This window comes from Argopecten irradians, chromosome 3, assembly GCF_041381155.1.
Source record: "Argopecten irradians isolate NY chromosome 3, Ai_NY, whole genome shotgun sequence".
NCBI lineage: Eukaryota > Metazoa > Mollusca > Bivalvia > Pectinida > Pectinidae > Argopecten > Argopecten irradians.
Genome location: NC_091136.1, coordinates 69229895 through 69518252, shown reverse-complemented (window position 1 = coordinate 69518252; position 288358 = coordinate 69229895). Strand labels below are relative to the sequence as shown.

General features: G+C 36.2%; 9 protein-coding genes and 1 long non-coding RNA gene across 13 annotated transcripts; 5 read left to right on the top strand and 5 right to left on the bottom strand.

Annotated features, from left to right (window-relative positions):
• Window positions 1-14986: 14986 nt before the first annotated feature.
• LOC138320126 (uncharacterized) lies at window positions 14987-61504 on the bottom strand. The gene is made up of 3 exons (XM_069263188.1): window positions 60848-61504; window positions 17775-18147; window positions 14987-17107 (listed from the first exon to the last, which is right to left on the bottom strand). Exons 1-3 carry the CDS (start codon window positions 61016-61018, stop codon window positions 16047-16049), a joined length of 1605 nt encoding a protein of 534 aa, XP_069119289.1. The 5' UTR covers window positions 61019-61504; the 3' UTR covers window positions 14987-16046.
• A 2838-nt stretch (window positions 61505-64342) lies between these two features.
• On the bottom strand, window positions 64343-65774 carry LOC138319839 (uncharacterized). The gene is made up of 2 exons (XM_069262970.1): window positions 65770-65774; window positions 64343-65363 (listed from the first exon to the last, which is right to left on the bottom strand). The coding sequence occupies exons 1-2, from the start codon at window positions 65772-65774 to the stop codon at window positions 64343-64345; spliced, it is 1026 nt and encodes a 341-aa protein (XP_069119071.1).
• Window positions 65775-109575: 43801 nt separating this feature from the next.
• Window positions 109576-126992, bottom strand: LOC138319438 (uncharacterized). The gene is made up of 13 exons (XM_069262597.1): window positions 126836-126992; window positions 126450-126490; window positions 125808-125848; window positions 125452-125547; window positions 121822-121946; window positions 119362-119451; window positions 119051-119165; window positions 117872-117925; window positions 112819-112880; window positions 112264-112422; window positions 111777-111911; window positions 111010-111055; window positions 109576-110653 (listed from the first exon to the last, which is right to left on the bottom strand). The coding sequence occupies exons 1-13, from the start codon at window positions 126917-126919 to the stop codon at window positions 110604-110606; spliced, it is 1098 nt and encodes a 365-aa protein (XP_069118698.1). The 5' UTR covers window positions 126920-126992; the 3' UTR covers window positions 109576-110603.
• A 9703-nt stretch (window positions 126993-136695) lies between these two features.
• Window positions 136696-158015, top strand: LOC138319437 (uncharacterized). 2 transcript variants are annotated; one of them, XM_069262595.1, is made up of 13 exons: window positions 136696-136838; window positions 144089-144314; window positions 144669-144776; window positions 145335-145436; window positions 145855-145982; window positions 147318-147450; window positions 150434-150610; window positions 152808-153004; window positions 153451-153577; window positions 153823-154122; window positions 154364-154483; window positions 154817-154974; window positions 155095-158015. In XM_069262595.1, the coding sequence occupies exons 1-13, from the start codon at window positions 136732-136734 to the stop codon at window positions 155231-155233; spliced, it is 2022 nt and encodes a 673-aa protein (XP_069118696.1). In that variant the 5' UTR covers window positions 136696-136731; the 3' UTR covers window positions 155234-158015. The 2 variants fall into 2 exon arrangements, with proteins under 2 accessions (XP_069118696.1, XP_069118697.1); XM_069262596.1 differs by lacking the exon at window positions 155095-158015 and having other exon boundaries at window positions 154831-154958.
• Window positions 158016-163431: 5416 nt separating this feature from the next.
• On the top strand, window positions 163432-164841 carry LOC138319435 (uncharacterized). 2 transcript variants are annotated; one of them, XR_011208014.1, is made up of 3 exons: window positions 163432-163966; window positions 164543-164687; window positions 164761-164841. It is a non-coding gene; the product is annotated as an uncharacterized lncRNA (long non-coding RNA). The 2 variants fall into 2 exon arrangements; XR_011208015.1 differs by having other exon boundaries at window positions 163433-163893.
• A 1954-nt stretch (window positions 164842-166795) lies between these two features.
• Window positions 166796-170363, bottom strand: LOC138319434 (F-box only protein 48-like). The gene is made up of 3 exons (XM_069262594.1): window positions 170242-170363; window positions 169830-170093; window positions 166796-167951 (listed from the first exon to the last, which is right to left on the bottom strand). Exons 2-3 carry the CDS (start codon window positions 170025-170027, stop codon window positions 167790-167792), a joined length of 360 nt encoding a protein of 119 aa, XP_069118695.1. The 5' UTR covers window positions 170028-170093; window positions 170242-170363; the 3' UTR covers window positions 166796-167789.
• Window positions 170364-170369: 6 nt separating this feature from the next.
• Window positions 170370-177700, top strand: LOC138319433 (phosphatidylinositol-glycan biosynthesis class F protein-like). Its single transcript, XM_069262593.1, has 5 exons — window positions 170370-170827; window positions 173002-173093; window positions 173462-173578; window positions 175680-175788; window positions 177281-177700. The coding sequence occupies exons 1-5, from the start codon at window positions 170576-170578 to the stop codon at window positions 177395-177397; spliced, it is 687 nt and encodes a 228-aa protein (XP_069118694.1). The 5' UTR covers window positions 170370-170575; the 3' UTR covers window positions 177398-177700.
• A 3682-nt stretch (window positions 177701-181382) lies between these two features.
• LOC138319432 (paired box protein Pax-6-like) lies at window positions 181383-195253 on the top strand. 2 transcript variants are annotated; one of them, XM_069262592.1, is made up of 5 exons: window positions 181383-181736; window positions 189154-189224; window positions 193073-193174; window positions 193540-193751; window positions 194817-195253. In XM_069262592.1, exons 2-5 carry the CDS (start codon window positions 189156-189158, stop codon window positions 195199-195201), a joined length of 768 nt encoding a protein of 255 aa, XP_069118693.1. In that variant the 5' UTR covers window positions 181383-181736; window positions 189154-189155; the 3' UTR covers window positions 195202-195253. The 2 variants fall into 2 exon arrangements, with proteins under 2 accessions (XP_069118693.1, XP_069118692.1); XM_069262591.1 differs by lacking the exon at window positions 181383-181736 and adding an exon at window positions 182014-182528.
• A 15913-nt stretch (window positions 195254-211166) lies between these two features.
• Window positions 211167-212138, bottom strand: LOC138319838 (uncharacterized). The gene has a single exon (XM_069262968.1). The coding sequence runs from the start codon at window positions 212136-212138 to the stop codon at window positions 211167-211169; it is 972 nt and encodes a 323-aa protein (XP_069119069.1).
• Window positions 212139-216468: 4330 nt separating this feature from the next.
• LOC138319431 (dipeptidyl peptidase 3-like) lies at window positions 216469-287934 on the top strand. The gene is made up of 19 exons (XM_069262590.1): window positions 216469-216568; window positions 227070-227234; window positions 228840-228959; window positions 235374-235463; window positions 235846-235983; window positions 236223-236297; window positions 242532-242622; window positions 243046-243194; window positions 243576-243706; window positions 245357-245415; window positions 255702-255896; window positions 260580-260692; window positions 260863-260955; window positions 261188-261250; window positions 266502-266626; window positions 270897-271017; window positions 273448-273627; window positions 285600-285762; window positions 287515-287934. Exons 2-19 carry the CDS (start codon window positions 227079-227081, stop codon window positions 287646-287648), a joined length of 2196 nt encoding a protein of 731 aa, XP_069118691.1. The 5' UTR covers window positions 216469-216568; window positions 227070-227078; the 3' UTR covers window positions 287649-287934.
• The last annotated feature ends 424 nt before the right edge of the window (window positions 287935-288358 follow it).

The window sequence follows — 288358 nt, the reverse complement described above, 5'->3', positions numbered from 1 at the left end:
ATCTGTTAAATATGTTACACTACATTAAAGGTTATCTGTTAAATATGTTACACTACATTAAAGGTTATCTGTTAAATATGTTACACTACATTAAAGGTTATCTGTTAAATATGTTACACTACATTAAAGGCTATCTGTTAAATATGTTAGGCCTACACTACATTCAAGGTTATCTGTTAAATATGTTACACTACGTTAAAGGTTATCTGTTAAATATGTTACACTACATTAAAGGTTATCTGTTAAATATGTTACACTACATTAAAGGTTATCTGTTAAATATGTTACACTACATTAAAGGTTATCTGTTAAATATGTTACACTACATTAAAGGTTATCTGTTAAATATGTTACACTACATTAAAGGTTATCTGTTAAATATGTTACACTACATTAAAGGTTATCTGTTAAATATGTTACACTACATTAAAGGTTATCTGTTAAATATGTTACACTACATTAAAGGTTATCTGTTAAATATGTTACACTACATTAAAGGCTATCTGTTAAATATGTTACACTACATTAAAGGTATCTGTTAAATATGTTACACTACATTAATGGTTATCTGTTAAATATGTTACACTACATTAAAGGTTATCTGTTAAATATGTTACACTACATTAAAGGATCTGTTAAATATGTTACACTACATTAAAGGTTATCTGTTAAATATGTTACACTACATTAAAGGTTATCTGTTAAATATGTTACACTACATTAAAGGCTATCTGTTAAATATGTTACACTACATTAAAGGTTATCTGTTAAATATGTTACACTACATTAAAGGTTATCTGTTAAATATGTTACACTACATTAAAGGTTATCTGTTAAATATGTTACACTACATTAAAGGTTATCTGTTAAATATGTTACACTACATTAAAGGTTATCTGTTAAATATGTTACACTACATTAAAGGCTATCTGTTAAATATGTTACACTACATTAAAGGTTATCTGTTAAATATGTTACACTACATTAAAGGCTATCTGTTAAATATGTTACACTACATTAAAGGCTATCTGTTAAATATGTTACACTACATTAAAGGTTATCTGTTAAATATGTTACACTACATTAAAGGCTATCTGTTAAATATGTTACACTACATTAAAGGCTATCTGTTAAATATGTTACACTACATTAAAGGTTATCTGTTAAATATGTTACACTACATTAAAGGTTATCTGTTAAATATGTTACACTACATTAAAGGTTATCTGTTAAATATGTTACACTACATTAAAGGCTATCTGTTAAATATGTTACACTACATTAAAGGTTATCTGTTAAATATGTTAGGCCTACACTACATTAAAGGTTATCTGTTAAATATGTTACACTACATTAAAGGTTATCTGTTAAATATGTTACACTACATTAAAGGTTATCTGTTAAATATGTTACACTACATTAAAGGTTATCTGTTAAATATGTTACACTACATTAAAGGTTATCTGTTAAATATGTTACACTACATTAAAGGCTATCTGTTAAATATGTTACACTACATTAAAGGTTATCTGTTAAATATGTTACACTACATTAAAGGTTATCTGTTAAATATGTTACACTACATTAAAGGTTATCTGTTAAATATGTTACACTACATTAAAGGTTATCTGTTAAATATGTTACACTACATTAAAGGTTATCTGTTAAATATGTTACACTACATTAAAGGTTATCTGTTAAATATGTTACACTACATTAAAGGTTATCTGTTAAATATGTTACACTACATTAAAGGCTATCTGTTAAATATGTTACACTACATTAAAGGCTATCTGTTAAATATGTTACACTACATTAAAGGTTATCTGTTAAATATGTTACACTACATTAAAGGTTATCTGTTAAATATGTTACACTACATTAAAGGTTATCTCTGTTAAATATGTTACACTACATTAAATGTTATCTGTTAAATATGTTACACTACATTAAAGGTTATCTGTTAAATATGTTACACTACATTAAAGGTTATCTGTTAAATATGTTACACTACATTAAAGGTTATCTGTTAAATATGTTACACTACATTAAAGGTTATCTGTTAAATATGTTACACTACATTAAAGGTTATCTGTTAAATATGTTACACTACATTAAAGGTTATCTGTTAAATATGTTACACTACATTAAAGGTTATCTGTTAAATATGTTACACTACATTAAAGGTTATCTGTTAAATATGTTACACTACATTAAAGGTTATCTGTTAAATATGTTACACTACATTAAAGGCTATCTGTTAAATATGTTACACTACATTAAAGGTTATCTGTTAAATATGTTACACTACATTAAAGGTTATCTGTTAAATATGTTACACTACATTAAAGGTTATCTGTTAAATATGTTACACTACATTAAAGGCTATCTGTTAAATATGTTACACTACATTAAAGGTTATCTGTTAAATATGTTACACTACATTAAAGGTTATCTGTTAAATATGTTACACTACATTAAAGGTTATCTGTTAAATATGTTACACTACATTAAAGGTTATTTTAATATGTTACACTACATTAAAGGTTATCTGTTAAATATGTTACACTACATTAAAGGTTATCTGTTAATAAATATGTTAAACACATTAAAGGTTATCTGTTAAATATGTTACACTACATTAAAGGCTATCTGTTAAATATGTTACTACATTAAAGGCTATCTGTTAAATATGTTACACTACATTAAAGGTTATCTGTTAAATATGTTACACTACATTAAAGGTTATCTGTTAAATATGTTACACTACATTAAAGGTTATCTGTTAAATATGTTACACTACATTAAAGGTTATCTGTTAAATATGTTACACTACATTAAAGGCTATCTGTTAAATATGTTACACTACATTAAAGGTTATCTGTTAAATATGTTACACTACATTAAAGGCTATCTGTTAAATATGTTACACTACATTAAAGGTTATCTGTTAAATATGTTACACTACATTAAAGGTTATCTGTTAAATATGTTACACTACATTAAAGGTTATCTGTTAAATATGTTACACTACATTAAAGGTTATCTGTTAAATATGTTACACTACATTAAAGGTTATCTGTTAAATATGTTACACTACATTAAAGGTTATCTGTTAAATATGTTACACTACATTAAAGGTTATCTGTTAAATATGTTACACTACATTAAAGGTTATCTGTTAAATATGTTACACTACATTAAAGGTTATCTGTTAAATATGTTACACTACATTAAAGGCTATCTGTTAAATATGTTACACTACATTAAAGGTTATCTGTTAAATATGTTACACTACATTAAAGGTATCTGTTAAATATGTTAACTACATTAAAGGTATCTGTTAAATATGTTACACTACATTAAAGGTTATCTGTTAAATATGTTACACTACATTAAAGGTTATCTGTTAAATATGTTACACTACATTAAAGGTTATCTTGTTAAATATGTTACACTACATTAAAGGTTATCTGTTAAATATGTTACACTACATTAAAGGTTATCTGTTAAATATGTTACACTACATTAAAGGTTATCTGTTAAATATGTTACACTACATTAAAGGTTATCTGTTAAATATGTTACACTACATTAAAGGTTATCTGTTAAATATGTTACACTACATTAAAGGTTATCTGTTAAATATGTTACACTACATTAAAGGTTATCTGTTAAATATGTTACACTACATTAAAGGTTATCTGTTAAATATGTTACACTACATTAAAGGTTATCTGTTAAATATGTTACACTACATTAAAGGTTATCTGTTAAATATGTTACACTACATTAAAGGTTATCTGTTAAATATGTTACACTACATTAAAGGTTATCTGTTAAATATGTTACACTACATTAAAGGCTATCTGTTAAATATGTTACACTACATTAAAGGCTATCTGTTAAATATGTTACACTACATTAAAGGTTATCTGTTAAATATGTTACACTACATTAAAGGTTATCTGTTAAATATGTTACACTACATTAAAGGCTATCTGTTAAATATGTTACACTACATTAAAGGTTATCTGTTAAATATGTTACACTACATTAAAGGTTATCTGTTAAATATGTTACACTACATTAAAGGCTATCTGTTAAATATGTTACACTACATTAAAGGTTATCTGTTAAATATGTTACACTACATTAAAGGCTATCTGTTAAATATGTTACACTACATTAAAGGTTATCTGTTAAATATGTTACACTACATTAAAGGTTATCTGTTAAATATGTTACACTACATTAAAGGCTATCTGTTAAATATGTTACACTACATTAAAGGTTATCTGTTAAATATGTTACACTACATTAAAGGCTATCTGTTAAATATGTTACACTACATTAAAGGTTATCTGTTAAATATGTTACACTACATTAAAGGTTATCTGTTAAATAATTTAACTATGTTACACCTACACTACATTAAAGGTTATCTGTTAAATATGTTACACTACATTAAAGGTTATCTGTTAAATATGTTACACTACATTAAAGGTTATCTGTTAAATATGTTACACTACATTAAAGGCTATCTGTTAAATATGTTACACTACATTAAAGGTTATCTGTTAAATATGTTACACTACATTAAAGGTTATCTGTTAAATATGTTACACTACATTAAAGGCTATCTGTTAAATATGTTACACTACATTAAAGGTTATCTGTTAAATATGTTACACTACATTAAAGGTTATCTGTTAAATATGTTACACTACATTAAAGGCTATCTGTTAAATATGTTACACTACATTAAAGGTTATCTTTAAATATGTTACACTACATTAAAGGCTATCTGTTAAATATGTTACACTACATTAAAGGTTATCTGTTAAATATATGTTACACTACATTAAAGGTTATCTGTTAAATATGTTACACTACATTAAAGGCTATCTGTTAAATATGTTACACTACATTAAAGGTTATCTGTTAAATATGTTACACTACATTAAAGGTTATCTGTTAAATATGTTACACTACATTAAAGGCTATCTGTTAAATATGTTACACTACATTAAAGGTTATCTGTTAAATATGTTACACTACATTAAAGGTTATCTGTTAAATATGTTACACTACATTAAAGGTTATCTGTTAAATATGTTACACTACATTAAAGGTTATCTGTTAAATATGTTACACTACATTAAAGGTTATCTGTTAAATATGTTACACTACATTAAAGGTTATCTGTTAAATATGTTACACTACATTAAAGGCTATCTGTTAAATATGTTACACTACATTAAAGGTTATCTGTTAAATATGTTACACTACATTAAAGGTTATCTGTTAAATATGTTACACTACATTAAAGGCTATCTGTTAAATATGTTACACTACATTAAAGGTTATCTGTTAAATATGTTACACTACATTAAAGGTTATCTGTTAAATATGTTACACTACATTAAAGGCTATCTGTTAAATATGTTACACTACATTAAAGGTTATCTGTTAAATATGTTACACTACATTAAAGGTTATCTGTTAAATATGTTACACTACATTAAAGGTTATCTGTTAAATATGTTACACTACATTAAAGGTTATCTGTTAAATATGTTACACTACATTAAAGGTTATCTGTTAAATATGTTACACTACATTAAAGGCTATCTGTTAAATATGTTACACTACATTAAAGGCTATCTGTTAAATATGTTACACTACATTAAAGGTTATCTGTTAAATATGTTACACTACATTAAAGGCTATCTGTTAAATATATTACACTACATTAAAGGCTATCTGTTAAATATGTTACACTACATTAAAGGCTATCTGTTAAATATGTTACACTACATTAAAGGCTATCTGTTAAATATGTTACACTACATTAAAGGTTATCTGTTAAATATGTTACACTACATTAAAGGCTATCTGTTAAATATGTTACACTACATTAAAGGTTATCTGTTAAATATGTTACACTACATTAAAGGTTATCTGTTAAATATGTTACACTACATTAAAGGTTATCTGTTAAATATGTTAACTACATTAAAGGTTATCTGTTAAATATGTTACACTACATTAAAGGCTATCTGTTAAATATGTTACACTACATTAAAGGCTATCTGTTAAATATGTTACACTACATTAAAGGTTATCTGTTAAATATGTTACACTACATTAAAGGTTATCTGTTAAATATGTTACACTACATTAAAAGTTATCTGTTAAATATGTTACACTACATTAAAGGTTATCTGTTAAATATGTTACACTACATTAAAGGTTATCTGTTAAATATGTTACACTACATTAAAGGTATCTGTTAAATATGTTACACTACATTAAAGGTTATCTGTTAAATATGTTACACTACATTAAAGGTTATCTGTTAAATATGTTACACTACATTAAAGGTTATCTGTTAAATATGTTACACTACATTAAAGGTTATCTGTTAAATATGTTACACTACATTAAAGGTTATCTGTTAAATATGTTACACTACATTAAAGGTTATCTGTTAAATATGTTACACTACATTAAAGGTTATCTGTTAAATATGTTACACTACATTAAAGGTTATCTGTTAAATATGTTACACTACATTAAAGGTTATCTGTTAAATATGTTACACTACATTAAAGGCTATCTGTTAAATATGTTACACTACATTAAAGGTTATCTGTTAAATATGTTACACTACATTAAAGGTTATCTGTTAAATATGTTACACTACATTAAAGGCTATCTGTTAAATATGTTACACTACATTAAAGGTTATCTGTTAAATATGTTACACTACATTAAAGGCTATCTGTTAAATATGTTACACTACATTAAAGGTTATCTGTTAAATATGTTACACTACATTAAAGGCTATCTGTTATGTTAATACATATTGTTATATTACACTACATTAAAGGTATCTGTTAAATATGTTACACTACATTAAAGGTTATCTGTTAAATATGTTACACTACATTAAAGGTATCTGTTAAATATGTTACACTACATTAAAGGTTATCTGTTAAATATGTTACACTACATTAAAGGTTATCTGTTAAATATGTTACACTACATTAAAGGTTATCTGTTAAATATGTTACACTACATTAAAGGCTATCTGTTAAATATGTTACACTACATTAAAGGTTATCTGTTAAATATGTTACACTACATTAAAGGTTATCTGTTAAATATGTTACACTACATTAAAGGTTATCTGTTAAATATGTTACACATACATTAAAGGTTATCTGTTAAATATGTTACACTACATTAAAGGTTATCTGTTAAATATGTTACACTACATTAAAGGTTATCTGTTAAATATGTTACACTACATTAAAGGTTATCTGTTAAATATGTTACACTACATTAAAGGTTATCTGTTAAATATGTTACACTACATTAAAGGTTATCTGTTAAATATGTTACACTACATTAAAGGTTATCTGTTAAATATGTTACACTACATTAAAGGTTATCTGTTAAATATGTTACACTACATTAAAGGTTATCTGTTAAATATGTTACACTACATTAAAGGCTATCTGTTAAATATGTTACACTACATTAAAGGCTATCTGTTAAATATGTTACACTACATTCAAGGTTATCTGTTAAATATGTTACACTACGTTAAAGGTTATCTGTTAAATATGTTACACTACATTAAAGGTTATCTGTTAAATATGTTACACTACATTAAAGGTTATCTGTTAAATATGTTACACTACATTAAAGGTTATCTGTTAAATATGTTACACTACATTAAAGGTTATCTGTTAAATATGTTACACTACATTAAAGGTTATCTGTTAAATATGTTACACTACATTAAAGGTTATCTGTTAAATATGTTACACTACATTAAAGGTTATCTGTTAAATATGTTACACTACATTAAAGGTTATCTGTTAAATATGTTACACTACATTAAAGGTTATCTGTTAAATATGTTACACTACATTAAAGGCTATCTGTTAAATATGTTACACTACATTAAAGGTTATCTGTTAAATATGTTACACTACATTAAAGGTTATCTGTTAAATATGTTACACTACATTAAAGGTTATCTGTTAAATATGTTACACTACATTAAAGGTTATCTGTTAAATATGTTACACTACATTAAAGGTTATCTGTTAAATATGTTACACTACATTAAAGGTTATCTGTTAAATATGTTACACTACATTAAAGGTTATCTGTTAAATATGTTACACTACATTAAAGGTTATCTGTTAAATATGTTACACTACATTAAAGGTTATCTGTTAAATATGTTACACTACATTAAAGGTTATCTGTTAAATATGTTACACTACATTAAAGGTTATCTGTTAAATATGTTACACTACATTAAAGGTTATCTGTTAAATATGTTACACTACATTAAAGGTTATCTGTTAAATATGTTACACTACATTAAAGGTTATCTGTTAAATATGTTACACTACATTAAAGGTTATCTGTTAAATATGTTACACTACATTAAAGGTTATCTGTTAAATATGTTACACTACATTAAAGGTTATCTGTTAAATATGTTACACTACATTAAAGGTTATCTGTTAAATATGTTACACTACATTAAAAGGTTATCTATTAAATATGTTACACTACATTAAAGGTTATCTGTTAAACATGTTACACTACATTAAAGGCTATCTGTTAAATATGTTACACTACATTAAAGGTTATCTGTTAAATATGTTACACTACATTAAAGGTTATCTGTTAAATATGTTACACTACATTAAATGTTATCTGTTAAATATGTTACACTACATTAAAGGTTATCTGTTAAATATGTTACACTACATTAAAGGTTATCTGTTAAATATGTTACACTACATTAAAGGCTATCTGTTAAATATGTTACACTACATTAAAGGCTCTGTTAAATATGTTACACTACATTAAAGGTTATCTGTTAAATATGTTACACTACATTAAAGGCTATCTGTTAAATATGTTACACTACATTAAAGGTATCTGTTAAATATGTTACACTACATTAAAGGTTATCTGTTAAATATGTTACACTACATTAAAGGTTATCTGTTAAATATGTTACACTACATTAAATGTTATCTGTTAAATATGTTACACTACATTAAATGTTATCTGTTAAATATGTTACACTACATTAAATGTTATCTGTTAAATATTAATATTAAACCCTGGCCTTTGTTTAATATTCGTAAGGGTAGAGACAGATAATGTTGACATTTTACCTGGTGATCTCCTACACACCGTCAGTTGATTAGAGGAATAAAACCAGAACTTAAGTGTTCTGTGGTACCCGAGGAGGGCAACTATATCCCAAAATTTAGTAGGACCTTATGTTACTAAATAATTGGTGATCAAATGATGTTAGGTTTCCGTAACAACTAGTGACTATCAATTAGTACATCGTGGAGTAGCTGTGGAATAGAAGCGCTGGGAGGTGGTACTGGGGGATAGAGGTATTCGGTGATTGACTTGGAGAAGTAATATATTGTACGGATGGAATGTGAGCTGAGGTGACGGTATTCGGTGAGTGTATTGACTTGAAGAAGTAACATATTGTACGGATGGAATGTGAGCTGAGGTGACGGTATTCGGTGAGTGTATTGACTTGGAGAAGTAATATATTGTACGGATGAGGTGTGAGCTGAGATGAAGAGGGAGGTGGTACTGGGGGATAGAGGTATTTGGTGAGTGTATTGACTTGGAGAAGAAATATATTGTGCGGATGGAATGTGAGCTGAGGTGACGGTATGTGGTGAGTGTGTTGACTTGGAGAAGTAATACATTGTACGGATGGGGTGTGAGCTGAGATGAAGAGGGAGGTGGTACTGGGGGATAGAGGTATTCGGTGATTGACTTGGAGAAGTAATATATTGTACGGATGACGTGTGAGCTGAGATGAAGAGAGAGGTGGTACTGGGAGATAGAGGTATTCGATAATTGACTTGGAGAAGTAATATATTGTACGGATGAGGTTTGAGCTGAGGTGACGGTATGTGGTGAGTGTATTGACTTGGAGAGGTAATATATTGAATGGATGAGGTGTGAGCTGAGATGAAGAGGGAGGTGGTACTTGGGGATAGAGGTATTCGGTGATTGACTTGGAGAAGTAATATATTGTACGGGTGACGTGTGAGCTGAGATGAAGAGGGAGGTGGTACTGGGGGATAGAGGTATTCGGTGATTGACTTGGAGAAGTAATATATTGTACGGATGAGGTTTGAGCTGAGGTGACGGTATGTGGTGAGTGTATTGCCTTGGAGAAGTAATATATTGTACGGATGAGGTGTGAGCTGAGGTGACGGTATGTGGTGAGTGTATTGACTTGGAGAAGTAATATATTGTACGGATGAGGTGTGAGCTGAAATGAAGAGGGAGGTGGTACTGGGGGATAGAGGTATTCGGTGATTGACTTGGAGAAGCAATATATTGTACGGATGACATGTGAGCTAAGATGAAGAGGGAGGTGGTACTGAGGGATAGAGGTATTCGATGATTGACTTGGAGAAGTAATATATTGTACGGATGAGGTTTGAGGTGAGGTGACGGTATGTGGTGAGTGTATTGACTTGGAGAAGTAATATATTGTACGGATGAGGTGTGAGCTGATGTGACGGTATGTGGTGAGTGTATTGACTTGGAGAAGTAATATATTGTACGGATGAGGTGTGAGCTGAGATAAAGAGGGAGGTGGTACTGGGGGATAGAGGTATTTGGTGAGTGTATTGACTTGGAGAAGAAATATATTGTGCGGATGGAATGTGAGCTGAGGTGACGGTATGTGGTGAGTGTATTGACTTGGAGAAGTAATATATTGTACGGATGAGGTGTGAGCTGAGATGAAGAGGGAGGTGGTACTGGGGGATAGAGGTATTTGGTGAGTGTATTGACTTGGAGAAGTAATATATTGTACGGATGAGGTGTGAGCTGAGATGAAGAGGGAGGTTGTACTGGGGGATAGAGGTATTCGGTGATTGACTCGGAGAAGTAATATATTGCACGGATGGAACGTGAGCTGAGGTGACGGTATGTGGTGAGTTTGTTGACTTGGAGAACTAATATATTGTGCGGATGGGGAGTGAGCTGAGATGACGGTATTCGGTGAGTGACTTGGAGAAGTAATATATTGTACGGATGAGGTGTGAGCTGAGGTGACGGTATGTGGTGAGTGTATTGACTTGGAGAAGTAATATATTGTACGGATGAGGTGTGAGCTGAGGTGACGGTATGTGGTGAGTGTATTGACTTGGAGAAGTAATATATTGTACGGATGAGGTGTGAGCTGAGATGAAGAGGGAGGTTGTACTGGGGGATAGAGGTATTCGGTGATTGACTTGGAGAAGTAATATATTGTACGGATGAGGTGTGAGCTGAGGTGACGGTATGTGGTGAGTGTATTGACTTGGAGAAGTAATATATTGTACGGATGAGGTGTGAGCTGAGATGAAGAGGGAGGTGGTACTGGGGATAGAGGTATTTGGTGAGTGTATTGACTTGGAGAAGAAATATATTGTGCGGATGGAATGTGAGCTGAGGTGACGGTATGTGGTGAGTGTATTGACTTGGAGAAGTAATATATTGTACGGATGAGGTGTGAGCTGAGATGAAGAGGGAGGTGGTACTGGGGGATAGAGGTATTCGGTGATTGACTTGGAGAAGTAATATATTGTACGGATGAGGTGTGAGCTGAGGTGACGGTATGTGGTGAGTGTATTGACTTGGAGAAGTAATATATTGTACGGATGAGGTGTGAGCTGAGATGAAGAGGGAGGTGGTACTGGGGGATAGAGGTATTTGGTGAGTGTATTGACTTTGAGAAGAAATATATTGTGCGCATGGAATGTGAGCTGAGGTGACGGTATGTGGTGAGTGTATTGACTTGGAGAAGTAATATATTGTACGGATGACGTGTGAGCTGAGATGAAGAGGGAGGTGGTACTGGGGGATAGAGGTATTTGGTGAGTGTATTGACTTGGAGAAGTAATATATTGTACGCATGAGGTGTGAGCTGAGATGAAGAGGGAGGTGGTACTGGGGGATAGAGGTATTCGATGATTGACTTGGAGAAGTAATATATTGTACGGATGAGGTTTGAGCTGAGGTGACGGTATGTGGTGAGTGTATTGACTTGGAGAAGTAATATATTGAATGGATGAGGTGTGAGCTGAAGTGACGGTATGTGGTGAGTGTATTGACTTGGAGAAGTAATATATTGTACGGATGAGGTGTGAGCTGAGATGAAGAGGGAGGTGGTACTGGGGGATAGTATTTCGGTGATTGACTTGGAGAAGTAATATATTGTACGGATGACGTGTGAGCTGAGATGAAGAGGGAGGTGGTACTGGGGGATAGAGGTATTCGATGATTGACTTGGAGAAGTAATATATTGTACGGATGAGGTTTGAGCTGAGGTGACGGTATGTGGTGAGTGTATTGACTTGGAGAAGTAATATATTGTACGGATGAGGTGTGAGCTGTGAGCTGAGATGAAGAGGGAGGTGGTACTGGGGTAAGAGGTATTTGGTGAGTGTATTGACTTGGAGAAGAAATATATTGTGCGGATGGAATGTGAGCTGAGGTGACGGTATGTGGTGAGTGTATTGACTTGGAGAAGTAATATATTGTACGGATGAGGTGTGAGCTGAGATGAAGAGGGAGGTGGTACTGGGGGATAGAGGTATTTGGTGAGTGTATTGACTTGGAGAAGTAATATATTGTACGGATGAGGTGTGAGCTGAGATGAAGAGGGAGGTTGTACTGGGGGATAGAGGTATTCGGTGATTGACTCGGAGAAGTAATATATTGTACGGATGGAACGTGAGCTGAGGTGACGGTATGTGGTGAGTTTGTTGACTTGGAGAACTAATATATTGTGCGGATGGGGAGTGAGCTGAGATGACGGTATTCGGTGAGTGACTTGGAGAAGTAATATATTGTACGGATGAGGTGTGAGCTGAGGTGACGGTATGTGGTGAGTGTATTGACTTGGAGAAGTAATATATTGTACGGATGAGGTGTGAGCTGAGGTGACGGTATGTGGTGAGTGTTTTGACTTGGAGAAGTAATATATTGTACGGATGAGGTATGAGCTGAGATGAAGAGGGAGGTGGTACTGGGGGATAGAGGTATTCGGTGAGTGTATTGACTTGGAGAAGTAATATATTGTACGGATGAGGTGTGAGCTGAGGTGACGGTATGTGGTGAGTGTATTGACTTGGAGAAGTAATATATTGTACGGATGAGGTATGAGCTGAGATGAAGAGGGAGGTGGTACTGGGGGATAGAGGTATTTGGTGAGTATATTGACTTTGAGAAGAAATATATTGTCGCATGGAATGTGAGCTGAGGTGACGGTATGTGGTGAGTTTATTGACTTGGAGAGAAGTAATATATTGTACGGATGACGTGTGAGCTGAGATGAGGATGAAGGAGGGAGGTGGTACTGGGGGATAGAGGTATTCGGTGATTGACTTGGAGAAGTAATATATTGTACGCATGAGGTGTGAGCTGAGATGAAGAGGGAGGTTGTACTTGGGGATAGAGGTATTCGGTGATTGACTTGGAGAAGTAATATATTGTACGGATGGAATGTGAGCTGAGGTGACGGTATGTGGTGAGTGTGTTGACTTGGAGAAGTAATATATTGTGCGGATGGGGTGTGAGCTGAGATGACGGTATTCGGTGAGTGTATTGACTTGGAGAAGTAACATATTGTACGGATGAGGTGTGAGCTGAGGTGACGATATGTGGTGAGTGTATTGACTTGGAGAAGTAATATATTGTACGGATGAGGTGTGAGCTGAGATGAAGAGGGAGGTGGTACTGGGGGATAGAGGTATTCGATGAGTGTATTGACTTGGAGAAGAAATATATTGTGCGGATGGGGTGTGAGCTGAGATGACGGTATTCGGTGAGTGTATTGACTTGGAGAAGTAATATATTGTACGGATGGAATGTGAGCTGAGGTGACGGTATTCGGTGAGTGTATTGACTTGGAGATGTTATATATTGTACGGATGGAATGTGAGCTGAGGTGACGGTATTCGGTGAGTGTATTGACTTGGAGAAGTAATATATTGTACGGATGAAATGTGAGCTGAGGTGACGAGAAGTACAGACGACCCCTGATGAGGCTGTCTGTCAGCACTCTAATTACTGACAACAAATAAGTGTTCCTAAAGTGCAGTAAGCTCACTAAATACTAACACAGACGTCATCATTTATAGCGTGTGTCAGACCATCACCTTAATCACTTAAATATCACCCCAGTTTAATTTGTCGTCAAGTTTGGACATTTTTCATTAGGAAATGGTGATGGTGAATTATAACACTCTATTAGAACCTTGACAGAATTACAGGAATGATGATGAAATGTAAATAAAAGGATTTTAGTGTTTGAAATTTTTCATTTACGTTTTATTGTTAACGATATAATTTCGCGCGACAGTTTTCATTTTTCTTAATATCCAGAGAAATGGTGGTAAGAGTGCATGTTTTTGAATAAACGCTGGTATAATATGTAAGACAGAATATGATGATTCAAGCAACCCGCGACATCTTTTTATATAAGAGGGAAGGATACCATGTCTGTGACAGTGACTGTAAAGTTGCCTGTATTGGCGGCCGTTTTAATGTTGTTAAACTCGCTGATTTACCATAGTTCACGAAAACCTCGCAAATTTGTACAAATGTTTTATATATTGCATCATATTAAGTAAAGTTTTCAAAGGCCATAAAGGTGGTTCGCGAAAATTAACCACTGCAAATAAATTACAAACAGCAAAACCGTAAAATGTTACTGCCGCGAAACACTGTACTACACTACAGCTTTTATAGGCTAATGAAGACTATAGCAAAAGTCTTCCTCATATACCGATACACGCCAACATCGGAGTAATTGTCATAACATAAAACGTTCAAACACTTTTTGTATTAATGGAATAAAACTTTATTGGGTTTTATTGATGTATACAAACACATGCGAAATGCTGGTCTGACACGTAGTTCCCAAAATAAAATCGATCAATGCTAGAGTAAACTATAGTTATCATATTCAGAATCTACAAAAACAAGACTTCATATTGGTAACTTCGATATAATATGTACAATATAACATTGTATTGAAGACAATTGAGCGCTGATGCTTTGAAACATCACCTAGGACCTATTAGATAGTCACATAATAAATAAGACAGAGATAGCTACAGACACAATATAAGTTATAGGACACACGTATCATGATACAGTTAAAATATCACTGGATGTAACAGGATTAATCAATATCTTTATCTATAGAAATCCTTTAGCTGATATATCAGTGGTATGTCTGTCTTCGTGTTGAGTTAAGAAATTAATAACAAGAGTTAAGAAATTAATATTAAAGTCAATATAAGTAAATGTATAAGCGAATTATGTGTAATGGGACAGGCTAACATTATAGTAAAGGTCCGTGGGAGAAGTCGTTTGTTCAATACATCTGGGCGTATGAGTAGCTATCAAACATGATGGATCTCACTGTGAGCTTGGTGCGCAGTGCAAACTGGGACATGCCGAGAATTGACGGTTCATTTAGTGTAGAAAAATTACGTCTAGTACGAACACTTGACAGAACTATTTGATGGTTCATTTATATGAAGGGTGATGTCATACTCGTGAACAGTAATACTCAGTCATATCAACGTTATTCTTGATAGACAGCTGTTTAATAATAAGTGTACATTCTTGGTCGTAATGATGTTTGATAAAACCAAAAGGCAATATAAAAACACAAACAGTAAATAAATAAAAATAAAAGCCAGAATATGATAATAAGTATCCGTCGGTAAATTCGTGTTGGACCACGTGACCATTTCTATTATCATGTTACAGCTAATTGACCTCTGTTTTAGATTTACTACTGATGTCAGAGTTACGGCGATAACTCACTTCCTAAACATTCCTCCCTGTGACATATTAAATGCCATTCAATCATATGATTATTATCATAGAATTCCTACACGAAAGACAAACGCGGATGATGTTCTCCAACCAGGTAGGGTCAGGTACATGTCCACCTATTTGAGACAGGTCTGGACATCACATATGTTAGCTGGGCATTTCGTTTGGTCACAGACTGACCGGCACCATGCGTCCATCCCAGGTACAGAAGCAAACACCCCGATGCCATGACAAAAATGGCGCTTAGGGTCACGGAGAATGCCGCACCCACAGATACAGATATCCTTTACACAGTTTCCTGCCTGGCAGTTCACCAAACACCATTCCTCGATGTCCGGGGTTTTAGAATGCTGTCCAATCCCTTTACAATTGAACTCCGGCGAGTAAACGTCACACGTCTTATTTTTCATTGGAATAGTAGGACTACTTTTCTTGGCGGGTGTAAACAAAGGATATAGGATAGAATCGCCGGAAGAATATCCGGTATTGTTGATTTTCTTGTCTGTGGGACTAATTTTGTTTTCTGATGGGCTAGTGGAATACTCGGTAAAATTCCATTTTCTAAAGTTTAGAGCTTGGTTCGCTGGTGTGGTCGTTGGTACGGTTTTAACAACAGATGGCGTGGATTTCACTTGATGATGGCGATGATGAGGGTGAGGATGAGGACGATGTACACTGGATTGAATTAAATGATTGAATGGTGAGCGCCCAGTGAAGTTTTGATTGAAGGTGGCAGTAAAGTTTATAGATGGTAGAATACCAGGTAAAATCCTAGAAGGGTCTATACCCTTTATATATGGTAATGGTACGTTGCTGTTGAGGTCATTTAACAGCATCCTGTTGATAACACCGGCATTAGTGTCCCTGTGTCCATTGTCATTGTGGTCGAACCTACTGGAGGCTGAGGACGAAGGTTCCATCATGTTGTGTGGTATCAGCAGCCCGTTCGGCCAGGGGAACACAGGCAGCTGTTCCCGTAGTCTCTGACGTAGTATGTACGACTGGTTCTCGGGTGAGGACAGAAATGTAGGACTTGGCTTGACGGGTATGAAGCCGAAAGGTTGTGATGTGGCGGCACCAGGGTTGGGAGTTATTGACACATCAGCACAGTTGTAGATTTGTTCTTGTTTACCACATCCCATACACTCACACCGATTTATACCGCCCATCCGGTACCCTACAAACACAGTGTAAGCAGCATTCAGTTTGGCAGCGAATTAAAAGAAAAGATAAATAACCAATTCTGAAGATGTTCTTCACTAAAACCTATTTCAATATAGCAATTTACTGTTCAAGACCGATCACATTTCTTTTTTCAAAAATAGACAAAAGGTGCAATAGTAATGTTGAAACATATTTGGAACACTGAACAGGATCATTTCATTTCATCGGAACAAGTATTTTAAAAGTTATAAACTAAACAAATCAAATATCAAACTGGATAACTGAGTAAAGGAATGCTTGTGATAAATTGTAAATAAAATACGAATAATGAAGAATAAAATATTTTTTTTTACATGACCATTGCGTAAAAATATCAATTCAATGAATTAACATACGAAGGCCGTTGGATTAACACAGATTTGACTAGCCGCCAGTATATTCATTACGATTATTAGAACCATACACGTTTATCAGATTGAACAATAAAAATAGAGATATAAAGCTGCTAAAGATGGCGATATCTTGTTTTTGAAGATTTGGAATTAGTGAACTTGATCTGCATAACATGTCAGATGTAATTGATGGACAAAAAGACGCTTATTCTTTGGAGCGTCTGGTACTTTTTAACTGCTCTACATTTTGTTTATGTAGGGTGAAGAGTGGTAGTTGACGTGACTTACCAGTGCTGTATTTCCACTGAAACACACAATGAGTACATGCGATGTTGGACGGTAATTTGACATGCAGATCATAGATGCCACCTCGACTGCCCACATAGAACCTGGTACTCCAAGACTCTTCTATCCATAACACATTCTGTTCGAAACATTCCTGTGTAAGTTTGAAGCTGGTACTGTTACGGGGACATAGTCGGAATTCAAAATAGCCAAGAAGGTTACTGAGGACTTCCACTGTGACGTTAACGGACCCGCCTTGGTTATAGGTACGAACAGTTATACCGCTGGCATAGTGACCATTGTCATCGTGCTCCTGTGGTCCGGACGCCGGGTCACCACACACACCACAACGACCGCCATTTTGTAGCCATTGGACCTATTGACAAAAGGAAGCAAATATTATAACGGAAACAAGAATTGATGATCAGACTTTATACCATAACCAATACATATTGAAATGAATAGAAAAACAAATTTTCTAGCTCAAGGTCCAGTCGTAGAATTATAGGTCACAGCGACATCCGCCGTACGATTCTAGGTCACATCGACACCCGCCGTACGATTCTAGGTCACAGCGACATCCGCCGTACGATTCTAGGTCACATCGACACCCGCCGTACAATGCTATGCCACAGCAACACCCGCCGTACAATTCTAGGTCACAACGACATCCGATGTACAGTTCTAGGTCACATCGACATCCGCTGTACAATTCTAGATCACATCGATACACGATACACGCCGTACAATTCTAGGTCACAACGACACCCGCCGTACAATTCTAGGTCACATCGACACCCGCCGTACAATTCTAGGTCACATCGACAAACGCTGTACAATTCTAGGTCACATCGACACCCGCCGTACAATTCTAGGTCACATCGACATACACCGTACAATTCTAGGTCACATCGACACCCGCCGTACAATTCTAGGTCACATCGACAAACGCTGTACAATTCTAGGTCACATCGACAAACGCTGTACAATTCTAGGTCATATCGACACCCGCCGTACAATTCTAGGTCACATCGACACCCGCCGTACAATTCTAGGTCACATCGACAAACGCTGTACAATTCTAGGTCACATCGACACCCGCCGTACAATTCTAGGTCACATCGACAAACGCTGTACAATTCTAGGTCACAGTGACACACGCCGTACAATTCTAGGTCACATCGACAAACGCCGTACAATTCTAGGTCACAGCGACATCCGCTGTACAATTCTAGGTCACAACGACATCCGATGTACAGTTCTAGGTCACATCGACATCCGCTGTACAATTCTAGATCACATCGATACACGATACACGCCGTACAATTCTAGGTCACTAGGTTATTTATCTAAAATGACAATATGTATGGGAAAGCAATGGATACAAAATTTGCTAAGAAAATGAAATAAATCCTAAAGTGCGAGGCGTGACATTCCATAGGACAGATATTGCACGTTAAGGAGTGACGGGGTGCGTGTAAATAAGACCGTTTTTGTAGTTGATGATTAGATAATGTAATTAGGTACAACATGAAACGTATACTGCCTGAATTCTACGAAGGGTTTCTCAAATTAAAACACGAACATGAATCTAATTGTTGAAATGTTGTATGATATCCCTACAGCCGTGACAAAGTCGTTATTAGATGCACGTTAAAATGTTCACACATGTCGCGGAGATGAATGTCGCGGAGATGAATTTATCGTCACATGCAAATCTGTCCGGTGTTTAAGTGTCCTGGGCGAGATGATCATTATTGCAGGACCGTTATGTGCGAATTGTGACATCGGCAAGGAAGCTAAGGTCAAAAGGGCCAACATCATATGCATAAATCCAGCATAATATTCTTTCCAAACTTCCTTCATCTAAATTTGAATATATCCTTCGTAATATCTAACATGCCTTAAGCTTTTGAGGTTGTAATTGAAGCCTGTTTGTCACGAGTTCATTTTATGTGACATGGTTCTTAAGATACTGCAAACATTTTATACTGCATGTCTTCTTTTATATTTTATTTTAAATTATGTAATATCTTTATCGCCATTATCGTTACATTTATTGCTCTTCTACTCAAACCCTTGTATATTTTAACATCAATCGGATCTCTTTCGAATGTTTGGTTCGCTCGCCCCAAGTCATCCAAATCATTGCGCACATCTTTCTCTTTAGTTAATGTTGATACCTTCGGTGTGGTACTAGTACAGTAGAACACAAATCGAGCATACTTCTGCACCATGTATGTAGATTATGGACATTATTTAAGTCCTACAGAAGCTAACACCTGTTTGGGCCAGACACTGATGACGTTTGTGAAACTCTGGTAGACACTTAAAACATTCCAGACAGTAAAGTAGGCTTTTTTTTACACATCTAAAGTCTAAAGAATTTCCGGTAGAACTTAAGGTGCTAAATCAACAAACGTTTTGTAGTTTAAAACTATTACATATACATAGTAATGGACTTCTTAAAAATAGAAAATACATGTTCTTTTCTTTACGTTATCATATAAATCAAGAAAACACAAATAACAAATTAAATAAAATCCACGTAAGCACGAGACAACACATGATTATCGACAATTTGGCAATTTTACCATTTAATTCCGGTAAGCAACCATTATAATTTAGGTATAATTTATGTGTAGTTTATCATACAAATACAATAAGGAGGGATTTAAGAAGCGATTTATTATTTGGGGTTTTTAAAACGAAATATATCGAGATGAATATCAATGGTTTCTTTCTTTTATTATATATCAATAAAAAACATGATCACATAGAAATATTCAATAACAATAACTATTTGAAGACTAGAGAAAACTCACGATATTGTAAAATATGATTTCGATTGGAATTTCTACGTAAACTACACTCTAATTAGTTAAATATACAAACATGATGCGACTGGCTTCAAAGTAAACCAAAATATGCAAATCGTTAAACATATCCGTTAAAATTTGACATAAATGTAAGAATTTATCGTAAATGTCCATTTCATACACATTTATACAACATAGAGCCAAAAGAACTTCACAGAATTATGTAAATGATATAAATGTTTTTGTGAATATTTATCGTCGCTATGAGCATCATTTTTGTTCCTTTCATTAATTAAATATCTGGTAACACATTACATTACAATGGCTGTTGATTATAATGACAGATCATTGGATACTTAGATGGCTGTTAATTCTAATGACAGATCATTGGATACTTAGATGGCTGTTAATTATAATGACAGATCATTGGATACCTAGATGGCTGTTAATTATAATGACAGATAATTGGATACTTAGATGGCAGTTAATTATAATGACAGATCATTGGATATTTAGATGGTAAATTATAATGACAGATCATTGAATACTCAGATGGCTGTTGATTATAATGACAGATCATTGGATACTTAGATGGGTGTTGATTATAATGACAGATCATTGGGTACTAAGATGGCTGTTAATTATAATGACAGATAATTGGATACTTAGATGGCTGTTAATTATAATGACAGATCATTGGATACTTAGATGGCTGTTAATTATAATGACAGATCATTACATATTTAGATGGTAAATTATAATGACAGATCATTGGATACTTAAATGGCTGTTGATTATAATGACAGATCATTGGATACTTAGATGGTTGTTATAATGGCAGATCATTAGATACTTAGATGGATGTTGATTATAATGACAGAGCATTGGATACTTAGATGGTCAATTACAATGACAGATCATTGGATACTTAGATGGGTGTTGATTATAATGACAGATCATTGGGTACTAAGATGGCTGTTAATTATAATGACAGATCATTGGGTACTAAGATGGCTGTTAATTATAATGACAGATCATTGGATACTTAGATGGCTGTTAATTAGAATGACAAATCATTGGATACTTAGATGGCTGTTGATTATAATGACAGTTCATTGGATACTTAGATGGTTGATTATAATGACAGATCATTGGATACTTAGATGGGTGTTGATTATAATGACAGATCATTGGATACTTAGATGGCTGTTAATTATAATGACAGATCATTGGATACTTAGATAGCTGTTAATTATAATGACAGATCATTGGATACTTAGATGGTTAATTATAATGACAGATCATTAGATACTAAAATGGCTGTTGATTATAATGACAGATCATTAGATTCTAAGATGGCTGTTGATTATAATGACAGTTCATTAGATACTAAGATGGCTGTTGATTATAATGACAGATCATTGGATACTTAGATGGCTGTTAATTATAATGACAGATCATTGGATACTTAGATGGCTGTTAATTATAATGACAGATCATTGGATACTTAGATGGCTGTTAATTATAATGACAGATCATTGGATACTTAGATGGCTGTTAATTATAATGACAGATCATTGGATACTTAGATGCTGTTATTATTATGAAAGATCATTAGATACTTAGATGGCTGTTATTATAATGACAGATCATTGGATACTTAGATGGCTGTTGATTATAATGACAGATCATTGGATACTTAGATGGCTGTTAATTATAATGACAGATCATTGGATACTTAGATGGCTGTTGATTATAATGACAGATCATTAGATACTTAGATGGCTGTTGATTATAATGACAGATCATTGGATACTAAGATGGCTGTTAATTATAATGACAGATCATTGGATACTTAGATGGTTACTTTATTATAATGACAGATCATTGGATACTTAGATGGTTAATTATAATGACAGATCATTGGATACTTAGATGGCAGTTAATTATAGTGACAGATCATTGGATACTTAGATGACTGTTAATTATAATGACAGATCATTGGATACCTAGATGGCTGTTAATTTTAATGACAGTTCATTGGATACTTAGATGGCTGTTAATTATAATGACAGATCATTGGATACTTAGATGGCTGTTAATTATAATGACAGATCATTGGATACTTAGATGGCTGTTAATTATAATGACAGATCATTGGATACTTAGATGGCTGTTAATTATAATGACAGATCATTGGATACTTAGATGGCTGCTTATTATAATGACAGATCATTTGATACTTAGATGCCTGTTAATTATAATGACAGATCATTGCATACTTAGATGCCAATTAATTATAATGACAGATCATTGGATACTTAAATGGCTGTTAATTATAATGACAGATTATTGGATACTTAGATGGCTGTTGATTATAATGACAGATCATTGGATACTTAGATGGCTGTTAATTATAATATAATGACAGATCATTGGATACTTAGATGGCTGTTAATTATAATGACAGATCATGGATACTTAGATGGCTGTTAATTATAATGACAGATCATGGATACTTAGATGGCTGTTAATTATAATGACAGATCATTGATACTTAGATTAATTATAATGACAGATCATTGGATACTTAGATGGTGTTAATTATAATGACAGATCATTGGATACTTAGATGGTGAATTATAATGACAGATCATGGATACTTAGATGGTAATTATAATGACAGTTCATTGGATACTTAGATGGCTGTTAATTATAATGACAGATCATGGGATACTTAGATGGTATTATAATGACAGATCATTGGATACTTAGATGGCTGTTATTATAATGACAGATCATTGGATACTTAGATGGCTGTTAATTATAATGACAGATCATTGGATACTTAGATGGCTGTTAATTATAATGACAGATCATTGGATACTTAGATGGTCAATTATAATGACAGATCATTGGATACTTAGATGGCTTAATTATAATGACAGTTCATTGGATACTTAGATGGCTGTTAATTATAATGACAGATCATTGGATACTTAGATGGCTGTTAATTATAATGACAGTTCATTGGATACTTAGATGGCTGTTAATTATAATGACAGATCATTGGATACTTAGATGGCTGTTAATTATAATGACAGATCATTGGATACTTAGATGGCTGTTAATTATAATGACAGATCATTGGATACTTAGATGGCTGTTAATTATAATATAATGACAGATCATTGGATACTTAGATGGCTGTTAATTATAATGACAGATCATGGGATACTTAGATGGCTGTTAATTATAATGACAGATCATTGGATACTTAGATGGCTGTTAATTATAATGACAGATCATTGGATACTTAGATGGCTGTTAATTATAATGACAGATCATTGGATACTTAGATGGCTGTTGATTATAATGACAGATCATTGGATACTAAGATGGCTGTTAATTATAATGACAGATCATTGGATACTTAGATGGCTGTTAATTATAATGACAGATCATTGGATACTTAGATGGCTGTTAATTATAATGACAGATCATTGGATACTTAGATGGCTGTTAATTATAATGACAGATCATTGGATACTTAGATGGCTGTTAATTATAATGACAGATCATTGGATACTAGATGGCTGTTAATTATAATGACAGATCATTGGATACTTAATGGCTGTTATTATAATGACAGATCATTGGATACTTAGATGTGTTAATTATAATGACAGATCATTGGATACTTAGATGGCTGTTAATTATAATGACAGATCATTGGATACTTAGATGGCTGTTAATTATAATGACAGATCATTGGATACTTAGATGGTGATATAATGACAGATCATTGGATATTAGATGGCTGTTAATTATAATGACAGATCATTGGATACTTAGATGGCTGTTAATTATAATGACAGATCATTGGATACTTAGATGGCTGTTAATTATAATGACAGATCATTGGATACTTAGATGGCTGTTAATTATAATGACAGATCATTGGATACTTAGATGGCTGTTATTATAATGACAGATCATTGGATACTTAGATGGCTGTTAATTATAATGACAGATCATTGGATACTTAGATGGCTGTTAATTATAATGACAGATCATTGGATACTTAGATGGCTGTTAATTATAATGACAGATCATTGGATACTTAGATGGCTGTTAATTATAATGACAGATCATTGGATACTTAGATGGCTGTTAATTATAATGACAGATCATTGGATACTTAGATGGCTGTTAATTATAATGACAGATCATTGGATACTTAGATGGCTGTTAATTATAATGACAGATCATTGGATACTTAGATGGCTGTTAATTATAATGACAGATCATTGGATACTTAGATGGCTGTTAATTATAATGACAGATCATTGGATACTTAGATGGCTGTTAATTATAATGACAGATCATTGGATACTTAGATGGCTGTTAATTATAATGACAGATCATTGGATACTTAGATGGCTGTTAATTATAATGACAGATCATTGGATACTTAGATGGCTGTTAATTATAATGACAGATCATTGGATACTTAGATGGCTGTTAATTATAAATGACAGATCATTGGATACTTAGATGGCTGTTAATTATAATGACAGATCATTGGATACTTAGATGGCTGTTAATTATAATGACAGATCATTGGATACTTAGATGTTATTAATGACAGATCATGGATACTAAGATGGCTTATATAATGACAGATCATTGGATACTTAGATGGCTGTTAATTATAATGACAGATCATGGATACTTAGATGGCTGTTAATTATAATGACAGATCATTGGATACTTAGATGGCTGTTAATTATAATGACAGATCATTGGATACTTAGATGGCTGTTAATTATAATGACAGATCATTGGATACTTAGATGGCTGTTATTATAATGACAGATCATTATACTTAGATGGCTGTTATTATAATGACAGATCATTGATACTTAGATGGCTGTTAATTATAATGACAGATCATTGGATACTTAGATGGCAGTGGATACTTAATTATAATTATACAGATCATTGGATACTTAGATGGCTGTTAATTATAATGACAGATCATTGGATACTTAGATGGCTGTTAATTATAATGACAGATCATTGGATACTTAAATGGCTGTTGATTATAATGACAGATCATTGGATACTTAGATGGTTAATTATAATGACAGATCATTGGATACTTAGATGGCTGTTAATTATAATGACAGATCATTGGATACTTAGATGGCTGTTAATTATAATGACAGATCATTGGATACTTAGATGGCTGTTAATTATAATGACAGATCATTGGATACTTAGATGGTGTTAATTATAATGACAGATCATTGGATACTTAGATGGCTGTTAATTATAATGACAGATCATTGGATACTTAGATGGCTGTTAATTATATAAGTGACAGATCATTGGATACTGATGGCTGTTAATTATAATGACAGATCATTGGATACTTAGATGGCTGTTAATTATAATGACAGATCATTGGATACTTAGATAGCTGTTAATTATATGACAGATCATTGGATACTTGGATGGCTGTTAATTATAATGACAGATCATTGGATACTTAGATGGCTGTTATTATATGACAGATCATTGGATACTTAGATGGCTGTTAATTATAATGACAGATCATTGGATACTTAGATGGCTGTTAATTATAATGACAGATCATTGGATACTTAGATGGCTGTTAATTATAATGACAGATCATTGGATACTTAGATGGCTGTTAATTATAATGACAGATCATTGGATACTTAGATGGCAGTTAATTATAGTGACAGATCATTGGATACTTAGATGACTGTTAATTATAATGACAGATCATTGGATACCTAGATGGCTGTTAATTATAATGACAGTTCATTGGATACTTAGATGGCTGTTAATTATAATGACAGATCATGGGATACTTAGATGCCTGTTAATTATAATGACAGATCATTGGATACTTAAATGGCTTTTAATTATAGTGACAGATCATTGGATACTTAGATGGTTAAGTATAATGACAGATCATGGGATACTTTGATGCCTGTTAATTATAATGACAGAGCATTGGATACTTAAATGGCTTTTAATTATAGTGACAGATCATTGGATACTGAGATGGCTGTAAATTATAATGACAGATCATTGGATAATTAGATGGCTGTTAATTATAGTGACAGATCATTGGATACTTAGATGGCTGCTTATTAAAGTTACAGATAATTGGATACTTAGATACCGATTAATTATAATGACAGATCATTGGATACTTAGATGGCTGTTGATTATAATGTAATGACAGATCATTGGATACTGAGATGGCTGTTAATTATAATGACAGTTCATTGGATACTTAGATGGTCAATTATAATGACATATCATTGGATATTTAGATGGCTGTAAATTATAATGACATATCATTGTATATTTAGATGGCTGTTAATTATAATGACAGATTATTGGATACTTAGATGGCTGCTTATTATAATGACAGTTCTTTGGATACTTAGATGGTCAATTATAATGACAGATCATTGGATACTTAGATGGCTGTTAATTAGAATGACAAATCATTGGATACTTAGATGGCTGCTTATTATAATGACAGATCATTGGATACTTAGATGGTTAATTATAATGACAGATCATTGGATACTTAGATGGCTGTTGAATATAATGACAGATCATTGGATACTTAGATGGCTAATTATAATGACATATCATTGGATACTTAGATGGCTGTTAATTATAATGACAGATCATTGGATACTTAGATGGCTCTTAATTATAGTGACAGATCATTGGATACTTAGATGGTTACTTATTATAATGACAGATCATTGGATACTTAGATGCCTGTTAATTATAATGACAGATCATTGGATACTTAGATAGCTGTTAATTATAATGACAGATCACAGATCATTGGATACTTAGATAGCTGTTAATTATAATGACAGATCATTGGATACTTAGATGACTGTTAATTATAATGACAGATCATTGGATACTTAGATGGCAGTTAATTATAGTGACAGATCATTGGATACTTAGATGACTGTTAATTATAATGACAGATCATTGGATACTTAGATGGTTAATTGTAATGACAGATCATGGGATACTTAGATGCCTGTTAATTATAATGACAGATCATTGGATACTTAAATGGCTTTTAATTATAGTGACAGATCATTGGATACTTAGATGGTTAATTATAATGACAGATCATGGGATACTTTGATGCCTGTTAATTATAATGACAGATCATTGGATACTTAAATGGCTTTTAATTATAGTGACAGATCATTGGATACTGAGATGGCTGTAAATTATAATGACAGATCATTGGATAATTAGATGGCTGTTAATTATAGTGACAGATCATTGGATACTTAGATGGCTGCTTATTAAAATGACAGATAATTGGATACTTAGATACCGGTTCATTATAATGACAGATCATTGGATACTTAGATGGCTGTTGATTATAATGTAATGACAGATCATTAGATACTTAGATGCCTGTTAATTATAATGACAGTTCATTGGATACTTAGATGGTCAATTATAATGACATATCATTGGATATTTAGATGGCTGTTAATTATAATGACAGATCATTGGATACTTAGATGGCTGCTTATTATAATGACAGATCATTGGATACTTAGATGGTTAATTATAATGACAGATCATTGGATACTTAGATGGCTGTTGATTATAATGACAGATCATTGGATACTTAGATGGTTAATTATAATGACATATCATTGGATACTTAGATGGCTGTTAATTATAATGACAGATCATTGGATACTTAGATGGCTGTTAATTATAGTGACAGATCATTGGATACTTAGATGGTTACTTATTATAATGACAGATCATTGGATACTTTGATGGCTGTTAATTATAATGACAGATCATTGGATACTTAAATGGCTTTTAATTTTAGTGACAGATCATTGGATACTGAGATGGCTGTAAATTATAATGACAGATAATTGGATAATTAGATGGCTGTTAATTATAGTGACAGATCATTGGATACTTAGATGGCTGCTTATTAAAATGACATGACAGATAATTGGATACTTAGATACCGGTTAATTATAATGACAGATCATTGGATACTTAGATGGCTGTTGATTATAATGTAATGACAGATCATTGGATACTGAGATGGCTGTTAATTATAATGAAAGTTCATTGGATACTTAGATGGTCAATTATAATGACATATCATTGGATATTTAGATGGCTGTTAATTATAATGACAGATTATTGGATACTTAGATGGCTGCTTATTATAATGACAGTTCTTTGGATACTTAGATGGTCAATTATAATGACAGATCATTGGATACTTAGATGGCTGTTAATTAGAATGACAAATCATTGGATACTTAGATGGCTGCTTATTATAATGACAGATCATTGGATACTTAGATGGTTAATTATAATGACAGATCATTAGATACTTAGATGGCTGTTGATTATAATGACAGATCATTGGATACTTAGATGGTTAATTATAATGACATATCATTGGATACTTAGATGGCTAATTATAATGACATATCATTGGATACTTAGATGGCTGTTAATTATAATGACAGATCATTGGATACTTAGATGGCTGTTAATTATAGTGACAGATCATTGGATACTTAGATGGTTACTTATTATAATGACAGATCATTGGATACTTAGATGGCTGTTAATTATAATGACAGATCATTGGATACTTAGATAGCTGTTAATTATAATGACAGATCATTGGATACTTGGATGGCTGTTAATTTTAATGACAGTTCATTGGATACTTAGATGGTTAATTGTAATGATAGATCATTGGATACTTAGATGGCTGTTAATTATAATGACAGCTCATTGGATACTTAGATGGCTGCTCATTATAATGATAGATCATTGGATACTCAGATGATCACTTATAATGACAGATCATTGGATACTTAGATGCATGTTAATTATAATGACAGATCATTGGATACTTAGATGGCTGTTAATTAAAGTGACAGATCATTGGATACTTAGATGGTTAATTATAATGACAGATCATGGAATACTTAGATGGCTGTTAATTATAATGACAGATCATTGGATACTTAGATGGCTGTTAATTATAGTGACAGATCATTGGATACTTAGATGGCTACTCATTATAATAACAGATCATTGGATACTTAGATGGTTAATTATAATGACATATCATTGGATACTTAGATGGCTGTTAATTATAATGACAGATCATTGGATACTTAGATGGCTGTTAATTATAGTGACAGATCATTGGATACTTAGATGGTTACTTATTATAATGACAGATCATTGGATACTTAGATGGCTGTTAATTATAATGACAGATCATTGGATACTTAGATAGCTGTTAATTATAATGACAGATCATTGGATACTTGGATGGCTGTTAATTTTAATGACAGTTCATTGGATACTTAGATGGTTAATTGTAATGACAGATCATTGGATACTTAGATGGCTGTTAATTATAATGACAGCTCATTGGATACTTAGATGGCTGCTCATTATAATGATAGATCATTGGATACTCAGATGATCACTTATAATGACAGATCATTGGATACTTAGATGCATGTTAATTATAATGACAGATCATTGGATACTTAGATGGCTACTTATTATAATGACAGATCATTTGATACTTAGATGCCAGTTAATTATAATGACAGATCATTGGATACTTAGATGGCTGTTAATTATAATGACAGATCATTGGATACTTAGATGGCTGTTAATTATAATGACAGATCATTGGATACTTAGATGGCTGTTAATTATAATGACAGATCATTGGATACTTAGATGGCTGTTAATTAAAGTGACAGATCATTGGATACTTAGATGGTTAATTATAATGACAGATCATGGAATACTTAGATGGCTGTTAATTATAATGACAGATCATTGGATACTTAGATGGCTGTTAATTATAGTGACAGATCATTGGATACTTAGATGGCTACTCATTATAATAACAGATCATTGGATACTTAGATGGCTGTTAATTATAATGACAGATCATTGGATACTTAGATGGCTGTTAATTATAGTGACAGATCATTGGATACTTAGATGGCTACTTATTATAATGACAGATCATTGGATACTTAGATGGCTGTTAATTATAGTGATAGATCATTGGATACTTAGATGGCTACTTATTATAATGACAGATCATTGGATACTTAGATGGCTGTTAATTATAATGACAAATCATTGGATACTTAGATGGATGTTAATTATAGTGACAGATCATTGGATACTTAGATGGCGCGTCCTTTTGTGAACGCGATCCTTTGTAACTATATAATTCTTTGTCGAGATGTTTCCTAACGAGGAAGCCGTTTTGATATCGTCCATATACATAGCACCTGACTATCAATGGATGGTTCGATATCATTATGCTGCCTTTAATATAATATAGCTCCTTTAATTACTATTCTTGAGGTCTTATTATAAACTACCTTCACACACATTGAATTGCCTTTAGTTACATTCAAGGTTGATCCGACAAGATATGAATATCTTTACATTGAGGTTTTCTTCTTTCGTCAAATATCCTAACGCGAGGTGTTTGGGAGTTAGAAAATTTAAATCTATAAAACAAAATAGAAACACTGATAGAAAAGTAATCATCTGTATTGTAAGTATAAAACGAAATTTAGAACTTAGAATATTTGGTCTCATACATCTCCTTAACTATTTATTTCTTATCTACTTTTAAATGTATTGTCACAACTCTATAATATACCATGCCATGAAAAATAACACAGAAATAAGAAAAAAACTTTTTTTTGGGTACAATTTTTTTATAGAATAAAACTGTAAATATGATATTGGTGCTTTGATATATATTGTAATTCTATGATACCTTTCATCTTAACGTTAACAGGTTACCGTTTGTATTACTACGTAATAAATTATGTCGCTTAAAATATATAATCAACTATTTATTTGTATTCCACTTTAATTGTGTCTAGGAATATAAAGAACAATAGCTGATGTTCCCTACATTGTAATCAGAACAATTATCTGCAGTATAATGATATATCTATTTTTGATGCTAATGAAATTCATCTGCGTATATTATTATGATATAATCCTGTTATATGTTAAAGTTAGGATTTGTATTTGGGCGCACCTTTGCACCTCGCTCACGACTGGAGGTGTGTTCGTGGTCCAGACTTCAGACTGTCACTAGTTTACTGCCGTTTATACCTGTACATTACACTAATGACATTAAATATAATATGAGGGTCAGTGAAGTGTAATATTAACATACATATCACTAACACTTCCTATAGCATTGAATACTAATTATACACTGGAGCACCTGTCGTACATAGCACGATGACAATGCTTGGTATTCTCATGTCACTTTTATTGGTTAATTACATTGTAGAAAATAAAGTGATCTGCCAGTTTGATCTCCGACTTCTAGTAAGACAGGCAGTGTTACTCAACATGGCATCTATAAATCATGAAATTCTTTTAGCCGTTTTCAGGTTAAACTACAGTTTCACTTAAAATTGTCTGACCCAAAACTATTTCATAATTGATAACTTTAAATTAACCATTATTTTGAATTGGCGCTTTTCTGTTGCTAAGTACTAACCAACTATTTTCTTTCATCCCTACGGGTGTAATACTAACTGGTCTCATGCAATACAATCATATCTCCTGAGGCTGTATTATTTAGCTACTCATGCAATGAAGCCTCGTGACGTCACTGCGTCAATAAAATTACTATTTTCTCGGTAAATGTTTTAACGTTTTTTTTTTAGAAAATAGACTGGCTTTACTTTTAAGATGCTCTACCGCTGACAAATGGTATTTTTCTCTATGGAAAACAGAATAAGACGAATTAGTGTTTTTCTTCAGTTACAAAAGTACCATAACCACAATTGATAATTTTTGCTTCTTATTGGACTTTAAGATAACTATATTAAAAATAATTGATTGACCCTGTATCTCAAATTTTGGCTTTTGATAAAAATAACGACCTGGCATTTTGGCATTCATTTTTCCCAAAGCAAGATAGAGAGATAGTCGACTGAGGCCAGTCATCGGGAAATTTAAAAAAAACGAGTTCTTATGGGTCACCTTTCAACGGGGTCCATTTTCAACGGGTCGGTGTGAAAGTGCGCTTAATGTTCAGTTTTCAACGGTTTTCGAAGTCATTTTTCAAAAATGACCCGAGTTCAGTTTTCAACGGGGGTCCAATTTCAACGTTACCCCCCCCCCCCCCACCTCGAAAAAAAAATCCGTAGCAATATGTCCTATATAGTACTGACTGGACAATGCACCAAAAGCAAAATAAATTATTTCATATCATTTTTTGTGTTATTTAGACATATATAAATACGATTAAACACCAATTATGAGTATTTGTTTACTGCGTAGAGTGCCTAGATATTTGAATGCCGATGCCAAAAAAGTTTATTACAATGCATATATTCTCCCATTAATGGACTATGCTACTGTTGTATGGGGGAATGGCCTGACCCAGGAACAAAACAAAACTGCAGTTACTAAAATTAAAAAACGAGCACTTTAGAGTTATTTTGAACAAATCAACTATGACTATATAAAGAGTTGTTTAAAGATACTGATATTCTTCCTTTCGAATATAAAATTATGTATCATACATGTGTACTAGTTTATAGGTCATTAAATGATCTGGCACCTGAATATTTGAAAACTTGATTTCTTTTTTGCAATGAAATGTATCAATATGAGTTAAGATCAACGACACAAAAGAAATTAATCCTACCTAAAGCACACTCTGAATTGTTCAAAAAATCCCTCCATTACAATTGAGTTAAGCTCTGGAATAATTTACCATCGAGTTTAAAAACTGTGTCATCACTATTTGCCTAAATTTCACTAAAGAATATCAAAAAATATTTTTTAACAATTTATTTATCAAACTGAAATTTCTTTGCATGCTCGTGTAATTTATTTACACGTATATTATTAACACCATATAGGCTGCTGTCTCCCTAGTAGTTACAATATCGTGTTTTTGTTTTTGTAAATGGTTGATAAATCATTATTATGTTTCAATGCAATGGAAATACCGGGTATGTCTGATATTAATTAACATAAGTTTATTTATTTGAAAACAAAATCTATGTTTGAATAAATGTGAATTTTAGTGAAAAAAACATAGACTGAATATACAATATAATAATGTTTATTCCTGTCAGTACGAATGTGTTACATGTTTGTTTTTGCGTTGAAAATATCATATAACTTTGCATGTGTGGAGAATTGATCTGCAGTCCCGGATTTCTTCGAACTTATTTCAAAATGGCGGGATATCATAACTATAAAATTGCAATTAACCTTTGAGGAATGAAAGAAAAATACTTTTTCAAATGTGGGTATGAAGGATAGGGATATATTAGCGATATTCTGTTGCTAACAATTAACCAACTAAGATACCTGGAATCGGCGATATAATATTGTGAACTATTTTTTAACTATAATATTAATTAGAATTGGCTTTATTTTATTGCTAACTATTTATCGAATATCATATCACATGCTATTTTATTGTTAACTACTATATAAGAGGGAATCTACATTGTTCAACTGTAAACGTATAAACAACTATAAATCAATTATGATATAATATAAACTATCTGTATATGTATTTAACTATGATATAATATACTCATTCTGTATATGTATTTAACTATGATATAATATATAATTTACCCCATCTATATATGTATTTAACTCTGATGTAATATACTCCATCTGTATATGTATTTAACTATGATATAATATACCCCATCTATATATGTATTTAACTCTGATGTAATATACCCCATCTGTATATGTATTTAATTATGATATAATATACCCCATCTGTATATGTATTTAACTATGATATAATATACTCATTCTGTATATGTATTTAACTATGATATAATATATAATTTACCCCATCTATATATGTATTTAACTCTGATGTAATATACCCCATCTGTATATGTATTTAATTATGATATAATATACCCAATCTGTATATGTATTTAACTATGATATGATATACCCCATCTGTATATGTATTTAATTATGATATAATATACCCAATCTGTATATGTATTTAACTATGATATGATATACCCAATCTGTATATGTATTTAACTATGATATGATATACCCAATCTGTATATGTATTTAACTATGATATGATATACCCAATCTGTATATGAATTCAACTATGATATAATATAAACTATCTGTATATGTATTTAACTATGATATAATATACCCTATCTGTTTATGTATTTAACTATGATATAATATACCCCATCTGTATAGGTATTTAACTATGATATAATATACTCCATCTGTATATGTATCTAACTATGATATAATATACCCATCTGTTTATGTATCTAACTATGATATAATATACTCCATCTGTATAGGTATTTAACTATGATATGATATACCCTATCTGTATATGTATTTAACTATGATATAATAAACCCTATCTGTATATGTATCTAACTATGATATAATATACCCTATCTGTATATGTATTTAACTATGATATAATATACCCATCTGTATATTTATCTAACTATGATATAATATACCCCATCTGTATATTTATCTAACTATGATAATATACCCCATCTGTATATTTATTTGACTGTGATATAATATACCCCATCTGTATATGTATTTAACTATGATATAATATACCCCATCTGTATATGTATTTAACTATGATATAATATACCCCATCTGTATATGTATTTAACTATGATATAATATACCCTATCTGTATATGTATTTAACTATGATATAATATACCCCATCTGTATATGTATCTAACTATGATATAATATACCCCATCTGTATATGTATTTAATTATGATACAATCAACCCCATCTGTATATTTATCTAACTATGATATAATATACCCTATCTGTATATGTATCTAACTATGATATAATATACCCCATCTGTATATGTATCTAACTATGATATAATATACCCCATCTGTATATGTATCTAAGTATGATATAATATACCCCATCTGTATATGTATTTAACTATGATATAATATACCCCATCTGTATGTATTTAACTATGATAAAATATACCCCATCTGTATGTATTTAACTATGATAAAATATACCCCAACATTATATGTATCTAACTATGATATAATATACCCTATCTGTATGTATCTAACTATGATATAATATACCCCATCTGTATATATATTTAACTATGATATGATATACCCCATCTGTATGTATCTAACTATGATATAATATACCCCATCTGTATATGTATTTAACTATGATATGATATACCCCATCTGTATGTATTTTACTATGATATAATATACCCCATCTGTATATGTATTTAAGTATGATATCATATACTCCATCTGTATATGTATTTAACTATGATATAATATACCCCATCTGTATGTATCTAACTATGATATAATATACCCCATCTGTATATGTATTTAGCTATGATATGATATACTCCATCTGTATGTATTTTACTATGATATAATATACCCCATCTGTATATGTATTTAAGTATGATATCATATACTCCATCTGTATATATATTTAACTGTGATATAATATACCCCGTCTGTATATGTATTTAAGTATGATATAATATACCCCTCGGTATATGTATTTAACTATGATATAATATACCCCATCTGTATATTTATCTAACTATGATATAATATACCCTATCTGTATATGTATTTAAGTATGATATCATATACGCCATCTGTATATGTATTTAACTATGATATAATATACCCATCTGTATATGTATCTAACTATGATATATTATTATTTTTCTGGATTTTTTGTCACTTCTCATTGGACAAAAACACGCCACGTGATCACCGATTAAAAATTATATTGCACGATTTTTCCGGAAGTAGTATATAGAAAAAGTATATTGCACGGTTATTTTTAGATAACGTTATCGTCTACGTTACCAAAACGCTTAGTGCTCCTGGCGCTTTGAAATAAACGCTTTGATGACCTGAGTTTGAAGCGTTACCACAAAATGTGACAGACGACGTTGATTGTTTCGGTTTCTAACAAAGATGATGATGACTTCCAGTTGATGACTACAGTTTAAGCTTTTAAAGTTTCAATATAAACACGGTAGGAGAGTAGGAAATAATCGAATAGCATTCATTAAGCGTCTGGAGCCATTGAATAGTGAATACGTTTGATATTCATTTTTCAAATTCCACCTTGGCTACTTACAACATTAGGCCTAGGCTAATCTTACTGTATGTATACTATTTTCATTTTACGGAATGGAGTACTAAGCATAAGATAATGTATCTTAATGTCAATCTGAATCTGTAAATATATGTTTGACGTCGAAGTGTATTATTTCAACGGAGAACAAACTATACATTTAATTGACTGTATCCTTAAGACATGGAGCCACATATGTATAATGGAGTACATGTATATGTATGCAATTTACAAACACGCATGCACCGGGTTCATGTAATAAAAGCTTGAAGTGCATCAATTGATACTGTATTCATGTTATTTTTGAATTATACTTGTTACAAAATCATAGGATTGTAACTGTCATCACGAAGCAGAATTTACAATGCGATGCTCATTTAGTTTCACACTCATTTCAAAATGTAAAAAAATCCAGAAAAATAATAAAGCAATTATAGCATTTTGATTTCGGTCAATACATGGTTATATCGACCACAGAAAAAAATATCGACCTCGGACTACGTCCTCGGTCCATATTTTTTCTTTGGTCGATATAACCATGTATCGACCTCATCAAAATGCTATATTTGTATAATATACCCCATCTGTATATGTATTTAACTATGATATAATATACCCCATCTGTATATGTATTTAACTATGATATAATGTACCCCATCTGTATATGTATTTAACTATGATATGATATACCCTATCTGTATATGTATTTAACTATGATATAATATACCCCATCTGTATATGTATTTAACTATGATATAATATACCCCATCTGTATATGTATTTAATTATGAAATGATATACCACATCTGTATATTTATCTAACTATGACATAATATACCCCATCTGTATATGTATTTAACTATGATATAATATACCCCATCTGTATATGTATTTAACTATGATATAATATACCCCATCTGTATATGTATTTAACTATGATATAATATACCCATCTGTATATGTATTTAACTATGATATAATATACCCCATCTGTATATGTATTTAACTATGATATAATATACCCCATCTGTATATGTATTTAACTATGATTAATAATATACCCATCTGTATATGTATTAACTATGATATAATATACCATCTGTATATGTATTTAACTATGATATAATATACCCATCTGTATATGTATTTAACTATGATATAATATACCCCATCTGTATATGTATTTAACTATGATATAATATACCCCATCTGTATATGTATTTAACTATGATATGATATACCCCATCTGTATATGTATCTAACTATGATATAATATACCCCATCTGTATATGTATTTAACTATGATATAATATACCCCATCTGTATATGTATCTAACTATGATATAATATACCCCATCTGTATATGTATTTAACTATGATATAATATACCCCATCTGTATATGTATTTAACTATGATATAATATACCCCATCTGTATGTATTTAACTATGATATAATATACCCCATCTGTATATGTATTTAACTATGATATAATATACCCCATCTGTATATGTATTTAACTATGATATAATATACCCCATCTGTATATGTATTTAACTATGATATAATATACCCCATCTGTATATGTATCTAACTATGATATAATATACCCCATCTGTATATGTATTTAACTATGATATAATATACCCCATCTGTATATGTATTTAACTATGATATAATATACCCCATCTGTATATGTATTTAACTATGATATAATATACCCCATCTGTATATCTAACTATGATATAATATACCCCATCTGTATATGTATTTAACTATGATATAATATACCCCATCTGTATATGTATTTAACTATGATATAATATACCCCATCTGTATATGTATTTAACTATGATATAATATACCCCATCTGTATATGTATCTAACTATGATATAATATACCCTATCTGTATATGTATTTAACTATGATATAATATACCCCATCTGTATATGTATTTAACTATGATATAATATACCCCATCTGTATATGTATCTAACTGTGATATAATATACCCCATCTGTATATGTATCTAACTATGATATAATATACCCCATCTGTATATGTATTTAACTGTGATATAATATACCCCATCTGTATATGTATTTAACTATGATATAATATACCCCATCTGTATATGTATTTAACTATGATATAATATACCCCATCTGTATATGTATTTAACTATGATATAATATACCCCATCTGTATATGTATTTAACTATGATATAATATACCCCATCTGTATATGTATTTAACTATGATATAATATACCCCATCTGTATATGTATTTAACTATGATATAATATACCCATCTGTATATGTATTTCTATGATATAATATACCCCATCTGTATATGTATTTAACTATGATATAATATACCCCATCTGTATATGTATTTAACTATGATATATAATATACCCCATCTGTATATGTATTTAACTGTGATATAATATACCCCATCTGTATATGTATTTAACTATGATATAATATACCCCATCTGTATTTGTATTTTAACTATGATATAATATACCCCATCTGTATATGTATTTAACTATGATATAATATACCCCATCTGTATATGTATTTAACTATGATATAATATACCCCATCTGTATATGTATTTAACTATGATATAATATACCCCATCTGTATATGTATTTAACTATGATATAATATACCCCATCTGTATATGTATTTAACTATGATATATAATATACCCCATCTGTATATGTATTTAACTATGATATAATATACCCCATCTGTATATGTATTTAACTATGATATAATATACCCCATCTGTATATGTATTTAACTATGATATAATATACCCCATCTGTATATGTATCTAACTGTGATATAATATACCCCATCTGTATATGTATTTAACTATGATATAATATACCCCATCTGTATATGTATTTACTATGATATAATATACCCCATCTGTATATGTATTTAACTATGATATAATATACCCCATCTGTATATGTATTTAACTATGATATAATATACCCCATCTGTATATGTATTTAACTATGATATAATATACCCCATCTGTATATGTATTTAACTATGATATAATATACCCCATCTGTATATGTATTTAACTATGATATAATATACCCCATCTGTATATGTATTTAACTGTGATATAATATACCCCATCTGTATATGTATTTAACTGTGATATAATATACCCCATCTGTATATGTATTTAACTATGATATAATATACCCCATCTGTATATGTATTTAACTGTGATATAATATACCCCATCTGTATATGTATTTAACTATGATATAATATACCCCATCTGTATATGTATTTAACTATGATATAATATACCCCATCTGTATATGTATTTAACTATGATATAATATACCCCATCTGTATATGTATTTAACTATGATATAATATACCCCATCTGTATATGTATTTAACTATGATATAATATACCCAATCTGTATATGTATTTAACTATGATATAATATACCCCATCTGTATATGTATTTAACTATGATATAATATACCCCATCTGTATATGTATTTAACTATGATATAATATACCCCATCTGTATATGTATTTAACTATGATATAATATACCCCATCTGTATATGTATTTAACTATGATATAATATACCCCATCTGTATATGTATTTAACTATGATATAATATACCCCATCTGTATATGTATTTAACTATGATATAATATACCCCATCTGTATATGTATTTAACTATGATATAATATACCCCATCTGTATATGTATTTAACTATGATATAATATACCCCATCTGTATATGTATTTAACTATGATATAATATACCCCATCTGTATATGTATTTAACTATGATATAATATACCCCATCTGTATATGTATTTAACTATGATATAATATACCCCATCTGTATATGTATTTAACTATATAATATACCCCATCTGTATATGTATTTAACTATGATATAATATACCCCATCTGTATATGTATCTTAACTATGTGATATAATATACCCCATCTGTATATGTATTTAACTATGATATAATATACCCCATCTGTATATGTATTTAACTATGATATAATATACCCCATCTGTATATGTATTTAACTATGATATAATATACCCATCTGTATATGTATTTAACTGTGATATAATATACCCCATCTGTATATGTATTTAACTATGATATAATATACCCCATCTGTATATGTATTTAACTATGATATAATATACCCCATCTGTATATGTATTTAACTATGATATAATATACCCCATCTGTATGTGTATTTAACTATGATATAATATACCCCATCTGTATATGTATTTAACTATGATATAATATACCCCATCTGTATATGTATTTAACTATGATATAATATACCCCATCTGTACATGTATTTAACTATGATATAATATACCCCATCTGTATAAGTATTTAACTATGATATAATATATACCATCTGTATATGTATCTTACTATGATATAATATACCCCATCTGTATATGTATCTAACTATGATATAATATACCCCATCTGTATATGTATTTAACTATGATATAATATACCCCATCTGTATATGTATTTAACTATGATATAATATACCCCATCTGTATATGTATCTAACTATGATATAATATACCCCATCTGTATATGTATTTAACTATGATATAATATACCCCATCTGTATATGTATTTAACTATGATATAATATACCCCATCTGTATGTATTTAACTATGATATAATATACCCCATCTGTATATGTATTTAACTATGATATAATATACCCCATCTGTATATGTATCTAACTATGATATAATATACCCCATCTGTATATGTATCTAACTATGATATAATATACCCCATCTGTATATGTATTTAACTATGATATAATATACCCCATCTGTATATGTATTTAACTATGATATAATATACCCCATCTGTATATGTATTTAACTATGATATAATATACCCCATCTGTATATGTATTTAACTATGATATAATATACCCCATCTGTATATGTATCTAACTATGATATAATATACCCCATCTGTATATGTATCTAACTATGATATAATATACCCTATCTGTATATGTGTCTAACTATGATATAATATACCCTATCTGTATATGTGTCTAACTATGATATAATATACCCTATCTGTATATGTGTCTAACTATGATATAAGATACCCCATCTGTATGTATTTAACTATGATATAATATACCCAAAACTATTTCATAATTGATAACTTTAAATTAACCATTGTTTTGAATTGGCGCTTTTCTGTTGCTAAGTACTAACCAACTATTTTCTTTCATCCCTACGGGTGTAATACTAACTGGTCTCATGCAATACAATCATATCTCCTGAGGCTGTATTATTTAGCTACTCATGCAATGAAGCCTCGTGACGTCACTGCGTCAATAAAATTACTATTTTCTCGGTAAATGTTTTAACGTTTTTTTTTTAGAAAATAGACTGGCTTTACTTTTAAGATGCTCTACCGCTGACAAATGGTATTTTTCTCTATGGAAAACAGAATAAGACGAATTAGTGTTTTTCTTCAGTTACAAAAGTACCATAACCACAATTGATAATTTTTGCTTCTTATTGGACTTTAAGATAACTATATTAAAAATAATTGATTGACCCTGTATCTCAAATTTTGGCTTTTGATAAAAATAACGACCTGGCATTTTGGCATTCATTTTTCCCAAAGCAAGATAGAGAGATAGTCGACTGAGGCCAGTCATCGGGAAATTTAAAAAAAACGAGTTCTTATGGGTCACCTTTCAACGGGGTCCATTTTCAACGGGTCGGTGTGAAAGTGCGCTTAATGTTCAGTTTTCAACGGTTTTCGAAGTCATTTTTCAAAAATGACCCGAGTTCAGTTTTCAACGGGGGTCCAATTTCAACGTTACCCCCCCCACCTCGAAAAAAAAATCCGTAGCAATATGTCCTATATAGTACTGACTGGACAATGCACCAAAAGCAAAATAAATTATTTCATATCATTTTTTGTGTTATTTAGACATATATAAAATACGATTAAACACCAATTATGAGTATTTGTTTACTGCGTAGAGTGCCTAGATATTTGAATGCCGATGCCAAAAAAGTTTATTACAATGCATATATTCTCCCATTAATGGACTATGCTACTGTTGTATGGGGGAATGGCCTGACCCAGGAACAAAACAAAACTGCAGTTACTAAAATTAAAAAACGAGCACTTTAGAGTTATTTTGAACAAATCAACTATGACTATATAAAGAGTTGTTTAAAGATACTGATATTCTTCCTTTCGAATATAAAAATTATGTATCATACATGTGTACTAGTTTATAGGTCATTAAATGATCTGGCACCTGAATATTTGAAAACTTGATTTCTTTTTTGCAATGAAATGTATCAATATGAGTTAAGATCAACGACACAAAAGAAATTAATCCTACCTAAAGCACACTCTGAATTGTTCAAAAAATCCCTCCATTACAATTGAGTTAAGCTCTGGAATAATTTACCATCGAGTTTAAAAACTGTGTCATCACTATTTGCCTTCAAAAAGAATATCAAAAAATATTTTTTAACAATTTATTTATCAAACTGAAATTTCTTTGCATGCTCGTGTAATTTATTTACACGTATATTATTAACACCATATAGGCTGCTGTCTCCCTAGTAGTTACAATATCGTGTTTTTGTTTTTGTAAATGGTTGATAAATCATTATTATGTTTCAATGCAATGGAAATACCGGGTATGTCTGATATTAATTAACATAAGTTTATTTATTTGAAAACAAAATCTATGTTTGAATAAATGTGAATTTTAGTGAAAAAAACATAGACTGAATATACAATATAATAATGTTTATTCCTGTCAGTACGAATGTGTTACATGTTTGTTTTTGCGTTGAAAATATCATATAACTTTGCATGTGTGGAGAATTGATCTGCAGTCCCGGATTTCTTCGAACTTATTTCAAAATGGCGGGATATCATAACTATAAAATTGCAATTAACCTTTGAGGAATGAAAGAAAAATACTTTTTCAAATGTGGGTATGAAGGATAGGGATATATTAGCGATATTCTGTTGCTAACAATTAACCAACTAAGATACCTGGAATCGGCGATATAATATTGTGAACTATTTTTTAACTATAATATTAATTAGAATTGGCTTTATTTTATTGCTAACTATTTATCGAATATCATATCACATGCTATTTTATTGTTAACTACTATATAAGAGGGAATCTACATTGTTCAACTGTAAACGTATAAACAACTATAAATCAATTATGATATAATATAAACTATCTGTATATGTATTTAACTATGATATAATATACTCATTCTGTATATGTATTTAACTATGATATAATATATAATTTACCCCATCTATATATGTATTTAACTCTGATGTAATATACTCCATCTGTATATGTATTTAACTATGATATAATATACCCCATCTATATATGTATTTAACTCTGATGTAATATACCCCATCTGTATATGTATTTAATTATGATATAATATACCCCATCTGTATATGTATTTAACTATGATATAATATACTCATTCTGTATATGTATTTAACTATGATATAATATATATTTTACCCCCATCTTATATGTATTTAACTCTGATGTAATATACCCCATCTGTATATGTATTTAACTATGATATAATATACCCCATCTGTATATGTATTTAACTATGATATAATATACCCCATCTGTATATGTATTTAACTATGATATAATATACCCCATCTGTATATGTATTTAACTATGATATAATATACCCCATCTGTATATGTATTTAACTATGATATAATATACCCAATCTGTATATGTATTTAACTATGATATAATATACCCCATCTGTATATGTATTTAACTATGATATAATATACCCATCTGTATATGTATTTAACTATGATATAATATACCCCATCTGTATATGTATTTAACTATGATATAATATACCCCATCTGTATATGTATTTAACTATGATATAATATACCCCATCTGTATGTATTTAACTATGATATAATATACCCATCTGTATATGTATTTAACTATGATATAATATACCCATCTGTATATGTATTTAACTATGATATAATATACCCTATCTGTATATGTATTAACTATGATATAATATACCCCATCTGTATATGTATCTAACTATGATATAATATACCCCATCTGTATATGTATTAACTATGATATAATATACCCCATCTGTATATGTATTTAACTATGATATAATATACCCCATCTGTATATTATTTAACTATGATATAATATACCCCATCTGTATATGTATTTAACTATGATATAATATACCCTATCTGTATATGTATTTAACTATGATATAATATACCCCATCTGTATATGTATCTAACTATGATATAATATACCCCATCTGTATATGTATTTAACTATGATATAATATACCCCATCTGTATATGTATTTAACTATGATATAATATACCCCATCTGTATATGTATTTAACTATGATATAATATACCCCATCTGTATATGTATTTAAACTATGATATAATATACCCCATCTGTATATGTATTTAACTATGATATAATATACCCCATCTGTATATGTATTTAACTATGATATAATATACCCCATCTGTATATGTATTTAACTATGATATAATATACCCCATCTGTATATGTATTTAACTATGATATAATATACCCCATCTGTATATGTATTTAACTATGATATAATATACCCCTATCTGTATATATTTCTATGATATATATACCATCTGTATATGTATACTATGATATAATATACCCCATCTGTATATGTATTTAACTATGATATAATATACCCCATCTGTATATGTATTTAACTATGATATAATATACCCCATCTGTATATGTATTTAACTATGATATAATATACCCCATCTGTATATGTATTTAACTATGATATAATATACCCCATCTGTATATTTATTTAACTATGATATAATATACCCCATCTGTATATTGTATTTAACTATGATATGATATACCCCATCTGTATGTGTATTTAACTATGATATAATATACCCCATCTGTATATTTATTTAACTATGATATAATATACCCCATCTGTATATGTATTTAACTATGATATGATATACCCTATCTGTATATGTATTTAACTATTATTAATGATATACCCTATCTGTATATGTATTTAACTATGATATAATATACCCCATCTGTTTATGTATTTTACTATGATAAAATATATACCCAACATTATATGTATCTAACTATGATATAATATACCCCATCTGTATATGTATATAACTATGATATAATATACCCTGTCTGTATATGTATCTAAGTGTAATATAATAAACCCCATCTGTATATGTATCTAACTATGATTTAAAATAATTACTTAATTTTAAATAGAAATGGCAATTTAGGTAGACCGTCTCTTCCAGTTTCCTCTCAGGGATTCCGTTCATTTTTTAATATGTTGATTTTAAGTATACCCTGATCACAAAAACCGCATGAAAATGATATGTCACCGGATTAATTTTTCATCCACGGTTGCTCAAAGATATGTATTAACGACTTAATATTCCGGAATTTAAGGATTTTTGAATAAATTATATTTCCTCCTTGTAACACCACTTAGCATAAAGAATATGCTCGTAACATCTTCATAACTTCAGTAGATGATATATAATTCATCACTATATCAAATAGGTTGGGTTTTCCACAATAAAACAAAATATCGTTATTTTAAAAGTAATTCCGGACCCAATTTTAGTGAAAAATTGGATCAAAATAGTCATGTTTTCTTTTTTTTCTGAATAAACGATCTAAAGAAAAATCGATTTTTTTAGAATTTCTGTGAAGATTGACCTATTTGCAATAAGAAAAGCCAATAAAAACTATACCTCACCGAATTATTTTCGAAAATATCACCGATTTGCTTTCTAATACCCCTTAAATTTTCGCCTGAAAACGTTAAAAATATACGAATCCGTAGCACTTTACAACGTTTTATGTCATTCATTTACCTTTGTTAGTTATCTATATTTATCATATTATTGAAGCATACAAAATAACATAATAAGGGTACGAAGGACACGAAGTGCGAAGCACTTCTAAGGTAACACGAAAATACAAGAAAAAAACATAATCTTCAAAATTCAATCCTATACACTGACAGCTTAGTTTGCGGACGCCATTTTTCTATGCATAAGAGGAGGTTGTGCGTTGCTCCGGTACTGCTCTCCCCAGTAAATATATATTTAACTAATGCAAATGCATAACAGGAGTGATTAAACATTTTTTTTATTATTATTTTCTAAATAATAATAATAACACTTTGAAAATTAAAAGCTATAGAATGCAGTCAAAATATCCACCAAGGCGAAGATGAGCACGAGGAATCATGACGTCACATAACGTCAAGAAATGGCGCGAAATCATACGATTCGTATACGCGGCACTCCAGGCCTTGAAGGGAAAAACGAGTCTTTGAGTTCATTTCTTTGAGTTTATGCTAGACAATTATTACATCATATACTTCTAAAGTTTAAAGTGCGTCCTTTTATTTCTGAATTATCTCTTCAACATGAAATAGAAAATAAAATAAACAAGTAGATAATATAGAGCTTCGCTCTTCCCATGCCGTGCATGATTCGTATTACATGTATAACATCTGGCTGCGCCCTTTAAAGTGAATAGTCGGGCAAAGAAAACCAGTCTAAATGCGTTCATTGGCCTTCCAAAAGTTCTGACTTATTAATACGACGGTCAAGTTATGCTTAGTTTCCCAGTTCTGACCATTAAAGTAAAGAAAAGTTGAAAGCATTGAAAACGAGGCTGCGTGGAAATGTAACCACGGACATAGTGAGCCGGGAGGGCGTTTTAGAATTCCCATACTTTAAATTAATTTCTTCGTACGCAGACAGATTTTGGCGAGAGATTTTATTTTTCTATTTCATAAGAAATTATACTGGATACATTCACACCATTTTTACCGACTTTAGCCATCCTTGCCCGACTTCAGTCATATTAATTTAAACATATTTTATTGCAAAATGTGCAATGGGATTGGGCACAAGTTATAAACTTATATAAAGCCCGTTCCCAAAAATAATAAAACATTCAAATTACATAGACAAGATGGCATTTACAAGAGAAGATATACGTAATATATAAAGTTGTATTTGAGACAGAGAGAGAGAGGGAGAGAGTGAGGGAAGAACGAGAAAGAGAGAGGTGGGGGAGGGAGAGAGCTATTTTATAACCAGTATGCTCCTCAAGGTGTTAGTTTCAACTAATAATATACTATTATTTTAAAATCTAAAATCTACCCCTCCGATAAAGACGACAGAAGTTCTAAACCACTTTTCTTAACTTTCGACTTCTCAATGTTCATATCATCCTGTCTTCGGTTTGTCTTTATTCAGTCATATTAATTACATATCTTCATGATTTTATTTATCTATTATATAAAATATAACAAACCAGTTTGAAAGCTACATGTAGGCCTGACCTCAAACTTTCAAAAAGAGTCTAATTCAGCAGGAAATTCTGAGACAAATATTTTGCTCTGTGTGATACTGTATTAAAATGGATCATTTTCCGTAATAGCATTTTCAAATCATAAGTAAAGATTTTAACAAAAAATATAATGAAAATATGTTCCAGCAATTTTAATTCCGTATATTGTTTGACCGTTTCCGGACGAAAAATTAGTATACCGGTATGTTACGATTCATATCTATCGAAGCTCATTTAAAACATCGCTAACTTCCTTCAGCATTAATTACTGTGGGAATTAATCCTGCAAAAACATAGGTACATAGCATGACGGTCATTCTGATATTCAGTTCCTAGGCCTAACTGATGCGAAGTTTTTCGTTTTGTGTCCCCGTCAATCCGTGTACTGGCTGGCGACCCATTATCATGATGTACCTGTAACGAAGCTGCGTTGCTATATTTTCAGTAAATTATAATAACTGAGACTTTGGCGGGATTTTGCTGTGCACGAGATCTCGGGACTGCGCCGAGACTTTCAGTTTTCTACAGGGCCTTGAGAGGTGAGGGTTGTGTTTTTGAATCCTATGTAATTTTTATATATTTGTCGCCCATCCTTTCCCTAATTTGTTAAATGCATTAACATTACTGTGTGTGTATTTTTCGCTGTCAGTCGATATTTTTGCTATATTTTTGAGTTTGAAATACTTGTGAAATTGTGCAATGTCGGACTTGGCATGTCTCGCTTTTAGACGGGTTTCGATAGTAATTAAAAGTCTTCACTCTTGTGTTGAGAGCCGTTGGTAGGCTGGGAAAGAGTGGGAGACTCCTGTGTTGAGTTTCGGGGTTAACTGTTAAGGAGATATTTTGAGAATCTTCGCTGGAGAACTGTGTTTGTGAAATTGGAGGTTAAACTATCGATAATCGGCCCGGTGTGTAGCGCCACGTGCTCGGTCTTTCATTGATAGGTATGAGTTAATTCTGATAGCGAAAACGTGAGAATATTAGCAGCAAAACTGTCCATTTCACAGTACTTCCCACTGAGCCACGCGGGTATTTTCTTGTTGTCGCCTTTACACATGTTAAATATTAATAAACTGTAAAATGAATTTGATGTCGTCCATTGTCCATACTCACTAGTACCTTTGAATATTGTAGCGAGACATAGGAATCTGCAAGCTAACGCGGCAGTCGAACCCAGAGCAAAACAAATTAATTGTATCATTCTTACTCTATGCTAATGACTACGGTCGTAGCAAAACAAGTCGTTACATACCCATTATCGTGATCTTTAATGGCGCGATATACAAAATGCGATTTTTATTTTTTTTCTTGTGTGTAAAATGATAACATGCCAAAACTATCGACAATATTTTCAAATTTTAGAAGAGAATTCGAATATTTAGATAAAAAATGACGAGTTTCAGTAAATCTTACCTCAGAAGAATAACATTAGTCAGGGGGGAAGCGTGATATCGGGTTTATTATAGGATAAATAGTCCCGATTCATATATCGTCTGCTTTCATGATGTCAGAAAACAGCGTTCAATAAACGAAAAATATTCAATCTTAATAACTTGACACAAAAGAAAGCTGGTCGGGGTCACCTAAGCGCTTTTGACCAGACGACAAAATACAAGGTAGACCACTATGTTGATTTTGTTTGTTATTTCAATGTTTACAGAATCAATAACCACCGAAAATCATTTAAATATCTTTATTATTTATTCAAAATGCCATGCATTCATGAAGACATGTTAAAATTATTCATTATTTTGCCAGAGAGTAGATCGTCAAATGGCGGGCGTCATTACCCCGTGATGTCATAATCGACCGTAATCTTACGATATGACTGGTGGCAAACAAGACATGTTTTCTCTCTTTTGCATGAACGTTTTCACATCAAATATTTCATTTTAAATATTTAGATATTTGTGAATAGATTGATATCAAATTTAATTTATTTCATCCCACTTAACTATTTTTATTTTATTAAAAAAAAATTACGATAATGGGTACAGTAACTTGACGTGATCACGATATGTTACGGCCTCTTTCAAACGACTGTTTTTGTTATAAAATTGATTATAAATTGATGGAACTGTTATTAACTGAACTGTTGTGAGGTAAAGATTATTTAGTTACCTTAAAATCATACATTAAATACAACGTTTAGAAAAAAGTTGAGAAAAAAACCCCTCCATTTTTTCACGATAATGGGTCGCCAGCCAGTATTCCATGTGATTGTTTAGCGACCATTACGATTCTTGGAATTTACTTCATGCACGAATCTTCAAAATTATACTAACGTTATATTTACCGATAAGCACACAGTTCACACCTTTAGATTGGTACACGTCAAGTAAACACTCGGAAAGCTGGCAGACGAAATATTTGCGGAGAAATAAAACATGTTTGCCGATAGGCCTATCCAGAAAGCGACGTTACAAACGTATGACGTCACAGAAGGGACGGTCTGCGTTAATGCGCCATTTTAAGTTAAATATAATGTTGTTATTTTTCGTCAAATTTGCAAATATTTCATTTTAAATATTTAGGTATTTGTGAATATATTGATATCAAATTTAATTTATTTCATCCCACTTAACTATTTTTATTTTATTAAAAAAAAAATTACAATAATGGGTACAGTAACTTGACGTGATCACGATATGTTACGGCCTTTTTCAAACGACCGTTTTTGTTATAAAATTGATTATAAATTGATGGAACTGTTATTAACTGAACTGTTGTGAGGTAAAGATTATTTAGTTACCTTAAAATCATACATTAAATACAACGTTTAGAAAAAAGTTGAGAAAAAAAGCCCTCCATTTTTTCACGATAATGGGTCGCCAGCCAGTATTCCATGTGATTGTTTAGCGACCATTACGATTCTTGGAATTTACTTCATGCACGAATCTTCAAAATTATACTAACGTTATATTTACCGATAAGCACACAGTTCACACCTTTAGATTGGTACACGTCAAGTAAACACTCGGAAAGCTGGCAGACGAAATATTTGCGGAGAAATAAAACATGTTTGCCGATAGGCCTATCCAGAAAGCGACGTTACAAACGTATGACGTCACAGAAGGGACGGTCTGCGTTAATGCGCCATTTTAAGTTAAATATAATGTTGTTATTTTTCGTCAAATTTGCAAATATTTCAGTTTGACACGTATCTTTTTAGTGTTTACCTCTGATGCTTAAAATCATACAAGCATTTTAAATGTTAAAAACAAAAATCCAAACTAACCTAACCGTTTTATTACGACAAATACCAAATAAAACAATATCGCTCCAACCCTAAAAAGCTGTAATATTTGTGTGCAAAATGGATGTACTGATAAGAATTCGTCTCGAAATAAACATAAATAGATAAACAAACAAAAAGTGAACAAGTAAGTCAGAGAGCACCTGCATTCTGCACAGATGATATAATCAGTATTACCAAGAAACTGTTTTACATAACCAATATTACAAATAGAATGTCACTATGTGCATGCCATCTCGATCACTAATCATATGTCTGCGTGCCGTGTACGGTAGAGCCAATCAAAGCGCGAGGATATCTTGATCGAGAAAACCTTCCTCGTTTATCCATTACGCCGTATCTACTTTGACAGAAAATGACAACTAACACGTAGCTGTGACAGTTGTGTTTGATCTATACTACCGTAAACTGGCCGATCTCTGATTTACGGGCTCTTATCATAACAATAACACATTTCAAAAGGAACAATAGTCTTCATTAATTAAGATTTATTTTTATAGATAGCTGACATAAATATAACAATGTCGGGTGCTCTAGCTCCACTAACTCTTCATTCGTGCTGAGGACGCGCATCCTGTTGATATGCACACAATTTCGATCTTTATTCGCGACAAATTTAAAGGGACAGATAATAACCGAGCAGAATGCCACGTAAAATGATTTCTTTTTCCAAATTGAACGATCTCTAGCCGATTATTTTCTCGAGTAAAATGAAGAAACAAACCTTTAACAAATAAAAGGGTCGCGTTATGATTATTTAGAATATTATTTCGCGAATGAAATCAATGTCGCGGGAAATCGCGAAAATATCGTCCCCTGGAAAATTCCCGACTTTAAGTTTTCTGTTTTTTTAGATATATTTTCCTAGATATATTTTAACTGATTGTTCGAGGCTTAGTGAATGGTGGTAACTAATATAGCTAATGTTGATACATCTAGAAAGGACTTTTGATAAATTATCAAGTGAAAAGACTAACAAATATTTTCCACAATTTTAACGCTGTCCAAGATGGCACTGTGATCTCCTTACTTTGTCGACATCTTTTTATCGGATGAATCGAAAGAAATATCTACCAAATTGCTAAATTCATATTTCACCGACTATTTAAAGTGTATTTCATGTGAATTTCACTGTAACGGTCAGTCGCTTAAACATTTGTTATTTGAACATGGCCATGTAACTTGATGATTTAGCTCCCCAAAAGCATACGTCGCCGTATAAGAGAGCCGAAATCGAGGGATCATATATTGCTTGTTTTGAATAAAGCGCCTTCAATTTTGTCAGAATTCCGAATCGTATCACGTGACCCACGTTGACACGACCTGCACGTGAGTGAGGTAACTAGCGTAAGCGCACATGTGTCTTTTAACGTTTTTCTTCTGGCTAAAATGGACAGATCATGTTGGTATGAGTCCACAGAGTGAGTATTTGAAACATCTAATTTACACATCGCCGTATAATATTGTGTGTATCAAATATTATAATATGCGAGCATTATTTTCTTTGTGGATCCAGTCTGCTGAAATCGACAACATTTGTTTATGAAAACCTGTTGACATTTCTCTTGGTTTCACAGCTCTCGTGTTATTGGAGATTGTCGCGACGATGTTTGGAAGAGTTCGGAATGATTCGGCATCTTTCGAGGCTATTTTTCACGTATACAAAATAAAAAGATTTTTTCCGTTTATTATTAAAAATACTTCCAGTGCTCTAACTTTATAAAAAGTGGTAAAATAAGAATGTTTAAACCTCACACAGACGGAGAAAAAAGTGTATAACACTTAAACTGTTTTTACAATGACAAAAAGAGCGAAAGGTATAGACCATACAACTTAATGTTCTAAAAGTTTACGAGACTGCACACCCGATTGTGTGGTCATTGTACAGGTGCGTCTCATCATATTATTGTGGTCATTGTACAAGTGCGTCTCATCATATTATTGTGGTCATTGTACAAGTGCGTCTCATCATATTATTGTGGTCATTGTACAAGTGCGTCTCATCATATTATTGTGGTCATTGTACAAGTGCGTCTCATCATATTATTGTGGTCATTGTACAAGTGCGTCTCATATTATTGTGGTCATTGTACAAGTGCGTCTCATCATATTATTGTGGTCATTGTACAAGTGCGTCTCATATTATTGTGGTCATTGTACAAGTGCGTCTCATCATATCATTGTGGTCATTGTACAAGTGCGTCTCATCCTATTATTGTATACAAAGGTAGTGAGAACCAGCGAGCGACATTATTATGTAAAGTGAATGGACGCGCGCGTTTGATGTGCATACCAATTACACAATCAGTAACCCAGGTGTTCCCGAAAAATGCAACATGTCACGCCTTTAATAAATCAGATAAAAACATAATATGGTGAAAAAACGCAAACCAGGAACTATGGATATTGTATTAGTATGCAAATAACACTGCTTTTACATATAGATGTTGAATTGTTTTACGTGTTCTGACTAGGAGCTGACAGTTATGAAGCTGTTAATTTCTATTTCCAGTTTTATTATCTTGAAAGGTCCAAACCTTCCTCCCGTCAACATACGTTTGAGCATGTATTAATAGGGCAGGCATGTGGCCAAAGCACACGAAGAAGACAAACACCTCGGTGTGGTCCCGAACACTAGTGGAGGAAATATCTCTTTTCATAGGACTATGAATGTCAATTACAATCTCTTAACGGACCTATTGGTAATCACCGGAGGTGAGGATTCATTAATAAATTCACCTATTTATAGTAATCATTACAACAATTAACTAGTTTTGGTGTGGGTGGGAATATCATTGGTCGCTCGAAGTGTTTAACTATATATTGACACTTTGAAGGTAAAGATAAATAATGTCATGGTGTTGGGGATGGTTGTTGTGTTCTGAGTAATGGTGTTCTAGGGGAATGGTGTTCTGGTGGGATGGTGTTCTGTTTTGTTTTTGTTTTTTTTTGGGAGGGGGGTGGTGTTCTGGAGGATGGTGTTCTGGGTGTTTTTTTTTTTTTTTTTGGGGGGGGGGGAGGTGTTCTGGGGGATGTGTTCTGGGGGGCGGGTGTTTTGGGGGGATGGTGTTATGGGGGATGGTGTTTGGGGGGGGGGGGGTTGGGGGGGATGGTGTTCTGGGGGTGGTGTTTTTGGGGGATGGTGTTCTGGGGGGATGGTGTCCTGGGGGTGGTGTTTTGGGGGGATGATGTTCTGGGGTAAGGATTTCAACATGCATTTAAACCCCGATATAGATTCAATAGGTCCAATAGATGGAAACGTTATTTCAATATATATAGATTTGCGGGTTCAATAGATTAAAACGTTATATACATGTAAGTATATATATAGATCTGCGTGTCCAATAAACGAAAACGTTGTAAAATAGTCAATGTAGGCTGGGTTTCAAAATAGTGTCTTCAAAGGCTGAACTCAAAACTAGAAAACGTAAAACCGGTATGTACAGTAAATAACTTTGTAACAGAAAATGATCCTTTGTTACACTATACCAGCTAGGAGGAATAGGGACATTCAAACTTAAATTCCTAAAATTAGGTAAAACCGTAGTTAAGGGCACATGGGGGAGGTCCGCCCTACCCTAATACGAGTTTTAGAATATTCCGTAAATAGTAGTCTAGCTGTGCTTATTTTCTAATACCTGTTGGAACAAGACGCCTTGATTTAGTAAGTGTGACAAAAAGTTAGATAGACTTTTTTAACTTGTGTTTCATTTGTCGTATGACAAAAAGAAATTAAAAAAAAGGTTCTCAAAAAATTAAAAAATCAGAAAGTCTATACATATATATAACTTTATAATATATTTTAAAGTGTTTATGTAAATAATTCGTAAATAAGTTGCGCCCTGTTCTGGAGTCTATAAGATAGGAGTACGTATTCTGTATTATTCTGTTTTTATAGTAACCAACTATCCATCCATCCAAGCATAAAATACTTCGATATTTCAAGATTATTAGACAGTGAACAATTTTATACATATAGAAATATCGAATTTAGATTAACAAATAAATCATAGTTTTATGTGATTTAACAGTAAATAACAACACACACACACACACACACACACACACACACACACACACACACACACACACACACACACACACACACACACACACACACACACACACACACACACACGCATATAATTTTTATTTCAAATTTTTACATATATTTATCTAAACGCAAAAAGATCAGCTAGTGCTTTCAGGTTGTCCAAACTTCAGACGAGGTTTTAATGTCTTGGAGACGAAATTGTGGCGTAACATGATTGATTGAACATTCAAGAAAATTATTTCAACAATGATTTTTTTATTGTTTTTTATTTAGTCTTGATGATTTTGATTTTTTTTTTCATTTAAATATATTTTATTGCCATTAAGGATGTGTTGTTCTGAGGTTTCAGTCCCGTTGAAGTCTCGTTTCGACAAAGATTAAAAATGTTATGAGATTTTCAAATATAATCTATCAATATCTGTAGCAAGTTGCCAGTTGCAAATTTTGTAAAAAAAAAAAAAAAAAATACTTTTCTATTTTTAGTAGATTGTTTTATACGGGGATTTTAAGAAATGGCCCATTTGGCGGCCATTTTGAAATTACGTCTTTTTTCGCTTTGAGTAGAGCCACAGTTTTGCCATTTTTTACTGAAATCGTTTTTACTTAAATCATCACTGCGCCAGCATTTTCAACTGTATCGAGTTAATTTTTGCTGTAAATCTTTACTAGGTTCATGGTAATTAAAATATTGAGCATTAATGTGTGAAATGATACACTTTTGTCATTTCATTTTTACATTTAATGGTAATTTGAACACTTTTATTTTTACTCTAAAATATTGTAAAATAACAAATATTCAAATGGGGCAAACAAATAGCATACGGACCCCCCATTTTTCTGTCTGATTTAGAAAGAACAACCCTTTTCCTATTGATATGAAAAATATTAACAAAAGTTTAATACTAGAACTGTTTCTATAAAGGGTTAAATTTGGCAGAAATGGCTGAAAATAGTGCATTTTGTAGCTCAAAGTTAAGGGGTAGGGTACCATATGTTGTTATTTTGAGAAAAAATATGAGTCTTATTAATTAAAACTGGTATATTTTTAAAGAAGACCACTGGGAAGTAAATTCTACAAACATCCATACATACCAAACACCTCATTAGGAAAGTATGGCTTTAAACTCTTGTGTATATGGTCCAAACGGCAAATTCCCGTAAAATCAAATATTTTGTCAACTAGGTATCTTTGAGTGACAATAGCTCAAAAACGAGACCGCAGACATATATTTTTTCTTCCGTTTTCTTATGGTATGAACTCCTATTTCCAAATATCAAAAAAAAGTTTGATACAAATTTGTTTGACTTCTTAGAGGAGAACATCCTTAAAGATGCTCCACCGCCGATAGAGCATAAATGATATTCTTCATTTGAACAATAATTGGTGTTTAATCGTGTATAATTCAATTTTGCTTGTTACGAGCATTTTCATTGGCTTAAAAATTTACTTTATCAGCCCATAAAGGAAAAAATGGCGTCGCCGTTTATAACGTTGCTTCTGATTGGCTGAGATGACGGCGTACTGATTTTATAGACAAAAGAGTTCCAAAATGAATTTTAAATATGGAAGAGATTATCTTTAGTAAAATGAATTATAAGGATTAATTTGAATAGATTTTTTATGTTATGGAGATATAACACAAAAATCTGAGTGTACTCTCATCATAAACCGCTTCGCGGTTTATTTAGAGTACACTCAGATTTTTGTGTTATATCTCCATAACATAAAAAATCTATTCAAGTTAATCCTTAAATATATATGTCTAATTAACACAAAAAATAATAAAAAATAATTTATTTCGCCTTTGGTGCATGCGGAATCAGAACTTCATTCCATATAGGATATAGTGACATGGAATTTTTTCGGGATGCAAATTAAATATTTTTCATATTTTTAACTTGAAGTAAAATTAGAGGTTTAAACTTTTCAATGGTGGTAATGGTGTAAAGTAAATAACTTTTGTAGCTGAAGAAAAATACTAAATCATCTGCTCCTGTTTTTGATAGTGAAAATATACCATTTGTCAGCGGTGGAGCATCTTTAAGAGGAATTGGATCGGGCACAAGTTATACAATTGTATGAAGCCCGTTTCCAAGAAATAAAACCTATAGATTGTAAGATGGCAGAGAGAGTTTTTTTTTATAAACATAATGTTCCAATGATATTACTAACTGGTATTTATATTGAAATCAAGCCCTCCGATAAAGGAGACAATTTGACAATACTTTGTGCCGTGCTGTCGGAATTACTTCTTTGGCCCATGTTTTCTGATCGAAAGATTTTTTTACAGGTTTTTCCATTAAGTCATCTTAACATTATTTGAAGAATGTCCTAAGGTCTATTTGGCTTTATGATTTGCTTTTGTCAAAGTTAAAAAAATAATACAGAAATTTTTAAGTGTTTATCATATATATTGATAAATGATAATGACACTCAATATTAGTATCCTTTAAAAGGATCGTAATGGAGGAAATAGATTACGTAAATCGGGTTTTGTTCAATCTAGAGTATAAGCATCTATTTCGCTCGGATCAAGTCCATTAAAATCGCATTAATATGAATCAATGATGTGTTTTTTTAACATGAACTGCCGAACGCTTCACGGGAAAGAATTATTTTTGTTACATCAAGGAAGTTACGCAATAATAACGAAATTTCATTAAGAATTTTATTGTGTTTTCCCAAATAATCTTTCTTAAGAAAATTCTTATAATGAATATATATAATGATATTCTGTTCAGTTTGTACCGTTAAGTCTCATTTTCTTTTATTTCGGCAAAACTACCGACAGTTGTAACATCACATGCTCACATTTAAAAAGAATGTTTTACATATTATCGACTGAGAACCGAGACATAAGCTATAAATATCTATGAATACATGAATATTTAGCGTCATAACAGCCAGGCCGCCATAACATTCCACCGTGACATAGGTCCCCTACAGCCGATATTTTATAGAGGAATAACTTACATGCTCCCTGTCACAACCTGTTTCAAGTAAATTCCGTACACCAATACAGCTCTCTAGTCTAAATCACTACAAATAAGATATTGCTGTTAGCGTTTCAAATGAATTGATAACTTTCCACTAGGGTAGTTCATAATTTGTAAGTTTTTTTTCTTGCTAAATGTATCATCTTAGACATGCGTTAAACATGAACCCAGACTAAAAGGGCATTGTTTTATATGTATATCTGTAGACAACGGTTATGTAAGAGTTTTCCTCAATACAATGTACAGTAAGGGATCACCTACAGGCGGTTCTTTTACTCCAAACTTTGATGACAACACACGATTGATAAAGGAAGGAGAAAGCTTGTGCATAATAGTATCTTTTAGGATTTTTTTGTGGGATGGATGTCACTATTGTTGTCTTAAAGATTTTTAGGTGTATCTGTTTACTGGGAGTGATCTCTCCCATACCAAAACAATTCAGAGTACACAAAACCCATGAAACACTCCGACGACATATCATTTTGAAACATTTTTTTATTAATTACGAGAATTTCACTTCAGCAGAATCGACCATTATTAACATTATATTACTTGTTTTACTACAACATTAACCTACCTACGCGAGTGTGAATTATATCGTAATTAATTATTCTCCCGAACCTATTAATGGGGTCATGTCAAGTGATATTCTCAATAAGGGAACACATCATGTCAATCATAGTATCTTCTTTCCAGAGCAGAGTGTCTATCTTCATTCTTAAAAGTGCACTATGGTAACGATTAATTTTTACGTTTAATTTAATTACACATTCAATCAAGAATTATCAATAGTTTGATGAACAGTCAATTGGGGATTGAAAATCCTTAAATGACAACAGTCAATCACAGTAGATTTTATTATACGTCTATCTTTATGTTCAATGGCGTATTCTAATAACTAGACTATTAAAGAATGTTCGCATTTAATTGATACATGAAATAGAGTAATTCTATTCAATTACCGCGCCAATCATATCGTACATGGTGTGATATAGGCGCTGAAGACCGTCAACATTATAAAAGTGCATCAATAGAACAAGATAAAATGAATGTCGGGAATATGAACTCTTAACTAGGCACGCTTTAGTCCTATTGGACACCAAAGTCAGGAATATCTCACCATCACAATCCCGGTAAAAATACCTCACAGTCAATTTATTATGTTGGCTTTAAATACAATCAAAGGTGTTTAATTTGAAGATAATTTACATGTTAACAGTCTTATTTCAATATTTGAAACAGTTTGATTAAGATGATAATGTGGTTATTTATGAGAGAAACATGAAAATAACGTTTAAGGTATTCATGTCTTACTTGACGAGTCCAGTTACAAAATTAAAAACGTTTATTACATATGACTATAGTTTCGTCGGAATCAGTAAAAAGTACTGAGCAGTTCCTATTGTGTTCTTTTTATCACATAATCAGCCTAATATCCAGTGATTTCGCCTGTATAGTATTTTTGTATATGTCACTAGCGTAATATGACCTGAAGCGATTTTCATTGACTGAAAATTCATTGTTACGTCAAGAAAGAAACAACAAAATGACGTCAGGAAAAAATTAAATGACGTCAGAACTTTGAGGACGGCGGGACGAAATACCGGCATTTTTTTGCAATATATTTTGACGCAAAATTTGTGTTAATTTCACATGAGATTTTATAAAATAAACATTCATTTAAGATCGGATATGTCTTATATGTCTAAAGTTTTTATAGTTAGTTAAAATTAGTATAATGGAGTCATTGTTCGTTTACAATTAAGCAAATACCAGTTTGATAAATTTCATTTTACACCCTGAGAATATGTGACAGTAAAAAAGCCGAATGAAGGAATGAATAGAATAATACTTGAATGCTTCTTTCTGAGAGTACGTGCGGTAAAAAGGCCGAAATAAGATATTAACTGACTAGTACTTTAATACTAAGAAGGCCGACTTTATTATTTTATACTGACCAATAATAGCCTATTGTTTCTCCGTGTGATCATGCCAGATTTTCTTTGTGAGTTATAATGTAAATCAATGAAACACTGTAACAAGGTAGTGTAGAGTTACTTACGTCAAATCCGCCACAGTTGAGAAGGTCATCCTCCGTATTTACGTGTGTCGGGTACCGAAACCTCCAGAGGCTGGACCTATGAGGGGGCTCAACCATGATAGCTCGTCCGTCAGATTCAAAGTAGCCTATAATATCCAATAACAGTATCAGAATAGATAGGACCACGTGCATCGCTTGTCCAGAGTGTCGGTCCCTAGGGCATTAGGTCATACAACAGCATCTCTCCAAATATATCTCCGAGAAGTGAACAAAACACGAGTATATCATTCATTAAACTTGTAATATGTTTGCCAAAGTTGCATACTGGTGTGTGTTGCCTGTATCATCCACCACAAATGTAACAACTAACAACTACGGAAAACGTGTATTGCGATCGTCATATCCCATGATATAGACATCTGATAGTAGATAATCTAACAGCAACAGATGATGACAGGCCAATTAAAACAGCAGATCATCAGAGATCGTATTACGTGAGAAGGCACCGTGTTAATTAAGTGGCATCTCACACGTCTGTGTCTTGTCATCGACAGTCCGATTAGCAAACAAGTGTGCTAAACACATAGAGGTAAATTTTGTTCAAAAGAATAAATTAAAATCTTCTACATTGAATGGAAGTGATAGGCAGTATAGAGCGGGCCTGCCGGTGGGATGAATGACTCGACGTGTTGGTACATCAGGTAGGTCGTGTCTGGAATAAAGCCTCGGACGGAACAGGAGGAAATGTCACAGTGAGAGTGAGGGCAAGGCCATCAAACGGATCCATCAGCTGGTTAACTAACTAGGCCCCTTCTCCCATTCTGATTTCATTACATTTTCGAGGTATGGGGAGTGCGGGTCACACCAACGTTATATCTGGTGACGTCGACACGTTCTGGTATGATACCCTGAGTTACGATGGATAAAAGTGACGTCCTCCTCCCTAGACGTACACCACATCATTATCTCAGCACCAAGTTTGGTGTGTTCAATCATCCCGACACATATTTCGACCAGCTGTGCTTACATCATCCATGTTGTACATGGGGCAGTTCTATCAAGGAGTCAGTCGAACTGCCCGATACCTGTACTTCGTGCTGGAGTCCTCTCGCTTCACCTGGTGTGATAAAGCGGCATCTTGATGGGACAGAATAGTCGTACGTTTTCCATCTGAATCCTGCGTAGTCCCATTCAGACCCACAACAATAAGCGCACTCACCTTTCGTCTGTAATCATTCCTACTCGTAAAACTAGGCATGTTGTCTTTAACGTTGTCTGGCCAGTTTGTCATGAGGTTTGTTTTAATGAGCATGTGCTAGTTTATGGTATACAAGGAGTTATATATAACATGTTGGAGATTTATGAATGTGATATTTCACAGGCGGACCGACAAAAAACGGAATTCTTTACATATTTTCCATTCAACTTTGCTTAGCCAAATGCTCCTCAAGGTATTATATATATAAAATGTACTGGAAAGTTGTTTTTACGTTACATATGAATAGCTAACATTGATACGTAGATCTGATGGTAGGTAAACTACAATATAACGGAGAGGGACAGGGAGTTTGACATTAGGCACTGGGCCCTGTAATATGACACGAGATTAGCATACAAGATCACAGAACTTATTCATCACGGAACCTTCCTTTACATTAGCATTGAAATGTGGGCCTGATTGATGCTAATTATATGGAAAGTGAGACGGGTTGTAAAGAACAACAGACAAACAAATGAGAAGAGTGCAACAGATGAAAGGTCCGCTGTTAGCTTCATGATAGATGATTCCATTCTATAAAGGAAAGCTACATAGCAAATACTTTCATAACCTTCTTCAGCAACTTAGTGAACGAATAATTAAATAAAGACTGCTGAACATTGATTATTTTTGTTCTAATATCCAGACAGAAATTAAGCATGTATAACGAACCAATGAGTAAAACGGGGAATGCCAAATAAAGAAATATTTGTTTTATGAGAGAATCTCAATCAACACCAACACTTCAGGTAGAAAGTTAAAACTGTGGCCATATCAACACCAACACTTCAGGTAGAAAGTTAAAACTGTGGCCATATCAACACCAACACTTCAGGTAGAAAGTTAAAACTGTGGCCATATCAACACCAACACTTCAGGTAGAAAGTTAAAACTGTAGCCACAAATTGTGTCACATAGATATTACTTTATTTAACAAGGATTATGTCACATAGAGATAACTTTATCTATTAAGGACTATGTCACATAGAGATAACATTATTTTACAAGGATTATGTCACATAGAGATAACTTTATTTGACAAGGACTATGTCACATAGAGATAACTTTATTTAACAAGGATTATGTTGCATAGAGATAAATTTATTTAACAAGGATTGTGTCACATAGATATAACTTTATTTAACAAGGACTATGTCACATAGAGATAAATTTATTTAACAAGGATTATGTTGCATAGAGATACAATTTATTTAACAAGGATTGTGTCACATAGAGATAACTTTATTTAACAAAGATTATGTCACATAGAGATAACATTATTTCACAAGGATTATGTCACATAGAGATAACTTTATTTGACAAGGACTATGTCACATAGAGATAAATTTATTTAACAAGGATTATGTCACATAGAGATACAATTTATTTAACAAGGATTGTGTCACATACAGATAACTTTATTTCACAAGGATTATGTCACATAGTGATAACTTTATTTAACAAGGATTATATCACTTAGAGATAACTTTATTTAACAAGGACTATGTCACATAGTGATAACTTTATTTAACAAGGATTATGTCACATAGAGAAAACTTTATTTGACAAGGACTATATCACATAGAGATAACTTTATTTAACAAGGACTATGTCACATAGTGATAACTTTATTTAACAAGGATTATATCACTTAGAGATAACTTTATTTAACAAGGACTATGTCACATAGAGATAACTTTATTTGACAAGGACTATGTCACATAGTGATAACTTTATTTAACAAGGATTATATCACATAGAGATAACTTTATTTGACAAGGACTATGTCACATAGAGAAAACTTTATTAAACAAGGACTATGTCACATAGAGAAAACTTTATTTAACAAGGATTATGTCACATAGAGATAACTTTATTTAACAAGGACTATGTGACATAGAGATAACTTTATTTAACAAGGATTATGTCACATAGTAATAACTTTATTTAACAAGGACCATGTCACATAGAGATAACTTTATTTAACAAGGACTATGTGACATAGAGATAACTTTATTTAACAAGGATTATGTCACATAGAGATAACTTTATCTAACAAGAACTATGTCACATAGAGATAACTTTATTTAACAAAGATTATGTCACATAGAGATAACATTATTTCACAAGGATTATGTCACATAGTGATAACTTTATTTAACAAGGACTATATCACATAGAGATAACTTTATTTAACAATGATTATGTCTCATGGAGATAACTTTATTTAACAAGGATTGTGTCACATAGAGGTAACTTTATTTAACAAGGACTACACAGGCAAAAGTGACCGTAGATAAATAGCCTGGTATCTCCTCTAGACTGACCGTAGATAAATAGCCTGGTATCTCCTCTAGATTGTCCGTAGATAAATAGCCCTGTATCTCCTCTAGACTGTCTGTAGATAAATAGCCTGGTATCTCCTCTAGACTAACCGTAGATAAATAGCCTGGTAACTCCTCTAGACTGGCTGTAGATAAATAGCTCTGTATCTCCTCTAGACTGTCTGTAGATAAATAGCCCGGTATCTCCTCTAGACTGTCTGTAGATAAATAGCCTGGTAACTCCTCTAGACTGGCTGTAGATAAATAGCCCTGTATCTCCTCTAGACTAACCGTAGATAAATAGCCTGGTAACTCCTCTAGACTGGCTGTAGATAAATAGCCTGGTAACTCCTCTAGACTGTCTGTAGATAAATAGCCTGGTAACTCCTCTAGACTGTCTGTAGATAAATAGCCCTGTATCTCCTCTAGACTGTCTGTAGATAAATAGCCTGGTATCTCCTCTAGACTGTCTGTAGATAAATAGCCTGATATCTCCTCTAGACTGTCTGTAGATAAATAGCCTGGTAACTTCTCTAGACTGTCTGTAGATAAATAGCCCTGTATCTCCTCTAGACTGTCTGTAAATAAATAGCCTGGTAACTCCTCTAGACTGTCTGTAGATAAATAGCCCTGTATCTCCTCTAGACTGTCTGTAGATAAATAGCCTGGTATCTCCTCTAGACTGTCTGTAGATAAATAGCCTGGTAACTCCTCTAGACTGTCTGTAGATAAATAGCCCTGTATCTCTTCTAGACTGTCTGTAGATAAATAGCCTGGTAACTCCTCTAGACTGTCTGTAGATAAAAAGCCCTGTATCTCCTCTAGACTGTCTGTAGATAAATAGCCTGGTATCTCCTCTAGACTGTCTGTAGATAAATAGCCTGGTAACTCCTCTAGCCCTGTATCTCCTCTAGACTGACCGTAGATAAATAGCCCTGTATCTCCTCTAAACTGTCTGTAGATAAATAGCCTGGTATCTCCTCTAGACTGTCTGTAGATAAATAGCCTGGTAACTCCTCTAGACTGTCTGTAGATAAATAGCCTGGTATCTCCTCTAGACTGGCTGTAGATAAATAGCCTGGTAACTCCTCTAGACTGACTGTAGATAAATAGCCTGATAACTCCTCTAGACTGGCTGTAGATAAATAGCCTGGTAACTCCTCTAGACTGGCTGTAGATAAATAGCCCTATATCTGCTCTAGACTGTCTGTAGATAAATAGCCTGGTATCTCCTCTAGACTGGCATCCAACATTAACATAGGACTGATCACAAACAATACTTAGTTTAGTTTGAATTCGGAACTTTACCCAACTCGTTTATTTAAATAAAAATTGACGATACTTAAGAAACAACACCCTACATCATTTTAAAATCAAACATTGACAACAAATGAAGTAACATATCACTTTATTATTAGGTTTATAGGTCTAACTGAGGACTGGTTGAGAGATACAAAATACTATTAACAAATTATAAACTCAAATGAAAATAATTTTAAAACAATAGAATAAATGGAGTAGGCTGCAGTACAAATTTAGCGAAAGATTCCAAGAACAATGTGGACGGTACAAAACTGAAAACAAACTGAAAATGAAGTTTTATATAAGTCAAGTACTAAATGAAACTTTTACATAGATGTTAAACCACCATCCGAAGAACTCACGTTTTCCAATAAATTTGTATATATCATTAGCATTATTGTAGCTATCACAATGGCCGTCAATATGATGGAATGACAAATCTTTAATTAAAAAGAAATTGTAAGGACAAGAGGAAGTCCTCTCTATAACAGAAGTACAGATGGTCATTGTGTGCAGACTCGTGACGTCATCGTCATGACAACTTAATGACCAATCGGCTAACAAACGGATCTTTATCCGGAGACACATATCATTTGTCAGATAATAGCAGGAAACACAACAGCAATGATGACAAGCTTTAAAGTGATTACTTTAACAACACACATAGAAAAATGATTTAAAAACAGGTAACGTTAAAAGTTATGAATTAATGAGTATCACGGTTAGGGAGGACCAATCAGCATTACTTTAAGCGGTTAGGGAATTGGCTGGTTATTTCATCACATTAAATCTTAAAAAGACACCAAAAATGAACTGGATATAGAAATATGTTGTCACACTGGCGATTTAAATGAAAAAAAGTGATTTTCAAAATGGCCACCCAAATGGTCATTTCTTAAAAGTAGTGCATAAACAAATTCCAAACAAACAACAGAAGTCCAATTGTTAAATTGAAAAGTTTTTATTTTTGAGAGCACAAATTAAACTTTCGAGACGAGTTTCATAAAATCTCACAATTTAAACAAAGAGTCTCTGTATGGTTTGGGCCCGTTTTGGTCCCCAAATCATCTCTAATTCAATTGTAATGGTAGTTTTCTAACTTTGCAGCTCCAGTTGTGACATTAACTAATATGCATCAATTATGCAAAATGTGGAAATTTTGACAAATTTGGCCACTTTCTGCTAAATTTTTGGTTTAGAAACCATAAAGCGCTACTTTGAACAAACTTATATTTCTCCTGAAGATGTATTGGAAGTGCATACATATTTCATTTCAGAAATATTTTATCAACAATACAAATATAAAGAAATTACAAAGTATTGTTAAAAGAATTAGACAACAGGCGCAATGCCTATATCAGTCTTCTTCTATTACTTCCGGTTAGGCTTGGTAGAAAGATAATATGTATCAATTGATTATTTCTACAGAAATTGTATATCATAACATGTAAAGTATCTAATTTATTATGGATTAAGGAGTATTATATATCCATCATGAAATTAAATAGAATAGGTGATATAATTATAGAGATAACTACTATTCAAAATTACTTAGTAAAAAAAAAAGAGAAAAAAAATTTGATAAAGTGTAGACACAACATATTTCCGCCAAGTCTAAAATGAAAGTGATATGTAATATATATATATAATAAACAATAATAACACACTCACACACATTCATTCGCACTTACAAACTTGAATGTTATAAGGTGTATTTAACATAACAAACTTGCCTTGCTATAATAGTAGGTAATAAGTAGATTGAATTAAACGTATTACTACTAAAGACAGTATTACATGTAATGTCTTATTTGTACATAGAAAAGCGTTTAGAGGATTTAATATATAAGTTTACATGATATAGAATGGAATTATTTAAATGATCAGGAGCATTAAGGATGCCACACACTAAGCAATGAAGATTTATATAACCTAACAAATTGTATATAGATAGAATATGGTATCTAGAATTGGAATGCATGGGACATTGGAAGAAAAAATGCATTAAATCTTCACTTGCAGCACCACATTCACAAGATGGATTATCAATAAAGTGATCAAAATATTTATCATATTAATTAAGGTCACTTTTAAAATTTCTAAGCTGGCCTAAAATTAGATCACGTTGTCTTGGAGCAGAATTAATGAACATTTCAGAAATAGTTGTATCATTAGTAGTTTTTAGCTTACATTTAAAAGAAGAAATTGAAATAGAGTCTCTAAGAGAAATAACAAATGAGTTCCACATAGACATAGTTGAAGGAAAAAAACTTTTCATGTAGCTATTAGTACGTGACAGTGGTATATTAAATACTCTGTTATTTCTAAAATTGTATATATTGTTTACATATAAATATGGTTGTAGAATATCGGAGAGATAAAATGGAGTAAAGTTATTAAGAATTTTGAACATCAAAATACGTTTATGATTCTGTCTTCTTTTACTTAAAGGTTCTAGTTCAGTTTCATTATATAAGATTTGGTGAGAGGCACCTCTTCTGAGTCCTGTTATATTTAATTATTATACGCATGGCTTCCAGTTGAATAGATTCAAGAAGATCAGATTCGGTTTGAATGCAATTGTCCCTAACTACATCAGCATATTCTAAAGTTGGTCTTATGTATGAAGTATATAAAGTTTTCCTATCAACTTATGTTTTTAATACTCGAAGTAAGCTTAATCTAGAGTTAGCTTTTTGATACACATTAGAAATATGGTCCGCCCATGTTCCTTTACTATTAAAGGTAAGCCCTAAGTGGTTATGTGATTCATTTTCTGCAATTACATTATTATTAAACAAAAGATGTGGATAATCAATGTTTTGTCTACGACTAAAATTCATTGCTATTGTTTTATTAGAATTGAAGAGAATTTGCCATTTATGTGCCCAGTCAGAAATAGAGGCCAAGTCATTATTGAGCAGTAAAGAAGGTGTATCTAAATCATTATTATTTTGTATTATTACATAAAGAGAGGTATCATCGGCAAAGAGTTTTATATTACTGTATAAGAAGAAACAAGAATGGGCCAAGGACAGATCCTTGAGGAACGCCTGCCGATATAGGTTTTGTGCTAGATTGATACCCTTCAAAGATTACCCGTTGTTTTCTGTCAGATAAGTAAGCATTGAACCAATTATATAATTTACCTTTAATACCGTAAGATTTCAATTTATGTAATAGACCTGAATGCCATACGCGATCAAAAGCTTTACTTATATCACAGAAAACAAAGCGCAAATCTTTACCTTGATCTAACATACTACTTATAGTATTATATATATCAGTTAACTGATTAACTGTAGAGTCAGCAGGTCGAAAGCCTGACTGATGTTCACTTAACATATTATGACTTGAAATATAATTATATGTATATTTAAAAATATTTTTTTCCAACATTTTAATAAAGACAGAAGTGACCGCTATGGGTCTATAATTATTAAGGTCACTAACTTCACCTTTTCCTTTATAAAGTGCTGTAACATTAGCAACTTTTAGAATATCAGGGATTTCTCCAATAGTTAATGTTTTATTAAACAATAATTTAAGTGGATATACTAAAGATGGTGATATATGTTTAATAATAACTGGTAAAATGCCATCTGGTCCAGCTGGTTTGTTTTTATTTAAAATGTTAAGTTGATCAATTATATCTTGTTCAGTTATTGTTATATCAGATAGTTCAACATGGGACAGGGAAGGTAATTCGGGTAGACCAGAGTCAGTAATATCAGAGGCAATACTAGTAAAATGTGTATTCAAAGCTTCAGCTTTATCCAGTGGATGGGTAAGAATTTCATTATCTTTTTTTTTAAATGATTGATTGCAATTATTAGTAATTTTCCCCATATTTTTGGCAATTTGCCACCATTTTCTAGGATTAGTAGACTTATCAGCAAGAAAGCTCTGTAGTTTTTTCATGTAATTATCCTTAGTTTGCCTAATCAAATCAATAACTTCGTTCCGAAAGTTCCTAAATTTGGCCCAGTCCTGTTCCCTGTTTTTTTGTTTAGCGAATCGATGTAATCTGTTCTTTTGTCTCAATTTGTGTCTTATTTCACCAGTCATACACGGTTTATCATTAGGATGTACTGTAACTGTTTTATGTGGTATCTGTGAACTAGTAGTAGTGTTTATTTTCTCTAATACAACATAATATAAATCATTAATATTATCATTGTCATTAAATATGGTATCCCAATCAACATTCAGTAACTCATTGTTAATATTATCCCATTTTGTTTCATTAAAATTGAAGACATTTTTTGTATGGTTTGCCTTTCAAAATTTTAAAACAAATATTAGCTAGGATTGGGCAGTGATCACTGCAGAGGGGTGAAAGTACTTCTGTTGAATTAAAGATATTTACATTGTTGGTAATAAAAACATCTATCAATGTAGCAGTAGTATTAGTAATACGCGTCGGCGTTTGTATAAGATTTTTTAATTGATATTTATTTAAAAGCTTAAAAAGATGAGAAGAAGGTTTCATCTTAAGTAGGTCGACATTAATATCACCAGTAATAATAATGTTATGAGTAGTATTAATAAGATTATCTTATGTATTATCAAGTTTGTTCCAATATTCAGCTGTTGTATTGAGAGGTCTATATAAGCAACAAAGAAGTTTTTTATTTGAGGATCGAATTTCTAAAATAATATGTTCAATATTTTCAGTTTCTAAATCACTTCTGCGATTAACAAAGATATTACTTTTAGTGTATATCAAAATGCCACCACCATGCTGAAGCTGTCTATCTCTTCGATACAAATTAGGGTGAGATTTTAATTTTAGATCATTATTCAATACATTAGTGTCCAGATGCGTTTCAGTTAAGCATATGATATCCTTATCAGAAAATTCTGCACCAACTAGATCAATTTTGTTCCTTAGAGACCTTACATTTAGGTGTAGTATTGATAGATCATTGAAGCAGTATTTTTCATCAGAAGAAGTCGTGGATGGACCTGGGTTTATGTGTATGTCACCTGACATGATAAGTAGAGTTACAATTACCGAAAGGTAATACTTTATATTAGTAGTAAAAGGACATAGCAAGTCATATTTAATATTCTACATTCATACACACTCATACTTACAAAAAATAGTATAAATCAAATCTTACAAAAAACCAACAGTTGCACAAAACAGAAGTGAGGACAGGTGCATACATATTCTCAGTAAATATCAGGGTTGTTAAGGGATGTGCTCTGTATTTTCCTAGAGTCAAATCACTGTTTACTGACATGAAGTCATGACCACAATGACTACCCAGTCAATGAAAACACGCATTATATTACACGAATGACTTATGAAAAAATATAACATGGGCGAAGTCACATCCGGATAATTATAATGTGATAACAGTTTCTCCCAGATATAAGACAGATATTGTGATAACAGTTTCTCCCACCATTCACTGGATATTAGACGGAAAATGTGATAACAGTTTCTCCTACCATTCACTGGATATCAGACGGATAATGTGATAACAGTTTCTCCACCATTCACTAGATATCGGACGGATCATGTGATAACAGTTTCTCCTATCATTCACTAGATATCAGACGGATAATGTGATAACAGTTTCTCCCACCATTCACTGGATATCAGACGGATAATGTGATAACAGTTTCTCCCACCATTCACTGGATATCAGACGGATATTGTGATAACAGTTTCTCCCACCATTCACTAGATATCAGACGGATCATGTGATAACAGTTTCTCCCACCATTCACTGGATATCAGACGGATATTGTGATAACAGATTCTCCCACCATTCACTAGATATCAGACGGATATTGTGATAACAGTTTCTCCCACCATTCACTGGATATCAGACGGATATTGTGATAACAGTTTCTCCCACCATTCACTGGATATCAGACGGATATTGTGATAACAGTTTCTCCCACCATTCACTGGATATCAGACGGATATTGTGATAACAGTTTCTCCCACCATTCACTAGATATCATACGGATAATGTGATAACATTTTCTTCCACCATTCGTTGGATATCAGACGGATATTGTGATAACAGTTTCTCCCACCATTCACTAGATATCAGACGGATATTCTGATAACAATTTCTACCACCATTCACTGGATGTCAGAGGGATATTGTGAAAACAGTTTCTCCCACCATTCACTGGATATCAGACGGATAATGTGATAACAGTTTCTCCCATCATTCACTGGATATCAGACGGATATTGTGATAACAGTTTCTCCCACCATTCACTGGATATTAGATAGATAATGTGATAACGGTTTCTCCCAGATATCAAACGGATATTGTGATAACAGTTTTTCCCACCATTCACTGGATATAAGATGGATAATGTGATAAAAGTTTCTCCTACCTTTCACTGGATATCAGACGGATTATGTTATAACGGTTTGTCCCAGATATCGGACAGATAATGTGATAACAGTTTCTCCCACCATTCACTGAATATCAGACGGATAATGTAATAAGGGTTTCTCCCAGATATCAGACGGATCATGTGATTATAGTTTCTCCCACCATTCACTGGATATCAGAAAGATTATGTGATAATAGTTTCTCCCACCATTAACCGGATATAAGACGGATAATGTGATAACAGTTTCTCCCACCATTCACTGAATATGAGACGGATAAGGTGATAAAAGTTTCTCCCAACATTTACTGGATATAAGACGGGTAATGTGATAACGGTTTCTCCCAGATATCAGACGGATTAATGTGATAACAGTTTTTTCCACCATTCACTGGATATTAGACGGATAATGTGATAACGGTTTCTCCCAGATATCAGACGGATAATGTGATAACGGTTTCTCCCACCATTCACTAAATATCAGACGGATAATGTGATAAAAGTTTCTCCCACCATTCACTGGTTATCAGACGGATAATGTGATAACGGTTGCTCCCAGATATCAGACGGATAATGTGATAACAGTTTATCCCACCATTCACTGAATATGAGACGGATAATGTAATAAAAGTTTCTCCCACCATTCACTGGATATCAGACGGATAATGTGATAACGGTTTCTCCCAGATATCAGACGGATAATGTGATAACAGTTTCTCCCACCATTCACTGGATATCAGACGGATAATGTGATAACAGTTTCTCCCACCATTCACTGGATATTAGACGGCTAATGTGATAAAAGTTTCTCCCACCATTCACTGGATATCAGACGGATAATGTGATAACGGTTTCTCCAAGATATCAGACGGATAATGTTATAACGGTTTGCCCTAGATATCAGACGGATAATGTGATAACAGTTTCTCCCACCATTCACTGGATATTATACGGATAATGTGATAACGGTTTCTCCCACCATTCACTGATATCAGACGGATAATGTGATAACAGTTTCTCCGAACATTCACTGGATATTAGACAGATAATGTGATAACGGTTTCTCCCACCATTCACTGGATATCAGACGGATAATGTGATAACGGTGTCTCCCAGATATCAGACGGATAATGTTATAACGGTTTGCCCCAGATATCAGATGGATAATGTGATAACAGTTTCTCCCACCATTCACTGGATATTAAGACGGAAAATGTGATAACAGTTTCTCCCACCATTTACTGGATATCAGACGGAAAATGTGATAACGGTGTCTCCCACCATTAACTGGATATCAGACGGATAATGTGATAACAGTTTCGCCCAACTTTTACTTTATATCAGACGGATAATGTGATAACAGTTTATCCCACCATTCACTGGATATCAGACGGATTAATGTGATAATAGATTCTCCCACCATTCACTGGATATTAGACGGAAAAATTGATAACGGATTCTCCCACCATTCACTGGATATCAGACGGATAATGTGATAACGGTTTCTCCTAGATACCAGACGGATAATGTAATAACAGTTTCTCCCACCACATTAACTTGATATTAGACGGATAATTTGATAAAAGTTTCTCCCACCATTCACAGGATATAAGACGGATAATGTAGTATTGGTTTCTCCCACCATTCACTGAATATCAGACGGATAATGTGATAAAAGTTTCTCTCACCTTTCACTGGATATCAGTCGGATAATGTGATAACGGTTTTTATCCCAGAAATATCAGGACCTGATTAATGTGATAAAAGTTTCTCCAACCATTCACTGGATATCAGACGGATAATGTGGTAACGATTTCTCCCACCATTTCAAACTGGATATCAGACGTTGATAACGGTTTCTCCCAGATATCAGACGGATAATGTGATAACAGTTTCTCCCACCATTCACTGGATATCAGACGGATAATGTGATAAGGATTTCTCCCAGATATCAGACGGATAATGTGATTAACAGTTTCTCCCAACCATTCACTGGATACCAGACGAATAATGTGGTAACATTTCTCCCAAGATATCAGACGGATAATGTTATAACGGTTTGTCCCAGATATCAGACGGATAATGTGATAACAGTTTCTCCCACCATTCACTGAATATCAGACGGATAATGTGATATAAGGAATTTCTCCCAGATATCAGACGGATCATGTGATTATAGTTTCTCCCACCATTCACTGGATATCAGACGGATAATGCGATAACAGTTTTCTCCCACCATTAACTGGATATCAGACGGATAATGTGATAACAGTTTTTCAGACCATTCACTGGATATCAGACGGATAATGTGATAAAAGTTTCTCCCACCATTCACTGGATATCAGGCGGATATGTGATAAAAGTTTCTCCCACCATTCACTGAATATTAGACGGATAATGTGATAAATTTCCCCCATTCACTGATATCAGACGGATAATGTGATAATGTTTCTCCCACCATTCACTGGATATCAGACGGATAATGTGATAACAGTTTCTCCCACCATTCACTAGATATCAGACGGATCATGTGATAACAGTTTCTCCCACCATTCACTGGATATCAGACGGATCATGTGATAACAGTTTCTCCCACCATTCACTGGATATCAGACGGATCATGTGATAACAGTTTCTCCCACCATTCACTGGATATCAGACGGATAATGTGATAACAGTTTCTCCCACCATTCACTGATATCAGGCGGATATTGTGATAACAGTTTCTCCACCATTCACTGATATCAGACGGATATTGTGATAAGAATTTCTCCACCATTCATGATCAGACGGATATGTGATAAATTTCCCCAGATTGTGATAGTTTCTCCCACCATTCACTGGATATCAGAAGGATTATGCGATAATAGTTTCTCCCACCATTAACTGGATATCAGACGGATAATGTGATAACAGTTTTTCAGACCATTCACTGGATATCAGACGGATAATGTGATAAAAGTTTCTCCTACCATTCACTGGATATCAGACGGATTATGTGATAAAGGTTTCTCCCACCATTCACTAGATATCAGACGGATCATGTGATAACAGTTTCTCCCAGATATCAGACGGATAATGTGATAACAGTTTCTCCCACCATTCACTGGATATTAGACGGATAATGTGATAAAAGTTTCTCCCACCATTCACTGGATATCAGACGGATTATGTGATAAAAGTTTCTCCCACCATTCACTAGATATCAGACGGATAATGTGATAACAGTTTATCCCACCATTCACTGGATATTAGACGGATAATGTGATAAAAGTTTCTCCAACCATTCACTGGATATCAGACGGATAATGTGATAACAGTTTATCCCACCATTCACTGGATATTAGACGGATAATGTGATAAAAGTTTCTCCAACCATTCACTGGATATCAGACGGGTAATGTGATAACGGTTTCTCCCAGATATCAGACGGATAATGTGATAACAGTTTCTCCCACCATTCACTGGATATTAGACGGATAATGTGATAAAATTTTCTCCCACCATTCACTGGATATCAGACGGATTATGTGATAAAGGTTTCTCTCCCACCATTCACTAGATATCAGACGGATCATGTGATAACAGTTTCTCCCAGATATCAGACGGATAATGTGATAACATTTTCTCCCACCATTCACTGGATATTAGACGGATAATGTGATAACAGTTTCTCCAACCATTCACTGGATATCAGACGGGTAATGTGATAACAGTTTCTCCCACCATTCACTGGATATCAGACGGATATTGTGATAACAGTTTCTCCCACCATTCACTGGATATCAGACGGATAATGTGATAAAAGTTTCTCCCACCATTCACTGGATATCAGACGGATAATGTGATAACAGTTTATCCCACCATTCACTGGATATTAGACGGATAATGTGATAACAGTTTCTCCCACCATTCACTGGATATTAGACGGATAATATGATAACAGTTTTCTCCCACCATTCACTGGATATCAGACGGATAATGTGATAACAGTTTATCCCACCATTCACTGGATATTAGACGGATAATATGATAAAAGTTTCTCCAACCATTCACTGGATATCAGACGGGTAATGTGATAACGGTTTCTCCCAGATATCAGACGGATAATGTGATAACAGTTTCTCCCACCATTCACTGGATATTAGACGGATAATGTGATAAAAGTTTCTCCCACCATTCACTGGATATCAGACGGATAATGTGATAAAGGTTTCTCCCACCATTCACTGGATATCAGACGGATTATGTGATAAAAGTTTCTCCCACCATTCACTGGATATCAGACGGATAATGTGATAACAGTTTCTCCCACCATTCACTGGATATCAGACGGATAATGTGATAACAGTTTCTCCCACCATTCACTGGATATCAGACGGATAATGTGATAAAGATTCTCCCAGATATCAACGGATATCATGTGATTATAGTTTCTCCCACCATTCACTTGATATCAGAAGGATTATGCGATAATAGTTTTCTCCCACCATTAACTGGATATCAGACGGATAATGTGATAACAGTTTTTCAGACCATTCACTGGATATCAGACGGATAATGTGATAAAAAGTTTCTCCTACCATTCACTGGATATCAGGCGGATATTGTGATAACAGTTTCTCCCACCATTCACTGGATATCAGACGGATATTGTGATAACAGTTTCTCCCACCATTCACTGGATATCAGACGGATCATTTGATAACAGTTTCTCCCACCATTCACTGGATATCAGAGGGATAATGTGATAAAAGCTTCTCCCACCATTCACTGGATAGTAGACGGATAATATGTTAAAAGTTTCTCCAACCGTTCACTGGTTATCAGACGGTTCCCATAATGTGATAATGTGATAACGGTTTCTCCCTCCAGATATCAGACGGATAATGTGATAACAGTTTTCTCCCACCATTCACTGGATATCAGACGGATAATGTGATAAAAGTTTCTCCCTACCATTCACTGGATATCACAGACGGTAATGTGATAAAGTTTCTCCCACCATTCACTGGATATCAGACGGATAAATGTGATAACAGTTTCTCCCACCATTCACTAGATATCAGACGGATAATGTGATAACAAATTTCTCCCACCATTCACTGGATATCAGACGGATAATGTGATAACAGTTTCTCCCACCATTCACTGGATATCAGACGGATAATGTGATAACAGTTTCTCCCACCATTCACTGGATATCAGACGGATAATGTGATAACAGTTTCTCCCACCATTCACTGGATATCAGACGGATAATGTGATAACAGTTTATCCACCATTCACTGGATATTAGACGGATAATGTGATAACAGTTTCTCCCACCATTCACTGGATATCAGACGGATAATGTGATAACAGTTTCTCCCACCATTCACTGGATATCAGACGGATATATGTGATAACAGTTTCTCCCACCATTCACTGGATATCAGACGGATAATGTGATAACAGTTTCTCCCACCATTCACTGGATATCAGACGGATAATGTGATAAAAGGTTTCTCCCACCATTCACTGATATCAGACGGATATTGTGATAACGGTTTCTCCCACCATTCACTGATCATTGACGGATAATGTGATAACAGTTTCTCCCACCATTCACTGGATATCAGACGGATAATGTGATAACAGTTTCTCCCACCATTCACTGATATCAGACGGATCATGTGATAAAAGTTTCTCCCACCATTCACTGGATATCAGACGGATAATGTGATAACGTTTCTCCCACCATTCACTGGATATCAGACGGATAATGTGATAACAGTTTCTCCCACCATTCACTGGATATCAGACGGATAATGTGATAAAAGTTTCTCCCACCATTCACTGGATATCAGACGGATAATGTGATAACAGTTTTTCCCACCATTCACTGGATATCAGACGGATAATGTGATAAAAGTTTCTCCCACCATTCACTGGATATACAGACGGATAATGTGATAACAGTTTCTCCCACCATTCACTGGATATCAGACGGATAATGTGATAAACAGTTTCTCCCACCATTCACTGGATATAGACGGATAATGTGATAAAATTTTCTCCCACCATTCACTGGATATCAGACGGATATTGTGATAACAGTTTCTCCCACCATTCACTGGATATCAGACGGATAATGTGATAACAGTTTCTCCCACCATTCACTGGATATCAGACGGATAATGTGATAACAGTTTCTCCCACCATTCACTGGATATCAGACGGATAATGTGATAAAAGTTTCTCCCACCATTCACTAGATATCAGACGGATCATGTGATAACGGTTTCTCCCAGATATCAGACGGATAATGTGATAACAGTTTCTCCCACCATTCACTGGATATTAGACGGATAATGTGATAACAGTTTCTCCCACCATTCACTGGATATCAGACGGATAATGTGATAACAGTTTCTCCCACCATTCACTGGATATCAGACGGATAATGTGATAAAAGTTTCTCCCACCATTCACTGGATATCAGACGGATATTGTGATAACAGTTTCTCCCACCATTCACTGGATATCAGACGGATAATGTGATAACAGTTTCTCCCACCATTCACTGGATATCAGACGGATAATGTGATAACAGTTTCTCCCACCATTCACTGGATATCAGACGGATAATGTGATAACAGTTTCTCCCACCATTCACTGGATATTAGACGGATAATGTGATAACAGTTTCTCCCACCATTCACTGGATATCAGACGGATAATGTGATAACAGTTTCTCCCACCATTCACTGGATATCAGACGGATAATGTGATAACAGTTTCTCCCACCATTCACTGGATATCAGACGGATAATGTGATAACAGTTTCTCCCACCATTCACTGGATATCAGACGGATAATGTGATAACGGTTTCTCCCAGATATTCAGACGGATAATCAGACAGGATATCAGACGGATAATGTGATAACAGTTTCTCCCACCATTCACTGGATATTAGACGGATAATGTGATAAAAGTTTCTCCCACCATTCACTGGATATCAGACGGATAATGTGATAACAGTTTCTCCCACCATTCACTGGATATCAGACGGATAATGTGATAACAGTTTCTCCCACCATTCACTGGATATCAGACGGATAATGTGATAACAGTTTCTCCCACCATTCACTGGATATCAGACGGATAATGTGATAACAGTTTCTCCCACCATTCACTGGATATTAGACGGATAATGTGATAACGTTTCTCCCACCATTCACTGGATATCAGACGGATAATGTGATAACAGTTTTCTTCCCACCATTCACTAGATATCAGACGGATAATGTGATAACAGTTTTTCCCACCATTCACTGGATATCAGGCGGATATTGTGATAACAGTTTCTCCCACCATTCACTGGATATAAGACGGATAATGTGATAAAAGTTTCTCCCACCATTCACTAGATATCAGACGGATAATGTGATAACGGTTTCTTCCCACCATTCACTGGATATCAGACGGATAATGTGATAACGGTTTTCTCCACCATTCACGGTTGCCATATATCAGACGGTATAATTTGATAACAGTTTCTCCCACCATTCACTGGATATTAGACGGATAATGTGATAAAGTTTCAACTCCCACCATTCACTGGATATCAGACGGATAATGTGATAAAAGTTTCTCCCACCATTCACTGGATATCAGACGGATAATGTGATAACAGTTTCTCCCACCATTCACTGGATATCAGACGGATAATGTGATAACAGTTTCTCCCACCATTCACTGGATATCAGACGGATAATGTGATAACGGTTTCTCCCACCATTCACTGATACAGAACGGATAATGTGATAACAGTTTCTCCCAATATCATTCACTGGATATCAGACGGATAATGTGATAACAGTTTCTCCCACCATTCACTGGATATCAGACGGATAATGTGATAAACAGTTTTCTCCCACCATTCACTGGATATCAGACGGATTATGTGATAAAAGTTTCTCCCACCATTCACTAGATATCAGACGGATCATGTGATAACGGTTTCTCCCACCATTCACTGATATATCAGACGGATAATGTGATAACAGTTTCTCCCACCATTCACTGGATATCAGACGGATAATGTGATAACAGTTTCTCCCACCATTCACTGGATATCAGACGGATAATGTGATAACAGTTTTTCCCACCATTCACTGGATATCAGACGGATAATGTGATAAAAGTTTCTCCCACCATTCACTGGATATCAGACGGATATTGTGATAACAGTTTCTCCCACCATTCACTGGATATCAGACGGATAATGTGATAACAGTTTCTCCCACCATTCACTGGATATCAGACGGATAATGTGATAACGGTTTCTCCCACCATTCACTGGATATCAGACGGATAATGTGATAACAGTTTCTCCCACCATTCACTGATATCAGACGGATAATGTGATAAACAGTTTCTCCCACCATTCACTGGATATATCAGACGGATAATGTGATAAACAGTTTCTCCCACCATTCACTGATATCAGACGGATAATGTGATTTCAATTCAATGTGATATCAGACGGAGTTTGATAACTCTCCCACCATTCACTGGATATCAGACGGATAATGTGATAACAGTTTTCTCCCACCATTCACTGGATATCAGACGGATAATGTGATAACAGTTTCTCCCACCATTCACTGGATATAAGACGGATAATGTGATAACGGTTTCTCCCACCATTCACTGGATATCAGACGGATAATGTGATAACAGTTTCTCCCACCATTCACTGGATATCAGACGGATAATGTGATAACGTTTCTCCCACCATTCACGGATTGGATATATCAGACGGATAATGTGATAAAAGTTTCTCCCACCATTCACTGGATATCAGACGGATAATGTGATAACGGTTTCTCCCCAGATATCAGACGGATAATGTGATAACAGTTTCTCCCCACCATTCACTGGATATTAGACGGATAATGTGATAAAAGTTTCTCCCACCATTCACTGATATCAGACGGATATGTGATAAAGGTTTCTCCCACCATTCACTGATATCAGACGGATAATGTGATAAAAGTTTCTCCCATTTCCGGATATCAGTCGGATATGTGATATATCCAGACGGATAATGTGATAACAGTTTCTCCCACCATTCACTGGATATCAGACGGATAATGTGGTAACATTTCTCCCAATATCAGACGGATAATGTTTAACGGTTTTCCCAGATATCAGACGGATAATGTGATAACAGTTTCTCCCACCATTCACTGATATCAGACGGATAATGTGATAACAGTTTCTCCCACCATTCACTGGATATCAGACGGATAATGTGATAACAGTTTCTCCCACCATTCACTGGATATCAGACGGATAATGTGATAACAGTTTCTCCCACCATTCACTGGATATCAGACGGATAATGTGATAAAAGTTTCTCCTACCATTCACTGGATATCAGACGGATATTGTGATAACAGTTTCTCCCACCATTCACTGGATATCAGACGGATATTGTGATAACAGTTTCTCCCACCATTCACTGGATATCAGACGGATAATGTGATAACAGTTTCTCCCACCATTCACTGGATATCAGACGGATAATGTGATAACAGTTTATCCCACCATTCACTGGATATCAGACGGATAATGTGATAAAAGTTTCTCCCACCATTCACTGGATATCAGACGGATAATGTGATAAAAGTTTCTCCCACCATTCACTGGATATCAGACGGATAATGTGATAAAAGTTTCTCCCACCATTCACTGGATATCAGACGGATAATGTGATAACGGTTTCTCCCAGATATCAGACGGATAATGTGATAACAGTTTCTCCCACCATTCACTGGATATCAGACGGATAATGTGATAACAGTTTCTCCCACCATTCACTGGATATCAGACGGATAATGTGATAACAGTTTATCCCACCATTCACTGGATATCAGACGGATAATGTGATAAAAGTTTCTCCCACCATTCACTGGATATCAGACGGATAATGTGATAAAGGTTTCTCCCACCATTCACTAGATATCAGACGGATCATGTGATAACGGTTTCTCCCAGATATCAGACGGATAATGTGATAACAGTTTCTCCCACCATTCACTGGATATTAGACGGATAATGTGATAAAAGTTTCTCCCACCATTCACTGGATATCAGACGGATAATGTGACAACGGTTTCTCCTAGATATCACACGGATAATGTTAAACGGTTTGCCCCAGATATCGGACGGATAATGTGATAACAGTTTCTCCCACCATTCACTGGATATTAGACGGATAATGTGATAACAGTTTCTCCCACCATTCCCTGAATATCAGACGGATAATGTGATAACAGTTTATCCCACCATTCACTGGATATTAGACGGATTAATGTGATAACGGATTCTCCCACCATTCACTGGATATTAGACGGATAATGTGACAACGGATTCTCCCACCATTCACTGGATATCAGACGGATAATTTGATAAAAGTTTCTCCCACCATTCACTGGATATAAGACGGATAATGTGATAACAGTTTCTCCCAACCATTCACTGGATATTTGACGGATAATGTGATAACAGTTTCTCCCACCATTCACTGGATATCAGACGGATAATGTGATAAAAGTTTCTCCCACCATTCACTGGATATCAGACGGATAATGTGGTATTAAAAGATATCAGACGGATTATGTTATAACGGTTTGTCGCAGATATCAGACGGATAATGTGATAACAGTTTCTCCCACCATTCACTGGATATTAGACGGATAATGTGATAACGGTTTCTCCCACCATTCACTGGATATCAGACGGATAATGTGATAACAGTTTCTCCCACCATTCACTGGATATTAGACGGATAATGTGATAAAAGTTTCTCCCACCATTCACTGGATATCAGACGGATAATGTGATAACGGTGTCTCCCAGATATCAGACGGATAATGTTATAACGGTTTGCCCCAGATATCAGATGGATAATGTGATAACAGTTTCTCCCACCATTCACTGGATATTAAGACGGAAAATGTGATAACAGTTTCTCCCACCATTTACTGGATATCAGACGGATAATGTGATAACAGTTTCTCCCACCATTCACTGGATATCAGACGGATAATGTGATAACAGTTTCTCCCACCATTCACTGGATATTAGACGGATAATGTGATAACAGTTTCTCCCACCATTCACTGGATATCAGACGGATAATGTGATAACAGTTTCTCCCACCATTCACTGGATATTAGACGGATAATGTGATAAAAGTTTCTCCCACCATTCACTGGATATCAGACGGATAATGTGATTACGGTTTCTCCCAGATACCAGACGAATAATGTATAAAACAGTTTCTCCCACCATTCACTGGATATTAGACGGATAATGTGATAGAAGTTTCTCCCACCATTCACTGGACATAAGGCGGATAATGTAGTAACGGTTTCTTCCATCATTCACTGAATATCAGACGGATAATGTGATAACGGTTTCTCCCAGATATCAGACGGATCATGTGATAACGGTTTCTCCCAGATATCAGACGGATAATGTGATAACAGTTTCTCCCACCATTCACTGGATATTAGACGGATAATGTGATAACAGTTTCTCCCACCATTCACTGGATATCAGACGGATAATGTGATAAAGGTTTCTCCCACCATTCACTAGATATCAGACGGATCATGTGATAACAGTTTCTCCCACCATTCACTGGATATCAGACGGATAATGTGATAAAAGTTTCTCCCACCATTCACTGGATATCAGACGGATAATGTGATAACAGTTTCTCCCACCATTCACTGGATATCAGACGGATAATGTGATAAAAGTTTCTCCCACCATTCACTGGATATCAGACGGATAATGTGATAACAGTTTCTCCCAGATATCAGACGGATAATGTGATAACAGTTTCTCCCACCATTCACTGGATATTAGACGGATAATGTGATAAAAGTTTCTCCCACCATTCACTGGATATCAGACGGATAATGTGATAACAGTTTCTCCCACCATTCACTGGATATCAGACGGATAATGTGATAAAAGTTTCTCCCACCATTCACTGGATATCAGACGGATAATGTGATAACGGTTTCTCCCAGATATCAGACGGATAATGTGATAACGGTTTGTCTCAGATATCAGACGGATAATGTGATAACAGTTTCTCCCACCATTCACTGAATATCAGACAGATAATGTGATTACGGTTTCTCCCAGATACCAGACGAATAATGTAAAAACAGTTTCTCCCACCATTCACTGGATATTAGACGGATAATGTGATAGAAGTTTCTCCCACCATTCACTGGACATAAGGCGGATAATGTAGTAACGGTTTCTTCCATCATTCACTGAATATCAGACGGATAATGTGACAACGGTTTCTCCTAGATATCAGACGGATAATGTTATAACGGTTTGCCCCAGATATCAGACGGATAATGTGATAACAGTTTCTCCCACCATTCACTGGATATTAGACGGATAATGTGATAACAGTTTCTCCCACCATTTACTGGATATCAGACGGAAAATGTGATAACAGTGTCTCCCACCATTCACTCGATATCAGACGGATAATGTGATAACAGTTTCTCCCACCATTCACTGAATATCAGACGGATAATGTGGAAACAGTTTCTCCCACCATTCACTGGATATTAGACGGATAATGTTATAACGGTTTCTCCCAGATACCAGACGGATAATGTAAAACAGTTTCTCCACATGATAATGTATGTATAACAGTTTCTCTCCCACCATTCACTGGATATCAGACGGATAATGTGATAACAGTTTCTCCCACCATTCACTGGATATCAGACGGATAATGTGATAACAGTTTCTCCCACCATTCACTGAATATCAGACGGATAATGTGATAAAAGTTTCTCCCACCATTCACTGGATATCAGACGGATAATGTGATAAAAGTTTCTCCCACCATTCACTGGATATCAGACGGATAATGTGATAACGGTTTCTCCTAGATATCAGACCGATAATGTTATAACGGTTTGCCCCAGATATCAGAAGGATAATGTGATAACAGTTTCTCCCACCATTCACTGAATATTAGACGGATAATGTGATAACAGTTTCTCCGTCCATTTACTGGATATCAGACGGAAAATGTGATAACGGTGTCTCCCACCATTCACTCGATATCAGACGGATAATGTGATAACAGTTTCTCCCACCATTCACTGAATATCAGATGGATCATGTGAAAACAGTTTATCCCACCATTAACTGGATATCAGACGGATTAATGTGATAACAGTTTCTCCCACCATTCACTGGATATTAGACGGATAATGTGATAACGGTTTCTCCCACCATTCACTGGATATTAGACGGATAATGTGATTACGGTTTCTTCCAGATACCAGACGGATAATGTTATAACGGTTTGCCCCATATATCAGATGGATAATGTGATAACAGTTTCTTCCACCATTCACTTGATATTAAGACGGATAATTTGATAACAGTTTCTCCCACCATTCACTGAATATGAGACGGATAATGTGATAAAAGTTTCTCCCAACATTCACAGGATATAAGACGGATAATGTAGTATTGGTTTCTCCCACCATTCACTGAATATCAGACGGATAATGTGATAAAAGTTTCTCCCACCTTTCACTGGATATCAGTCGGATACTGTGATAACGGTTTCTCCCAGATACCAGACGAATAATGTAATAACAGTTTCTCCCACCATTCACTTGATATTAGACGGATAATTTGATAAAAGTTTCTCCCACCATTCACAGGATATAAGACGGATAATGTAGTATTGGTTTCTCCCACCATTCACTGAATATCAGACGGATAATGTGATAAAAGTTTCTCCCACCTTTCACTGGATACCAGACGGATAATGTGGTAACGATTTCTCCCAGATATCAGACGGATAATGTTATAACGGTTTGTCTCAGATATCAGACGGATAATGTGATAACAGTTTCTCCCACCATTCACTGAATATCAGACGGATAATGTGATAAGGATTTCTCCCAGATATCAGACGGATCATGTGATTATAGTTTCTCCCACCATTCACTGAATATCAGACGGATCATCTGAAAACAGTTTATCCCACCATTCACTGGATATCAGACGGATTAATGTGATAACAGTTTCTCCCACCATTCACTGGATATTAGACGGATAATGTGATAACGGTTTCTCCCACCATTCACTGGATATTAGACGGATAATGTGATTACGGTTTCTCCCAGATACCAGACGGATAATGTTATAACGGTTTGCCCCAGATATCAGATGGATAATGTGATAACAGTTTCTCCCACCATTCACTTGATATTAAGACGGATAATGTGATAACAGTTTCTCCGACCATTTACTGGATATCAGACGGATAATGTGAAAACAGTTTATCCCACCATTCACTTGATATTAAGACGGATAATGTGATAACAGTTTCTCCGACCATTCACTGAATATCAGACTTATAATGTGAAAACAGTTTATCCCACCATTCACTGGATATCAGACGGATTAATGTGATTACAGTTTCTCCCACCATTCACTGGATATAAGACGGATAATGTAGTAACGGTTTCTCCCACCATTCACTGAATATCAGACGGATAATGTGATAACAGTTTCTCCCACCATTCACTGAATATGAGACGGATAATGTGATAAAAGTTTCTCCCAACATTCACAGGATATAAGACGGATAATGTAGTATTGGTTTCTCCCACCTTTCACTGGATATCAGTCGGATAATGTGATAACGGTTTCTCCCAGATACCAGACGGATAATGTAATAACAGTTTCTCCCACCATTCACTTGATATTAGACGGATAATTTGATAAAAGTTTCTCCCACCATTCACAGGATATAAGACGGATAATGTAGTATTGGTTTCTCCCACCATTCACTGAATATCAGACGGATAATGTGATAAAAGTTTCTCCCACCTTTCACTGGATATCAGTCGGATAATGTGATAACGGTTTCTCCCAGATATCAGACGGATTATGTGATAAAAGTTTCTCCAACCATTCACTGGATACCAGACGGATAATGTGGTAACGATTTCTCCCAGATATCAGACGGATAATGTTATAACGGTTTGTCCCAGATATCAGACGGATCATGTGATTATAGTTTCTCCCACCATTCACTGGATATCAGAAGGATTATGCGATAATAGTTTCTCCCACCATTAACTGGATATCAGACGGATAATGTGATAACAGTTTTTCAGACCATTCACTGGATATCAGACGGATAATGTGATAAAAGTTTCTCCCACCATTCACTGAATATAAGACGGATAATGTGATAAAAGTTTCTCCCAACATTCACTGGATATCATATAGGTAATGTGATTACTGTTTCTTCCAGATATCAGACGGATAATGTGATAACAGTTTTTACCACCATTCACTGGATATTAGACGGATAATGTGAAAACAGTTTCTCCCACCATTCACTGAATATCAGACGGATAATGTGATAAAAGTTTCTCCCACCATTCACTGGTCATCAGACGGATAATGTGATAACGGTTTCTCTCACCATTCATTGGATATCAGACGGATAATGTGATAACGGTGTCTCACAGATATAAGACGGATAATGTTATAATGGTTTGCCCCAGATATCAGATGGATAATGTAATAACAGTTTCTCCCACCATTCACTGAATATCAGACGGATAATGTGATAACGGTTTCTCCCACCATTCACTGGATATTAGACGGATAGTGTGATTACGGTTTCTCCCAGATACCAGACGGATAATGTAAAAACAGTTTCTCCCACCATTCACTTGATATTAGACGGATAATGTGATAGAAGTTTCTCCAACCATTCACTGGACATTAGGCGGATAATGTAGTAACGGTTTCTCCCACCATTCACTGAATATCAGACGGATAATGTGATAAAAGTTTCTCCCAACATTCACTGGATATCAGACGGGTAATGTGATAACAGTTTATCCCAGATATCAGACGGATAATGTGATAACGGTTTCTCCCAGATATCAGACGGATAATGTGATAATAGTTTCTACCACCATTCACTGGATATTAGACGGCTAATGTGATAAAAGTTTCTCCCACCATTCACTGGATATCAGACGGATAATGTGATAACGGTTTCTCCTAGATATCAGACGGATAATGTTATAACGGTTTGCCCCAGATATCAGACGGATAATGTGATAACAGTTTCTCCCACCATTCACTGGATATTAGACGGATAATGTGATAACAGTTTCTCCGACCATTTACTGGATATCAGACGGAAAATGTGATAACGGTGTCTCCCACCATTCACTCGATATCAGACGGATAATGTGATAACAGTTTCTCCCACCATTCACTGAATATCAGACGGATAATGTGAAAACAGTTTATCCCACCATTCACTGGATATCAGACGGATTAATGTGATAAAAGTTTCTCCCAGCATTCACTGGATATCAGACGGATAATGTGATAACAGTTTATCCCAGATATCAGACGGATAATGTGATAACGGTTTCTCCCAGATATCAGACGAATAATGTGATAATAGTTTCTACCACAATTCACTGGATATTAGACGGATATTGTGATAAAAGTTTCTCCCACCATTCACTGGATATCAGACAAATAATGTAATAACGGTTTCTCGCAGATATCAGACGGATAATGTTATAACGGTTTGTCCAAGATATCAGACGGATAATGTGATAACAGTTTCTCTCACCATTTACTGGATATCAGACGGATAATGTAATAACGGTTTCTCTCAGATATCAGACGGTTAATGTGATAACGGTTTCTCCCAGATATCAGACGGATAATGTGATAACAGTTTCTCCCACCATTCACTCTATATTAGACGGATAACGTGATAACAGTTTCTCCCACCATTCACAAGATATTAGACAAATCATTTGATAACAGTTTGTCCCACCATTCACTGGATATGAGACGGATATTGTGATAACAATTTCTCCCATCGTTCATTGATATCGAACAGATAATGTGATTAAAGTTTCTCCCATCATTCAATGAATATCAGACGGATAATGTGATCACAGTCCCGCCTACAGTTTCTCCCACCATTCACTGGATATTAGACGGATAATGTGATAACGGTTTCTCCCACCATTCACTGAATATCAGACGGATAATGTGATAAAAGTTTCTCCCACCATTCACTGGATATCAGACGGATAATGTGATAACGGTTTCTCCCAGATATCAGACGGATAATGTTATAACGGTTTGTCCCAGATATCAGACGGACAATGTGATAACAGTTTCTCCCAATATTCACTGGATATCAGACGGGTAATGTGATAACGGTTTCTTCCACCATTCACTGGATATCAGACGGATAATGGGATAACGGTGTCTCCCAGATATCAGACAGATAATGTTATAACGGTTTGCCCCAGATATCAGACGGATAATGTGATAACAGTTTCTCCCACCATTCACATGATATTAAGACGGAAAATGTGATAAAAGTTTCTCCCACCATTTACTGGATATCATACGGATTAGGTGATAACGGTGCCTCCCACCATTCACTGGATATTAGACGGATAATTTGATAACGGTTTCTCCCACCATTCACTGAATATCAGACGGATAATGTAATAACGGTTTCTCCCAGATATCAGACGGATAATGTGATAACGGTTTGTCCCAGATATCAGACGGATAATGTGATAACAGTTTCTCCCACCATTCACTCTATATCAGACGGATCGTTTGATAACAGTTTCTCCCACCATTCACTGGATATCAGACGGATATTATGATAACAATTTCTCCCACCGTTCACTGGATATCGAACGGATAATGTGATAAAAGTTTCTCCCACTATTCACTGAATATCAGATGGATAATGTGATAACAGTTTCTCCCACCATTCACTGGATATTAGACGGATAATGTGATAACGGTTTCTCCCACCATTCACTGGATATCAGACGGATAATGTGATAACGGTTTCTCCCAGATACCAGACGGATAATGTAATAACAGTTTCTCCCACCATTCACTGGATATTAGACGGATAATGTGATAAAAGTTTCTCCCACCATTCACTGGATATAAGACGGATCGTTTGATAACAGTTTCTCCCACCATTCACTGGATATCAGACGGATATTATGATAACAATTTCTCCCACCGATCACTGGATATCGAACGGATAATGTGATAAAAGTTTCTCCCACTATTCACTGAATACCAGACGGATAATGTAATAACAGTTTCTCCCACCATTCACTGGATATTAGACGGATAATGTGATAACGGTTTCTCCCACCATTCACTGGATATCAGACGGATAATGTGATAACGGTTTCTCCCAGATATCAGACGGATAATGTGATAACGGTTTGTCCCAGATATCAGACGGATAATGTGATAACAGTTTCTCCCACCATTCACTCTATATCAGACGGATCGTTTGATAACAGTTTCTCCCACCATTCACTGGATATCAGACGGATATTATGATAACAATTTCTCCCACCGTTCACTGGATATCGAACGGATAATGTGATAAAAGTTTCTCCCACTATTCACTGAATATCAGATGGATAATGTGATAACAGTTTCTCCCACCATTCACTGGATATTAGACGGATAATGTGATAACGGTTTCTCCCACCATTCACTGGATATCAGACGGATAATGTGATAACGGTTTCTCCCAGATACCAGACGGATAATGTAATAACAGTTTCTCCCACCATTCACTGGATATTAGACGGATAATGTGATAAAAGTTTCTCCCACCATTCACTGGATATCAGACGGATAATGTGATAAAGGTTTCTCCCACCATTCACTGGATATCAGACGGATAATGTGATAACGGTTTCTCCCAGATATCAGACGGATAATGTGATAACAGTTTCTCCCACCATTCAGTGGATATTAGATGAACAATGTGATAAAAGTTTCTTCCACCATTCACTGGATATCAGACGGATAATGTAATAACGGTTTCTCCCAGATATCAGACGGATAGTGTGATAACGGTTTCTCCTAGATATCAGACGGATAATGTGATAACAGTTTCTCTCACCATTCACTGGATATCAGACGGATTAATTTGATAACGGATTCTCCCACCATTCACTGGATATCAGCCGGATGATTTGAGAACGGTTTCTCCCACCATTCACAAGATATTAGACGGATTATTTGATAACAGTTTCTCCTACCATTCACTGGATATCAGACGGATATTATGATAACAATTTCTCCCACCGTTCACTTGATATCGAACGGATAATGTAATAAAAGTTTCTCCCACCATTCACTGAATTTCAGACGGATAATGTGATCACAGTCCCGCCTACAGAGATATAGATCACAGTCCCGCCTATAGAGACATATATCACAGTCCCGCCAATAGAGATATAGATCACAGTCCCGCCTACAGAAACATATATCACAGTCCCGCCTATAGAGACATATATCACAGTCCCGCCTACAGAGATATAGATCACAGTCCCGCCTACAGAAACATATATCACAGTCCCGTCTATAGAGACATATATCACAGTCCCGCCTACAGAGATATAGATCACAGTCCCGCCTATAGAGATATAGATCACAGTCCCGTCTATAGAGACATATATCACAGTCCCGCCTACAGAGATAAAGATCACAGTCCCGCCTATAGAGATATAGATCACAGTCCCGCCTACAGAGATATAGATCACAGTCCCGCCTATAGATACATATATCACAGTCCCGCCTATAGAGATATAGATCACAGTCCCGTCTATAGAGACATATATCACAGTCCCGTCTATAGAGACATTTATCACAGTCCCGCCTATAGAGACATATATCACAGTCCCGTCTATAGAGACATTTATCACAGTCCCGTCTATAGAGATATAGATCACAGTCCCGCCTATAGAGACATATATCACAGTCCAGTCTATAGAGACATAGATCACAGTCCCGCCTATAGAGACATATATCACAGTCCCGCCTATAGAGCCATATATTACAGTTCCGTCTATAGAGATATATATCACAGTTCCGTCTATAGAGACATATATCACAGTCCCGCTTATAGAGACATATATCACAGTCCCGTCTATAGAGACATATATCACAGTCCCGTCTATAGAGCCATATATTACATTTCCGTCTATAGAGACATTTATCACAGTCCCGCCTATAGAGATATATATCACAGTCCCGTCTATAGAGACATATATCACAGTTACGCCTATAGAGACATATATCACAGTCCCGTCTATAGAGACATATATCACAGTCCCGCCTATAGAGACATATATCACAGTCCCGTCTATAGAGACATTTATCACAGTCCCGTCTATAGAGACATATATCACAGTCCCGTCTATAGAGACATATATCACAGTCCCCCCTATAGAGACATATATCACAGTCCCGTCTATAGAGACATATATCACAGTCCCGTCTATAGAGACATATATCACAGTCCCGTCTATAGAGACATAGATCACAGTCCCGTCTATAGAGACATATATCACAGTCCCGTCTATAGAGACATATATCACAGTCCCGCCTATAGAGACATATATCACAGTCCCGTCTATAGAGACATATATCACAGTCCCTTCTATAGAGACATATATCACAGTCCCGCCTATAGCGATATAGATCACAGTCCCGTCTATAGAGACATATATCACAGTCCCGTCTATAGAGACATAGATCACAGTCCCCCCTAAAGAGACATATATCACAGTCCCGCCTATAGAGACATATATCACAGTCCCGCCTATAGAGATATAGATCACAGTCCCGCCTATAGAGACATATATCACAGTCCCGCCTATAGAGACATATATCACAGTCCCGTCTATAGAGACATATATCACAGTCCCGTCTATAGAGACATATATCACAGTCCCGTCTATAGAGACATATATCACAGTCCCCCCTATAGAGACATATATCACAGTCCCGTCTATAGAGACATAGATCACAGTCCCGTCTATAGAGACATATATCACAGTCCCGTCTATAGAGACATTTATCACAGTCCCGCCTATAGAGACATATATCACAGTCCCGTCTATAGAGACATATATCACAGTCCCTTCTATAGAGACATATATCACAGTCCCGCCTATAGCGATATAGATCACAGTCCCGTCTATAGAGACATGTATCACAGTCCCGTCTATAGAGACATAGATCACAGTCCCCCCTAAAGAGACATATATCACAGTCCCGCCTATAGAGACATATATCACAGTCCCGCCTATAGAGATATAGATCACAGTCCCGCCTATAGAGACATATATCACAGTCCCGTCTATAGAGACATATATCACAGTCCCGCCTATAGAGACATAGATCACAGTCCCGCCTATAGAGATATAGATCACAGTCCCGTCTATAGAGATATGTATCACAGTCATGTCTATAGAGACATATATCACAGACCCGTCTATAGAGATATAGATCACAGTCCCGCCTATAGAGACATATATCACAGTCCCGCCTATAGAGACATATATCACAGTCCCGCCTATAGAGACATATATCACAGTCCCGTCTATAGAGACATATATCACAGTCCCGCCTATAGAGACATATATCACAGTCCCGCCTATAGAGATATAGATCACAGTCCCGCCTATAGAGATATAGATCACAGTCCCGCCTATAGAGATATAGATCACAGTCCCGTCTATAGAGATATATATCACAGTCCCGCCTATAGAGACATATATCACAGTCCCGCCTATAGAGACATATATCACAGTCCCGCCTATAGAATAATATCACAGTCGCTATAGAGACATATATCACAGTCCCGTCTATAGAGACATATATCACAGTCCCGTCTATAGAGACATATATCACAGTCCCGTCTATAGAGACATATATCACAGTCCCGTCTATAGAGACATATATCACAGTCCCGCCTAGATCACAGTCCCGTCTATAGAGACATATATCACAGTCCCGTCTATAGAGACATATATCACAGTCCCGTCTATAGAGACATATATCACAGTCCCGCCTATAGAGACATATATCACAGTCCCGTCTATAGAGACATAGATCACAGTCCCGCCTATAGAGACATATATCACAGTCCCGCCTATAGAGACATATATCACAGTCCCGTCTATAGAGACATATATCACAGTCCCGCCTATAGAGATATAGATCACAGTCCCGCCTATAGAGACATAGATCACAGTCCCGTCTATAGAGACATATATCACAGTCCCGTCTATAGAGACATATATCACAGTCCCGTCTATAGAGACATATATCACAGTCCCGCCTATAGAGACATATATCACAGTCCCGTCTATAGAGACATATATCACAGTCCCGCCTATAGAGACATATATCACAGTCCCGTCTATAGAGACATATATCACAGTCCCCGTCTATAGAGACATATATCACAGTCCCGTCTATAGAGACATATATCACAGTCCCGTCTATAGAGACATATATCACAGTCCCGCCTATAGAGACATATATCACAGTCCCGTCTATAGAGACATATATCACAGTCCCGTCTATAGAGACATATATCACAGTCCCGCCTATAGAGACATATATCACAGTCCCGTCTATAGAGACATATATCACAGTCCCGTCTATAGAGACATATATCACAGTCCCGTCTATAGAGACATATATCACAGTCCCGTCTATAGAGACATATATCACAGTCCCGTCTATAGAGACATATATCACAGTCCCGTCTATAGAGACATATATCACAGTCCCGTCTATAGAGACATATATCACAGTCCCCCCTATAAGAGACATATATCACAGTCCCGTCCTATAGAGACATATATCACAGTCCCCTATAGAGACATATATCACAGTCCCGTCTATAGAGACATATATCACAGTCCCGTCTATAGAGACATATATCACAGTCCCGTCTATAGAGACATATATCACAGTCCCGTCTATAGAGACATATATCACAGTCCCGCTATAGAACATATACAGTCCCGTCTATAGAGACATATATCACAGTCCCGCCTATAGAGACATATATCACAGTCCCGTCTATAGAGACATATATCACAGTCCCGTCTATAGAGACATATATCACAGTCCCGTCTATAGAGACATATATCACAGTCCCGTCTATAGAGACATATATCACAGTCCCGTCTATAGAGACATATATCACAGTCCCTATAAGCATAATCACAGTCCCGTCTATAGAGACATATATCACAGTCCCGTCTATAGAGACATATATCACAGTCCCGTCTATAGAGACATATATATCACAGTCCCGTCTATAGAGACATATATCACAGTCCCGTCTATAGAGACATATATCACAGTCCCGTCCTATAGAGACATATATCACAGTCCCGTCTATAGAGACATATATCACAGTCCCGCTATAGAGACATATATCACAGTCCCGTCTATAGAGACATATATCACAGTCCCGCTATAGAGACATATATCACAGTCCCGCCTATAGAGACATATATCACAGTCCCCCCTAAAGAGACATATATCACAGTCCCGTCTATAGAGACATATATCACAGTCCCGTCTATAGAGACATAAATCACAGTCCCGCCTATAGAGACATATATCACAGTCCCGTCTATAGAGACATATATCACAGTCCCGCCTATAGAGACATATATCACAGTCCCGCCTATAGAGACATATATCACAGTCCCGTCTATAGAGACATATATCACAGTCCCGCCTATAGAGACATATATCACAGTCCCGTCTATAGAGACATATATCACAGTCCCGTCTATAGAGACATATATCACAGTCCCGCCTATAGAGACATAGATCTCACAGTCCCGCTAGAGACATATATCACAGTCCCGCCTATAGAGACATATATCACAGTCCCGTCCTATAGAGACATATATCACAGTCCCGCCTATAGAGATATATATCACAGTCCCGTCTATAGAGACATATATCACAGTCCCGCCTATAGAGACATATATCACAGTCCCGTCTATAGAGACATATATCACAGTCCCGTCTATAGAGACATATATCACAGTCCCGTCTATAGAGACATATATCACAGTCCCGCCTATAGAGATATATATCACAGTCCCGTCTATAGAGACATATATCACAGTCCCGTCTATAGAGACATATATCACAGTCCCGCCTATAGAGACATATATCACAGTCCCGTCTATAGAGACATATATCACAGTCCCGTCTATAGAGACATATATCACAGTCCCGTCTATAGAGACATATATCACAGTCCCGTCTATAGAGACATATATCACAGTCCCGCCTATAGAGATATAGATCACAGTCCCGCCTATAGAGATATAATCACAGTCCCACCTATAGAGACATATATCACAGTCCCGTCTATAGAGACATATATCACAGTCCCCGTCTATAGAGACATATATCACAGTCCCGTCTATAGAGACATATATCACAGCCCCCCTATAGAGACATAGATCACAGTCCCGTCTATAGAGACATTTATCACAGTCCCGTCTATAGAGACATATATCACAGTCCCTTCTATAGAGACATATATCACAGTCCCGTCTATAGAGACATATATCACAGTCCCGCCTATAGAGATATAGATCACAGTCCCGTCTATAGAGACATAGATCACAGTCCCGTTTATAGAGACATATATCACAGTCCCGTCTATAGAGACATTTATCACAGTCCCGCCTATAGAGACATATATCACAGTCCCGCCTATAGAGACATATATCACAGTCCCGTCTATAGAGACATATATCACAGTCCCGTCTATAGAGAATATATCACAGTCCGTCCCCCTAAAGGAGACATAGATCACAGTCCCGTCTATAGAGACATTTATCACAGTCCCGCCTATAGAGACATATATCACAGTCCCGCCTATAGAGACATAGATCACAGTCCCGCCTATAGAGATATAGTATCACAGTCCCGCCTATAGAGACATATATCACAGTCCCGTCTATAGAGACATATATCACAGTCCCGCCTATAGAGACATATATCACAGTCCCGCCTATAGAGATATAGATCACAGTCCCGCCTATAGAGACATATAGATCACAGTCCCGCCTATAGAGACATAGATCACAGTCCCGCCTATAGAGATATAGATCACAGTCCCGTCCTATAGAGACATATATCACAGTCCCGTCTATAGAGACATATATCACAGTCCCGCCTATAGAGACATAGATCACAGTCCCGCTATAGAGACATATATCTCCCGCCTATATCTAGTCACAGTCCCGCCTATAGTAGATCATCCCGCCTATAGACGGAACATAACTTAGAGCCCATCTACCTAGTACTTCGTATCTTGTCTGTCCTAAGTAGTATTAGGACGAAACACCCATCTACCTAGTGCTTCGTATCTTGTCTGTCCTTAGTAGTATTAGGACGGAACACCCATCTACCTAGTACTTCGTATCTTGTCTGTCCTTAGTAGTATGAGGACGGAACACCCATCTACCTAGTACTTCGTATCTTGTCTGTCCTTAGTAGTATTAGGACGGAACACCCATCTACCTAGTACTTCGTATCTTGTCTGTCCTTAGTAGTATTAGGACGGAACACCCATCTACCTAGTACTTCGTATCTTGTCTGTCCTTAGTAGTATTAGGACGGAACACCCATCTACCTAGTACTTCGTATCTTGTCTGTCCTTAGTAGTATTAGGACGAAACACCAATCTACCTAGTACTTCGTATCTTGTCTGTCCTTAGTAGTATTAGGACGGAACACCCATCTACCTAGTACTTCGTATCTTGTCTGTCCTTAGTAGTATTAGGACGGAACACCCATCTACCTAGTACTTCGTATCTTGTCTGTCCTTAGTAGTATTAGGACGGAACACCCATCTACCTAGTGCTTCGTATCTTGTCTGTCCTTAGTAGTATTAGGACGGAACACCCATCTACCTAGTACTTCGTATCTTGTCTGTCCTTAGTAGTATTAGGACGGAACACCCATCTACCTAGTACTTCGTATCTTGTCTGTCCTTAGTAGTATGAGGACGGAACACCCATCTACCTAGTACTTCGTATCTTGTCTGTCCTTAGTAGTATGAGGACGGAACACACCCTCTACCTAGTACTTCGTATCTTGTCTTCCTAGTAATAGACGACACCATCTACCTAGTACTTCGTATCTTGTCTGTCCTTAGTAGTATGAGGACGGAACACCATCTACCTAGTACTTCGTATCTTGTCTGTCCTTAGTAGTATTAGGACGGAACACCCATCTACCTAGTACTTCGTATCTTGTCTGTCCTTAGTAGTATTAGGACGGAACACCCATCTACCTAGTACTTCGTATCTTGTCTGTCCTTAGTAGTATTAGGACGGAACACCCATCTACCTAGTACTTCGTATCTTGTCTGTCCTTAGTAGTATTAGGACGGAACACCCATCTACCTAGTACTTTCGTATCTTGTCTGTCCTTAGTAGTATTAGGACGGAACACCCATCTACCTAGTACTTTCGTATCTTGTCTGTCCTTAGTAGTATTAGGACGGAACACCCATCTACCTAGTACTTCGTATCTTGTCTGTCCTTAGTAGTATTAGAACGGAACACCTATCTACCTAGTACTTCGTATCTTGTCTGTCCTTAGTAGTATTAGGACGGAACACCCATCTACCTAGTACTTCGTATCTTGTCTGTCCTTAGTAGTATTAGGACGGAACACCCATCTACCTAGTACTTCGTATCTTGTCTGTCCTAAGTAGTATTAGGACGGAACATCCATCTACCTAGTGCTTCGTATCTTGTCTGTCCTTAGTAGTATTAGGACGGAACACCCATCTACCTAGTACTTCGTATCTTGTCTGTCCTAAGTAGTATTAGGACGGAACACCCATCTACCTAGTACTTCGTATCTTGTCTGTCCTTAGTAGTATTAGGACGGAACACCCATCTACCTAGTACTTCGTATCTTGTCTGTCCTTAGTAGTATTAGGACGGAACACCCATCTACCTAGTACTTCGTATCTTGTCTGTCCTTAGTAGTATTAGGACGGAACACCCATCTACCTAGTACTTCGTATCTTGTCTGTCCTTAGTAGTATTAGGACGGAACACCCATCTACCTAGTACTTCGTATCTTGTCTGTCCTTAGTAGTATTAGGACGGAACACCCATCTACCTAGTACTTCGTATCTTGTCTGTCCTTAGTAGTATTAGGACGGAACACCCATCTACCTAGTACTTCGTATCTTGTCTGTCCTTAGTAGTATTAGGACGGAAAACCCATCTACCTAGTACTTCGTATCTTGTCTGTCCTTAGTAGTATTAGGACGGAACACCCATCTACCTAGTACTTCGTATCTTGTCTGTCCTTAGTAGTATTAGGACGGAACACCCATCTACCTAGTACTTCGTATCTTGTCTGTCCTTAGTAGTATTAGGACGAAACACCCATCTACCTAGTACTTCGTATCTTGTCTGTCCTTAGTAGTATTAGGACGGAACACCCATCTACCTAGTACTTCGTATCTTGTCTGTCCTTAGTAGTATTAGGACGGAACACCCATCTACCTAGTACTTCGTATCTTGTCTGTCCTTAGTAGTATTAGGACGGAACACCCATCTACCTAGTACTTCGTATCTTGTCTGTCCTTAGTAGTATTAGGACGGAACACCCATCTACCTAGTACTTCGTATCTTGTCTGTCCTTAGTAGTATGAGGACGGAACACCCATCTACCTAGTACTTCGTATCTTGTCTGTCCTTAGTAGTATTAGGACGGAACACCCATCTACCTAGTACTTCGTATCTTGTCTGTCCTTAGTAGTATTAGGACGGAACACCCATCTACCTAGTACTTCGTATCTTGTCTGTCCTTAGTAGTATTAGGACGGAACACCCATCTACCTAGTACTTCGTATCTTGTCTGTCCTTAGTAGTATTAGGACGGAACACCCATCTACCTAGTACTTCGTATCTTGTCTGTCCTTAGTAGTATTAGGACGGAACACCCATCTACCTAGTACTTCGTATCTTGTCTGTCCTTAGTAGTATTAGGACGAAACACCCATCTACCTAGTACTTCGTATCTTGTCTGTCCTTAGTAGTATGAGGACGGAACACCCATCTACCTAGTGCTTCGTATCTTGTCTGTCCTTAGTAGTATTAGGACTGAACACCCATCTACCTAGTACTTCGTATCTTGTCTGTCCTAAGTAGTATTAGGACGAACAATCCATCTACCTAGTATTCGTATCTTGTCTGTCCTTAGTAGTATTAGGACGGAACACCCATCTACCTAGTACTTCGTATCTTGTCTGTCCTTAGTAGTATTAGGACGGAACACCATCTACCTAGTACTTCGTATCTTGTCTGTCCTTAGTAGTATTAGGACGGAACACCCATCTACCTAGTACTTCGTATCTTGTCTGTCCTTAGTAGTATTAGGACGGAACACCCATCTACCTAGTACTTCGTATCTTGTCTGTCCTTAGTAGTATTAGGACGGAACACCCATCTACCTAGTACTTCGTATCTTGTCTGTCCTAAGTAGTATTAGGACGGAACACCCATCTACCTAGTACTTCGTATCTTGTCTGTCCTTAGTAGTATTAGGACGGAACACCCATCTACCTAGTACTTCGTATCTTGTCTGTCCTTAGTAGTATTAGGACGGAACACCCATCTACCTAGTACTTCGTATCTTGTCTGTCCTTAGTAGTATTAGGACGGAACACCCATCTACCTAGTACTTCGTATCTTGTCTGTCCTTAGTAGTATTAGGACGGAACACCCATCTACCTAGTACTTCGTATCTTGTCTGTCCTTAGTAGTATGAGGACGGAACACCCATCTACCTAGTACTTCGTATCTTGTCTGTCCTTAGTAGTATTAGGACGGAACACCCATCTACCTAGTACTTCGTATCTTGTCTGTCCTTAGTAGTATGAGGACGGAAACACCATCTACCTAGTACTTCGTATCTTGTCTGTCCTTAGTAGTATTAGGACGGAACACCCATCTACCTAGTACTTCGTATCTTGTCTGTCCTTAGTAGTATTAGGACGGAACACCCATCTACCTAGTACTTCGTATCTTGTCTGTCCTTAGTAGTATTAGGACGGAACACCCATCTACCTAGTACTTCGTATCTTGTCTGTCCTTAGTAGTATTAGGACGGAACACCATCTACCTAGTACTTCGTATCTTGTCTGTCCTTAGTAGTATTAGGAGGACGGAACACCCATCTACCTAGTACTTCGTATCTTGTCTGTCCTTAGTAGTATTAGGACGGAAACACCCATCTACCTAGTACTTCGTATCTTGTCTGTCCTTAGTAGTATTAGGACGGAACGACACCATCTACCTAGTACTTCGTATCTTGTCTGTCCTTAGTAGTATTAGGACGGAACACCCCATCTACCTAGTACTTCGTATCTTGTCTGTCCTTAGTAGTATTAGGACGGAACACCCATCTACCTAGTACTTCGTATCTTGTCTGTCCTTAGTAGTATTAGGACGGAACACCCATCTACCTAGTACTTCGTATCTTGTCTGTCCTTAGTAGTATTAGGACGGAACACCCATCTACCTAGTACTTATCTTGTCTGTCCTTAGTATCTTACCTCTGTCCTTCCTTAGTAGTATTAGGACGGAACACCCATCTACCTAGTACTTCGTATCTTGTCTGTCCTTAGTAGTATTAGGACGGAACACCATCTACCTAGTACTTCGTATCTTGTCTGTCCTTAGTAGTATGAGGATGAAACACCCATCTACCTAGTACTTCGTATCTTGTCTGTCCTTAGTAGTATTAGGACGGAACACCCATCTACCTAGTACTTCGTATCTTGTCTGTCCTTAGTAGTATTAGGACGGAACACCCATCTACCTAGTACTTCGTATCTTGTCTGTCCTTAGTAGTATGAGGACGGAACACCCATCTACCTAGTACTTCGTATCTTGTCTGTCCTTAGTAGTATTAGGACGGAACACCCATCTACCTAGTACTTCGTATCTTGTCTGTCCTTAGTAGTATTAGGACGGAACACCCATCTACCTAGTACTTCGTATCTTGTCTGTCCTTAGTAGTATTAGGACGGAACACCCATCTACCTAGTACTTCGTATCTTGTCTGTCCTTAGTAGTATTAGGACGGAACACCCATCTACCTAGTACTTCGTATCTTGTCTGTCCTTAGTAGTATGAGGACGGAACACCCATCTACCTAGTACTTCGTATCTTGTCTGTCCTTAGTAAGTATTAGGACGGAACAACCCCATCTACCTAGTACTTTGTATCTTGTCTGTCCTTAGTAGTATTAGGACGGAACACCAATCTACCTAGTACTTCGTATCTTGTCTGTCCTTAGTAGTATTAGGACGGAACACCCATCTACCTAGTACTTCGTATCTTGTCTGTCCTTAGTAGTATTAGGACGGAACACCCATCTACCTAGTACTTCGTATCTTGTCTGTCCTTAGTAGTATTAGGACGGAACACCCATCTACCTAGTACTTCGTATCTTGTCTGTCCTTAGTAGTATGAGGACGGAACACCAATCTACCTAGTACTTCGTATCTTGTCTGTCCTTAGTAGTATTAGGACGGAACACCCATCTACCTAGTACTTCGTATCTTGTCTGTCCTTAGTAGTATTAGGACGAAACACCCATCTACCTAGTACTTCGTATCTTGTCTGTCCTTAGTAGTATTAGGACGGAACACCCATCTACCTAGTACTTCGTATCTTGTCTGTCCTTAGTAGTATTAGGACGGAACACCCATCTACCTAGTACTTCGTATCTTGTCTGTCCTTAGTAGTATTAGGACGAAACACCCATCTACCTAGTACTTCGTATCTTGTCTGTCCTTAGTAGTATTAGGACGGAACACCCATCTACCTAGTACTTCGTATCTTGTCTGTCCTTAGTAGTATTAGGACGGAACACCCATCTACCTAGTACTTCGTATCTTGTCTGTCCTTAGTAGTATTAGGACGGAACACCCATCTACCTAGTACTTCGTATCTTGTCTGTCCTTAGTAGTATGAGGACGAAACACCAATCTACCTAGTACTTCGTATCTTGTCTGTCCTTAGTAGTATAGGACGGAACACCCATCTACCTAGTACTTCGTATCTTGTCTGTCCTTAGTAGTATGAGGACGGAACACCCATCTACCTAGTACTTCGTATCTTGTCTGTCCTTAGTAGTATAGGACGGAACACCCATCTACCTAGTACTTCGTATCTTGTCTGTCCTTAGTAGTATTAGGACGGAACACCCATCTACCTAGTACTTCGTATCTTGTCTGTCCTTAGTAGTATGGACGGAACACCCATCTACCTAGTGCTTCGTATCTTGTCTGTCCTTAGTAGTATTAGGACGGAACACCAATCTACCTAGTACTTCGTATCTTGTCTGTCCTTAGTAGTATGAGGACGGAACACCCATCTACCTAGTACTTCGTATCTTGTCTGTCCTTAGTAGTATTAGGACGGAACACCCATCTACCTAGTACTTTCGTATCTTGTCTGTCCTTAGTAGTATGAGGACGGAACACCCATCTACCTAGTACTTCGTATCTTGTCTGTCCTTAGTAGTATAGGGAACACTACCCCATCTACCTAGTACTTCGTATCTTGTCTGTCCTTAGTATTAGGGACGGAACACCCATCTACCTAGTACTTCGTATCTTGTCTGTCCTTAGTAGTATTAGGACGGAACACCCATCTACCTAGTACTTCGTATCTTGTCTGTCCTTAGTAGTATTAGGACGGAAACACCAATCTACCTAGTACTTCGTATCTTGTCTGTCCTTAGTAGTATTAGGACGGAACACCCATCTACCTAGTACTTCGTATCTTGTCTGTCCTTAGTAGTATTAGGACGGAACACCCAATCTACCTAGTACTTCGTATCTTGTCTGTCCTTAGTAGTATTAGGACGGAACACCCATCTACCTAGTACTTCGTATCTTGTCTGTCCTTAGTAGTATTAGGACGGAACACCCATCTACCTAGTACTTCGTATCTTGTCTGTCCTTAGTAGTATTAGGACGGAACACCCATCTACCTAGTACTTCGTATCTTGTCTGTCCTTAGTAGTATTAGGACGGAACACCCATCTACCTAGTACTTCGTATCTTGTCTGTCCTTAGTAGTATTAGGACGGAACACCCATCTACCTAGTACTTCGTATCTTGTCTGTCCTTAGTAGTATGAGGACGGAACACCAATCTACCTAGTACTTCGTATCTTGTCTGTCCTTAGTAGTATTAGGACGGAACCTCCATCTTCCTAGTACTTAGTATCTTGTCTGTCCTTAGTAGTATGAGGACGGAACACCCATCTACCTAGTACTTCGTATCTTGTCTGTCCTTAGTAGTATAGGACGGAACACCCATCTACCTAGTACTTCGTATCTTGTCTGTCCTTAGTAGTATTAGGACGGAACACCATCTACTCTACCTAGTATTGGACGACACCATACCTAGTCTTGTATCTTGTCTGTCCTTAGTAGTATTAGGACGGAACACCCATCTACCTAGTACTTCGTATCTTGTCTGTCCTTAGTAGTATTAGGACGGAACACCCATCTACCTAGTACTTCGTATCTTGTCTGTCCTTAGTAGTATTAGGACGGAACACCCATCTACCTAGTACTTCGTATCTTGTCTGTCCTTAGTAGTATTAGGACGGAACACCCATCTACCTAGTACTTCGTATCTTGTCTGTCCTTAGTAGTATTAGGACGGAACACCCATCTACCTAGTACTTCGTATCTTGTCTGTCCTTAGTAGTATTAGGACGGAACACCCATCTACCTAGTACTTCGTATCTTGTCTGTCCTTAGTAGTATAGGACGGAAACACCCATCTACCTAGTACTTCGTATCTTGTCTGTCCTTAGTAGTATGAGGACGGAACACCCTCCTCTACCTAGTACTTCGTATCTTGTCTGTCCTTAGTAGTATTAGGACGGAACACCCATCTACCTAGTACTTCGTATCTTGTCTGTCCTTAGTAGTATTAGGACGGAACACCCATCTACCTAGTACTTCGTATCTTGTCTGTCCTTAAAGTATTAGGACGGAACACCCATCTACCTAGTACTTTGTATCTTGTCTGTCCTTAGTAGTATAGGACGGAACACCCATCTACCTAGTACTTCGTATCTTGTCTGTCCTTAGTAGTATTAGGACGGAACACACCATCTACCTAGTACTTCGTATCTTGTCTGTCCTTAGTAGTATTAGGACGAAACACCCATCTACCTAGTACTTCGTATCTTGTCTGTCCTTAGTAGTATTAGGACGGAACACCCATCTACCTAGTACTTCGTATCTTGTCTGTCCTTAGTAGTATTAGGACGGAACACCCATCTACCTAGTACTTCGTATCTTGTCTGTCCTTAGTGGTATTAGGACGGAACACCCATCTTCCTAGTACTTAGTATCTTGTCTGTCCTTAGTAGTATGAGGACGGAACACCCATCTACCTAGTACTTCGTATCTTGTCTGTCCTTAGTAGTATTAGGACGGAACACCCATCTACCTAGTACTTCGTATCTTGTCTGTCCTTAGTAGTATTAGGACGGAACACCCATCTACCTAGTACTTCGTATCTTGTCTGTCCTTAGTAGTATTAGGACGGAACACCCATCTACCCAGTGCTTCGTATCTTGTCTGTACTTAGTAGTATGAGGACGGAAACCTAGTACTTTGTATCTTGTCTGTCCTTAGTAGTATTAGGACGGAACACCCATCTACCTAGTACTTCGTATCTTGTCTGTCCTTAGTAGTATTAGGACGGAACACCCATCTACCTAGTACTTCGTATCTTGTCTGTCCTTAGTAGTATGAGGACGGAACACCCATCTACCTAGTACTTCGTATCTTGTCTGTCCTTAGTAGTATTAGGACGGAACACCCATCTACCTAGTACTTCGTATCTTGTCTGTCCTTAGTAGTATGAGGACGGAACACCCATCTACCTAGTACTTCGTATCTTGTCTGTCCTTAGTAGTATAGGGACGGAACACCCATCTACCTAGTACTTCGTATCTTGTCTGTCCTTAGTAGTATGAGGACGGAACACCCATCTACCTAGTACTTCGTATCTTGTCTGTCCTTAGTAGTATTAGGACGGAACACCCATCTACCTAGTACTTCGTATCTTGTCTGTCCTTAGTAGTATTAGGACGGAACACCCATCTACCTAGTACTTCGTATCTTGTCTGTCCTTAGTAGTATGAGACGGAACACCCATCTACCTAGTACTTCGTATCTTGTCTGTCCTTAGTAGTATGAGGACGGAACACCCATCTACCTAGTACTTCGTATCTTGTCTGTCCTTAGTAGTATGAGGACGGAACACCCATCTACCTAGTACTTCGTATCTTGTCTGTCCTTAGTAGTATGGGGACGAAACACCATCTACCTAAGTACTTCGTATCTTGTCTGTCCTTAGTAGTATAGGACGAACACCCATCTACCTAGTACTTCGTATCTTGTCTGTCCTTAGTAGTATAGGACGAACACCCATACCATGCTTCGTATCTGTATGTCCTTAGTAGTATAGTATAAGGACGAAACACCCATCTACCTAGTACTTCGTATCTTGTCTGTCTGTCTATAGTAGTATTAGGACGGAACACCCATCTACCTAGTACTTCGTATCTTGTCTGTCCTTAGTAGTATGAGGACGGAACACCCATCTACCTAGTACTTCGTATCTTGTCTGTCCTTAGTAGTATTAGGACGGAACACCCATCTACCTAGTACTTCGTATCTTGTCTGTCCTTAGTAGTATTAGGACGGAACACCCATCTACCTAGTACTTCGTATCTTGTCTGTCCTAAGTAGTATTAGGACGGAACACCCATCTACCTAGTACTTCGTATCTTGTCTGTCCTTAGTGTATATTAGGACGGAACATCCATCTACCTAGTACTTCGTATCTTGTCTGTCCTTAGTAGTATTAGGACGGAACACCCATCTACCTAGTACTTCGTATCTTGTCTGTCCTTAGTAGTATTAGGACGGAACACCCATCTACCTAGTACTTCGTATCTTGTCTGTCCTTAGTAGTATTAGGACGGAACACCCATCTACCTAGTACTTCGTATCTTGTCTGTCCTTAGTAGTATGAGGACGGAACACCCATCTACCTAGTACTTCGTATCTTGTCTGTCCTTAGTAGTATGAGGACGGAACACCCATCTACCTAGTACTTCGTATCTTGTCTGTCCTTAGTAGTATGAGGACGGAACACCAATCTACCTAGTACTTCGTATCTTGTCTGTCCTTAGTAGTATGAGGACGGAACACCCATCTACCTAGTGTTCCGTATAATGTCTGTCCTTAGTAGTATGAGGACGGATCACCCATCTACCTAGTGTTCTATATATTGTCTGTTCTTAGTAGTATGAGGACGGAACACCCATCTACCTAGCACTTCGTATCTTGTCTGTCCTAAGTAGTATTAGGACTGAACATCCATCTACCAAGTACTTTGTATCTTGTCTGTCCTTACTAGTATCAGCATGGATCACCCATCTATCTAGTGTACTGTATCTTCTCTGTCCTTAGTAGTATGAGGACGGAACACCCATCTACCTAGTGTTCCGTATAATGTCTGTCCTTAGTAGTATGAGGACGGAACACCCATCTACCTACTACTTCGTATCTTGTCTGTCCTTAGTAGTATGAGGACGGAACACCAACTAAAGGTCCTAATGATAACTGAAGTTCTCTTGCACCATACTGACATTCTACCACTAGCCAGTACGAGATCTAGGGGTCCTTATGATAACTGGAGTTCTCTTGCATAATATATACAATGTACTACCAGTCAGTATGGGATCTAGGGATCCTAATGATAACTGGAGTTCTCTTGCATAATATTTACAAGGTACCACCTGTCAGTACGAGATCTAGGGGTCCTTATGATTACTGGAGTTCTCTTGCATAATATATACAATGTACTACCAGTCAGTATGGGATCTAGGGATCCTAATGATAACTGGAGTTCTCTTGCATAATATTTACAAGGTACCACCTGTCAGTACGAGATCTAGGGGTCTTAATGATAACTCGAGTTATCTTGCATAATATTTACAAGGTACCATCAGTCGGTATGGGATCTAGGGTTTCTAATGAAAACTGGAGTTCTCTCGCATCATACTGACAAGGTACCATCAGTCAGTATGGATTGTAGGGGCCCTAATGATAACTGGAGTTCTCATTCATCATACTGACAACGTACCACCAGTCAGTATGGGATGTAGGGGCCCTAATGATGAGTGGAGTTCTCTTGCATAATATTTACAAGGTATCATCAGTCAGTATGGGATCAAGGGGTCTTAATGATAACTGGAGTTCTCTTGCATCATACTGACACGGTACCATCAGTCAGTATGGGATGTAGCGGTCCTAATGATAACTGGAGTTCTCATTCATCATACTGACAAGGTACTACCAGTCAGTATGGGATCTTGGGGTCCTAATGATAACTGGAGTTCTCATTCATCATACTGACAAGGTACCACCAGTCAATGGAAATAAAGATTACACTCGCCTTATCTGTCCTGATGGTAGTTTTCCTGTTTGTTTGATATATATTATCTATATATTGCGCCTGTTGTCTAATTCTTTTAACAATACCTTGTAATTTTGTAATTTTCTTTATATTTATATTGTTAATGAAATATTTCTGAAATGAAATATATTATCTATTTGTCATATTTGATGATTTTTAGAAATGCCAACAGATGACAGTATCCTTTGAGGAGATCAAATGAAACATTGCAGCAAATTAAAGAGTCTACTCATTGTAAATCGTAACCAATCATATTGTCTATGATTTAATGACGAGGCAATTCTTACTTCATTGACTTAATTAAGTGCTCATTAAAATGATTCTCTTGTCAAATATCTATTTATGGTATTGTGGATTTACATAATGACACAGGTGAGTCATAACCGACGTCTGGCACGGTAAGACTATTGCAACATCAATTAATATCAGTTATTTACAAACACGTCCAGCTTTGATCCCCGTGGTAAATGATAATACCACCGTGACCATATTTAGATATGTTATGATATTTATCTTATTGGCAATTCTAATAATGTTCAACGATCCCTTTCATAAGGAAGGTTCAGAAATAATCCGTGAATATCATTAGCTGAGATTATAATTAATATCAGGTGCAATATTGTTACAGTGACCACATGACAGCACGTGTCACTGAAATGGGCTTTAAACATATCTTCTGACGCTTAACACTTCAAACCGCATGCATTACGTGTAGGTATTAATCTCTTCCTTCTCGAAAAGGCATTTGCGTATCAATAAATAAAACACGTCACGAACAGGTGTGCATTTGAAAATAATGCTGGTGTACAGTATAATACAGATATAAAAAAACCAATAACGTGACTTTGTATTGGTATGGCGTGATAATACCATTATCTGCCTTAATTTAGTTGATCAATAAGATCGATTTCGTAATTCCTGTATCTAATATGAATATTTATTGGATGGCAAAATATATATATTGCACTCCATCATTGAATAATTTGTAATCATTTGGATAATGCAGATTTGATGTTTATTCTTTTAGATTATACTATCTTAATCTGGAACAAACTATGTAAATGCTATTACAACAGTAGCACATTTCTGTACAACACATTGAAAATAAAGTTTGAAATTAGGTGGTTAATGATAGGCCTTAATGATATACATTCAACGTTATCATTCTTATTGCAATAATTCATATTAAATGGGATTTATCGCTAAACGTTCTAAATTCCTTCGATCATTATACTCTGTATAGATACACTTGCAATCATATGGATACATTGTGTGCTTTAAATTAAAAAATGTGATTGGCCGATATACCCGCATTGGGTGCGTCAATATTGCTTGAGTGGCAAAATTGGTGACGTCAGCAGATTTCGATTAATGGTCAAGTTTCCCAGAAATATTGGAAATGCAATAAAAAAGACTATTGGTGTTACAGTAATAACGAATGATTACAAAAAACAAAAAATATGAATTGCTGAAAAGATTTTGACATTAACTATGATAGGAGGGATTACGATGTATTTGTTAAGAATAAATCAAAATTGCTCAAGTTTCATTATTAAGAGATGATCGGTGATACTCAAATATCGAAGAGATAGTAGGCGGAAACCTAATCGTATCGAGATTTTTGGCCGTAACTATTAGTATAATCGATGGAATTGTCCATTAGATCAGAGGTCCTCGGCTGAAGTGTGTTGATGAAGAGGTCATCGGCTTTAGTCTTTTAGAGGAAAGATCATCGGCTTTATTATTTCAGATGGAAAATCCTTAGCTTTAGTCTTTTAAAGAAAGCCCTCAGCTGTAGTCTATAAGTGAAGATATCGATGGTTATAATTCATTTTCATCAGCTGTTGTCGAAGTGAAGAGATTGTTAGATGAAGTTTATTAGTAAAGAGATCGTCGGCTGTTGTCGTCTAAGACTGGTAGCGGAAGAGATCGTCGACGGTAGTCTAATCATGAAGCGATCGTTGATATGCTTCTGGTATACAGTCAAGTAAACCTATAAAAGACACATAAAGTCTATTTTACGGGCTTGTTTGATATATGATATAATGTGGTTGCATGTGCCTGATAAAGGTAATAAATCATACAAGGCCTTTGATACGTGACATACACTTGTATTAAACACTACGATTCATCATTCTTCATTGATACATGTGCATATCAAAGCGGTACTAATTGGAAACAAAACTAGCTAATTGAGTTTGATCAGAAATGCACTATAAATTACATAGCAATGCAAGTATGGAATGTATAAATCATTTTATGCTGAAATGTGGATATTGAATAATTCCTATTGCGTAACACGATAGAGAAGAGCTAGTAGACATACACAGTAGAAGTAAGCAGATTTACCTCGCTCTGATAGAACTTTCCTACTGAACAGTTTCGCATAGTATCGCTGGAAAAATAAAACAAATATATCAGGAATATAGGAAAATCAATAATGCTTTTTATAAAAAAAATTACTGAATCTTATCTCTTTATTTGTCTGTCAGATATTAATCGTTTTCATATGTTGTTATGTTTCCAAGTGGAATCATGTTCCTTTGCCACATTTTATACTGTCATTAAAAGTCAAGTACTTAGTAAAGCTCTTAATCACAATCTGTTTTGTAATAGGCATATAGTATATTCCTACCAGAAATATAGCTTCCTTATTTTCTTGTTCTCTATTATTATTTGTCACGTTTAATGATGTTGGTTTTTTTAGAAAGATGTCGAATGTTGATGGTTAAACTTTGTTTTCTCTGCTGTTGTAATTTACCAATACAGATAAAACATAACCGCAAATTAAAGAATCAAGGTAAAAACGCTTTGTTATAATCAGATCAAGAGGTCGGCCATAAAGTTATCCGAAAGTCTTCACCAATCCGCATTATTAACCCCATGAGTTTGCCAACACCAACCGACGCTTGTCTAATCATTTAAACAAAATTAACATGACGCAGTGATGCTGCTACCTAGAAACAAAAAAATAAACAAATATGTAGGGAAATCATCTCCCGCAGCTAAGTAGTAACTGATGATATGGTTCGTGGATATTAGGTTATAATAAGGAAGACTTCTTAGAGTCCTTATTCTAAGAGACCAATATGGTGAATAACGAAACCTAGCCCTACCTGGCCAGTGTCACATAGACAAGTCACAATTGTGTGGCCTGGCCCCATCAGTCTGGCTACTTGCTCCGCGGCAGACACATTCAACCCCGTCGACGCTCCCACAAACAAACCCTCTTCGTGAAGTAAACGAAACGTCTGTCACGAAAGAAAACGATCGAACACTGAATTACGGCCAAGTGATATGTACAAATAAAAAAATGATTTATGGACCATATGTGACTTCACTTCCTCGTACAACGAATGAAGTGACAAAACAAGTATCTTTTATCTAATTTAATTTCTAATTTTTTAAATACAATAAACATTAGTTACGATTTATTGTAATGCTTCCAAAAAGATCAATATGAACATACGGGGATATTGATGCTAATGAAGACATGTTTTATACGATTTCCGACACAATTAAGATACAATTCAAAATGTCTTCCAAATTCAATACTTATGAACAAACACGATAATCATAAATCACGTGGTTCGTTAAAATTACCATGGCGACAGCGTCCGTATCCAGAATCGTCATGGCATCATCAATGGGCGCGTCCTTGAGATTGTTAGTGACCCGACCTTGACCTATCCCCTCCGCTATTGAACTGCCCTCTGACCTTTCTAGCTTTCCATGTTTAATATGACTGTACAGAACACTTCCCTGGAAAGGACACCGTTATCAGATTAATTAAGTTCGTCATTATGTATAAATATCAGAGACATCGGTCAGTGAAACATTTGAACTTGTATGTATATCACGAACATAGGCCATTGAAAGGTTTAGACAACTTTATACTAATTTGTTTTGTATGTTTTTAAAACCGTTAACCTTTACACTACATGGATTTATATTGGTTTGCTGTGACTGATCATAAGATTATGAACAGCAAAACTGTCAAAACTTAAAATACCTAAACTTAATATAAAATTGCACCAATCACACACGTGTTCGAAATTTCTAATAAACCATGTCAGTTGACGAATATCATAAATCTCCACTTGGCCTGTTATCAGTCTGTTACATACATCACGTAAAGCATTGACTCATCAATATTACCTGCGGATCAGCCAGAAACACCTGTATGTTGGGGTTCTGTTCCTTTAGGTAAGTTCCAACACCTGTCAAGGCAATAGAAACATATTAAATCACCGATCACCTTCTACATTATCATACAAATTAAACTTAAATTAGCGAAAAAATATCGTCTGATAATTTTGTAATTAGTAACAAATTATCTGATTTATTTAGTTTACAAATATCAATTTTGAATGTAGGTAAGCAATAAAGATTATGTAGTATATATAATGAAGCCAGCCAGATGTATCTATATTTTAACATCAAATAACTGTCATCTACAAATAGACATGGGAACATCCATCAATCACATAAAACAGATCTCCCCAGCAATCTAGTGAAATTTGTGTCACACTTAATTTTTAAAACTTCAGAAAGGAAACGTGAGAGATAACTAACAAAAACATACAACTAATAAGACGGGGACTTAAATTAACACTTCATAATCATTCTGATTCGTGATTCATTAGTGCTGGCTATATCATTGCTGTGTTTACGAGTTGTTTTTAAGCCGATATTTAAATTCACACATCAATATATATTAGCTACAAATATCATCGGATTAATGACATACTGTCCACAACTTTCCAAAATTAATGCAATAAAACGACGCGACACTGTTTTCTCACATTGCTACTAAATAACGACGTTAATGTTTAAAAACTGCCCAAGCCATGCACAATATTTTAAAATTTGCCTTGGGTTATTATGAAAATAAAACAAGAGGAAATTGTAAGAACAAAATAGTTTCCACAAAATTATGTATTGATATTGTTCATTCAATTGGGAAAGGAATTATATGAGTTTAAAGCATGTTGTCTTAAGATGTGATGAACGAAATTATGATTAATATAGAATTAACCAGTTTACTGGTTCTGCTGGAGGCGACTTAAATCTAATGACGGGACAATACAAATGTATCAGGTTCTTTTCTTCTAATTTGAGTGTAATTCACACGTACATAGGTGTATGTAATCATGCTATCAGGATGTGATACAAGGGAAACAACTCCAAATAACTTCAAACAACTGTAACAGGAGAGGAGAAAATGCAGCGGCCAGACCGAGATTAGAACCCGGGACCCCCAGTACACTAGCCGATCGCGGATGTTCTGCCGACTGCGCTACCTGGTCACCGATGATCGACCCAGTCCATCTCGCTACACGATCGATTAATGTATAGAAAACGAAATACAAAATGCATTATTAAAATGCGTCAAATTTCACAGTTATGAAAGAGTTATTCAATTACTCAATTTCCATAACATAAATAAATTGAAATAAGTATAGTTAATACATTAACATATCTGAGCAAGGAAGAAAAATGATAAGACAATAAGTAATTCAAGCCCCCCATCTAAAATCTACATATTTCTCCCAAATATACTGATGGGATCATTCTTTTCCTCAAGTATTCTAATATTTTTGTTCTCTAATATGCCCTAAAGAATTGCAATGCCTCATGCTACAATTTTTGTAAGGTACCATTTTCCATTGCAATCTCAAACAAAATTCGACATTTGCCTATTTATAGATCTAACACTGAGCATAATGGCAGGATTATTTAGAGCTACATATAAAATGTCATGGATATAACAAAGTAAACGCCTATTGCTAGAATTATACTTGGAACGAGCATTTACACTAACATAGTCCATGTCAGGTTAGTATTATTGCTTAGTTATGTTACCATTGTATGAAGTTTGAACAAATTCTGTTGATGCGTTCTCAAGTTATCATCCGGAAACTTAAATTTTGTGAAACAATATATTTTTAGTAGCAGTGACCTTTGTAGTTGATCTTTTGAAACCAAATACAATCCCAAGCCGTATTTTCTCATATGCTACCATTGTGTGAAGGTTGATAATAAATTCTCAAGTTTTTTTTTCTTTTGAATATTTTTATTGCATCAATCACATATAAAAGTTACAATTTTCTAAATGCTCTCCATGAAAACATGTATAACAGAAACAATATATGTTAATAAAGTTATAATAATATTTCATTCTAAAATAAGCTTGATACTTTCCCATTTCTGTCGGTTCTTGTTTGCTGCGTTTGGAGTAAGCATATAGGTCGAATACTGATCAATGGCTCTGTAATTTCTAATAAATGTCTTACATATTTCCCAATTTGGAATATTATCATATTGTCGCATTAAAGATATATATTTTTTAACCAATAATATGCATACATTTAGACCTGTCAATTGAATGTTTTCTACCAGACCAAATAGGAAAATAACAGGATTTCTCTCTAATACAACACTATATTTAAGATTAACAGAATTGATTAGACCTGTCCAGAGTGTTTGGCTATGTGGACAATTCCAGAAAAGATACAATATTGTTTCAGATGCACCACTACAAAAACTACATTCCTGATGTTCTAATATATTTCGTTTTAAAAGCATAGAATTTGTGAAGAAGATTCTATGTATCATTCTAAATTGTAAAGTTTGTAATTTTGAGTCCTTTGTCTCCTGAAATGGAAGAGCATGGATGCTTTCCCATTGATCTTTACTAAGGGAAACATCTAAAACAGCATGCCATTTTTCATGAGTTTGCTGAGGATAGACAAACACCGAGGATACTATTTTGTGATAGGAATACATGGTTTCTACAAGTATTCTGATCTGTTTTAAATTATCATGTAAAACATTTTCAATATTTTTGCCATAGTTCTTTACCATTCTCTTCCAGTCTCTAGGTATTGCGCTAATAATACTATTATAACACATAAAATTGATATTTACATGATATTTCTGAACAAGATTATTGAAAGACATAATATTTCCGTTTTCGTCTATTATGTCGTTAAAATAGAAAACGCCTTCATTGCATAATATTTTTGAAAATATTGTTTTTCTATTAACTTTTATTTCTTTATTGAACCATAGAGGCTGGGAGAGAACAACTTCTGGGGCTGCTGGGGGGATGTCGTACAGATTTCCCCAAATAGACAAAATTTCACTCCAAAACTTTCCAAAATTGTGCCTTTTTATAACTTAACCACATTTTGTTAAGCTCCATATTCTATTTCCTCCAAAATGCTCAATGTCATCAATTAATATTTTTTCCAATCTGCGTAATTATTTGTGTCTAAGCATTTTTGTATCCAGATAAGTTTTAAAGATTTGCTGTAAGAAAAAATATCTGGAACTTTTAGACCTCCGTCATTATAGTCAACAATTAAAAGAGTTCGCTTAAGCTTGTCAACTTTACTATTCCATCAAAAAATGAAAAAAATAATACTTGAAATTTCTTTAGGATCTTAAAATATGGACTAGGAATTACAGTTAATATTTGTACAATAATGGGAAATGCTAAAGTTTTGATAACAGTCACTCTCCCAATAATAGATAGGTTTCTAAAAGACCAATCTGAGAGAAGAAATTCGATAGATTTCAATTTGTCAGTAAAATTATCTTCATAAATGTTTCCTTTTGATTAATCATATTTAACCCCTAAAAGTTTGAATTTCCCTTGATGATTCCATGAAAGATTATGTTCTGTTTCAATTTCCTCCCCGCAGCCCCGTTTCACCCCAATCCATACAACCTGTGATTTATCAAAATTAGTTTTAAGACCAGAACACTCTCCATAGATGTCGATCAAATATAGTGATTTTGCTAAGGACCTTGCATCATCATCAAGTTTCAGTGTAGAGTCGTCAGCGCATTGACTGATAAGATATTCAGAGTTATTTTACATCGGGTTCAAATTTCTTAAGTTGGAAACTAAAACTTTTAAAGCAAGCTTACAGTAAGTGTTGCAGCAACACACGTCCCCTGCCATCAAATAGATTTTCTAATCTTTACCAAGTTATTATCGCTTAGTTTTGCTATCATTGTATGAAGTTAGAAAAAAATCATCCGGAAATTTGTGAAACAATCTAATTTTAGTAGCAGTGACCTTTCTAGTTGACCTATTGACCCCAAATCAGGCGCGTAGCTGCTATGTAAGCACACAAGCAAGTGCATGCACATCATTTCCCTAAGTATGTGTACTAAAGTCGCGAATATTCGAGGCACGTTTGGAATGTACTGGTCAGTAACTTTTGAGATTTATGTGTATGTCTTGTGAAATTCGTTTTAGAATAAGTATACCGCGTGTGAGTGTGACAGCTATACATTGTAAAAGTAATGGAAATTAATATATAAAACCTGTACACTGTTTTACCTGTAATTTTTGCGACTAGCCAAGTCTCCGTATCAACAGCAAATAAATAGTGTAATGTTAGGTCAAAATGCTACTTTGGTGAGATTATGTCCCTCATGATGGACTGACAGTTAATTTTAGGAGGTTTATGGGGGTTTTTTTTGCCTGAGATACTTTAATTTGATTCTAGGCATTTCAGGTTTGTAAGTCGTGGATTAGAGACCATTGTATGGAGAACATTATTTTATGAGTTTTGATGTGTTGATGCTCACTCTGTATGTGAATTAGACCCAATCATCTGTCTCTTAAAATGAGCTCCTTTTCTTCTTGTTGTCGTTTATTGAAACGCTATAATGAGAGTATCAATAAACGACCAAAAAAAGGAGAAACCTAACCTGCCAATGTCCCGCAAGCACCAGTACCAAACCATACCAGCCAATGTCCCGCCAGTACTAATACCAAATCTTACCTGCCAATGTCCCGCCAGTACTAGTACCAAATCTTACCTGCCAGTGTTCCGCCAGTACCAGTACCAAATCTTACCTGCCAGTGTCCCGCCAGTACTAGTACCAAATCTTACCTGCCAATGTCCCGCTAGTACTAGTACCAAATCTTACCTGCCAGTGTTCCGCCAATACTAGTACCAAATCTTACCTACCAATGTCCCACCAGTACTAGTACCAAATCTTACCTGCCAGTGTTCCGCCAGTACCAGTACCAAATCTTACCTGCCAGTGTCCCGCCAGTACTAGTACCAAATCTTACCTGCCAATGTCCCGCTAGTACTAGTACCAAATCTTACCTGCCAGTGTTCCGCCAATACTAGTACCAAATCTTACCTGCCAATGTCCTGCCAGTACCAGTACCAAATCTTACCTGCCAGTGTTCCGCCAGTACCAGTACCAAACACAACAGCATTCACTTTGCCACCTTTTGGTTATGTAACAAAACGTAATTTGATTAGAAACTGTTACAAAATGAAATGCTCTGTTATACTCCAATTCAGCAATGTCTCGAAACATGTTTTGGGTTCTATTTTTATATATTTATCAAATGGTATATCTTATCCATTCGTTAATTATTAATGGAGCTTTATTTTATAACCGTATTTACCAATGAAAGAACATCGTTTCAACTGTTTTTCTCTTTAAGACACATAAAAAAACTGTTTGTACTAGGGCGTTTTTCAGGAAACATGAAAGTCAAAATCAAATCGGAGTAAGACTACCGAACCCTATAGGCCATGGGCTAGGATGGTGCAACATGCACCCCCAACCTCCGAAAAATTTGCTAAAAAATCACCATTTTTGAGCTTAAAATCCAATTTTTTCATTTCCTGCGTAGTAATCACTACATATATTGGATGATTTGGTCCTGGTGTGTATTTGTTGTTCTTTTGTGGTCATTTTGATAACTTATTTGTTTACTTCAGTTGAAAAATGTCAATGTTATGACTATTTTTCATTTTTAGTGAAATTTGAGATGGCGGCCATTTTGATGACGTCATAACCGGAACTTATGCAATGTTAACATTGGTTTTTATTGTTGTTGTTGTTTAAACTGATTGAAAAGTGATAAAAAAAACTTATTAGAAGTAATAGTTTGAAAGCATTTTTGCTGCGCCAAGCCAAAAATGAAAAAAATTGCTGAAAAATCACCATTTTTGAGCTTAAAATCCTATTTTTTCATTTCCTGCGTAGAAATCACTACATATATTAGGTTATTTGGTCTTGATATGTATAAGTTGTTCTATTGTGGTAATTTTGATACCTTATTTGTCTCCTTCGGTTGAAAAATGTCAATGTTATGACTATTTTTCATTTTTTAGTGAAATTCGAGATGGCGGCCATCTTGATGACGTCATAACCGGAAGTTCATCCTAACTTATGCAATAATAACATTTTGATTTGTGATCAGTGGGTCATAAGGGTTAAGAAAAAAATATTGGTTGGGAGGTTTGAAGGGGGGGGGTTGTATGTGGGACCCTCCTAGCCCATGGCCTACTAGGTTTGGGGAGGACACAAAACTCTTTACTCCTATTGTACAGTAACACACCTGTTTGTTGCCAAATCTCAGGGCCTGTAGTCTCTATGTGAGCTTGTTTGTTAGCTGTGTTGTCGAACTGGTTCGTCCACACGGCGTTACTCAAACTCTGGGCAAATCTATCAGCCTATTGATTACAAGTATTCACTTGATATGAATATTACATTGAGAAGAAATCAAATGAAACATCTTAAAGACATCGCATTCGACGTGGAATATATTTACGAAAGCTAATTGAATAATATACAGTAGTCATAAAGTAAACAATATGAAATTTTCCAAAGAGAAATTGGTAACTTTACTAAGAAGTGAACAATTCCTACCTGATGGTTATAGTTATCGGGGTCAGTAAATGGGACGACTGGCACGGGTCGAACCTCTGCGCCCAAAGTTTTCAAACAATCAATCTTCTCCTGAAATAGAAATCAAGGAAATTATTCTGAAATATGATTTTCTTGATATCATCCACACAAGAGTCGTTTCATAGTAAATAAAAGCAGTTTTTCCAACTAAAACCGGAAAACCTTGCTCCCAGACAATGTTATCAAAGGAACAGAGAAACAAAATGGTTATGTGGTACATGTATTAGAAAGGAGTATTGTAAAATTTTTAAATAATGCATTACACTCATCTTTCCCAAAATTTTATAGCATCTCTGTAACTAACTACATATGATTTTTGATATTGTTGAATTGTCATGTCAAAAGTAGATATTATTCAATGCATTTTTATTTTTATATTTCTACATTATCTGAGTGTTGAATGGAAGAGTTTTGTATTCTAAACCAACTTTTATTCGCGACGATTTAATTTCGCGTTTACATGTCATAGGACTTTTTCACGACAATTTCATTTCGCGAATTACTTAATAGTAAAAATGCACTGATACTTGTGGTGGAAACTTTTTTGCAGCATTTTCTTTTCACTGAATTATTCTGATCTAATGACGCCAAATTTAACCTCACGCGAAAATAAGGTTGATTAAAGCATGGCTGTGTGTCTATTGGTAATATATATTACATCATAAAAACAGGCCCAACCTGAATAAAACAGAACCAGACTGAAACACCTAGAGTTTACAGATATCGCTCTACTTTCCTCGAGATATCATACATAAACTAAAAGATAAAGCAAGCAAAGATTGGTCTAAGGAATAACATAAAGATACAGAGACTCAAATATGACAAGCAATGAATAAGACATGGTATAGGAGTGTATACATTAGGACATCAAATAAGGACAGCATAAGGGCCGACTGATTAGGCTGAGTTGAGGTCATCTAAATACATACACACCAAAGTAAAGCAACAACTTTGTCCTGTTGTCGGTCCTTACATAAAGAGAGACAGTGGAGACCAAAGAGTTAAGAACTTGAGACATTCTATCAGAAAATGAGAGGTTTTAAGACTAAGAGATGATATTCAATACATCAGAGGTCATCAAAATTATAGCTCACAGTATAATGGATTGAGAAAGTATCTAGTAGAACAAGCTTACAGTAATTGTTGCAAGCAACACACGTCCCCTGTCGTCAATTACATTTTCTAATCTATGACAAGTTATTATTGCTTAGTTACGCTATCATTGTATGAAGCTTGAACAAATTCTGTCGATGTGCTCTTAAGTTATTTTCCTGCGACTAAACTTTTTAAACATTTTTTTTGTAACAATGACCTTTGTAGTTGACCTTCTGACTCCAAATTAAATCGCAAACTCTATTTACTAACATGCTATCATTGTATGAAGTTTAAACAAATTCTGTTGATGTGTTCTTAAGTTATCGTCTGGAAACTATTTGTGAAATAAGCTATTTCAGTAGCAGTGACCTTTGTAATTGATCTTTTGACCCAAACGGGCGGCCAGGCAGGTAGAACAAACACTATAATTCCCTACGGTTTCACCGACAGGAGACAAATAAATAAGAAAAAGTTATGTGCCATCGGCACACAGAGGGAGGTAGGAGGGTAAAACAGCATGGAGGTCGCAACAACATCGAGGTGAATAACCGAGGAAGAAGGTGAGCAAAAACAACATGGAGGTCGATAACCGAGGGAGTAGGTAGGAAAAAACATAAGGTAGATAACCGATGAAGTAGGTGGACAAAAACAACATGGAGGTCACTAACCGAGGGAGTATGTGGACAAAAACAAAATGGAGGTGGACAAACGAGGAAGTAGGTGGGCAAAAAACAAAATGGAGGTGGACAAACGAGGAAGTAAGTGGGTAAAAACAAAATGGAAGTGGACAAACGAGGAAGTAGGTGGACAAAAACAAAATGGAGGTGGACAAACGAGGAAGTAGGTGGGCAAAAACAACATGGAAGTGGACAACCGAGGAAGTAGGTGGGTAAAAACAAAATGGAGGTGGTCAACCGAGGTAGTAGGTAGGCAAAAAAATGGAGGTGGACAAACGTGGAAGTAGGTGGGTAAAAACAAAATGGAGGTCGATAACCGAAGGAGACACATGTCGGTCCTTAGTTCTGTCAACTCCTTTGTCATAAGATATAATGTTTACCATCCTCACCTGTGATTGGTTATTTGGCATGTATATTACACATTTGTATAAAATATAATGTTCACGATCCTCACCTGTGATTGGTTATTTGGCATGTATATTACATATTTGTATAAGATATAATGTTCACAATCCTCACCTATGATTGGTTATTTGGCATGTATATCACACATTTGTATAAGATATCATGTTCACCATCCTCACCTGTGATTGGTTATTTGGCATGTATATCACACATTTGTATAAGATATAATGTTCACCATCCTCACCTCTGATTGGTTATTTGGCATGTATATTACACATTTGTAACCAAGTGCCAGACATATATGAGCCAATCCGATCCCAGTATTGCCGGCTGTTCCTTCTACCACAGTTCCTCCAGGCTTCAAAAGACCTAGATTAAAGAGGATACATATCATCAAAATCTTTTTTCAGACACCGATTATACGAAGCAAAAAAAGAACAGCGTTACTCATAGGTAACAAACTCAACATGTGCAACCCTTTATTTTCGGCATTTTTGATGAGAAACAAAGCAGTCCCGTCCTTAACCGACTGTCCTCCTAATAAAACTCAATTTTTAATACCTTTATTGTAGGCATCTTTGATGATGAACAATGCAGCCCTGTCCTTAACCGACTGTCCGTCAAATGAAACTCAATTTGTTATACCTTTATTTTCGGCATCTTTGATGAGAAACAAAGTAGTCCTGTCCTTAACCGAATGTCGCCCAAATAAAACTCAATTTTTAATACCTTTATTGTATGCATCTTTGATGAGGAACAATGCAGTCCTGTCCTTAACCGACTGTCCGTCAAATGAAACTCAATTTGTTTTACCTTTATTTTCGGCATCTTTGATGATGAACAAAGCAGTCCTGTCCTTTACCGAATGTCCGCTAAATATAATCCAATCTGTAATACCTTTATTTTCGGCATCTTTGATGATGAACAATGCAGCCCTGTCCTTAACCGACTGTCCGCTAAATATAATCCAATCTGTAATACCTTTATTTTCGGCATCTTTGATGAGGAACAATGCAGCCCTGTCCTTAACCGAATGTCCGCTAAATATAATCCAATCTGTAATACCTTTATTTTCGGCATCTTTGATGATGAACAATGCAGTCCTGTCCTTAACCGAATGTCCGCTAAATATAACTCAATATGTTATACCTTTATTTTCGGCATCTTTGATGAGAAACAAAGTAGTCCTGTCCTTAACCGAATGTCGCCCAAATAAAACTCAATTTTTAATACCTTTATTGTATGCATCTTTGATGAGGAACAATGCAGTCCTGTCCTTAACCGACTGTCCGTCAAATGAAACTCAATTTGTTTTACCTTTATTTTCGGCATCTTTGATGATGAACAAAGCAGTCCTGTCCTTTACCGAATGTCCGCTAAATATAATCCAATCTGTAATACCTTTATTTTCGGCATCTTTGATGATGAACAATGCAGCCCTGTCCTTAACCGACTGTCCGCTAAATATAATCCAATCTGTAATACCTTTATTTTCGGCATCTTTGATGAGGAACAATGCAGCCCTGTCCTTAACCGAATGTCCGCTAAATATAATCCAATCTGTAATACCTTTATTTTCGGCATCTTTGATGAGGAACAATGCAGCCTTGTCCTTAACCGACTGTCCGCTAAATATAATCCAATCTGTAATACCTTTATTTTCGGCATCTTTGATGATGAACAATGTAGCCCTGTCCTTAACCGAATGTCCGCTAAATATAATCCAATCTGTAATACCTTTATTTTCGGCATCTTTGATGAGGAACAATGCAGCCCTGTCCTTAACCGAATGTCCGCTAAATATAATCCAATCTGTAATACCTTTATTTTCGGCATCTTTGATGAGGAACAATGCAGCCCTGTCCTTAACCGACTGTCCGCTAAATATAATCCAATCTGTAATACCTTTATTTTCGGCATCTTTGATGATGAACAATGCAGCCCTGTCCTTAACCGAATGTCCGCTAAATATAATCCAATCTGTAATACCTTTATTTTCGGCATCTTTGATGAGGAACAATGCAGCCCTGTCCTTAACCGAATGTCCGCTAAATATAATCCAATCTGTAATACCTTTATTTTCGGCATCTTTGATGAGGAACAATGCAGCCCTGTCCTTCACCGAATGTCCGCTAAATATAATCCAATCTATAATACCTTTATTTTCGGCATCTTTGATGAGGAACAATGCAGCCCTGTCCTTAACCGACTGTCCGTCAAATGAAACTCAATTTGTTATACCTTTATTTTCGGCATCTTTGATGAGGAACAATGCAGCCCTGTCCTTAACCGAATGTCCGCTAAATATAATCCAATCTGTAATACCTTTATTTTCGGCATCTTTGATGAGGAACAATGCAGCCCTGTCCTTAACCGAATGTCCGCTAAATATAATCCAATCTGTAATACCTTTATTTTCGGCATCTTTGATGAGGAACAATGCAGTCCTGTCCTTAACCGAATGTCCGCTAAATATAATCCAATCTGTAATACCTTTATTTTCGGCATCTTTGATGAGGAACAATGCAGCCCTGTCCTTAACCGAATGTCCGCTAAATATAATCCAATCTGTAATACCTTTATTTTCGGCATCTTTGATGAGGAACAATGCAGCCCTGTCCTTAACCGAATGTCCGCTAAATATAATCCAATCTGTAATACCTTTATTTTCGGCATCTTTGATGAGGAACAATGCAGTCCTGTCCTTAACCGAATGTCCGCTAAATATAATCCAATCTGTAATACCTTTATTTTCGGCATCTTTGATGAGGAACAATGCAGCCCTGTCCTTAACCGAATGTCCGCTAAATATAATCAGAGATTTAAATAATACTATTTAAATCTCTGATATAATCCAATCTGTAATACCTTTATTTTCGGCATCTTTGATGAGGAACAATGCAGCCCTGTCCTTTACCAACTGTCGGCCAAATAAAACTCAAGTTTTAATACCTTTATTTTCGGCATCTTTGATGAGGAACAAAGCAGCCCTGTCCTTAACCGACTGTCCTTCAAATATAACTCAATTTGTTATACCTTTATTTGCGGCGTCTTTGATGAGAAACAAAGCAGTCCTGTCCTTAACCGAATGTCCGCTAATAAAACTCAATTTGTTATACCTTTCTTTTCGGCATCTTTGATGAGGAACAATGCAGCCCTGTCCTTTACCAACTGTCGGCCAAATAAAACTCAAGTTTTAATACCTTTATTTTCGGCATCTTTGATGAGGAACAAAGCAGCCCTGTCCTTAACCGACTGTCCTTCAAATATAACTCAATTTGTTATACCTTTATTTTCGGCGTCTTTGATGAGAAACAAAGCAGTCCTGTCCTTAACCGAATGTCCGCTAATAAAACTCAATTTGTTATACCTTTATTTTCGGCATCTTTGATGAGGAACAAAGCAGTCCCGTCCTTAACCGACTGTCCGTCAAATAAAACTCAATTTTTAATACCTTTATTTTCGGCATCTTTGATGAGGAACAAAGCAGCCCTGTCCTTAACCGACTGTCCTTCAAATATAACTCAATTTGTTATACCTTTATTTTCGGCGTCTTTGATGAGGAACAAAGCAGTCCCGTCCTTAACCGACTGTCCGTCAAATAAAACTCAATTTGTAATACCTTTATTTTCGGCGTCTTTGACGAGAAACAAAGCAGTCCTGTCCTTAACAGACTGTCCGCTAAATAAAACTCAATTTGTTATACCTTTATTTAAGGCATCTTTGATGAGAAACAAAGCAGTCCTGTCCTTAACCGACTGTACTCCAAATAAAACTCAATTTGTAATACCTTTATTTTCGGCGTCTTTGACGAGAAACAAAGCAGTCCTGTCCTTAACCGACTGTCCGCTAAATAAAACTCAATCTGTTATACCTTTATTTTCGGCGTCTTTGATGAGGAACAAAGCAGCCCTGTCCTTTACGGATCCTCCTCCATTACAGAACTCAGCCTTGGCTAGAATCTCACAACCTACAGAAGGAAGATAAATGATCTCAGTCGATAGAGAACGGAGCGCTTGGTTCTTTAATGTTTCTTATTTCTATTGGTATTAGGTAATTAAAGCGTGGATTATTTTAAATTGTGATAAGGTTATATGTAGTTTTTGATTTTGTTTGTTTGATTTTTTTAATTCATTGCTTTTATAAAATCCTAAATTCATTAACTAGACATTTGTATAATACCAGAATATCGCACCATGCCTGGTACATCAACAATGCAATAGTCATTACCTGTTTCGTCGCTCAGCTTATTCAAACGGACAAGTGGCGTTCTTGTTAAAAGAAAGAAACAGAGACATAAAAACAGAAAAAAATGGCAATTTCTTTTAAAGGGCCACTACCTTTCCGAAACGGCTTTTAATTTTTGAAATAGGAATGTAAAACGAGATCAATAATTTTGTAGAGTCGCAGAAGTTATTAACTATACGTTTACTAGCACACTTATCATCACCTTCAGAACTGTTTAATTAGAATAAATAAAATGTCAATTTTCATAACGCGGGTCGTTTTATGTTTCCCGCCGTCGCCCTAAATGCCGCGCGGTAGTTGACTATCACTGCGCCAGACGGCAAAACAGCGAAATGAATCTCCACTGTTATCGTATATTAGACAGGAAATATTGCATATGTTTGGTGTTGTAACCTCATCTTAAGCCATCGATATATATTTTCTTTTGTTATTAATGTTTTAAAGAAACCTTTAAATTTTGCTCCGGAAAGGTAGTGGGCCTTTAAAAAAAAGATTTATTATCATATCACTAAAAATTTCAAATAAACATAAATGAATTCGAGTCAATATGCAATATACACGGTCTTTAAAACAAAATCAACATGTTTAAAGTTTAAAAAAAAGACTGACTGATGTAAGATTTACCTTCCAACCATGCCGACAAGTCCATGTCTGATGGCCGCATCCTGGTAATGTGAATTTAAGGTACAGTGTCAGTAATTTTTAACACTGATACTTACATGTACATGTATTATTGACACTTTGACTTTTCAAAATTCATTTTCTTCGGTCATTGCTAAAACCTTTAATGTATGTTTAAACATTTAGTTTATTTTGTATTTAGTTTAAAGTTCACATATAAATGCTTGATGATACTCAGGCCAATTTTCTCGTATGTAAACAATAACCCCATTGGTACCTCACCTGTTGGCCACGCGTTCTGATTTCTGACACGCCATGAGATATTTACTTTAATTTGAATAAACCTAAAATATACCTATAATGGATATCAGTTTTAGTGGTTTCATTACCTGTGAGAGTTGTTTTGAAGTCCCGATCACTTTTGATGAGAGAAGACACCTGCATAACAGAGAGGATTTCCCGAGAGCAGCCATCTCGGAATCTCCTAAAGGTGAAAGGTCGAATTTATCTCAAGGTACGGTTATCTTACTAGCATTCCGATAACGCTCGTAAAGACACGGGGAAACCCGGTGTCATGTGGGATTTGTAACCCCCATAGGATATGTACCGGATACAAATCCTATGCATAGGATATGTATCCGGGTACTAAAACAGGCCATAGAATAAGTATCCGGATACAAAAAGTGGCCTTGGAATATATATCCTCCATAGGATAAGTATCCCACCCAGAAAAAAATCGCAAAATTAGCATACAAGTAAAATTCAGGAGGAAAAAGTTTGAAAAAAAACGATTTACAAAATGCATAATTAAAATAGCTGGTTTTATCAATACTTTCTTGTTTTTTTATATTTTTTTTATTTTCCATTAAAACTGAATAATGTGTTTTTAAACAGCAGACTCATAAAATTGTTGAAATAAACAATAATCATTGACACTGATTAAAAAGTATATCAAAACAATACCCTGGAGAGTACGAAGATTGTAAAAATGAGGTGGCAAGGACCATGCCCATGCAAGATTTTAAAAGTTTATAAAGCTACTGTGCGTAGCCTACTTATAAGTAGAGTGGTTGTGCCACTCTTTTCAAGGAGTTCTTCATATGTAGAGTTAAAATCTTGATATACAAATTAAAGAGAAGTGTAGTGGACTCGTTCAGGGTTCTTATTGTTGCTTTGGGAGCAAAAATGCCAAATAAGTGGACAAAAATTCAAATTTGACATAATGAAGGCATATACATATCGCTCGGCGGCCCTCGAGAGTAAGAAAGCCTCCCAAGCGAGCGAGTATATTTATTTGCCTGGACGCCTTCATACATAAAATCTTGACATTTTTATCAAAATTTAGTAATGAATCGATAGTGACATCAAGTAATTTTACAGCTTCTTCACATTCTATTGTGATGTCACCAATTTTGAATGATGTAGTTTCATTTAAAGATTTTTTCCCGATTGCTATGGCCTGAAATTTGACTGGATTTGCTTTCATTTGATTTTGAGTGAACCAATTTATGAGTATTTCGCTTTCCTTTTCCAATATATCTACAACAACAGATTTTTTATTATGAATGGCCGAAAGAGTGTTATCATTTGCATAATTGTATAGTTTAACATGTTTTGTGAAGAGAAAGATGTCATTAATGAAAATATTAAAAATTGTCGGACCCAAAATTGAACCTTGAGGGACCCCATTCACCGGTGTTTGCATTAAACTTTTACTATTTCCTCATATATCACATTGTTTTCGATTTGTTAGTAGTTTTTGATAAGATTTATGGCACCATCTCCAACCTTTTCCAGCAAGAGTTTGGGAGGGGTGCAATCGAACGCCTTGGACAGGTCCATCAATATGGTCGCAACATACTTGTTGTTATCCAGGGCTGTTCTCCACTCCTCTGTCATAGCTATCGGTGGGAGACTGACAGCTATACCCCTTCCTAAAAGCAGAGAGGTAGGGGTTGAAGATGCTGCTGAAAAAAATCTATCGAGTTGTTCTGCTATGGCACGTTCGAAAATCTTTGAGACTGTTGGTAAAATACTAACTGGACAATAGTTTTTTTTATTTAGAGAATCTTAATTCCTTCTTAAAAATAGGTGTAACTCTCGCAGCCTTGAGTTCATCAGGAAAAGATCCAATGAGTAACATACAATTTACCAAGTTTGTGATGGGCCTATAGTCATTATATCTTTGGTCATATGCAGTAACTTTGGAGAGATGTTGTCTATGCCTGTCGCTTTATAAGACCAATTTTCTTAATGTAAGATCGACCAGAAAACTCAAGGACTCTGGAGGTTACTCCTTTATAGCCGCGACACTTGGATGATCTTGCCTTATAGGTATAGATATATATTTTCCAATATCCGTTGCAATGTTAACAAAATAATCATTGAAGAAACCAAGTTTGTATCCTCACATAATTATACCTTGTCAGATGTGAGCCCACTCTTGTTTGTCAGGAATGGGCGTACGGTTGGCCAGAAATCAGTTGGACATGGTTGGATGTGAGCCCACCCTTGTTTGTCAGGAATGGGCGTATGGGTGGCGAAAAATCAGTTGGACCTGGTCAAATGTGAGCCCAACCTTGTTTGTCAGGAATGGGCGTATGGGTGGCCAGAAATCAGTTGGACCTGGTCAGATGTGAGCCCACCCTTGTTTGTCAGGAATGGGCGTATGGGTGGCAAGAAATCAGTTGGACCTGGTCAGATGTGAGCCCACTCTTGTTTGTCAGGAATGGGCGTATGGTTGGCCAGAAATCAGTTGGACCTGGTCAGATGTGAGCCCACCCTTGTTTGTCAGGAATGGGCGTATGGTTGGCCAGAAATCAGTTGGACCTGGTCAGATGCGAGCCCACTCTTGTTTGTCAGGAATGGGCGTATGGTTGGCCAGAAATCAGTTGGACCTGGTCAGATGTGAGCCCACTCTTGTTTGTCAGGAATGGGCGTATGGGTGGCCAGAAATCAGTTGGACCTGGTCAGATGTGAGCCCACTCTTGTTTGTCAGGAATGGGCGTATGGTTGGCCAGAAATCAGTTGGACCTGGTCAGATGTGAGCCCAACCTTGTTTGACAGGAATGGACGTATGGTTGGCCAGAAATCAGTTGGACCTGGTCAGATGTGAGCCCACCCTTGTTTGTCAGGAATGGGCGTATGGTGGCCAGAAATCAGTTGGACCTGGTCAGATGTGAGCCCACCCTTGTTTGTCAGGAATGGGCGTATGGTTGGCCAGAAACCAGTTGGACCTGGTCAGATGTGAGCCCACCCTTGTTTGTCAGGAATGGGCGTATGGGTTGGCCAGAAAATCAGTTGGACCTGGTCAGATGTGAGAGCCCACCCTTGTTTGTCAGGAATGGGCGTATGGGTGGCCAGAAATCAGTTGGACCTGGTCAGATGTGAGCCCACCCTTGTTTGTCAGAATGGGCGTATGGTTGGCCAGAAATCAGTTGGACTGGTCAGATGTGAGCCCACCCTTTGTCAGGAATGGGCGTATGGTTGGCCAGAAATCAGTTGGACTGGTCAAATGTGAGCCCACCCTTGTTTGTCAGGAATGGGCGTATGGGTGGCCAGAAATCAGTTGGACCTGGTCAGATGTGAGCCCACCTTGTTTGTCAGGAATGGGCGTATGGGTGGCCAGAAATCAGTTGGACCTGGTCAGATGTGAGCCCACCCTTGTTTGTCAGGAATGGGCGTATGGTGGCCAGAAATCAGTTGGACCTGGTCAGATGTGAGCCCACCCTTGTTTGTCCAGGAATGGGCGTATGGGTGGCCAGAAATCAGTTGGACCTGGTCAGATGTGAGCCCACCCTTGTTTGTCAGGAATGGGCGTATGGTTGGCCAGAAATCAGTTGGACCTGGTCAGATGTGAGCCCACCCTTGTTTGTCAGGAATGGGCGTATGGTTGGCCAGAAATCAGTTGGACCTGGTCAGATGTGAGCCCACCCTTGTTTGTCAGGAATGGGCGTATGGGTGGCCAGAAATCAGTTGGACCTGGTCAGATGTGAGCCCACCCTTGTTTGTCAGGAATGGGCGTATGGGTGGCCAGAAATCAGTTGGACCTGGTCAGATGTGAGCCCACCCTTGTTTGTCAGGAATGGGCGTATGGGTGGCCAGAAATCAGTTGGACCTGGTCAGATGTGAGCCCACCCTTGTTTGTCAGGAATGGGCGTATGGGTGGCCAGAAATCAGTTGGACCTGGTCAGATGTGAGCCCACCCTTGTTTGTCAGGAATGGGCGTATGGGTGGCCAGAAATCAGTTGGACCTGGTCAGATGTGAGCCCACCCTTGTTTGTCAGGAATGGGCGTATGGGTGGCCAGAAATCAGTTGGACCTGGTCAGATGTGAGCCCACCCTTGTTTGTCAGGAATGGGCGTATGGGTGGCCAGAAATCAGTTGGACCTGGTCAGATGTGAGCCCACCCTTGTTTGTCAGGAATGGGCGTATGGGTGGCCAGAAATCAGTTGGACCTGGTCAGATGTGAGCCCACCCTTGTTTGTCAGGAATGGGCGTATGGTTGGCCAGAAATCAGTTGGACCTGGTCAGATGTGAGCCCACCCTTGTTTGTCAGGAATGGGCGTATGGGTGGCCAGAAATCAGTTGGACCTGGTCAGATGTGAGCCCACCCTTGTTTGTCAGGAATGGGCGTATGGTTGGCCAGAAATCAGTTGGACATGGTCAGATGTGAGCCCACCCTTGTTTGTCAGGAATGGGCGTATGGGTGGCCAGAAATCAGTTGGACCTGGTCAGATGTGTGAGCCCACCCTTGTTTGTCAGGAATGGGCGTATGGGTGGCCAGAAATCAGTTGGACCTGGTCAGATGTGAGCCCACCCTTGTTTGTCAGGAATGGGCGTATGGTGGCCAGAAATCAGTTGGACCTGGTCAGATGTGAGCCCACCCTTGTTTGTCAGGAATGGGCGTATGGTGTGCCAGAAATCAGTTGGACCTGGTCAGATGTGAGCCCACCCTTGTTTGTCAGGAATGGGCGTATGGGTGGCCAGAAATCAGTTGGACCTGGTCAGATGTGAGCCCACCCTTGTTTGTCAGGAATGGGCGTATGGGTGGCCAGAAATCAGTTGGACCTGGTCAGATGTGAGCCCACCCTTGTTTGTCAGGAATGGGCGTATGGGTGGCCAGAAATCAGTTGGACCTGGTCAGATGTGAGCCCACCCTTGTTTGTCAGGAATGGGCGTATGGGTGGCCAGAAATCAGTTGGACCTGGTCAGATGTGAGCCCACCCTTGTTTGTCAGGAATGGGCGTATGGGTGGCCAGAAATCAGTTGGACCTGGTCAGATGTGAGCCCACCCTTGTTTGTCAGGAATGGGCGTATGGTTGGCCAGAAATCAGTTGGACCTGGTCAGATGTGAGCCCACCCTTGTTTGTCAGGAATGGGCGTATGGGTGGCCAGAAATCAGTTGGACCTGGTCAGATGTGAGCCCACCCTTGTTTGTCAGGAATGGGCGTATGGGTGGCCAGAAATCAGTTGGACCTGGTCAGATGTGAGCCCACCCTTGTTTGTCAGGAATGGGCGTATGGGTGGCCAGAAATCAGTTGGACCTGGTCAGATGTGAGCCCACCCTTGTTTGTCAGGAATGGGCGTATGGGTGGCCAGAAATCAGTTGGACCTGGTCAGATGTGAGCCCACCCTTGTTTGTCAGGAATGGGCGTATGGGTGGCCAGAAATCAGTTGGACCTGGTCAGATGTGAGCCCACCCTTGTTTGTCAGGAATGGGCTTATGGTTGGCCAGAAATCAGTTGGACCTGGTCAGATGTGAGCCCACTCTTGTTTGTCAGGAATGGGCGTATGGTTGGCCAGAAATCAGTTGGACCTGGTCAGATGTGAGCCCACCCTTGTTTGTCAGGAATGGGCGTATGGGTGGCCAGAAATCAGTTGGACCTGGTCAGATGTGAGCCCACCCTTGTTTGTCAGGAATGGGCGTATGGGTGGCCAGAAATCAGTTGGACCTGGTCAGATGTGAGCCCACCCTTGTTTGTCAGGAATGGGCGTATGGGTGGCCAGAAATCAGTTGGACCTGGTCAGATGTGAGCCCACCCTTGTTTGTCAGGAATGGGCGTATGGTTGGCCAGAAATCAGTTGGACCTGGTCAGATGTGAGCCCACCCTTGTTTGTCAGGAATGGGCGTATGGGTGGCCAGAAATCAGTTGGACCTGGTCAGATGTGAGCCCACCCTTGTTTGTCAGGAATGGGCGTATGGTTGGCCAGAAATCAGTTGGACCTGGTCAGATGTGAGCCCACCCTTGTTTGTCAGGAATGGGCGTATGGTTGGCCAGAAATCAGTTGGACCTGGTCAGATGTGAGCCCACCCTTGTTTGTCAGGAATGGGCGTATGGTTGGCCAGAAATCAGTTGGACCTGGTCAGATGTGAGCCCACCCTTGTTTGTCAGGAATGGGCGTATGGGTTGGCCAGAAATCAGTTGGACCTGGTCAGATGTGAGCCCACCCTTGTTTGTCAGGAATGGGCGTATGGTGGCCAGAAATCAGTTGGACCTGGTCAGATGTGAGCCCACCCTTGTTTGTCAGGAATGGGCGTATGGGTGGCCAGAAATCAGTTGGACCTGGTCAGATGTGAGCCCACCCTTGTTTGTCAGGAATGGGCGTATGGTTGGCCAGAAATCAGTTGGACCTGGTCAGATGTGAGCCCACCCTTGTTTGTCAGGAATGGGCGTATGGTTGGCCAGAAATCAGTTGGACCTGGTCAGATGTGAGCCCACCCTTGTTTGTCAGGAATGGGCGTATGGGTGGCCAGAAATCAGTTGGACCTGGTCAGATGTGAGCCCACCCTTGTTTGTCAGGAATGGGCGTATGGTTGGCCAGAAATCAGTTGGACCTGGTCAGATGTGAGCCCACCCTTGTTTGTCAGGAATGGGCGTATGGGTGGCCAGAAATCAGTTGGACCTGGTCAGATGTGAGCCCACCCTTGTTTGTCAGGAATGGGCGTATGGGTGGCCAGAAATCAGTTGGACCTGGTCAGATGTGAGCCCACCCTTGTTTGTCAGGAATGGGCGTATGGGTGGCCAGAAATCAGTTGGACCTGGTCAGATGTGAGCCCACCCTTGTTTGTCAGGAATGGGCGTATGGGTGGCCAGAAATCAGTTGGACCTGGTCAGATGTGAGCCCACCCTTGTTTGTCAGGAATGGGCGTATGGTTGGCCAGAAATCAGTTGGACCTGGTCAGATGTGAGCCCACCCTTGTTTGTCAGGAATGGGCGTATGGTGGCCAGAAATCAGTTGGACCTGGTCAGATGTGAGCCCACCCTTGTTTGTCAGGAATGGGCGTATGGGTGGCCAGAAATCAGTTGGACCTGGTCAGATGTGAGCCCACCCTTGTTTGTCAGGAATGGGCGTATGGTTGGCCAGAAATCAGTTGGACCTGGTCAGATGTGAGCCCACCCTTGTTTGTCAGGAATGGGCGTATGGTGGCCAGAAATCAGTTGGACCTGGTCAGATGTGAGCCCACCCTTGTTTGTCAGGAATGGGCGTATGGTGGCCAGAAATCAGTTGGACCTGTCAGATGTGAGCCCACCTTGTTTGTCAGGAATGGGCGTATGGTTGGCCAGAAATCAGTTGGACCTGGTCAGATGTGAGCCCACCCTTGTTTGTCAGGAATGGGCGTATGGTTGGCCAGAAATCAGTTGGACCTGGTCAGATGTGAGCCCACCCTTGTTTGTCAGGAATGGGCGTATGGGTGGCCAGAAATCAGTTGGACCTGGTCAGATGTGAGCCCACCCTTGTTTGTCAGGAATGGGCGTATGGTTGGCCAGAAATCAGTTGGACCTGGTCAGATGTGAGCCCACCCTTGTTTGTCAGGAATGGGCGTATGGTTGGCCAGAAATCAGTTGGACCTGGTCAGATGTGAGCCCACCCTTGTTTGTCAGGAATGGGCGTATGGTTGGCCAGAAATCAGTTGGACCTGGTCAGATGTGAGCCCACCCTTGTTTGTCAGGAATGGGCGTATGGGTGGCCAGAAATCAGTTGGACCTGGTCAGATGTGAGCCCACCTTGTTTGTCAGGAATGGGCGTATGGTTGGCCAGAAATCAGTTGGACCTGGTCAGATGTGAGCCCACCCTTGTTTGTCAGGAATGGGCGTATGGTTGGCCAGAAATCAGTTGGACCTGGTCAGATGTGAGCCCACCCTTGTTTGTCAGGAATGGGCGTATGGGTGGCCAAAAATAATTAAAAGAAAAAAACTTGAAACTTCATAATACTGCATTTGTAATCCGCCAGGTCTATTTTTAAATTGAGGCAAACGTAAATTTTTGGACTATTATGGATCTAACTATCATTCGAAAAGGTTTGTATAAATATGAAATGTCCTGAATTTAATTGCCTTTTCTTGACTGCTTGAACCCTGTCTGACCGCTACATTTTCTCCTCTCCTGTTACAGAATTTGCGCCCAACTATATATAACCCCACGGTGGTGGTGTTTGGAAGGGTCTCGTATGTCTTGGAGGGCGAAGACTTTGAGAAAGGAGGGAGGAGCGTGGCGGGATTGGACTGGGTCGATCATCGTTGACCAGGTAGCTCAGTCGGTAGAGCACTCGGCTAGTGTTCGGAGGGTCCCAGGTTCGAATCCCGGTCTGGCCGCTACATTTTCTCCTCTCCTGTTATGTACGTACTAAGTAGGAATATCCCTCATACAGTTGCCTCTAAATCAAGTGCGTGTATCAGCTTCGCTCTTACCTGTGTAGACTGCATTGTATGGTCTCGTGCAAAACTGTTTGTTCGCTTAATACTTACATATTTCCAAGTAATTGACTTTCCATGGTTAACTCACTAACTATTTTCATATGACCAATCTCTGATAACAGTTTTTAAAATTTAAAGATTTTAAGTAGGATTTAATTAATGTTTAAAGAGACTCATTTATAGAAACGACGAAAATAAGATGACAATGAATTAGTATCGTCTGTCAATATCTATCAGTTGACAAATATACCTTGGGTCAAAGGTTCTCATATGTGATGCTTACCTACGTGTGGAGGCTGTGGCACCAACAGAGCGTAACAACGGCATCCCCTATCATTGCTACTGTCCTGATTAAGGATGTATTCTTCTGTGGTTTCAGTCCCGTTAAAGTCTCGTTTCGACATAGATCAAAAACGTTATGATATTTTCAAATACGATTTATTAATATCTCTAGCATGTGGTCTGTAACAAATTTTGTCAAAAAATTACATTTCTATTTTTAGTAGATTTTTTACACAGCGATTTTAAGAAATGGCCCATTTGGTGGCCATTTTGAAATTGTCTTTTTTTGCTTTGAGTAGAGCCACCGTTATCCCATTTTTTACTTAAATTGTTTTTACTTAAATCATCACCGCGTCAGCATTTTTAGCTGTATCGAGTTAATTTTTGCAGTTAATCTTCACTGGGTTCATGTTAATTAAAATATTGAACATTGATGTGTGAAATGATACACTTTTGTCACTTTATTTCTACATTTAATGGTAATTTGAGCACTTTTATTTTTTAGTCAAAAATATTGAAAAATAACAAATATTTAAATGGGACAAAAAAGTAAGCACACGGACCCCCCATTTTTCTGCCTGATTTAGAAAAAACAACCCTTTCCCTATTGATATGCAAACTATTGACAAAAGTTTAATACAAAACTCTTTCTTTAAAGGGTTAAATTTGACAAAAATGGCTGAAAATGGTGCATTTTGGAGCTCAAAATTAAGGGGTAGGGGTAGCATATGTTGTTATTTTGAAAAAAGTATGACTCTTATTTATCATAACTGGTATATCTTTAATGAAACCTACTTGAAAATGAATTCTACAAACATCCATACATATCAAACACCTCATTAGGGAATTGTGGCTTTAAATTCTAGTACATGTGGTCAAAACGGCTAAATTCAATCCACTATTTTGTCATTTTGGTATCTTTGAGTGACAATAGCTCAAAAACGATCACACGGACATATGTTTTTTCTTCCATTTTCTTTCATGATATGAACTCCTATTTCCAAAAATCTATATGAGAAAAAAAGTTTAATACAAGAAAATTTTGACTTCTCAGAGGAGTACATCCTTAACTACGACATTTTTATCGCCATGAGGATATCAATTCTATCATTTGACGAAATTTGGTAATTTTCGTCGATTAGATATATAACGAAAACATAATGGGGCTTTAATTAGGGATTTGAAAATATTTTTTATAAGTAGAGTTACATCCCTTGATTTTAACAATTCCGGATTTTTTCACAAACCGTCGTCCAATTTTACTTTTAGTCAAACAAACATGGCCGCACGCAGTAACGCGAGCGATGGAATTTTGTAAAATATTATTGTTTCCTCTATTGATGCTAAATGGTGTCTTAGCGGATGATCATTTGGCATCACAGTTGAAAGCTGAAAGTTTTGAAAGGACAAGGTAGTATTTCTAGTGTAGTGATGTCAGTTTAACAAACGCCAACGACGAATGAATCCTGGCCTCGCACAGGCCGGCTAATTCGGTCGAGCCGGTTAGAGCACAGGCGTCTGTATCAGCTTCCTTCCATACTGAAGATTATGCTCATGGATGGTAGTGGCGGATTTAGTAATGTTTTTGGAGGTTTTGGCGAAAGTCCTCCACATCTGTAGATGTTGCACAGATATTACTTAAATTGTTCCAGTCTCTAATTGTGCGAGGGAAAAAGCTGTTTTTAAATACTTCGCTGTTGGTGGTGATCGTTTTATAAGTTTTTGAATGTTTTTGTCTTGTTCTCGAGTTAATAGGAGTGATGAAATTCTCGGGGGGATCGCTACTAGGCCGTTGATGACTTGATACAACATAATGATACGGTGTTCTCGTCGTCTCTCTGCCAGTGGAGCGAGATGTAATTTCTCCATCATGGCGGTTACGCTCGATTTGCTGCTTTAGTCGTTGAAGATGAATTGAGTTGCAAGCTGTTCGACTGCTTCGATTTGGTCCACATTCTTTTGTACAGAAGGATCCCACACAGTATTGCTATATTCGAGTATAGATCTCACTAGGGCTGTATAAGTGGATGTTTTCAAGCTCTGTGGGCAAAATTTTAGGTTGCACCGAATGAAGCCTAATACAGAGTTTGTCTTTTTGGTGGTTTTGTTGATATGTTCTTCAAATTTTAAATTTTCACTGATGGTCAGGCCTAAGTATGGGCTGTCTGATACTTGTTGAAGGATCTCATTGTCCAGACTGTAGAAATGTTGTAGCGACTTTTTTGATATACTTATGTCTTATCCTCATCACATAACACTTTTTTGTGTTAAAACGCATGCCCCATGTAGACGCCCACTTTCCCAATGCTTTCAGGTCATGTTGAAGCATGGTTTGAACTTCAATACTTTTTATCTGCCTATAAAGTAGACAGTCATCTGCGAAAAGACGAACTGATGAGTGACGATGATACTGATGCTGGCAAGTCGTTGATGAAACACAAAAAACATGAGGGCCTAGTACAATCCCTTGAGGGATGCCGGATTCTACTCTAGCTGTGGACGAGTGATCTCCCTCAACAACGACTTGCTGTGGTCTGTCCATAAGGAATGTTTTTATCCAAGCATGGATGGGGCCTGTTATGCTGTAGTGGTCAAGTTTGTGGAGTAGCTAGTCTCAGGTGTGGTACTGTATCGAAGGCTTTACAGAAGTCCAGAATTGTGATATCGGTTTGAATTCTTATTTTTGCGTCAAAGTTTTTCACAAAATCATATGTTGTTTTAATGAGTCTGCTTCTGTATCTGCATCTGTATGATAATGAGATTCATTCAATACTGAAGATTATGCTCATGGAAAGTAGTGGCAGATTTATTTATTTTTTTTGAGGTTTTGGCAAAAGTCCTCCACATATGTAGATGTTACACAGATAATGCGACTGAAGACAAGGCCTTAAAGGGCGCAGCCAGATGTTTGAGTAATTACCAAATATACAAATTTTTGACCAATGGTACACTGAGAGTGGATAAGATCTGTAAGATCTTGTTTGTTTTGTTTGTTTGATTATTTTAACGTCCTATTAAGTATTAACAGCTAGGGTCATGTAAGGACGGCCTCCCATTTATACAGTGTGTAGCGTGTGTGAAGTGTGAGGTGTGTGTTTTGGGAGACTGTGGTATGTTCGTGTTGTGTATTCTTGTATAGTGGAACTGTTACCCTTTTTAGTGCTATATCACTGAAGCATGCCGTCGAAGACACCAAGCAACACACCCCATCCGGTCACATTATACTGATAACAGGAGGACCAGTCGTCCAACTCCCTGTTTGCTGAGCGCTAAGCAGGAGCATAAACTACCATTATTATAGACTTTGGCGTGTATCGGCCAGGGGACAGATCCCATAGCCTTCCTCACAGGGGTAAACGCTCAACTCAAGGCCAAAAGTGAGGCGGTGCCAAGGGAGGCATTAGGAAAATGAAAGTCAGTTAGGAAGAAGAGAAACTATAAGATCCTAAATTTAGTCGCCTTTTACGATCATGCAATAGGGACGGCAGTTACAATTCTAACACCCTAACTACAAGGCTTCTGTAAGATCAGATGGTTAACTGTAGTGTTATGATCAACTGTACTTGAATGAGCCAAATACAAATGAAATAGCTATGGTCGTGCTCGATATTTGTTTCAGCGAATTTAGCGAAATCTTTAAAATGGGAAAAATAATCAGATCATGGTTAATAAAGATTCCAGTGGGCAGTGATGAACGTTTTTGAGATAAACTTGACTCTCTTATAACATTAATAGTCTACTCAAAACTTTGATTACAAGCTGAATAGCGTACAGCACAAGACTAGTGTAGCAGACGACACGAATGTCTGACATTTCGCCGCAAAATTGGCCGTTGAGTCGACATGTCCCAGACATTTCGCCCCTTAGCTAATTAATATTCTACATTCAAAATTAAGTTTTATTCAAATTCTATTAATCAATTCATGTTGTAATATAAATAATACAAATGTATTCATTGAAATTAACACAGTATATTTTATTTTTGAACAACTTTGATGTTAGTCCGAAATGTCTATGGTTTTACTGTTTTTGACTTTCAATTCGCCCCAGTCGTTTCCACTCATGCTTTTTGATAATTTAACATTCAACATTTCGTTTGATTCAAATTTTATCAAATAATTTATATTAATATTTTAAAAATACAAGTATATTCATTTAAATAAACATACTGTAGTTTACTATTCACAATTTTGGTATTAGGTCGAAACGTCAAGTTTATTTTTATGTTGGGGACTAAGTGTCGATAGTGAGGCGAAAGTCTGTGTTTCTTCCAAATCACTTGAACGCTTGCAACAAAGAGCAATAGCATTGAGCTTCTGCCGGATGAAGATTACATTCGTCGGATCACAAAAGCATTTGAACCACTCGATTATATAATGCGCTGACTTCAAAGCAACGCAATCATGCTGATGGGATTTTTTACAGTGGGTAAATAGTGGCGGCCGCAAACTGAAGCTATCATTGTGTAGGATTGAATTTGGAAGATAGTGTTTTTTCTTATATTTTCATGTATGTGTTACCTAGAAGTGCTTCGCACTTCGTGCTCTTTGGGCACGAAAGGCTGCACCCTTATTACTTAAATTGTTCCAATCTCTAATTGTTTGAGGGAAAAAGCTGTTTTTAAACACTTCGCTGTTGGTGGTGATCGTTTTGTGAGTTTTTAGGTCATCTGACCGAAGGTCAGGATGACCTATTGTCATCGCGTTTCGTCCGTCGTCGTGCGCCGTGCGCCGTGCGCCGTGCGCTGTCCGCCGTCCGCCGTGCGCCGTGCGTCGTGCGTAAGACTATTTATACAAAAGCCTACTCCTCCTTCATTCTTTGATGGATTTCATCCATATTTGGTTTGAAACATCATTGGGGAAGGACAATCATATTTTATATAAATGAGCCTGGTCCGACCCCTAGGGGCTGAGAGGTGGGGGCACCAAAAGGGCAAATTTTCTTATTTTAAGCTTTAAAATCCTACTCCTCCTTCATCCTTTGATGGATTTCATCCATATTTGGTGTGAAACTTTATTAGGGAAGGACAATCATATTTTATATAAATGAGCTTGGTCCGACCCCTACGGTCAGAGGGGCAGGGCCTCAAAAGGGCAAATTTTCTTAATTTTAGCTTTAAAATCCTACTCCTCCTTCATCCTTGGATGGATTTCATCCATATTTGGTGTGAAACTTTATTAGGGAAGGACAATCATATTTTATATAAATGAGCTTGGTCCGACCCCTACGGTCAGAGGGGCAGGGCCTCAAAAGGGCAAATTTTCTTAATTTTAGCTTTAAAATCCTACTCCTCCTTCATCCTTGGATGGATTTCATCCATATTTGGTGTGAAACTTTATTAGGGAAGGACAATCATATTTTATATAAATGAGCTTGGTCCGACCCCTACGGTCAGAGCGGCAGGGCCTCAAAAGGGCAAATTTTCTTAATTTTAGCTTTAAAATCCTACTCCTCCTTCATCCTTGGATGGATTTCATCCATATTTGGTGTGAAACTTCATAAGGGAAGGAAAATCATATTTTATATAAATGAGCCTGGTCCGACCCCTAGGGTCAGAGGGGCGGGGCCCCAAAAGGGCAAATTTTCTTAATTTTAGCTTTAAAATCCTACTCCTCTTTTATCCTTGGATGGATTTCATCTATATTTGGTTTGAAACATCATTGGGGAAGGACAATCATATTTTATATAAATGAGTCTGGTCCGACCCCTAGGGGCTGAGAGGTGGGGCACCAAAAGGGCAAATTTTCTTATTTTAAGCTTTAAAATCCTACTCCTCCTTCATCCTTTGATGGATTTCATCCATATTTGGTGTGAAACTTCATTAGGGAAGGACAATCATATTTTATATAAATAAGCTCGGTCGGACCCCTAGGGTCAGAGGGGCAGGGCCTCAAAAGGGCAAATTTTCTTAATTTTAGCTTTAAAATCCTACTCCTCCTTCATCCTTGGATGGATTTCATCCATATTTGGTGTGAAACTTCATTAGGGAAGGAAAATCATATTTTATATAAATGAGCCTGGTCCGACCCCTGGGGTCAGAGGGGCGGGGCCCCAAAAGGCAAATTTTCTTAATTTTAGCTTTAAAATCCTACTCCTCCTTCATCCTTGGATGGATTTCATCCATATTTGGTTTGAAACATCATTGGGGAAGGACAATCATATTTTTTTATAAATGAGCCTGGTCCGACCCCTAGGGGCTGAGAGGTGGGGCACCAAAAGGGCAAATTTTCTTATTTTAAGCTTTAAAATCCTACTCCTCCTTCATCCTTTGATGGATTTCATCCATATTTGGTGTGAAACTTCATTAGGGAAGGACAATCATATTTTATATAAATGATCTTGGTCGGACCCCTAGGGTCAGAGGGGCAGGGCCTCAAAAGGGCAAATTTTCTTAATTTTAGCTTTAAAATCCTACTCCCCCTTCATCCTTGGATGGATTTCATCCATATTTGGTGTGAAACTTCATTAGGGAAGGAAAATCATATTTTATATAAATGAGCCTGGTCCGACCCCTGGGGTCAGAGGGGCGGGGCCCCAAAAGGGCAAATTTTCTTAATTTTAGCTTTTAAATCCTACTCCTCCTTCATCCTTGGATGGATTTCATCCATATTTGGTTTGAAACATCATTGGGGAAGGACAATCATATATTATATATTTGAGATAGGTCTGACCCCTAGGGGCTGAGGGGTGGGGCCCCAAAAGGGCAAATTATCTTATTTTAAGCTTTAAAATTCTACTCCTCCTTCATCCTTGGATGGATTTCATTTATATTTAGTGTGAAACATCATTGGGCAAGGACAATCATGTTTTATATAAATGAGCCTGGTCCGACTCCTAGGGGCTGAGGGATGGGGCCCCAAAAGGGCAAACTTTCTTATTTTAAGCTTTAAAATCCTACTCCTCCTTCATCCTTGGATGGATTTCATTTATATTTGGTGTTAAACATCATTGGGGAAGTACAATCATATTTTATATAAATGAGCCTGGTCCGACCTCTAGGGGCTGAGGGGTGGGGCCCCAAAAGGGCAAATTTTCTTAATTTTAGCTGGCCCACTTCCTGTTTTCAGGTTTCACTCTCTGATCTCAATGAAAATTGGTCTATAGGGGTTTTAATTGATGCCGAACAACGTGCAAACATTTTCGTAAAGATTATTGTATTCCAAGATGGCCGCTGGCCCACTTCCTGTTTTAAGGTTTCAGTCTCTGATCTTAATGAAAATTGGTCTATAGGGGTTTTAATTGATGCCGAACAACATGCAAACATTTTCGTAAAAATTTTGGTATTTCAAGATGGCTGCTGGCCCACTTCCTGTGTTGGGGTTCATTTCAGATCTCAATGAAAATTGGTCTAAAGGGGTTTTAATTGATTCAGAAGGGGGAACTTTAGGTGAGGACAATCATATTTTATAAAGGACCAGGCTAAGACCCATGGGGATAGTACGGCGGAGGTCCAAACTGGGAGCTTAGCTGAAATTTGGCTTTAAAATCTGACTCCTTATATTAATCCTTGAATGGGTTACAACCACATATGGATGAAGGGCAACCAAGTTTGTTCAACAAATGACATTTACCTATTTCAGAAACTTACATATTCAACTAAGGAGTTCCTTGTATTATTTATATTAATTGTTAACCACTACTTTATACTGTGACTTTGTTGTTTTGTGCCATGAGTCAGATGACCGTAAAGGCCCATGGGCCTCTTGTTGAATGTTTTTGTCGTGTTCTCGAGTTATTAGGAGAGATGAAATTATAGTAGACAGTCGTCTGCGAAAAGAAGAACCGACAATGATACTGATGCTGGCAAGTCGTTCAAAACAAAAACATGAGGGGGCCTAGTACAGTCCTTGAGGGACGCCGGATTCTACTCTAGCTGTGGACGAGTGATCTCCCTCAACAACGACTTGCTGTGTTCTGTCCATAAGGAATGTTTTGATCCAAGCATGGATGGGGCCGGTTATGCCGTAGTGGTCAAGTTTGTGGAGTAGTCTCATGTGTGGTACCGTATCGAAGGCTTTACTGAAGTCCAGAATTGTGATATCGGTTTTAATTTTTGTGTAAAAGTTTTTCACAAAATCATATGTTGTTGTAATGAGTTGGGATTCGCAGCTGATTTGAAAAAAAAAAAAAAAAAAAAAAAAGCCTATACACTTACAATATGTTCATATAGTAGGGGTAGGTTATTGTATTTTCCAAAACCAGAAGCAGGCGCCTGTGGTTAGTGTTTGCATATAATATACAAGTTGGTGGTTTTTATAAATATTCGCTCGCTGTAATTTTTTGTGTTTCCAAAACATTGTTATTTATATGATTTTTTATTTATATTATATTTTATGACTTTTTTTTTCCAGTTTTACAATACTCGCAGACTTTCAAAGCTATACTTGAATAATTGTTACCTTGACCTTGATGTATTTGGGTTTTATTCCAACTGTGGGGAGTGGGGGCTAATGCCACGCTTTGCGGTTCCTTGTTAACTCTTGGCTTTTGAGCACATATGTCTATTTGTTATATGTTTTGACTTTTGAGATTTATTAGTATTGGTTATTTGTCTTCTGAAACTGCTTAAAGTCAAGGTCAACTGGGAGCATTATGTTTGTGTATATTTAGTATTGCTATATAACTACGTATACCAGTATAGTAACAACTTTTAACTTTTAGATGTGGTTATTCCTTGACGACGCTATGGACCGCCGAGTTAGCTCACTCTCCCTTCGCCTCAGCCCCACTGATAGGTGATGTGAATGGTGATGGATCACTGGACATTGTAGCTACCCCATTCAGTGAAAGTATGTCTGTTATCGATGCCCAGTCAGGAAAAGTCTTATCTGACTCTAAATGGCCGGCTCTCAACCTGGACAGTTCTATCTATGCAAGTCCTCTTCAGGTAAAGCATTTGTATTCTCATCAGTTGGCAAAGAAATAATAAATAATCTGAGTTTTGTAAATTTATTAAGATTATTTGGTAAATAAATGAGTGCATGATGTTGGTGTGTGTAAGTATACCTCACCATTTTGCTGTGTTTTCGTTATTTCAAAAGTACTAGATTGAAAAACCACTGACCAACAGTCGCTAGGTATACAGACTGTTAGGTTATAATTAAGGTTTTTCTCTGGGTATTCTTAACTTATCCTGACCCTGTTAAAACTGCTGTTTTCTTAAATTACTTTAACTAGGATGTCACAGGTTAAACAAAAAAATTAATTTTGATACTATCGATATGATGAATTGTGTTTCCAGTTTGATGTTGATGCTGACGGTATGCTGGATCTGATGTTCACGATGTCTTCTGGAGAGTTACTGTTTTATCGTCCTGATGGATTAAGATTTAGACATAAAAAGTACCAGGTATGTCCCAACAAAATGGCCACTTAGATTATGTAGGGTTTGGTTTGTTTATTTTTACGTCCTATTAACAGCCAGGGTCAATGTAATTTTGAAAATTGACAATATATTATATACATGTACATGCATATATATTCTTTTCTGTCTGTCAGTCCACTTGTCCACTTGAAGTCTGTCAGAGCTCTCACAGCTTCATTTCTTAACAGGTTATCTTCAAACTTGTTATAGATAAAATATCTTATACAACATCAAATGTCAGGTTGATCTGCTTAAGATCAAGGTTATTGTTGAACGTTGTCAGAACTTTGTTTCTGTATTGATGAACAGTTGTGGGCACCTGCAAGGGTCATTTATTGTTTCATCAATCCTAACATTTAGTTAACAATCAAGGGGCATTTATTGTTTCAGCAATCATTGACATTAACATTTAGTTTACAATCAACGGACATTTATTGTTTCAGCAATCCTCAACATGCTTTTAACATTTAGTTTACAATCAAGGGACATTATTTACAGTTTTAAACCTCAAATGATTTGTTTATTGTGATGTTATGACTGCAGGTTCCCCCTGTGTATGTGTCGAGGAACTGGCATGTCGATGTGATATCAGTACATCACAATGACATTGAGAAGTATGTCCTGACTGATCCACCAAATGTACAGGTAGGTTCTGAAACACACAAAATTTTGTCACGGAAACTAATAATGAAAAGACATTTAGCAGTGTCCATGGCCATCTGTGTTTACATTGATAATACGTGTATTATAAAAGTTTTTAATGTCTTAATTTTTTTGATGGTTTTGAGTGGTCCGATAGTCCAGCAGACAAAAACAACTTGGGTTCATATATAATTACTTAGAGTATTTAAGATAAAATTTCTTCAATGTTTCTGCATGTTGATGCTAATTTTGTTAAAGGGCTGAAGATCAGGGAACATGCCTTCTATTATTTTTTATCCAGAATTGCTCTAAACCAACAGTATATTAATTTAGCGTTCAAATGCCTAAGGTTTTAATGGCATTTGAATAAGCATTTTAATTTCTTATGCAATTGTCTAGTAACAGTGAGTTTTTACTGCAGGCCGACCAATACATGGCTGTTGACCCTCACATCCTGGCCACACCTGTTTTGGCAGACCTGAATAGTGACGGACGAGTTGAGGAACTTGTGGTACCAGTATCATACTTCTATGAGGAAGAAGATTACAGGTAAAAGATGGTCCTTCGTAATTACAAACCTTACAAAAAACAGCTTAAATTACAGGTAAATGATGGGCCTTAATGAATTTATATAAACTATACAATGTACAGCTGAAATTACAGATAATGATGGGCCTTGATAATAACAAATCTTTTAGCACAGCTTAATTTACAGGTAAAAGATGAGTCTTCATAAATTAATATAAACTACAAAATGTACAGCTGAATTACAGATAAGGATGGGCCTTCATAAATACAAACCATACAATGAACAGCTAAATTTACAGGTAAAAGATTGGCCTTCATAAATACAAACTATACAATGAACAGCTAAATTTACAGGTAAAAGATTGGCCTTCATAAATACAAACTATACAATGAACAGCTAAATTTACAGGTAAAAGATTGGCCTTCATAAATACAAACTATACAATGAACAGCTAAATTTACAGGTAAAAGATTGGCCTTCATAAATACTAACCATACAATGAACAGCTAAATTTACAGGTAATGATTGGCCTTCATAAATACAAACCATACAATGAACAGCTAAATTTACAGGTAAAAGATTGGCCTTCATAAATACTAACCATACAATGAACAGCTAAATTTACAGGTAAAAGATGGGCCTTCATAAATACAAACTATACAATGAACAGCTAAATTTACAGGTAAAAGATTGGCCTTCATAAATACAAACCATACAATGAACAGCTAAATTTACAGGTAAAAGATTGGTCTTCATAAATACTAACCATACAATGAACAGCTAAATTTACAGGTAAAAGATGGGCCTTCATAAATACAAACTATACAATGAACAGCTAAATTTACAGGTAAAAGATTGGCCTTCATAAATACAAACCATACAATAAACAGCTTGAATTACAGGTAAAAGATGGGCCTTCATAAATACAAACTATACAATGAACAGGTAAATTTACAGGTAAAAGATTGGCCTTCATAAATACAAACCATACAATGAACAGCTAAATTTGCAGATAAGGATTGGCCTTCATAAATACTGATCATACAATGAACAGCTAAATTTACAGGTAAAAGATGGGCCTTCATAAATACAAACCATACAATGAACAGCTTAAATTACAGGTAAAAGATTGGCCTTCATAAATACAAACCATACAATGAACAGCTTAAATTACAGGTAAAAGATGGGCCTTCATAAATTTATATAAACTATACCATGCACAAATGTACAACTAAAATTACAGATAAGGATGGGCCTTCATAAATACAAACTTTACAATGAACAGCTAAAATTTATGGTAAGATTGTTTTATTGATTACTTGAACATGGTTGCCTTTCTGTGTTGGTGTGTGTAGGTTTCCACAACAGCTGCACAAACATAAGATGAGTAACTTTACTGACCTAGAGAGATATGTTGTGGCTGGAGTGACTGTGGTCAACCTTACATCCTTCACTCCACTCTGGACTAAAGTTCTTGACCTCACACAGGTAAAACATAATCTTACAAAAGGAATTTTTTCTTTTTCATAATTTTTTTTGTGCCTATAGACAAGTATTTCAAATTATAATTTTAGCTCAAAGTAACCAAATTGCAAAGAACCAAGTTGAGCTTATCCCAAATTATGGCATTATATGTCATCCTGAGCTTATCCCAAACTGTGGTATCAGATGTCATCCTGAGCTTATCCCAAACTATGGCATTATATGTCATCCTGAGCTTATCCCAAACTATGGCATTATATGTCATCCTGAGCTTATCCCAAACTGTGGTATCAGATGTCATCCTGAGCTTATCCCAAACTGTGGCATCAGATGTCATCCTGAGCTTATCCCAAACTATGGCATTATATGTCATCCTGAGCTTATCCCAAACTGTGGTATCAGATGTCATCCTGAGCTTATCCCAAACTATGGCATCAGATGTCATCCTGAGCTTATCCCAAACTATGGCATTATATGTCATCCTGAGCTTATCCCAAACTGTGGTATCAGATGTCATCCTGAGCTTATCCCAAACTGTGGCATCAAATGTCATCCTGAGCTTATCCCAAACTGTGGTATCAGATGTCATCCTAAGCTTATCCCAAACTGTGGCATTGGATGTCATCCTGAGCTTATCCCAAACTGTGGTATCAGATGTCATCCTGAGCTTATCCCAAACTGTGGCATCAGATGTCATATTGAGCTTATCCCAAACTATGGCATTATATGTCATCCTGAGCTTATCCCAAACTGTGGCATCAGATGTCATCCTGAGCTTATCCCAAACTGTTGCATTAGATGTCATCCTGAGCTTATCCCAAACTATGGCATTATATGTCATCCTGAGCTTATCCCAAACTGTGGCATTATATGTCATCCTGAGCTTATCCCAAACTGTGGCATCAGATGTCATCCTGAGCTTATCCCAAACTGTGGCATCAGATGTCATCCTGAGCTTATCCCAAACTGTGGCATTATATGTCATCCTGAGCTTACCCAAACTGGGCATAATCATATGTCATCCTGAGCTTATCCCAAACTGTAGTATCAGATGTCATCCTGAGCTTATCCCAAACTGTGGCATCAGATGTCATCCTGAGCTTATCCCAAACTGTGGCATCAGATGTCACCCTGAGCTTATCCCAAACTATGGCATTATGTCATCCTGAGCTTATCCCAAACTGTTGCATCAGATGTCATCCTGAGCTTATCCCAAACTGTGGCATCAGATGTCACCCTGAGCTTATCCCAAACTGTGGCATCAGATGTCATCCTGAGCTTATCCCAAACTGTGGCATTATATGTCATCCTGAGCTTATCCCAAACTATGGCATTATATGTCATCCTGAGCTTATCCCAAACTATGGCATCAGATGTCATCCTGAGCTTATCCCAAACTGTGGCATCAGATGTCATCCTGAGCTTATCCCAAACTGTGGCATCAGATGTCATCCTGAGCTTATCCCAAACTGTGGCATCAGATGTCATCCTGAGCTTATCCCAAACTGGGCATAATCATATGTCATCCTGAGCTTATCCCAAACTGTAGTATCAGATGTCATCCTGAGCTTATCCCAAACTGTGGCATCAGATGTCATCCTGAGCTTATCCCAAACTGTGGCATCAGATGTCATCCTGAGCTTATCCCAAACTGTGGCATTATATGTCATCCTGAGCTTATTCCAAACTGAGGCATTATGTCATCCTGAGCTTATCCCAAACTGTGGTATCAGATGTCATCCTGAGCTTATCCCAAACTGTGGCATCAGATGTCATCCTGAGCTTATCCCAAACTATGGCATTATGTCATCCTGAGCTTATCCCAAACTGTGGCATCAGATGTCACCCTGAGCTTATCCCAAACTGTGGCATCAGATGTCATCCTGAGCTTATCCCAAACTGTGGCATTATATGTCATCCTGAGCTTATCCCAAACTATGGCATTATATGTCATCCTGAGCTTATCCCAAACTATGGCATCAGATGTCATCCTGAGCTTATCCCAAACTGTGGCATTATATGTCATCCTGAGCTTATCCCAAACTGTGGCATCAGATGTCATCCTGAGCTTATCCCAAACTGTGGCATCAGATGTCATCCTGAGCTTATCCCAAACTGTGGCATCAGATGTCATCCTGAGCTTATCCCAAACTGGGCATAATCATATGTCATCCTGAGCTTATCCCAAACTGTAGTATCAGATGTCATCCTGAGCTTATCCCAAACTGTGGCATCAGATGTCATCCTGAGCTTATCCCAAACTATGGCATTATGTCATCCTGAGCTTATCCCAAACTGTTGCATCAGATGTCATCCTGAGCTTATCCCAAACTGTGGCATCAGATGTCACCCTGAGCTTATCCCAAACTGTGGCATCAGATGTCATCCTGAGCTTATCCCAAACTGTGGCATTATATGTCATCCTGAGCTTATCCCAAACTGTGGCATCAGATGTCATCCTGAGCCTATCCCAAACTGTGGTATCAGATGTCATCCTGAGCTTATCCCAAACTGTGGCATTATATGTCATCCTGAGCTTATTCCAAACTGAGGCATTATGTCATCCTGAGCTTATCCCAAACTGTGGCATCAGATGTCATCCTGAGCTTATCCCAAACTGTGGCATCAGATGTCACCCTGAGCTTATCCCAAACTATGGCTTATATGTCATCCTGAGCTTATCCCAAACTGTGGCATCAGATGTCATCCTGAGCTTATCCCAAACTGAGGCATTATATGTCATCCATCAGCATATCACTAGTTTGATTCCTGTTTACAGTCACTGGTTCAGAATTAAATCATATTTGGCTTATAGCATCCCAATGGGATGCAGATTTAAAATTGTACTAATGGTCTGGCTGACATCACAGGGGTCATACGGGCAGAGCTCAATATGATATGGAATAAGCTCAGGATGTTGAACAATCAAATGTCCTATGTAACAAAATAGGTGACTGCTGCGAAGTAATTATTTGCACTTCTTCCCAAGGTTGTCTCTGTATTTCCTGCCTACAACCTCTTCACCCCGTCTGTTGCTGACCTTGACAGTGAAGGTGGAGCATTAGAGATTGTCATGGGAACGTCTGCAGGTCGAGTTTATGTGTTTGATTACAAGGGAGGTTACAGGAAGGGCTGGCCTGTCACAGTCAACAGTGTCCATGGCCAGGTTTGTAGGCTGTTCTATCAATTTATCAAGTTACCTAGGTGCTTAATCCTAATGATATGACAAATAAAACATTTTATAATAGAAAATAGCACATTCAGGTAAGTAGTAAACTCCTGTATTACTGTTAAAAGGAGGAAAAAAGTGTGAGTTTAATCTGAAGATATCAATGGGTTATATCAACGCTGACGTCAGACTGGATATGGTTGTAATACATTGTAGATCCCTGTAGCTGGTATCACCGATGACGACAGATTAGATATGGTTGTCATGGATACAGAGAATGTAATACATTGTAGATCACTGTAGCTGATATCACCGATGACGACAGATTAGATATGGTTGTCATGGATACAGAGAATGTAATACATTATAGATCACTGTAGCTGATATCACCGATGACGACAGATTAGATATGGTTGTCATGGATACAGAGAATGTAATACATTGTAGATCACTGTAGCTGATATCACCGGTGACAACAGATTAGATATGGTTGTCATGGATACAGAGAATGTAATACATTGTAGATCACTGTAGCTGATATCACCGGTGACGACAGATTAGATATGGTTGTCATGGATACAGAGAATGTAATACATTGTAGATCACTGTAGCTGATATCACCGGTTGACAAAATAGATGCACATGTAGATCATGTAGTGATATCACCGTGACAACAGATTAGATATGGTTGTCATGGATACAGATAATGTAATACATTGTAGATCACTGTAGCTGATATCACCGTTGACAACAGATTAGATATGGTTGTCATGGATACAGAGAATGTAATACATTGTAGATCACTGTAGCTGATATCACCGGTGACAACAGATTAGATATGGTTGTCATGGATACAAAGAATGTAATACATTGTAGATCACTGTAGCTGATATCACCGGTGACAACAGATTAGATATGGTTGTCATGGATACAGAGAATGTAATACATTGTAGATCACTGTAGCTGATATCACCGGTGACGACAGATTAGATATGGTTGTCATGGATACAGAGAATGTAATACATTGTAGATCACTGTAGCTGATATCACCGGTGACGACAGATTAGGTATGGTTGTCATGGATACAGAGAATGTAAAACATTGTAGATCACTGTAGCTAATATCACCGATGACGACTGATTGGATATGGTTGTCATGGATACAGAGAATGTAATACATTGTAGATCACTTTAGCTGATATCACTGATGACGACAGATTAGATATGGTTGTCATGGATACAGAGAATGTAATACATTGTAGATCACTGTAGCTGATATCACCGGTGACGACAGATTAGATATGGTTGTCATGGATACAGAGAATGTAATACATTGTAGATCACTGTAGCTGATATCACCGGTGACGACAGATTAGATATGGTTGTCATGGATACAGAGAATGTAATACATTGTAGATCACTGTAGCTGATATCACCGGTGACAACAGATTAGATATGGTTGTCATGGATACAAATAATGTAATACATTGTAGATCACTGTAGCTGATATCACCGTTGACAACAGATTAGATATGGTTGTCATGGATGCAGAGAATGTAATACATTGTAGATCACTGTAGCTGATATCACCGGTGACAACAGATTAGATATGGTTGTCATGGATACAAAGAATGTAATACATTGTAGATCACTGTAGCTGATATCACTGGTGACGACAGATTAGATATGGTTGTCATGGATACAGAGAATGTAATACATTGTAGATCACTGTAGCTGATATCACCGGTGACGACAGATTAGATATGGTTGTCATGGATACAGAGAATGTAATACATTGTAGATCACTGTAGCTGATATCACTGGTGACAACAGATTAGATATGGTTGTCATGGATACAGAGAATGTAATACATTGTAGATCACTGTAGCTGATATCACCGGTGACGACAGATTAGATATGGTTGTCATGGATACAGAGAATGTAATACATTGTAGATCACTGTAGCTGATATCACTGGTGACAACAGATTAGATATGGTTGTCATGGATACAGAGAATGTAATACATTATAGATCACTGTAGCTGATATCACTGGTGATGACAGATTAGATATGGTTGTCATGGATACAGAGAATGTAATACATTGTAGATCACTGTAGCTGATATCGCCGGTGACGACAGATTAGGTATGGTTGTCATGGATACAGACAAAGTAATAAGTGTAAAACATTGTAGATCACTGTAGCTGATATCACCGGTGACGACAGATTGGATATGGTTGTCATGGATACAGGAGGTAATGTGCTGTGTCTCGGTACTGATGGAGACACTCTCTGGGAGTCAGAAATAACAGGAACATCGTCCCCTGGCAGTCGTCTGTATGATCTGAACGAGGACTCCAGTCTAGATGTCATCATTACCACCAACGATGGGTAAGAATCCACCAGGCCTTTCTGGATCACCTGTGATAAGTAAAACAACCATCCACTATACACTCCTGTTCACTATGATTTTGGTCCATGATTTTGATGCATTAACCTGCCAAACTGTGTTATTTTATCAAAAGTCCCTTCTATTTTTATTGGTCTGGAAATTGGCTCTGTTTCTAATCAAAGTTCACAATTTGTGTAAAGACTAGGTATTGGCAATAAAGTTCTCCATGTTCGAGAATCAGGAGAGGTTCCAGCGTAAGGAGCATGTGTCAGAGTAAAAGGAGTTTGTGTTAGATACAGTCTCTAAGCTAATGGAACATGCTTGTAGAGCCCTTGGTTTTCATCAGAGATTTTGTTCCTAGTAAGAGTGTGCAATTAAGATTGTTTATTTTCCCTTTATTGGTATTTATTTGGTGTTGATTTAGATCTTTGTCTCATTATTTCAGAAATATTTTTGCTTTGGATGGAAGAAATGGATCTATTTTACCAGGCTGGCCAGTGAGAACTGGAAGGAAATTAACAGCAGATGTGCTTATAGCCAAGTTATCAACACAGAATGCTGATCCCGACCTGGTATACGAAGCATGACTTTCTTAATAATCTCTAGAAATATTACAATTCTGTTATATACGTGTATTTGGTTTTATGAAGGTCTTGCGAACTGCCTTTCTGTTGAGAATTTCAGATCATCTATCACTGTTTCGGATTATTGTGCATAGTCAAAACATCAAAGTGATACTCCCACTTTCCACTAATTTATCAGCCCAAATTATCTACTTCAAACCTTGTCAAGTATAAATTCTGACACTATTTTGTAGGTTTACCTAACAGATGATGGGTCGTTACATGTTGTATCAACTTCTCTAGAATGTAAGACTCATTTCCCACTCGGAGAGACCTCATTGGTACAGATTTTGTCACATGAATTAGTAAACAAAGCTGAAGGGGTTGAACTTCTCATCGCCACCAACGACGGAACTCTTCTATGTCTAGGCTCGGAAAATGAAGTTGAAGATCCATTCACGGAGATAGATGAAGACAAGATACGAGAAACTCACCTGTTATCTCTGCCATCATATGTTAAAACACCAAATGACTTTTCTTTTGCACAAAATAAGGTAATAATCATCCCTGCAGACAGACTATTGAGAACATGAGGATCACATCTTGAAAAAAACAACTGCTTTCTTACTCTTTATCACACTTGTATTCTTGTATTTGTTTATAAAGAATTATAAATTCTTAATCATAAAAAAATAACAAAGAAAAGAGGCCTAAATGCCTACAGAAAGTTGGCAGTGTTATAGGTTATTGTTGATACACTGATTTACTGATATATATACACATGGTGTTTTACAGCTCGGAGTATATGTTACCTGGTTTACAAAGTCAGAAGGGGAGGTAACTGGTGGAAAGTTCACCGTACAATTTGAAATAATTGATCCAACAGGCAAAACAAAAAATGTCTACAAAATCAAGGTAGGTTTGAAAATATCCCACAATTCCTTGTATGATTCAAGTCTGGATTACTACAGGCATGGTGTTGTTTGAGAGATATTGATCTGTCTGATGATAATGCATGCCCTTTGACTATTACTTTGTGTCTTCAAAGAATTTGGTCTGAAATCTCATAGATACTGATCGTCATTAAAACTTCATTATCTTGGTCTAGAGTTAATTGTGTATTAAAATAAAGATTAGGGAGTTACTTAATAAACAAAGACCAAATGTCTATCAAACAAAGTCAATAACAGACTAGACAGTATGCAAAGTGATTTATTTAGATATATTTTATTACTATTACATTTATAGATATATTTTGGCAGTAACTTATTGTTCTCTGATGAGTATAACCAGCCCGGGGAATACAGTGTCATTGTCCCTGTATGGGAGGAGCCAAGACTGGGTCATGTGACTGTGATTATGACCAATCAACATGGCCAGATTTTCCAGGATTCCTATCCATTGAGGTATATCTATAAAGAAAATTTATCATGTCAAAGTCCTCTTAGCAAGAAAGTTTTTGTCATTGTCACATACAAATGATTACATGTAACCTTGGTGACCATAATGATGTTTTATCTGCCCAGGTTTAACACCCTAGTAATGGAGGATCTACAGTGGCTGTTAATGGCTCCCTTCATCGCCATGGTCATCATTCTACTTGTGATACATGGATTTCCTGCTAAAGACTTACTACCATACACTAACCAGTCCAAGGGCAGCTGATACCCTCTATTGTGTGTAGAGTGGTTCACATGTGGTGTGTAATACACAGGATCATCAAATGATCGTCATGACGGAGTATTAACATTGACTAAATGCTAGTGTGAAAAAACATGGAAATAATGATGTGTGTGAGATCAGGGCCTAAGGCCATTTTAATTAAGCATTGATGTCACTATTTTTTAATTTTATCGGGGTATGAAAAAAAAATTGTTTGCAAAGTGAGTGTAGCATAGCGGATTCTCACAAAAGCTTGCAAACAATTTTTTTTTCATAACCCGATAAAATTAAAAAAATAGTGACATGAATACTTATAATTAATTTAATACTCTATTTGATAAAATGAAGTATGTTTAAATGTAACATTATAGTGGTTTTTCAAGGGATTCTTTTTTCCGAATCAATACGCAACGTCAATGTCTCTATTGTGACGTCACGATAACGTCGGGGTTTCGCGCCATTCTCGGAAAAAATTTTTCATAGTGGTATGCAAAAAAAATATTGGCCAATCAGAAAGTCAGAATTGGTGTAAAAACAAAGAAAAATTAATTATTAAGTATTGGATATACCCTGTATCTTTGGTAATTGAGTCTTCTGTTTGGTTGTTACCTGCTGAATATACACAATAGTTAGGGAATCAAGTTCACATGTTTATAGTTAGGTAGGTGATGATTAAAAACACAAGAATATTCATTGTAATAGGCAATAGATTTCTCATTACAGCTGAGATATTGGTTTATATGGTAGTGACACAGAGAATGTTGGTATATGTATTGTGTGAGATGTGTAATGACCTTGGATGTAAGCAGATTGAGGTGGTATTAATGGATCTTACTGTAATGAGACACTGGTATCAGTTGTTTAGAATTCCAACCCAGATATACTTGTAATGGATCTTACTGTAATGAGACACTGGTATCAGTTGTTCAGAATTCCAACCCAGATATACTTGTAATGGATCTTACTGTAATGAGACACTGGTATCAGTTGTTCAGAATTCCAACCCAGATATACTTGTAATGGATCTTACTGTAATGAGACACTGGTATCAGTTGTTCACAATTCCAACCCAGATATACTTGTAATGGATCTTACTGTAATGAGACACTGGTATCAGTTGTTCACAATTCCAACCCAGATATACTTGTGAAGAAGCCATTGATATCAGTCCTACCCCTTAGCTCACCTGGTCCAAAGGCCCCGGCGTACGGCGTCAATTCGTCCATCAATCAACAATCAACTTCTTCTTCATAACCGCTGGTCGGAATTTAACGAAATTTGACTGGTAGCATCCTTATTAGGCACAGACTGAAAAGTGTACAAATTATTGGGCTGACCTGGGGCCTGAGGGGCAGGGCCAAAAGGGTCAATTTGGCTGTTTTCATATAAACAACTTCTCTGAAACTAAACATTGGATAACACATATATTGTATTTGTAACATCCTTATGGGGTGGGGATTCAAAATTGTACAAATAGTGGTGCTGACCCCCTGGGGGTCAGAGGGGTGGGGCCAAAAGGATCAATTTGGCTATTTCCATATAAATGACTTCTCTGAATCTTAACATTGGATAGCACTCATATTGCATTGGTAACATCCGTATGGGGTGGGGATTCAAAATTGTACAAATGGTGGAGCTGACCCCCAGGGGGCCTGAGGGGAGGGACCAAAAGGGTCAATCATATAAACGACTTCTTCTCTGAAACTGCGCATTGGATAGCACTCATATTGAATTGTTAATATCCTTATGGGTTGGGGATTCAAAATTGCACATATTGTAGGGCTGCCCCCCCCGGATGATTGAGGGGCAGGGCAAAAAGGGTCAATTTTGCTATTTAAGCATTGGAAAGCACTCATTTTGCATTGGTAACATCCTTATGGGGTGAGAATTCAGCAATTTTCGAATTGTAGGGCTGACCACTTGGGGGCCTGAGGGGCGGGGCCAAAAAGTGTCAATTAGGATATTTCTTAATAAACCACTTCTCTGAATCTAAGCATTCAATAGCTCTCATGTTGCAATGGTAACATTCTTATGATGTAGGGATTCAGCAATGTACCAATTGTGGGTTTGTTTGTTTGTTTGTTTGATAAATTAACATCCTAACAACAGCCAGGGTCATGTAAGGACGGCCTCCCATGTATTTGGTGTGTTGCGTGTATGTGTGCGAGGTGCATGTCTGACCCCCTGAGGGACCTGAGGGGCATGGCCAAAAGTGTCCATTTGGCTATTTCTATATTATGATAAACGACATCTCCTCTGCAACTAGGCATTAGATTGCACTTGTATTGAATTGTTAATATCCTTATGGGGCAGGGATTTCAAATTGTACAAATTCTAGTGCTGATACCCGGTAGCCTGAGGGGTGGGGCCAAAAGTGTCAATTTGGCTTTTTCAATAAATTTGACTTCAGTTCAAAAACTGAGCATTGGATAGCACTCATATTTGCATTGGTAGCATCCTTATGGAGTGGGGATTCTAACTTGTACCTAAAATGATGAAGCCATTTTTCAATCTTGCTATTTCAAATTATAAGGGTTTTTTATGATAATTACTAAATAAACCAGGTGAGCAATACAGGCTCTCTGGGCCTCTTGAATTGGTTAACATATTAGTGGAACAGATCATGTTGATCAAAAAATGGTAGTGCTGATCATAAAATGGTAGTGCTGATCATAAAATGGTAGTGCTCAACATTTCGTGGAGATCTTGTGTTACTCTGTTTTGTCATATTAACATATTTGTGTATTTCTATTTTTTAATAAATCTTATTTTTTTTTCTCTTTTATTGAAATGTATGTTTTTTCTCTTTTATTGAAAGGTATGGGCTTCATCTAGAATTCCTTAGTTGATCTGGGATTCAGCATCTAAAGTTAGAGAAAGAAAAGAAAAATACTGAAAACCTGTGTATAGATGTGTACCGTAAACTGACAGCCGATATATACACCAAATTATATAAATAGAGGTTGCCCAACGATTGCCTTTCTAAAAAATTTAGGTCACCTGACCATAGGTCATGGTGACCTATTGCGATAGTCTTTTGTCCGTCGCTGTGCGTCGTCCATACTGCGACGTCCGTTGGACCTTGTGAACATGATAATTTGAGTAAATATAAACTGAGCTTAATGAAACTTCTAGACTAAGAAATCTAGAAAAGATCTTGGACGATTTTGATTAAACAATACGTTATGGAGTTATCCCGTATTGCTCTTTGAACTAATAATTATTGAACCTTGTGAACAACTTGAGTAAATAATAATATGAACCAAGCTTAATGAAACTTTGTATGTAAACTAATATTGGAAATATCTCTGATGAGCTTGATTAGACTGTAATTTAATGAGTTATTGCCCTTTGCAATTATAATTATTGAACCTTGTAGACATGATAACTTTAGTAAATATGAACCGAGCTTACTGAAACTTCGTATGTTGACTAACATTGGCAAGATCTTGGATGAGTTGGAAAATCAGCTTGATTCAATTGTAACTTACGGAGTTATTGCCCTTTGCACTAATGATTATTTAACCTTGTCAACATGATAACTTTAGTAAATATACACTGAGCTTAATGAAGTTTTGCATATAGACTAACATGAACACAGTAATGTGAGTAAATGTGCACCAAGCTTAATGAAACTTTGTATGTAGTAGGTCTACATAGCTGATATATACACCAGGTCTATAAAACTCACACACAAACCAGTTATATAGATATCTAATGTTTATTGACAGCTGATATATACACCAGGTCTATAAAACTCACACACAAACCAGTTATATAGATATCTAATGTTTATTGACAGCTGATATATACACCAGGTCTATATCAGCACACACACAAACCAGTTATATAGATATCTAATGTTTATTGACAGCTGATATATACACCAGGTCTATCAAACTCACACACACAAACCAGTTATATAGATATCTAATGTTTATTGACAGCTGATATATACACCAGGTCTATAAAACTCACACACAAACCAGTTATATAGATATCTAATGTTTATTGACAGCTGATATATACACCAGGTCTATAAAACACACACACAAACCAGTTATATAGATATCTAATGTTTATTGACAGCTGATATATACACCAGGTCTATAAAACTCACACACAAACCAGTTATATAGATATCTAATGTTTATTGACAGCTGATATATACACTAGGTCTATAAAACTCACACACAAACCAGTTATATAGATATCTAATGTTTATTGACAGCTGATATATACACCAGGTCTATCAAACTCACACACAAACCAGTTATATAGATATCTAATGTTTATTGACAGCTGATATATACACCAGGTCTATAAAACTCACACACAAACCAGTTATATAGATATCTAATGTTTATTGACAGCTGATATATACACCAGGTCTATAAAACTCGCACACAAACCAGTTATATAGATATCTAATGTTTATTGACAGCTGATATATACACAGGTCTATAAAACACACAACATTAAAGGTTATGACAGCTGATAAAACTCTATAACTCACACACAAACCAGTTATATAGATATCTAATGTTTATTGACAGCTGATATATACACCAGGTCTATAAAACTCACACACAAACCAGTTATATAGATATCTAATGTTTATTGACAGCTGATATATACACCAGGTCTATATCAGCACACACACAAACCAGTTATATAGATATCTAATGTTTATTGACAGCTGATATATACACCAGGTCTATAAAACTCACACACAAACCAGTTATATAGATATCTAATGTTTATTGACAGCTGATATATACACCAGGTCTATAAAACTCACACACAAACCAGTTATATAGATATCTAATGTTTATTGACAGCTGATATATACACCAGGTCTATAAAACTCACACACAAACCAATTATATAGATATCTAATGTTTATTGACAGCTGATATATACACCAGGTCTATAAAACTCGCACACAAACCAGTTATATAGATATCTAATGTTTATTGACAGCTGATATATACACCAGGTCTATATCAGCACACACACAAACCAGTTATATAGATATCTAATGTTTATTGACAGCTGATATATACACCAGGTCTATCAAACTCACACACACAAACCAGTTATATAGATATCTAATGTTTATTGACAGCTGATATATATATATCAGCACACACACAAACCAGTTATATAGATATCTAATGTTTATTGACAGCTGATATATACACCAGGTCTATCAAACTCACACACAAACCAGTTATATAGATATCTAATGTTTATTGACAGCTGATATATACACCAGGTCTATAAAACTCACACACACAAACCAGTTATATAGATATCTAATGTTTATTGACAGCTGATATATACACCAGGTCTATAAAACTCACACACAAACCAGTTATATAGATATCTAATGTTTATTGACAGCTGATATATACACCAGGTCTATAAAACTCACACACACAAACCAGTTATATAGATATCTAATGTTTATTGACAGCTGATATATACACCAGGTCTATAAAACTCACACACAAACCAGTTATATAGATATCTAATGTTTATTGACAGCTGATATATACACCAGGTCTATAAAACTCACACACACAAACCAGTTATATAGATATCTAATGTTTATTGACAGCTGATATATACACCAGGTCTATATCAGCACACACACAAACCAGTTATATAGATATCTAATGTTTATTGACAGCTGATATATACACCAGGTCTATCAAACTCACACACAAACCAGTTATATAGATATCTAATGTTTATTGACAGCTGATATATACACCAGGTCTATAAAACTCACACACAAACCAGTTATATAGATATCTAATGTTTATTGACAGCTGATATATACACCAGGTCTATAAAACTCACACACAAACCAGTTATATAGATATCTAATGTTTATTGACAGCTGATATATACACCAGGTCTATAAAACTCACACACAAACCAGTTATATAGATATCTAATGTTTATTGACAGCTGATATATACACCAGGTCTATAAAACTCACACACACAAACCAGTTATATAGATATCTAATGTTTATTGACAGCTGATATATACACCAGGTCTATAAAACTCACACACAAACCAGTTATATAGATATCTAATGTTTATTGACAGCTGATATATACACCAGGTCTATATCAGCACACACACAAACCAGTTATATAGATATCTAATGTTTATTGACAGCTGATATATACACCAGGTCTATAAAACTCACACACAAACCAGTTATATAGATATCTAATGTTTATTGACAGCTGATATATACACCAGGTCTATAAAACTCACACACACAAACCAGTTATATAGATATCTAATGTTTATTGACAGCTGATATATACACCAGGTCTATATCACTCACACACAAACCAGTTATATAGATATCTAATGTTTATTGACAGCTGATATATACACCAGGTCTATAAAACTCACACACAAACCAGTTATATAGATATCTAATGTTTATTGACAGCTGATATATACACCAGGTCTATAAAACTCACACACAAACCAGTTATATAGATATCTAATGTTTATTGACAGCTGATATATACACCAGGTCTATAAAACTCACACACAAACCAGTTATATAGATATCTAATGTTTATTGACAGCTGATATATACACAGGTCTATAAAACTCACACACAAACCAGTTATATAGATATCTAATGTTTATTGACAGCTGATATATACACCAGGTCTATATCAGCACACACACAAACCAGTTATATAGATATCTAATGTTTATTGACAGCTGATATATACACCAGGTCTATAAAACTCACACACAAACCAGTTATATAGATATCTAATGTTTATTGACAGCTGATATATACACCAGGTCTATAAAACTCACACACAAACCAGTTATATAGATATCTAATGTTTATTGACAGCTGATATATACACCAGGTCTATAAAACTCACACACAAACCAGTTATATAGATATCTAATGTTTATTGACAGCTGATATATACACCAGGTCTATAAAACTCACACACAAACCAGTTATATAGATATCTAATGTTTATTGACAGCTGATATATACACCAGGTCTATAAAACTCACACACAAACCAGTTATATAGATATCTAATGTTTATTGACAGCTGATATATACACCAGGTCTATAAAACTCACACACAAACCAGTTATATAGATATCTAATGTTTATTGACAGCTGATATATACACCAGGTCTATAAAACTCACACACAAACCAGTTATATAGATATCTAATGTTTATTGACAGCTGATATATACACCAGGTCTATAAAACTCACACACAAACCAGTTATATAGATATATCTAATGTTTATTGACAGCTGATATATACACCAGGTCTATAAAACTCACACACAAACCAGTTATATAGATATCTAATGTTTATTGACAGCTGATATATACACCAGGTCTATAAAACTCACACACACAAACCAGTTATATAGATATCTAATGTTTATTGACAGCTGATATATACACCAGGTCTATAAAACTCGCACACAAACCAGTTATATAGATATCTAATGTTTATTGACAGCTGATATATACACCAGGTCTATAAAACTCACACATAAACCAGTTATATAGATATCTAATGTTTATTGACAGCTGATATATACACCAGGTCTATAAAACTCACACACACAAACCAGTTATATAGATATCTAATGTTTATTGACAGCTGATATATACACCAGGTCTATATCAGCACACACACAAACCAGTTATATAGATATCTAATGTTTATTGACAGCTGATATATACACCAGGTCTATAAAACTCACACACAAACCAAACCAGTTATATAGATATCTAATGTTTATTGACAGCTGATATATACACCAGGTCTATAAAACTCACACACAAACCAGTTATATAGATATCTAATGTTTATTGACAGCTGATATATACACCAGGTCTATCAAACTCACACACACAAACCAGTTATATAGATATCTAATGTTTATTGACAGCTGATATATACACCAGGTCTATAAAACTCACACACAAACCAGTTATATAGATATCTAATGTTTATTGACAGCTGATATATACACCAGGTCTATAAAACTCACACACAAACCAGTTATATAGATATCTAATGTTTATTGACAGCTGATATATACACCAGGTCTATAAAACTCACACACAAACTATAAATCAATGTTTATACAGCTATATTAGATATCTAATGTTTATTGACAGCTGATATATACACCAGGTCTATAAAACTCACACACAAACCAGTTATATAGATATCTAATGTTTATTGACAGCTGATATATACACCAGGTCTATAAAACTCACACACACAAACCAGTTATATAGATATCTAATGTTTATTGACAGCTGATATATACACCAGGTCTATATCAGCACACACACAAACCAGTTATATAGATATCTAATGTTTATTGACAGCTGATATATACACCAGGTCTATAAAACTCACACACAAACCAGTTATATAGATATCTAATGTTTATTGACAGCTGATATATACACCAGGTCTATAAAACTCGCACACAAACCAGTTATATAGATATCTAATGTTTATTGACAGCTGATATATACACCAGGTCTATCAAACTCACACACAAACCAGTTATATAGATATCTAATGTTTATTGACAGCTGATATATACACCAGGTCTATAAAACTCACACACACAAACCAGTTATATAGATATCTAATGTTTATTGACAGCTGATATATACACCAGGTCTATAAAACTCACACACAAACCAGTTATATAGATATCTAATGTTTATTGACAGCTGATATATACACCAGGTCTATAAAACTCACACACAAACCAGTTATATAGATATCTAATGTTTATTGACAGCTGATATATACACCAGGTCTATAAAACTCACACACAAACCAGTTATATAGATATCTAATGTTTATTGACAGCTGATATATACACCAGGTCTATAAAACTCACACACAAACCAGTTATATAGATATCTAATGTTTATTGACAGCTGATATATACACCAGGTCTATAAAACTCACACACAAACCAGTTATATAGATATCTAATGTTTATTGACAGCTGATATATACACCAGGTCTATAAAATCACACACAAACCAGTTATATAGATATCTAATGTTTATTGACAGCTGATATATACACCAGGTCTATAAACTCACACACAAACCAGTTAATGTTTATGAAGATATCTAATGTTTAATTGACAGCTGATATATACACCAGGTCTATCAAACTCACACACACAAACCAGTTATATAGATATCTAATGTTTATTGACAGCTGATATATACACCAGGTCTATATCAGCACACACACAAACCAGTTATATAGATATCTAATGTTTATTGACAGCTGATATATACACCAGGTCTATCAAACTCACACACACAAACCAGTTATATAGATATCTAATGTTTATTGACAGCTGATATATACACCAGGTCTATATCAAACTCACACACAAACCAGTTATATAGATATCTAATGTTTATTGACAGCTGATATATACACCAGGTCTATATCAGCACACACACAAACCAGTTATATAGATATCTAATGTTTATTGACAGCTGATATATACACCAGGTCTATAAAACTCACACACAAACCAGTTATATAGATATCTAATGTTTATTGACAGCTGATATATACACCAGGTCTATAAAACTCACACACAAACCAGTTATATAGATATCTAATGTTTATTGACAGCTGATATATACACCAGGTCTATAAAACTCACACACAAACCAGTTATATAGATATCTAATGTTTATTGACAGCTGATATATACACCAGGTCTATAAAACTCACACACAAACCAGTTATATAGATATCTAATGTTTATTGACAGCTGATATATACACCAGGTCTATAAAACTCACACACAAAACCAGTTATATAGATATCTAATGTTTATTGACAGCTGATATATACACCAGGTCTATAAAACTCACACACAAACCAGTTATATAGATATCTAATGTTTATTGACAGCTGATATATACACCAGGTCTATAAAACTCACACACAAACCAGTTATATAGATATCTAATGTTTATTGACAGCTGATATATACACCAGGTCTATAAAACTCACACACACAAACCAGTTATATAGATATCTAATGTTTATTGACAGCTGATATATACACCAGGTCTATAAAACTCACACACAAAACAAGTTATATAGATATCTAATGTTTATTGACAGCTGATATATACACCAGGTCTATAAAACTCACACACAAACCAGTTATATAGATATCTAATGTTTATTGACAGCTGATATATACACCAGGTCTATAAAACTCACACACAAACCAGTTATATAGATATCTAATGTTTATTGACAGCTGATATATACACCAGGTCTATAAAACACACACACACACACCAGTTATATAGATATCTTATGTTTATTGACAGCTGATATATACACCAGGTCTATAAAACTCACACACAAACCAGTTATATAGATATCTAATGTTTATTGACAGCTGATATATACACCAGGTCTATATAAACTCACACACAAACCAGTTATATATAGATATCTAATGTTTATTGACAGCTGATATATACACCAGGTCTATAAAACTCACACACAAACCAGTTATATAGATATCTAATGTTTATTGACAGCTGATATATACACCAGGTCTATAAAACTCACACACACAAACCAGTTATATATAGATATCTAATGTTTATTGACAGCTGATATATACACCAGGTCTATAAAACTCACACACACAAACCAGTTATATAGATATCTAATGTTTATTGACAGCTGATATATACACCAGGTCTATAAAACTCACACACAAACCAGTTATATAGATATCTAATGTTTATTGACAGCTGATATATACACCAGGTCTATAAAACTCACACACAAACCAGTTATATAGATATCTAATGTTTATTGACAGCTGATATATACACCAGGTCTATAAAACTCACACACAAACCAGTTATATAGATATCTAATGTTTATTGACAGCTGATATATACACCAGGTCTATAAAACTCACACACAAACCAGTTATATAGATATCTAATGTTTATTGACAGCTGATATATACACCAGGTCTATAAAACTCGCACACAAACCAGTTATATAGATATCTAATGTTTATTGACAGCTGATATATACACTTAAGGTCTATAAAACTCACACACAAACCAGTTATATAGATATCTAATGTTTATTGACAGCTGATATATACACCAGGTCTATAAAACTCAGCACACACACAAACCAGTTATATAGATATCTAATGTTTATTGACAGCTGATATATACACCAGGTCTATAAAACTCACACACAAACCAGTTATATAGATATCTAATGTTTATTGACAGCTGATATATACACCAGGTCTATAAAACTCACACACAAACCAGTTATATAGATATCTAATGTTTATTGACAGCTGATATATACACCAGGTCTATAAAACTCACACACAAACCAGTTATATAGATATCTAATGTTTATTGACAGCTGATATATACACCAGGTCTATAAAACTCACACAAAACCATTTATATAGATATCTAATGTTTATTGACAGCTGATATATACACCAGGTCTATATCAGCACACACACAAACCAGTTATATAGATATCTTATGTTTATTGACAGCTGATATATACACCAGGTCTATAAAACACACACACACTTATTGTATATACAAGTAAGCCACAGCCATTGATGAGCATCAAATAATTGTTACTTGTACATTAATTATCATCATCATCACTCGCTCTGTACACCACAGACAGATACACTTCAGTAGGTTTTACAGGAAATAGCAGACCAATTAACAGTAGAGTTATTTAAAACCAATAATAATAAAACAAATTAATTAATAAGGAAATTATTTGAATTCAGTTACACTAATAGTAAACCAATTAATTAATAAGGAAATTATTCAAAATCAATTACACTAATAGTAACACCAATTAATAGCAAAGCTATATAATCAAAATCAAATCTTGTATTGAAAGATGAGTACCATACATAAAAAAGCTCACTAGAAAACTTAATATGATTAGGATAATGCTAAAAATCAACGGAAAATTCTGATGAAGATACTTGAATACATGAATATGTGTCTGCCAAACAAAACACATACTTCTTACTCTCCCACACATTACTCTCTTTTGCATACACTACTCAATCTCACACTGGGACACACATCCTTACATACCGGGTAATTAACACTGTTATACTGGCACACATCTTCATCCAGGCATTCAAAGTGATATTTTTGACTAGATTAACACTTGTTACACAATAATATTACAACAAAATAAGTTAAGAATGTATACAGGTAATTTATAACCTTATAACAATAATGTTATTAATGATCTTTAAACAAAACAACAGACAGTTTCTTTTACACATAATAAATGAAAATTTCAGTAAAATAAAATAAAAAAATTGATATATTTTTAAAAATAAAAATCTGTTAAATAAATGCTTAATCTAAAAAAAAGACATTCTAGTGTATTGATAACTGTTGGTACTACAATTATCTTTCTAGCTCCATTTGGAAGATCTGTCCCCATCCCTCTGTATCCATGGTACACATGATTTGCTTTGGCAGTTGTTGATAGGATGAGAAATTGCTGTGGCTTCCTCTCATCCACTGTCGCCGTGTACCGCGACTGCCATAGTTCATTTGGTATACTTCCTGAAGGATAAAATACATAATGTAGTCACACCTGACTGACTCAAGTATACAAACAAAATAAATTTGGTAATATGTAATTGTACAAATGTACTATTACCAGTGATAATATCAAGACTCTTGAAGCATGCGCGGCCAGACAGGGCTTCAAACATGGAACCCTCCAAACATTAGCAGTATCTGGTTGCTGGCAATAAGGGGGGTTTGCAGATCCCAAAACAACGTGGTTAAAGTACAATTTACCGTCCAATAAGGGGGGTTTTCAGATCCCAAAATGACGTGGGTAAAGTACAATTTACTGTCCAATAAGGGGGTTTTCGAATCCCAAAACAACGTGGGTAAAGTACAATTTACCGTCCAATAAGGGGGGTTATCAGATCCCAAAACAACGTGGGTAAAGTACAATTTACCGTCCAATAATGGGGGTTTTCAGATCCCAAAACAATGTGGGTAAAGTATAATTTAACGTCCAATAAGGGGGGTTTTCAGATCCCAAAACAACGTGGGTAAAGTACAATTTACCGTCCAATATGGGGGGTTTTCAGATCCCAAAACAACGTGGGTAAATTACTGTCCATTAGTCCCACCATCAAGTGATTATGACGTCATCATTTGACATGAGTTTCGTGACGTCATAATCATCGGAAGGTGGGACTAATCAACGGTAAATTGTACTTTGCCCACGTCGTTTTGGGATCTTGAAACACCTGTATTTATCATGACCCGATCCAGAACCATTAATTACACACTCTTCCCTCCCTTTTGAAGTCTTTGTGCCAAAGACACAAAGTATAACCCAGGTTTAGGTACACCCCTGCTATGGGTTCTTCAAAAACAGGATTTGATCACAGGCACCATGTCTAGTACAGTGTACCTTATCTAAACCAGACCCTGCCCATACTGATTAAAGTGTGTGGTCCAGGCATATTTATGAATAAATTATAGTACCTAAAATCTGTATAATCTGGCACCTGTCTACTCTGAAAACCAGACTTATCTTGGGTTTTTTTAACTCTACTTTTCTTTGTAAAATTAACTTCGGTAAACCAGTGACAATGTTTTCACAACACAGAAAAATAATAATAAGTACTATCCATAACACCATTGATTCAATGTATTTTCCCTGTTCTTCTACATTTGCACCCAACTAAATAACCTGTGAAAGGTGGTGAAAGTGTGTCGGGCTGAGATTTAAGAAATCTCAAGAAAAACAGAGGAGAAGTGTAAAAGGAGCGGGTTGGTGTGGTTTGTACATAGTGTCAGCTGACAGAGCATGCTTCTTTGACTCAGTCATGATCAGGAAAGCCGTAGTTTTTCACACTGGAGACTCGAGTTTGATTCCTGGTCGGGCACTCGACAGGAATCACATGTGTATTTTCCTTGTTCTTCTACAGTATCATGGCAGCCAAATGAGCTGTATCGGAGATGTGAGCCATTGAAATGTGCTTACAAAACAATAGACATGGAGGTGGGTAAATAAATGATCAGATTATGTTAGAATTGTTGGATATTGCTGAATTAATAATTGCAAATTTACTTGACATCATTTTCACTGATGGACGTTTTCTGTAGCAATATTATGGTTGATAGGACGGAGTCATAGTGTAGCCTTGACATCTGTCATTCGTCGTTCAGAACAACTTCATCGCATGCAGCTAACCATGAGGTTATATTCTCTACAAACCGGACACCTGTATTAACCAAACAAATGGACTGGTCCCGTTAATATATGGTTTAGATAAGTTATACCATAGGAGTGGAACAATCCATGGACAGAGTGAGGTTTGAACCCAGACTCACGGAACAGTAGCCATTCTCTACTAATAGATCTATCCATTCTTACAGAATAATTATAAGATAGCCAGAAACCTTCAAACATACCTTCCATGAGTAGCCAAGTGCTCGGTCGTTGAGGACAAGATCTGACTTCATCTCCAATGAATCACACAATCCTCTCCATAGAAATTCTGACGAGCTCACATAATTCCAGTATCTGCATGCTGATCCGACACTACAGAGATCAGTCGCATTTAGATGTTGGAAGATCTGCAATAATATCTCAGGAGGCAGGTCCTTCATTTTTTCTGTTGAAAATGGACTGGATGACGAACTTGCATCACATGGACATCATATCCCCTGATAGCACTATTAGAAAGAGGGTTTTACGTGTGAGATACAGTAGAAAGAGATTAGCATATGGGGAGAAAATACGGGTCCGATACATCATGTAATGTAAATATGGGGAGAAAATACGGGTCCGATACATCATGTAATGTAAACAAAAAGTGTATACTTAAAGTTAAAACGAAAGTAATTCCAGACGCCGATTCTAATTTTACAGATAACGTCAATCCTCATTGTGGATTTTCCCGTCAGCTGTCAAAATGGGGGCGTGGCACTTCGTAAACATTGCGTCCTTAGGTAATCGTGCACGTGAAAAGTTCATACAGTCATAACATATAACTGTGTATTATCGTTTGATAAATGTGTTGGATGGAACAAGCACAGTCATGATGTTGAATACACATGCATTTGTTTTGACTTGAATTGGACCGGAAGTGACGTATATCATATTGTTGATCAATATTTGGTACTCTTTTGTGTGAAGGAAGAAAACAAAATTCAAGATGTCTGCGCCCATGAGTTTGCGGGTTCCAAACAAGGATACAGTGAATTTTCTTGTCAGGGCACATTTGATGTTCATTGTAGTGTTAGTTTTGATTGTTTATATTCCAATGAACACACATTTACCTATTGACATTGTAAATGAGTGTCTTAATGGTGTGAAATCGCTAATTGCCATCCTAACGTTATTTCAAATATTGATAAACGTTGTCGCCGTTCCGAATTATGCACAAATCAAATCTACAACATTTAAAGTGAGTATTGATATTTATGGCCTCGGGTTTTAGTATATTCAACCACTGACAACTGTCACTTTTTGTTTTATATGACTTTTTTTTCAGCACTTGTTCCTCAGTCTGATTAAAACATCCTCTAATTTACTCACACACCCTTTCATTTTCACTAGATGATGACAAATTGAAAATAAGGTTGCCATTAGACGATCGCGACATATAGATAAAAGCAAAATAATGGAAACCCACTCATGAAGCTAAATACAAATGTATATGTATAATAGAGAGCGCAGCTCGAACAACTGAAGGCCCGTTCGTTAAGCGAACTCTTGTGATAGAGATATCTCGGTAATGTTAATCTATGTTAATCATGATCCATATTTGTAGAGTTGGAAAACTTTCTCATAAACTGGAAACGGAAATCTTAACAAGATCCAGCATTGCGCATGACAATATGCAAAGTCACACTATCGCGTATTTACAAACAATTTACTTTATATTACTTTATAATATTTCAAAATGAAAACATATTGAAACATAAACCTTTAAATTTGATTTTTAACTGAATCTTAACATTTGCATTTTGTTCTGAATCTTACGTTAAACACCACTTTATGTGACCATATACTCTGGAATTTTCCACCTGGCAACGGAGAATGATGTTGACATATTTTGTAGCCGCATGCAGTCATGTATTTTTGCATAAAGTGAAAGTAGAAGTAATCTATGCTAAATATTGTTTTTCTTGTTATAAACTACATGCCAGTAATTCAGCAAGGCTATGACTCTAATATAAAAAATGGTTTCTAGCAGTAAAGTAAGTCAATGCACACATAAGCAATAAGGACAAAACGCATAACATTGATAAGCAGGGCTTTTTCTAGGTTTACTGGGAAAAGGCCCCTAAATAAGTTTGGGAAAAATCATCAGCATATCAACATAAATGTACTTTTGTTAAAAGGCAAAAAAATGACCAATAATGGTTAATAACTCTTTATTTTTGTCTTCAATGACAGAAACCTAGATTTTTCGTTTTCCTGCAAATGTTTTAATTTATGACAACCTGTATAATTTTTGGAACGTTTGATTGGAAGTTGTGGGACTTCGCCACTGTTCTAAGATATTTTCAGATTGGGAAAAAACTCATGAAATTGAGAAAATTCTAGCCTAAATCTCATTGGGAATGGGGCCGAATATAGGCCTCTGAGAGACCCTAGAAAATGCCCTGATAAGAGTTCAATCGCCGGGTCAGGGGAGATAACTTGTCGTTAGAAATTTGTTATTTACTTACCTGGCATCTCAACTGCATTCAAAACAATTATATATTTCCATTTGGTAACAGTTAAAAAGCCCAACAAACAAAAGAATGGACTAACTGCTGAGTTCTCAGATAGGCATTGCCTAAAACTACCAAGGTATATTATGAATCATGCACGGCAGAGGAAGAGCGAAGATCTACTAGTTTATTTTCTTTGCTGTTTCAAGAAGAAGGCATAATTGTGTATCATAATAAAACAGAACTCAAAGATTTGGATTTGGACATTGATTTTCTGAGTTCATGCAGTGCTACAGGCCTGGGGTGCTGCATATACGCATCCTATGATTTCGCACCATTTGTTGACGTGATTGTGACATGATTCCTTGTGCTCATCTTATTTTACATTATCCTAGGTTTTAGGTGTACTTTGCACTATCACTTACTAACCCATGACCATAGACTGCATTTGCTGCAGTTCTAATAAATATTTATAAAATTGCCAAGCCTTGTGTAAGAGAAACAGAATAAAAACATTATAAAATATCAGTCTGGGTGCCTGAGCTCAAGATATGATGTACCCCAGAAAGGTATTCAAGCATGTATGGTTAGTAAGACTAGTGTTTGGGGTTGCCAGGCTAGTCAGACTAGCATTTGGAGGTGCCTCATTATAATTCCAGTCTGGTCACCACAATGGGTACTAATCACCACCAGTACATGCATTTAATTTTACAATTTTAGACTTTGACAGTTAGAAGCTAGAGACAAGCAATGTTACACATCATCATAATTTGATTATTGATGTGGTACATCAGTAGTATTATATCTGTAGTGTTTCCATGTAAGAAATGTATATTTCAGTCTGCCTTTATGTCTTAGGTATTTATTTGTGTAGGGGAAAGAAATTGTCTTCCTTAACCCCTCAGGTGATTTTTTTCAGGTAAGGAATGTGTTAAAGGTGTGTGGTACACTCATCCTAGGAACTCTGACCTTCCACTGTATCGCTGTCCTGTTTGGAGCTCAATTTGTAAAGTAAGCTTTATATTTGCTTGTTTAATCAATGGTTTTACCATATGTTTCATTAAGTGAGTGATATAGATGATAAACTATGTACAAGTTGTACTCATCCTTTTATAAGTAAAGGACATGGTCATTCAAAAGGGCAACTTTAGACCAGCACTTATAAATAGTAGAATAGCTACATTGCATGTTGCATTTCAAAAATGATCCTTAAACAGTATAGAATATCAGTAGTATATGACATTGATAACAGGTAAGAAGACGGGGGTCTACCTGTGATTTTATCTACAGATGTTAAAGGTTAAGAATTTACATTGTAAGATAGCAATACTTAGAATAGAGAAGATTATCTAAATTATTTATTACTGTTTATGTTGCAGTTCTGTTGCTGAGACTTTCCACTTTGCCTTGCTGTTGAGTGCTACCACTATACTACCAAGTCTCTGTGTGTTGGGTGTACACTTCACAACCTGGGTCAGAGTCTACTCTCAAAACAGGTAAACATCTGTATGTGTTGGGTGTACACTTCACAGCCTGGGTCAGAGTCTACTCTCAAAACAGGTAAACATCTGTATGTGTTGGGTGTACACTTCACAGCCTGGGTCAGAGTCTACTCTCAAAACAGGTAAACATCTGTATGTGTTGGGTGTACACTTCACAACCTGGGTCAGAGTCTACTCTCAAAACAGGTAAACATCTGTATGTGTTGGGTGTACACTTCACAGCCTGGGTCAGAGTCTACTCTCAAAACAGGTAAACATCTGTATGTGTTGGGTGTACACTTCACAGCCTGGGTCAGAGTCTACTCTCAAAACAGGTAAACATCTGTATGTGTTGGGTGTACACTTCACATCCTGGGTCAGAGTCTACTCTCAAAACAGGTAAACATCTGTATGTGTTGGGTGTACACTACACGGCCTGGGTCAGAGTCTTACTCTCAAAACAGGTAAACATCTGTATGTGTTGGGTGTACACTTCACAGCCTGGGTCAGAGTCTACTCTCAAAACAGGTAAACATCTGTATGTGTTGGGTGTACACTTCACGGCCTGGGTCAGAGTCTACTCACAAAACAGGTAAACATCTGTGTGTGTTGGGTGTACACTTCACCGCCTGGGTCAGAGTCTACTCTCAAAACAGGTAAACATCTGTATGTGTTGGGTGTACACTTCACGCTGTCTACTCCAAAACTAAACATCGTGTTGGGTGTACACTTCACGTCAGAGTCTACTCACAAAACAGGTAAACATCTGTATGTGTTGGGTGTACACTTCACATCCTGGGTCAGAGTCTACTCTCAAAACAGGTAAACATCTGTATGTGTTGGGTGTACACTTCACCTGGGTCAGAGTCTACTCTCAAAACAGGTAAACATCTGTATGTGTTGGGTGTACACTTCACGGCCTGGGTCAGAGTCTACTCTCAAAACAGGTAATCATCTGTATGTGTTGGGTGTACACTTCACAGCCTGGGTCAGAGTCTACTCTCAAAACAGGTAAACATCTGTATGTGTTGGGTGTACACTTCACACCTGGGTCAGAGTCTACTCTCAAAACAGGTAAACATCTGTATGTGTTGGGTGTACACTTCACACCTGGGTCAGAGTCTACTCTCAAAACAGGTAAACATCTGTATGTGTTGGGTGTACACTTCACAGCTGGGTCAGAGTCTACTCTCAAAACAGGTAAACATCTGTATGTGTTGGGTGTACACTTCACAGCCTGGGTCAGAGTCTACTCTCAAAACAGGTAAACATCTGTATGTGTTGGGTGTACACTTCACGCCTGGGTCAGAGTCTACTCTCAAAACAGGTAAACATCTGTATGTGTTGGGTGTACACTTCACAGCCTGGGTCAGAGTCTACTCTCAAAACAGGTAAACATCTGTATGTGTTGGGTGTACACTTCACGCCTGGGTCAGAGTCTACTCCAAAACAGGTAAACATCTGTATGTGTTGGGTGTACACTTCACGCCTGGGTCAGAGTCTACTCTCAAAACAGGTAAACATCTGTATGTGTTGGGTGTACACTTCACGGCCTGGTCAGAGTCTACTCACAAAACAGGTAAACATCTGTATGTGTGTGGGTGTACACTTCACATCCTGGGTCAGAGTCTACTCACAAAACAGGTAAACATCTGTATGTGTTGGGTGTACACTTCACCCTGGGTCAGAGTCTACTCTCAAAAACAGGTAAACATCTGTATGTGTTGGGTGTACACTTCACACCTGGGTCAGAGTCTACTCTCAAAACAGGTAAACATCTGTATGTGTTGGGTGTACACTTCACGCCTGGTCAGAGTTACTCTCAAAACAGGTAAACATCTGTATGTGTTGGGTGTACACTTCACACCTGGGTCAGAGTCTACTCTCAAAACAGGTAAACATCTGTATGTGTTGGGTGTACACTTCACAGACCTGGGGTCAGAGTCTACTCTCAAAACAGGTAAACATCTGTGTGTGTTTGTGTGTCACTCACAACCGTCAGAGTCACCTCAAACAGGTAAACTGTGGTGCGTATGTGCGTGCATGTGTGTTGACCTTTGATAGTTTGTGTTTATAAAATAGTTTTTTTCTGAGAATACTGATTTGTGTTTTGTAGTCCTGACCTGGGTCCTGAGTCAATCCTCTGTTGTAGTACCATAGGGAGCCTTGTTGGTGCCTGGTCGGGAGCCCTGCCCATCCCTCTGGACTGGGACAGACCGTGGCAGGTAAACAGCATTATGTCGCCTACTATCTGTCACCGCCAGTAGGAATGTTTATGTTTGTCCTGTCCTATATATAATCAATATATCTGCCTAATTTCAGGAACTACCAATACAATTATCACCAACAATACAATTATCACCAATACAATTATCACCAATACAATTATCACCAATACAATTATCACCAATACAATTATCACCAATACAATTATCACCAACAATACAATTATCACCAACAATACAATTATCAATCAACAATACAATTATCACCAACAATACAATTATCACCAATACAATTATCACCAATACAATTATCACCAACAATACAATTATCACCAACAATACAATTATCACCAACAATACAATTATCAACAATACAATTATCACCAATACAATTATCACCAACAATACAATTATCACCAACAATACAATTATCACCAATACAATTATCACCAACAATACAATTATCACCAACAATACAATTATCACCCAATTATCACCAATACAATTATACAATTATCACCAACATACAATTACAAATACAATTATCACCACAATACAATTATCACCAACAATACAATTATCACCAACAATACAATTATCACCAATACAATTATCACCAAATACAATTATCACCAACAATACAATTATCACCAACAATACAATTATCACCAATACAATTATCACCAACAATACAATTATCACCAACAATACAATTATCAACAATACAATTATCACCAACAATACAATTATCACCAACAATACAATTACCAACAATACAATTATCACCAACAATACAATTATCACCAACAATACAATTTTCACCAATAAAATTATCACCAATACAATTATCAACAGAATCCTAATAGTATGGTATTTAGATGTTCTTAGATTTTCTCCCATACTTGGCAGGATTATCCTGCGGTTGCTAGGGAAGAGATAACTCTTTTTACTTGGGAAGGGAAAAGACAGCTCACACGAGCTGGACAAAAGTATGACGTCATCAATACCTGCAGCAACCATTGTTGACTACATGATTAATTTTGACGTGTTACAACATCCATGTGATGTCATCGAATGAAAATGTTTATAAAAAAACGAATTTTCATTATTTTTCGTTAAAGTATGGGAGAAAAAGAATCAAACATGGGTCTGTCATGTAGACAGGGATATCTCAACCCTCGTGAAAGATTTGACTGTCAACCCTCTGCAAGCCATGGGTTCACTAGCCAAAATCTTTCACTGGGGTTGAGATGTCCCTGTCTACATGACAGACCCCTGTAAGAGTCTTTAAGTCATTCCCTAGACACTGTCAATAACTACCTCCTACTTGGTGTCTTATTTCATAACAAAGTACCAAAATCCTTATTGACTTTCACGGTTTTACTGATTTTAGTCACCTTAGCATTGTGAAACCATGTACATTGCACACCCCCAACTTCAAATTTTATTTCAGCACATAAAGGTTTTTACTTGTTTAATGTTTATGTTACAGGTGTGGCCTATAACTTGTGTCCTCGGAAATCTAGCTGGATATTTACTTGGTCTTTGTGTTGGAACAACTCATCTCTTTCTCCACTTCAACAAATCTAGGAAGTTTAAACTCACATGAGATCATGAGAATGATGGTATAAGTCTGCATTACTAACCACACTACAAGCTACTTGGAGCTGCATGGAAGACTAAATTCCGCAGTAAGACGGTGAAGGGAATAATGCTGGTAAATACCCCAGAATCCGATGGTTTGGTGCTCTGACTGTTGTACATTAATACAAACCACATACAAGCTTATGGGTCACCCGGAGCTGGTGATGGTCTGTATCTTACATGGACTATCATATCGGTACCACCGGGGATGAGCTCAGTATTACTATGAGATTACACTGATGTACAGATTAAAACTTCTGTTATAGTATCAATGTGTCATTGTCTTTATACAACTGCTGTGTATGGATATATAAGATAGTAGACTCCTCCAACTCCTTCGCCCCCCACCCCCCCCCCCCCAGCGGCTAGAGTGGCTGAGTGGCTGAGTGGCTTCTGAGTGACTACAGTGGCTGAATGGTTCAGGTGTTCAGATATATCATCACTACACCTCTACGATACATTATGATACCTAGGGTAGGCCGGTTGCCATTTACTGACCACAGGTTGGTGGCTTTTCACCTGGTACTATGACTTTTTTCTATACCTTCTTCACCTGGCATGTTATAATGAATTGTTCCAGCTTTATTTTTTGAGACTTTAAATGGGTCTTTGGGAGTTGAAAGACCGTGGCTGTTAAACAAAATAAAACAATTGTCCAAATACACTGACTAATTCCCAAGGCTCTGAGACAGATTAACAAAGGTTCATACACTGACTAATTCCCAGGCCCTGTACCAGACTAACAAAGGTTCATACACTGACTAATTCCCAGGGCCCTGTACCAGACTAACAAAGGTTCATACACTGACTAATTCCCAGGGCCCTGTACCAGACTAACAAAGGTTCATACACTGACTAATTCCCAGGGCCCTGTACCAGACTAACAAAGGTTCATACACTGACTAATTCCCAGGGCCCTGTACCAGACTAACAAAGGTTCATACACTGACTAATTCCCAGGGCTCTGTACCAGACTAACAAAGGTTCATACACTGACTAATTTCCAGGTCCCTGTACCAGACTAACAAAGGTTCATACACTGACTAATTCCCAGGTCCCTGTACCAGACTAACAAAGGTTCATACACTGACTAATTCCCAGGTCCCTGTACCAGACTAACAAAGGTTCATACACTGACTAATTCCCAGGGCCCTGTACCAGACTAACAAAGGTTCATACACTGACTAATTCCCAAGGCCCTGTACCAGACTAACAAAGGTTCATACACTGACTAATTCCCAGGGCCCTGTACCAGACTAACAAAGGTTCATACACTGACTAATTCCCAGGGCCCTGTACCAGACTAACAAAGGTTCATACACTGACTAATTCCCAGGGCCCTGTACCAGACTAACAAAGGTTCATACACTGACTAATTCCCAAGGCTCTGTACCAGACTAACAAAGGTTCACACACTGACTAATTCCCAGGGCCCTGTACCAGACTAACAAAGGCTAACAAAGGTTCATACACTGACTAATTCCCAGGGCCCTGTACCAGACTAACAAAGGTTCATACACTGACTAATTCCCAGGGCCCTGTACCAGACTAACAAAGGTTCATACACTGACTAATTCCCAGGGCTCTGTACCAGACTAACAAAGGTTCATACACTGACTAATTTCCAGGTCCCTGTACCAGACTAACAAAGGTTCATACACTGACTAATTCCCAGGTCCCTGTACCAGACTAACAAAGGTTCATACACTGACTAATTCCCAGGGCCCTGTACCAGACTAACAAAGGTTCATACACTGACTAATTCCCAGGGCCCTGTACCAGACTAACAAAGGTTCATACACTGACTAATTCCAAGGCCCTGTACCAGACTAACAAAGGTTCATACACTGACTAATTCCCAGGGCCCTGTACCAGACTAACAAAGGTTCATACACTGACTAATTCCCAGGGCCCTGTACCAGACTAACAAAGGTTCATACACTGACTAATTCCCAGGGCCCTGTACCAGACTAACAAAGGTTCATACACTGACTAATTCCCAAGGCTCTGTACCAGACTAACAAAGGTTCACACACTGACTAATTCCCAGGGCCCTGTACCAGACTAACAAAGGTTCATACACTGACTAATTCCCAAGGCTCTGTACCAGACTAACAAAGGTTCATACACTGACTAATTCCCAGGGCCCTGTACCAGACTAACAAAGGTTCATACACTGACTAATTCCCAAGGCTCTGTACCAGACTAACAAAGTTTCATACACTGACTAATTCCCAAGGCCCTGTACCAGACTAACAAAGGTTCATACACTGACTAATTCCCAGGCCCTGTACCAGACTAAGAAAGGCTCATACAATGACTAATTTCCAGGTCCCTGTGTCAGACTTGATATTTAATGATACACTGACTAATTCGCCCTGAACCAGACTAAGAAATGTTTTAACACACTGACTAATTCCCAGGTCCGTGTACCAGACTAACTAAAGTTCCTACACTGACTGATTCCCAGGGCCCTGTTCCAGACTAACAAAGTTTCATACTCTGACTAATTCCCAAGGTCCTGTACCAAACTAAGAAAGGCTCATACAATGACTAATTTTAATAAAAAAAATGTATATAGTGTGTTAATACAAAGTATATGTTAACTTATCCATTATCTGTACGTTTTGTTGCCTGTTCCAAATATCATTATTTAATCATCAATGATTTCTTCCGTATCTGTACAATTTTTTTCAGATGACCTTTCTCAAAGTCGGCAACGACAGCAAGGTCGCCGTCAATAACTTCCACTAGTCGTTAAAAAATCTGGGAAAAAAAAACAGATTATGATATCATGTACAGATACAAGATATATGTACAATTTAACGTTATCATTTCTCTTCAACGACGGTCAGGTACATTTACAATTTTTTATTTGTAATTTTATTCTCTTGGTTTTAGATTTTTTATTGAAAGTTTTACCGTCAAATTTACTTACCGCAACATAATCAGATGTCTCTCTGCGTGACATTAAGCAGAACACGAGCGGGACCTGCTTGTAGCTATCTGCACAAAAGACTCGAGCTCGGGTGTGATTTTGAAGGTTCCATCACAAAAAAGTCTACGTGCATGCTGCATGCTTTAATGTCTGTAGCTGCTGTGGAGTGGCAAAAATCCGATGTCTCTGATCATCGACGCGAAGGTCTCCGATGAGGAAATCTTCACATTGAATGTAGGAACTCTACGTCAACCTAAAACAGAATTTAGATACAAATACTTTTACACAAGTTATCACATTCTATAGGTGTCATACATATAAGTATCGTATGTGGTGGTTATAACTCGATCGTATATTCAATTGGGTATTTAATGGATTACCAATGCAGAGTTTTGGTCATTTGGAAATAATTCATTTTACATGAATTTTGCAAAAATTTACACTCACCTCAACGTCAAGGTTTTTCGGTTCCTGTGGTCGAAGTTTTTAAATAGAATGAAATTAATTAATCTCTACAAATAACTCTATGTCACCAGAATTTAGTGATTCCAGTATAAATATGGTCTGAATAACATTAATACGATTTCTAAAGTGAATGTAATTGTGGCATTATTTTAGTTCGCTCTGATCATATGAGGATAAGACTTATGTTGGCTTAGTCTGTTTCCTGATTCTTTTGAAAACAAATTTAAATAGATACATCGTATAACAAATAACGGCCCTAATACATTTTTTTAAATACATGTATACACCTTTATTTTTGTTGTAGTTGGTAAGATGAATGCCTAGTGTACACATTAATTATTATTTTTTTGCCTGAAACATTTGTAAGATATATATAAACAAACCGTCACATATAAAAAATAATAATGACAAGGTCGGGTGATTAAAGTCCTCTTTAATCACTGTGTGTAAATAAGATCAAAGGCTCGAGCTAATCCAGCTGTGGGATTAAGACGCGTTCCCTAAAACAACACCACGTGGATCGGGGCGCGGGGCCCCTTAGATGTGTGTCCTTATATACACCACCCTAATGACCATTGACCAGGATCTTGTTGTTTTAGGTGCTCGTCCCGGGGTAGGGCGGGCTTGTGTGTTAATAGTTATCACTACCTGCCCCATCCCACCCGGTAAGGAAGCCTGCTAAAACAACACCTAAGTACCCATGCGGTAAACATGAAAAAGAAAACCTTTTTACAGCGGAATGGGGTTGTTTTTGTGAATTTAATTACGGGAACGCAAAATGTGGAAAAGTTGAATGCAATTATAACATTTAACCATTTCTCGTGAAACCACCACACCGTCGAGTTGTCAGAGGAATTTATCTGTGTTCCTAGGAATTCTACACACGACATACATTGTACAGGTGAGTTCAAACTTTATTACATTGTACAGGTGAGTTCAAACTTTATTACATTGTACAGGTGAGTTCAAACTTTATTACATTGTACAGGTGAGTTCAAACTTTATTACATTGTACAGGTGAGTTCAAACTTTATTACATTGTACAGGTGAGTTCAAACTTTATTACATTGTACAGGTGAGTTCAAACTTTATTACATTGTACAGGTGAGTTCAAACTTTATTACATTGTACAGGTGAGTTCAAACTTTATTACATTGTACAGGTGAGTTCAATAGTGGTGCGCGGTATTATCGGTATACCGATATATCCAGGTTCATTTTGAAAACGATACGTATCGCGGTACGATTTAGTCGTATCGGTTCACTCGGAATCATTCGGGGATTTTCCGTATATTTCCGTGAAAATTTCATTTTTGACGGGAAATATTTTTAAAATGAGAATTTGAATAAAAATCAAAACTAAAATATATATTTTAACAACATTTCAGACAAATGTATAGGTTAAGATGGATTTTTGGGATGTTATTATATGTAGATTATGATTGATCTTGTGCTTAGTAACGTTTCAAAATGGCGGCCTTCATAGGCTCGAATGATAACCTCATAAAAAATCCCAAGCAAAAGCGGTTGTATGGCAGCTTTTTGGCCTTATAGTACGTAAAGGGGAAAGAAATAGCGAGGAAAACATTGCTTGATGTCGATTGTATACGGCAATCGTTAAATGTAGTGGCGGAACAACGACCCTGACGACTCACTTGCGTCGCCATCAGCCAGCTACTGAGTCCCGTCCAGTAGTAAGTGTTTGCAAAACATCGAGCGGAAATAACACAGACATTATCTCGCATAGATAAAAACAAGAATAAAAGTGATATATTGACAAAACATTTATTTCATACTATTTTTAGGTGATTGACAGAAAAAAACATGCAATTCTTATTGTACAAAAATAATACCAAAATATCATGATACGTATCATAATACACTTATGATGTATCGTGATATATCGCGATACAAAATTTTTCGCGATACAGGTGAGTTCAAACTTTATTACATTGTACAGGTGAGTTCAAACTTTATTACATTGTACAGGTGAGTTTATTTATTTTCTATCTAATTAATGGGATAATATTGCAAATCATAAAGTCGTAAAAAAAGAGATTTAGATAAAACAAATGAAAAGTGAATGAGAACTTTACCAGATATCGGCAATGTTTTTTATGGCCCTTTGTCCAGTTTTCGGGTTAATCTCAAACATTGAAATAATATCAATAAACAGGGACGTGAATCTATCTTTACAACTTAAGGTAAATTTTGGATTATTACTGATTTTGTTTTATCTGAGGATGTATAAATTGAGAGTCAATAGATTCCAGTTTAAAACAATCCTTGTTAACAATTTTTGTAACGGAAATGATAAGAAATTAAAGAACATTACCACAAAATATACCTATACATACATACTTATACATTTGTATATATATGCGCGAATTAATAGTTTGTCGTTTCAGAACAAATACATATTGTAGATGTAACGTCAGTTAATTCGTTAAGATTTGTGATTTAATTTCATTTCAACAAATTTTATTTCGTTAACATACATATAAATGAGTCAGATAACAGCCTTTACAAATCTTCTCCGTAGTGATATTATCTTAGTTTTATTTAACTGCTCACACACACTCATTCATTCCTCTTTCATTACAGTAGGTTAGTGACTTATTTAGACACAAGCATTAAATCCTAATTATAATTATGATGTAGATTTCATTTGTATATGTATATATTAATAGCGTACATATTCCTTGTTTCACATCAAATCTTTTCAGTAATTGCTATTTTCCTGATGTCTTGCTAATTTGGAACTCACTTGATACTGATATAACTTTAGCGCCATCATTAATATATTTAAAACAAAATTGAGTAATACAAATCCTGCTTCTCTACTTATTACTCCTATATTCTTAAATTATAACCCTAGAAAAATGAATATTATACTTTGTCAATTAAAGAATAATGCTTTTAATCTTAACTATGATAAATTTACTGATCACCTAATTCCATATTTAATATCTGTCTGGAAGCTTTAAAAACATTATAGTGACGACGTTGTTCTTTCTAAGGGACATATATTCCAATGTAAAATAATATTTTTGAAAATGGTGAAATATTGGTCCTACTCAAAACCCATCGCAAAAGAGTTTCACCGTAGGTAACCTACGGGGTGTACCCAATATCTACCACCTTCCAATTATGGGGTGTACCCAATATCTACCACCTTCCAATTACGGGGTGTACCCAATATCTACCACCTTCCCATTACGGAGTGTACCCAATATCTACCACCTTCCAATTACGGGGTGTACCCAATATCTACCACCTTCCAATTACGGGGTGTACCCAATATCTACCACCTTCCAATTACGGGGTGTACCCAATATCTACCACCTTCCAATTACGGGGTGTACCCAATATCTACCACTTTCCAATTACGGGGTGTACCCAATATCTACCACCTTCCAATTACGGGGTGTACCCAATATCTACCACCTTCCAATTATGGGGTGTACCCAATATCTACCACCTTCCAATTACGGGGTGTACCCAATATCTACCACCTTCCAATTACGGGGTGTACCCAATATCTACCACCTTCCAATTACGGGGTGTACCCAATATCTACCACCTTCCAATTACGGGGTGTACCCAATATCTACCACCTTCCAATTACGGGGTGTACCCAATATCTACCACCTTCCAATTACGAGGTATACCCAATATCTACCACCTTCCCATTACGGAGTGTACCCAATATCTACCACCTTCCAATTACGGGGTGTACCCAATATCTACCACCTTCCAATTACGGGGGTGTACCCAATATCTACCACCTTCCAATTACGAGGTATACCCAATATCTACCACCTTCCCATTACGGAGTGTACCCAATATCTACCACCTTCCCATTACGAGGTGTACCCAATATCTACCACCCTCCCATTACGGAGTGTACCCAATATCTACCACCTTCCCATTACGAGGTGTACCCAATATCTACCACCCTCCCATTACGGAGTGTACAGAATATCTACCACCTTCCCATTACGGAGTGTACCCAATATCTACCACCTTCCCATTACGGAGTGTACCCAATATCTACCACCTTCCCAATACGGAGTGTACCCAATATCTACCACCTTCCCATTACGGAGTACCCAATATCTACCACCTTCCTATTACGGGGTGTACCCAATATCTACCACCTTCCAATTACGGGGTGTACCCAATATCTACCACCTTCCCATTACGGAGTGTACCCAATATCTACCACCTTCCAATTACGGGGTGTACCCAATATCTACCACCTTCCCATTACGGGTGTACCCAATATCTACCATATTCCCATTACGGAGTGTACCCAATATCTACCACCTTACCATTACGGGATGTACACAATATCTACCACCTTCCCATTACGAGGTGTACCCAAAACTACCACCTTCCCATTACGGAGTGTACCCAATATCTACCACCATCCCATTACAAGATGTACCCAATATCTACCACCTTCCTATTACGGAATCTACCCAATATCTACCACCTTCCCATTACGGGATGTACCCAATATCTACCACCTTCCCATTACGGGATGTACCCAATATCTACCACCTTCCTATTACGGAATCTACCCAATATCTACCACCTTCCCATTACGAGGTGTACCCAATATCTACCACCTTCGTATTACGGGATGTACCCAATATCTACCACCTTCCCATTACGAGGTGTACCCAAAACTACCACCTTCCCATTACGGAGTGTACCCAATATCTACCACCTTCCCATTACAAGATGTACCCAATATCTACCACCTTCCTATTACGGGGTGTGTACCCAATATCTACCACCTTCCAATTACGGGGTGTACCCAATATCTACCACCTTCCCATTACGGAGTGTACCCAATATCTACCACCTTCCCATTACGGAGTGTACCCAATATCTACCACCTTCCCATTACGGGTGTACCCAATATCTACCACCATCCCATTACAAGATGTACCCATTATCTACCACCTTCCTATTACGGAATGTACCCAATATCTACCACCTTCCCATTACGGGATGTACCCAATATCTGCCACCTGCCCATTACGAGGTGTACCCAATATCTACCACCTTCCTATTACGGGATCTACCCAATATCTACCACCTTCCCATTACGAGGTGAACCCAATATCTACCACCTTCCCATTGCGAGGTGAACCCAATATCTACCACCTTCCCATTGCGAGGTGAACCCAATATCTACCATCTTCCCATTACGGGGTGTACCCAATATCTACCACCTTCCCATTACGAGGTGTACCCAATATCTACCACCTTCATATTACGGGATGTACCCAATATCTACCATCTTCCCATTATGAGGTGTACCCAATATCTACCACCTTCCTATTACGGGATGTACCCAATATCTACCACCTTCATATTACGGGATGTACCCAATATCTACCACCTTCCCATTACGAGGTGTACCCAAAACTACCACCTTCCCATTACGGAGTGTACCCAATATCTACCACCTTCCCATTACAAGATGTACCCAATATCTACCACCTTCCCATTACAAGATGTACCCAATATCTACCACCTTCCTATTACGGGGTGTACCCAATATCTACCACCTTCCAATTACGGGGTGTACCCAATATCTACCACCTTCCCATTACGGAGTGTACCCAATATCTACCACCTTCCCATTACGGGTGTACCCAATATCTACCACCTTCCCATTACGGGTGTACCCAATATCTACCATATTCCCATTATGGAGTGTACCCAATATCTACCACCTTACCATTACGGGATGTACACAATATCTACCACCTTCCCATTACGAGGTGTACCCAAAACTACCACCTTCCCATTACGGAGTGTACCCAATATCTACCACCATCCCATTACAAGATGTACCCAATATCTACCACCTTCCTATTACGGAATCTACCCAATATCTACCACCTTCCCATTACGGGATGTACCCAATATCTGCCACCTTCCCATTACGAGGTGTACCCAATATCTACCACCTTCCTATTACGGGATCTACCCAATATCTACCACCTTCCCATTACGAGGTGAACCCAATATCTTCCACCTTCCCATTGCGAGGTGAACCCAATATCTACCACCTTCCCATTACGGGGTGTACCCAATATCTACCACCTTCCCATTACGGGGTGTACCCAATACCTACCACCTTCATATTACGGGATGTACCCAATATCTACCACCTTCCCATTACGGGGTGTACCCAATATCTACCACCTTCCTATTACGGGATGTACCCAATATCTACCACCTTCATATTACGGGATGTACCCAATATCTACCACCTTCCCATTACGAGGTGTACCCAAAACTACCACCTTCCCATTACGGAGTGTACCCAATATCTACCACCTTACCATTACAAGATGTACCCAATATCTACCACCTTCCAATTACGGGGTGTACCCAATATCTACCACCTTCCCATTACGGAGTGTACCCAATATCTACCACCTTCCCATTACGGGTGTACCCAATATCTAACACCTTCCCATTACGGGTGTACCCAATATCTACCATCTTCCCATTACGGAGTGTACCCAATATCTACCACCTTACCATTACGGGATGTACACAATATCTACCACCTTCCCATTACGAGGTGTACCCAATATCTACCACCTTCCCATTACGGGATGTACCCAATATCTACCACCTTCCCATTACGAGGTGAACCCAATATCTACCACCTTCCCATTACGAGGTGAACCCAATATCTACCACCTTCCCATTACGAGGTGAACCCAATATCTACCACCTTCCCATTACGACTGTACCCAATATCTACCATCTTCCCATTACGGTTGTACCCAATATCTACCACCTTCCCATTACGGATGTACCCAATATCTACCATCTTCCCATTACGGGTGTACCCAATATCTACCATCTTCCCATTACGGGTGTACCCAATATCTACCACCTTCCCATTACACGATGTACCCAATATCTACCACCTTCCCATTACGGATACATTCGATATCTACCACTTTCCATATGGTCTGTATTTGACCTAATGACGAGACATGTTAAGGCTGACCAGTGAATGTCGATATAATGGGATTACAGTGTTTCTTCACTTTCCGCATTAGCTAGATGGCCTTGGGAGCCGAGTAAGATGTATGGTGTCGTTATAGGTATAATTATTGGCTAACGCTAATTGATATCGGTAGTAATTTGTCACAAATCAATATATTGTTTGTTAGTGTGTACAGAAAAATGACATATATGTGGAGAACAGCAGCAACAACAAAGTCTTCTTGATTTGTCACGCCATTCCCAACCTTTTCTCTTGATTGGTCACGACATTCCCAGCCTTTTCTTTTGATAAGTCACGACCATTCTAGCCTTTTCTCTCGATTGGTCACGCCATTCCCAGAATTTCCTCTTGATTGGTCACTATAATTACAGCCTTTCCTCTTGATTGGTCACGACAATTCCAGCCTTTTCTTTTGATTGGTCACGTCATTCCCAGCATTTCCTCTTGATTCGTCACGTTATTCCCAGCCTTTCCTCTTGATTGGTCACAACATTTCCAGCATGTCCTCTTGATTGGTCACAACATTTCCAGCCTTTCCTCTTGATTGGTCACGGCATTCCCAGCATTTCCTCTTGATTGGTCACGGCATTCCCAGCATGTCCTCTTGATTGGTCACGACATTCCCAGCATTTCCTCTTGATTGGTCACGACATTCCCAGCATGTCCTCTTGATTGGTCACAACATTCCCAGCATTTCCTCTTGATTGGTCACAACATCTTAATCCTTTTATCTTGATTGGTCACAACATTCCCAGTATGTCCTCCTGATTGGTCACAACATCTTAATCCTTTCATCTTGATTGGTCTCAACATCCCAATCCTTTCATCTTGATTGGTCTCAACATCCCAATTCTTTCATCTTGATTGGTCAAGGAAATTGACAAGGAATAAGGAAATGACACGAACACTTATCAAATTTACAACGCACTCACATTAAATTATTGACGAATGCACATGATACGATGTTTTATATGTATGTATCCTGAGTATAGTGTCCTGTCTGTACCTTCAATGTACTGATATATTACCACTAATTGATCTATCTATCAATTTGGAACCAACATACGGTTTTGGATGTAATTAATGGACTAAATACCCGATGGCGGCGAGCTGATTATCTATATTTAGCAACACACAAATTATAAGTACAGTTCTGGCGTCCACCCGTACGTAATTGTTAATAAGCATTACTGTAAGTGTTAACAACGTTTTAGCATCCAATTGAAGAAAAATAGCCTTTGAGTTTTGACATTATTTTCTGCTTACAGAGATGACCATGGGAGCTCCATCCGACAGGAAGTGTTCACAGCGGAATCGCATTAAGTACACGTCAGCACAGGTTAGTACAAACACTAGCTTTAACATCAGCTTCATTTCAAGGTCATATTGGATTTTTTTTACGAAATGACTGTAGTGTTATCAAGACGATAGCTTATTCTTGGGTTCATTTTACCCGGTTTTTTTTCTTTTCTTTATTAAACTTTTGTAAAGAGTCCGCCAAGGCAATACCCTTTTCCCACACGTATTTATGCATTTCGCCCTTGAAAAACATTAAGGGTCCCGCGTCAAGACCATAATTTTCCATCTCCTAATTATAATTGTTTCCCCCCGATTGATTTTACAAAATAGCAACAACTATAAATACCAACCCGACAAGCAGTGGACCAGTTTTACACATGTAATCTATAAATACTCACCCGACTAGTATGTGTGACTGTCAATGTTACTATATATAGTGGACCAGTTTTACACGTGTAATCTATAAATACTCACCCGACTAGTATGTGTGACTGTCAATGATACTATATATAGTGAACCAGTTTTACACGTGTAATCTATAAATACTTACCCGACCAGTTTGTGCTACTGTCAATGTTACTATATATAGTGGACCAGTTTTACACGTGTAATCTATAAATAATGACCCGACCAGTATGTGTGACTGTCAATGTTACTATATGTAGTGGACCAGTTTTACACGTGTAATCTACAAATACCTACTCGACCAGTATGTGTGACTGTCAATGTTACTATATATAGTGGACCAGTTTTACACGTGCAATCTATAAATATTTACCCGACAAGTATGTGTGACTGTCAATGTTACTATATATAGTGGACCAGTTTTACACGTGTAATCTATAAATACTTACTCGACCAGTATGTGTGACTGACTGTCAATGTTACTATATATAGTGGACCAGTTTTACACGTGCAATCTATAAATACTAACCCGGCCAGTATGGGTGACTGACTGTCAGTGTTACTATATATAGTGGACCACTTTTACACATGTAATCTATAAATACTAACCCGGCCAGTATGTGTGACTGACTGTCAGTGTTACTATATATAGTGGACCACTTTTACACCTGCAATCTATAAATACTAACCCGACCAGTATGGGTGACTGACTGTCAATGTTACTATATATGGTGGACCAGTTTTACACGCGCAATCTATAAATACTCACCCGACCAGTATGTGTGACTGTCAATGTTACTATATATAGTGGACCAGAATTACACATGTAATCTATAAATACTAACCCGACCAGTATGTGTGACTGTCAATGTTACTATATATGGTGGACCAGTTTTACACGTGTAATCTATAAATACTTACCCGACCAGTATGTGTGACTGTCAATGTTACTATATATAGTGGACCAGTTTTACACGTGTAATCTATAAATACTAACCCGCCCAGTATGTGTGACTGTCAATGTTACTATATATAGTGGACCAGTTTTACACGTGTAATCTATAAATACTAACCCGCCCAGTATGTGTGACTGACTGTCAGTGTTACTATATATAGTGGACCAGTCTTTAGCTCACCATCATCAGATTGTGGGCTATTCAAATCGCTTTTCTTCCGTGGTCCGTGGTCCGTCCTTCCGTCCGTCCCTCCGTCCGTCCGTTAACAATTCTTGTTATCGCTATTTCTCGGAAAGTACTGGAGGGATCATTCTCAAATTTCATATGTAAGTTCCCCTGGGGCCCTAGTTGTGCATACTGCATTTTTGGACTGATCGGTCAACAAGATGGCCGCTAGGCGGATTTTGATAGTTAAAGTTTGTTACCGCTATTTCTCAGAAAGTATAAATAGGATCATTCTCAAATTCCATATATAGGTTCCCCTTGGGCCCTAGTTGTGCATATTGCATTTTGGGACTGATCGGTCTACAAGATGACCGCCAGGCAGCCATCTTGGATTTTGACAGTTAAAGTTTGTTATCGCTATTTCTCAAAAAGTATAAATAGGATCATTCTCAAATTTCATATGTAGGTTCCTCTGGGGCCCTAGTTGTACGTGTGTGTATTGCATTTTGGGACTGATCAGTCAACAAGATGGCCACCAGGCAGCCATCTTGGATTTTGATAGTTAAAGTTTGTTATCGCTATTTCTCAGAAAGTATAAATAGGCTCATTCTCAAATTTCATATGTAGGTTCCTCTGGGGCCCTAGTTGTGCATAAAGCATTTTGGGACTGATCGGTCAACAAGATGGCCGCCAGGCAGCCATCTTGGATTTTGATAGTTAAAGTTTGTTATCGCTATTTCTCGGAAAGTATAAAAGGGATCATTCTCAAATTTCATATGTAGGTTTTTCAAGGGCCCTAGTTGTGCATATTGCGTTTTGGGACTGATCAGTCAACGAGATGGCCGCCAGGCAGTCATCTTGGATTTTGATAGTTAAAGTTTGTTATCGCTATTTCTCAGAAAGTACCGAAGGGATCATTCTCAAATTTCATATGTAGGCTCCTCTGGGGCCCTAGTTGTGCATATTGCGCTTGGATTTTGATAGTTAAAGTTTGTTATTGCTATTTCTCAGAAAGTACCAAAGGGATCATTCTCAAATTTCATATGTAGGTTCCTCTGGGGCCCTAGTTGTGCATATAGCGTGTTGGGACTGATCGGTCAACAAGATGACCGCCAGGCAGCCATCTTGGATTTTGATAGTTAAAGTTTGTTATCGCTATTTCTCAGAAAGTACCGAAGGGATCATTCTCAAATTTCATATGTAGGTTCCCCTAGGACCCTAGTTGTACATATTGCATTTTGGGACCGATCGGTCAACAAGATGGCTGAGCGTCTGCCATCTTGGATTTTGATAATTACCGCTATTTCTCAGAAATTACTTAAGGGATCTCTCTCAAATTTCATACGTAGGTTCCCTTTGGGCCCCAGTTGTGCATAGTACCTATTTGGACTGATTAGTCAACAAGATGGCCAACTGCCTGCCATCATAGATTTCATCGTTGAAGTTTGTTACCGCTATTTCTCAGAAAGTACTCAAGCGATCTGTGTCAAATTTTATATGTAGTATTTTTTAAATGTTTGAAAAGCAGTGAAAAGATCCCTCTTTCCATTGTCAGACATAGATCATTCTTTGGTGGGCGCCAAGATCCCTCTGGGATCTCTTGTTACACGTGTTATCTATCAATACTTACCCGACCAGTATGTGTGACTGTCAATGTTACTATATATAGTGGACCACTTTTACACGTGTAATCTATAAATACTTACCCGACCAGTATGTCTGACTGTCAATGTTACTATATATAGTGGACCAGTTTTACACATGTAATCTATAAATACTCACCCGACCAGTATGTGTGACTGTCAATGTTACTATATATAGTGGACCAGTTTTACACGTGCAATCTATAAATAATGACCCGGCCAGTATGTGTGACTGACTGTCAATGTTACTATATATAGTGGACCAGTTTTACACGTGTAATCTATAAATACTTACCCGACCAGTATGTGTGACTGTCAATGTTACTATATATAGTGGACCAGTTTTACACGTGTAATCTATAAATACTTACCCGACCAGTATGTGTGACTGTCAATGTTACTTTATATAGTGGACCAGTTTTACACGTGCAATCTATAAATAATAACCCGACCAGTATGTGTGACTGACAGTGTTACTATATATAGTGGACCAGTTTTACACGTGTAATCTATAAATACTTACCCGACCAGTATGTGTGACTGTCAATGTTACTATATATAGTGGACCAGTTTTAAACGTGTAATCTATAAATACTCACCCGACCAGTATGTGTGACTGTCAATGTTACTATATATAGTGGACCAGTTTTACACGTGTAATCTATAAATACTTACCCGACCAGTATGTTTGACTGACTGTCAATATTTTATTATACCAGCTGGAGCGCCTTGAGAGGGAGTTCGGGATCTCTCACTACCCAGACACCGCTACCATGGAGGACCTGGCCATGACGCTGAATGTCAGTCTCGATCGTGTGTCGGTAAGTCAGAACACCAATATCAACCACCAATTAATTCTAATGTCATTAAGTCAGAACACCAATATCAACCACCAATTAATTATAATGTCATTAAGTCAGAACACCAATATCAACCACCAATTAATTCTTTATGTCATTAAGTCAGAACACCAATATCAACCACTAATTAATTCTAATGTCATTAAGTCAGAACACCAATATCAACCACCAATTAATTCTAATGTCATTAAGTCAGAACACCAATATCAACCACCAATTAATTCTGATGTCATTTAGGCAAGACACAAGTGTATCTTAGACAAAATCAGTACAAAGATTGCATCAATCGATATCATATTTTATAAATGATTTTGTTTTATTTTTAGATATGGTTCCAGAATAGACGTTCCAAATTCAAGCGCCAGTCCAAAGATAGCCAAGTGACATGGATGAGAAAGCAGATCTTTCACCAGGATGCAACTTCCGCTTCCGGTAGCATCGTCCCGCCGAAGTTTGTCCCACAGCGCCACGTGTTGTCAGCGCCTACATACCCACCCAGTAGGAGACGAGATATGGCGTGGTCCAGACCCTCCTCCAAGTAAGTAACGAGAAGACAGTAAAGAGGTCAACTGTTAATTGCCAATTTAAAACGAAAATGCATTTTTAAAGATGCTCCATCGCAGACAAGTGGTATTTTTTCACTATTAAAAACAGGAGCAGACGATTTAGTATTTTTCTTCAGTTACAAAAGTTACTAACTTTACACCATTACCACCGTTGAAACGTTTGAGCTTCTAATTTTACTTCAAGTAAAAAATATGAAAAATAATTAATTGCATCCCGAAAAAATTCCGTGCCACTATATCCTATATGGAATGAAGTAATGATTGCGCATGCACCAAAGGCAAAATAAATTATTTTATATTATTTTTTGTGTTAATTAGATTATTATATACACGATAAAACACCAATTATTGTACAAATGATGAATATCATTTATGCTCTGTCGGCGGTGGAGCATCTTTAAAGATGCCCCCCCGCCGACAGAGCATAAATGACACTCATCATTTCAACAATAATTGGTGTTTGATCAGATGCTCCACCGCCGACAGAGCATAAATGACACTCATCATTTCAACAATAATTGGTGTTTGATCGTGTGTATATGTGACTAATTAAGACAAATAATAATATAAAATGATTTATTTTGCTTTTGGTGCATGCGCAGTCAGAACTTCATTCCATATAGAACATAGTGCTACGGACTTTTTTTCGGGATGCAATTAATTATTTTTAATATCTTTTATCTTTTTTTTTTAACTTTTCAATGGTGGTAATGGTGTAAAGTAAGTAACTTTTGTAACTGAAGAAAAATACTTAATCGTCTTCTCCTGTTTTTGATAGAGAAAAAATACCATTTGTCGGCGGTGGAGCATCTTTAAATAAGTTAATTGAAATAAACAAAATTAAATCTTGTTTTGGCATGTGTTATAAAACTGAATATAAACCTCCTGACTTAACCTTGATAAGCAAATTTGCACCGTTCCCATTCCACGCTGTTTCAGTGTCAACAAAAGCAATGTGGTTTTGCATTTCTCGGAACTTAAACGCACGTAAAAGATTTTACCTACAATATTAACAACAATATTGTTTTGATTTACAGCCTACATTATCTGCCGTCAGTGCCCTCCATCTTTGACCAGCTACCAGACCTTCCACATACACAGACAGCATCGTCAAATGGAAGTCAGTTTCCGTTTCCACCGGAAACAGTGTTCTACACATCTTACTACCCAACACCTGCTCTATCACCGCCCGAGTCACCGACTGTACCTTCCCCAATGACGTCACCACTGTCACCACGTACACTGATGATGACACAACTGCTGAGTGAAGGTCATCAGATGATCCCATCCACCACCTCCCATCAGACCAGTGCTAACCAAGCGCCCTCTAGCTGTGTGTTCGCCAATAATTACAGTCCGGGACCCTTCTACCCAGCATGCTCTACGCCATTCTCGTCACGGCCCCAGATGTCGGAGGTGTAACGCTGCCAGAATAGACAATATCACAAAATGTGCTACATTACTCGGTACCTAGACTTTGACACGTTCACCGTTAGATAAAGGACATAATCACAGTAAAGTAAGATGTAGACGTAAGCTAGAATTAAAACAAGGGACACGTTCACCGTTAGATAAAGGACATAATCACAGTAAAGTAAGATGTAGACGTAAGCTAGAATTAAAACAAGGGACACGTTCACCGTTAGATAAAGGACATAATCACAGTAAAGTAAGATGTAGACGTAAGCTAGAATTAAAACAAGGGACACGTTCACCGTTAGATAAAGGACATAATCACAGTAAAGTAAGATGTAGACGTAAGCTAGAATTAAAACAAGGGACACGTTCACCGTTAGATAAAGGACATAATCACAGTAAAGTAAGATGTAGACGTAAGCTAGAATTAAAACAAGGGACACGTTCACCGTTAGATAAAGGACATAATCACAGTAAAGTAAGATGTAGACGTAAGCTAGAATTAAAACAAGGGACACGTTCACCGTTAGATAAAGGACATAATCACAGTAAAGTAAGATGTAGACGTAAGCTAGAATTAAAACAAGGGACACGTTCACCGTTAGATAAAGGACATAATCACAGTAAAGTAAGATGTAGACGTAAGCTAGAATTAAAACAAGGGACACGTTCACCGTTAGATAAAGGACATAAATCACAGTAAAGTAAGATGTAGACGTAAGCTAGAATTAAAACAAGGGACACGTTCACCGTTAGATAAAGGACATAATCACAGTAAAGTAAGATGTAGACGTAAGCTAGAATTAAAACAAGGGACACGTTCACCGTTAGATAAAGGACATAATCACAGTAAAGTAAGATGTAGACGTAAGCTAGAATTAAAACAAGGGACACGTTCACCGTTAGATAAAGGACATAATCACAGTAAAGTAAGATGTAGACGTAAGCTAGAATTAAAACAAGGGACACGTTCACCGTTAGATAAAGGACATAATCACAGTAAAGTAAGATGTAGACGTAAGCTAGAATTAAAACAAGGGACACGTTCACCGTTAGATAAAGGACATAATCACAGTAAAGTAAGATGTAGACGTAAGCTAGAATTAAAACAAGGGACACGTTCACCGTTAGATAAAGGACATAATCACAGTAAAGTAAGATGTAGACGTAAGCTAGAATTAAAACAAATGACACGTTCACCGTTAGATAAAGGACATAATCACAAAAGTAAGATGTAGACGTAAGCTAGAATTAAAACAAGGGACACGTTCACCGTTAGATAAAGGACATAATCACAGTAAAGTAAGATGTAGACGTAAGCTAGAATTAAAACAAGGGACACGTTCACCGTTAGATAAAGGACATAATCACAGTAAAGTAAGATGTAGACGTAAGCTAGAATTAAAACAAGGGACACGTTCACCGTTAGATAAAGGACATAATCACAGTAAAGTAAGATGTAGACGTAAGCTAGAATTAAAACAAGGGACACGTTCACCGTTAGATAAAGGACATAATCACAGTAAAGTAAGATGTAGACGTAAGCTAGAATTAAAACAAGGGACACGTTCACCGTTAGATAAAGGACATAATCACAGTAAAGTAAGATGTAGACGTAAGCTAGAATTAAAACAAGGGACACGTTCACCGTTAGATAAAGGACATAATCACAGTAAAGTAAGATGTAGACGTAAGCTAGAATTAAAACAAGGGACACGTTCACCGTTAGATAAAGGACATAATCACAGTAAAGTAAGATGTAGACGTAAGCTAGAATTATAACAAGGGACACGTTCACCGTTAGATAAAGGACATAATCACAGTAAAGTAAGATGTAGACGTAAGCTAGAATTAAAACAAGGGACACGTTCACCGTTAGATAAAGGACATAATCACAGTAAAGTAAGATGTAGACGTAAGCTAGAATTTAAAACAAGGGACACGTTCACCGTTAGATAAAGGACATAATCACAGTAAAGTAAGATGTAGACGTAAGCTAGAATTAAAACAAGGGACACGTTCACCGTTAGATAAAGGACATAATCACAGTAAAGTAAGATGTAGACGTAAGCTAGAATTAAAACAAGGGACACGTTCACCGTTAGATAAAGGACATAATCACAGTAAAGTAAGATGTAGACGTAAGCTAGAATTAAAACAAGGGACACGTTCACCGTTAGATAAAGGACATAATCACAGTAAAGTAAGATGTAGACGTAAGCTAATTAAAACAAGGGACACGTTCACCGTTAGATAAAGGACATAACACAGTAAAGTAAGATGTAGACGTAAGCTAGAATTAAAACAAGGGACACGTTCACCGTTAGATAAAGGACATAATCACAGTAAAGTAAGATGTAGACGTAAGCTAGAATTAAAACAAGGGACACGTTCACCGTTAGATAAAGGACATAATCACAGTAAAGTAAGATGTAGACGTAAGCTAGAATTAAAACAAGGGACACGTTCACCGTTAGATAAAGGACATAATCACAGTAAAGTAAGATGTAGACGTAAGCTAGAATTAAAACAAGGGACACGTTCACCGTTAGATAAAGGACATAATCACAGTAAAGTAAGATGTAGACGTAAGCTAGAATTAAAACAAGGGACACGTTCACCGTTAGATAAAGGACATAATCACAGTAAAGTAAGATGTAGACGTAAGCTAGAATTAAAACAAGGGACACGTTCACCGTTAGATAAAGGACATAATCACAGTAAAGTAAGATGTAGACGTAAGCTAGAATTAAAACAAGGGACACGTTCACCGTTAGATAAAGGACATAATCACAGTAAAGTAAGATGTAGACGTAAGCTAGAATTAAAACAAGGGACACGTTCACCGTTAGATAAAGGACATAATCACAGTAAAGTAAGATGTAGACGTAAGCTAGAATTAAAACAAGGGACACGTTCACCGTTAGATAAAGGACATAATCACAGTAAAGTAAGATGTAGACGTAAGCTAGAATTAAAACAAGGGACACGTTCACCGTTAGATAAAGGACATAATCACAGTAAAGTAAGATGTAGACGTAAGCTAGAATTAAAACAAGGGACACGTTCACCGTTAGATAAAGGACATAATCACAGTAAAGTAAGATGTAGACGTAAGCTAGAATTAAAACAAGGGACACGTTCACCGTTAGATAAAGGACATAATCACAGTAAAGTAAGATGTAGACGTAAGCTAGAATTAAAACAAGGGACACGTTCACCGTTAGATAAAGGACATAATCACAGTAAAGTAAGATGTAGACGTAAGCTAGAATTAAAACAAGGGACACGTTCACCGTTAGATAAAGGACATAATCACAGTAAAGTAAGATGTAGACGTAAGCTAGAATTAAAACAAGGGACACGTTCACCGTTAGATAAAGGACATAATCACAGTAAAGTAAGATGTAGACGTAAGCTAGAATTAAAACAAGGGACACGTTCACCGTTAGATAAAGGACATAATCACAGTAAAGTAAGATGTAGAGTAGCTAGAATAAAACAAGGGACACGTTCACCGTTAGATAAGGACATAACACAGTAAAGTAAGATGTAGACGTAGCTAGAATTAACAAGGACACGTTCACCGTTAGATAAAGGACATAATCACAGTAAAGTAAGATGTAGACGTAAGCTAGAATTAAAACAAGGGACACGTTCACCGTTAGATAAAGGACATAATCACAGTAAAGTAAGATGTAGACGTAAGCTAGAATTAAAACAAGGGACACGTTCACCGTTAGATAAAGGACATAATCACAGTAAAGTAAGATTGTAGACGTAAGCTAGAATTAAAACAAGGGACACGTTCACCGTTAGATAAAGGACATAATCACAGTAAAGTAAGATGTAGACGTAAGCTAGAATTAAACAAGGACACGTTCACAAGATAAGGACACGTAGAGTAAAGATTACAAGACTTACGTTAGATAAAGGACATAATCACAGTAAAGTAAGATGTAGACGTAAGCTAGAATTAAAACAAGGGACACGTTCACCGTTAGATAAAGGACATAATCACAGTAAAGTAAGATGTAGACGTAAGCTAGAATTAAAACAAGGGACACGTTCACCGTTAGATAAAGGACATAATCACAGTAAAGTAAGATGTAGACGTAAGCTAGAATTATAACAAGGGACACGTTCACCGTTAGATAAAGGACATAATCACAGTAAAGTAAGATGTAGACGTAAGCTAGAATTAAAACAAGGGACACGTTCACCGTTAGATAAAGGACATAATCACAGTAAAGTAAGATGTAGACGTAAGCTAGAATTAAAAACAAGGGACACGTTCACCGTTAGATAAAGGACATAATCACAGTAAAGTAAGATGTAGACGTAAGCTAGAATTAAAACAAGGGACACGTTCACCGTTAGATAAAGGACATAATCACAGTAAAGTAAGATGTAGACGTAAGCTAGAATTATAACAAGGGACACGTTCACCGTTAGATAAAGGACATAATCACAGTAAAGTAAGATGTAGACGTAAGCTAGAATTAAAACAAGGGACACGTTCACCGTTAGATAAAGGACATAATCACAGTAAAGTAAGATGTAGACGTAAGCTAGAATTAAAACAAGGGACACGTTCACCGTTAGATAAAGGACATAATCACAGTAAAGTAAGATGTAGACGTAAGCTAGAATTAAAACAAGGGACACGTTCACCGTTAGATAAAGGACATAATCACAGTAAAGTAAGATGTAGACGTAAGCTAGAATTAAAACAAGGGACACGTTCACCGTTAGATAAAGGACAAAATCACAGTAAAGTAAGATGTAGACGTAAGCTAGAATTAAAACAAGGGACACGTTCACCGTTAGATAAAGGACATAATCACAGTAAAGTAAGATGTAGACGTAAGCTAGAATTAAAACAAGGGACACGTTCACCGTTAGATAAAGGACATAATCACAGTAAAGTAAGATGTAGACGTAAGCTAGAATTAAAACAAGGGACACGTTCACCGTTAGATAAAGGACATAATCACAGTAAAGTAAGATGTAGACGTAAGCTAGAATTAAAACAAGGGACACGTTCACCGTTAGATAAAGGACATAATCACAGTAAAGTAAGATGTAGACGTAAGCTAGAATTAAAACAAGGGACACGTTCACCGTTAGATAAAGGACATAATCACAGTAAAGTAAGATGTAGACGTAAGCTAGAATTAAAACAAGGGACACGTTCACCGTTAGATAAAGGACATAATCACAGTAAAGTAAGATGTAGACGTAAGCTAGAATTAAAACAAGGGACACGTTCACCGTTAGATAAAGGACATAATCACAGTAAAGTAAGATGTAGACGTAAGCTAGAAATTAAAAACAAGGGACACGTTCACCGTTAGATAAAGGACATAATCACAGTAAAGTAAGATGTAGACGTAAGCTAGAATTAAAACAAGGGACACGTTCACCGTTAGATAAAGGACATAATCACAGTAAAGTAAGATGTAGACGTAAGCTAGAATTAAAACAAGGGACACGTTCACCGTTAGATAAAGGACATAATCACAGTAAAGTAAGATGTAGACGTAAGCTAGAATTAAAACAAGGGACACGTTCACCGTTAGATAAAGGACATAATCACAGTAAAGTAAGATGTAGACGTAAGCTAGAATTAAAACAAGGGACACGTTCACCGTTAGATAAAGGACATAATCACAGTAAAGTAAGATGTAGACGTAAGCTAGAATTAAAACAAGGGACACGTTCACCGTTAGATAAAGGACATAATCACAGTAAAGTAAGATGTAGACGTAAGCTAGAATTAAAACAAGGGACACGTTCACCGTTAGATAAAGGACATAATCACAGTAAAGTAAGATGTAGACGTAAGCTAGAATTAAAACAAGGGACACGTTCACCGTTAGATAAAGGACATAATCACAGTAAAGTAAGATGTAGACGTAAGCTAGAATTAAAACAAGGGACACGTTCACCGTTAGATAAAGGACATAATCACAGTAAAGTAAGATGTAGACGTAAGCTAGAATTAAAACAAGGGACACGTCCCGTTAAACACCGTTAGATAAAGGACATAACACAGTAAAGTAAGTAGATGTAGACGTAAGCTAGAATTAAACAAGGGACACGTTCACCGTTAGATAATAAGGACATAATCACAGTAAAGTAAGATGTAGACGTAAGCTAGAATTAAAACAAGGGACACGTTCACCGTTAGATAAAGGACATAATCACAGTAAAGTAAGATGTAGACGTAAGCTAGAATTAAAACAAGGGACACGTTCACCGTTAGATAAAGGACATAATCACAGTAAAGTAAGATGTAGACGTAAGCTAGAATTAAAACAAGGGACACGTTCACCGTTAGATAAAGGACATAATCACAGTAAAGTAAGATGTAGACGTAAGCTAGAATTAAAACAAGGGACACGTTCACCGTTAGATAAAGGACATAATCACAGTAAAGTAAGATGTAGACGTAAGCTAGAATTAAAACAAGGGACACGTTCACCGTTAGATAAAGGACATAATCACAGTAAAGTAAGATGTAGACGTAAGCTAGAATTTAAAACAAGGGACACGTTCACCGTTAGATAAAGGACATAATCACACAGTAAAGTAAGATGTAGACGTAAGCTAGAATTAAAACAAGGGACACGTTCACCGTTAGATAAAGGACATAATCACAGTAAAGTAAGATGTAGACGTAAGCTAGAATTAAAACAAGGGACACGTTCACCGTTAGATAAAGGACATAATCACAGTAAAGTAAGATGTAGACGTAAGCTAGAATTAAAACAAGGGACACGTTCACCGTTAGATAAAGGACATAATCACAGTAAAGTAAGATGTAGACGTAAGCTAGAATTAAAACAAGGGACACGTTCACCGTTAGATAAAGGACATAATCACAGTAAAGTAAGATGTAGACGTAAGCTAGAATTAAAACAAGGGACACGTTCACCGTTAGATAAAGGACATAATCACAGTAAAGTAAGATGTAGACGTAAGCTAGAATTAAAACAAGGGACACGTTCACCGTTAGATAAAGGACATAATCACAGTAAAGTAAGATGTAGACGTAAGCTAGAATTAAAACAAGGGACACGTTCACCGTTAGATAAAGGACATAATCACAGTAAAGTAAGATGTAGACGTAAGCTAGAATTAAAACAAGGGACACGTTCACCGTTAGATAAAGGACATAATCACAGTAAAGTAAGATGTAGACGTAAGCTAGAATTAAAACAAGGGACACGTTCACCGTTAGATAAAGGACATAATCACAGTAAAAGTAAGATGTAGACGTAAGCTAGAATTATAACAAGGGACACGTTCACCGTTAGATAAAGGACATAATCACAGTAAAGTAAGATGTAGAGACGTAAGCTAGAATTAAAACAAGGGACACGTTCACCGTTAGATAAAGGACATAATCACAGTAAAGTAAGATGTAGACGTAAGCTAGAATTAAAACAAGGGACACGTTCACCGTTAGATAAAGGACATAACCACAGTAAAGTAAGATGTAGACGTAAGCTAGAATTAAAACAAGGGACACGTTCACCGTTAGATAAAGGACATAATCACAGTAAAGTAAGATGTAGACGTAAGCTAGAATTAAAACAAGGGACACGTTCACCGTTAGATAAAGGACATAATCACAGTAAAGTAAGATGTAGACGTAAGCTAGAATTAAAACAAGGGACACGTTCACCGTTAGATAAAGGACATAATCACAGTAAAGTAAGATGTAGACGTAAGCTAGAATTAAAACAAGGGACACGTTCACCGTTAGATAAAGGACATAATCACAGTAAAGTAAGATGTAGACGTAAGCTAGAATTAAAACAAGGGACACGTTCACCGTTAGATAAAGGACATAATCACAGTAAAGTAAGATGTAGACGTAAGCTAGAATTAAAACAAGGGACACGTTCACCGTTAGATAAAGGACATAATCACAGTAAAGTAAGATGTAGACGTAAGCTAGAATTAAAACAAGGGACACGTTCACCGTTAGATAAAGGACATAATCACAGTAAAGTAAGATGTAGACGTAAGCTAGAATTAAAACAAGGGACACGTTCACCGTTAGATAAAGGACATAATCACAGTAAAGTAAGATGTAGACGTAAGCTAGAATTAAACAAGGGACACGTTCACCTTAGATAAAGGACATAACACAGTAAAGTAAGATGTGAGTAAGCTAGAATTAAACAAGGGACACGTTCACCGTTAGATAAAGGACATAATCACAGTAAAGTAAGATGTAGACGTAAGCTAGAATTAAAACAAGGGACACGTTCACCGTTAGATAAAGGACATAATCACAGTAAAGTAAGATGTAGACGAAGCTAGAATTAAAACAAGGGACACGTTCACCGTTAGATAAAGGACATAATCACAGTAAAGTAAGATGTAGACGTAAGCTAGAATTATAAACAAGGGACACGTTCACCGTTAGATAAAGGACATAATCACAGTAAAGTAAGATGTAGACGTAAGCTAGAATTAAAACAAGGGACACGTTCACCGTTAGATAAAGGACATAATCACAGTAAAGTAAGATGTAGACGTAAGCTAGAATTAAAACAAGGGACACGTTCACCGTTAGATAAAGGACATAATCACAGTAAAGTAAGATGTAGACGTAAGCTAGAATTAAAACAAGGGACACGTTCACCGTTAGATAAAGGACATAATCACAGTAAAGTAAGATGTAGACGTAAGCTAGAATTAAAACAAGGGACACGTTCACCGTTAGATAAAGGACATAATCACAGTAAAAGTAAGATGTAGACGTAAGCTAGAATTAAAACAAGGGACACGTTCACCGTTAGATAAAGGACATAATCACAGTAAAGTAAGATGTAGACGTAAGCTAGAATTAAAACAAGGGACACGTTCACCGTTAGATAAAGGACATAATCACAGTAAAGTAAGATGTAGACGTAAGCTAGAATTAAAACAAGGGACACGTTCACCGTTAGATAAAGGACATAACCACAGTAAAGTAAGATGTAGACGTAAGCTAGAATTAAAACAAGGGACACGTTCACCGTTAGATAAAGGACATAATCACAGTAAAGTAAGATGTAGACGTAAGCTAGAATTAAAACAAGGGACATGTTCACCGTTAGATAAAGGACGTAACCACAGTAAAGTAGAATAACCACAGTCAAGTAGAAAAGATGACCTCGATAAGATAGGGGACATAAAATAAGATAAAAGGGTTGTACATATATTTCAGTAAAAAACGCAGAAATGATGACGGAGGAATTGCAATATGACTGTTTTGTTGACACTTTTTTTTAAATCTTTGGACCTTTTACGATCACATAGTAAGCCTGCAATATTATCTGTCAATAACTAATCTGCCTTTCTTTCATGTTGGTACTGAAAAAATAGAAAACGTCATTATTTTAACAGTGCTTTCAGTACTTTGATATTCGTATCACAAAGAATTTTGTGATAAATTTTAAAGTGCTTTGAACTTTGCGTTAATAGTTGCTAAATTTTAACATCAATTATCAGTTAATACTATTGTGTGTAATTTGACATTCCTAAGGTTATATTCTTGATCATATTTACGTTTGTGACATTTGAGATAAAACCCCATATGTGTGATAACTGTGTATATCCTCTGGCAATTTACTTTGATTCCTTTTCTGAAAGATTTTAAGTTCCATTCTATTTCGTAACGGGATTAATGTCACGGCCATCCTAATTGCCTAAAGGACACTGACCACGGCTGATTAATCTGCCAATGAGCGATATCTGTCAATCATAATTCTGTAATTTTATTGTATGTACATTATTTAAGCATGAAATATTTTATTTGTAAGTCAGTTAGGTCTCCGACTTTGTACGGAACACAACGGCTATATTCTGGACACTCCAGAATAGCCATCCGTCAAGTCAAAGTTATCATCATTAAATTCCAAAGTTCAACTTCAACATTTTCTTTCGTCATCTTTACATCGTGACAAAACGTACGGAAGTTTCCGTATGTTATTCGGATCATATACTTTCTCATCCGTGACTGTTACTTAGCTTTATGTTTTCTAAATTTTGAAAACTGTAGGATGAAGAGATGCAGCTTCTTCGATTCTCTGAAACCATAAAACTGACTTTGATATAAAAACCTTCCTTTGCCAATGTCAAACTAATATGTCCTGAACTGTCGTTTGCCGGACGTCGACGGGCGAGGAAAAAGGATAAAAATTAATCAAGTTCAATCATTAATCATGATATAATTATGTTCCGTATCCTTGGCAGATCTATATGAAACTAATTCTCTTTATATCAATTTAATTAAAAGAAACACAATATAATGTTTATAGGAGTGGATGGTCTACGACATAGAAGATTCCATTTTAATTAGATTTTATTGAATTAAATATCATTATTATTCCTTTCATTTCTTCCAAAATTGAGTATTACATAAAGAAATGACATTTAACACGAAAACATTAAACAACCAGCAAATAGATATTGACAACACAAATTCACGTCTTATATTTAGTAGTTAGTTGAGATTATTCATAACAATAAAGATCTCATGTGTAAAAGCTCTGTACAAAAAATACATTTCCTAATATAAACTCCTCTAATTCTCTTTTTTTTTACATCAAAGGTTTTATCCAACATGGTATTACATAAATCAAACTCTGATAAATTCTGAAGTATTGACATGAATTCTAATCCAAAATTATTGATCAACAATCACCAGTATTCATCACGAAATTCACTATTTATATCACACTGCAAAATAATATGGGTTACATGATCATTAAAATCCATTTCACAATATTGATATGATTCTATACAATTTGGTATTCGTGAGTTTACAAACATTCAAAATACAATGTACATGTCTTTAATACTGTGAGAACTTTACAGTGAGTTTCCAAAGAAAGTGCCAACTAGTTTTAGGGTAAATGAATCTAATAAAATCAACCTGGTATATCGTTTGACATACGTTCTAACCGTGATTGTTGTTCACATTTGTATACGTTTTTATAAACAAGTTTTCGCCAATGTTTTTACCAGGAGAACTACCAGATTTAATACAATCAGTAAATGTATCATATAATGCGTATTTTCGTAATATTCTTATGATGTCTGGTATAAAACCTTGTTGTTTACATTCAAAAATTTCGTAATAAATGTTGTGAAAAAAATTATGAGTATTAAAAAACTTCTATCCATGACAATAGTTTGATCATATTACAAACAATATTTTCTGATGTCAATATATGATAAACGTCAGTCCTGGTTCTCTTCCTAAAGTCTTGAACTGATTTGACAATTAAAATCATGCGTTCGTTCTAACATGGTTATCCTCTTGGAAAATTCACTTTTCGACATCAATTGTTATACATCATACATTTCCTTAGGATAACCCATACTTAACCTATAAAAGCAGGCCGGTGTGCCACACATGCACAGTGCCAAACGCCTTATTGCTGTCTAAAATGCTACATAAGTATTTTAAGTGTGTTCTAAATTACAATTGATATATCCATACAAACTAAAGGATGCACACTATCCGGATGATGGCAATGATGATGGGGCCACATACAGACCGCGGCGGAGGAACGACGGTGAGCGAGGAAGTATGAGAACACCGTCATTTAACATTAAGCCAGCAACGTATGATGGCAGTGGCTCGTGGCTGGATTACAAGGCTCATTTTGAATCTTGCGCTGCGCTAGCCAACTGGACGGAGACAGAAATGGGTTTGTACCTTGCTGTCTCGTTACGCGGTCAGGCACAGGGTGTGCTGGGCAACCTCCCTGGTGGACCTCGGAAAAAGTACAGAGACTTAGTGAATGCATTAAGTGAAAGATTTGCAACGCCAAATCAGACCGAGCTTTACCGTGCCCAGTTGCGGGAGAAACGACAGAAGACAACAGAATCTTTGCCGGAGCTTGGTCAAAGTATAAGACGGCTGGCGAAACAAGCATACCTGACCGCTCCATCTGATATTATAAAAGTATTAGCAAAGGAGCAATTCATAGATGCGTTGGTGGACTCCGACATGAGGCTAAGGATAAAGCAAGCCCGGCCAAGCAGTCTTAATGAAGCAATTCGTCATGCGGTTGAATTGGAAGCATGTGTTAAGGCTGACCACAAACACAAGGAATCACAGGGATTTATACGGCCCATCATCCAGACAGGGATGTCTGACCAACAGTGCAACAAAGCGATGGGAGTTCTGACAGCAGCCATGGTAGATGTACAGAGCACACTGACAAGCTTACACACCCGGATAGAACATTTGTTGACACATCGAAGCAATTGTCGGCAGTCCAGCGGTCGTTATACTAACGGTCGGATTGGTAACTGCTTTAACTGCGATGAAAAGGGACATCATCAGAGGGAATGCACTAAGCAAATGAAGAATGGCTGGTCAAGAGGTAGGAAGAGAAACATCAAGAACTCCCCAGTAAAACGCCAGATACACGTACATGGACAGGCTGCAGAGCCAGGTATCTATGTTGAGGTTCTCATTGACGGAGTTAATGGCAAGTTTTTGGTGGATACAGGAGCGACACTGTCGCTGATCTCTGACAATATGTTTCAAACGGTGTGTGAGAAAAGTGGAAACAAAATGAGTCTGACAGAAGTTTTACCTGATGTATTATCGGCGAATGGAAACCCATTGGTTGTGAGCGGACGAACTAACATTCCAATAGTGATTGATCACTATCTGTACAACACAAATTTGGTAGTTGCCAGATTATCTGTTGACGGGGTCCTAGGACTTGATTTCCTGAAGAACGAAAAATGTGTTGTGAATATGATGGAACAAAAATTATTCATCGAAAGCCACAGAGTTGACATACACACTGAAGGGAAATTTGAACTGTTTCGCAGGGTCATTTCCTCAGACGAGAAAAAGCCGTTGGTGAAGCCAGAGGTTTGCTTGATGTGTGCTGTATGCGAGTTCCAAGCCAAATCTCGCAGTAGGTTGCGTCGTCACAACCTAAGGAAGCATGGCGCAACAGTGACAGGTCCACTGCATAGTGATGTAAAAACATCAGTTCCGATAGTCACTACAAGCCTTTCAAGAGCTAAGGGTACACGAAATGGTCAAGTGAGATATGACAAGCCAGGTACTAACTGCAAGAGTGGGAGAAAATAATGGCGGCCATGTCCAATGTCTAAGAGAAAACTGCGAATTAAACAATTACGACATGGGCATCGAAATTATGGCATATGTCCTTTATTTAATGAACAAAGATCATCACTCAGAACCAAAATACATAACTCTAATATCCCCCACTCGCATTTTAACGCAAAAACTCTACTGCATGGCTGTGACAATTGTGATGAAGAAAAAAATACATATTTATTGCAATGCATATCAGAATATATATCTGAAACTAAAAGATTTTTTTAGATTTTTCTACTATGATAGGTTGGGGAGATACACTAATAATAATATTCATTCATAATGTAATGTTAAATGTTAAAATATTTTGTTGATAATTGTACTATACCGGATTTGTTTGGAGATGGCTAATATAGGCTTTGCCTGTTGCCAAATCTATTTGCATATTATTGGCAATAAAATTTGTTGAAATGAAATTATGGCAAAAGGCAGAGTCCTCGGGTTGACAAACATCCTCCGAAAACTGTGCAAACTCCAATGTCGACACAGGCAATGGCTGGAGCATTCATACAGGGCAAGAAGGCTCGAGGGGCACACAGGAGAGTCGCGTGGAAAATGATAAGGTGTGCAGTAGACTCTAGGAATATGGATGGTGATGGGTTTGTAGTCGGGTGTCAAGGGCTAGTGTTACGGTGACCAAACAATGGTTGTGGTTGTATCATGCGGGACGCATGATCTTAAGGAGGGGGTAATGTGATGATTTACGGTTAGAGTTACCTCCCTTGCATCACGTTTGGTTAACGTTGGTGATACTACATACACTGCAATTTGATTAATTGTGTGTAATTATAGTGATGGATTAATTTGCCAAAATGGTAAAATATACTCGACAATATTGTGGCGATGTAGAAAGAATTTGAATAGGCTCATATAAGTTATTTTGTGAAGCATATTGAAGAAGAAATTAGAGCTACAAGTTACTATATGCAAATGAGCTATACCACTGGCAGGGAACATTAATATTTACGTTTAAGGAATCACACAGCTATGTGTGGGGCTGGATACTCTGCTCAAAGTATACGTTGGCAAACACTAACTTGCTTTGGGATAGAGATTGGTCACTATACAAAGTACTGGTGCCAGAAGCTCCTGAATAAGGGGTTGCCTGCAAAGGCTACTCTGGTTATCGGTACGGTGTGTGTGTCGCTGGTAGCTCCTGAGTAAGGGGTTGCATGCAAAGGCAGACTGGTGGCGTGCACGTTATATAGTGGTGTCAGTACCAGTGTGTCCTGACCTGTAACATTCTGGTACTGGTGGTTGTATTCAGCAGAGGTCTGTAAAACATGACACTGGCGATTTTCTCTCATCAGTCCAACATCATTGGGAAGCCACAAACGGCTTGTAAAGATGTATAGTGATATTTACAATAATGGTAAAATATTTAAAATGATTGCTTAAATCCTTAATAGTATGTCCTAGGTTTATGTATAATATAATATCTTTCCTAGGTTGATGGTGAAAATTTCGTGGCGTGGTTTTTCCAGTGCTTGTTTAGCCTATTTTTGAAAATATTCAGGTTTTCAGCATTGACCACATCAACAGGGAGAGAATTCCAGGACTCCACTATCCTGTTACTGAAAACATTTCTTGCCGAGTTGAGACGAAAGGGTTTCTTGTAGAGTTTTTTATTATGACCTCTTGTACCTGTGTGTCTCATTGGAGTACACATGTTCTCACTGGTAACAATATCGATTTTGTTGATAATTTTGAAGGTCTCCACCATATCGGCCCTCAGTCTTCTATATTCAAGTGTTGGGATACCCAGGGTCTTCAATCGGTCCGGATAGGAGAGATCTTTGAGGTTTACTAGTCTTTTTGTGCCTCTTCGTTGGACGTTTTCGATGGTTTTTATATCTTTTTTAATCCAGGGAGACCAAACGACAGAACAGTATTCCAAATGAGGTCTAACCAGAGTCTTATACAGTGTTTTAAAAGTTTGGTTGTCAAGATACGTGAATGTTCTAAAAATGATACCCATGATTTGGTTTCCCTTTGTTGAAGCTTTATTCACTTGATTTGTAAACTTCAGGGTATTATCTATTGTGACTCCCAGATCTTTTTCACTGTTGGTTTTCCCAAGTCGTATTCTGTTGTCGCCGTCCTTTATGGTGTATTGTCTGTTAATGGGGATATTTCCAATTTCCATATGCTTGCATTTTTCTTTATTTAGTTTCATTAACCAGAGGTCAGTCCAATCGGAGATCCTGTCAATATTTGTCTGTAGCTCTTCACAGTCCTGTAATGTGTTGATTTTTGAATACAATTTGGTATTATCCGCAAACAGTTTGGTAACACAATTCACTACCTCTGGGATGTCATTGACATAAATTAGAAATAGTATGGGCTCGAGTACACTTCCTTGAGGTACACCGCTTTTTACTTTTTTGGTTTTGGAGCTTGTTCCATTTATAATAACCTTTTGTTGTAGTCCCGACAGAAATTGTCGAATCCATGACAGAATTTTGCCTCCAATTCCATAGGATTTTAATTTGTATATGAGGAGTCTATGGGACACTTTGTCAAAGGCTTTACTAAAATCCAAATAAATAACATCGATGTTGTTGTTGTTGTCAAAGGCCTGTGTCCAGTGTTCTAATACCTCCAGGAGCTGTGTTGTGCAAGACTTGCCTGATGTAAATCCATGTTGTTCTGGTGACAGTAAATTGTTGATCTTTAGGTGTTCCATGATATTGTCACGTATTATCCTCTGCAAGATTTTACAGGGTACAGATGACAGACTAATAGGACGATAGTTATTTGGATCCTTTGTTGATCCTTTCTTGTGTATTTGGTAAACATTTGCTGTGGTCCATTATTTTGGCACTACACTTTCTTCAATTGATTTTTTGAAAAGTGAGGTTAAAGGCTTTACTATGATGTCCTTTGTTTCTAGTAGAAGTTTCGGATGAATTCCGTCCGGACCAGGTGATTTATTTGGTTTTTGCTTGGATAGTGCCTTTAGTACTATTTCCTCCGTGATTTCAAAATCTATCAGTGGACTCGTTATATTCCTCCTGGGTAACGGGGGTAAATTGGTATTCCCGTCTTCCACAAATACACTGACAAAAGAATCGTTCATAACTTCGGCTGTTTCTTTATCTGTTTCTGTTAGGTCTCCATTTGGATTATTGACTCTGGTGATGGTAGATTTTGTCTTTGTTTTTGATCTGACATAGTTCCAGAAGAGTTTTGGGCTATCCTTTATGTTTTCAGCTATGGATTTTTCGTAAGATCTTTGTGATAATCGCAACAGTCTTGTGGCTTTGTTCCTGGCAATTTTGTATGATTGATAGTTGTTGTCTGTTTTGCAGTGGAGATACTTTGTCCATTCTTGGTGTTTCTTCTTTACAGCAGATATTGCATCTTTATTGATATATGGTTTGCGGATATCATTGGATCGCCTCTTGTATAATGGTACATGTTTTTCAATACTGGTAGATAAAATATTCATAAGGTGTGTCCAATGTTCATTCGCATCCATATTTGTAGTATCTTCTGATGCGTGTTCAGCCAACTCTTTGTTAATAGATACGTAATTACCTTTAAGAAAGTTGCGTTTATCGATGTTTTGTTCCAGGATTTCAGCATAGCATAAAATGTCAAATTCTAACATTAGGTGATCACTTTTGCCTAGACCTGGATTAAACTTGATGTTTGTAATCATTCCTTCTTCATTTGTTAGGATGAGGTGGAGTAAAGATGGAATCTGGTTCTCCCTAATTCTTGTCGGTCTTTTGACATGTTGGGTGTAAAAGCAGTCCCTTGTTACCTCCAACAACCTCATGGCGATATGTACATCACCTACAGAGGTTGTGTTGGTATTCCAGTCGATTTCTTTACAGTTGAAATCACCCACCAGTAATATGTGAGAGAAGTTACCATTAGAGATGGTTTCCAGTAGATTTACTAGTTTATTGTTGTTATCTTCATTACTGCTAGGGCTTCTATAAATACAACATATGGCTAAATTATCTCCTCTTCTTAGGTTTATTCTACAAATAACATATTCATCGAAGGTGGTATTAATGTCTACTGCGTCATGGGTAATAGATGATCTAATATAAATGGCCACACCTCTCTTGTTTGAAGATTTTCCAAAATGAACACTGTAGTTATCGATAGAATATGACTGGTTGTTGATGACATCAAGGGAATATTTTGGATATATTTCCGTTACACATATTATGTCCGGGTTTTTTTCTTTAATTTCTACTTCCAGTTCAGTTTTCTTTGATAGTGTTAACGTGTCCACATTACTGTATAAAACTTTAAGGTTTGCCAATCCTTGGTAGCGGTTAAAATTGGTAAAAACTGTATCCTATGCCCTCTCTACTGTTGGTGATGTTGGTTCATCATCTGTGACCTCAGTTACTATAGTGTTTCCTGTTGTGTCCCCGAAGGTTAATGTTTCCGCATATGGGAAAGTTACGTCATCTCTATGATCAAGTAGGGTCTCTTGCGAGTATAGATCATCTGACATTGAGGTATCATGGTTAGAGAGACTTGTCGCCATAGTTGGATCTATAGGGCTGATGGATATAGTGTCTAAGGATTCTTTGGTAATAACTCCTTTTGGGAGATGAGGTATATTTGGAAGTGTAGTCCTGGGCCCCTTTGTTGTGTTGCTTGACTGTAGGTTTAGTCTTTCTCTACCTTGAGTGCCTTTAGATTGACGTCTCGGTGTAAACAGTTCTGTATTTTTTGGTATTGTTTCAGCACTATTAGAGGGAGGGTGTTTAGGTGCTCCTATTTCTTCTCTCTTTTTCTTTCTTTCTTCTCGCTGTGTTTTAGTTTGGTCACTTTTCAGGATAACCTTTTTCAAACGAGTCGGAGCCTTATCCGATATATGTCGAGCATTTTCAAGGAGTGCCTTCTTCTCTGACTTTTCTATCATTACTATAAGAAGAGGTCTGGTCTTGGCAGAATTGTACTTTCCCATTCTGAATTGAGTGGTAATTTTGATGTTTTTACCGATTAGGCTTTGTGTCAGATCGTCTATATCCTTCTGGTCATTGGTTTTCCTGTCCATGTTGTTCTGGTCAGTCTTTTCAGGGACATTGAACAGTATGATATTTAGCCTCTTGTTCTTGCGCTCCTCTAACTCTTTGTGACGTTCATCAACTAACTCTTGTATCTGTGTTTTGAATTCTCTTGTAATGTCTGATGTCACAGTTTCTTTGATACTATTCATTCCAGATTCAAAATGATCCTTGCGGTCTATTTCAAGTTTATCCAAACGAGACTCAATTTTGTTGAAACGGTGATTGGTATTGTCACAGAGTTTCCTTAGGTCTGAACCCATCCCTATCAATGTTGGTTGTAACCTGGCACATGTTGAGCACGTCCAAAGGAAATTTTCAAGTTCACCGTTTACTATACAGCTGTACATATTATCCGAGATACCTGAACAACGCTGACAAAAATACTGTTCACATAGATAACAGCGAAGGGCTTTTGAGTTGGTATCAAGCCTTGAATCACAGCGCCCACATATTTCATTCTCAGAGCCTTGTCGTGCCCTTTTGGGATTTTGTTTATCTGTTTTTGTGTCCACTGGTCTCACTGGTAAAGCTGCTTGTTTGTCCGTCATGTTTGTGAATGTAAGTATTACTAATAACTGTATTTGACTAGCAGAGTGACGAGTTACTCCTCACCAACTCATGTTATAAGTTATTTTATTATATGACTGGTGCTTTTGCTGTATTTTGATTGGTCAATACGTTTCTCAGAAGTATTCATCAACTGCGATATCAACCCCGAAATCGGCGGCAAAAAGCACGCGAGGTTACTGGACTCAGTCCAGATACCTCTCGCGAGTCCAGTAACCTGTGTCAAAAATAGATCGAGGAAAACTCCCTTGAAATGTGACGTCATAATCACTTTTGACGTCAAGTCGTACCCAAATATAGCGTAACAGGAGTTTCCCTCATTCAATGACGTCGGGATAATCTATTGTGACGTCAATATTATAGTCGGCAACATATATGGCGGAAGGCAGCAAGTTTACTGCGATCAACGGTGACAACTGCAAACTTCAATTTATGGAAAACGTTCAAGAATGCCAGACGGGCTGCAGTTGATACAATATTCCAGTTCTACCAGTCTAAACCGTTAGCAAGAAGCATTTGGATATTTACCATATACTACATGTAATTGCTTTTGTAAACAGAAAGTTTGCAAATATCATCTTGTTTTTTTGTAGATTTTAAAGTCTTTTTGAAGAGCCGGGTTAATATCATGTAAGTTTCATATAATAAAACAGTTATCGACCTATTTTCAGGTGGATACGGTGAGTTATCAACCCTCGAAAATGATATAACCCTCGGCCTCCGGCCTCGGGATATATCACTTACTCGGGTTGATAACTCACCGTATCCACCTGAAAATAGGTCGATAATTGTATAATATAGATATTGACAAACAGGTACTGTTGTTGGACTGATGAGAGACAAAAAACCACAAATATGTTGATCAGGATGTCGAATATTACAGATATAAATAAAGTAGTAATTAGCACTTGATTGTGGCAGGTCGAAACCTACCTACACTTCATGTGTAATGGTCTCCAAAAACATTGGACATTAACTATGGTTACTGATAGTACAAAAATTCATACGATTGCGTCAGGGGTTAGTCACAGGAGTGACAGAGGTATTTTATCATTACCTTGGAGCAGGACACTGTCCGTCAGGCTCGTACTGGCAGTCGTGCCAGGGGTTAATTACCACAGTGACAGAGGAAGTATACTGTAGGTGCATCGGAGCAGGACACTGGCAGTCGTGCAGGGGGTTGTCCCCGGAGCATAACAGGGACTGAGGGGATTAGGACACTGTCATCTCGGCGACAGTGCTTACTTATAGAGACTCGGCAGAGTGGTGGTGTCTGTACAGGATATAGAGTACAGGTTGCTGGCTAGTTGTGAAGCCAGGGTTAGTGGACACGACACTTAGGCAGTGTCGGGCATACCGCAGGACGCGGTACACGTCGTAGGTACGACGGGTGGCAAGGCAGGCGATAGGGACAGAGGCACTGTCCAGGCCTGTGTACATATCCAGTTGTGTAAATAACTTGTAAATACTGTTCAACTGCTCGACCAGGTAGTCGAGGAATCCCGATCGCTACTGGAGCAGGTAGCTCCGTCTAAATTGAGAGGTTGCACGTTACAATAGATGTACATAAATTGTTTTGGTACGCAGACTGTTGTCTGTTTGGAAAGCTCTCGGAATATAAAACATAGTTTATTCTGTTTTAAACTATCATCTCAAACACTGGTAGCAATGTAATGGCCCTAGGGCTGTCCAGATTTTCTTTTGGCTTTCCTTGACCCTTATAAATGGTGTATTAATAATCCAACTTTTCCCCTAATGTTTAGGTCTCATTATCTATTACCCTGAGCTTTTCTATTGTAAAGATGCCAAATAGAGTTTGATTTAACTTGCCAGATTGAGCAGTTTCATTAAACTGTATTGACATGTATATATATACATGTATATTTATCGAATACAATTCGTATGTGCCTACGAAAAGTAAACATTTCTTTTCTTTATAGCCTAAGAAAGGTACGCCTTCTAACCTTGGCCAACCGATTGTAATCCAAATTTAAAGTTTCCTTCTAGATGTCATGTTATTGTACCATTTTAATAACTCCTCACTCCAATATGGTTTCGGGAAGCTTTTGAATTCACTTTTTGAGAGTGATTTATTAGTTACACACATTAAGGTCGTGAAATACTCTCATTGAAAGTTTCAGTATTTTCAATTGTACCATTAACGTTATTTTTACGTAAGTAAAAAACATTTACTTTCACACACGCACTTGTAAAAATTTCAAAACAGAAAAGAATTGAAAAAAAGGGCAAAAACAAAAATAAAGCCTCCCCGGCGGGGAATTGAACCCCGGTCTCCCGCGTGACAGGCGGGGATACTTACCACTATACTACCGAGGATAGAATTATGTAATGAAATTTATCTTTATAACCATAAACCTTCCGGCTATTTTTGTTGCTTTTCACATCTTGTTTTCTTTATACATATACGACTAAAGTCGTTATTTTTTATTAAAACAGTTGCATCATATAACGTTATAATATAATTGAACAAAAAGTGCTAAATGTTACAGTAAACTATAAACTTCCGGTTCTGTCTGAGTGATCTCCCTTGTTGACGCCGGCTTGAGAAGATCTGAAAAGACTTCGAAGAAGTGTTGTTATACATGTAAGTTTTGTGTGACGTTCTTAAGCATTGTCTTTCTGTTTACTTTATAGCTAATTATCATTCACCTTCATAACAATAATATAAGCACAAAAAATACATAATTCATCGTTTAAAAGCATCTGATCATCGTTATAACAGGCGTTTTGACAACTTTCGTTTTACACATTGTTACACTTGTACACTGCATGAGCTATTTATAACGCACACTAAGACCTAACGTTAATTAGAATAATTTAGGCCTACGTGCTTGAAATTAGTTCATGCTCCAATCTTATTCCAGAACATGACTGAAGGCATGTATCGACATACTGTAGTGATTTTGGAGATACAGATTATTTTATTAGAATGGTTATATGTTTGGTAGAGATAGTGTATATATCTGTACGATGCGTGATCATAGATTAGTTATTGTCAAGTTAATTCTACTCGAGTTGCTTCCCTTTAGGTGTAGTGCGTATATTGGTTTAGCTAGCGCTGTAATGGTACGGTTACTAGTATAGGACGTCTGATATAGGTTTACGCATCTCGCTCAGGTTCGTGGATAGCGCTCTTCCGTTTAAACTCTATAGTTTGCATACACTGAAAGTCAGTTGTTCACAGGTAGTGGATTTTGGGTAGAGACATATATGGTCAATTTCGGGCAGTGTCGCATTGCGGACAAAAGCCGTGGTCCATATTAGGCATGATGCTGATCTATCAGGAGCACGTGCAAACGGTTAAGGTTGGGATTGGTCAGTAGAATAATTTGGGAGTTAATGAATATTAATTGTTATTGAAGCGGTATAAAAAGAGGTGCGCGCTTTACTTATCAGAGTTTTTCCTGTAGTTTTAGAAGTGAGTGGAAGTGCCGTTACTTTGTGAGGATGGACTTGTAAATACTTATGTGAAAATGGGGTGAAAGGACTTGGCCAAGTGTGAATGTACGATCATGGAACAGTGTGAATTATTAACTGTGTTTGAATTTGCTGTGGATTAATAAAAATGTGAACTTTATCTATTGTGTCAAGTAGTTTATCGCACCACATTTCATCCCAAAAAGAACTTATACGTCTCGTCGTCGCCAACATGTAGGCGGCCGACGTTACAATTGGTGGCAGCGAAGGTGGGATGATTTTAATATGTGGTTGTGATAGAATTTAATCAACACAATGGATTTTAGTACGCCACGGAGAACTGTTAGACCTTCGGTGCGTCGGAATTTATCTCAGGAGTTCGACGAGATGGATTTAACTAATACTACGCCTGTAGCATCGCCACAATCTCCAAGTAGTCCACAGCCATGTGTAGTTAGTCCAGGAACTCCTAGTATACACAGGAGACAACACCAATTCGGGAAGTTTGTGTTCAAATGGATTTTAGCTTTGATGTTCATCGCTTTGTGTGTTTGGACTTTGTATATCCGTTACCCAAACCACATCATTGTGTGTTTTACCAAGGAATGTATAATTATCGGAATGATGACCATTGGGTTAGCAGTAGCTCTGTCTCTAGTGTGGAAATTAATGAGAGACCCGCTAACAATGGACATGGTACAGGATATACGTCAGGGATTTCTTGATAATAACACTGAAACTGAGGAGGATAGCGGTAACGTAACACCGGGAGTAAGACCACAAACTTTCCAATTACCGCTAAAACGCACGTTCAGTGGACAGGACAAGGAAATATGGAGTGAGTACATTCGCTATTTTGATAATGTCGCAAGTTTGAATAACTGGAATCCAGACAGGGCTTTGAAAGTGTTTTTCACTGTTTTAAGAGGCCAAGCTGAAGTGTTCGCGTATGGATTATCAGAATCAACTCGCGCAGACTGGAGCGAATTAAGGAATAAAATGGACGAACGTTTCGGTCATAAAGCTATGAAAGAAAGTTATATTGCTGAGGCAAAACTCCGGAAACGTAAAAATAAGGAATCTTTCCGTGATTTCGCACAGGAACTTCAGGACATGTACAGGAGAGCTTACCCGGACAATCGTGAGTACGTAGAGGAAAGTTCGTTAAAAACATTCCTAGATAACTGTAGTCCTTCTGAAAACTTCCGTCTAGCTATTAGGCGAATGCGGCCTAAAACGGTGCAGGAGGCTGTTACTTACGCTATGCAAGAAGACTGTATCCAAATAAGTGAAAAACATCAGAAACCCGGCGGGCACCATGTGTACAATGTGAAGGCGAGAAACGGTAAAAAACCTGAAACAAACGCCAAAAAGCTGGCATGTTTCGAATGTGGAAGTACGGAACATTTGCGGAATAAGTGTCCGAAATTACAGAAAACCAAATCGTCAAAGGATAACAAATCTTCAGATAAGCAGTCAAACGACGAAGCACTGGTGCAGTAGGCCGTGCGCCAGTCAGAAATTCGAGGAGGCCTAGCCCAGGAAATATCCAAAGTCATAATTCGCACGTAAATTGGGAATTAGGAACAGACATTGGTGAAAATGAAGAAACGGATTTATCTTCCGCGGACAACCGCAAACAGGAAGAGACGGAGGAATTACTCGAAATAAAAGTTCAAGGGAACTCGAGTATGACAGTGAAAGGGATGATTTATGGAAATCCCTTAACTTGGAAAGTAGATACCGGCGCCAGGAGAACCTTCATAACAGAGGATACTTATTGGAATATAACGCCGGACGAGCGTCCTGAGTTAGAACCATCTCGCACGCGCTTCGAAACTGCTGACGGAAAGGAAATAAATGTTGTAGGAACGGCGATCATGTGTTTAACGTTTAGTGATGCTAGTGTGGAATTCCGAGTGTTTGTCGGACAAATTAAAACTAATTTGTTGGGACAGGATTTTATTACAAAATTCAAGTGTCAGTGGAATTATGATACGTGGATGTTTAATATCAATAATACACCTCGCATGGATTATTCAAACAAAACTGGAAATAACTTCGTATGTAGCCGTGTTGTCAGTGCAGAAACTGTGAGTATACCCCCTATGCATGAAGCTGTGATCAAGTCAAAACTGACTAGAAAAACTTCGTCTGTTGAGGGAGTGTTAATACCCGAACAGAAATTTATGTATTCTCACAGATTGGCGTTGGCGCGAGTGTTAGTGGATACTACACAGGGAAATATATATGCCAGATTATTCAATCCGAACACGGAATCTGTTACGGTTAAACGAAATACGCATATGGCGTTATTCATGCCGGTTAAAGCTGTAGGAGGACAGATAAATGTCGACTCCGAGGAAATAGCTCACATAACAGAATCGGAAAGAACGGAGTTACCCGAACATTTAACGGATATGTTTGATCGAGGTTGTGAACATTTGACAGTGCCCGAACGGGACGAATTTAAACAGTTTTTAGCGGAACGACAAAGTACGTTCGCGGATCCTAAAGGAAATATGGGGACAACAAATCTTGGAACGCACGAAATCAGACTTAAAGACGAGACTCCTTTTAAGGAGCCTGTCAGGAGATTCCCTTTGTTTAAGAGACAGATTTTATCTGAGGAAATTGATAAACTGGAGAAACAGGGAATAATAGAAAAAAGTTCTAGCCCGTGGACTTCAAACTTGGTTTTGGTTAAGAAAAAGGATAATTCATGGAGAGTATGTGTCGACTATAGACGCTTAAATGAGCAGTCAATTAAGGATGCGTATCCTATTTGCCGTATAGATGATAATTTGGACGCACTCAGTGGAGCTGTATGGTTTACGTCGCTGGATTTAAATATGGCTTATCATCAAGTTCCGATGAAACCGGAAGATAAGGAGAAAACCGCGTTTGCTACACCTCAAGGAGGATTGTATCAGTACACGAAAATGGCTTTTGGGCTTTGTAATGCACCAGCCACGTTTTCCAGGATTATTGAGAAGGCCCTCAGTGGTTTGCAGTGGCATATTTTAGTTCTCTATCTGGATGATATTATTGTGTATGCGAAGGATTTTAGGCAGCATTTGTGTAATTTATCAGCTGTGTTTGACCGTCTAAATAACGCGAATTTGCAATTAAAAGCGCGTAAATGTAACTTCTTCTGCAGGGAAGTTAATTTCGTCGGCCACCTGGTGTCCAAGGACGGAGTTAAGACGGATCCTTCAAAAATTGCGGCTATTAAAGCGATGTGTGCTCCAACTAATGTTACTGAGTTGAAGTCATTTCTGGGACTTGTGTATATTATCGGAAATTCGTATTCGGTTTCGCACAAATAGCGAAATGTCTGCATGACCTCACCAGGAAAGGTGTTAAGTGGTCATGGACTGAGGAGTGTAAGGATGCATTCAACGAACTGAAGGAACGGCTAATATCTGCTCCGATACTCGGATATCCAAACATGGAAGGTGGAATGTTTATTCTAGACACGGACGCTAGTAACTTTGCTATTGGTGCGGTATTATCCCAAATTCAAGATGGCCGCGAAGTAGTTATTTCATACGCTAGTCGATCACTAACTCGGGAGGAACGGAATTATTGTGTCACCCGGAAAGAAATGCTCGCAGTGGTGTATTTTGTGAAGTATTTTAAACATTATCTTCTTGGTCGTGAGTTTCTGATAAGGACAGACCATGGATCATTACGGTGGTTGTACAAATTCAAGGATCCGGATGGACAAGTATGTCGGTGGATTCAGAGATTAAGTGAGTACAATTTTAAAATTCAACACCGCCCTGGAGTAAAACATACTAACGCGGACGCGTTATCTAGATTACCTTCTGATAGTTGTAAGCAGTGTAAGTTACCGCTTAATTATGAGTACAATGGTCCAGTTCAATCAACTTCTACAGAACTCAGAGGAAATCCACAGTGTGTAAAAGATAGTGAAGTCGACGATATGTCTGAAACTTTGGAGAATTTGTTCGAATCTGTGGAGCCCATAGAAAAGAAAAAGGCAAAACGGGGTAGAATCCCGAATAGACCACCTATGTCTGTTAACAAACCCATACCGGAGAATGAGCTTACTCTCAAGCAAATAAGTGTGGCTCAAGAAAAAGATGAGCACATTGGACCTATTATTAAACTACTAAAGAAGTTTAAAGATAGTGGTACGAAACCGGATATAGAACTGTTATCTGCGTACAGCTACGAGTCCAAATTTTGGTTTGCTAGATGGGATTTACTTGTTTTAAAAGACAATGTTCTGTATGAAAAATGGATCGAGGCGGATGGAAAAGAGAGACTAAGGATCTGTGTACCTGTATCTCTTAGAGATACTATTGTGTGGTATTTACACGATTCACCTGTTTCCGGACATCAAGGTATGTTTCGCACCTGGGTACGGGCCAAAGTTAGCAAATATTACTGGCCGGGAATGAGACAATACATAATGGATTATGTAAAGGCGTGCGATGTTTGTGAGGAAAGAAAGAAACCATCCGCGAAAAAGCGTCATCCCATGAAAACGTTTGTGTCAGGAAGTCGCTTTGAAAGAATAGCAGCCGACATAACGGGGCCATTTCCTAAGTCCGACCGGGGGAACGCATATCTTCTTGTGGTATCTGACTATTTCACAAAATTTACAGAAGCATATTGTGTTCCAAATATAGAGGCGGAAACGATCGCGGATGCTATATTCAAGGGATGGATTAAACGCTATGGATGTCCAAGGGAAATATTTACAGATCAGGGATCTCAGTTTGAAGGGAAGTTGTTTAAAGAACTGTGTAAATTCTTGGGGATTTATAAAACTAAAACAACGCCGTATCATCCACGCGCCGATGGAATGGTGGAACGGTTTAACAGAACGGTTAAAGACATGCTCTCAAAGTACATCAGTGAAAACCAAATAGATTGGGACGAATATATAGATGGAGTTATTATGGCTTATAATAGCACTCCACATCAAAGTACGGGTATTTCGCCTCACAGGATGGTTTTCGGAGAGGAGATGTGTGTACCATTAGACATTTCAATGGGTGAGGGTCTAGATGATCCTGAACGCTACATCAACCGTTCGGATTATGTTCGAAAACTTGTGCAAAAATTGGAACAGTCATTTAGTACGGCACGGGAAACAATGGGCCGGTCGGCATTGCGTCAAAAACATCATTACGACAAAAATGTAAAGGAAAGATCATATGATGTTGGAGATAAAGTAAGGAGATTTCAACATAAAATTATCACAGGAACTAAACCTAAGTTAGCTAGAGATTGGACCGGACCGTGGACAGTGGTCGAGCGCCTCAGTGATGTGTTGTACAGAATTCGCCACTCTGAGAGATCAAAGGCCGTAGTGATACACGGGGACAATTTGAAGCCATACCGTGGCTCAGAGATGGTCAACACAGAGGACACCTGGGCTACGGCCAGCGCTAGCCCAGCGGGAGTCTCCACCCCTGTCACCCCTCCCGAAAAATTACCTAAGCGTTTGGACTCGCCCGGTCCAACGACTGACCACCGGTCACCCCCCGTTGCCAAGACGACAAGGACTGGACGAGCCGTAGTAAAACCAGCGCGCTATCGCTAATTTGTCACTTTTTGAGCCATCAACGGATTAGAATCAACTTTACAACACCCTGCTGGATTTGACGAAAATGAGGATTGAGGATAGTATCGAGGTTCCGGACCTGGCGTCCTATGCCTTTAGGGATGAGGACACAACAGATGAAAGGTTTAATGAACTGTTGGAAGACCTGTTTGGAAATGAAGACGAGGAAGTCATAAGTCCACCGGGATCGCCAGACTCCACGGCCTCGACATGGAACTATGGCATTTCGTCAGGATACCCTAGTCCAGAGTCCGTCGTGCTGTATCCAGACCATCAGGAAACCCTGTCGTCACCAGCATCTCCAGCTGAGTCCGTAGCTGGAGATGTTACGGTCAACAGAGCGATAACTATCAGATTGATAACAACCACCACCACCGGACCGGACGGCTCTTCAAGGACAACGCGGGTCTCGGAGATCGTATTCAACAACAGTAGCGAGAGCCCAGACGTCAGCCAGATATGCAGGGACGTACTGCAAGACCTACATGAGCATGCCCAACGATAAAAAGAAATTAAATTTATTCAGACCGGCCGGAAATTTTTAGAAATATATTTGGATTATTACATGGTAAATCAGAAGTCACCGATGAAAAAGAAAAAGAACAGAAAAATAAATTCAACGACTTAATGCCCTTTATGGACGCAGGCCCCTGGGGGGATGAAAATTGGATTATTAAATTACACTACAACAGAAGAAAATCAACGACTAATTGCCCTATATGGACGCAGGCCCCTGGGGGGATGAAGATGGATTATAAGTGAAATTAATTATATTTTCGGCAGATTATTTAAAAAGTGACATTTCGTATATTTGGATTTATAACAGCGACATTTCGTATATTTGGATTTATAACAGTGACATTCCGTATATTTGGATTTATAACAGTGACATTATTTTGTGACCATTCTTTGGATTAATACCCTTTGGATTATAGTAACAATATTTTAAAAGTTACCTTTGGATTTACGCAGGGATTTACATTTAATACGTGACAGTGAACTTACTATGGGATTTATATTTTACTGTGATGCTGGATTAATGGTGCTGAACTGTGTTGTGATACTTTACACATAAAGTGACAATTTAACGATACATTCCGGTGGATTTTTATTAGGACATCCAATACTAGATGAACTGTGATAACTATAATAATTATTTTTGTGTTACTTTGGATCACATATATAAACATGTGAAATTTTGGAATTTAATTCGCTTTAATAAGGTGAAGTATATGTTGAACGATTTTTAGTCATGATATTTTATATGTATATCAAGTCAATGTAGGGTCTTATATGTTAAATATGCTAGCGCATAATTGGGCATAAGGGTGGATTTTAAAATAAAGTTTTATATATAGCGTATATTATGTCAGGAGATACATATATACCCTCGGGGGTTGGCTTTTAAAAAACAAATAATTTGAAGCTTTAATAATAGCTCAAATATATAGAGATGCGTATAGAATAGAATATACGTAAAGCAAAGTGAAGAGATTAATGTTAAAATCTATATTTCACAAACTATATATGTTTACTACCATAATGTGTGTATGGGTATGGAAGAAGTATGGGAGATTTTATTAACATTTATTGTACCATATTTTTATTTGTTAAACTTTTCAAGTGACTTGAGAAGAGTTTATGGTCAGTTTTATATATATAGTTAATAACTGTTGATTATGCGAAGTTTATCTTTAATGAAGAAATATCTCTATTTCTGATGTTTTACTGAAATAAGGAGATAATTTTGTTGGTGCATTTATTATGGGTTATCGTGTTGTTCATAGTTATAATTAATATGTGGATAGATTATGTATTTATTTTAATGTGTAAGGCATTAAAATACTAGTTGGTGATGTGGATAAGATAGGACAGACGGTGCCTTTTCTTGTGAGAATTTAAGAAATTAAAGTGGAGTTGTCGTATTGGTATATTTTCATGCATATGTAGCTCGCTTGCTCGCGATGTGCAGCTAGATAGATTATATGAGTTGAAGTTTTATTTGAGGATATATATTTTTATTAATTAGTTGTGATAACGTTCTTTTGCTATGTTTAGATGTTTGTGAGGACACAAACTCTTCGAAAGGAGGGGGTTGTGTAGTGATTTTGGAGATACAGATTATTTTATTAGAATGGTTATATGTTTGGTAGAGATAGTGTATATATCTGTACGATGCGTGATCATAGATTAGTTATTGTCAAGTTAATTCTACTCGAGTTGCTTCCCTTTAGGTGTAGTGCGTATATTGGTTTAGCTAGCGCTGTAATGGTACGGTTACTAGTATAGGACGTCTGATATAGGTTTACGCATCTCGCTCAGGTTCGTGGATAGCGCTCTTCCGTTTAAACTCTATAGTTTGCATACACTGAAAGTCAGTTGTTCACAGGTAGTGGATTTTGGGTAGAGACATATATGGTCAATTTCGGGCAGTGTCGCATTGCGGACAAAAGCCGTGGTCCATATTAGGCATGATGCTGATCTATCAGGAGCACGTGCAAACGGTTAAGGTTGGGATTGGTCAGTAGAATAATTTGGGAGTTAATGAATATTAATTGTTATTGAAGCGGTATAAAAAGAGGTGCGCGCTTTACTTATCAGAGTTTTTCCTGTAGTTTTAGAAGTGAGTGGAAGTGCCGTTACTTTGTGAGGATGGACTTGTAAATACTTATGTGAAAATGGTGTGAAAGGACTTGGCCAAGTGGGAATGTACGATTATGGAACAGTGTGAATTATTAACTGTGTTTGAATTTGCTGTGGATTAATAAAAATGTGAACTTTATCTATTGTGTCAAGTAGTTTATCGCACCACATTTCATCCCAAAAAGAACTTATACGTCTCGTCGTCGCCAACATGTAGGCGGCCGACGTTACAATACAAGTGTTATTTATCCTAAGTTAAAGTAGCATTCTTTTTATAAATTGGGAGATATCTACATATGTTTGTTCAAAAAAATGATTAGTGATAAGGACCTACATATTTTTTCGACTTTTAAAAATAAACATTCATATTTCTGCATTTTTGAACATGATGATCATCATAGTCAAGGATCAACAATTGTGTATAATACACAATACATGTTCTTCTAACACATATACAATTGTAAGTGTATATAGCCTACCGAGGTACACCTGTACATTGACAATTTGGACGTACATGTATACTGTATACATATGCATGTTTTCCCCTTGAAACATCTTGTATATAAAGAATTTTGAGAAGGCTAATAGAATGTCTGGAAATGGTTCAGTTTAACATTACAGAGTCATACACATGAATGTAGATTTTTGAAATACAAATGAAAAAGGACCCATTACAAATAGGAGAAAAGCAGGAAGTTATATTCTCTGCACCTTTTCTATTTCAAGTTTTCAAAAGCTTTTATTCCTAAATCATAGCAAATACATATGTATGACACAATGATAATATATTTCTTTTCCTATAAGTGAGTTTTTTTATTTCTCACAAGACACTTCTCTGTGTCCATCACTGTCTTTATCTAACTCCACATCCCTTGTAAGACATTTTCTAGAATGAAAGGGGAGTTAGGGTTCTGGTTTTCAAATACAAATACAATCATTCAATATTTTATTAAAAGTGTCAAATATTTTATATGGTGGAAAACTCCACATCCCTTGTAAGACATTTTGTAGAATTAATTTAGTTTAACCTTGCCTGAAATGGTCCCATCCAATTGATGTTATTTTTTGTGTCAATTATCAAAATAAAAAATCCAAGATGGCCTTCATCTTGAAAATTGAAAACACATTTAAAAGTTCTTCAACAGTTACTGGTACTGAAAATTTGTCTGAATTTAAAGAAAGAGCAGCTGAATAAGTGTAGATATTTCTAGACTCTCCCAAAACCGTTGCCTTATCCAAAGTCCATGATGGATGCCAAAGTCACCATATTAAAAATCATATTTAATTCAACTAAATTTGATTTCCTTGCTATCAACTGATGTCAGTGTTACCGTAAAGAACCTTGGGCCTCTTGTTAATTTTTATTGCGTACTAATGAAATGGCTAACTGTACAGAAAACCTTGATATTGACTTTTCCTGCAGACTGACAGAATGGCCGACTATTCCCAGTACGTGATGCCCAATGACACAGGGCTGTGTTTGCTGGACTGTAGTGCCGCCTTCAGTGGCCTGACAGACAGGGAGAAGTTGTACGCTCACTACATCTCTCAGGCCTCCTGGTATGGAGGCCTAATTGTCCTAATACAGGTAAGTCTGTTAATTTATTAATAAATTGGATATATTAGCTACATCCTAATACAGGTAAGTATGTATATTATAAACAATAGATTGGATATATCTATTAGCTACATCCTAATACAGGTAAGTCTGTTAATTATAAACAATAGATTGGATATATTTATAGCTACATCCTAATACAGGTAAGTCTGTTAATTATAAACAATAGATTGGATATATATTAGCTACATCCTAATACAGGTAAGTCTGTTAATTATAAACAATAGATTAGATATATATTAGCTACATCCTAATACAGGTAAGTCTGTTAATTATAAACAATTCCATTATATTTCAATCCATTATATTATGCATTTTTTCCCTGTGCTTTTCTATTGTAAAGTTGCCAAATAGAGTTTGACTTAACTCGCCGGATTTAGCAGTTTCATAAAAATGTGTTGACATATATTTATCAAACCTTCTGACTTTGGCCTACATGCAATTATTATACATGTTTAGTATTAGAGACAGAAAGTACAATGCATAAAGCTTTTTAAAAGAGTATAATGACAATTTTTGGATAAATGAACTAATTATCTTTTATGGCCTGGTTCATACAGGGGGCCAACTTGATGAAAATGGATGTTGCCATACATTTTTTGTATTTGGTGGATGGACTGATGAGTAAATACATTATATTGTATGACAGTCATGTGATTTTTTTTTAGAAAATATGAGATTTGAAAAATTATTTTAAAAATCAGGATATTTACTATAAAACAGGGAAAGGGATGACTGTCGCCATATTGGAATTTTTACCCCCACCTCGATTATTGTTATTATAGTTATTTTTTTCGCAATAGTATACCTTTTTTCCTAGAGTCATAGTCACTCATTAGTCATATGATAATTCATAAACACACACATACCATGCAAAAGCATATAAACAATGTCTATATGGTCAAATGCAATATTTTAATTCAAAATTACCAGCGCTTTCTGACTTGTGACACTGAAAGCAATGTTCTAGTGGAGAGCGATTAGAGTGACTTCCCCTGCAATGTAATTCATCGGTTTAGTCAGAGGTATTCCGATACATTTTAATATTAAAATTTTCCGCGAAAACAAACGTATCGGAATATCTCTGACTAAACCGAAGAAATTACATTGCAGGGGAAGTCACTCTAATCGCGTCCAAAGGGACAAGTGCATAAAAAAGTATATGTTGACCCCTGAAGAGTTTTTGTGATAATAACTAAAAAATTAAAAAAACTAGGTGAGCAAAAAAGGTCCTCTGGGCCTCTTGTTTAAAGTATTTTTGATAAACGAGATCCATTTAAATAGATTTGTCCTGTTTCATGAAGTGAATACATCAATCTATACATACGGCTTGATAATTTATTTTCATTTCGATTATTTATTTTCATATTGGATACATCGTAATACAGGTTAATCTGTTAATTCTGTTAATTAAGCATCAATAGATTGGATAAATAATTGGACACAGATAGATCCCAGATAACAGAAATGTTGTGGTAGAATATGCAGTTACCAACCTGTTTCATATACTTTATGTTATACATGTACTGTAAATGTTATTGGTGTGGAAATATTCTGGTAAATGCTGTTTTCCAGACCTCTCCAGAATCGCCAGGAATCTTTCTGCTACTACAGAAGGTGTTTCGTGGCCAGACTGTGGATCAATTAAAGGAAGCCACAACAAAGGAGGGCTTACTTACAGAGGAACAGTTCCAGGTAGGAGGACACTTGGCAAACACGTTATTAACAATTGTTTGCTTGAATGATGGCTCTGTATTCTAATCCTAAATATGGTGTCAAATGCACTTGAGGGTATATTGTGTTGATGGATGGTGGTGTGGGGTATATTTGACAGTACCTATTTTAATGTGTTGATGGATGGTGGTGTGGGGTATATTTGACAGTACCTATTTTAATGTGTTGATGGATGGTGGTGTGGGGTATATTTGACAGTACCAATGTGTTGATGGATGGTGGTGTGGGGTATATTTGACAGTACCTATTTTAATGTGTTGATGGATGGTGGTGTGGGGTATATTTGACAGTACCAATGTGTTGATGGATGGTGGTGTGTGGTATATTTGACAGTACCAATGTGTTGATGGATGGTGATGTGGGGTATATTTGACAGTACCAATGTGTTGATGGATGGTGGTGTGGGGTATATTTGACAGTACCTATTTAAATGTGTTGATGGATGGTGGTGTGGGGTATATTTGACAGTACCTATTTTAATGTGTTGATGGATGGTGGTGTGGGGTATATTTGACAGTACCTATTTTAATGTGTTGATGGATGGTGGTGTGGGGTATATTTGACAGTACCAATGTGTTGATGGATGGTGGTGTGGGGTATATTTGACAGTACCAATGTGTTGATGGATGGTGGTGTGGGGTATATTTGACAGTACCAATGTGTTGATGGATGGTGGTGTGGGGTATATTTGACAGTACCTATTTTAATGTGTTGATGGATGGTGGTGTGGGGTATATTTGACAGTACCTATTTTAATGTGTTGATGGATGGTGGTGTGGGGTATATTTGACAGTACAAATGTGTTGATGGATGGTGATGTGGGGGTATATTTGACAGTACCAATGTGTTGATGGATAGTGGTGTGGGGTATATTTGACAGTACCAATGTGTTGATGGATGGTGGTGTGGGGTATATTTGACAGTACCTATTTTAATGTGTTGATGGATGGTGATGTGGGGTATATTTGACAGTACCTATTTTAATGTGTTGATGGATGGTGGTGTGGGGTATATTTGACAGTACCTATGTGTTGATGGATGGTGGTGTGGGGTATATTTGACAGTACCAATGTGTTGATGGATGGTGGTGTGGGGTATATTTGACAGTACCTATTTTAATGTGTTGATGGATGGTGATGTGGGGTATATTTGACAGTACCAATGTGTTGATGGATGGTGGTGAGGGGTATATTTGACAGTACCAATGTGTTGATGGATGGTGATGTGGGGTATATTCGACAGTACCTATTTTAATGTGTTGATGGATGGTGGTGAGGGGTATATTTGACAGTACCTATGTGTTGATGGATGGTGGTGAGGGGTATATTTGACAGTACCAATGTGTTGATGGATGGTGGTGTGGGGTATATTTGACAGTACCAATATTTGACAGTACCTATTTTAATGTGTTGATTGATGGTGGTTTGGGGTATATTTGACAGTACCTATTTTAATGTGTTGATGGATGGTGGTTTGGGGTATATTTGACAGTACCAATGTGTTGATGGATGGTGGTGTGGGGTATATTTGACAGTACCTATGTGTTGATGGATGGTGGTGTGGGGTATATTTGACAGTACCAATGCGTTGATGGATGGTGGTGTGGGGTATATTTGACAGTACCAATGTGTTGATGGATGGTGATGTGGGGGTATATTTGACAGTACCAATGTGTTGATGGATAGTGGTGTGTGGGGTATATTTGACAGTACCAATGTGTTGATGGATGGTGGTGTGGGGTATATTTGACAGTACCTATTTTAATGTGTTGATGGATGGTGATGTGGGGTATATTTGACAGTACCTATTTTAATGTGTTGATGGATGGTGGTGTGGGGTATATTTGACAGTACCAATGTGTTGATGGATGGTGGTGTGGGGTATATTTGACAGTACCAATGTGTTGATGGATGGTGGTGTGGGGGTATATTTGACAGTACCTATGTGTTGATGGATGGTGGTGAGGGGTATATTTGACAGTACCAATGTGTTGATGGATGGTGATGTGGGGTATATTTGACAGTACCAATGTGTTGATGGATGGTGGTGTGGGGTATATTTGACAGTACCTATGTGTTGATGGATGGTGGTGTGGGGTATATTTGACAGTACCTATTTAAATGTGTTGATGGATGGTGATGTGGGGTATATTTGACAGTACCTATTTTAATGTGTTGATGGATGGTGATGTGGGGTATATTTGACAGTACCAATGTGTTGATGGATGGTGGTGAGGGGTATATTTGACAGTACCAATGTGTTGATGGATGGTGATGTGGGGTATATTCGACAGTACCTATTTTAATGTGTTGATGGATGGTGGTGAGGGGTAAATTTGACAGTACCTATGTGTTGATGGATGGTGGTGAGGGGTATATTTGACAGTACCAATGTGTTGATGGATGGTGGTGTGGGGTATATTTGACAGTACCAATGTGTTGATGGATGGTGGTGTGGGGTATATTTGACAGTACCTATTCTAATGTGTTGATTGATGGTGGTGAGGGGTATATTTGACAGTACCTATTTTAATGTGTTGATGGATGGTGGTTTGGGGTATATTTGACAGTACCAATGTGTTGATGGATGGTGGTGTGGGGTATATTTGACAGTACCAATGTGTTGATGGATGGTGGTGTGGGGTATATTTGACAGTACCAATGTGTTGATGGATGGTGGTGTGGGGTATATTTGACAGTACCAATGTGTTGATGGATGGTGGTGTGTGGGGTATATTTGACAGTACCAATGTGTTGATGGATGGTGGTGTGGGGTATATTTGACAGTACCTATGTGTTGATGGATGGTGGTGAGGGGTATATTTGACAGTACCAATGTGTTGATGGATGGTGATATGGGGTATATTTGACAGTACCAATGTGTTGATGGATGGTGGTGTGGGGTATATTTGACAGTACCAATGTGTTGATGGATGGTGGTGTGGGGTATATTTGACAGTACCAATGTGTTGATGGATGGTGGTGAGGGGTATATTTGACAGTACCTATTTTAATGTGTTGATGGATGGTGGTTTGGGGTATATTTGACAGTACCAATGTGTTGATGGATGGTGGTGTGGGGTATATTTGACAGTACCTATGTGTTGATGGATGGTGGTGTGGGGTATATTTGACAGTACCAATGTGTTGATGGATGGTGGTGTGTGGGGTATATTTGATAGTACCAATGTGTTGATGGATGGTGGTGTGGGGTATATTTGACAGTACCAATGTGTTGATGGATGGTGGTGTCGGGTATATTTGACAGTACCTATGTGTTGATGGATGGTGGTGAGGGGTATATTTGACAGTACCAATGTGTTGATGAATGGTGATGTGGGGTATATTTGACAGTACCAATGTGTTGATGGATGGTGGTGTGGGGTATATTTGACAGTACCAATGTGTTGATGGATGGTGGTGTGGGGTATATTTGACAGTACCAATGTGTTGATGGATGGTGGTGTGGGGTATATTTGACAGTACCTATGTGTTGATGGATGGTGGTGAGGGGTATATTTGACAGTACCAATGTGTTGATGGATGGTGATGTGGGGTATATTTGACAGTACCAATGTGTTGATGGATGGTGGTGTGGGGTATATTTGACAGTACCAATGTGTTGATGGATGGTGGTGTGGGGTATATTTGACAGTACCTATTTTAATGTGTTGATGGATGGTGGTGAGGGGTATATTTGACAGTACCTATTTTAATGTGTTGATGGATGGTGGTGTGGGGTATATTTGACAGTACCAATGTGTTGATGGATGGTGATGTGGGGTATATTTGACAGTACCAATGTGTTGATGGATGGTGGTGTGGGGTATATTTGACAGTACCTATTTTAATGTGTTGATGGATGGTGGTGTGGGGTATATTTGACAGTACCTATTTTAATGTGTTGATGGATTGTGGTGCATACCTGTCAACTTTCAAGAATTGCAATACCAGAGAAAGTGCGTGAGTGAAATTTTCAACAGTCCAACTGAGGCGCTACGCGTCGCTTATCATTATTACTTGTGATGTTTTAGCATAAAGCCTGTTTATCTTTGGAAAGTAACATAGGATGGAATCATTTCAATATTTAATGAATTTATATATCCTCTTAGTTGAAAAGTTGTATCTTTAACATCAAAGGTTTTTAACATGAAAAAACCAACATTTGTGTAATTAATCAAGAGTAGAAAGAGAAGGAGAAAAGGTTCTAATAATAAATTCATGTTAAGACTGCAAAATATTGAAACAATTGGATCCATGTGTTGAAGTAACGTCATCAGAAAATATGTTTCTTCTGTACTAGTACTTTTCTACTTTCCCTTTCAATCTTCTTCCGAATCATTATCGCCGTTATATTGTCAGCATTAAGTTTCGTATTTTTGATGACAACAACACCGCCAAGATTGTATTTCACTATGTGTTGCAAAACATTTGTAAATTTAAATAATATGGTATGTATAGAGCCTTTTCCTGAAAATATGTGTTTATCAGATATCATGCAGACTGATATATGCCTCAGCCTTCTATCTTTACAGGCAGTGTTGATATATGCCTCAGCCTTCTATCTTTACAGGCAGTGTTGATATATGACTCAGCCTTCTATCGTTACAGGCAGTGTTGATATATGCCTCAGCCTTCTATCTTTACAGGCAGTGTTGATATATGCCTCAGCCTTCTATCTATACAGGCAGTGTTGATATATGCCTCAGCCTTCTATCTTTACAGGCAGTGTTGATATATGCCTCAGCCTTCTATCTTTACAGGCAGTGTTGATATATGCCTCAGCCTTCTATCTTTACAGGCAGTGTTGATATATGCCTCAGCCTTCTATCTTTACAGGCAGTGTTGATATATGCCTCAGCCTTCTATCTTTACAGGCAGTGTTGATATATGACTCAGCCTTCTATCGTTACAGGCAGTGTTGATATATGCCTCAGCCTTCTATCTTTACAGGCAGTGTTGATATATGCCTCAGCCTTCTATCTTTACAGGCAGTGTTGATATATGCCTCAACCTTCTATCTTTACAGGCAGTGTTGATATATGCCTCAGCCTTCTATCTTTACAGGCAGTGTTGATATATGCCTCAGCCTTCTATCTTTACAGGCAGTGTTGATATATGCCTCAGACTTCTATCTTTACAGGCAGTGTTGATATGTGCCTCAGCCTTCTATCTTTACAGGCAGTGTTGATAATGATATGTGCCTCAGCCTTCTATCTTTACAGGCAGTGTTGATATGTGTCTCAGCCTTCTATCTTTACAGGCAGTGTTGATAATGATATGTGCCTCAGCCTTCTATCTTTACAGGCAGTGTTGATATATGCCTCAGCCTTCTATCTTTACAGGCAGTGTTGATATGTGCCTCAGCCTTCTATCTTTACAGGCAGTGTTGATAATGATATGTGCCTCAGCCTTCTATCTTTACAGGCAGTGTTGATATGTGTCTCAGCCTTCTATCTTTACAGGCAGTGTTGATAATGATATGTGCCTCAGCCTTCTATCTTTACAGGCAGTGTTGATATATGCCTCAGCCTTCTATCGTTACAGGCAGTGTTGATACATGCCTCAGCCTTCTATCTTTACAGGCAGTGTTTGATAATGATATGTGCCTCAGCCTTCTATCTTTACAGGCAGTGTTGATATGTGTCTCAGCCTTCTATCTTTACAGGCAGTGTTGATAATGATATGTGCCTCAGCCTTCTATCTTTACAGGCAGTGTTGATATATGCCTCAGCCTTCTATCGTTACAGGCAGTGTTGATACATGCCTCAGCCTTCTATCTTTACAGGCAGTGTTGATAATGATATGTGCCTCAGCCTTCTATCTTTACAGGCAGTGTTGATATGTGTCTCAGCCTTCTATCTTTACAGGCAGTGTTGATAATGATATGTGCCTCAGCCTTCTATCTTTACAAGCAGTGTTGATATATGCCTCAGGCTTCTATCTTTACAGGCAGTGTTGATATATGCCTCAGACTTCTATCTTTACAGGCAGTGTTGATATGTGTCTCAGCCTTCTATCTTTACAGGCAGTGTTGATAATGATATGTGCCTCAGCCTTCTATCTTTACAGGCAGTGTTGATATATGCCTCAGCCTTCTATCTATACAGGCAGTGTTGATACATGCCTCAGCCTTCTATCTTTACAGGCAGTGTTGATATATGCCTCAGCCTTCTATCTTTACAGGCAGTGTTGATATATGCCTCAGCCTTCTATCTTTACAGGCAGTGTTGATATATGCCTCAGCCTTCTATCTTTACAGGCAGTGTTGATATATGCCTCAGCCTTCTATCGTTACAGGCAGTGTTGATATATGCCTCAGCCTTCTATCGTTACAGGCAGTGTTGATATATGCCTCAGCCTTCTATCGTTACAGGCAGTGTTGATATATGCCTCAGCCTTCTATGCCAACATGGGGAACTACAAATCTTTTGGAGACAGTAAAATAGTTCCAAATTTACCAAAGGTAAGATATGTCAATTCCAGTCTAATTTGATAGAGTAAGGTCTTTCACAAGTCACAAAAGCTACTTATAGATAATGGATATCCCAAATTTACCAAAGCTGACACAGAGTACCTACATTTGTATCATGAGAATGGAATTATACCAAAAGTAAAAAGTTTATTAAGTTAGTTACAAGTGATTTACCCAGGTGATCCTGTAAGAATAGAGAAAGGAACACCAAAGTAGGGAAATCATTTATAAATTGGATCTAACAGGTATTGTTTTTTCTTCTGATGACTCAATTATTTATTTTTCAGCTCTATAACTCTCTATAGTGTTGGTAATAATCATGTTCATTTGTCTGATTAAATTTTGTTGTAATAGCTTATAACTGTGTTCACAGGAAAAGTTTGAAGTGCTGGTGAAGAAAAGTGTGGCCTATCAACAAGGAGCTGGTGAGATGATATCTTTGTGGGATGCTGTCAGTGGCAGAATGTATGGTTTATCAGAGCGACAAAAGGAGCTGGGACTGGGAGAGAAGGTTAGCTAATTAATGTAGGACTAGTATAGGATAAGGGCAAAGGTTCCTGAAGGAGCTAGGACTGGGAGAGAAGGTTAGGTAATTAATGTAAAAGATGGTGAAAGATATGATTTTGTATTGAACTTAACTGTAGCCTCTAGAATTTCCAAATTAATGGGAACTTTTCATGGTCAGATGCTCATTTGTAGATCAATGTGATGTTTAGTGGAATTTAATGTGATGCTCTGCTTAATTTACAGGGTACCACATCCTACTTCTCTGCCAACTGTAATTTGGATGATGCCAAGATCGCTCAGGAATTTCTAACAGCAAAAGTATGTGGAATAATTGTTCTTTTTGTGCATTTCAGTTTAATTGTTTTATTTAATTCTTTAAAGAATTCTTTCCAACATACCCAGTGCTCCAGATGACTTTTTGATTGGTGGGTAATTGCATGCACTCACACTTTTGAAAAGGTAGGGGTACATCTCTGGCTTAATTAATTCTTTGCGAACTTAAAACTTAACAGAGATATGTTGGAAGAAGTTACCGTATATGATTACAGTCTTGTGTAAAGTAATTGATGACAAGCTACTACAGTAGCAATTGTGCAATTATCTATCTGAAACAAGAGCACAGCCGATGCAGACTCTTGAACATAACTTGAATTCTTCTGATTTTACTAAATTTCTTTTGATTTTATTTTTGGATGGAAGTGTTTATATAAATTGATTTTAGATAATATTAATGGGTATTTTACCCGTGAACTTAACTGGAGTACTGAATTACCAATTTTAGCCTTATCTAAAGCTATAAACAAATTACAGTGAATATCAACAGAACTTATATATTCATCATCACTATAGTAACAAGGAATGGTGGAATGAAAACATGATAAATAGATAAACCACGTGATAAAATATATGATAGGTGATTCATTCTACATGATAAATAGATAAACCACGTGATAAAATATATGATAGGTGATTCATTCTACAGGACAAATAGATAAACCATGTGATAAAATATATGATAGGTGATTCATTCTACAGGACAAATAGATGAACCATGTGATAAAATATATGATAGGTGATTCATTCTACAGGACAAATAGATGAACCACGTGATAAAATATATGATAGGTGATTCATTCTACAGGACAAATAGATAAACCATGTGATAAAATATATGATAGGTGATTCATTCTACAGGACAAATAGATAAACCATGTGATAAAATATATGATAGGTGATTCATTCTACAGGACAAATAGATAAACCACGTGATAAAATATATGATAGGTGATTCATTCTACAGGACAAATAGATAAACCACGTGATAAAATATATGATAGGTGATTCATTCTACAGGACAAATAGATAAACCACGTGATGGATAAAATATATGATAGGTGATTCATTCTACAGGACAAATAGATAAACCACGTGATAAAATATATGATAGGTGATTCATTCTACAGGACAAATAGATAAACCACGTGATAAAATATATGATAGGTGATTCATTCTACAGGACAAATAGATAAACCATGTGATAAAATATATGATAGGTGATTCATTCTACAGGACAAATAGATGAACCACGTGATAAAATATATGATAGGTGTTTCATTCTACAGGACAAATAGATAAACCATGTGATAAAATATATGATAGGTGATTCATTCTACAGGACAAATAGATGAACCATGTGATAAAATATATGATAGGTGATTCATTCTACAGGACAAATAGATAAACCATGTGATAAAATATATGATAGGTGATTCATTCTACAGGACAAATAGATGAACCACGTGATAAAATATATGATAGGTGATTCATTCTACATGATAAATAGATAAACCACGTGATAAAATATATGATAGGTATTCATTCTACAGGACAAATAGATAAACCACGTGATAAAATATATGATAGGTGATTCATTCTACAGGACAAATATATGAACCATGTGATAAAATATATGATAGGTATTCATTCTACAGGACAAATAGATAAACCATGTGATAAAATATATGATAGGTGATTCATTCTACAGGACAAATAGATAATCCATGTGATAAAATATATGATAGGTGATTAATTCTACAGGACAAATAGATAAACCACGTGATAAAATATATGATAGGTGATTCATTCTACAGGACAAATAGATAAACCACGTGATAAAATATATGATAGGTGATTCATTCTACAGGACAAATAGATAAACCATGTGATAAAATATATGATAGGTGATTCATTCTACAGGACAAATAGATGAACCACGTGATAAAATATATGATAGGTGATTCATTCTACAGGACAAATAAGATAAACCATGTGATAAAATATATGATAGGTGATTCATTCTACAGGACAAATAGATAAACCATGTGATAAAATATATGATAGGTGTTTCATTCTACATGATAAATAGATAAACCACGTGATAAAATATATGATAGGTGATTCATTCTACAGGACAAATAGATAAACCACGTGATAAAATATATGATAGGTGATTCATTCTACAGGACAAATAGATGAACCACGTGATAAAATATATGATAGGTGATTCATTCTACAGGACAAATAGATGAACCATGTGATAAAATATATGATAGGTATTCATTCTACAGGACAAATAGATAAACCACGTGATAAAATATATGATAGGTGATTCATTCTACAGGACAAATAGATAAACCATGTGATAAAATATATGATAGGTGATTCATTCTACAGGACAAATACCAGGTAGATAAACCATGTGATAAAATATATGATAGGTGATTCATTCTACAGGACAAATAGATAAACCACGTGATAAAATATATGATAGGTGATTCATTCTACAGGACAAATAGATAAACCATGTGATAAAATATATGATAGGTGATTCATTCTACAGGACAAATAGATAAACCATGTGATAAAATATATGATAGGTGATTCATTCTACATGATAAATAGATAAACCACGTGATAAAATATATGATAGGTGATTCATTCTACAGGACAAATAGATAAACCATGTGATAAAATATATGATAGGTGATTCATTCTACAGGACAAATAGATAAACCATGTGATAAAATATATGATAGGTGATTCATTCTACAGGACAAATAGATAAACCATGTGATAAAATATATGATAGGTGATTCATTCTACAGGACAAATAGATAAACCATGTGATAAAATATATGATAGGTGATTCATTCTACAGGACAAATAGATAAACCATGTGATAAAATATATGATAGGTGATTCATTCTACATGATAAATAGATAAACCATGTGATAAAATATATGATAGGTATTCATTCTACAGGACAAATAGATAAACCACGTGATAAAATATATGATAGGTGATTCATTCTACAGGACAAATAGATAAACCACGTGATAAAATTAAAATATATGATAGGTGATTCATTCTACAGGACAAATAGATAAACCACGTGATAAAATATATGATAGGTATTCATTCTACAGGACAAATAGATAAACCATGTGATAAAATATATGATAGGTGATTCATTCTACAGGACAAATAGATAAACCATGTGATAAAATATATGATAGGTATTCATTCTACAGGACAAATAGATAAACCACGTGATAAAATATATGATAGGTGATTCATTCTACAGGACAAATAGATAAACCACGTGATAAAATTAAAATATATGATAGGTGATTCATTCTACAGGACAAATAGATAAACCACGTGATAAAATATATGATAGGTATTCATTCTACAGGACAAATAGATAAACCATGTGATAAAATATATGATAGGTGATTCATTCTACAGGACAAATAGATAAACCATGTGATAAAATATATGATAGGTGATTCATTCTACAGGACAAATAGATAAACCACGTGATAAAATATATGATAGGTGATTCATTCTACAGGACAAATAGATAAACCACGTGATAAAATATATGATAGGTGATTCATTCTACAGGACAAATAGATAAACCATGTGATAAAATATATGATAGGTGATTCATTCTACAGGACAAATAGATAAACCACGTGATAAAATATATGATAGGTGATTCATTCTACAGGACAAATAGATGAACCACGTGATAAAATATATGATAGGTATTCATTCTACAGGACAAATAGATAAACCACGTGATAAAATATATGATAGGTGATTCATTCTACAGGACAAATAGATAAACCACGTGATAAAATATATGATAGGTGATTCATTCTACAGGACAAATAGATGAACCACGTGATAAAATATATGATAGGTGATTCATTCTACAGGACAAATAGATAAACCACGTGATAAAATATATGATAGGTGATTCATTCTACAGGACAAATAGATAAACCACGTGATAAAATATATGATAGGTATTCATTCATTCTACAGGACAAATAGATGAACCACGTGATAAAATATATGATAGGTGATTCATTCTACAGGACAAATAGATAAACCATGTGATAAAATATATGATAGGTGATTCATTCTACAGGACAAATAGATAAACCACGTGATAAAATATATGATAGGTGATTCATTCTACAGGACAAATAGATAAACCACGTGATAAAATTAAAATATATGATAGGTATTCATTCTACAGGACAAATAGATAAACCATGTGATAAAATATATGATAGGTGATTCATTCTACAGGACAAATAGATAAACCATGTGATAAAATATATGATAGGTGATTCATTCTACAGGACAAATAGATAAACCACGTGATAAAATATATGATAGGTGATTCATTCTACATGATAAATAGATAAACCACGTGATAAAATATATGATAGGTATTCATTCTACAGGACAAATAGATAAACCACGTGATAAAATATATGATAGGTGATTCATTCTACAGGACAAATAGATGAACCACGTGATAAAATATATGATAGGTGATTCATTCTACAGGACAAATAGATAAACCATGTGATAAAATATATGATAGGTGATTCATTCTACAGGACAAATAGATAAACCACGTGATAAAATATATGATAGGTGATTCATTCTACAGGACAAATAGATAAACCACGTGATAAAATATATGATAGGTGATTCATTCTACAGGACAAATAGATAAACCATGTGATAAAATATATGATAGGTGATTCATTCTACAGGACAAATAGATAAACCACGTGATAAAATATATGATAGGTGATTCATTCTACAGGACAAATAGATAAACCACGTGATAAAATATATGATAGGTGATTCATTCTACAGGACAAATAGATAAACCACGTGATAAAATATATGATAGGTGATTCATTCTACAGGACAAATAGATAAACCATGTGATAAAATATATGATAGGTGATTCATTCTACAGGACAAATAGATAAACCACGTGATAAAATATATGATAGGTGATTCATTCTACAGGACAAATAGATGAACCATGTGATAAAATATATGATAGGTGATTCATTCTACAGGACAAATAGATGAACCACGTGATAAAATATATGATAGGTGATTCATTCTACAGGACAAATAGATAAACCACGTGATAAAATATATGATAGGTGATTCATTCTACATGATAAATAGATAAACCACGTGATAAAATATATGATAGGTGATTCATTCTACAGGACAAATAGATAAACCATGTGATAAAATATATGATAGGTGATTCATTCTACATGATAAATAGATAAACCACGTGATAAAATATATGATAGGTGATTCATTCTACAGGACAAATAGATAAACCATGTGATAAAATATATGATAGGTGATTCATTCTACAGGACAAATAGATGAACCATGTGATAAAATATATGATAGGTATTCATTCTACAGGACAAATAGATAAACCATGTGATAAAATATATGATAGGTGATTCATTCTACAGGACAAATAGATAAACCACGTGATAAAATATATGATAGGTGATTCATTCTACAGGACAAATAGATGAACCACGTGATAAAATATATGATAGGTGATTCATTCTACAGGACAAATAGATGAACCATGTGATAAAATATATGATAGGTGATTCATTCTACAGGACAAATAGATAAACCATGTGATAAAATATATGATAGGTGATTCATTCTACAGGACAAATAGATGAACCATGTGATAAAATATATGATAGGTGATTCATTCTACAGGACAAATAGATGAACCACGTGATAAAATATATGATAGGTGATTCATTCTACAGGACAAATAGATAAACCATGTGATAAAATATATGATAGGTGATTCATTCTACAGGACAAATAGATAAACCATGTGATAAAATATATGATAGGTGATTCATTCTACAGGACAAATAGATAAACCACGTGATAAAATATATGATAGGTGATTCATTCTACAGGACAAATAGATGAACCATGTGATAAAATATATGATAAATTATTCATTCTACAGGACAAATAGATAAACCACGTGATAAAATATATGATAAATTATTCATTCTACAGGACAAATAGATGAATCAGTGGTATGCATTACATCCTCTACAGATCTAATTTACAGTACTTACGGTTCTTTGATTTTTACCTTTTACTAGGACCTCAGTCCATACAACACCAGATTATTCAAAACCACAGAGAATGGTAAAACGTGTTATGAAGTTCGACTAGCCTCAGCAGCAACAGGAGGTGAGTACTATTTTTCAGATTTCTCATCCTTATTTTCTAGTTTGATAAGTTTAGGTATCACCAATCAAAATTATGGTAATTATAGGGAAGAAATGTGTTCTAGGTTATATAATCTCATAAAGACTTCAGTTTGGTTTTGCTTAAGTTTCCTATTATTAATATTCTGATGTTTAAATTCAATATAAGATGTAATAGATTTAGCTAGGTTACAATCTGTTTAGTGGACTTGTGGAACGGACATAACAGTAAACATAATTACTGCCTCAGCTAGAGACCGAACTCTGGACCTCTGGATTAACCGATCAAGCTAAAGAGAAGTTCTCTAGTAGGGAAGTATGTACTGCGGCTAGTACATAAGTACCACTCATATGATGGACCAGTCGTTTTCTTCATCCATATTATAATTATAAGTACAAATTACAGATGGAATCGTCACAGGATGTCCAGAGGGAATTCTGGGTAGTCATGAATTCACACCATCCTTAACCTCACAGGCATGCACATTCCGTATCACAAGGGGAGACTACTCACCACTCATGGCACTCGTGGCCGACAATCTTAAAAAGGCACAAGTAAGACTAAGAATATTATTTAAAATTGAGCTTGACTGCATGTTGTGAAATCAGTACAGATTTATATCATGGTTTGTCAATACTTCTCAATTACATTATTAGGTGATTAGTATAATAACTAATTAATGTGTTTGATGAACAGTAGATATGTGGACATGTAGAATCATCTTTAATATAGAAACTGATTCATCGGTATTTAACTACTATTAACTGTAATTTCTTAACATCCTGTAGTTGTACAACTAGTGAATTGATCATTTAGTAATAGGAAACAAGAATGAATATATATTTAATTGACATTTTTATGAAGGTTGTATCTGTTAAAGGCCAAATGTTCTATTAAGTCTTTGTAGCTAAGATTACCTATGTTTCCTTTTGAAGGAATATGCTGCAAATGATCATGAAAGGAACATGTTGAAGGAGTATGTTGACAGTTTCACCTGTGGATCGATTCCCTCACACAAAAATGGTTCTCGTCACTGGATAAAAAATACAGGCCCTATCGTAGAAACGTAAGTAAGACCAGAAGGGTCCTACCGTAGAAGCATAGGTAAGAATTGGTATTAATCTATTCCATTTTGATATTGTCACTGATTCAGATTTCTTAGAAGTATGATGTTCTAAATACCTATGTGATATTTAAGAATTTTCAAAGTGATCAAAAAAAATAAAATTATTTTTATATATTGTTATAATTTAATCAATATTGTGAGTATTATTTCACTTGACCAAAAGCACAACAATGTCAAAAGTTAAATGTCTTCTGTCACAGATGTATTGGCTTTATCAAGTCCTACAAAGTTAGATGACTTTCTGACACAGATATATTGGCTTTATAGAGTCCTACAAAGTTAGATGTCTTTATGTCACAGATATATTGGCTTTATCAAGTCCTACAAAGTTAGATGTCTTTCTGACACAGATATATTGGCTTTATCAAGTCCTACAAAGTTAGATGTCTTTATGTCACAGATATATTGGCTTTATAGAGTCCTACAAAGTTAGATGTCTTTCTGACACAGATATATTGGCTTTATCAAGTCCTACAAAGTTAGATGTCTTTATGTCACAGATATATTGGCTTTATCAGTCCTACAAAGTTAGATGTCTTTCTGACACAGATATATTGGCTTTATAGAGTCCTACAAAGTTAGATGTCTTTCTGACACAGATATATTGGCTTTATCAAGTCCTACAAAGTTAGATGTCTTTATGTCACAGATATATTGGCTTTATCAAGTCCTACAAAGTTAGATGTCTTTATGTCACAGATATATTGGCTTTATCAAGTCCTACAAAGTTAGATGTCTTTCTGACACAGATATATTGGCTTTATCAAGTCCTACAAAGTTAGATGTCTTTATGTCACAGATATATTGGCTTTATCAAGTCCTACAAAGTTAGATGTCTTTATGTCACAGATATATTGGCTTTATAGAGTCCTACAAAGTTAGATGTCTTTATGTCACAGATATATTGGCTTTATCAAGTCCTACAAAGTTAGATGTCTTTATGTCACAGATATATTGGCTTTATCAAGTCCTACAAAGTTAGATGTCTTTATGTCACAGATATATTGGCTTTATCAAGTCCTACAAAGTTAGATGTCTTTATGTCACAGATATATTGGCTTTATCAAGTCCTACAAAGTTAGATGTCTTTATGTCACAGATATATTGGCTTTATCAAGTCCTACAAAGTTAGATGTCTTTATGTCACAGATATATTGGCTTTATAGAGTCCTACAAAGTTAGATGTCTTTCTGACACAGATATATTGGCTTTATCAAGTCCTACAAAGTTAGATGTCTTTCTGTCACAGATATATTGGCTTTATCAAGTCCTACAAAGTTAGATGTCTTTATGTCACAGATATATTGGCTTTATCAGAGTCCTACAAAGTTAGATGTCTTTCTGACACAGATATATTGGCTTTATCAAGTCACAAGTTAGTCCTACAAAGTTATGTCACAGATGTCTTTATGTCACAAAGTTAGATGTCTTTATGTACTATATTGGCTTTATAGAGTCCTACAAAGTTAGATGTCTTTCTGACACAGATATGTTTAGCACTTTGTCGAGTCCTACAAAGTTAGATGTCTTTCTGTCACAGATATATTGGCTTTATCAAGTCCTACAAAGTTAGATGTCTTTCTGTCACAGATATATTGGCTTTATCGAGTCCTACAGAGATCCATTTGGAATGAGAGGAGAATTCGAAGGTAAATACTGTGAAATCATTTATTTTTAAAAACATTTAAAGATGCTCCACTGCCAACAGAGCATAAATGGTACGTATCATTTGAACAATAATTGGTGTTTAATCGTGCATATATTTGTCTAATTAACTCAAAAAATAATTAAATACTGATTATGCTTTCTGTGCATGCGCAATCAGTACTTCATTCCATATAGGACATAGTTCCACAAATTTTTTCGGGATGCAATTAATTATCTTTAATATTTTTTATCTTGAAGTAAAATTAGAAGCTCAGACTTTTCAATGGTGGTAATGGTGTAAATTAAGTAACTTTGTAACTGAAGAAAAATACTAAATTGCCTTATCCTGTTTTTGATAGAAATTTTTTTTACCATTTGTCAGTGGTGGAGCATCTTTAAGAATAAAGTGCCATAGCTGTTTTCTTTAATTTCACCACTGACTCCCTCATCCTCCTGACTGTCGTTTCAGAGACATTCATGCCCAATTCACCTGAAAACTCTCTGGCTGCATTAATGACGCCAACTCCAACAGCATATTTGGCAATCTTAGCACGCTGTTTGTCATTATAATGATAGTGTTCACCACATTTACGTTTCTTTGGCATTACAAAATTGTTTTCTACAACACTGTCGTTTGCTGTCTGAATTACGACAGCCTCATGTACAGTTTTGACTTTTTCCTGATTGGGAAGACCAATGGTACATGAAGATTTCATCTTTCCCGTTTTCGACCATTGTGTCAGATCCATTTCAAAGTTGGTCAAACAATGAAATGGAAAGGCTCTATACAGTAGGCCCAAATGTGGGCATGAAACATCTCACTACATGTACCTGGACAGGTGTAACGTATACATGTACCTGGACAGGTGTAAGGTATACATGTACCTATTGTCAGTGAAAACATCTCACTACATGTACCTGGACAGGTGTAACGTATACATGTACCTGGACAGGTGTAAGGTATACATGTACCTATTGTCAGTGAAAACATCTCACTACATGAACCTGGACAGGTGTAATGTATACATGTACCTGGACAGGTGTAACGTATACATGTACCTGGACAGGTGTAACTCACTACATGTACCTATTGTCAATGAAAACATCTCACTACATGTACCTGGAAAGGTGTAACTCACTACATGTACCTATATTGTCAATGAAAACATCTCACTACATGTACCTGGACAGGTGTAACGTATACATGTACATGTACCTATTGACAGTGAAAACATCTCACTACATGTACCTGGACAGGTGTAACTCGCTAAATGTACCTGGACAGGTGTAACTCACTACATGTACCTATTGTCAGTGAAAACATCTCACTACATGTACCTGGACAGGTGTAACGTATACATGTACCTATTGACAGTGAAAACATCTCGCTAAATGTACCTGGACAGGTGTAACGTATACATGTACCTATTGTCAGTGAAAACATCTCACTACATGTACCTGGAAAGGTGTAACTCACTACATGTACCTGGACAGGTGTAATGTATACATGTACCTATTGTCAGTGAAAACATCTCACTACATGTACCTGGAAAGGTGTAACTCACTACATGTACCTGGGAAGGTGTAAGGCATACAATGTCATGTACCTATTGTCAGTGAAAACATCTCACTACATGTACCTGGAAAGGTGTAACTCACTACATGTACCTGGGAAGGTGTAAGGCATACAATGTCATGTACCTATTGTCAGTGAAAACATCTCACTACATGTACCTGGAAAGGTGTAACTCACTACATGTACCTGCAAAGGTGTAAGGTATACATGTACCTATTATCAGTGAAAACATCTCACTACATGTACCTGGACAGGTGTAACGTATACATGTACCTGGAAAGGTGTAAGGTATACATGTACCTATTGTCAGTGAAAACATCTCACTACATGAACCTGGACAGGTGTAACATATACATGTACCTGGAAAGGTGTAACATATACATATACCTGGACAGGTGTAAGGTATACATGTACCTATTGTCAATGAAAACATCTCACAACATGTACCTGGACAGGTGTAACGTATACATGTACCTATTGTCAGTGAAAACATCTCACTACATGTACCTGGAAAGGTGTAACGTATACATGTACCTATTGTCAGTGAAAACATCTCACTACATGTACCTGGACAGGTGTAACTCACTACATGTACCTGGAAAGGTGTAACGTATACATGTACCTATTGTCAGTGAAAACATCTCACTACATGTACCTGGAAAGGTGTAAGGTATACATGTACCTATTGTCAGTGAAAACATCTCACTACATGTACCTGGACAGGTGTAACTCACTACATGTACCTGGAAAGGTGTAACTCACTACATGTACCTGGAAAGGTGTAATGTATACATGTACCTATTGTCAGTGAAAACATCTCACTACATGTACCTGGAAAGGTGTAACTCACTACATGTACCTGGAAAGGTGTAAGGTATACATGTACCTATTGTCAGTGAAAACATCTCACTACATGTACCTGGACAGGTGTAACTCACTACATGTACCTGGAAAGGTGTAACGTATACATGTACCTATTGTCATGAAAACATCTCACTACATGTAAAACATGTAAGTCACTACATGTACCTGGACAGGTGTAAAATCACTACACTACATGTACCTGGAAAGGTGTAACTCACTACATGTAAACACCTATGTACCTGGAAAGGTGTAATGTATACATGTACCTATTGTCAGTGAAAACATCTCACTACATGTACTTGGACAGGTGTAACTCACTACTACATGTACCTGGAAAGGTGTAACGTATACATGTACCTATTGTCAGTGAAAACATCTCACACATGTACCTGGAAAGTGTATGGAAGTACATTATACCTATTGTCAGTGAAAACATCTCACTACATGTACTTGGACAGGTGTAACTCACTACATGTACCTGGACAGGTGTAACTCACTACATGTACCTGGAAAGGTGTAAGGTATACATGTACCTATTGTCAGTGAAAACATCTCACTACATGTACCTGGACAGGTGTTACTCACTACATGTACCGGGAAAGGTGTAACATATACATGTACCTATTGTCAATGAAAACATCTCACTACATGTACCTGGACAGGTGTACCATATACATGTACCTATTGTCAATGAAAACATCTCACTACAAGTACCTGGAAAGGTGTAAGGTATACATGTACCTATTGTCAGTGAAAACATCTCACTACATGTACCTGGACAGGTGTAACGTATACATGTACCTTGACAGGTGTAACTCACTACATGTACCTGGACAGGTGTAACTCACTACATGTACCTGGAAAGGTGTAACGTATACATGTACCTATTGTCAGTGAAAACATCTCACTACATGTACCTGGAAAGATGTAACTCACTACATGTACCTGGACAGGTGTAACATATACATGTACCTATTGTCAATGAAAAAACATCTCACTACATGTACCTGGACAGGTGTTACTCACTACATGTACCGGGAAAGGTGTAACATATACATGTACCTATTGTCAATGAAAACATCTCACTACATGTACCTGGACAGGTGTACCATATACATGTACCTATTGTCAATGAAAACATCTCACTACATGTACCTGGAAAGGTGTAAGGTATACATGTACCTATTGTCAGTGAAAACATCTCACTACATGTACCTGGACAGGTGTAACGTATACATGTACCTTGACAGGTGTAACTCACTACATGTACCTATATTGTCAATGAAAACATCTCACTACATGTACCTGGAAAGGTGTAACGTATACATGTACCTATTGTCAGTGAAAACATCTCACTACATGTACCTGGACAGGTGTAACTCACTACATGTACCTGGACAGGTGTAACGTATACATGTACCTATTGTCAGTGAAAACATCTCACTACATGTACCTGGACAGGTGTAACTCACTACATGTACCTGGAAAGGTGTAACGTATACATGTACCTATTGTCAGTGAAAACATCTCACTACATGTACCTGGAAAGGTGTAACTCACTACATGTACCTGGACAGGTGTAACGTATACATGTACCTATATTGTCAATGAAAACATCTCACTACATGTACCTGGACAGGTGTAACATATACATGTACCTATTGTCAATGGAAACATCTCACTACATATACCTGGAAAGGTGTAACGTATACATGTACCTATATTGTCAGTGAAAACATCTCACTACATGTACCTGGACAGGTGTAACTCACTACATGTACCTGGACAGGTGTAACTCACTACATGTACCTGGAAAGGTGTAAGGTATACATGTACCTATTGTCAATGAAAACATCTCACTACATGTACCTGGACAGGTGTAACATATACATGTACCTATTGTCAATGAAAACATCTCACTACATATACCTGGAAAGGTGTAAGGTATATATGTACCTATTGTCAGTGAAAACATCTCACTACATGTACCTGGAAAGGTGTAACGTATACATGTACCTATATTGTCAGTGAAAACATCTCACTACATGTACCTGGACAGGTGTAACATATACATGTACCTGGAAAGGTGTAACATATACATAAAGACAGAAAGATCTTTTTTGATAATCTACCAAATTTTCTCAATACTGACAATAATTATGACAAAATTATTTGTGGGGATTTCAATTGTGTTATGGACCCAGATCTTGATAGGAAACCATGCTATAAAAGAAATGATATTGGATATACAGAATTAAAATCCTTCATTAATACTCACAATTTAGAAGATATATGGAGAACTTGTAATCCTGACTTGAAAAATTATACATTCCAGAGAGGCACATCAAAATCTAGAATAGATTTTTTCCTTACACAAACTGCTATCAACCATCTAGTTATTGGGGCAGGTATCAAACATTGTCCATTTAGTGATCACGAGGCAATAGATATCAAAGTAACATTAAATAAATATGAAAAAGGGCCAGGCACCTGGAAAATGAACAGCAATGTAATACAAAGTGACTTATTTGATAAAACTTTGCGTGCCTGTTGGGATATATGGCTTAATGAAAGACTCTATGAAACAGATATACTCACATGGTGGGATCTAATTAAGATAAGAATAAAATCATTAACAATCGAAATAGGGAAAATAATTAATATCAAGAAGAAGGATGTTAAAGATATGGAAAATGAGTTAGCTAAATTGCTTGGAAGTAACCAACCAGATGAAATGATAGAACAAATAGAATTGATAAAATTAAAACTTAAACAATACTACAATAATAAAGCAGAGGCTGCAAGAATTAGATCTCGCACACAAATCTATGAGGAGAATGAAAAATCAACAAAATATTTTTTTGATCTAGAGAAGAAAAATGCTGAAAACAAACTGTGGCACAGAGTAAAATGTGAAGATGGAAATTATAAAACAGGGATAAAAAATATACTCAAGGAACAAGTTAAATTTTATACGAAGCTGTTTACATCTGAAGGATGTGATGATGAAAAGGGAAATTATTTACTGCAGTATGTAGAAAATAAAATATCTGATAATGACAGACATAATATTGATAGACAAATCCAAGATGAAGAAATAGAGAAAGCGGTAAAATCATTGAAAAACGATAAATCGCCAGGCGAAGACAGAATAATAGCAGAGTTCTATAAAAAGTTTTGGGTATTAGTTAAACCAGAAATTACAAAAGTTATAAAAAAAATATTTTCAGAAAAGAAAATGACAGAATCACAGGGCAGGGGAATACTAAAACTGTTATACAAAAAGGGGGATAGGGATGAAATAAAAAACTGCAGACCATTGACATTGCTTAATACAGACTACAAAATTATTTCTAAAAAACTAGCCTTTAGATTGAAGAGCACTTTAAATACAATCATACATCCTGACCAAAAAGGATTTGTTCCAGGACGGAAAATTTCGGAAGCAAACAGACTTATCCAAGACATTATAGAGTATAGCGACAGAGAAAATAAAGAGGGTAGTATAATTTTTCTAGACCAAAAAAAAGCATTTGATAGAATCGAGTGGGATTGGGTGATGAAATGTCTAAAGAAATTCAATTTTGGCCAAAACTTTTGTGATTGGATTGAAATGCTACTAAAAGATGCTAAAACATGTATTCAAACTAATGGATTTACATCATCTTATTTTAATATAAATAGATCTGCTAGACAAGGATGCCCAATTTCTCCGTTAATCTATATTGTACAAGCAGAGCCACTCGCCTGTGCTATACGAGCTAACAATAACATTAGAGGGATGCAACTACCTGGTCCTGGAAATGTAGAAGCAAAATTATGCATGTTTGCAGATGACACCCAACTTTTTAATAGATCAGAAAACTCAATAAAAGAAGCCTTCAAACTATTAGCAGTTTATGAGAAAGCATCAGGAGCCAGTATAAATTATGAAAAAACAGAAGGTTTATATCTTGGACCATGGAAAAATAAAAACCCTGATTTCACTAAAATAAAAAGGTCTAAGACATCAGTAAAAACATTGGGAATTTATCATGGACACCAAATAAACAATGAAAAAGTGTGGATGGAGAAAATAGAAAAAATAAAAAATTGTTTACAAATATGGAAGAGAAGAAATTTAACTTTTATTGGAAAAACCTTGATTGTAAAAACTTTCATATTGTCTGTAATTGGATATGAAATTGAAGTACGTGGTATACCATTAAAATTCCAAAATGAAATAAACAGACTTATTTGGAACTTCATTTGGGACGGCAAACCAAATCAAATAGATCGTAAAGTATGCTGCACAGAAACTGGAAAAGGGGGTATGGGGATGATAAGCTTGGACACTTTTATTGAAAGTAGGTACATCAAAACAATTTACAACATTTACCACTCAACAAATGAAAGTTGGAGTAGGATAGGAATGTTCTATTTGAATAAATATGACCAAAAATTTGATACAAAAAAACTTCTTAATGAAGTGTTCATGTGTAAATGGTTTGAATTTAGATAGTTTACCAGGTTTTTACAAAATTGCAATAAAGGCATGGGCAAAACTAAGATGCACACTGAATAAAAACCTGTTAACTATCAATGAAGTTCTTGAGGAACCTTTGTTTGGCAACTCAAACATCCTGTACAAGAATGAACCTCTATTCATACAATCATTTCTAAAGAGCACAATAACTAAAATATCAGATATTTGGGATGTTAATGCAAATAGCTTCCTAAATAGCAGATCAATTCTAAATAAACTGATACAAAAACATAACTGGATTTCAGAAATTTCAAAAATAAAAACAGCCATACCTAAAGAGTATATAACTAAATTATCAAGAACTGACCTAGGTGACATAGATAGATTAAACACACCTGAAGTAAATGTAAAAGGTGGAAATGTAATATTTATAAACGAACATTTAAAAATATTGAACTCAAGTACTGAAAATATTATAAAACCGAGAAATCTAAAGCCTTCTGTCCTACAACAGATCTTAAATGATGCATCAAGGCCCAAGTGTGAAACAAGTTGGGAAACAGAATTTAATTTGCCACTAGACTGGAAAGTAATTTGGACCAATATAAAGAATTCAATAGTGACAAACAAAATTAAAGAGTTTCAATTCAAAATCACACATAGAATACTTTACACTGAAGACAGACTGCAGAAAATGAACAGATCAAATGGAGCTTGTCATTTATGTGATGGTAATAGGGAAACATTATCCCACCTATTTTATAACTGTCCATACACAACTCAATTAGTTGAGAAAGTTAGTACTCAGATTTTAGAAAAATTACCAAATCCGGAACCTGCTTCAGAAAAAGATATACTCTTAGGGTCTCTTAACCATAACCAAACAACAAATTGCATAAAAAATACAATACTCTTGTCTATGAAGTACATAATATGGTTGATAAGGAACCAGAAAAAATACCATAACAAAGCAACTGGACTCAACTCTGCTTTTATACAATTAAAGAATCTATTACTCACACATATCAATCTCTATGTCAAAACTAGCTACAACAAAGACAAAGAAAAAGAGATAGAAATAATTAGATTGAAAAAGATAGTGAAAGCATGTGGTGTATAGTGGAGTATAGTTATATGTTGTATGGATATAGTAGATATATATGTAAGTACATGATTTGTAATTTAATTTACTGTACATGTTGTGTATTGTAATGCAACCTAACACATGTTTGTATAATAAATTTCGAAGGAAAGGGTTTCGTAATAAAATACTTATGTTTGGGGACAAAGATTTCCCACTTACGGTCAGCATTTACATGGCTAACGTAACTTAAGAACGATGAAATATAATTTAAGCTTTCGTATGCAAACAAAATTATGAAAACAAGACAATACTACCTTTTTATTACTGTTGACATATCCCAACCGGAAACGTGTCACGTTGTATAAACTTATGAAAAAAGGGGTCAAATTAGATAGGAGAAATCCGGAATACTCAGTATCATATATGTAGGCTACATTTTAAAGCATGCTGTATTTGATTAGGGTACATAAGATATGAAAGTATTTATATATAAGTGTATTTATGTATTCATATATATTAGTAACACAGATCATAATATAAATATTCTTTATATCGTATTAAATTGCAACTAAAGTAAATTTGAAGAGAGTTGTTTCCCTTCTATTTTTTTTACTATAAGGAGTTGTCTCCCCTGTTATTATTTTTTTCATGTATAAAAGAATACGGTTGTAGTCACGTTAAGAAAGTTGGTTGTGTGGATATTTATTGTGATTGTTTATAATATAAGGATGTTGATGTATGGTTGTAATAAAGAGAGAGAGATATAATTTTGTTTTAAAATAATATTATAAAATATGAAAATTGTGTGAAAGTCCTTCTACGAAAGGAATATAGATTGTATAAAATGTGCTGTTGAATAAAACATTTTGTTGGTAAAAAAAAACAAAAAAAAACCATGTACATGTACCTGGACAGGTGTAAGGTATACATGTACCTATTGTCAATGAAAACATCTCGCAACATGTACCTGGACAGGTGTAACGTATACATGTACCTATTGTCAGTGAAAACATCTCACTACATGTACCTGGACAGGTGTAACTCACTACATGTACCTGGACAGGTGTAACTCACTACATGTACCTGGAAAGGTGTAACATATACATGTACCTATTGTCAGTGAAAACATCTCACTACATGTACCTGGAAAGGTGTAAGGTATACATGTACCTATTGTCAGTGAAAACATCTCACTACATGTACCTGGACAGGTGTAACTCACTACATGTACCTGGAAAGGTGTAACTCACTACATGTACCTGGAAAGGTGTAATGTATACATGTACCTATTGTCAATGAAAACTACTCACTACTGTACATTATTGTAAAACATTTCATTATTGGTCTCTTATGTAATATTTCATACCTCATTACCCATGAAATAAAATATGCCCTGTGACGTCTCCCCACGAATTTAAATCCCAACGAAAGCGTTAAATTTTGTATTCCACAAAAATTGAACCCAACGAAAATCTTAAGCTGAATTTTAGGTCAAAATTTCTTGACCTGAAATTGACCAGAATTTCATCCTGAAATTGATCAGAAATTGACCAGAATTTCAAGTCAAGAAATTTTGACATGGCAGCCACTATGTACAGTACTGCAGAGATCCCGAATTTTGTCCTTTTCCAGAGTCTTAAAATTACATATTCTGGATAACTTTTTGGTCAAAAATTTTGGAATTTAGTTTATGACATACAAATACATCAGTTTATGGTTAATTTTTATCATATTTTTAAACAGAACTTGGAGTATTTTTAGGATTCTCTAAGCTGTGCACAATGTGTCCTGATCGGCATTTATAGTGATCTGTATTCATAAATTTAGATGTAGTCTATCTAACATGTATTTAAATTAATGAAAAGTAATTTCACTTCAATTTGAGACTTCACATAGCAGCCCAGAAAATAAAAGCGACTGAGGAGAAAAACAAACTCTACAGCATGAAACCTGAACGATTTCACCAATAACTGTTCTATTTTATAAATGACATAATTTTTATACCTACTAGTGACCACCTGTACTACAGGCTGTAGTCACTTCGTGTACATTTCATGTTTGTACATTGAAATGATTTAATTTTCATGGGGACTTAATTTCGTTGCATTAAGCCAAACATCGAAAACCACGAAGATTAAACGCCCATGAAAATAAATGATTTCACAGAACACTGTGCTCAAATTTATTTCACTTCTTTATCAAAAATTGATTGTGTATGTGTTTATATTGCTAAGTACACCTTGTTGAGGTGTTACCAGTCTTGTCAGGAAATTCTTTATTATACTTTCTATATACACAGGTTTTGCAGCTGTAGTAAACAAAGAAATGAGTGCTAAGTTCACCAAACTTGTGGAGAATGCTGAGAAGTTCCTACCTTTGTTACCATGGCCAAGTTCTTTTGAAAAGGACAAGTTTCTCCGGCCAGACTTTACCTCTTTGGATGTGCTGACCTTTGGAGGCTCAGGAATTCCAGCAGGGATTAATATTCCTAACTGTAAGTCCAGCAGGGATTGATATTCCTAACTGTAAGTCCAGCAGGCATTGATGTTCCTAACTGTAAGTCCAGCAGAGATTGCTATTCCTAACTGTAAGTCCAGCAGACATTGATATTCCTAACTGTAAGTCCAGCAGACATTGATGTTCCTAACTGTAAGTCCAGCAGACATTGATGTTCCTAACTGTAAGTCCAGCAGAGATTGCTATTCCTAACTGTAGAGTTGATTTCCTAACTGTAAGTCCAGCAGACATTGATGTTCCTAACTGTAAGTCCAGCAGACATTGATGTTCCTAACTGTAAGTCAGCAGAATTGTATTCCTAACGTAAGTCCAGCAGACATTGATATTCCTAACTGTAAGTCCAGCAGACATTGATATTCCTAACTGTAAGTCCAGCAGACATTGATATTCCTAACTGTAAGTCCAGCAGACATTGATATTCCTAACTGTAAGTCCAGCAGACATTGATATTCCTAACTGTAAGTCCAGCAGACATTGATATTCCTAACTGTAAGTCCAGCAGAGATTGATGTTCCTAACTGTAAGTCCAGCAGACATTGATATTCCTAACTGTAAGTCCAGCAGGCATTGATATTCCTAACTGTAAGTCCAGCAGACATTGATATTCCTAACTGTAAGTCCAGCAGACATTGATATTCCTAACTGTAAGTCCAGCAGGCATTGATATTCCTAACTGTAAGTCCAGCAGAGATTGATATTCCTAACTGTAAGTCCAGCAGACATTGATATTCCTAACTGTAAGTCCAGCAGACATTGATATTCCTAACTGTAAGTCCAGCAGACATTGATATTCCTAACTGTAAGTCCAGCAGACATTGATATTCCTAACTGTAAGTCCTTACAGTCAGGAATATCAAGTCCAGCAGACATTGATGTTCCTAACTGTAAGTCCAGCAGACATTGATATTCCTAACTGTAAGTCCAGCAGACATTGATATTCCTAACTGTAAGTCCAGCTGCATTGATATTCCTAACTGTAAGTCCAGCAGACATTGATATTCCTAACTGTAAGTCCAGCAGACATTGATATTCCTAACTGTAAGTCCAGCAGACATTGATATTCCTAACTGTAAGTCCAGCAGACATTGATATTCCTAACTGTAAGTCCAGCAGACATTGATATTCCTAACTGTAAGTCCAGCAGACATTGATATTCCTAACTGTAAGTCCAGCAGACATTGATATTCCTAACTGTAAGTCCAGCAGACATTGATATTCCTAACTGTAAGTCCAGCAGACATTGATATTCCTAACTGTAAGTCCAGCAGACATTGATATTCCTAACTGTAAGTCCAGCAGACATTGATATTCCTAACTGTAAGTCCAGCAGACATTGATATTCCTAACTGTAAGTCCAGCAGACATTGATATTCCTAACTGTAAGTCCAGCAGACATTGATATTCCTAACTGTAAGTCCAGCAGACATTGATATTCCTAACTGTAAGTCCAGCAGACATTGATATTCCTAACTGTAAGTCCAGCAGACATTGATATTCCTAACTGTAAGTCCAGCAGACATTGATATTCCTAACTGTAAGTCCAGCAGACATTGATATTCCTAACTGTAAGTCCAGCAGACATTGATATTCCTAACTGTAAGTCCAGCAGACATTGATATTCCTAACTGTAAGTCCAGCAGACATTGATATTCCTAACTGTAAGTCCAGCAGACATTGATATTCCTAACTGTAAGTCCAGCAGACATTGATGTTCCTAACTGTAAGTCCAGCAGACATTGATATTCCTAACTGTAAGTCCAGCAGACATTGATATTCCTAACTGTAAGTCCAGCAGACATTGATGTTCCTAACTGTAAGTCCAGCAGACATTGATATTCCTAACTGTAAGTCCAGCAGACATTGATGTTCCTAACTGTAAGTCCAGCAGACATTGATATTCCTAACTGTAAGTCCAGCAGACATTGATATTCCTAACTGTAAGTCCAGCAGGCATTGATATTCCTAACTGTAAGTCCAGCAGACATTGATATTCCTAACTGTAAGTCCAGCAGACATTGATGTTCCTAACTGTAAGTCCAGCAGACATTGATATTCCTAACTGTAAGTCCAGCAGACATTGATATTCCTAACTGTAAGTCCAGCAGACATTGATATTCCTAACTGTAAGTCCAGCAGACATTGATATTCCTAACTGTAAGTCCAGCAGACATTGATATTCCTAACTGTAAGTCCAGCAGACATTGATATTCCTAACTGTAAGTCCAGCAGACATTGATATTCCTAACTGTAAGTCCAGCAGACATTGATATTCCTAACTGTAAGTCCAGCAGACATTGATATTCCTAACTGTAAGTCCAGCAGACATTGATATTCCTAACTGTAAGTCCAGCAGACATTGATATTCCTAACTGTAAGTCCAGCAGACATTGATATTCCTAACTGTAAGTCCAGCAGACATTGATATTCCTAACTGTAAGTCCAGCAGACATTGATATTCTACTGTAAGTCCAGCAGACATTGATATTCCTTGTAAGTCCAGCAGACATTGATATTCCTAACTGTAAGTCCAGCAGACATTGATATTCCTAACTGTAAGTCCAGCAGACATGATATTCCTAACTGTAAGTCAGCAGACATTGATTTCCTAACTGTAAGTCCAGCAGACATTGATATTCCTAACTGTAAGTCCAGCAGGCATTGATATTCCTAACTGTAAGTCCAGCAGACATTGATATTCCTAACTGTAAGTCCAGCAGAGATTAATATTCCTAACTGTAAGTCCAGCAGACATTGATATTCCTAACTGTAAGTCCAGCAGAGATTGATATTCCTAACTGTAAGTCCAGCAGAGATTGATATTCCTAACTGTAAGTCCAGCAGAGATTAATATTCCTAACTGTAAGTCCAGCAGACATTGATGTTCCTAACTGTAAGTCCAGCAGAGATTAATATTCCTAACTGTAAGTCCAGCAGACATTGATATTCCTAACTGTAAGTCCAGCAGAGCATTGATATTCCTAACTGTAAGTCCAGCAGAGATTGCTATTCCTAACTGTAAGTCCAGCAGAGATTGCTATTCCTAACTGTAAGTCCAGCAGGGATTGATATTCCTAACTGTAAGTCCAGCAGACATTGATGTTCCTAACTGTAAGTCCAGCAGACATTGATATTCCTAACTGTAAGTCCAGCAGACATTGATATTCCTAACTGTAAGTCCAGCAGACATTGATATTCCTAACTGTAAGTCCAGCAGAGATTAATATTCCTAACTGTAAGTCCAGCAGACATTGATATTCCTAACTGTAAGTCCAGCAGACATTGATATTCCTAACTGTAAGTCCAGCAGACATTGATGTTCCTAACTGTAAGTCCAGCAGACATTGATATTCCTAACTGTAAGTCCAGCAGACATTGATATTCCTAACTGTAAGTCCAGCAGACATTGATATTCCTAACTGTAAGTCCAGCAGAGATTAATATTCCTAACTGTAAGTCCAGCAGAGATTAATATTCCTAACTGTAAGTCCAGCAGAGATTAATATTCCTAACTGTAAGTCCAGCAGAGATTGATATTCCTAACTGTAAGTCCAGCAGGCATTGATATTCCTAACTGTAAGTCCAGCAGAGATTAATATTCCTAACTGTAAGTCCAGCAGAGATTGATATTCCTAACTGTAAGTCCAGCAGGCATTGATATTCCTAACTGTAAGTCCAGCAGACATTGATATTCCTAACTGTAAGTCCAGCAGAGATTAATATTCCTAACTGTAAGTCCAGCAGGCATTGATATTCCTAATTGTAAGTCCAGCAGAGATTGCTATTCCTAACTGTAAGTCCAGCAGAGATTGCTATTCCTAACTGTAAGTCCAGCAGACATTGATATTCCTAACTGTAAGTCCAGCAGACATTGATATTCCTAACTGTAAGTCCAGCAGAGATTAATATTCCTAACTGTAAGTCCAGCAGAGATTAATATTCCTAACTGTAAGTCCAGCAGAGATTGCTATTCCTAACTGTAAGTCCAGCAGAGATTGCTATTCCTAACTGTAAGTCCAGCAGAGATTGCTATTGTCTGTCTTATAGTACCACCAGGACATAATTTCTCTACTCATCATTTTACTTTGTATTTGTAATGTCTTAGTCATTCATCAATCTGAAGAACTTGTTTTAATATCAACTCAGTGTTAGGTAAACAACATTTTCTATAGTGATTCAGACATAAATAAACGTTTGTGTATTATGTTCATTGAGACATAATAAAGGTTTCTGTATTAGGTTCATTCAGACATAAATAAACGTTTGTGTATTACGTTCATAGAGACATAAATAAACTTTTGTGTATTACGTTCATAGAGACATAAATAAACTTTTGTGTATTACATTCATTGAGACATAAATAAACTTTTGTGTATCATGTTCATTGAGACATAAATAAACTTTTGTGTATTAAGTTCATTGAGACATAAATAAACTTTTGTGTATTACCTTCATTGAGACATAAATAAACTTTTGTATATTACGTTCATTCAGACATAAATAAACTTTTGTGTATTACCTTCATTGAGACATAAATAAAGGTTTCTGTATTAGGTTCATTGAGACATAAATAAAGGTTTCTGTATTAGGTTCATTCAGGCGTAAGACATAAATAAAAATTTCTGTATTAGGTTCATTGAGCCTTCTGTTTGTTTACGTGTAGATGATGACATACGCCAGTCGGAAGGATTTAAAAACGTGTCACTGGGAAATGTCATCGTATCTGCCTATAAAGACACAACAGACAAGGTCAACTTTCTTGCTGAGGAAGACAAGGTCAGGGTTCAGTAAAGTCAAAGGTTATCAATAAGATACACATTGTGAAGTTGCTATAAAACCAATTTTTCCAGGTCATAAAAATGATGTGTTTCATGACATTGAAAACAAAAAAAAAAGTTTTTAATTTCAGTTTCAGGTCAATTATTATGCTTTGTTTTTATTTGCAGGAATTATTTGTTAATTTAAAGACAATAACATTTGAGGTCCAAGTTGGTCTGCATGAACTGTTGGGTCATGGCAGTGGCAAGTTGTTTGTCAAGGTTAGTGAAAATTTGATAGGCTTATTTAATAATGAAGTAATTAAAGTATATTCTCAGTTATTTGAAATGTCGCTTTCATTCTGCAAAACCTTTGAATTGATACATGATGCAGGCAGAAACATCTATAGTTAGATGAATTTCTATCTACACATTAGCACAACATCTATGCCAACATTATACCTGTGTCAACTTAAATAAATTAAGATATTGTACTGAACTGATGTTTGTACAGGACAAAGAAGGAAACCTGAACTTTGATGTAGCCTCAGTGACCTACCCAGAAACAGATAAAAAGGTCTGTATACGCTATAACTCTATGTGCTTACATAAGACAAAATAATTAATTCTAACTGACAATATATTGTCAAATTGTCGAAGCAACCTGCCCCTTGATCCAGACACAAAAGACCAAACAAAATGAAATCTTAGGAAAAATGTCTTTTATAATATATAGAAAGAGAATTTCTTGCTCTTTGATTAGATGTAATTGATATTACTGTCAACGCGGGATTACTTTGAAAGGCACAGGTGTAGTACTAACCAGACAAACGGAGGAAGTTCCTTTGATCACTAAAGGCACAAATTGTACGGGATAACAGTATGTGCGTGGCGATTAGTCGAGTCTGACCTTATAAGCCCCGCCCAATAAGCAACACTGACAGTCGAGATCACTGAGATGTACGTGACAGCCTAGTGACATGGCCTCTCACCGCGCAGTTACGGTGTAGAACAAACATCTCTTAATTAACTTTACATATATACTGTATGGTAATGTCCCGATCAATTTGAAGCGACGGATAGTTCAATTTTGACATTTTTTCAGGAAAAAAACAAAAAATCTTTTGCTAGTGGCAGTTCGAACATGTCAAATGATCGAAGTAAAAGTAAGATTTTTGTTGGCCAATTGGTACAATGGGATACCCAAAAATGACGGTATTTTGAATATTGCAACAAAGATGTTTGAATTAAAGACTATTAATAATCATTTTTTTTATATTTATTTTATTTTCGAAGATTTTACATATACAGATACATGGTTATCTCACTCACACCATACACACCTCCTCACATCATATTCAGCATAATTGCCATCTTTATGTATTATAAACATCCTCAAAAATTGACCATCACATTCACATCCCACAGGCTCATCAATGATCATCAATCATACTCACATCGTCATTAATTAAGCATACATGTACCAATGTATTATCAACTCGTCCAAGATAATCATACACAATCAACCCACTCACCTCCTTATTCAACATGACATGAATATAATATTATCATCACGAGTCATCAACCTTATAATATTTATAATCATCATATACACTTACATCATCATTCAATATGATGTCAATAGGATTATCATCCTGGTCAACAAACACATCATCCTTCATCATAAAATCACTGTATCATTTCTGTACTTATCATCAACACAATTACATTATTCATCCTTATCATCTATCACCCTACAAGCATACTACCATAACATTACATTTCAACATGAAGTCTGACCTCTCTCCCCTCTTCCTTCTTTCTCTCTCTCTCTCTCCCTCTCTCTCTCTCCCCCCTGTCTCTCTCTCATTGTGTGTGTCTTTTATATGTGTGTGTTTTGTACATGTGTGTGTGTGTGTGTGTGTGTGTGTGTCAAGTATGTCCACTTGCCAGTGTTTTGTAAGTAAATCTCGATGTGTCAGAGACTTAGTTTGGTTTTTTTTTATCACATTTAAAAAGTGTAATGATTAGGGCATGCTAATAATGAAAATATATATTGAAGTCATGTTGAAATGTAATGTTATTAAAGACTATTAATAATCATTATAATGACTTTTACAGTAGATAATGAATTAACATGAACATTTTAAGTAATAAATAAAATTATTTAATTGCGCTGAAATATTGTGCACAAAACAGCACCCCAACAATGTACATTTCTACTTGATGTACCTGGAAATAGGTGGAAGAAATTGCCAATGTTTCTTAGGCCAAATCTAGATACAGATATCATTTAAAACCAACATTAAAATTCAACATTCGGTCTTTCTTTTGTCAGCCGATCAAGTTGTTAATACATGTAAACATGTGCTGTACGTTGGTTTTGACAAGCCAGTTATGTGGTGTCATGTCAGCGAGAACGCTTGGTATTTAGCTCCAGCCAAAACAATCCACTTGTTGGCAATATTTCAACAATGTAAATGTAAACGATTCATACTTTTCATCAATTTAAATATATTAACATAAGTATCTAATTTAGATGTAGACAATCTCCAATCGGGGGTCGGATCTGACAGTTCAATTGTGACCTAATTTTACGAACTGAATGTAAGCATTTTCAGCAGCAGTTTCGTAAATGCAACCGACTTTCTTTATAATTAGAAAATATGTTTAGTTACAAAATAAAACAAAAGACTAATAGTTTACTAGATTTTCTGTGGTTTCAATAATTACGGACGTTGATGTAGATTCTAAGCCTCGAACACAAACGATGCTGTTTTGGGGCCTTGACTACATGCATGGCTTCTGCTACATAATTAGATTTACAAACAAATGCTCACGTTTACGGAGAATTGGTTAAATATCATCTTTCAGGTAAATCAGCAAAATGTGTGTTTTTCCTAGAAATTTTCTGCTCTATGTCGCTTATGTCAGATATGTATAGGTACTGAAACTGATTTTTACCGATTTCAACTGGGATAGTTTATTTTTAGGTCACCTGAGACGAAGTCTCAAGTGACCTATTCTAATCGCCTTTTGTCCGTCGTCGTGCGTCGTGCGTCGTCTGTCGTATGTCCGTAAACAATTTACATTTTCGACTTCTTCTCCAAAACTGCTGAAGCAATTTCAATGAAATTTTGCACAAACCTTCTAAGGCATAAGGCCAATCAAAATTGTGAATTATATGGTCCCCACCCCCCAGGGGGCTGTGGGAGGGGCCAAAAGGGGTAAAATTGAGTAAAATTTCAAAAATCTTCTTCTCTACTCACAGATGTGGTAGAATCAAATACTCTTCATAGATAGAAAGGTCTTAAGGTCCTTTACAAAAATTGTGAATTATATGACCCTGGGGTCTCTAGTTTCCCCCTGGGGAGGGGGTTAAGTTTACTATACTTTATATTGAGAAAACACATTTTTGCGCATTATTTGGTCATTTGTAATAGGAAATGAGTCAAATGTTGTCAGAATTATCAGTATGAGATGGCCATTTAATCCTATTAACAAATTTTCTATGACTGACCCCCAGGGGCCTTAGGGGCGGGGTCAAAAGGGGTCAAATGGCTAAAACTTCAAAAATCTTCTTCTGAAATTATGGAAATGGTAGAATCAAATACTTTTCATAAATAGAAAGGTCTTAAGGTCCTTTACAAAAATTGTGAATTATATGACCCTGGGGTCTCACGTTTCCCCCTGGGGAGGGGGTCAAGTTTACTATAGTTTATATAGGGAAAACACATTTATGAGCATTTTTTGCTCAATTTTCATAGGAAACGAGTCAAACTTGGTTAGAATTATTAGCCTGAGATAGCATTTTAATATCATATCCACATTGGTTCTGGCCGACCCCCTGGGGGCAGAGGGGCGGGGCTAAAAAAGGGTCAAATAGGCTAAAACTTCAAAAATCTTCTTCTGAAATTCTGGAAATGGTAGAAACAAATACTTTTCATAAATAGAAAGGTCTTAAGGTCCTTTACAAAAATTGTGAATTATATGACCCTGGGGTCTCACATTTCCCCCTGGGGAGGGGGTCAAGTTTACTACGGTATAGTTTATATAGGGAAAACACATTTATGAGCATTTTTTGCTCAATTTTCATTGGAAACGAGTCAAACTTGGTTAGAATTATTAGCCTGAGATAGCATTTTAATATCATATCCATATTGGTCCAGGCCGACCCCCTGGGGGCAGAGGGGCGGGGCCAAAAAAGGTCAAATAGGCTAAAACTTCAAAAATATTCTTTTAAAATTCTGGAAATGGTATAATCAAATACACTTTATAGATGAAAAGGTCTTAAAGTTTGTTTATGAAAATTGTAAATTATATGACCCTGGGATCTCCTGTTTTCCCATGGGGAGGGGGTTATGTTTACTATAGTTTATATATGAAAAACACATTAATGTGCATTTTTTGCTCAATTTTCATAGGAAATGAGTCAAATTTGGTTAGAATTATTAGCCTGAGATAGCATTTTAATATCATATCCACATTGGTCCTGGCCGACCCCCTGGGGGCAGAGGGGCGGGGCTAAAAAAGGGTCAAATAGGCTAAAACTTCAAAAATCTTCTAAAATTCTGGATATAGTGAAATCAAATAATTATAGATGGAAAGGTCTTCAGGTGTTTTATAAAAACTGTGAATTATATGACCTTGGGGTTTCACGTTACCCCCTGAGGAGGGGTCAAGTTTACTTTAGTTTATATAGGAAAAACATTTGTGAACATTATTTGCCCAATTTTCGTAGGAAATTAGTCAAACTTGATTAGAATTATTAGCCTAAGATATAGCATTTTAACATCCATATCCGTCCTCGATGACCCCCTGGGGGACCAGAGGGGCAGGACCAAACAGGGTCAAATTGATTAAAATTTCAAAAAATACCTCTAAGTTCACAGGTTTGATGGAAGCAAATACTCTTCATAGTCTAAAAAGGTCAAATTTATAAATCACTGACCAACTTCAAGGCCCAGCAATAGAGCATATAGTGTTTTTATGTCTTTAATTTGTTTTATTATTTGTTTCATTATATATTCTAACTCAGGTGACCGTTAAGGCCCATGGGCCTCTTGTTGGGGAAATACGCTTGTTTTTAAAAGTGTGTCAACCAATAAAAACAAGCACTGCATTCCCAGAAAAAATTAACTGCTTCATTACTCACACTCATGTGTATAGATGCACAGGTAACTAGGCCATCCACATGTAGAAGAAGTAATGCAGCCGTGCCTTATGAAGTAATCCCATGTCAACAGTACCCTTGTATTGGCAGTCCATCCCATCACCTCTACAGGTCACCTAATATGAAGTTTTGTTATTAATACCCTGGTATTGGCAGTCCACCCCATCACCTCTACAGGTCACCTAATATGAAGTTTTGTTATTAATACCCTGGTATTGGCAGTCCACCCCATCACCTCTACAGGTCACCTAATATGAAGTTTTGTTATAAGTACCCTGGTATTGGCAGTCCACCCCATCACCTCTACAGGTCACCTAATATGAAGTTTTGTTATTAATACCCTGGTATTGGCAGTCCACCCCATCACCTCTACAGGTCACCTAATACAAAGTTTTGTTATAAGTACCCAGGTATTGGCAGTCCACCCCTCACCTCTACAGGTCACCTAATACAAAGTTTTGTTATAAATACCCTGGTATTAGCAGTCCATCCCCTCATCTCTACAGGTCACCCTTGGCTGTGTTACATTTATATTCTATTGATTGCTGGATGATGGAGAACAATACTTCTTCATTGATCTTTATTTATAGAAACCTGGATTAAAATTCCTGAAATCTTTAAACCCCTTCTCTCTCCATGTGATGTTATGTTACAGATAGATAAATGGTATGAACACAACGAGACCTGGGACAGCAAGTTTACCTCACTCGCGTCGAGTTACGAAGAATGTCGTGCAGAGTGTGTGGGGATCTACCTCTGTCTGTCAGCTGATGTCCTCAGGTACGATAGAGTCATCAATAATAATTGGAAGGAAGGGTAGAGGGTTGTGGTATAGAAGGTAGGTAGAGGGTTGTGGTATAGAAGGTAGGTAGAGGGTTGTGGTATAGAAGGTAGGTAGAGGGTTGTGGTATAGAAGGTAGGTAGAGGGTTGTGGTATAGAAGGTAGGTAGAGGGTTGTGGTATGGAAGGTAGGTAGAGGGTTGTGGTATAGAAGGTAGGTAGAGGGTTGTGGTATAGAAGGTAGGTAGAGGGTTGTGGTATAGAAGGTAGGTAGAGGGTTGTGGTATAGAAGGTAGGTAGAGGTTTGTGGTATAGAAGGTAGGTAGAGGGTTGTGGTATGGAAGGTAGGTAGAGGGTTGTGGTATAGAAGGTAGGTAGAGGGTTGTGGTATAGAAGGTAGGTAGAGGGTTGTGGTATAGAAGGTAGGTAGAGGGTTGTGGTATAGAAGGTAGGTAGAGGGTTGTGGTATAGAAGGTAGGTAGAGAGTTGTGGTATGGAAGGTAGGTAGAGGGTTGTGGTATAGAAGGTAGGTAGAGGGTTGTGGTATAGAAGGTAGGTAGAGGGTTGTGGTATAGAAGGTAGGTAGAGGGTTGTGGTATAGAAGGTAGGTAGAGGGTTGTGGTATAGAAGGTAGGTAGAGGGTTGTGGTATAGAAGGTAGGTAGAGGGTTGTGGTATAGAAGGTAGGTAGAGGGTTGTGGTATAGAAGGTAGGTAGAGTTGTTGTTGTGGTATAGAAGGTAGGTAGAGGGTTGTGGTATAGAAGGTAGGTAGAGGGTTGTGGTATAGAAGGTAGGTAGAGGGTTGTGGTATAGAAGGTAGGTAGAGGGTTGTGGTATAGAAGGTAGGTAGAGGGTTGTGGTATAGAAGGTAGGTAGAGGGTTGTGGTATAGAAGGTAGGTAGAGGGTTGTGGTATAGAAGGTAGAGTTAGGTAGAGGGTTGTGGTATAGAAGGTAGGTAGAGGTTGTGGTATAGAAGGTAGGTAGAGGGTTGTGGTATAGAAGGTAGGTAGAGGGTTGTGGTATAGAAGGTAGGTAGAGGGTTGTGGTATGGAAGGTAGGTAGAGGGTTGTGGTATAGAAGGTAGGTAGAGGGTTGTGGTATAGAAGGTAGGTAGAGGGTTGTGGTATAGAAGGTAGGTAGAGTAATGATGGGTAGAGGGTTGGTAGAGGGTTGTGGTATAGAAGGTAGGTAGAGGGTTGTGGTATAGAAGGTAGGTAGAGGGTTGTGGTATAGAAGGTAGGTAGAGGGTTGTGGTATGGAAGGTAGATAGAGGGTTGTGGTATAGAAGGTAGGTAGAGGGTTGTGGTATAGAAGGTAGATAGAGGGTTGTGGTATAGAAGGTAGGTAGAGGGTTGTGGTAGAGGGTTGGTAGAGGGTAGGTATGGGGTAGGTAGAGGGTTGTGGTATAGAAGGTAGATAGAGGGTTGTGGTATGGAAGGTAGGTAGAGGGTTGTGGTATAGAAGGTAGGTAGAGGGTTGTGGTATAGAAGGTAGATAGAGGGTTGTGGTATGGAAGGTAGGTAGAGGGTTGTGGTATAGAAGGTAGATAGAGGGTTGTGGTATGGAAGGTAGATAGAGGGTTGTATGGAAGGTAGGTAGGTGTGGTATAGAAGGTAGTAGAGGGTTGTGGTATAGAAGGTAGGTAGAGGGTTGTGGTATAGAAGGTAGGTAGAGGGTTGTGGTATAGAGGTGGAGAGGTGTGAGGATAGTAGGTGATGGTAGTGTGTGGTAGTAGATATGTAGATAGAGGGTTGTGGTATGGAAGGTAGGTTAGAGGGTTGTAATAATGTATTTAGGGTTGTGGTATAGAAGGTAGGTAGAGGGTTGTGGTATAGAAGGTAGGTTAGAGTAATGTAATGGATAGTATTTTTTACTAAGTTTTGGATAGCTAAGTGATGGATAGCTAAGTGATGGATAGTAATATGTTACTATTTTTGTAATATGATTTTATACTGTTTGTGTATTTTACTACTTTTGTAATGATGTATTTTACTACTTTTTGTAATTGTATTTTATACTTTTTTGTAATGATGTATTTTACTACTTTTTGTAATGATGTATTTTACTACTTTTTGTAATGATGTATTTTACTACTTTTTGTAATGATGTATTTTACTACTTTTTGTAATGATGTATTTTACTACTTTTTGTAATTATGTATTTTACTACTTTTTGTATATGATGTATTATTTTACTACTTTTTGTAATGATGTATTTTACTACTTTTTGTAATTATGTATTTTACTACTTTTTGTAATTATGTATTTTACTACTTTTTGTAATGATGTATTTTACTACTTTTTGTAATTATGTATTTTACTACTTTTTGTAATTATGTATTTTACTACTTTTTGTAATTATGTATTTTACTACTTTTTGTAATGATGTATTTTACTACTTTTTGTAATTATGTATTTTACTACTTTTTGTAATGATGTATTTTACTACTTTTTGTAATGATGTATTTTACTACTTTTTGTAATGATGTATTTTACTACTTTTTGTAATTATGTATTTTACTACTTCTTTTTGTAATTATGTATTTTTACTACTTTTTGTAATTATGTATTTTACTACTTTTTGTAATGATGTATTTTACTACTTTTTGTAATTATGTATTTTTTTACTACTTTTTGTAATTATGTATTTTACTACTTTTTGTAATTATGTATTTTTACTACTTTTTGTAATTATGTATTTTACTACTTTTTGTAATATGTATTTTACTACTTTTTGTAATGATGTATTTTACTACTTTTTGTAATGATGTATTTTACTACTTTTTGTAATGATGTATTTTACTACTTTTTGTAATGATGTATTTTACTATTTTTGTATGATGTTTTACTACTTTTTGTAATGATGTATTTTACTACTTTTTGTAATATGTATTTTACTACTTTTTGTAATGATGTATTTTACTACTTTTTGTAATTTATGTATTGTTTTTACTACTTTTTGTAATATGTATTTTACTACTTTTTGTAATGATGTATTTTACTACTTTTTGTAATGATGTATTTTACTACTTTTTGTAATATGTATTTTACTACTTTTTGTAATGATGTATTTTACTACTTTTTGTAATATGTATTTATACTTTTGTATTTTATTTTACTACTTTTTGTAATGATGTATTTTACTATTTTGTAATATGTATTTTACTACTTTTTGTAATGATGTATTTTACTACTTTTTAATGTATTTATACTTTTGTAATATGTATTTTACTACTTTTTGTAATGATGTATTTTACTACTTTTTGTAATGATGTATTTTACTACTTTTTGTAATGATGTATTTTACTACTTTTTGTAATTATGTATTTTACTACTTTTTGTAATTTGTATTTTACTACTTTTTGTAATGATGTATTTTACTACTTTTTGTAATGATGTATTTTACTACTTTTTATATAATTATGTATTTTTTTACTACTTTTTGTAATGATGTATTTTTACTACTTTTTGTAATATATGTATTTTACTACTTTTTGTAATGATGTATTTTACTACTTTTTTGTAATGATGTATTTTACTACTTTTTGTAATGATGTATTTTACTACTTTTTGTAATTATGTATTTTACTACTTTAATATGTATTTTACTACTTTTTGTAATTATGTATTTTACTACTTTTTGTAATGATGTATTTTACTACTTTTTGTAATGATGTATTTTACTACTTTTTTTGTAATCATGAATTTTACTACTTGTTTGTTATCATATATTTTACTACTTTTTTGTTATCATGTATTTTATTACTTTTGTGTAATTATGTATTTTACTATTTTTTGTAATTGTATTTTACTACTTTTTGTTAATCATGTATTTTACTACTTTTTGTGTATCATGTATTTTACTACTTTTTGTAATTATGTATTTTACTACTTTTTGTAATATGTATTTTACTACTTTTGTAATGAACTACTTTTTGTAATTATGTATTTTAACTACTTTTTGATGTATAACTTATTTATTTTACCGTCACTTTTGTAATGATGTATTTTACTACTTTTTGTAATCATGATTTTATCTACTTTAACTGTTATCATGGTGCGGGCACTACTTTTTCGTTATCTCCATGTATTTTATACTTTTGTAATTATGTATTTACTATGTTAATTAATTCTATTTGTGTAATCATGACTATTTCATACTACAGGTTTTGTGAATCATATAAGTTTAGATTCTTGACTACAATTGTTATTATTTTCCTACAAACTTTTATATACATCAGGTGTACTGCATAACTTTTTTTACCGTCAGGATATTTGGCCATGAAGATGATGCTGCTGATGATGAGATCTACATTAACTGGCTTAACATGGTGCGGGCAGGACTACTGGCTCTCGAGTTCTACTCTCCAGAAACGGGGTCTTGGCGACAGGTTTGTACTTTATAGACAGGTCAGGTTTGTGACCTACAAACTTCTGGTTCATATACAGGTCAGGTTTGTGACCTACAAACTCCTGGTTCATATACAGGTCAGGTTTGTGACCTACAAACTTCTGGTTCATATACAGGTCAGGTTTGTGACCTACAAACTCCTGGTTCATATATACAGGTTGGTTTGTGACCTACAAACTTTGGTTCATATACAGGTCAGGTTTGTGACCTACAAACTTCTGGTTCATATACAGGTCAGGTTTGTGACCTACAAACTTCTGGTTCATATACAGGTCAGGTTTGTGACCTACAAACTCCTGGTTCATATACAGGTCAGATTGTGACCTACAAACTTCTGGTTCATATACAGGTCAGGTTTGTGACCTACAAACTTCTGGTTCATATACAGGTCAGGTTTGTGACCTACAAACTTCTGGTTCATATACAGGTCAGATTGTGACCTACAAACTTCTGGTTCATATACAGGTCAGGTTTGTGACCTACAAACTCCTGGTTCATATACAGGTCAGGTTTGTGACCTACAAACTTCTGGTTCATATACAGGTCAGGTTTGTGACCTACAAACTCCTGGTTCATATACAGGTCAGGTTTGTGACCTACAAACTTCTGGTTCATATACAGGTCAGGTTTGTGACCTACAAACTCCTGGTTCATATACAGGTCAGGTTTGTGACCTACAATCTTCTGGTTCATATACAGGTCAGGTTTGTGACCTACAAACTTCTGGTTCATATACAGGTCAGGTTTGTGACCTACAAACTTCTGGTTCATATACAGGTCAGGTTTGTGACCTACAAACTTCTGGTTCATATACAGGTCAGATTGTGACCTACAAACTTCTGGTTCATATACAGGTCAGGTTTGTGACCTACAAACTACTGGTTCATATACAGGTCAGGTTTGTGACCTACAAACTTCTGGTTCATTTACAGGTCAGGTTTGTGACCTACAAACTCCTGGTTCATATACAGGTCAGGTTTGTGACCTACAATCTTCTGGTTCATATACAGGTCAGGTTTGTGACCTACAAACTTTTGGTTCATATGCAGGTCAGATTGTGACCTACAAACTCCTGGTTCATATACAGGTCAGGTTTGTGACCTACAAACTTCTGGTTCATATACAGGTCAGGTTTGTGACCTACAAACTCCTGGTTCATATACAGGTCAGATTTGTGACCTACAAACTTCTGGTTCATATACAGGTCAGGTTTGTGACCTACAAACTCCTGGTTCATATACAGGTCAGATTGTGACCTACAAACTCCTGGTTCATATACAGGTCAGATTGTGACCTACAAACTTCTGGTTCATATACAGGTCAGGTTTGTGACCTACAAACTACTGGTTCATGTACAGGTCAGGTTTGTGACCTACAAACTTCTGGTTCATGTACAGGTCAGGTTTGTGACCTACAAACTCCTGGTTCATATATAGGTTAGATTGTGACCTACAAACTCCTGGTTCATATGCAGGTTAGATTGTGACCTACAAACTTCTGGTTCATATACAGGTCAGATTTGTGACCTACAAACTCCTGGTTCATATACAGGTCAGGTTTGTGACCTACAAACTCCTGGTTCATATATAGGTTAGATTGTGACCTACAAACTCCTGGTGCATATATAGGTTAGATTGTGACCTACAAACTTCTGGTTCATATACAGGTCAGGTTTGTGACCTACAAACTTCTGGTTCATATACAGGTCAGGTTTGTGACCTACAAACTTCTGGTTCATATACAGGTCAGGTTTGTGACCTACAAACTCCTGGTTCATATACAGGTCAGGTTTGTGACCTACAAACTTTTGGTTCATATACAGGTTAGATTGTGACCTACAAACTTCTTGTTCATATACAGGTCAGGTTTGTGACCTACAAACTCCTGGTTCATATACAGGTCAGGTTTGTGACCTCAGGGTTCACTGTAGTGTAGAGTCCAGCACTCCAAATAATTTTTGGAGGAGTGGGTAATTGTACTCACACTTTTGAGAATAAATTATACAACCATGGACTTTTGTTTTGACGCAAAACTCAAAGTACTGACGCGATCTGTCTCAAATTTTATACGTAGTATGTTTGAAAAGTTTGAAAAGATCCCTCTTTCCAATGTCAGACATAAATCATTCTTTGGTGAGCGCCAAGATCCCTCTGGTTTCTGGATGTAAGGGCTCATAATAATTGGTTTGCATAAAAACAAATATTGTATGGGTAATTTGTACATGTTCATACAATTTTTAGGGGTAATTGACAGATTTTCAATGGGTGTTTTACTCCTGTACACATCTTAAATGGAGCACTGGTATATAGATCCACATGCAGGCCCGTTTTAAGGACCTTGGGTTACTATTTATATTGTAGGCCCACATGGAGGCCCAGTTAGTGACCTTGGGTAACTCTTTATATTGTAGGCCCACATGCAGGCCCGGTTTGTGATCCTGAGGGTATTGTTGGAGGCGGGAAATGGTTTGGTGACAATTGAGTATTTCACAGCTGATGATGGCAGCGAGGATATGGTGCTCAGACTGGATCGTAGCAAGATTATCTCTGTCGGCAAGCCAGCTATTGGAAACTTCCTCAGAAAGCTACAGGTATGCAATCTACCACCAGTTTGTACAGACATTTAAGATGTAGAGTTTGTAGAGATAGTGTGATAGTCAGGTACATACACCCAAGTATATTACTTTGTATTTACCAAGTGTGTATGACTGTATATACCATGTGTGTATGACTGTATATACCAGGTGTGTATGACGGTATTTACCAGGTGTGTATGACTGTATTTACCAAGTGTGTATGACTGTATTTACCAAGTGTATATGACTGTATTTACCAGGTGTATATTACTGTATTTACCAAGTATGTATGACTGTATTTACCAGGTGTATATTACTGTATTTACCAGGTGTGTATGACTGTATTTACCAGGTGTATATTACTGTATTTACCAGGTGTATATTACTGTATTTACCAGGTGTATATTACTGTATTTACCAGGTGTGTATGACTGTATTTACCAGGTGTATTTTACTGTATTTACCAAGTGTGTATGACTGTATTTACCAGGTGTATATTACTGTATTTACCAGGTGTGTATGACTGTATTTACCAGGTGTATATGACTATATTTACCAGGTGTATATTACTGTATTTACCAGGTGTATATTACTGTATTTACCAGGTGTGTATGACTGTATTTACCAGGTGTATATGACTGTATTTGCCAAGTGTGTATGACTGTATTTACCAGGTGTATATTACTGTATTTACCAGGTGTGAATGACTGTATTTACCAGGTGTGAATGACTGTATTTACCAAGTGTGTATGACTGTATTTACCAGGTGTATATGACTGTATTTACCAGGTGTATATGACTGTATTTACCAGGTGTGTATGACGGTATTTACCAGGTGTGTATGACTGTATTTACCAAGTGTGTATGACTGTATTTACCAAGTGTGTATGACTGTATTTACCAGGTGTATATGACTGTATTTACCAAGTGTGTATGACTGTATTTACCAGGTGTATATGACTGTATTTACCAGGTGTATATGACTGTATTTACCAGGTGTGTATGACTGTATTTACCAGGTGTATATGACTGTATTTACCAGGTGTATATGACTGTATTTACCAGGTGTGTATGACTGTATTTACCAGGTGTATATGATTGTATTTACCAAGTGTATATGACTGTATTTACCAGGTGTGTATGACTGTATTTACCAGGTGTATATGACTGTATTTACCAGGTGTGTATGACTGTATTTACCAGGTGTGTATGACTGTATTTACCAAGTGTGTATGACTGTATTTACCAGGTGTATATGACTGTATTTACCAAGTGTATATGACTGTATTTACCAGGTGTATATGACTGTATTTACCAGATGTGTATGACTGTATTTACCAGGTGTATATGACTGTATATACCAAGTGTGTATGACTGTATTTACCAGGTGTATATGACTGTATTTACCAAGTGTATATAACTGTATTTACCAGGTGTGTATGACTGTATTTACCAGGTGTATATGACTGTATTTACCAAGTGTGTATGACTGTATTTACCAGATGTGTATGAATGTATTTACCAGGTGTATATGACTGTATTTACCAGGTGTATATGACTGTATTTACCAGGTGTATATGACTGTATTTACCAGGTGTATATGACTGTATTTACCAGGTGTATATGACTGTATTTACCAAGTGTATATGACTGTATTTACCAGGTGTGTATGACTGTATTTACCAGGTGTATATGGCTGTATTTACCAGGTGTGTATGACTGTATATACCAGGTGTATATTACTGTATTTACCAGGTGTGTATGACTGTATTTACCAGGTGTATATGACTGTATTTACCAGGTGTATATGACTGTATTTACCAAGTGTATATGACTGTATATACCAGGTGTGTAAGACGGTATTTACCAGCTAGGTGTGTATAACTGTATTTACCAAGTGTGTATGACTGTATTTACCAGGTGTATATGACTGTATTTACCAAGTGTATATGACTGTATTTACCAAGTGTGTATGACTGTATTTACCAGGTGTATATGACTGTATTTACCAGGTGTATATGACTGTATTTACCAAGTGTGTATGACTGTATTTACCAGGTGTGTATGACTGTATTTACCAGGTGTATATGACTGTATTTACCAAGTGTATATGACTGTATTTACCAAATGTGTATGACTATATTTACCAGGTGTATATGACTGTATTTACCAGGTGTATAAGACTGTATTTACCAGGTGTATATGACTGTATTTACCAAGTGTGTATGACTGTATTTACCAGGTGTATATGACTGTATTTACCATGTGTATATGACTGTATTTACCAAGTGTGTATGACTGTATTTACCAAGTGTATATGACTGTATTTACCTAGTGTATATGACTGTATTTACCAGATGTATAACTGTATATACCAGGTGTATATGACTGTATTTACGAGGTGTATATTACTGTATTTACCAGGTGTATATGACTGTATTTACCAGGTGTATATGACTGTATTTACCAGGTGTATATGACTGTATTTACCAAGTGTGTATGACTGTATTTACCAGGTGTACATGACTGTATTTACCAGGTGTGTATGACTGTATTTACCAAGTGTGTATGACTGTATTTACCAGGTGTATATGACTGTATTTACCAAGTGTATATGACTGTATTTACCAAATGTGTATGACTATATTTACCAGGTGTATATGACTGTATTTACCAGGTGTATATGACTGTATTTACCAGGTGTATATGACTGTATTTACCAAGTGTGTATGACTGTATTTACCAGGTGTATATGACTGTATTTACCATGTGTATATGACTGTATTTACCAAGTGTGTATGACTGTATTTACCAAGTGTATATGACTGTATTTACCTAGTGTATATGACTGTATTTACCAGGTGTATAACTGTATATACCAGGTGTATATGACTGTATTTACGTGGTGTATATTACTGTATTTACCAGGTGTATATGACTGTATTTACCAGGTGTATATGACTGTATTTACCAGGTGTATATGACTGTATTTACCAAGTGTGTATGACTGTATTTACCAAGTGTATATGACTGTATTTACCAGGTGTATATGACTGTATTTACCAGGTGTATATGACTGTATTTACCAAGTGTGTATGACTGTATTTACCAAGTGTGTATGACTGTATTTACCAGGTGTATATGACTGTATTTACCAGGTGTATATGACTGTATATACCAGGTGTATATGACTGTATTTACGAGGTGTATATTACTGTATTTACCAGGTGTATATGACTGTATTTACCAGGTGTATATGACTGTATTTACCAGGTGTATATGACTGTATTTACCAAGTGTGTATGACTGTATTTACCAGGTGTATATGACTGTATTTACCAGGTGTGTATGACTGTATATACCAGGTGTATATGACTGTATTTACCAGGTGTATATGACTGTATTTACCAGGTGTGTATGACTGTATTTACCAAGTGTGTATGACTGTATATACCAGGTGTATATGACTGTATTTACCAGGTGTGTATGACTGTATTTACCAGGTGTATATGACTGTATTTACCAGGTGTGTATGACTGTATTTACCAAGTATGTATGACGGTATTTACCAAGTGTATATGACTGTATTTACCAAGTGTATATGACTGTATTTACCAGGTGTATATGACTGTATTTACCAGGTGTGTATGACTGTATTTACCAAGTATGTATGACTGTATTTACCAGGTGTGTATGACTGTATTTACCAGGTGTATATGACTGTATTTACCAGGTGTGTATGACTGTATTTACCAGGTGTATTTTAACGTATTTACCAGGTGTATATGACTGTATTTACCAAGTGTGTATGACTGTATTTACCAAGTGTATATGACTGTATTTACCTAGTGTATATGACTGTATTTACCAGGTGTGTATGACTGTATATACCAGGTGTGTATGACTGTATTTACCAAGTGTATATGACTGTATTTACCAGGTGTATATGACTGTATTTACCAGGTGTATATGACTGTATTTACCAAGTATGTATGACGGTATTTACCAAGTGTGTATGACTGTATTTACCAAGTGTATATGACTGTATTTACCAGCTAGGTGTGTATAACTGTATTTACCAAGTGTGTATAGGAGAGTTATCGAACCTGACTACGGTATGGAACGATTATTTGAGCTCCGAAGAATATTCTGGATTGTGATAGAATTACCGCATATTTTGATGCAAGATTTGAAGTGCTGTTTAGGAAGCATATCTACAAAAGGCCGAGAGGTTTGATAGAAATCAACAGCGTTGAATATTTGAGATATTTGATTGAAAATGAACAGTGAACAGGTAAGAGCTAATCAAGCGGAACGGGTAGGTTACACTATGGACAGTGGTGTGTCAGATTTACCTGAGTCCGTGCGTGAGTTCCTCGAGACAGGTGAGTGGGAGCTTACGCCAAAACAAAGATCGAACATAAATGAGATGGTGAGTAACAAAAACAATGAACATACTTTGTCTGAATCTGTTTCTAAACAAAATGATATCACAAATACTGTGTACCCTGTTGGATACGGGAAAGCTAAACCCGTGTTCCTTAGTGAGCAGGAGGTCTTTGGGTTACGACATGTTGAAAAAAATATGTGGTTGAAACATGAAGAACTTTATATCTCTCTTGGAAACGTCGTATCTCCTGATCATATCAGTGGAATACAGCGAACGGGGAGATTTTGGAGGTTATATGTCGATAATATGTCTGACAGAACAAAACTTTTAACTGATGGGGTTGTAGTTCGAGGGAAAGAGATTATGTTATTACCAGAGAATCCTAACAGTCCCAAATATGATATTGAAACGACCACAAAATTACGCGTTTCAAGCGTCCCGTTGTCCGCTGACGACGGTCAAATACGCCGTGCTCTAACGCTCAAAAACTGTAAAATCCTCGACTTGTACCGCGAAAAGCTAAGGGTGAATAATAAACTGACAAACTGTGACACTGGTGACAGAATAGTGATTGTCGAAAAGTTGACCACTCATCTACCTAAATTTATCAAAGTTGGTAAGTACAATGCCGGACTCTGGTACTATGGCCAACCCAAAGATATGTACAACACAACCTCTGAAACTAAAAAAACAATTTGTGTAAAATGTAAAGAAGAGGGTCATTCCTCTTTTGAGTGTAAAAAGGGATGGGTCTGCAACTTCTGTCATGAAGTCGGACACCGACAGAACGAATGTGTAAATGATGGTCTTGCTACATCATCTGACAGCCAGGATGAGGAAGACGCATACATTGACAGTGACGTTGTGGAAAAGAAGAAAACAAAGCGCAAAGAAAAGCAGAAAAAGGACACCACACCAACACCATGTAAGGAGACAAATACAACAGATAGGAAAGACGGAAAAGGTACCGTTGGACCCATGGAACGTTTCCTTAAGTCAGCGGTACAGCAAAAGGACCAGACGCCAAATAGGGCAAGGGATAGAAGTAAATCTAAACATCGATCCCCACCTACACCTACTGAAGGGAAAGACAACAAGAAAACGAAAAAATAATGATATAAAATGAAACTTTTGCTATGAATGTACTACATGTACTGACATTAAATGTACAGGGACTACGTAACAAAGAAAAACGATTTAGACTATACGAATGGTTAAAACATCAAAATTTTGGAGTAGCTTTTTTACAAGAGACACATTTCTCTGACGATTTGTTTAAACAAATCAACAGTGAAATACAAGATTTCGCAAAGATTTTTCATAGTCTTGGGAAAACAAATAGTAGAGGAGTATGTATTATGATTAGTAAAAAATCACCAATATCTATAATAGACAGTAAGTCAGATAATGAAGGTAGATATGTCATGCTCAATTTAGAACTAGAAGACAATTTCTATACTTTATTAAATCTGTACGCTCCAAATGATGAAAAGAATAGAAATGTATTTTTTAAAAAACTTAACAACGAACTTAATGCTTTTAAACAAGGTATGATAATTGCAGGTGGAGACTTTAATGAAACAAATGATAAAACTGATAGAATATCAAAAAATCAGAACAGGGTGTTTAGAAACACGTACGGATTTAAGCTCTTAGCTAAACATAACAGCTTAATTGACATATGGAGGATACGTAACACTCATAAAAAACAATTTACATGGAGAAGAAAATATGTTGGAGAAGCTAGTAGGCTCGATTTCTTTCTGATCGAAAATTGTATAAATGATATTAAAAGTTGTGATATCAGACCGGCACAAATACAACATACAGATCATATGGCAGTGTCCTTAAAAATTCAATACAATAGTTCAAAGGGTAAGGGACGTGGAATTTGGAAACTTAATAACAGTTATCTAGAAAATGATGAATATATAGATCTTATCAACAAAGTTATCGATGATGTTGTAAAAGGCAATGAAAATTTGAATCCTTCTGATTTATGGGATTACTGTAAAGTTATGATTAAATATAAAACTGTTGAATTTTGTAAAGAAAAAAGCAAGAAAAAGAAAGACGATATAACTTGCTTGGAAAACGCATTGGTTGTGGAAAATATTAATTTCGATGAGAATCCCTGTAACGAAACACAAGATAATATAAATGAGCTTCAAAATCAGTTAAACGTTCTCTACCAAGAACGAGCTAAAGGGGCCCAAATAAGAGCACGAGTAGATTGGGTAGAAAATGGAGAGAAAAATACTAAGTATTTTTTGGGTATGGAAAAAAATAGACAAGTGAAAAATACGATTACACAATTAAGAACTGATGATGGGGGGAAATTGAAAAAGATCCGGAAAAAATCCTTACTGGAATTGAAGATTTTTACTCAAACTTATACAAATCGAATAATCCTGATAAAGACAAAGTAAATGCTTATATTAAAAATTGTAAAGTGAATTACATACTTAATGAAGAAGAGAAAATGTGTTGTGAGGGAAAATTAACAATGAAGGAATGTGAAAATGCCGTAATCAATATGAAATCAAATAAAAGTCCAGGCAGTGATGGATTAACAGCCGAATTCTACAAAAAGTTTTGGAAAAAAATTGGTGAAATTGTAATAGGATCCTTGAATAATTGTTATAGAAGAGGTGAGCTAAGTAGCTCACAAAAAAGAGGAATTGTCTCACTTATATATAAGAAAAATGACCCCTTAAATTTACGTAACTGGAGACCGATTTCTCTTTTGAATACAGATTATAAGATAGCTGCCTATGTTTTGGCATCTCGAATTAAACCTCTTATGTCAAAAATTATCAGTACTGACCAAAATGGGTACATAAAGAACAGGTTCATTGGGTATAATATCAGATTAATTCAAGATGTAATTGACTTTTCGGAAAAAAATAACTATGATGCTTGTATTTTATTCTTAGATTTTTCTAAGGCCTTTGATACGATTGAGTGGGAATTCATGTTCAAAAGTTTAAAAAAATTTGGTTTCGGAGTATCTTTTATTAATTGGGTGAAAACATTATATAACTATATTAGGGGAAGTGTGAAAAACAATAATTGGTTAACCGGAAGTTACAAGATATCTCGTGGTATAAGGCAAGGTTGTCCTTTGTCTTGTCTATTATTTGTGATATCTGCAGAGCTTCTAGCCTGTAAAATACGAAATGAAAAAGATTTGCACGGCATCAAAATAAATAAAAAGATGATAAAGGTATCTCAATTAGCAGATGACACAACATTGTTTATGAAATATAATGACATTGAAAAGGCGTTGAAGTTGGTGGAGGAGTTCGGCGATGTGTCAGGTTTGAAATTAAACAAGGACAAAACAGAAGGGATATTTGTTGGGAGAAACAAGAATAAAGATGAAGGTCATGCGGGTATTAAATGGGTCACAATGGTTAAATCTCTTGGGGTTTATTTTGGCAGAAATAACAAGGCGTGTTCAAATTTGTGTTGGAAAGAAAAAATAATGAGTATAGACCTTCTACTAAAGAATTGGAAAAAAAGAAAACTCACTTTACTTGGCAAATCTATTATCATACAAAGTTTGATGATACCTAAGATAACTTTCCTTGTAAATACGATTGGGATTGATAGTAATACAATAACATCTCTAGAAAAAATGATATATCAATTCATATGGGAGGGAAAACCCGATAAGGTTAAGCGAAATATAATGATTGGCGATTTTGAAAAGGGTGGGCTTAATGTAAGAGATATTGAATGCCACGTTAATGTTTTACGTATATCATGGATAAAACGTTTTTTAGGTAAAGATGATGCTAATTGGAAACTTATTCCTCGTTTGTATTTTGATAGAGTTGGGGAGAATGATTTACTTTTCAAAATGAACACTGGATCCATTAAGCTTTTGCCAAAACAACATTGCATTACTGATTTTTATTTGGATCTGCTTATTGCTTGGTATAAAACACAATCCGATACAAAAGTTAAAAAAAACTTCAGAGAAATCAAACAGCAAGTAATATGGGGTAATAAGTATATAACCTTAAATGGCAAAGCTTTATATTTTAAAAATTGGTGTGATTCCGGTTTAATTTATATAAATGATATAATTGGAAAGAACGGAAGTATCGATGAAAATCTTATATAACAGAAATTAAAAAGAAAAAGAAACTGGATCCCGGAACTATCAATTATTAAGCGTGCCATACCTAGAATTTGGTTGCAGGAGCTAAATACAGAAAAATCTAAGTCAGTAGTTCAAATCTTATGGAAAGACGTTTGCCTATATAATTCTATTAAACACTGTGTAATATCTTTAACAAAAATAAATAACCGTCACATTTATGATATATTAAGACGAAAAAAAGGTGTTTTTAGTCGTAATCTTACTATATGGAAAGATATGTTAAATATTGTAGAAGAGACTTACTATTTACCTAACCTATTTCGTTTTGTTTTTAAAGTAATACTTGAAAATGATGAAAAAATATTTTCGTTGGAAATTATTTCATAACATTGTTCCTAATGGTGTCTTATTAAAAAAGATGGCGCATTAAAGAGTGCGAAAACTGTCATATTTGCAATATAAGGGATGACTACAATCATTATTTTATCGAGTGTTGTTGTGTAGATCCACTTTGGCACCATATAAAACAATCGATGAATAAACTTGGATACACCATTGACTTAAAAAAAATTGAAATATTTAGTTTTGGGTTATAAAATGGCTTATGATGCTTATTATGTATTAACATTCTTTTATCATTGATTGGCTTCGTAATATACAAATGGTATCATCTCAGTGAATCAAGAACGAAACACGTAGATATACTTCAATTATTTAGGTATGAATTGAAAAGGAAATTTAACTTTAAATTTTACCAAGATATGTCACTATTACATAACTTTCTGTAAGATATGCAATATTTAGCAAATAAGATATCTGCTGATATCTATTGAATTGAATATAGAAAAGCCTGATCAATTGTACCGATTGTCAAATCGATGTGGCAAGAGTTGATACGACCAACACTGAAATTTGACTATCGGTAGGATTGATCAGACTGTTAGTGAAATTATTGTTTGTAACGTATAAAATACTTATAAGGAAACTATTTTTTAAATTAGTGAAATAATTTGTACTATACACAATATGTATAAAAATGGATGAAAAAATGAAAGATATTTTTGCAATATACTGAATACTGTATGAGAACGCAAAAAAAAAAGATATTTAAATGTAATGAAATGTAAAAAAAAAAAAAATAAATATAAAACCACTATGATGAAATGAGAATATAAAACAATGAGCAAATGCAAAATCATCAGATGGTAAGTATACAAGATGTTAAAAAAAAAAAAAAAAAAAAAAAAAAAAGAAGATAACGGTACTACTTGATATGATTGAATGAATTGTTGGATGATGTATGGATCTGTGTCCGCTTGCGTGGCGCGTGTTTTGTACGTAGATATATATGTTAGTATGTATGTGTGTGTGTATGTATGTACAATGTATGTATGTATGTATGTACATATGTATGTATGTATGTATGTATGTATGTATGTATGTATGTATGTATGTGTGTGTGTGTGTGTGTGTGTGTGTGTGTGTGTGTGTGTGTGTGTGTGTGTGTGTGTGTGTGTGTGTGTGTGTGTGTGGGGTGCGTATGTTTGTTTGTATGTATGTATGTGTGTATGTATGTATGTAAGGGTGTATGTATGTGTGTGTGTGGATTGTGTGTGTGTGTGTGTGTGTGTATGAGGGTGCGCATGTTTTGTTTGTATGTATGTATCTATGTAAGGGTGTATGTATATGAGTGTATGTATTTGGTTGTGTGGTTTTTTTTGTTTTTTTTTTAAGTATGTTTTGTGTTAGAATGAAGAGATATATTGAGAAAACAACAGTAAGTTAGAAAAAAAATGTGTATGACTGTATTTACCAGGTGTATATGACTGTATTTACCAGGTGTATATGACTGTATTTACCAGGTGTGTATGACTGTATTTACCAGGTGTATATGACTGTATTTACCAGGTGTGTATGACTGTATTTACCAGGTGTATATGACTGTATTTACCAGGTGTATATGACTGTATTTACCAGGTGTGTATGACTGTATTTACCAAGTATGTATGACTGTATTTACCAGGTGTATATGACTGTATTTACCAAGTATGTAATACTGTATTTACCAGGTGTATATGACTGTATTTACCAGGTGTGTATGACTGTATTTACCAGGTGTGTATGACTGTATTTACCAAGTGTGTATGACTGTATTTACCAGGTGTATATGACTGTATTTACCAAGTGTATATGACTGTATTTACCAGGTGTATATGACTGTATTTACCAGGTGTATATGACTGTATTTACCAGGTGTGTATGACTGTATTTACCAGGTGTATATGACTGTATTTACCAGGTGTATATGACTGTATTTACCAGGTGTATATGACTGTATTTACCAAGTGTATATGACTGTATATACCAGGTGTATATGACTGTATTTACCAGGTGTGTATGACTGTATTTACCAAGTGTGTATGACTGTATATACCAGGTGTATATGACTGTATTTACCAGGTGTGTATGACTGTATTTACCAAGTGTGTATGACTGTATTTACCAGGTGTGTATGACTGTATATACCAAGTGTATATGACTGTATTTACCAAGTGTGTATGACTGTATTTACCAGGTGTATATGACTGTATTTACCAATTGTATATGACTGTATTTACCAGGTGTATATAACTGTATTTACCAGGTGTATATGACTGTATTAACCAGGTGTATATGACTGTATTTACCAGGTGTATATGACTGTATATACCAGGTGTGTAAGACGGTATTTACCAGCTAGGTGTGTATAACTGTATTTACCAAGTGTGTATGACTGTATTTACCAGGTGTGTATGACTGTATTTACCAAGTGTGTATGACTGTATTTACCAAGTGTGTATGACTGTATTTACCAAGTGTATATGACTGTATTTACCAAGTGTGTATGACTGTATTTACCAGGTATATATGACTGTATTTACCAGGTGTATATGACTGTATTTACCAGGTGTATATAACTGTATTTACCAAGTGTATATGACTGTATTTACCAGGTGTATATGACTTTGTATTTACCAGGTGTATATGACTGTATTTACCAGGTGTATATGACTGTATTTACCAAGTGTGTATGACTTTGTATTTACCAAGTGTGTATGACTTTGTATTTACCAGGTGTTTATGACTGTATTTACCAGGTGTGTATTACTGTATTTACCAGGTGTGTATGACTGTATTTACCAGGTGTGTATGACTGTATTTACCAGGTGTATATGACTGTATTTACCAGGTGTATATGACTGTATTTACCAAGTGTGTATGACTGTATTTACCAGGTGTATATGACTGTATTTACCAGGTGTGTATGACTGTATTTACCAGGTGTGTATGACTGTATTTACCAAGTATGTATGACGGTATTTACCAAGTGTATATGACTGTATTTACCAGGTGTATATGACTGTATTTACCAAGTGTATATGACTGTATTTACCAAGTGTGTATGACTTTGTATTTACCAAGTGTGTATGACTTTGTATTTACCAGGTGTACAAGTCCACAGGTAATGTTGAGGAAGGAAAGGCCCTATACGATCACTACTCTGATGTACATGATAACGAGGAACCACACTTCTTGACTAGACGAGCTACAGTTCTCGCCAGAAAACAACCCAGGAAAATGTTTGTTCAGCATAATACTGTTGTGAATGGTAAGGATCACTTTAGTCGTTAATATCATTTTGATTACAATGTTCTTTGTTGAGGAAACTTTTGTTGATCATCCAAAAAGTATTTGCTTGTATAAACTGTTGCAGACAGTTATATAAAGTTCGACATTTACCACTCAATTGATAAAGTTTGACATTTTACCACTTACACAGTTGATAAAGTTTGACATTTTACCACTCACACAGTTGATAAAGTTAGTGTTTTACCACTCACACAGTTGATAAAGTTTGACATATAACCACTCACACAGTTGATAAAGTTTGACATATTACCACTGGCACAGTTGATAAAGTTTGACATATTACCACTCACACAGTTGATAAAGTTTGACATATTACCACTGGCACAGTTGATACAGTTTGACATTTACCACTCACACAGTTTTATAAAGTTTGACATTTAACCACTGACACAGTTGATAAAGTTTGTGTTTTACCACTCACACAGTTGATAAATTTAGACATATTACCACTGACACAGTTGATAAAGTTAGACATATTACCACTGACACAGTTGATAAAGTTTTTGTTTTACCACTCACACAGTTGATAAAGATATACATTTTACCACTGGCACAATTGATAAAGTTTGACATTTTACCACTCACACAGTTGATAAAGTAAGACATTTTACCACTGACACAGTTGATAAAGTTAGTCGTTTGTACCACTGACAGAGTTGATAAAGTAAGACATTTTACCACTGGCACAGTTGATACAGTTTGACATTTACCACTCACACAGTTTTATAAAGTTTGACATTTAACCACTGACACAGTTGATAAAGTTTGTGTTTTACCACTCACACAGTTGATAAATTTAGACATATTACCACTGACACAGTTGATAAAGTTAGACATATTACCACTGACACAGTTGATAAAGTTTTTGTTTTACCACTCACACAGTTGATAAAGATATACATTTTACCACTAGCACAATTGATAAAGTTTGACATTTTACCACTCACACAGTTGATAAAGTTTGTCGTTTTACCACTGACACAGTTGATAAAGTTAGTCGTTTTTACCACTGACAGAGTTGATAAAGTAAGACATTTTACCACTGACACAGTTGATAAAGTTTGTCGTTTTACCACTGACACAGTTGATAAAGTGTGTCGTTTTACCACTGACACAGTTGATAAAGTTTGTCGTTTTACCACTTACACAGTTGATAAAGTTAGACATTTTACCACTGACACAGTTGATAAACTTTGTTTTTTTACCACTGACACAGTTGATAAAGTTAGACATTTTACCACTGACACAGTTAATAAAGTTTCTCCTTTTACCACTGACACAGTTGACAAAGTTTGTCGTTTTACCACTGACACAGTTAATAGAGTTTCTCCTTTTACCACTGACACAGTTAATAGAGTTTCTCCTTTTACCACTGACACAGTTGATAAAGTTTGTCGTTTTACCACTGACACAGTTAATAGAGTTTGTCGTTTTACCACTGACACAGTTAATAGAGTTTCTCCTTTTACCACTGACACAGTTAATAGAGTTTCTCCTTTTACCACTGACACAGTTAATAGAGTTTCTCCTTTTACCACTGACACAGTTGATAAAGTTTGTCGTTTTACCACTGACACAGTTAATAGAGTTTGTCGTTTTACCACTGACACAGTTAATAGAGTTTCTCCTTTTACCACTGACACAGTTAATAGAGTTTCTCCTTTTACCACTGACACAGTTAATAGAGTTTCTCCTTTTACCACTGACACAGGTTCTACTGTTGATCTGAAGCACTATCAATCCAATGCTGCTGGTCTCATCCAGTCCTTCACTGAGCGTTTCCCATCCACAGACATTGATAACATTGTACAGGGCCTGTGGGAGAAAGAGAAACCCTATTTCTGAGGACAATGATGGAGAGTAAGGAGAGAGACCGAGTTTCCTGAGGACAGTGATACATTACTTAAAGCTCAAGTGTTTAAGGACAGACAAGGTTTTCCTGGCGACTGTTAATACCTTAACCCTCTGCTAGCAGGGCACAGATGGTAAAACAGTTGGGATAGCTATATAATAAACTGTTATACAAGCCGTCCCATAGGTAGTTTTACACTTTTAATGTTTAATTGTTTACTTCAGAATTAAGGGGATTTGAGCTAGAGAAAGCCAGTATTAAACAGAATTACAAATCTAATTTGATAGTCAGAGCTGTGGTAAACATGGTTAGGTGCTCTCTCCATGTGGAACTCAACTTTCTCTGTGTTCTGTGGGACTGTGATATAAAATTGTTCCCATCAACAGGCGTTGTGGTAAAGAACTATGGTAAACAATACCAACCAGGCAGATTCTGTCCTGTTAGGACTGCTGTTTATTTGTTTAGTTCGATATGAACCAGTCAACAAAGGTTCAAATATTAATGACCTGTCTCTTTATAAAAAGATTGGACCAATGAATTTCATGTCCTTATATTTATATTGTACCTCTGTGCTTTTTGGTTTTTTTTAACATTTTCATAAAATATTTAATTTTCTAAAGACTATATTTCTTATAACAGATATTTATACAATTTGATTATTGAAATATGAATTGTTAGATATCAGCCTACATTTTTATTTACT

Bases quoted from the DNA above. Each gene is read 5' to 3' on its own strand.
- LOC138320126 (XM_069263188.1), bottom strand. From the start codon at position 61,018: ATGCACGTGGTCCTATCTATTCTGATACTGTTATTGGATATTATAGGC. The intron at 18,148-60,847 runs GTAAGTAACTCT...TTTTGTCAATAG, and splicing joins TCAACTGTGGCGGATTTGAC to GTCCAATGGCTACAAAATGG. The intron at 17,108-17,774 runs GTAAGTCACGTC...CTGTGTTTGTAG, and splicing joins TCAGTGGAAATACAGCACTG to GGTACCGGATGGGCGGTATA.
- LOC138319433 (XM_069262593.1), top strand. From the start codon at position 170,576: ATGTCTGCGCCCATGAGTTTGCGGGTTCCAAACAAGGATACAGTGAAT. The intron at 170,828-173,001 runs GTGAGTATTGAT...GATTTTTTTCAG, and splicing joins TCAAATCTACAACATTTAAA to GTAAGGAATGTGTTAAAGGT. The intron at 173,094-173,461 runs GTAAGCTTTATA...TTTATGTTGCAG, and splicing joins TTTGGAGCTCAATTTGTAAA to TTCTGTTGCTGAGACTTTCC.
- LOC138319437 (XM_069262595.1), top strand. From the start codon at position 136,732: ATGGAATTTTGTAAAATATTATTGTTTCCTCTATTGATGCTAAATGGT. The intron at 145,983-147,317 runs GTAAAAGATGGT...TGGTGTGTGTAG, and splicing joins TATGAGGAAGAAGATTACAG to GTTTCCACAACAGCTGCACA. The intron at 154,123-154,363 runs GTAATAATCATC...GGTGTTTTACAG, and splicing joins TTTCTTTTGCACAAAATAAG to CTCGGAGTATATGTTACCTG.
- LOC138319438 (XM_069262597.1), bottom strand. From the start codon at position 126,919: ATGGCTGCTCTCGGGAAATCCTCTCTGTTATGCAGGTGTCTTCTCTCA. The intron at 112,423-112,818 runs GTAATATTGATG...TGTCCTTTCCAG, and splicing joins TGTTTCTGGCTGATCCGCAG to GGAAGTGTTCTGTACAGTCA. The intron at 110,654-111,009 runs GTAAATCTGCTT...TGTCTTTTATAG, and splicing joins GAAAGTTCTATCAGAGCGAG to GTTTACTTGACTGTATACCA.
- LOC138319434 (XM_069262594.1), bottom strand. From the start codon at position 170,027: ATGAAGGACCTGCCTCCTGAGATATTATTGCAGATCTTCCAACATCTA. The intron at 167,952-169,829 runs GTATGTTTGAAG...TTTATCCTTCAG, and splicing joins CACTTGGCTACTCATGGAAG to GAAGTATACCAAATGAACTA.
- LOC138319431 (XM_069262590.1), top strand. From the start codon at position 227,079: ATGGCCGACTATTCCCAGTACGTGATGCCCAATGACACAGGGCTGTGT. The intron at 235,984-236,222 runs GTTAGCTAATTA...CTTAATTTACAG, and splicing joins AGCTGGGACTGGGAGAGAAG to GGTACCACATCCTACTTCTC. The intron at 271,018-273,447 runs GTTTGTACTTTA...TTTATATTGTAG, and splicing joins AAACGGGGTCTTGGCGACAG to GCCCACATGCAGGCCCGGTT.
- LOC138319838 (XM_069262968.1), bottom strand. From the start codon at position 212,138: ATGAGGTTGTTGGAGGTAACAAGGGACTGCTTTTACACCCAACATGTC.
- LOC138319432 (XM_069262592.1), top strand. From the start codon at position 189,156: ATGACCATGGGAGCTCCATCCGACAGGAAGTGTTCACAGCGGAATCGC. The intron at 189,225-193,072 runs GTTAGTACAAAC...TTATTATACCAG, and splicing joins TTAAGTACACGTCAGCACAG to CTGGAGCGCCTTGAGAGGGA. The intron at 193,752-194,816 runs GTAAGTAACGAG...TTTGATTTACAG, and splicing joins TGGTCCAGACCCTCCTCCAA to CCTACATTATCTGCCGTCAG.